This window comes from Moschus berezovskii, chromosome 5, assembly GCF_049115385.1.
Source record: "Moschus berezovskii isolate FMDL1 chromosome 5, NW_MosBer_1.0, whole genome shotgun sequence".
Lineage (NCBI taxonomy): Eukaryota > Metazoa > Chordata > Mammalia > Artiodactyla > Moschidae > Moschus > Moschus berezovskii.
Window position 1 is genome coordinate 12,554,409 of NC_142464.1, and position 261,898 is coordinate 12,816,306.

The 261,898-nt window shown below is 40.5% G+C and overlaps 1 protein-coding gene, 1 long non-coding RNA gene and 2 other non-coding genes across 4 annotated transcripts; 2 read left to right on the forward strand and 2 right to left on the reverse strand.

Moving 5' to 3' along the window:
• Positions 1–3,593: 3,593 nt before the first annotated feature.
• SYNPO2 (synaptopodin 2) lies at positions 3,594–204,024 on the reverse strand. Its single transcript, XM_088836152.1, has 5 exons — positions 203,887–204,024; positions 47,988–48,139; positions 42,424–43,223; positions 37,922–40,107; positions 3,594–7,495 (listed from the first exon to the last, which is right to left on the reverse strand). Exons 1-5 carry the CDS (start codon positions 203,989–203,991, stop codon positions 6,956–6,958), a joined length of 3,783 nt encoding a protein of 1,260 aa, XP_088692278.1. The 5' UTR covers positions 203,992–204,024; the 3' UTR covers positions 3,594–6,955.
• On the reverse strand, positions 111,851–111,993 carry LOC129562240 (U4 spliceosomal RNA). The gene has a single exon (XR_008687157.1). It is a non-coding gene; the product is annotated as a U4 spliceosomal RNA (small nuclear RNA).
• TRNAE-UUC (transfer RNA glutamic acid (anticodon UUC)) lies at positions 196,304–196,376 on the forward strand. The gene has a single exon. It is a non-coding gene; the product is annotated as a tRNA-Glu (tRNA).
• Positions 204,025–204,145: 121 nt separating the features above from the next.
• Positions 204,146–217,745, forward strand: LOC129561528 (uncharacterized). The gene is made up of 5 exons (XR_008687027.2): positions 204,146–205,352; positions 212,322–212,378; positions 215,093–215,172; positions 216,895–217,019; positions 217,660–217,745. It is a non-coding gene; the product is annotated as an uncharacterized LOC129561528 (long non-coding RNA).
• Positions 217,746–261,898: the final 44,153 nt, after the last annotated feature.

The following is a 261,898-nucleotide window of genomic DNA, read 5'->3' on the forward strand; positions in this document are numbered from 1 at the left end:
TGTATCTTCCCTAGTTTAAGGATGGTACTTTACTTTCCAGCACATGTACTATATCTACAGAATACATCTGTAGCTCAATTTTCTCAATGGATAAGTTTTTCTAGAAGAGATGATACTGGCAAAACGCTAAAGTAGGATCCTCTGAATATTTATAGTAATGTAGACAGAGATCTTCAAGATCAATTTGACCTTAGGTAAGATTGTGACACTGATGGTAGAGAACTCGCTGACCAATGCAGGAGACATAAGAGGTTCAGATTCAGTCCCTGGATCCAGAAGATCCCCTGGAGAGGGCATGGCAACCCACTCCGTTATTCTTGCCTGGTGAATCCCCATGGACAGAGGAGCCTAGCGGGCTACAGTCCATGGAGTCGCAAAGAGTCAGACATGACTGAAACAACTAAGCACGCCACTCGCCCCCCTTTATAATTTATTTGGTAATTTAGGGCAAACCTCACATTTATACAGCTCATCATGGTGAGGCAGTCCTGCCCTAGAAAACCTTTTCAGAAGTATAAATCTTAAAATCCTGAAGAGGTGGTGAAAGCTTTCCTCTTGGCAGTAAGTGGGAATGGGGGACAGTTTATGAAGAAAAGTGGCAGAGAAGTCAAGGAGAAAGAAGGTACAAAATAGCAACACTTTACTACAACTTTAGAGAGGAAAAAGAAGTCATAGCAGGCCACACTGGTGGCATTTCCTCATAAAGCTACTTGGTTTTTATAGAGGGGATTGCCAGGCCCTTTCTAGAAATAACTGTTACATTTTTTAAGACTGTGAATAATGAAATGTCCTTTTGTGAAAAATGCTGTTCCATTAAATTTGAGAAATCACAGACTTTGTTATTTTCCAAAACGACTGAGTAAAAGTACTTTGCACTAAATACTTCTAGTGTTATGTGGACTAGGGAGACATTGGCTAGTCCCAAAGCATCTCTGTTGCTGTCTTCCTAGTGGACTAGCCAGGGAATTGGACTCTCCTGGCCTTAGCCTGCTCCATGTGGAGATAACATTACTTATCTCTTGGCATGTTTTGAAATTTGAAGTTTACTGAGTGATAGGAATTCATACGGAGAAGGCAATGGCAAGCCACTCCAGTACTCTTGCCTAGAAAATCCCATGGACGAAGGAGCCTGGTGGGCTGCAGTCCATGGGGTCGCTACGAGTCAGACATGACCGTGTAACTTCACTTTCACACATTGGAGAAGGAAATGGCAACCCACTCCAGTGTTCTTGCCTGGAGAATCCCAGGGACGGGGGAGCCTGGTGGGCTGCCGTCTATGGGGTCACACAGAGTCGGACACGACTGAAGTGACTCAGCAGCAGCAGCAGCAGCAGGAATTCATAAGAAAAAATGGGCATTTTCTATGACATTAGCATCTTCAGACATGTGAACAAAGAAAGAACAGAGTGTGACTCATCATCTAGTTATACAAGGGTTAAGTCAGAATCCACTACAGTCAGCCCACCTACAGGACAGTACAACCTGAGGGGAATACAGGATGGAAAAAACAGGATGATGCACTCTGTGCTTTAGATAAACAGGCCTCTGGGTAGTTAAGTGAGAAAGTGGCAGAAAGTGAAGAGGTACTAAAGAGCCTCTTGAAGTGGGAGTAAAAACCTGACTTAAAACTCAACATTCAGGAAACTGAGATCATGGCATCTGGTCCCATCACTTCATGGCAAATAGAGAGAAAAAGTGACAGATTTTATATCCTTGGTCTCCAGAATCACATGAAATTAAAAGACACTTGCTCCTTGGAAGAAAACCTTTGCAAACCTAGACAGCGTATTAAAAAGCAGAGATATCACTTTGCTGACAAAGCTATGGTTTTTCCAGTAGTCATGTATGGATGTGAGAATTGGACCATAAAGAAGTCTGAGTGCCAAAGAATTGATGCTTTCAGATTGTGCTGGAGAAGACTCTTGAGAGTCTCTTGGACTGCAAGGAGATCCAACCAGTCCATCCTAAATGAAATCAACCCTGAATATTCATTGGAATGATTGATGCTATAGCTGAAGCTCCAATTTTAGCCACCTGATACAAAGAAGCAACTCACTGGAAAAGACCCTGTTGCTGGGAAAGAGTAAAGGCAAAGGGAGAAGGGGCCAGGAAAGGATGAGATGGCTGGATGACATCATCAACACAATGGACATGAGTTTGAGCGAATTCTGGGAGATGGTGAAGGACAGAAGAGCCTGGCCTGCTGCAGTCCATGGGGTCATGAAGAGTCAGACGGGACTTAGTGACTGAACAAAAATAATAAAAGCAGTTAGTTTCAGTGACCCCACTTTCTTGCAGAAAAGCATAAAAATCATCAGTTTGAGGTATCTGTTCTGTTTGATTAGCAGTAGTCTTTTACTGAGATGTATACTTGACTGCGAGTATTTTCTAGCAAAAAATTTCATGTGTACACTGGCTACTCCCCTGCCTCTTCAGAGCCGTTTCTCAGAGCTACTGAGAGACTGTCTCCCAGGCTGTCATCCTCAGTAAGACCCTGATAAAGCTTAAACTCACAACTCTATGTTGTGTGCTTTTCTTTAAGTTGACAGACAATGTGGTGCTAACTATCTCTTAAGTTTTTTAAATCTTTAAGATGGTACTCATATTTAGGGACTATTTCAAGTGCTGGCTCTTTAAAACTATTTTTTATCAGATTGCCAATAGTCATTTTATTCATAAGTTTTAACAAGAAGTATCAAAAAGCTGTGCTGCATGGTCGCACTGACCAGGGAGCTCACATTCCAGCTGATGGTTTTAATGTAAGAAGATCCAAAGACATTTTTTAAAAGTCTTACTTAAATATGCTTTATTATGATGAAACATTCAGTTTAATCAAGGTCAGTCATGGGGCAGTCTAAAGAGAGTAAGTGATCAGAAGCAGTGGAATGACAAACATGGTAGATTCTCTGAATCCAGGGTGGTTTTAGAAATTCAGCCAACACATTATCAAGTCATATTACCATTGGCTATGCTTTTGCTTAGGACTGATTTTTCCATATTATGAAAGAAAGAATAAAGAGAGATCAATCCTGGGTGTTCATTGGAAGGACTGATGCTAAAGCTGAAACTCCAATACTTTGGCCTCCTCATGCGACGAGTTGACTCACTGGAAAAGACTCTGATGCTGGGAGGGATTGGGGGTTGGAGGAGACGGGGACGACAGAGAATGAGATGGCTGGATGGCATCACCAACTCGATGGACATGAGTTTGAGTGAACTCCGGGAGTTGGTGATGGACAGGGAGGCCTGGCGTGCTGTGATTCATGGGGTCTCAAAGAGTCGGACACGACTGAGCGATTGAACTGAACTGAACTGAATATTAAATTGAAATAATACTATAATATGAAAATATGGTTCTAAAACCTCTTAACTTACATGTGAAACTGATCATATTTTCAAGTAAGTTGTTTTTTAAGTTTTTAAATGTTACAGTTAAAATGTTGCCAATCAGCATGAAATTCTTTTAATGTGTCTGGAAGCTGATACTGTAGAAACTACAATTTAAAAATATATAGTAGATAAGATTAAATCTTTGGGGTGAAGACTATTGCAAAAGAATTTTTTAATAAGGAAAAATGAAAAGACTTCTTAAATTAATTTTCAAGTTAATTTTTATTACTCATACAATTTTGATTTTCAGTATGCATCTTTCAAATACAGTCTTTTGGGATAAACAAAGGTAGAAATGTTAAGCTAATAAGCAGGAGAACATAGTCTATTTTAGTAGATGTGTGGACAGTGTAAATACTTCTACTTTGAAAAAAAATCAAATGTGAAAATCTACTTTCTCTTACAAACATTTCTACAGTGCCACTCTAATTATAATAACTGAGCCTATTTTATATATTTTTTATCCAAAGTTTCAGTTCATTAATGTATATATGTGTATGCTTGAGCCCTAACAGTGTAGCTCTTTCCAATATGAGTGATGAGGCCAAAACATGAGATATATTCAGAGATAAATGGACTAGAATCATGTAGTTTGAAAATTCAAAATACAAACAGTATTTAAATCATCTCAATAACAGATATTTCACACACATGCAATTATATTTTTAAACTGAAGATGGAAAGAGGTGCCAAGTTAGCGTACTTCAAGAGAGTGCTTTTTAATCATGGTAGCACAGAACTCTTTCTACCTCTGTGATTGCTGCTAGTAGAAAAATGTCTTACAACACATGTGGTATATATTTACAAAGCAGGTGGCACTAGTGGTAAAGAACCTGCCTGCCAATGCAGGAGACTTAAGAGATGCAGGATGGATCCCTGGGTGGGGAAGATCCCCTGGAGGAGGGCATGGCAACCCACTCCAGTATTCTTGCCTGGAGAATCCCCGTGGACAGAGGAGCCTTGCGGGCTTCAGTCCATAGGGTCGCACAGAGTCAGACACGACTGAAGCAATTTAGCACACATGCAAGCTCTTCTCTGAAAAGACTATTATTTGGAATATAAGACAAACCAATTTTATTCATTTATTATTATTTTGGCTGGTCTATGCAGCATGTAGGATCCTAGTTCCCAGACCAGGGGTGGAATCCATGCCCCTCACAGTGGAAGTGCAGAGTCTCAGACCACTGGACTGCCAGGGAAGTCCCAAACTGATTTTATTTTTGTGAGAACAGTAGTTATCTAGGTTTTCTCAGAAGGAATCAGATGTCAGCATGGCAGCCTTAGCTCAAACATTAGCTTGAATGTAAGCAATATAACTACTCCTTTTGTGAAAACTAGAGATAAATACTCAAACATTTTGTGAGGATTTGACAGCACACTTTTTTTTTTTCAGAATTATATCTGCAAAGTATGAGTCCTTGAAACCTGACTTCTAATAAAAATGAGACATTAATTTCCCTGTGAATGAAAATTGTACAACTTTCCTGCCATGTGTTATATTTTCTTTTTTTTTTTATGTCTGGAATAAATTCAGATAGCTTAATACAATGATTGTTTTGATCTAGTGCATGCAAAGTGGGATCTGTCTGTTTCATAATAATATTTGGGTTTAAAATGTCTGCATCTCTCTGTTTTGAGTCTAGTGAAAATTTTAGTGAATAATATAATGTATTATACATCAGCCTCTGGAACTGAAGTATCTAAAATCTAAGGAATGAAGGAAATAACTGCTAGCATTTATAAAAGAAAACAACAAAATAGGATATGATCTTGTACAAAATTCCTTCTGCTAAATTCTACATATCTTAAAACATTGACATCTAGAATAACTGAACCACCACAAGAATTTTTATGTGGGGATTCCTGAGAATTGCTGGCAGATTAACCAATATACCAGGCATTATTTTTTTTTTAATTCCATAGGAACTCTTTAGGAATCCATAATTATATCTTCTAATTTGAGATATAATTCAAATTTCTATGAAGTACTTTACTTTTCTTAATAATTGAACAAATTAGTATCTGGGTGATTCTATTACCAATAGAACTTACTGTTATTTCTTCAGTTTTTTTTTTTTTTCCCAAATAAGAGATTACTTGTATCCTGGCAGTTTTTAAAAAGTATTATTCTGTGAAAGAGATGATCATAATAATAAATTCAAGAGTCAAAAAGTAAAACAAAGCAAAATAATCATATTTAGAAACCTAAGAATGTTTTGAACACTCAAGATGTTTTTATTTTTTTAAATATTCTCATACTTGTTTATGATGTAAAATACTTTGAATTTCCTTGTGTTTAATACTTTGCAGGGGTGATAATGAGAAGCAGATGTTTAACTGATTGTCTCATGGTCATGCTAACAAGGCATGGGTCATGGAGTTGTCCAAGCAACTGTTTAACTTCCTTTGAACATTCTAATGATGCTTTTCTAAAGAAGCACCACTTGTTGCCTTCTGTGGCATGGTTTCTATAATTAAATAAATGTTCATGACCTACAGTTGTATAATAACAGACACATCCATCTACCACTTCCTTTAATCCATTAATAGCTTTTTTCTTCTCATCAGCCCTCGCTCATGTAACACATAGCTCAAACCCTCAGTTCAGTTCAGTTCAGTTGCTCAGTCGTGTCCGACTCTTTGAGACCCCTCAAACCCTGCTGCCCAACAATTCCTCTTGGACCTTTAATGATACAGGTTGTGACACCAATGACCTAATCTACTCTTATACTTAGTTTTATATTTATATGATGAGCAACAAAAATGAATAATGCATCAAAGATCATTTTACAAATGAGAGAAACTCAGTTCAGAATATCAGAGCTGTTAAGCATCGAGGAGATTAAATAATCTGATCTTCTCATCTCACAAGTGAGGACACCTGAACCCAGAGTCTATTCCTGTCTCAGGCCCCTGCCTTTAAATAGATTAAAAATAAATCCTATACCTACATCTTCTATTCCCCACATATTACACCACTTACCTCAGAAGTCCAACTGAAATGTATAATTATCTTAGTCTCAAATATTTATTTCTTTCTGGGAATGTCTTTGTCTCAATTCCAAAAACCAAATATGAATGTTATCAGATTTTAAAATCTATTTCAAAGAAATGCTTAAAATAACACCAAGGAAATCCTTTTTATATAATTATTGCTCATACTACCATTGGAAACTTCTCCAATGTTATAGTCCTTGCCGTTACTGCTAGTAACAGTTAGCATACCATGTTTCATTAATTCCATCCTGGACTAAGGCACATACAAGAACATAGTTAATTTCGTTTTAACTGAGAAGAGTTTAGTTGCCCGACTTCTCCATATTAATGAAATAAATGGAATTTCTGTGTCATCAGCACAAGAAATGAGTTCTTCTTTAAAGAAATTCTCTATGCATCTGCAGAGAAGGAAGTGATTTGGAGGCCCCCAATGTGCATACACACACAGATAAATGACCTATGAGAACAAGCCAAGATCAAAAGTGAATCTAAACTATTAGAAAAGTGAAAAACACTGCAAAGAAACATAAAAAAAAATCTAGGTGACATACAACCAGTTCTGCTAACCTCATGTTTGACGTCTCCATCCCCTCGGGTGTGGGTTATAGTTGCAGTTGGTTATGGAGAGACAATAATCAGACCTGGTTTCCATGGACATTATTTCAGAATCGTTTCTGGAAGGCTGCCTGTAATACGCATGTGGTGCCTGTGAACCATACTGGGAGTTGGGCCTACTATAATTGGGTAGGGATGCAACACTATACTCTTGCTTTGCAAGTGAGCCCACACTGGTCTTCTGGGTTTGAGGGACGTAGGACAGTCTCGCATTCCATTCCTCAGACTGCCCTGGAAGCACCTTTCTACGAGCTGCTGAGACCACATTTGCCACAATGGATTCCTGAATGTTTCTGGGTCTGAAGGCCTCATCCACTAAGCCGAGGGGAGACTTGGCTGCTGCTTCCCAAGGAGTCAGTCTCTTCTTTGCTTCCTCTAGCCCATCAGCTGGTTTACTAGTGTAGCTGTAAGCAGGCTGGTATAACCAAGGAGACGTTGCAGAGATGGCAGGTGGGACTGGTCTTCCAGGAAGAGAAAGAGAGCGTCCAGTCTGCTAGAAATAATGAAAATGTTAATATATCTCATTCATTTTGGTGTATGCTGATTGGCTACTAGTCCAAAGCATTCACACCATTACTAAGCACTGTAAAAATCAACAAATCCCCACAATGCTTATAATTAAAGCCAAAATAGGCTGCCTCTGCCTGGTGTATTATTAGTGCTGGTCTGGGACTTGACCTTCCTTTAGGACCTCCCTGCTCTGCTTTTCTGAACCCACAGCTCCAATTGCTACCGTCTTTCTTAGGCATCACCACCGTTGCAAGCACCCTGTCATTACTGGGACCACCCTTACTTCTGTCTGCCCTCTTCATATTTGTATCTACATCCACAGCCCACCCGCATTCTAGTCTTGTTTTTCCAATGCCGAGTAAGCATAAATATATAAAAAACTCTGGGAACAGACCATGTTCTACTGGGCTTTGTACTTTTTCCAAGTGACTTTTAATATTTTATCTTATTTTTATCTTATTTAATATTTCCCGTTTGATGGAGCAGATGACATTTTTCCAGCCAAGTTCTATTTATATATTGGCGAAGACCACGTGGATCTTTATTTCCTGAGTGTAGTATATTGCCCGTTTCTCTGAAGGAAACAGTTCAGCCACTTGTTTCATTTGTGTTTTCGTTCCTTTTATGCATATTACATTCCTTATTTCTTTGAGAGTGTGTGTCCCTGAAACATTCTGTTATGTATGCTAAATGTTCAGTTTGTCTAATATCATGAAATACAACTTATTGAAAGCTTTTACTCATTCTATATTTCCAGGGACCTTGAAGTCTGCTTATATACATTACTTCCTTATACATTCCCATTTGCTTGAGACTCTTAGGAATACTCCTGGCAAAAAGTAGCAAGACACACTTAGGAGAAATGAATCAACTTGGGAGTATGATAACATTGTGTTTCTTGAATGAAAAGCATTTCCATGCTTTAAAATGTGTTCAAATTCCATAAATGGTTTCAATATACTTTCTTCTATATCAAGTTCTTAAATTTAAAATGAATAGCAACACCTAGATTTGCACAGAATATCTCAGATTAAAATGTTTGGGGTTTTTTGTTGTTGTTGTTCCATTAGGCACACAAAGGTAGGTGGTTCACTGTTGTTTTGCATATAAAGAAAAAGACAGTCAATATAATGGATCTTGATTCTGTCTTTTCAATCACTGAAGCTTTAATAATGGAGAATTCCTTGGCAGTCTAGTGGTTAGGACTTGTTGCTTTCACTGTGGGGGCCCCGGGTTTTATCCCTGGTCGGGGAACTAAGATCCCACAAGCCACAGGGCATGCCCCCTCTGCCCCCCGCCAAATAAAGAAAAACTCCTATTAAAACTTGTTTTCATTAATCTCCTTCTCTTAATCTAGATCCAATAAGTTACTATTTAAGGATTTGATTTCTATTCCACATTATTAATGCATTTGTTTCATTCATTTAACAAAAATTTTATTGAATTCCTAATATTTCTAGGCATTTTCCTGTGAACTCAAGATACAAATATGCTTCAGATAAAGTCCATGTCCTCAGGAAGCACACAATCCAGTACTGTTTTTAGCTTTGCAGTTGTGAATCAGTCAATCAGAGGTCAGTTTAGAAAAGAGACTCATTACCTGTTTTGTACATTAAGAAGTATCAACATTCAGTATGATAAGGGCTTCCCAGGTAGCACTGGTAGTAAGGAACACACCTGCCAAAGCAGGAAACGTAAGCGTTACAGGTTCGATCCCTGGGTTGGGAAAATCCCCTGGAGAAGGCCACGGCAACCCTCTCCAGTATTCTTGCCTGGAGAATCCCATGGACAGAGGAGCCTGTGAGCTATAGTCCATGGGGTCACAAGAGTCAACACAACTGAGCAACTAACACACACATACCTAACCTTCTGTATGATAAAGAGAAATTAGCTCTTATCTTCCATAGACATGTCTATGTCTCCCTTTGTCCTTATCTCTGGAAGAAAGAGAACACTGATCTAGAGAGTCGTGGGGGCATTTTTCACATTCCAATGATACTTGTTTTCCATCAGATATAGCAGCTTCTTTAGTCAGGTCTTTAAAATAATAGAGACTTAAAGGATGGCAATAAAAGGATCCAAGTCTTCACAGAAATATAGGAGAAGTTCCTGAACATACATAAGTGTTATTACCATCACTGGCTAATAACTGGAAAAATAAATAATTATCAATATATTTGGAATTATGAGGTACAGTGTGAATGCATGCAGCTCAGTGACAGGGCATGCAAAACACTGGATCAAAGAGAGAAATTTATTTTCTGGTCTTCTTCTACCCATGTAGTCACAAAATCTTCAGAAGAATGGAATCTTAACAGAAGTGCAAAAGCTTAAAACACTGCTGAATGATATTCTAATAACAGAGACATCAGAGACTGTTCTTCAGCTAAGGCAAAAACATTAATCAGCTGAATGTGGAGGGAAAGAGCCAAACTTTGAAGTATAATATTGAAAGAGTAACTCAAAGTTTTCTGAAGAGAAACTTAAAATAACACTGAGTTTACAAAAAAACAAAAAATCTTGTAGAATAGACATATGCTAAATATAGCGGCAGTGCTGTGAAGGAAGAGTGCAGTGACCTCAGTGAACAAAATGACTGTTGCTCTTCTACATACTCCTCAGCCTGCCAAATGTGACTTCATGCTCCTTTAAGTGCTAACAATAGAACAAAATTACAAATTGTCTTAGGTTAGAAATGCACCTGTGGTATAAACAAATAGTTCTTTAGGTACATTGTTGTTTCTGTTCATGCCAAAAATATTTCGGGCCTCCAGTTTCTGCCTGCACCCAGACCCCTAATTCTAACCTACCTCCCCAAAGCCATTTTCACATCTTGTTCTTTGGTGCTATTTCCTCTGCCAGCCTCTGTCCTGAGGCTCGCACTGCTTTCCGCTCGGCTGGGTGGATGAAGCCATGTGATCCGTCCTGAGCCAGCAGTGACCAACGGCACCTGACAACAACAGTGTTCCTTCTGTTTTGGAGCTTGGATGTCTGATAGTAGAATCCTAGCATATCATGGGTTATATTCTGGATTGGAATTTCTACCTTAGATTGTATTATTATCAAAAGAATTTAAAGTTTTGATATGAGAGTGCTTAATATGTTAAATCGGTTATTTTTTGTGAATAATATATGCTGGGTCATCAAAATGCTTCTTTCTTTTTGTCTCCTACTACACTTTAATTTTTTTTACCATAAAGTTATTTTATTATTAATCTAAACTGGACTAGATTAAGAAATCTATTTTTTAATAAAAGACATTTTTTCACCGCTGCTGGATCAAAACTTAGGACCTGCGACATTCGACTTCCTTTTAGGATTAGATCATCATCATCTTAAGTTACTCAAACCGTTATATTTCAACTTATAATGTTACAGCCACTGGAATAACAAATTTCAGTCTCCTCTGAGAGGTAAATCTCTTCTCCTTCCCTAACTAGGGCTTTTTAGGAGGATTTTAGAAGGACCACCTTCCTTCAGGGAAGGCAATGTGTTTAGCTTCTTCATGCTTTCCTCCTCTTCCTCTCCCAGCTTGCTCACCCTGAGCTTTACCCTGAGGTGAAAGTGCAAGGATAGAGAACAAAAAAGAGCAGAAATATATATTTTTTACTTTATATAGTAACATCACATTCTGGCTTTTCACTCTCAGAGCCAGGGAGGCGCAGAGAAGAAAGCTGCTAAGGGATATTTGAAGACCCCTATCACTGAGGACATCTTGTCTGTAGTCCTCGATTAATGTCAGTTCATCTCAATTCTAGAGTTAACTTGTAATTCAATCTGCAACCCCTGGAAAGCTGTCTGACTACAGCTTTTAGCCAGTAGGGTCTGTTTGCACCCTTGGACAGGCCCCGGGACGACCCCATCCAGCTCTGCCTTACTTCTGCCCGGTTCTGCTCCGTGGGAAACACTCACATCATTTGACCTTGGGAGCTCAGCAGCAAATTTCCCAATTCTTTGCCAAAACAGTTTTTCAGACCATCTGTCACTCTGTAGATATCCTGGGAGGGATTCAGACCCCAGCCCACTCTGTCCTCCCATCCATCCTCATGCTGACGTCTCATACAAGGTCCTTTAAGAAGTCACTTTAAATCTGTTTTCTTACAAGGCTGGAGGTGAGAGGGCAGAGTCCCCCAAGTCCATCTACTCTAAACACACACCTTGATCTACAGAGTTCCAGAATTCCTCCTCACAAAATCCTTTCTTCCTGCCAGACTCTGACCCCCTTTAAAAACCTGGAGCTGACTAAGGGGTTCAAGAATTGTGGCAGTGGTTTGCTAATCTTTGAGCACACTAGGGACGCTCATGTCTACTGTTTTCTCTGTAAAGTCTGTGTTTATCTGGAATCTCACTTCAGTGAGTAGCATCTCTTGTATTTGAGGGCCTAGGGGGAAACTTCCACTTTTAATATCCTATTATATGATATTATCATTTCATTAGAGAGTATAGTTCTTATTTTCTTTTTAAAATGAAATGGCTACAAATAAAATGATATGTGTGTTTGTTTGTTTGTTTTCCTAGTAACATCAAATAGTCTTGAGTTGAAACCTTTTCCCTCACCCAGGCCTTGCTCTAGAGAAGGGAGCTCACTAGTTTCCAGGCCATCTCAGACAGTCTTTAAGCTCTAAATGTTGAGAATGTCTTCCCTACATTGACGCAACTCTGCCTCCCATAACTTTACCCCACTGATCCCAATAACATAGAATGCATCTACTTACACTCCTATCCAGTCATCCCTTCATATATTCCCAGTTACTTCCATTCTCTTGGAACCCTTCCCTGTCCTTATACTCTTCTTCACTTTTCCAACTAAGGGGAAATAACATCGATGGTATTCATTCTCTCAAGCTTTCTACATTCTTCTTTTCCTAGTGTGTTAGATAAAGCTAATGCAAAGATAATATCTTGGTCTCCTTAAGTAGATGTACTTGAATAAACTATCACTAGAAGCAAACCAATGAAGATGTCATTCAAACTGACCAAACTGCTGTGTCCTCTGGCAGGTCACATAGTTAATATTGGACTTATTGACAGCAGTCTGTGTGTGCTTAGAGTAGTGTGTCATTAAAGTGTTGAATCATGAGAGTATATGTCAGTCTTTAGCTGGTCCAATATAATGTGAAGTGAAGGCTGCAAGTGTTTGCACTGAACTCACGAATCACCTGATGTTACATATTCCCATCAAAAGAATAAACCGGAAGAAAGTGTTTTCCTACCTCTGCCTTTAATAATAGCCACCACTAGTAGATCACTCACTGTGTGCCCAGTGGTGATGCTTAACTGCTTTATGTGGAATATTTCATACAGTCCTTCATATAGCCCCATGAAGTAGGCACTTCTAAAACCCCTGTTTTCCAGATGAGGACAGTGACACTTAGCGAGGGTAAGTTCCCCGACGGTAGAAAGCTAATAAGTTCTGGTGGAGGAGGGGTTGAACCCAGGCAGTCTCATATGAGGTTTCTTAATCAAATACATATGACACACTATACTTGCAATGAAATTGTTTGGAAAAAAAAATTTTTTTTTTTCAAAAAAAAAAAAAGATTTGAGGGACTTCCCTGGTGGTCCAGTGGTTAAGACATTGCCTTCCAGTGCATGGGGTTTGAATTTACTCCTTTGTCAGGAAGATAAGATCCCACATGCCTCTCAGCCAAAAACCAAAAACATAAACCAGAAACAATATTGTTACAAATTCAATAAAGACTTTAAAATAAAACAAAACATTGCTTAAAAAAAGGGAGGGGGACTTCCCTGGTGGTGCAGTAGATAAGAATCCACAATTACTGAGCCCGCATGCCGCAATTACTGAAGACTGCATGCTTTAGGGCCCACTCAGTTCAGTTCAGTTCAGTCGCTCAGTGGTGTCCGACTCTTTGCGACCCCGAGTCACAGCACGACAGGCCTCCCTGTCCATCACCAACTCTAGCCACAACTAATGAGCTCCTGTGCAGCAACTCCTGAAGCCTGCAGACCCTGGAGCCAGCAAGTCGCAACTGTGAGCCCGCATGCTCCAAGTACAGAAGCCTGTGCACCTAGAGCCTGTGCTCTGCGACAAGAGAAGCCCGTGCCCCACAACTGCAGAGTGGCCCCGCTCACTGAACTCAAGAAAGCCTGCATGCAGCAAAGAAGAGCCAGCATAGCCAAAATCAAGTAGGAAATAAAGCAAGCAACAAGTGCAAGTAAATAAGTAAGAAATCATAAACAAGCAGTGTACACACACACACACACACACAAAAGAAATTTGAATCCAAGAAAACTAAATGGAATGAGACTTTAGAAATTTTGGAAAGGGACATTGAAATCTTAAATTTGGATTAATTAATATTGGCATCTTGCCATCTGTCACAAGCACCAGTAGGTGCCAGTGCATAGGGATATATCACATTGAGAGGCATTCCCTCTCTCTGAAGGGGAGACACAAGGCTCTCTGCTTCCAGGTCAGCTGAAAAGCTCAGAGGAGCTGGGGGCCTTTCTCCGCTTAACATGAACCATCTTTTATGTCAATTAGATGTTGACTTATACACATAGCTTGTTAATGAAGTAGCTGAGTGAGCTTCCTTGTTACACAGTCTGGTAACCAATTTAATTTGACATTTTAAAAAAGGAAAGGTCATCTGAGGTTACCTAGGACAAAGAAGTGAATTCTAAAGCAATGCAAATTGCCCTAGAAGCCAAAGAAGTTTAATGTGATATACTGATATATGCTTTGAAGTTCAAACTATTTCTTACCATAAACCTTAAAAGCTAAAAGAATTGTCTTGACTGAAATCCTGCTCAAACATGCAGAGTAGAGAGTCTCCAGCTGACAAATACTATTTCAATGCCTTCAACTTCTTTCTCCCTAAACATATATGAACAGTAAACACACATGATATCCCTTATCATAAACAGATTCCAATAATAGCCAATAGGAATAAATGGCATTTCTTTTGTCTTTTAAATCACTGGTTAAAATTTCTACAAACCAGGGGTCCATAAAGGGGCACGTGGATACAAGAAGGCACTGGGCATTAGCCAGTGTTCTATTTGCTCAGGTCAAAATATCACTATTTGGAGTGATTGTTGACCCCACACCTGAATTGTCAGCTTTAAAATACATCCAGAATCTGAACATTCCATACCACTTCCATTGGTACCATCTCAAGCTAACCTATCATACTCTTTTGCCTGGGTTATTGCTATAATTAGTTTCCCTGGTTCACCCTTGCTCCTTTAGTCTATTCTCAATATGGCAGCCGACATTATCTTGTTAAAAACATAAGTCAGATTATGTCACTTAGTCCTCTGTTTAAAACTCTGTCATGGCTTCTCATTTCAAAACAGGGAACTCCAAGTTCTTTCACTGACTCACAAGGCTCTACAGAATCTGCTGATTTCACACCTCCTACACCTCTGATTTCATCTCTTCCTGTTCTGTCTCTCCCACTTTACTCCAGCCACACTGGTCTCTTTGTTATTTGAATAGATCAGGTCCACTCATGTCTCAGGACCTTAATACTTGCTGATCCTCTGAATTCCAGGTATCAGCGTGACCCGACTTCATTTCCTGTAGCCTTGCTCCGATATCATATGATCACTATTGGCTGTTCTCAGTCTCTCTCTCTCTCTCTTCACACCCTCAAGATTCCCTCTCCTCCTTTCCACCTTTATTTCTACCCTTAGGCTGATGCTTATCTAACATAATAAATTTTTATTTAATTATTCTGTTTATCTGCTTCTCCACTCTAGAATTTACCTCCATCCAAAGTAGGGGTTATTGTTTTACTCATTTAGACATCCCTTGGTCTAGAACAGTGCCTAGCAAGTAGATGTTTCATAAGCATTTGTGAAATGAATGAACAATTTCTATATCAGACTGCCATAATCAGGAAATGTGGTTATCTTTACCAAAGTTTTTGGTCATGTCCTAAGATGTAGCCCGTCTCACCTGTCAGTTACATATGGTGCGGGCTTCACACATTAAATAGACCCATTTCTGCCACCCGCAATACATGCACCCCAAGACGTCTGGCAAAACAGATGGGATTAATCAACATTTACAGACAAATCAAACTTTCTAAACAGGTAAAAGATTTTTAACATGCTTTAAATAAATGATTTCCTTTTAGGTCAGTGGAAGTGTGAGGGTTTTAAACTGCTTTGATTCTCTAAATGAGAAAAATCATGGAAAATTATACATGAATCCTAAAGAAAGTCCAAAATCTATTTGTAAGATTTAAAAATTAAGACCAAAGAAGAAAAAGATCATGGAAATTGGGATTAGTTAGAGTTGGAGAAGAAAAAGTTAATTTACCACTGAGATTGCAAACAGGTATAGGAAATGGCAATTTCAGCTAGCTGATCTCTTAGGGACCCTTCCAGCTCTAGAGAGTCTTCACTTATAATTTCCCTGAAAGTGGAAGCAGGTCAACATCAGAAGGAAGTTCTCCATAGGGATATAGAATTCCTTTATCTAGAGATCTTTAAATATAGGACAAATGCTCCCTTGAGATAATTTAGATACAGTTAGGTAGTCAGGAGAATCTTAAGGTTATTTTTGTTCTAGTCTTAATAACAGTGTCTGTTTCCTGGGACCTATCTTCTCAAGTGAATCTTAAATCTTTTCCTACTGAGTAGAGTTTTGGGGAATTCTGTTGTAGCTCTCTCTTATCAAAAAAAAATAAAAAAAAAAAGAAGTGTGTCCATTTCTTTAGATAGAAATCAACAGTCTGCTTACTAAGAACATACAGATAACCAGTACAGATGGCTTAGTGGTAAAGAAACTGCCTGCCAAGCAGGAGACTCGGGTTCGATCCCTGGGTTGGGGAGATTCCCTGGAGAGGGAAATGGTAACCTGCTCCAGTATTCTTCCCTGGGAAATCCCATAGACAGAGGAGCCTGGTAGGCTACAGTCCATGGGGTTGCAAAAGAGTCAGACACAACTTAGCAACTAAACAACATTTATCTTAATTCATCTTAGACTAACTATCAGATTAAATTTTGGGTTCTAAAACAATAGACTTTTTTAAAAAAATTGTTTCATTTTAGATATGAAGACAATCTCTTTGTGAGGAAGAGTAAGAGTTCTAACTGACAGTAGGAGCCAGTATGTTGTATTGGAAAGAATGTGAATTTGGACATCACATTGACCTAGGAGTCCTGCCTTTGCCTCTTTTTACCCATATGATTCAGCCTCTCCTAGCCTTACTTTCGTTGGTTGTAAAACGGTAAGAATGCTGGCTACTTGCTTCAAGATTATGGGTAGAGTAGAGATGGTGTTTATAAGTCAAATGCCACATAGCACAACAGATTATTCTTGTTATTGTGAGAAGAGTCTGCGAGGCCTTAAAAGGTGTCAGAGACCTGGGAGAACCTTTTGTTCAAGAGGTAACTGCATAGGCAGGCTGCTGACCCAGGATAAAAATAGGAGGAAGCGGCCTTTGAAGTGGCATTAGCACTGCACGCCTCAGATACTGTTGTGCCAGCCACTGCCTCCCTCATGCCAGAACACAGGCATCAGGGTTAGCCAGAAGCATCACCGCTGACCTCATCTCTCTGCAAGCTCTGGGTGGGCCAAAGTATAGACTTCTCAGTTTCTTTTGACCTTCTGTTATGGAAGAATAAAAATAATCACATTTAACTTAATGCTGAAGACTGATGTTAGGCAGGAACCTATGCATTTATTTCTGTGGTCCCTTTCATCTTAGAAGCAATGATAACAACCTACTCCAGTATTCTTGCCTTTAGAATCCCATGGACCGAAGAGCCTGGCAGGCTAAAATCCATAGGGTCGCACAGAGTCAGGCATGACTGAAGCGATGCATGCTTGCATAGAATTTTTACTATATACTAGTCATAGTAATAAGCATTTTTTTGTCTATTAACTCATTTAATCCTCCCAACAATTCCATAATCCGCAATTTCTGCAAATAAGGAAACTGAAGCAAAGAAATTAGGTGATTTACTTGAAGTCACACAGCTCATGTTTGTAAAGGGAAATTGAAGAATTAAGGCTACAGGTAATAAAAATTTATCTAAATAATGTGTTTTAAGGCATTTAATCTTTTAGTGGAAAGATATAATGCTACTACACAGAAGTTTTTGCCCTCTCACTTTCCATCATCCTCAGAAAAGAAGTATATCGCTCTAAAAATTATAATCTGTAAAAATACTCCTGCTAATATAGACTGTGTTCTGTTTAAGGAGCTGAATTGCCATTTTAGTTTTTTGCAATTTTTGGAGAAAAGCCTTACTTAATTCTTGGAGAAAAGCCTTAAGTATATTTTTATAAAAGACTACTTCAATTGCTTTGAACAGAAAAATAAAATCGTTTAAACACATATCAAAATGTTTTCTGATGTTTTCTCCTCAAAAGATTTAAACAGTAACAGTTATATAGATCCCCACTATAGAATACAAATTTATGTAGCCACTATGGAGAACAGTTGGAGAAGGAAATGGCAACCCACTCCAGTATTCTTGCCTGGAAAATCCCATGGACTGAGAAGCCTGGTAGGCTACAGTCCATGGGGTCACAAAGAGTTGGACACTACTGAGCAACTTCACATGGAGAACAGTAGGGAGAATCCTTTAAAAAGTAGAATTAAAGCTACCATATGATCCAGCAATCTCACTACTGGGCATATACCCTGAGTAAACTGTAATTGAAAAAGACACATGTACTGCAGTGTTCACTGTAGCACTGTTTACAATAGCTAGGACTATTGTGAAAGCAATATTGTGAATATTGTAAAAGCAACCCAGATGTCCATCAACAGATGAATGGATAAAGAAGTTGTGGTACATATATGCAAAGGAATGTTGCTGCTGCTGCTGCTAAGTCACTTCAGTCATGTCCGACTCTGTGTGACCCCATAGACGTCAGCCCACCAGGCGCCCCCGTCCCTGGGATTCTCCAAGCAAGAACACTGGAGTGGGTTGCCATTTCCTTCTCCAATGTGTGAAAGTGAAAAGTGAAAGTGAAGTCGCTCAGTCACGTCAGACTTGTAGCGACCCCATGGACTGCAGCCCACCAGGCTCCTCCGTCCATGGGATTTTCTACTCAGCTATAAAAAGGAATGAATTTGAATGAGTTCCAATGAGGCGGACGAACCTAGAACCTATTACACAGAGGGAAGCAAGTCAGAGAAAAACAAATATGATATATTAAGGCATATATGTGGAATCTAGAAAGATGCTACTGATGGACCTATCTGCAGGGCAGAAATGGAGACACAGACGTAGAGAACAGACTTGTGGACACAGGCTGGGAAGGAGAGGGTGGGACAAATGGAGAGAGTAGCATAGAAACATACTTACCGTATGTGAAATAGATAGCCAGTGGAAGCTTTCTGTATGAGCTCAGTGAGCTCAAATTGATGCTCTGTGACAACGGGGACATATGTATACCTATAACTGATCCACATTGATGTATGGCAGAAACCAATACAATACTGTAAAGCAGTTATCCTTCAATTAGAAATAAATAATTTTTTAAGTTATATAGATTTCCACTATAGAAAAGAATGAGTGATAGGAAAAGTTCAGCTCTCATCAGTTTGTAGAGAGAATTTCACGATAAATAAAGGTGTCGATCCTGTATAAAATAAATGAACTTTTGACCTTGTGGGAGGGTTTTGTAGAGAAAAATTATCAGTGCCTGGTATATAGAAAGCACTTCATAAAAGATAGTCATCTTTATTAGTATAAAATTAATATTTATACTATATCTCATTTGAATTATGATAAATTACCAAACCCACTTAAAATGTGTTTAACTGTGTGAATATACCTTTAGCTGTTCATAATATTCTAAACACCTTTCTTTCCTGAAACAAACAGGCAACCATCTCCTCTCTCACTCATTCACAAAAAGAAAAGTTACCATGAATATGCATTTATCCTTAGAAGGAAAGTAGGAATAAGAGATCATTTCTATAGCTTATGTGCCTGCTATTTGAAGTAGAGCTAATATCACTTAAGCAAACTTGTTTCCCAGCTAGAATGACTTTTGCTTTCTCAGAGGAAAATTTTATCAGCTAAGATATTAAGAATTCTTAAGATATATGTGGGTGCTAAAGAAAAGTTTGCTTAGACCCTTTGCGTAATAACATTCTCCAGATTTCCCACTGGCAGATTTTTAAGCAATCCTTCTGTAACAACTCCTGATTACATTTATAAAACTGGAAAATCAAGCTGCTTAATGTTAGTGACAGACACATCAACAACTACACAACAGGTGACATTATTTCATAAGGATGTGGAGGATACAGCATGAAGAAAATGATTTACTTCATCTTTGTAACTGTTTTTCTATTAAGTTTCCAAGCCTATTAAGTGGATGCTTTGATTCTTATTCTGGGCCATGGGGAAAATGTTCAACACAATGTTTGTTGGGAAGTTTAAGATTTAGTGCCAAATCATATTTATGTTTCCTTTGTCAAAAACATGGCCCAAGAGTGATGTTTAAAATTTGGAATAAAAAAATATAAGCCTTCATCTAGGAAATCACCAACTTGTTTTCTTAAGTACAGAGGAGATAAAAATTTTGTTTAATTGCCTAACCATATCTCTCTGGTACAAGTGATGAATTTTACTTAATGATATCTTTCTTGTTTCTAAGATATCATTAAGAAATGATATCTTAATTTCTAGGGAATTTAAACAGTAATTTCATGTATGTCATTTCATTTTAAAGACACAGGAATGGCATAAAGTAGGATTTTCAAGTGAATAGATAAAAGACCACTAAGGCAGATAATAGATTAAAGCAGACTGTACAGTGATAGCCCTGATGGTGTGCTTTTCAAATGCAAACAGGAAATATGGAAACATGTTCTAACAGAAGGGTCCAGGTACCTTCCTTCAAAATAGGAAGTATTTACTTTACTTGAAAATACTAATCCTGGGTATAAATGTAATCCCATGAATGGTTCAAGGGGATGTCTCATAAAGTGTTAGGATGGTTGTCTACTTGTCAAACGTTCAAAATTAGAGAGCAAATATTTAACTTTGCCTTTGGCATTAGCTGTTATTACAGCTTTTCCTATTGGCATAGCTTTCTTAAAGCAATATATAGTTATCTAGACATAACATTTGGAGAAGGAAATGGCAACCCACTCCAGTGTTCTTGCCTGGAGAATCCCAGGGACGGGGGAGCCTGGTGGGCTTCCGTCTATGGGGTCACACAGAGTCGGACACGACTGAAGTGACTTAGCAGCAGTAGCAGACATAACATTGCATATTAATGTTATAGCAAATTTTTATATGTAGACCACTCATTTATTCCAAAGATCTCATTCCTTGTTATTTCCCTGACCACTCCTCATTTCCCAAGTTCACCTTCAATTTGATATGATGTTAATAAATTATTGACTATCCAACTGCTAAACAATTGTTTCACTTTCAGTACTGACTCATGCAAGTGTACAGATGAATGAACAAAAGCCTTATCAATCAGCTACAAGCATTTCATCAGGCCTCTAAGCCACTTCGGTTGTGTAGTCTTAGTCTAATATAAAAGGTAAATTCTTCTGGAGGTACTAACATGTCTAGGCCCTTGTAAATATACATTTGAGATTGAGAGAAGAAGAAAAGAGATCCTTCAGTAAGATATATGTTTGAAGTTCTTATGCAACTGTCCATAAAAAAAAAAAAATGCTGGGGAAGGGATGGGGAAAAATGTCCAAGAGCTTATCTATTTTCAAAAAGATTTCTTACACCAGTCAAAAAGTACCTCTCAAGCCTGTTTTGATGGTTGTTTCCTAATTCTGTCCTTATTCTTAATCTTGCTTCTTTCAATATTCATAAATCTAATGAAATAAGTCCTTTTTAACATATGGTTAATAGATCAAGTGACCACTGACCAGCTGAAATCACACATGTTAGTGACCTGGGCTGGAACTTTTGTGTGTTTTAGCTGAGAGGAAACTCATGTCCCAATTCTTTCACGTTTTATAGAGCCTGAAGGAGGTGTAGGTAGGGGGAGCAGCTCTTGCAATTTCTCATTGTGGGTCACATAGTCCCAGGTGAAATCCAGCTTTGATGCTACAACTGGTTGTCTAGATCCGTGCGTTTTTTGCAAAAAATGAAGTCTAATAAGACAAAATGAAGTCTGACAATGCAGTGCATCCCTACAATACACTGACAATTAAATATCTATGCACCATTCACAAAATAAGATTTTGATTTTGACCACAGTTGACAGTGGTAGGTAGACTATTACAGAAGTTTGTGGAGGGAGGGGAAGGGACAAAACAGGTTGAAGAGTAAAGAAAAAAGATAAATATTAAATGGTTCTTTTAAAAGATTGCCTTTTGTATGAATGCACAATACATTTGACATAATTTTATAAACTGGAACATGTGCATTCTAACAGCAAAGGATAGAGATCTAGTGATTGAGGTGAAATGATTAGCCAGGAGTAGTAGACGTTCTGCTTTACAGCATTACAAACACTTTTCTTACTTTACCTAGGGGAGCCTGACCTCTGCCCTAGGACTAGAGGTGTCTCTGAGTTTCAGAATGCTCCCTTCTCAGAAAGAGTGTGTGTGTGTGTGTGTGTGTGTGTGTGTGTGTGTGTGTGTGTGAAGAATAGTCAGGAAGAATTATAATCATTTTATAGACATTGGAGCTAAAGCAAATCCTTTAGTCACTGCTTCAAGGAAAGAAAAGTTATTCTCTAACCTCCTACTCTCTCATTAGTAAAATGACATCTTTAATTTTAAGCTATTTTTCTTCAACTACTGGAATTAAAGTGAGAAGGAACAAACAGATTTTGTCTAGTCAGGTTTTAAACTGACCCTGTTTTTTAAAACACTTAATTACATCAAAATATTCACAACACTTAAAAACCCAAATCTTTTTAAGGAGCTATTTATATGTAAAATTATAAAATCTTAAAGATGGAAAGCATTTTAGGGATCCTGCAGTCAGGCTTTCATGAGGTACAGGAGTTCCTTTTACAACACACCTGATAGTCATTGCATTGGAGAAGCACAGGCTGTGAAAACAGATTAACTTGGATTCAGCCAATGAGTCCACTACCCTACTGGCTAGGTGACTTTGGACTATTTTCTTAAGCTCTCTGAGCTTTGATTTCCTTATCAATTAAAAAAATGAGGATAATTTCCACCAAATAAGGTTGTTGTGAAATTTAAACTACATATACTAAGGCCTGTAACACATTTTATGTCTAATATGTTAGTTCCTTTTCCATTCCTTCTCTGCAATTTTTTGAAGTTTTCTTAAATTAAACTGAAATTTACTGTCTAGTCTTCCATTCATTAGTCCTGTTCTTCTTTTTCACCAGGGGAGACCTTTACCCTCTCATCCATACCAAAGTGGCTCAAATATCCAGCTCTCCTACCTCCTTTTAGTCTTTACCCCTCCCACTGGTAAATATATAAACATATATCTCATAACACAGAACTTCCAGACACATCACCATTTTTTGGTTTTAGAAATAAACTGTAGTGCATCAAACGCCTGAAAACAATACTCTTGTTGGGATCAAAGCTGCTACTCAGTGGGCCTACCCGTTCCTTTGTTCCATTCACTCTAATGTCTAAGCAGCCTCTTTACTGATTTTGTGTTTTGTCAATTCACCACACCATTTGGCTGTCTTAAGTTTAAACAAAAATATTGGAATTTTTCCCTGTGATCCATAAAGTGCACAAACTTCTTTTTAGTTTTGAAGATTGTACCATCATGTTTGTTTTCTTTTTGAAAACTAATTAGCATTCAAAGTGCTTCAAAATTCTCCTTTAGTCTAGATCCCAAAATAAGACTGTTTTGATTATTGCCAGAGAGATTTCAGCTTGTTATTAGTAAGAACATTTTTGATTGGAGATAAGAGACTGTACTGCCCGAAGGCCAAGGGAAGTCATACAATCCTTTTCCCCAGAGATAAGAAAAATCAGCCAAGGAACTTTGTACCGTCTCTTCTCTGGATGATAAAATTGTATCATTCTATTCCTAGAAATATTTATTCTGAGACTTGATGAGAAGCAGAGGGTCAGATAAAATCACATCTCAAGGTCCTGTATATTCTTTTATTTAAAAAACAAATTTAAAAGAATGTTCAAAGCAAATTATTTGCAACAGACTGTAGAATGGCTGCCTGCAAAGCTCTTTCCGATCGGAAAGGGAATTTGCTGCCACCTCCTGGGCCTTTAGAATAAAGCTGTCAAGATCAGCAGCACTTCAGGGCCTGAACCCTTCAGACAACATCAAGAGCATTCTAAAGCAGGTGCTGTTTACAAGTCTGGCTGTCCCAGACTGAATGAACTGGAAACCATCGGTTTTAAAGAATAAAGTTGACTTCAGTGTTTTGCGTGTTAGAAAACTGATATTAAAGCATGGTTTGCAATCTCTTAGCATTAGACATGACTGAGCGACTTCACTTTCATTTTTCACTTTCATGCATTGGAGAAGGAAATGGCAACCCACTCCAGTGTTCTTGCCTGGAGAATCCCAGGGATAGGAGAGCCTGGTGGGCTGATGTCTATGGGGTCGCACAGAGTCGGACATGACTGAACCGACTTAGCAGCGGCAGCAGCAGCAGCAGCATTAGAATCATCCAGGGTATATGTTACAAAAACAAATTCCTAGGCCCCACCTGCTGCTGCTGCTGCTGCTAGGTTGCTTCAGTCGTGTCCAACTCTGTGCGACCCCATAGACGGCAACCCAGCAGGCTCCCCCGTCCCTGGGATTCTCCAGGCAAGAAGGGGCTACTAAATCAGAGTTTCCATGCGGCAAGGGGAATCTTAATTTTCCCCTTGGGACAAAAGTTGGAAACCATATGTTAGGATACCATGAAGGCAATAGTTTGCAAACACTAAAACACTGTATATAAAGGAAATAGTAGTAATTGGTGAATTGAAGTGTAACAGCAAAATGAAAAGTTCTACGAGATATATTTTGCTTTGCTCTCAATTTCAGTAATACCACCCGAAGTGAATTGTGACATTTTTCTGGATATTTCATAATGTTGTAGAATTTAAAATATATTTAGCCCATACTGTGTTTCTATGAAGAATTATAATTGGCACCATCTGATAAGCATTAACAAGTAGTCCAGTGGGCCAAACAATCAGTAAACTCTGAATGTGATTAAAAAACAAACTTCCAGCTAAGGGTTGATATACTTTAAATTACCATTTTATTTATATCGGTCCAGGCTACTCCATAGTGATTTTTTAGCTTTTGAGGATTGTTTTATGAATACTTCTTTATCAGTCTGAGATATGCTAGCGCACACACACACACACAATAAACATGCAAGGAAGAGATCTTGTTGTTTTTCACTTTTTAAGAAAAAGTGTAATAAGATGGCACAAAGGGAGAACTAAACTAAGTCAGTTTAACTGTATTTGAAACAAAATATATTTTAGATTCAAATAAAGTTTTCCGAATTTCATCTTGTGATCTTTCTCTCTTCTACGTCAGTCCCAACTTCCGGTTCTGACTCAGAATTCTAAAGTAACAGAAAACCCACAAAAATCCCCTGGGTTTTAAAGGCAGCTGGAGTTCTAGGTTCCTCCCTGTATCAGTCACTCAGCTTCTGAGAACTGTTTTTCATCCCTTGCCCTGTGAGCTGGGAGTTTGCTCTGTTCAGACAGAGGTTTCACTCTTTCCGGTTTTGGAAACTGATCATGCTTCTCAGGCAAGGGGATCAATTACTCTAAAGAGGCCATGTTGCTGACCCTTTGTCCTGGGACAGTGTTGGGGAGGAGGGATAAGAACAGCTGTCTGCTGCACCTTCGGAGGCAGGCAGATTCTGTCAGAGCCCCAACTGCTGCAGGCCTGAACTGGGTGGCTTCAGAGTTTGAGACGCCACTTTCTGTGTGGTAGACCTAAATGAGCTACAACTATCCTCCTAGATGGGCTTCACTCGTGGCTCAGCTGCTAAAGAATACACCTGCAATGCAGGAGACCTGGGTTTGATCCCTGGGTTGGGAAGATCCCCTGGAGAAGCGAACGGTTACACTTCTGGTTATACTCCAGTATTCTGGCCTGGAGAATTCCATGTATAGTCCATGGGGTCACAAAGAGTTGGACACGACTGAACAACTTTCACTTTCACATCCTGCTACAACCTTGCTCAGGATACCAGCTATCCTATTCTGAGAATATATTTCATTTACAAGCATTTCCCCATAAGAATTCTCTATATTGCCACATACACCACACTTGTTTTCTTTAATATTGGTACTTCGAACTGAACACAGTCCCTTTATAGCAGAGTCTCAAAGCTGAAATTGTTTCTTTTTAAAAAAATATAAATATATTATACCAGTCTTTTTGAACCCTGGTCTCATCTTTGTACACGACTACATTTCTAATACAACAGATGAAGACAAAGAAGAAAAAGCTGACCAATAGACTGACTACAGAGGAACATAGAAATATAAAGCTTGGGTAAGAAGAAAACAGTAGAGAAGAAACAAAGATCTCCCAGTAAAAGACTCCTGGGGACAGATTATTCTTCATGTCCATATCAGATTCATGCAGACATGGCTTTTTCTATTTTTGTTCTTTTAGATTCCTTAAACTGGGATTCATATGAACAAGGAAAACAAATAATTAATTATCATGTGTGTTTTCCTCCTTGGAAGTTTTTGAAATAGTAGCTATTGTTAATCAAGTGCCCTTTATAAGAATATTAATAGCTAACATATGTTGAATGCTTTCTGTGTGCCAGACCCTGTTTTATACACATCAGACATACTGGTTTGTCTCATCTTCACAACTTGTGAAATACACCTATTATTCTCTCCAAATGACAGCAGAGGGTACTGAGACAAAGACACACTAAATCATTATCATTAACTTAATGTCTCTCAACTAGCAATTCCTGGAATTCAGCTGCAGGCATTTTGGCTTACCACATGATTTACCCGCTACAAAATGTCTCTGTATGCTTTGTGTTTATGTGTATGTCTCACCTAATCATAGGTGAATTTCACTTAAGAAATGGTTATCTTTTGCTTCCCCTAAGTCAAATTATGGCTTTTCTATATTATTTTAGTGTAAATATTTGCAGAAACTATTTTTCTGCATTATTATTACTAAAATTTGAGGAATTTATCATCACTATTCTTTATTCCCTTAATTTATCTGGTATAAATTAGCATAGCTGGGCTTCCTTGGTGGCTCAGATGATAATGAATCTGCCTGCAATGCAGAAGATGTGGGTTCAATCCCTGGGTCAGGAAGATCCCCTGGAGAAGAGAGTGGCTACTCACTCCAATATTCTTGTCTGGAGATTTTCCTGGACAGAGGAGCCTGGCAGGCTACAGTCCATGGGGTCACAAAGAGTTGGACATGTCCGAGCAACTAATGCAGTAATATATTATGGCTGGAAGTGACTATTTGAGGAATTTGGTCTAATGCATCAATGGTCATAGCAAACACCCTCTTCCAACAACACAAGAGAAGACTCTACACATGGACATCACAAGGTGGTCAACACCGAAATCAGATAAATTATATTCTTTGCAATCAAAGATGGAGAAACTCTATACAGTCAGCAAAAACAAGACTGGGAGCTGACTGTGGCTCAGATCATGAACTCCTTATTGCCAAATTCAGACTTAAAATGAAGAAACTAAGGAAAAACACTAGACCATTCAAGTATGACCTAAATCAAATCCCTTATTATTACACAGTGGAAGTGAGAAATAGATTTAAGGGACTAGATCTGATAGAGTGCCTGATGAACTATGGATGGAGGTTCATGACATTGTACAGGAGACAGGGATCAAGACGATCCCCAAGAAAAAGAAATGGAAAAAAAGAAAAATGGCTGTCTGAGGAGGCCTTACAAATAGCTGTGAAAAGAAGAGAAGCAAAAAGCAAAGGAGAAAAGGAAAGATATAAGCATCTGAATCCAGAGTTCCAAAGAATAGCACGGAGAGATAAGAAAGCCTTCTTCAGCAATCAATGCCAAGAAATAGAGGAAAACAATAGAATGGAAAAGACTAGAGATGTCTTCAAGAAAACTAGAGATACCAAGGGAATATTTCATGCAAAGATGGGCTCAATAAGGACGGAAATGGTATGGACCTAATAGAAGCAGAAGATATTAAGAAGAGGTGGCAAGAATACACAGAGGAACTAAACTAAAAAGATCTTCACGACCCATATAATTACGATGGTGTGATCACTCACCTAGAGCCAGACATCCTGGAATGTGAAGTCAAGTGGGACTTAGGAAACATCACTACAAACAAAGCTAGTGGAGGTGTTGGAATTCCAGTTGAGCTATTTCAAATCTTGAAAGATGATGCTGTGAAAGTGCTGCACTCAATATACCAGCAAATTTGGAAACCTCAGCAGTGGCCACAGGACTGGAAAAGGTCAGTCTTCATTCCCATCCCAAAGAAAGGCAATGCCAAAGAATGCTCAAACTACCGCACAATTGCATTCATCTCACACACTAGTAAAGTCATGCTCAAAATTCTCCAAGTCAGGCTTCAGCAATACGTGAACCGTGAACTTCCAGATGTTCAAGCTGGTTTTAGAAAAGGCAGAGGAACCACAGATCAAATTGCCAACATCCACTGGATCATTGAAAAAGCAAGAGAGTTCCAGCAAAACATCTATTTCTGCTTTATTGACTATGCCAAAGCCTTTGACCGTATGGATCACGATAAACTGTGGAAAATTCTGTGGGAGATGGGAATACCAGACCACCTGACCTGCCTCTTGAGAAACATGTATGGAGGTCAGGAAGAAACAGAATTGGACATGGAATAGTAAACAGACTGTTCCAAATAGGAAAAGGAGTATGTCAAGGCTATATATTGTCACCCTGCTTATTTGACTTATATGCAGAGTACATCATGAGAAATACTGGGCTGGAAGAAGCAAAAGCTGGAATCAAGATTGCCAGGAGAAATATCAATAACATCAGATATGCAGATGACACCACACTTATGACAGAAAGCGAAGAAGGGCCTCTTGATGAAAGTGAAAGAGGAGAGTGAAGAAGTTGTCTTAAAGCTCAACATTCAGAAATCTAAGATCATGGCATCTGGTCCCATCACTTCAAGGCAAATAGATGGGGAAACAGTGGAAACAGTGGCAGACTTTATTTTTCTGGACTCCAAAATCACTGAAGATGGTGATTGCAGCCATGAAATTAAAAGACGCTTACTCCTTGGAAGGCAAGTTATGACCAACCTAGACAGCATATTAAAAAGCAGGGACATTATTTTGTCAGCAAAGTTTCGTCTAGTCAAGGCTATGGTTTTTCCAGTAGCCATGTGTGGATGTGAGAGTTGGACTATAAAGAAAGCTGAGCACCGAAGAATTGATGCTTTTGAACTGTGGTGCTGGAGAAGACTCTTGAGAGTCCCTTGGACTGCAAGGAGATCCAACCAGTCCATCCTAAAGGAGATCAGTTCTGGGTGTTCATTGGAATGACTGATGTTGAAGCTGAGACTCCAATGTTTTAGCCACCTGATGCGAAGAGGTGACTCATTTGAAAAGATCCTGATGCTGGGAAAGATTGAGGGCAGGAGGAGAAGGGGACAATAGAGGATGAGATGGCAAATGGTATCACCAACTTAATGGACATGAGTTTGAGTAAACTCCAGGAGTTGGTGATCGACAGGGAGGCCTGGCGTGCTGCGATTCATGGGGTCGCAAAGAGTCGGACACAGTTGAGCGACTGAACTGAACTGAACTGATCAATGGTAGCAAGCAAAATATTAAGCTTCCCCCAGCGTTTTTTAGTTATAAGCAAACAGGCTGATGGAAATAAAAACCATAGTTTTCCCCTTGTACCTGTTCAAAAGTGTCTATATTTGGAGCTGCTGCTGCTGCTGCTGCTAAGTCACTTCAGTCGTGTCCAACTCTGTGTGACCCCATAGACGGAAGCCCACCAGGGTTCCCCATTCCTGGGATTCTCCAGGCAAGAACACTGGAGTGGGTTGCCATTTCCTTCTCCAGTGTGTGAAAGTGAAAAGTGAAACTGAAGTCGCTTAGTCGTGTCCAACCCTTAGCGACCCCATGGACTGCAGCCTACCAGGCTCCTCCATCCATGGGATTTTCTAGGCAAGAGTACTGGAGTGGCTTGCCATTGCCTTCTCCGATATTTGGAGCTACCAAAGCTTTTCCAACATTTCTTTGATTTAGAAGGTTTTGAGTTATTCCTGAGACAGGCGTAGCTTATTGCCTCTGATGGGCAACTTCTTTTATATATAGTAACCTTTGTCTTTTTGTGATCAAGGGCGGCAATGTAGCCATGTGATTTGATTAGTGACGGGCTCTGGAGTCTGTTGGGTCTTGAGTCAGCCTCATCACTTAAACAAGTTCCTTATGTTTGCTGTATTTTCTTATCTGTAAAATAGCATGATAATGGTACTTTCTTCATATGCTAGTCATTTTGTGATGACTGAGAAAGCTAATATTTGTTAAGTATTTAGAATGGCACCTAGCATATAGTAAGCCCTTAAAATTGTCACTTTATTAATGGCTCTTCAATTTTAAATTAAGGCAGTGAAACGCCAAAATATATGAGTTTTTTTGTTTTGTTTTATGATTAACTTAGAAGTTCACATCTTTTCTCCTTGAAATATACACTAGTTCTTTAGGAGATGTTTTCAAAATGACAATGAGACATAGTTTAAAACAAAGACAAACAAACAAAAACCCAAAGCTAAAAAACCAAGGAACTACTAGAAAAATATAAGGTATAAAACTGCCCTTTTCTGGGAACTTTTTGACAGAAATAACCTTTTGAGAAAACTTGCATTGGGGATGTTGCGGCAAGAAAGGTTTGCTGCCTCATCCATACGCAGGGTGAATGAGTGTGAGTTCAGCCAAGAGACTTTGTGGAACTCCAAGATTCTAGTGACAACTACATTTTTAGATATATTTGAAACACTGAAAACTTGTGACTCTGTCAGCATTATTCTGTTTAGAATTATCCTTGTTGAAATATCTCAAGTTCTTATTCGTTTAGTAGCAAGCCAAGCTGGGTGCTGATTCATTATGATAAGAAAGTTCCCTGAATTACTTTTAGTGGGAAAGGCATGAAGCCAAGGGTAGCACTTCCTTTTTTTTTTTAAATGACATTCCTCACTACCCTCAGCCCATGAATATCACCTTTTCATCCTGAAAGAAAAGTGAAAGAATTTGGAAATTCAAAAATACAAAATCACTGTCAACTCTATTTCCACTTACAAAACAGAGGCTTCTTTTTAGACTGGTTTTCACTTCCAACATATTATTATAGCATCTGATTTGGGGTCGCGGAGAGTCGGACACGACTGAGCGACTGAACTGAACTGAACTGAACTGATGAAAGTAGTGGGGTACTTTCTAATGTCACTCAACATAGTAAAAGCCATCTATTAAGCATATACAGAGTAGGCTGTTGGTGGATAGTTTGGTGAAGATACAATTAACAGGTCTCAGAGAGTGGGATTCCTGGGTCTAATGAGACTATGGAAACCATGTCGTACTGAAGGGAGAGCCTGGAGTTGGATGTCAGATAAGTATGTAGTTCCAACCCTAGCCCACTACTTGTAAGCTTTATGATTGCCAGACAAGTTGGTTAGCCTCTCTGAGCTTCAGATAACTCACCTATGAAATGGAAGTAATAGTGCCTTCACTTTCAGGGTAATTCTGAGGAGTAAATTAAATCACAATGTCATTGAATCCAGGGTCCGCTGCTTAACACTGTGTGATCTTGGGCAAGATATTCAGCCTGATATTCAGCAAGATATTTGTGCCTCAGAATCCCATCTATAATCTGTAAACTGAGGATTATGGTGATACCTAGCTCATAAAGACTTCTGATTATAAAAGATAATCTGTGGTGGTTACCAGAGTGGTGGAAGTGTGGGTGGGCAAAATGGGTGAAGGTGGTTAAAGGTACAAACTGCTGCTGCAGCTGCTGAGTCACTTCAGTCGTGTCCGACTCTGTGTGACCCCATAGACGGAAGCCCACCAGGCTCCCCTGTCCCTGGGATTCTCCAGGCAAGAACACTGGAGTGGGTTGCCATTTCCTTCTCCAATGTGTGACAGTGGAAAAGTGAAGTCGCTCAGTCGTGTCCGACCCTTAGCGATCCCACGGACTGCCAGTTACAAAATAAATAAGTCCTGGGGATATTGTGTAGCACGGTAACTGCAATTCACAATGAAGAAAAGTGAAAATGTTAGTTGCTGTCATGTCTGACTCACTGTGACCACATGGACTGTAGCCTGCCAGGCTCCCCTGTCCATGGAATTCTCCAGGCAAGAATGTGGGAGTGGGTAAGCATTCCCTTCTCCAGGGTGTCTTCCTGACCCAGGGATTGAACCTGGATCTGCTACATTCAGTTCAGTTCAGTTCAGTCGCTCAGTCGTGTCCGACTCTCTGCGACCCCATGAATCACAGCACGCCAGGCCTCCCTGTCCATCACCAACTCCCGGAGTTCACAGGCATATTATTTACCATCTGAGCCACCAGGGAAGCCCATAGTTAAGAATACTGTATTGTATATTTGAAAGGTGCTAAGAGAGTAGATTTTAAAAGTTCTTATCATCAGAAAAAGAAATTTGTAACTGTGTGATGATGGATGTTATAGCTGGGCTTAACTGTGATGATCAATTTGCAGTATACACTAATATCAAATTATTATATTGTACACCTGAAACATATTAATATAATGTTATTTGTCAATTATATCTCCATTTTTTTAAAAAAAGAGAATCTATGAAGATACTTGGCACAACTCAGGGCCCAAAGTTTGTGCTCAGTTAATGTTAGGTATTATAATTTATATAAAATATTTAACACCATTTCTGGCTTTTAGTAGAAACTTAATACATCATCCCCTCACCCTATCTTTTCCTTAGATCTTATGAGATTGTGTGAATGACTGTTACAGCTTACATCTCCATCCATGTCATCTGTACTTGAACTGTAATCTTAACTCAGGGTCTTTGTATGGTCTCGAGAACCGATTATTCCACTAACTAAAGATATCAAAGACTCTCTCTGACTTCTAGAATGTCTCCTGAAGAACAATTTAAAATACTTACTGTTTTTTTGATATTTACTTCCAAGAAGAAAAATTTTCTTAATTTATTCCCCAAATGTGCATTTCTTTTCAACTTAGAGCTAATTGTGATCTGTGTTTGTATTCCATGAACAACAAATAATAGTTATCAGGAAGCTCAAGAAGTAGGGGCTATGAAGGCAGGATTCCTCCATGGTATATTGGAAGGCTATTATTTTAAATATTATTATTACTATTACCAGGTAGAGGAAGAAGGGGCTTCCCTGGTAGTTTCGACTGTAAAGAATCCACCTGGAATGTGGAAAACCTGAGTTTGATCCCTGGGTTCGGAAGATCAGCTGGAGGAGGGCATGGCAACCCACTCTAGTATTCTTGCCTGAAGAATCCCTATGGACAGAGAACAGTCCATGGGGTTGCAAAGAGTCGGACACAACTGAGCGACTAAGCAGAGCAGAGCACAGGGGAAGCAGCGTAGGCTGGAAAGCAGGCCCTTGTAACTACTTTCATTAGGGACCCTGAATGTATTTCATAAGCACACATAATTGAGACAAACACGTCAAGAATGAGGTATAAACAGAGGTAAACATGAGGAACTTTACATTTAGAACCAAAAAAAAAGAAAATTTATGAAATTCTGTATATCAATAACAACTATTTAAACTATAGGATCCTGTAGAAGCCTAACTTTTTATACTTAAGAAATACTTTATTAGCTGGCATAGTTCTTATAAAATTAGGAATCTGAGAAATATCTGACAGGATTTTATATTTATAAATTAAATTCTCTTCATTTAGTTGCTTCTGAATAGTAAGGTCTATGATTTCCAAGTGCCAAATGGTAATTCAGTATAAAAATATACATACCATGGAAACTTTTTTTTTTTTTTTAAGAAACTGGCTGTACCTGATAACATCAAGGAAAACATAATCTGATTTGTTTGGCTTTTGGCTGTTATTGGCCCAGTGTCTCACAGGATGGTCTGTAATTTTTTCCTTTTTCTTTTCTAACTCAGACTAGCCTCTTTTAGCAATTTTGCCTGGTGTTTGGGTCCTGTGGGAATTTACTAGCTTGTTTTATGGCCTTTGGCCAATCCTGGTGGGAAGTCTACAGAAGAATTCAATTCTGCTTTTTCCCAGAATACTTGTTGACAAACTCAGTGGCACCGAAGTGTTACATGAGTCTTTATGTCCCCCAGAGTCCAGTGATAAGGGCACTTGAGACCAGCAAGGGTCAGTGCTTCTGGGAATATGATGTTGGTTCTCAGAATTTACATATTTTTCTCATGAACTTTTAACAATTTTAAAAACAAACTCAACAACTCTGCTTGTAAGAGGGAATGAGAACACAGCCCACTGCTTCCCTCTGGAAGCATTTTAAGCATTTAGCTTTTTAGAAAACAATCACTTCTTTTTGATGACCATGACTTCAAATACCCTTCCTGCTCGGCCAGTGGTGACTCATAAAATAGCAATAGATTTCAGGAATTCACCCATAGAATACGGGTGCTTGCAGCTTCTCGAATTTATAACTGGATTAAATGACACACAGCAAGGGACTTTTGTTTGGAAGATTAAATCCAAACTCAGACACTAACAGCTGTGTGTCTTCTTGTGTTCTCAAGAGACTTCTGTGAAAGTGCTGCAGTCAGAGTGTATGATAGACCTGTCAGTGGAAAACAGCCTTCAGAGTTTTTTTAACCTAATAACTAAACAAAACAGTGGTCCCACATAAGTTAGTCCATTCCCTTTAAACACAGATCATTTGTTCTTGACATCTCAGATGTGACTCTTGCTGCCAGGCTAGAATTCAGCTGTGTGATAGTATTGAGCAGCCCTGTGAAACCCACTTTCTGAAAGGCGTCAGCACTTTCTAGAAGGGTTAAGGAACCCTGGCTTAGTCTCAAGGACTACTGTAACTCAGGTCAATTTTCCTGTAGTTAAGATGAGTTGCCTCTTGTGAAGATTAAATGAGATACCTGCTATCATTAAAAATCATACTAGATATATTTTGAAGTACAGACTTTTACATGCTTCAAAATGATAGCCCCAATGTGCCTTAGAAAACATATTCCTAAAAATGTATGCTTTATACTATCAATGAATATTCAAAATGCAGAAACAGTGTGATTTTCTTCTGTCACAGAAGAATGTGTTTATTTTTGAAATATTAGAAATAAAACTGTAACTGTTCTAAGGTCAAAGTGGCAATGGTCAGATCCCCAGTCTTAAGAGCTCTGTGATTCAATCTGCCCTCCTATAGGACGGAGAGGAATATGTGAACCTGAATTTACAAAGCACCTTTCTTTATAGAACATCTGGTCTGTGTGCCGTACTCAGTATGGTACAACATTCCAGGAAGAAAGGCTTGAGACATTATTTAGGGGACGCTGGTGGAAAGAAATCTGCACAAGGCCTTGTAGGAAGTCGGTGACTGTCGTTACATTTTATTTTACATTCCAGTGCCTGTAAACCATATAATGTACATAAGGCGCCTGACATAACACAAGCACTCAGTAAGTGAACTTTGCCATTGTGTTGGTGATGAAAGCTTGACTTCACAGGCGTTCTGCACAGAAATTAAGCTAACAAAGGACAAGGATAAAGGCAAGATCCTAAAAACCAAACAAAAACTGCCTCCTCATACCCTCAAACCAGTCAACTAACCAACTGAAACATCTGCTACCAAAAATAGCCAACAACACCTAGAATTCAAAGGGTGTCCAGTGGGAAGGAAGCTGAAGTCATGAGTCCCAAGTCTCCCACCTGCCACACTGACATCATTTCCAGAACTCCAACCTGAGAGATGACACACCCAGCTTATTCTGCATGCAAGTTCCCAGGGGCTCCCTGGCTGGGGAAAAGAGACAAAGAAATCTCTTCTCCTCCAGGGAGTTGGCTTAGTCCTTCTCCCTTCCATGCCCTTATCTCTCAGGATGAAGTTAAACTCTGCTGTGGATATAATTCTGGAAGATTCTCTGCCTTTTCCATAATTTGGGACTGTATGGTTCCAGATGACAGCTATGCTACCAGCTCCCAGTCGAAGCTGTGGATGCTTTGACTGCATACCTGCTATGATTCTTAGAAGCTTTTTGGGAACCCCATGTCAGTCCCAGCCATGTTAGCTGTGTCTTTAGTCATCAACTCCAAATAGTAGCTCTGCTCAGATGGCCACCTGTCCTACAGGAAACAGACTCCAAACATTCCTCATTCCTACATACCACAAACCACTGGACAACTGGGAATACTTGTGGGTCATTACCATTCTAGGATACTTTTGAACCAGAGGACTCAAAATGACTACCTTATGTTCCACTGTCTTCTCCCTAATTCATGCCGTTCTTTAAATGCTATGTTAAGAATGCAAAGTTATAAAAATGATCCCCTTTCCTGCTTCACCTTAAGATGCCTTTTTTGGTTGTTCTATTAGAAAAGAATGCAAAATGCACAGCATTCAACAGACTTCCTTTACAGGGAACAAGTAGTACAAACAATAGTATTATATAATGGATAGACTGCTTTTTCCTTTATCCTGTGTGAATCTTCCTAATTGATTTCCCAAAAAGGCAAATAAGAGACCAAGCTACATCCTGTGGTTGTAACCTCTAGGTAAATTGCCATCAAAGCCAATAGAAGATTTTCCAGAGAAAAAGCAAAGAATAAGCCCCATTGTGCGTAGCTAATTTAATTCTCCTCTGTGTTATATCATAGAAATATCTATGACTTGCAGTTTTGCAATGTACAGAGAAGTGGAAATGTTCACAAAAAAGAAATTGAGATATTTGGAGAGTGATATAAGTGAAATAGAAGAAAACATGTCTTAGAACAGCTCATACAGGGATTTTTTTAAAAATACATTGAACAGATAAAGAAGATAGTAATATTTTAATAGGATAGTGAAAATATAGCACATTGACAGTGACAGCAGAAAAAGAACAGAAATACAGATATTTTCAGAGGATTAACATGGTACCATGTACCCTCACACCAGGCAAGCTTTTATGAGAAGTCTCTAGACATATCTCTTCTATTGAGAAGATGGTTTTCCTTGGAGTTGTCAAAAATGTTTTGTGGTTCTCTATATTAATTCATGTTGAATAGTTTCCATGGTTGGTCAGACTTGGACTTAAAATAGATATGAGAAAGGTCTTCAGGTTTACTGTCAGTAACATTATTGACTTCAGAGCCAGCTGGATGATGACATGGTGTGTGACCAATCCAAATTTACAAGGTAACCTTGCCTTAATCCTCCTGGTCCATCAAATATAAATAATAAAATGAAGGTGAAAGAATAGAATTGCAAGGAACAGTGGGAGAAGCAGTGGTCAGAAAGCAAAATAAACAGAAGAAAAAAAATCCGTGAGGTCACTCAGAAATGATGCTAATAACTGTGTGTTCTCACCCTACGGCCTCCACACACATGGGGTTCCTTGTGCTTCACAGTCAGCCCCCAGAGTCAGTAACCCTTCAGTAACCCAAAGTCAGTAATCTCCCAATCACATGATTTCCAAAAGGAAAACAATGGTCACACATGTGCTTTTATCTGTAGCCTACTCACCTTTTTATACGTTCCTCTTTTATAATGTACTCTACCACTTGCCTCAGCTGAGGAAAACAAACTTATGCTTTCATGGGCAATTGGAGATGTACTCAGTTTCTTAAGTAATTGGTGAGGGAGGATGGGAATCAACCTCTAATAATAATTATCCTTCTTGCCCATCCAGTTTACTTTAAAGAAGTCTTTGAAACGAGCTAATATATATAAAACATCTGGCAAGGAGCCTGGTAGATAATAAGTACTCCGTAATTATTAATCCCCTCTTTCTTATCCACCTTACTAAACTATGTACATTCCAACAATCCCCAAGTTCTCTGTGACATCAAACAGGTGGCTGAGGTTGACAGACCAGAGCTGATCCCTGTTCTCAATAAATTTCTTATCCCTTAATACTAGTAATAGAGATAAAACACTACTTAGAAAGGAAATGTCAGTCAATACATGTTATATTTTCACTACAATCGAACCTTTTCACTGTAGGAACACAGCTGTGCTGTTACATAAAGACTGTGTCCTAATGTTGATAACACTGATCACTGTCTTGTGACTAAATGCATAAACCCTAAGTATCCTGCTTACTTAATACAATGGCCCATGTCTATTTGGGGGTGCTCCCAGATTTTTTTAAGTGTGCAAAGAAGATAAATATGTTTTAAGTCAATCAGAGTTAGATTTCTGACTCATTAAAAATATTCTGCTTCTTGGACCCAGATTGGGAGGTGACATCTGAAATTAAGTAAGTTGAGGACTTGCTAGGCATTCTCGGGGACTCAAGTTAACACTGCAAACAATTCGTTTCAAGCAAAGTGGACACTCAGCTTCGGCTACAAGATTACTCTTCCACCACAGATGGTTTCCACACCTGAACAGTGACACCACTCTTCTTTGCTGAGAACTTTGGCCTTGGTGCCACAAAGTAAGATGCTGAGGCTGATTCCTGCTTTGGAGAGGTGGGGCTGGCCACAGGCACTGGGGAAGCGCTGACCGGTGAGGTGGCCTCAGCAAAGAAGGAGGGCGGAGAGGTATAGGCTGGCACGGAGTACACAGAGGAGGCCTGCACATTAGTGGGCGAGCCAGCGTTCACTGGCCGAGGAGGAAGAGCTTGCTTCACAGCTGGCACTGAACTGACCTTCACCGATGGCTTTGCGGGGAGGCTGTCCTTCGCGTCTGGAGGTTGGAAAGTAAACAAGGATGCATTAAGCTGATAGGGTTGGTGCTTCATGACATCCAAAGCATTGAGGGGTTTCTTGCCCTTTTTCTTGCCTGTCTTGGAGGCCTGTGGGCCTGATGACTGAGACTTGACAGCAGCTGGTGGGTAGGAGGGGGAGTGGATAGGATTGTAGGCCACAGGTGGAGGCGCTCGGACATTGGAGGAGTACTTCCAACCGGCCGGGAGAGACGGGGTGGGAGACTGAGCCCGGGCAGCGTGGGCCTGCACGGTGTCCGAATCTACCACGTACTTCTCCATCCTTGACTGCCTCTTAGCAAAGAGCTGGGCTCCTTTCCCACTCATTCCTGGAAGCTCATTGGATGGTCCCACCGCACCAGCATGAGCAGTGTTCACTGTCGGTGTGGGAGCTGCTGGTTTGGGAGTATAGTTCCGGCCGGCTACCGCTGCCTGTGGGCCTTTGAAAGGACCAGCCAGGTTCAGAGCACTTGCAGGCCGGGCGGGAGCATAAGAAGGCTGCGCGATTTTGATGGAGGAGACCACGGTGCCGTGTGATGGGTTGGATGTGTGGAAGGCAGGAGGTTGCGTTGGAGCCACTCCTGGCGACCAGACTGGAGAAACCGGAGTGACTGGTTGGGAGGATGAGGACTTGACAGCAGGCTTTGGAGCAACAGGAGGCGGGGTCTTCTGTTTTGCAGAGGAGCCTTGCATGAAGTTACAAGCCTCTGCTCCTAAACTGAGGTAGTCTTCTTCAGGTCCGGAATCTGCTCCCGCTCCAGGGCCCTTTTTGCCCTCAGAATTTTGAAGAAGTGACAAGAGTTCAGGATTGGGGCTGACTTTGGGCTCTTTAAAAGTGAACATGGGTTTTGTCGTGCTTCTCCTTTTGGCCTCCTGCAATATCCCCGTTCTTTTTGCTGGCACCGCAATCCTTTCATCCCGGGAAGCTATTCGTTCAGATGAATCGTAAAAGGCCGGCTGGGACCACGGGGCAGGTTGGGGCCACGGAGGGGGCGGTGCTGGGCCAGCTGTTGGACTCGACACTGCCCTGGAGAAGCTTTCAGGTGGGGGTGTGACTGCAGAGTAAGGTGGAGGCGCAGGAAAGTCACCGATGGGACTTGTCACGTTTCGGCTTGGAGAGAAGGGGGCTGCCGGCTGGTTCCCAGACCCCAGGAAGGGCTTGGCTGTTCTATTCACAGGGATCATCCTCTGAGCTTCTGCTGTCTCAGACACCCCAGTGAAGCCATTCTGTTGGGGCACATGGCCAAGACCATGGCTCACCTCAATGTAGCTTTTGCTCACAGAGCTCTGTACTCTCACTGACTCTTCTTCCTTCCTTTGGTAAGACGTCACAGTTCTCGGACCATCTGTCTGGGCAGCATCTGGTTCTCTGCTTGGCACTCCACCTGCCCTCTCCTCCTCTTTTTGGGCTGTGATCTGATCCATTCTCTCCCTCCTCTTGGCAAACATGAGGGCCCCCTTGCCTGTGGTGTCTGGCAACATCTCCATCTTGTCCCCTCTGTTCAGTTTCTTTTCAATGTCCACTAGACCAGAGTCCCAGTCAAAGTTCACAACTTGTGTGTTGTCGTCAGTGTCAGACAACAACTCTTCATCCACCTCCGATTCGCTTGCACCCAGAAATGCTACTTCACATGGATCCTCTTTGTCGCCGTCTTCCTCCTCCTCCTCTGCCTCTCGCTCAAGTTCACCAGTCCCGTAGCTGACTAGGGTGTATTTCCTGGCCCTCCGACGACGCTTCTTAAACATCAACACCCCCTTGGAGTTGGGGTTGGGGGCATCTGTCAGAAGGAGGGCAATGCTTTTGCATTTAGATTTTGCTTCTTTCACCTGCTTTTCTGATAAGCTTTCACTCCTCCTGAGCCCTAGGGAAAATACAAAGATTACATTGAGTTGATGAGTTCAAGGAAGACTGCATAGCAACCCAGAAATCAACTCTCCTGGGGGAAAATAAATACAGAAAAAACATGTTTACAATTAGGTACTAAATTGTGATGCAATCCAACTCATTTCTCTTTCTTCTTTCAAAATGTATACTTCTATATTGATATATATGATGATATAACTTGCACATATATGTCACTTCATTTTTTTCTACAAATACATTTTTATGTTGATTAGAATATGTCTCATAATTTGTTTCTGTATAGCTCCTTAAACTTTAACAATAAACACTGGAAAATAAATGTCAGTTAACTGGATATAATTAAAATTACAATGGAAATAATTTAAGGACATAATATTTGCCAAAAACAACTTAGGACATACCTTGCATTTTCATATTTTAAAAATAAAATGTTGATATAAAACATTTCCAAGCATTTTAAAAAGGAGGGATGGAGAAATAAGAAAATATTGTTTACTTAAATCTTTTAATGTAATGAGTTTAAGTATTTAGGTTTTCTTTCTTTTTTTTTTTAGTTTGCCATTCCTCCAAAGTCTTTGCATTCACAGCTACTAAATCAAAATAATTTCAAAAATGTAATGAATAATAATTGAAGGTACTGGATCAATAATTAACAATAATTCAGAGTATAATATTTAAGAAACTTTAGCTACAAAGTTGTCTAAAGTTGTTCACAAATGCATTGCTCTTAAATTATATTACTAATAACCTTTACAGCTGTGGGTAGAAATGATACAGAAATTAAGTCATGTAAAATGAGAACCTGACAGTTTTAGAATAACAAATTTATATTTAAAATTTTAATATTATTATTGTTATAAAAAAAGTGGTGGCAAGTTAGCTTATAGCACTATCAATGATAAAAATAAGCATGATTCACAAATAATTTTGAATTCCTCAAAAGAGTTAAATAAAAATTTCAGACATTAAAAAAAACTTTTTTTTAATTGAAAATTACCTCTGTTTGTGACTGGAGAAAAAATCAGACTTAATGGTTAATTTTTTAAAAATAAAATAGAATCAAAATAGTTTTATAACAAAATTACAGATATTCACTGGTAATCAAACTTTACTTAGAGAAAATAGTAAAAAGCATGGTCATTCCTAAATGTAATTCCTTTTTTGACTAGTGTTATACAACTTACTATTAAATTGACAGTCACAGTTGCACAGTTGTTGCTAACTTCACTGCCAACATGTAAAGTATGTGAGTGCTGCCTTAATACACTTGATTAATATGCTATAAATGTGAAGATGCATACAGATGCTTAAAGTATAAGGAATGATTAACTGCATTTGTCAATTCAGCTACACATGGTTATGCTAAAAATATGCTTTAAAAGAAACAGCAATAGTTAGGAGAATTAATATACCACTTTGAATAACCAAGATCATTACTGTTGTGTATCACTCGTACATTCAAGTGCCTTTGGCAGTCAACCTTTACCTCCTCAAATGCCTAAATGAAATTCCCAATTTGTTTTTAAAAAGTACATGAAAGAAAATTACAGAAATCATAAAACCCAACTGTCATTCCTATCTTCATTCGCCTTTCTGTAATCACTCTCCTGGGTAAAACAAAAAACCATAAAAGACCTTGATTTTAAAATATATCTTGAGTTGGGAGACATTTAAATGACTTCACATGGCCTTGGGGATTGACTTCTGTGTCTAGAAGGTAGATGAGATGCTTTGCAGTCTAGTGAAGACTTAACAAAATGGAGAGGATCATGTAACTGCTCAGTATTCCACATGTCCTTGTCCATCAAACTCACTTCTGCAAGCATCATCATGCTGCACAATGATTTTTTTTCAAAACCAGGATCTGCTTTTAATATCAGTGGTTGAGCCTATATTTTAAAGACACCTCTCCGCAGCAAACTCAACAGTTTTTGACATTTAAACTCAGCGTCCATATGACTGCAAAGACTCTCAAATGCTATTTTACCATGGAATATGAGACAAATCAAAAAAGGCACATTAACTTTAGTATTTTTTTTAAAGTCCCCATGTCTTTGGGAAGAAAAGAAAGTGCATTAAAAATATTCAAATCTACTACAAAGTTAAAACTTATTACTTCCTGTTCAGAAATTGGTGTTTTCTACAATTTCATGTTTGTTATTTTGTGCACTAGTTAAAAAAAAAAAAAAGCCAATGAAAGACATAAGAAAAACCTTAAAAAGAAAAAATCTAGGCAGGCGAACCAGCAGCAAAATGCCCTAAGCTCCCAAGCCCCTTCCAGCTGCCCAGCCGTGGATCCCAGGGCAGGACTTACGTGCGTGGCGTGCTCTGTGCTTGTGAGGTCTGCTGTGATCCCTTTCTGAGCGTGGATCTTCTCCCTGCTCTGTGCCTTCTGATGAGACTGCAAAGGATACCAGAGAAGGAGGTGCTTCTGACTGCCCTCCTTCCACTGGAGAATCCACACACCCCTTTGCTGCCTGAAGCCTGCACCCTTCCGTCTTCTGCCTGTCAGAGCAGTCGAAGATCACCTCCACGCGGGGCAGCCCCGTGTCTGCCGCTTCATTTCCCTGGATCACTCTCAGCTCCTGGCCACTGGAGATCTGGATTGTCTTGCTGGACCTCAGAGGAGGGTCCTCTTTCTCATTAGTAGGGGCAGAATTTATGTGGACAATCCCGTCGTGTTGTAAATTAGGCTCTGGGTCAGGAGACTTAGATTTTTCTGCTCCCAGGAGAGTCACTACAGCGGCACTCGTGTCCTTGTGTCTCTCTTGTGACAGGGACAGTTGCAGCTCAACCACAGTGCCTGGCCGCCCTGCTTCTGCCTTCTCACTTAAGATAATCTCCTCTGGTAAGCGTCCACTTTCAGAGTCAGACGTGTGAGGGGCCAGGCCTGTTTCTTCTTTTATGCTTCCAGAGAAACCAGCACCACTCACTTGCTCCTCAGCTAGGGGAGTTCCACTCTTGATGGGGACTACGTAGAACTCTCTGTACTGGCTCTTTGTGGCTGGTCGAATCTGCAGGGTGGTACTTTCCACGTACCCTTCATGGGTGACATTCTCATGGTTTTTGTTTTCAGTTTCAGAGATTGAAGTTTCACTTATTCCACTGGATGGTCTGCACACAGGAAAATTAGTCCAGACAGTTAAATCAGAGTGTATTACACCTGCCAAAGAACTTCCTGACACTTGTATGATGTCTAATACACAACACAGTAAAAATATTTCCTCCTAAATGTCAACTGCATCGCATTTGAAAACAGAACTTGGCAACATGCATATATTATTATTTAAAGATCTTCCAAATAAACTTGTCTGTAAAGCAAAGCAAAAATGCTCACAAAAGTTTATAAACCCAAAATCCATCCTAAATTCACTTTTTTTTTCTTTTTTTTTTTAAGCATAGGTTATAGCTCTATGGATGCCCTTCACCTAAAATTATTGGGGTGTTTTCAAATAATCATGCTTGTTATAATATGACAAAGCATTGTAATGTCTCATTGACTGAGGTAGGTCTGCACATTATAAAGTTTCATAAACATATTCAGCAGCTTCAGAGCAATATTAGTATACAGATAACTCAAGTAATCCTTTTAGATGCTGTGCTTTCTTGAAAGGAATGAAATAGAAGCTGTTTTTTAAGCTCCAATGAGCATGTGTTTTGTAATAAGTGGACCCCAGCCCAGTACCCTTGTGCAAAGAGAAATCCTTTCCATGCTGCAATGAATCATTGAGTCATGGAGTATTTATAATCTGAAATGTCTCCCCTTTTCTATTTGAACTTGTCACTTGGAGCCATTTTCCTTATAGGATCTATGAAGTCAAACTGTTCCTTAATCGCTCAGGTAAAGAGCCCACAGCTGTTCACCACAGTCTTTTTATTTTGACCTTAACCGTTCCCAGCTGGTTTTGCAAATTTGTGTTTGCAAGAAGCAAAGTCAGTTAAGGGTTAAATGACTTCTTGCATGAAACTCTAATTTAAACTCTAACTGCTTTTAGAAGAGAAGCATCATTCACAGAACAGCTGTAGGAGATGCTTTCATTTCTTACATTTGTAAATTTTTTAAAGAAGCAGTAGCATCTATCTCAGCCCCATTCTTTTTCCCTCAAAAGTACCCTAACTAATGCAGGATCATCTATTGAAGGGAGTGAGCCCATACTTCTATTCTATCCAAAGGAATTCACCTTAGAATTCATGTAGTAGTAAAATTTAAGACCAATATTCAAAATAATTACTCTTGACTTTATTTTTCACTGAATTTAGCAAAACAAAAATAAACAAAGCATAAGCTAACAATCAAATGAAATGCAGCTTTCTCTGTGCAAATAGTCTGTAGAGCTTCCTAGTAATAGTAAAAAAAAAAAATTATAATATTTTTAAAACATGATGAAAGCAAATTAAATATTTCTTATATAGGAAGTGATGAATACACTCTATGCAACTGAAATTTGAGAGTTCCAAAAGGCAGAGTTTTAATTTAGGAAGGTCTTGAGATGGAAGTAGATTAAATCACTTTGAATTATATTAGCAATAAATTATGAAGCTGAGAAGAGAGTAGTGTGAATTCATCCCAGCCTTATAGACTGTAATACAGGCAAATGGGTCAGATAAATATTAACATTTATTGGTAGCCAAAATAAAATGGATAGATATACATGAATAAAAATCATAAAAGAACTAGAGGTTAAATAAAGCTTTATACCTTAAAATGCTCATTTCCATTCAGTGCACATAGGTACTTAATTCCAAAATTTATATGTCATGATTATATGTGTGTGTGTGTATATAGATAGATGGATAGATAACATTTAAATAAAATTTACAGTAATAGAGATAATGTTGATAGTCTGACCCAGCTATCTCTGGGTAATAGCCCAGGAAAAGTAAATCATGTGTCCTCTAGGGACAGATGACAGTTACATGAGCAATAGAAATATTTAATTCCAGGAAACAATGTTCAGATATCCAGATTTGTAGGGGTGGTGGTGATGATGATGATAATTACTTTGGGGATGATTTTAATTTGAGATTTCATTTAAAATCTCTGCAATTATTTATTTATTTTGTAAAAATAAAAATACTTAAGATAAAATAATAATCAAGATTCCAGTTATTAAAAGTAGCAAAGAACTAGTCCATTTACTTTTAAAAGTAAATCTGTACCTAAGACTCAGCTTTAAACCACCAAGGACTTTCCCAATGACAGTCATCAAAACAAGAACTAGTAGGGGATGTTCCACTCTACAAGTGTGTTCTGAAGAGACTGGCCTCATTACATCAGCAAAGACACTAAACGGGAATAAATGAGAAAAGGTTTTTGTCCTATTTTGGATGTGATTAAACCTTTACAATTGGAAGGACTGATGCTGAAGCTGAAACTCCAATACTTTGGCCACCTCATGCGAAGAGTTGACTCACTGGAAAAGACTCTGATGCTGGGAGGGATTGGGGGCAAGAGGAGAAGGGGATGACAGAGAATGAGATGGCTGGATGGCATCACTGACTCGAAGGACTTTGAGTTTGAGTGAACTCCAGGAGTTGGTGATGGACAGAGAGGCCTGGTGTGCTGTGATTCATGGGGTCGCAGAGAGTCAGACACGACTGAGCGACTGAACTGAACAGAACTGAACTGAACTGAAACCTTTACAAAGACAGAACTTCAAATACCTCAGAGATTTAAATGTAATAATGGCCAACACTGTGACTACACTTGGCAAGGTTTCTATTCAGTTCAGTTCACCAACTCCCGGAGTTCACTCAAACTCATGTCCACAGAGTCGGTGATGCCATCCAGCCATCTCATTCTCTGTTGTCCCCTTCTCCTCCTGCCCCCAATCCCTCCCAGCATCAGAGTCTTTTCCAGTGAGTCAACTCTTCGCATGAGGTGGCCAAAGTATTGGAGTTTCAGCTTTAGCATCAGTCCTTCCAATGAACACCCAGGATTGATCTCCTTTAGAATGGACTGGTTAGATCTCCTTGCAGTCCAAGGGACTCTCAAGAGTCTTCTCCAACACCACAGTTCAAAAGCATCAGTTCTTCGGTGATCAGCTTTCTTCACAGTCCAACTCTCACATCCACACATGACCACGGGAAAAATCATAGCCTGACTAGACGGACCTTAGGTTTCTTTGAAAAAGCAAATGGCAGCTTTACAAATAAGTAGGATCTCAGTGGCTTACACACTGGACTTGAGGGTAAATGTTTAGATGGGAGATTGTGAGAGAATTGTGACATTTCTTTATTTTCACAAAATTTTGGCCAAAGTAAGTTTGTGTTTGTATAGAAATGAAATCATATTGCATGATTACCAGAGGGGTAACGCCATATGTGGCTTTCTAGATGACTCAGTGGTAAAGAAATTGAAAGTAAGCGAAAGTGTTAGTCTCTCTGTGTGTCAACTCTTTGCGACCCTAAGGACTGTAGCCTGCCGTACTCCTCTGTCCTTGACATTTCCCAGGTAAGAATCCTAGAGTAGGTTGACATTCCCTTCTCCAGGGGATCTTTCTGACCCAGGGATAGAACCCAGGTCTCCTGCATTGCAGGTGAATTACTTACCATCTGAGCCACCAGGGAAGCCCCTCAGTGGTAAAGAATCCGCCTGCAATGTAGGAGACATGGGTTTTATCCGTGGGTCAGGAAGATCCCCTGGAGAAGGAAATGGCAACCCACTTCAGGATTCTTGCCTGGAAAATGCCATGGACAGAGGAGCCTGACTCTATAAGGTCACAAGAGTCAGACATGACTTAGCAACCACCATTAACAATGCTGTTATGTAGTCGTTCTGCAGAGTCAAGGCAAAACTCCTAGAAGGTTTTGAAATTGTGTGTGAAAAGTCCTCTCGTCTTTCTGAAGGCGTTATCTAGAAAGCCAGAGATTTCCTTTGTGGATTCATTGTATTGCTACGGTCAGAGCCTCACCTAGAAGGTTAACATGGACTAAACTGTGATTTGTACATGGTGAAAATTTGATGCTGTAGTTTCTTTGTGATGACCATCATTGTTTTGTTTTTATGCTTAAGGTTGACTTCTGCATGTTTCAGCAATTAGATAAGGAGGGTAGCATTTGGAGAGATCAAATGAACAAGCTGCTGCTGCTGCTGCTGCTAAGTCACTTCAGTCGTGTCCGACTCTGTGTGACCCCATAGACGGAAGCCCACCAGGCTCCCCCGTCCCTGGGATTCTCCAGGCAAGAACACCGGAGTGGGTTGCCATTTCCTTCTCCAATGCATGAAAGTGAAAAGTGAAAGTGAAGTCGCTCAGTCATGTCCAACTCTTAGCGACCCCACGGACTGCAGCCAACCAGGCTCCTCCATCCATGGGATTTTCTAGGCAATAGTACTGGAGTGGCTTGCCATTGCCTCCTCCGAATGAACAAGCTATTTGCATTGAAAGTGCAAAAACTTTAACCATTAGCTTTTGCCCATATCTAAATATTGTTGTTTTTTTGAAATAGAAATCAGGCTTTTCCTCCTCTTAGGCATCCTCTTTCTATTCAAATAAATATGACACAGTGTAACATTTTAACATGTAAACATTTTAAATTAATCTATAAATCTAGGAGTTATAATTTAGTGGTCATAATTAATCTTGACCTAGAAGTATTATATTATGCTCAATATACTGAGCTTCCTAAGGAAGTAGTCTAAAATACCCTAAGATTTTCAACAAAGTTCTTGAAACAAACTTTTCAAGTTAATTCTCAATTAATCAGAAAATTCAGCTGATTAGAATTACCATTTTCCAAACACTATGGTTTTTCTGTTTATACTGACATATAGAGCACCCTCATTTCCCCATAGAGAACAGTTTATATGACAGTAGGAGCTGTAATCGTTGCCATGTAGCTTCAAGAGAAAATAAATATTCCAACAAATCTTTTTACCTTTTGATGAGCATTTGGAGAGAGTCTGTTATGCTCTCCATGAGCTTGATGACTTCTGGGTAGGTGAGGTCTGCACAAGGGTTGCCATTGATAGAAACCACTTCATCCCCCTCACAGAGCCCAGACCCGGAGGCTTTGCTCTGGCTTCTGATCTGAGTGGAGTAAAAAAGGAGGCAATAATTAGAATTATATAACTTGTAGAAAAAACATGCCACTGTCTTGGAGAAATTTTTACTTGGGAGTAGTAAATAGATCTGCAAACTAAAATCAGCCCTGAGTTTTCATTCACCTGTTAACCTATAAGACGATCTTAAACACTTCTCACCCCTGTTACAATTTATTACATATTAATACTGTCAAACATTCCATTCAGAGCTTTCTAGGTAAATAGACAAAAAAGAAAGTAGATCTATGGTGAAGGAACGAGAATAATGAAATAAAGAATAGTGAGGAATGGCAAAGACAGATGTTTAACTTCCGTTCCGTTCCGTTCTGTCGCTCAGTTGTGTCCGACTCTGCGACCCCATGGACTGTAGCCTACCAGGCTTCTTCGTCCATGGGATTCTCCAGGCAAGAATACTGGAGTGGGTTACAGTTTCCTTCTCCAACTTAGTTATACATTAAAAATACTTATTTCATACTGTGGAGCTTGATCTAATCAGAACATGGCTTCTCTCATTAAAATAAATTTTAAGAGCGTTCTCACTGACAGTGTGGGTGGAACACCAACAATAAGGAGATGTAGGGCAGGACAGTGAGTTTAAGGAGACAGCTACATAGCTCAACAAACTGATGAAAGTCCTTCCAGTAAAATGGGGGAAATTAGGCAGCAGGATGGTAAGAATTATGTCAAAGGGAAAAATCCTTCATTGAAATCAGTTATTCAAGACTTGATAATAAGCAAACGTTAGCGAAAAAGGAAGGAAAAAAAAGATTATTTTGCAAAAATTAAAAACAGCACTGCTTAACGACTGCATCATATTCTAGCACAGACTCAGTGGAACAAGAACTGACTAAAAACCTCAAAGAGAACTTTCAGATGCTGGAAGAAGAGAAATTCAGAGGAGTAGCATAGCAGCAGAGAGCAGCCACCAGTCCTTAGTGAGGAATAGCATTCATTTCTTCCTGAAGGTTAACATTCTGTGTAATTATGATTATGGTAAAATGTTGTGCTAGTAATTCTCCCTCGGCCCATTCTCTACCCTCTCTGACTCTGCTTTCTGGCCTCTAGAGACTGCAGTGGCCAAGTTTACTTGCATGCTGACTCCTAGTTGGCTTTGGTCAACAGGAAGCTCCAACAAGAGATAAAGAGCAAGGGAAATGAGAGGGCAGGGAAATGCTCTCCCTGCTGGACCTGCTGGGCCATGGTTTGGCAATGGCTTTGCTCCTCGATGTAGACAGTCAGAGCTCCTGTCTGTCTGTTGCTGTACCATGCCTTAACTCTTGTTGTGTTCCAATAACACACACCACCTCCTTGCATCTTCAACCTAAGGGTAATAAGAGCTTCCTGCTCTTGACCTCCGGGTGTTTCATTTTCATTTGTTGGTTTCCACGAGCCTGTACTATATTATCTTTAATTACTCCTTTGAACATGCCACCTATTTTCTGCTGGGACCCTAAATGATCCTAATATGTTTAGATTTCATTTTACAATGTGAATTTAATGGTTTTTAGTGAATCATGTACCATGATCACACAATGTCAAAGTTAAGAATACTTTAAGATCATCTTCTATTTTCCACCAAAGGGATCCCTGTTTGACTATTAAACTCAAGATTATGGGTCCAAAGAGCTCAGAACCAGGTGAGCAGCACTTCTTAAAGAGTGTTTTCATAGCCAGGCTTACTTCTAATTGGGCACAAAATGCATTTCAGTTTATCTCTTAACAGTTGCCAACTAATTCTTGCTAAGGTCTTAAATGATAATTATCTTGCTGACTGATATAGCTTTAAAGTTTATATCTCCATGTGCATTTACATTTTACATGATACTCCTGGAGGCAGAAGCATATCTTTAAGTGCCAGATCAATGATGCTAATGAAATTTGAAGTGTTTCAGTTAGTTTTGTTCTGGGAGGGCCTATTCCTTTATTGTCATAAATTATAAGAAGGGCTTCCCCTTTTCTGAAAAAATCAATCTCATTCCTTCTTTTTTGAAAGCAAACAACAATTTATTGCAAAAATTAAATGAATTCAATATTTCTAAGGCTTTAAGGATGCAGCCAAAGCAATGAGAAAAAGAATAGTTACCCAGTTTTGAAAAATATCTGTTTATTGACTGCCAGATATATTTATTTTGTTGTCTTGTGTAAAATTATTATAATGGACAATCATGAGAGAGTTGTCCATAAATCAAGGATAAAACAATACTCAACAATGAACATATAAGTTAGGGATATTTCATTCATTTAAATTTAATTTTTCCCAGAGGGAGGATAAGGGGAGGAGGGAGGTGGGAGGGGGGTTCTAGAAGGGGAACACATGTACACCCGGGGCGGACTCATGTCAATGTATGGCAAAACCAACCAATATAATATTGTAAAGTAATTAGCCTCCAATTAAAAAAATAAATAAAATTAAAAATAATAATAAAAAAATAAAAAGTACTAAAAAAAAACCTTATAGAGAGAAGAGGCTAGAGTGGGGCTAAAGTTGTAATATGTAATGAACTCATAACCTGGGAGAGGGTGATATTTACTGATAGTATTTTATGGTTTGTACACTGATCTTGTTTTTGCTTGTACTGAAACAAAATTATGAGTTGGTCAAAATTTAAAAAAAAAAATAAAAAAATAAAGATAATAAAATAGATTAAAAATAGATAACAAAAAAGATAATAAAACATAGTTTTGAAGCATAAAATCGTCCATTCAGTGGAGTCAGATATACTAGAATATGAACAGAAAATTCATCCTTTTGAAGACCAAAGAGGTTTTATATTGATAAAACAGATGTGTCATTATATCCTGTATCCCCTTCCCCGAGGTCAATCTTGAAGCTGATGTTCCATTTATTAGCAATAAGTTATATGAGTTTTAAGCAGCTTCACGGGTTTGCAGGGTAAGATGAAAAATTGGTTCTTGGAAGATAAACAAATCCTCAACTTAACAGAGCTGTCTATCATCCAAACATGTGTTGCTTAATGGGAAAAGTGCAGTTCATCATTGTGCTTGTCAAGTGGAGCTTTCAGTGGAATCCAAATAAGCAAAAGCACTATGGTAGGAGCCATTAGCATTCCTTCAGAGCGCACATTCTGAGGTCAACATTTGGAATCAACTGCTATGACTGTGCTTAGTTGACCTTTTACAATTGTCTGAACAGCAGGAAATATTTTTCCCTCATGAACCATGTTCAATATGGTGATACTTTTCTTGCCACAAGGGCTTTTCTAAAGGACTACTCTTTCTCTATTTTTAATAGGACTAAACTAAACTAAAGGAGACCAGTCCTGGGTATTCACTGGAAGAACTGATGCTGAGTCTGAAACTCCAATACTTTGGCCACCTCATGCGAAGAGTTGACTCATTGGAAAAGATCCTGATGCAGGGAGGGATTGGGGGCAGAAGGAGAAGGGGACGACAGAGGATGAGATGGCTGAATGGCATCACTGACTCTATGCACATGAGTTTGGGTGAACTCCAGGAGTTGGTGATGGACAGGGAGGCCTGGCGTGCTGTGATTCATGGGGTCGCAAAGAGTCGGACACGACTGAGTGACTGAACTGAACTGAACTGAAACTAAACAAAGGTTATCTGCCAGAGTCAATTGTGCCCAAACATATCCCTTAGCAATCACCAGCTTAAGCAATATGATTCTGTTTATAGGTGTATTATGAAGAATAAACATTTATTAGTGTATAAAAGATCTTTACCTTATGTATACAATTATGCATTTTTCTAATTTGTATAACTGTGCATTATTATGAATCTGAGTAAAAATTCTAACCCCTGAAAATATTCTTACTTGTTAAAATGAAATACTTTGTCAGTAAAAAGAGTAAGTTTGGACATAAAAACCGTTAACATTTACAATGCTGAATCTCTATGAATGAACTTATCATCCAGTCTTCTCCTCAGGCCATTAGGCCTTGATTCATAAAATATGTGTCCTAGTGGAAAAGAACACCAGCTCTGATGAAAGAAGGCGTAGGTTTCAAACGTGTGGCCCCAGTGCTTACTAACCCTCTGAACTTAGTTAGATGAGTTGCATTACCTCCTTAAGCTCTAGTTTTCCAAAATGTAAAATAAAACTAATAAATTTGATCTCTCTTGAGGGTTAATAAGGATTAGAAATAACATATGTTAAGTTCCATGATGCACATACAGCTCACAGAGGTGCTCAACAAGGGATTACTGAATAAGAAAGCGTTGACTTCCTACACACACACACACACAACATGCCAACAGAATTTGTCTATAAGATGTTTGAAAATATCTGGATTTATTTTCAGTTTTCATACATACACTTGTTATTAGCTCATCAAAATCTAAGATAAAGAATTTTTCATCTGTCTTTTCCTCCGTAAGTACATATTTCATAACTGAATTGCGGAAGAAGACCAACCTATTTATTGTTTCCCAGCAGAAGTAATAATATAAATATATAAATATTAGTGGCTTTTTTAAATTGAGCACTTACTATACTAAGCCCTTTATTTCCTTAAATCATTTATCTCCAGAAAACTTTAATGAGAAGAATAAATGTACTTCTACTTGTATATGTTCAGATGGACTGTCATTACCCTCATTTTTATAGAGAGGAAAACAGAGACTTAGAAAAGTGAGGTACTTTGCCTAAAATTATGCAGCTAGAACCAGAAATTGAACACAGGAATTCTGACTTCAGAGCTTATGTTTCTAATCACAGGGATTCCCTGGTAGCTCACTTGGTAAAGAATCTGCCTGCCGTGCAGGAGACCCAGGTTGGATCCCTGGTCAGGAAGATCGCCTGGGGAAGGAAATGCAACCCACTCCAGTATCCTTGCCTGGAATATCCTAGGGAAAGAGGAGCCTGGCGAGCTATAGTCCATGGGGTCGCAAGAGTTGGACACGACTTAGCAACTAAACCACCACATAAATTGCCTTCCTCATCAATAGTCTAACTTCTATACCATGAACCCTAGAGTGAAGAGAGAGAGGAGTGGAAAAACAACTGACATACAATGTGTACAGTCTGGGAGGAAATGGAAAAGACTGGAGAAAGAGAAAAACTTGCCTGGTCAGCCTATAAACCAGTGTTGAGAAGGACAGATTTTGTTTATTCTGTTTTCCTTTTTCCTCTTTTATTATTTTAAGAGCTTTATATATATTAATCTTTAAAGATTTTTCAATCTTTAATTTTTAAATAGTCAATACTATGAATATTCATAAAATAATATATTACAGATTCAAAACTGAGTAAAACTGTCTTTTACAAACTGTGATTTGGTACAACATACTTATGTGAGCATGTGATATAATTCCTTCTTTGAAAACATTCCCTTAGAGACCTCATTCCACACCTAGTAGATTAATCAGATGAGTGAGCTTCTGTCCATAAATACTATTTTCCCCTTCAGTGTCTCTCAATTTAATCAGATACATAACTAAGAGAAATACTGGTAATGTAAATATTTACAAAATACTACGTTCTATTGCTTACAACCTCCTGACCCATGTCAGGTAAGATTTATTTTACTGACACCAAGTGAAAATGTAAAGGTAAGGCTTCTTTGAGAAATTTAACATTATTTCACTTTGTAAATAAAATCTGAGAAGAGTATCAGCTTTGCTTATTTACTTTTATGATAAATAATTCCCTGGTAAAATTTTAAGAAGCTCCTTTTCTATTAACTTACTAATGCTTGATTTCCGCATCTTCCAGAGCTGACTAGAAAGCAGGTACAAGATTTGAGTTCTCATAGAACCTTGGACTTAAACTATTCTGTATTGTGTATGTGACATATCAGTTGTGTCAGATTCCTGTTAGCAAAACTAAATCTTGACTCATGGGCTATATTTTCACATACAGTTCATTGACAAGTCCCCTTGAAAGATGTCAGAGTAAGTGGTAGAACCAAGACAATCTCCTCCTTAAATTCCATTACTATATGTATTAAAATACACGAAAAGGAAAGAGAAAATAGTATAAATAAGCCTGTCCCATGCAAGGCTATTCTTAATCCATAAAACAAAGTCTTGGGGTCTAAGGATAACCAAGACAGGATGAGAGACATGATCTCAGACAAGTAAAAACATTTTGAGGGAATTTGGAAAGTAGTCTATGATCTAGCAGCTCCTTCTGAAGTCCCAGCCCTTCTTCAATTTTCCACTTCAGGCTTTTGGCAAAACTTACCTCATACTTCTGAGACAACATTGACTAAGCATTCCCTCACCCCAAGTGGCTCTTAAACTGAAGACTTAGGTAACCCTGTATTCATCAGCTGTCCAGAAAAATGGTCAGAATGGTCAGTGGAGGTGCAGCAAGACCAATGATGTATGGTTAAGGTTTTAGAAATAAGCAAATAATCCTACTTTTACTGGGTTTCCAATCCAGATTCCAAAATCCAACCTCAGTCCCTGATGAGGGGTTTTCTAGTACCAAAACTGAGTTCACAAGTTGTTGGGAAGTCATGTTTACGGTGGCACAATATTTTTGGAAATCAATAGGAATATAACAGTTTCAGGATGACAAGGCAAAAGAAAACAATAAGGACCAGCACACCATGTAAAAAAATAATAATAACCCAAGAAAAATATTAATAGTAGAGGTAAAAGAATCTTGGAATTTAGTGTAGAAATTCAAACAGTGAAATGGAAAAAAAGGTTGAGGAATTATCTAGACTTGGATAAATAAATAAGAAATAGAACTAGTAACTGAGTAAATCAAAAGTCAGTAGAAAAGACTGGTAAACAGTTGAATGGGTTACTTGACTTTTGTCTCAAGCCCCTTGGAATGTGTCTTGTGAGCAGCAGAGGCAAAGGAGATAAAATAACATTTCCCAGACTCTCCTTCAGCTTCTAGGTTCTAGGTGTGATTTAATTTCAACAGGAAGGTGTACCTGTAAGAAACTTGCACTTGAAACTGAGAAAGCAAAGAGAAGACTGTAAGGCCTCCATCTTGCTGCTGCAGATCTGGTAGATGATTGTTACTCTGGATACAGCAGTTCTACTGGCAGCTTCTTAATCCCAGATCACAGCTAAGGTATGTAACCCTAGACCCAGCGCTGGGCCAGCCCAATAGCTTCCTGACTTCTTAATTTCCTGATTGTGGCAAATGTTGCCCATCTCTTGGATAGCCAGTTCTGCAGTGCTGTCTGAAGCCATTTCTGGAGGCCCTGTCTTTCCAGAGCTTTCAACAATTCTATAAGCACTTACATTCCTTTTCTCCCTAAAATAACTAGAGAAGCGTCTATTTCCTGCAAGTGAACCGTGAGCTGATATAGAAAGATAGGATTAAGGGCAAACATAGAAGGTAAAAAAAGGACAAGAGGCAAAAGGGCAACTGTTTCTCAGATACAGAAAAGGAAAAAAAGATGGACACAAATGCTGATATTTCAAGACAGACAGGAGGGACAGTGAAGGAACTTACACTAGATAAATTGTATGGGGTCATCATCTGCCAAGAATAAAGGAGGAAAAACAGAGGGGGATTAAAACTTGAGGACAAGGAAGGAAGTTTCAGAAAAGCCACTGTGGAGTATTTACTAGGGACTTAATATGACTTTGTGAAGAACTTAGAAGGAATAAAGTGAAATGATTATCAGTCTACTGTCGTCCAGACAAATGCTCTAAAGAAGAATAGATAATTCCTAAAATTAAGCAAGGCTCTTCTCCATTAACGCATTGATAAGTATGTGAAGAACTTAATAAGAAATTAAATTACATGAATTGTCTAGTGAAAAGAATTTTTCAACTATATATACGAGTTGGGTCATGGGTGCAAAATACAAGTAGACACTAGGAATCCACACTCAATTATTTGTTCTCAAATTGGTGAAGATTAGGAACTTTCCTGTTCTGCCCAGTAAATATATGTCCAGCTACTTGGCAAAGTTTTCCTTTTGGATGACTGTCTTTATCCTTAGGACCAAGTCACCATAAAAGTAAAAAGTATTCCTGGTAGCAACTTTGGAAAAATTCCTGAAGTAAATAACTCTCTTTGATAGGAATGAGGGCCTTAATCCATGGGGGCTGCATACTTAAGAATCTGCATACCATTGTGATTCCACAGGCAGAAACGATGCCACAGTGTAAGTGCTAAGAGCTGTTATAAAGCAGCCACCATGATGCTAGAAAACCAACAAGTACAAATATGGAATGGTATTCTCTGCTCTTCTTTCCTCCCAAAGAATGTAAACATCCCAGCTCTTTCAGAAAAACACTGATGCACCAGAGCCTTATGTAGGACATGTCCCTGTCTACTCTTTTGTTGGATTAAATTCTGAAAGATTGCACAAAGGCTTTGAACTATATGCACATTCTTTTTATAAATATTTACACAGAATAAAAAAAAACCTTTTTTTTCAAGAACTCATTTAAAAAAAGCACATGTAAAACCTAAAAGATTAGATAAATAAGTAGTATAATTAGGAAGACTCAAAAAAGAATAAAGCTAGAACTCACTATTTGGGTTTCTCAAGTCTCTGTTTATATTTATTAACTGTACACCCAACTATTAACTAAATGGTTATTATGCTGCAATACCTCATCTGTTAAGAATTTAGCTATCTAAAAAACCTGTAAGTATGCTCAACAGTATTTTGAGTGGTTAAAATACAGTAAAAAATACAGTTACCTAAAACTTCTGTACATCACTCCAAGTATCTGGGATCTTTTTTCAGTCTATTTGCTCAATTTTATACAATTCTAATAAGCTTTTTTGCTTGGTTTACAGAAAATTAGAAATGGAGAGGCAAACATGAACATTGTTAAAGATGTTACAGTTAATACAACACCAAAGCAAGAAAGTAAAAGCCAACATTTAAAAGCACATGAAAATCTTTTAAAAAATACTCAGAATACATTTAATTAAAGTGTAAAAAACTTCCACATGCTCAATGAGACTTCGTGCCTCTACTGTATTTGAGTAAAATAACAGGAATTAATAATAATGATCACAAGTCATTTAAAATATTTAAATCATTGTGCTACATTGATTAGATGTAGAAAAACATATGACATATTTTATAAAGAATATCATTCCAAACAGATAAAATAGAAGTTTTTATTCTATTTAAAGGTAGAACTAGGCCTAAGGCATTGCTACATTAATAGAGAACTGGATTAGAATTCATAATCTGAGGTCCTAAATACTTTGCCTGTATTGCTGTTTTTACTGAAATTATTTTATTTCAGATGTGAATGTCTCATGTACCCTGAAAAATGTATCTGTTTTTCCATAGCTCTAGATATGCTGATACAGGGGGCCGGGGAATGTTAATCAATGTTAATGTTAATGCTTTTCAGGGAAGGGCCAGTTTGAATGATATCCTCCAAAGTTTCAGTTAACTGGAAGTTCATTTAGTCAATCATTAGTATATAAAAGTGTGTGACCTAAGGCAGCAGCTCTTAACCATTTTGGTCTAAAGACTTATTTACACTCTCAAAAATAATTGAGGACCTAAAAAAATATTTTGTCCTTGTGAGTTCTATCTATTGGTATTTACCATGTTAGAAATAAAAAGACTTATAATTGATTTATTAATTTTAAAATACAGTAATTTTAGATGGCCAAAAAGTTCTTTTTTATGGGAAACCCAAATGAACTTTTTGTCAATCCAATAGTATGTTAATACAAATGTCTTATTAAAAATAACCATGTTTTCTGACACTGATAATTTGATGAACATAGTGATATGGTTTTTGCATTTCTGTTAAATGTCTTTAATGTCTGAGTTTAACACAAGACAGCTGGATTCTCTTGTGTGCTTTTGCATTCATGCTGTTGTGTTACACTGTGTTGACTGAAGTGTATGAAGATCTAGCTTCACACAGATACATAGTTAGGAAGGGGCAGGGTATTTTAACAGCCCTTCAAATAACTTTGGATACTCCATGACACAACATCAAACTCAGTATTGACAGTTTCTCAAGTTGCAGTATAGAATCTGAAATCATAGCCATGAATTTTTCATACTTCATTATATTAAAATCCCCCAGTCTCTTTTGCACTTGGATAGATCTTTAACCTATGCATGATTCTGTTACATTACACACTAGTCATTTAGAAAATATTGGTTCAATGAATTGTGCAGATCTTCTAAATGTTGATACCTTTAATCATGTGCATGTGTGTGTTAGTTGCTCAGTCATGTCCAGCTGTTTGCAACCCCATGGACTGTACAACATACAAACTCACACTCCTTCATATCATCAATGGCCTCATCAGAGAAGTGTTGAGTATTGTTGCTGTTGTTTAGTCACTAAATCATGTCCCACTTTTTTCGGTATCTTTAAGTATTGGGAAGTTGTCAGATTCACGGTGGCAGGTGCAACTTTCTGATTTTCCCTTGAAAATACACAAATACTGTCAGTTGTTTTTCTTGAAGTGACATGCTCACTTTGCTCATTTTCTGGAAGATGTCTGCTGAATACCCAAGTCTAAATAATTGTAGTTTGTCAGTCTTTAAAGTAAAAATCATGTTCTATGAAAAAGAGTCACTGATTGAGCTTGCAGTTCAAAAAATTGTGCAAGTGCTTCCTCAAAACATTCAAAATGCCATACATGTGTTTTCATTTTATCACACAAAATATTAAAAGATATGTGCTATAAATTTAATACAATGCAAAATTTTTACTGCTTTGTCAAGGGCATTCTTATGTGAAACCACCATCTTGTTTCTTAAGTGAAACGATGACAGTGATGAATACAAGGACTCCTAGTACTGTCTCAAATGCTAAGGTATCATCCACTTTTACTTTTACACCCTCAGTGCAAATGTCAACACAGTAAAAAGCAAAACAAAACACTGTCTTTAGTGCCATCATGAAAATCATTTTGCCCTCACAGATCCACTGAAAGCATCTAAGAGACCCTAGAAGTCTGCAGACCACACTTTGAGAACCACTCATCTAACGGGAGAAATATCAGCAACCTCAGTATGCAGATGACACCACTCTAATGACAGAAAGTGAAGAGAAACAAAAGAGCCTCTTGATGAGGATGAAAGAGGGGAGTGAAAAAGCTGGCTTAAAACTCAGCATTCAAAAACTCAAGATCATGGCATCCAGTCTCATCGCTTCATGGCAAACAGAAGATGAAAAATTGGATGCAGTGGAAGATTTTATTTTCTTGGGCTCCAAAATCACTGCAGATGGTGACTGCAGCCATGAAATTAAAAGACACTTGCTCCTTGGAAAGAAAGCTATGACAAACCTAGGCTGCATATTAAAAAGCAAACACATCCCTTTGCCAACTAAAGTCCATATAGTCAAAGCTATGGTTTTTCTAGTAGTCATTTTCGGATATGACAGTTGGACCATAAAGAAGGCTGAGCACCAGAGAATCGATGCTTTTGAATTGGTGCTGGAGAAGACTCTTGAGAATCCCCTGGACTGCAAGGAGATGAAACCAGTCATCCTAAAGGAAATCAACCCTGAATATTCATTGGAAGCACTGTTGCTGAAGCTCCAATACTTTGGCCACCTGATTCAAAGAGCCGACTCATTGGAAAAGACCCTGATGCTGGGAAAGATTGAAGGCAAAAGGAGAAAGGGGTGGCAGAGGATGAGATTGTTATATAGCATCACCGAGTCAATGGATATGAATCTGAGCACGCTTCAGGAGACAGTGAAGGACCGGGGAGTGCTACAGTTCATGGAGTCGCAGAGTCAGACAGGACCTAGCGACTGAGCAACGACAACCACAACATCTAAAGGGACCAGGATACATGATATGCGTCCTTAGCCTCTTGAGTGTCTGAGTTTGAAAAGGAAAGTCCATCAAAGACAATGCAGGGACAAACCAGAGTAAGGTCCAGCCTAGGGAAGAAAGGCTGACAGAAGCCAGGAAGGGATACATTTTAAGAGAATGTGCTAAGAGCTCATGCTGCTGCTGCTGCTAAGTCACTTCAGTCGTGTCCGACTCTGTGTGACCCCATAGATGGAAGCCCACCAGGCTCTCCCGTCCCTGGGATTCTCCAGGCAAGAGTACTGGAGTGGCTTGCCATTGCCTTCTCTGAAAGCTCATGCTACAGCCATGAATTCAAATAAAAGATCACTTTGGTGATCTGGAGAAATGCAGAAACAAGCAGTTTCAATCCAGATTGTTTGAGAGAAGAGAAATGGGCTGGAGTGTCAAGGGTTTTTGAAAATAACTTCTTTTCAGTTTCCAAACTACTGTCTATAGTCAAAATTCATTGAGAGCTATAACTGCAGTTCAAAGATCTTTGATTCTTTTATAACCCAATGTATGTCTTACACATATAGGCATGCAATAAATATGTGCTAAATATATGTCAATATGGCTTCGCTGGTGGCTCAGTGGTAAAGAAACTGCCTGCCAACACAGAAGACATGGGTTCGAAAATGGCAACCCATTCTAGTATTCTTGTCTGGGAAATCCCATGAACAGAGGACCCTGGCAGGCTACAGTCCACGGGGTCAAAAACAATCAGACACAACCTAGTGACTGAACAGCAACAACAAAATGAGAAAATTTAATTTTATCCATAAGTCTATTTCAACTTCCTTTAGCAATGGGCCAATAGTTGCTCCCAAGCCTACTAATTTCTGTGTTTCCTTTCTTTGTCATCTCTTTTAGGTTTGAAATTACTCCAAAAGTATCATGTGATGAATGGGAAATTCCCAGTGTATCTGTGCAAGAAAACTGGTTCTACTGGATACTGGAGATCAGAGATAACTGAGTTTTCCCCAGCAAAGGGGATGGCCGCACCAGCAACTCTGCAGCTGCTCCTGTCAGTCACTCCATTTCGTCATCATTCCCTTGGCCCCACGAGAGGTAAGGTCACAAGGCAACCAGTAAAACATCCAGCTTCACCAAGTGCGGGTCTGGCTGCAATTTATGGAGATAAGCGCATGAGCAGAGGCAGCGTGAGGCACTGGGGCTGAGACGCTACCACAGGCGCTGCAGCAGCTTCCTGTGTGCTCCGTCTGCCGTGGCAGCTCCACAGGAGCCGAGCTGGGCTGTGGGAGCGATTTCCAAATCCTATACTTTAAGAAGAGAAGTCAGGTCATACCAAGTGCCCTCTGTGTCCATAGAAGACACACATCCATGTTCCGTTGATGCATTTTAAAACTAGTCATGCTCCCTGCTGGGACTGACTAATACTTCTCCTATTTATTTCTGATTGTCAAGAGACTACAAGATTGTTATCATCTGGCCAAAAATTTCTTGGTCAGTCAGAGCCAGCCAGAGGGAGCCTTGCAGAGGTAGGCAAGAGCCCTCAGCTGCTCCCTCTCCACTTAGCTTGAGGTCAGTGTAGAATTGACAAAGGAAATGGAGTTAGTTGGAACTTGAGGCTTTGCTTCCATTACGTCATTTAATTAATTTGTTTAGTAATTGTCCTACATACTCAGTGCTTGTCTTTCATGGACAGAGTTCTGAGGTCTGAAGTGCCCTCAAAAGCTTTATATTCTAAGATACACAAGAAAGTAGGTAATTATAACCAAGTATGACAACTCTTGTGATTAAAGTTAATGCAATATGCAGTGGGAATATGCAGCAGGGATATATAGCCAAGGATTATTGGTGGTGGGGGGGTAAGGTTTTCTAAAGGACACAGATATGAGCCTCATGAGGAAAGGCCAAGGCAAGTCAGAAACACAAAGATCTAAGAACCTGACATGCAGTGAATGCTTAGTCAGTGCTTGCTGCATGAATTATCTTCTCACAACACAATGCTGTCTCCCATTAACACTACCGTATCTTGTAGAATGGGCTTCCCCTGTGGCTTAGTGGTAAAGAATCTGCCTGCCATTGCAGGAGAGTTGGGTTCGATCCCTGGGTCGGGAAGATACCCTAAAGAAGGAAATGGGAACTCACTCCAGTATTCTGCCCTAAGAAATCCCATGGACAGAGGAGCCTGGCGGGCTATAATCCACCAGTTCAGTTCACTTCAGGAGCTCAGTCAAGTCCAACTCTTTGTGACCCAATGGACTGCAGAAGGCCAGGCCACCCAGGCCATCACCAACTCCCAGAGATTACTCAAACTCATGTCTATTGAGTCAGTGATGCCATCCAACCATCTCATCCTCTGTTGTCCCCTTCTCCTCCTGCCTTCAATCTTTCCCAGCATGAGGGCCTTTTCATATGAGTCAGTTCTTCAGATCATTTGGCCAAATTATTGGAGCTTCAGCATCAGTCCTTCCAGTGAATATTCAGGAATGATTTCCTTTAGGATGAACTGGTTGGATCTCCTTGAAGTCCAAGGGACTCTCAAGAGTCTTCTCCACAGTTCGAAAGCATCCATTCTTCAGTGCTCAGTTTTCTTTATGGTCCAACTCTCATATCCATACATGACCACAGGAAAAATCATAACTTTGACTAGACGGACTTTTGTTGGCAAAGTAATGTCTCTATTTTTTAATAAGTTGTCTAGGTTGATCATAACTTTTCTTCCAAGCAGCAAGTGTCTTTTAATTTCATGGCTGCTGTCACCATCTGGAGTGATGTTGCTACTGCTGCTGAGTCACTTCAGTCGTGTCCGACTCTGTGACCCCTTAGACGGAAGCCCACCAGGCTCCCCCGTCCCTGGGATTCTCCAGGCAAGAACACTGGAGTGGGTTGCCCCCCAAAATAGTTTGTCACTTTTTCCATTGTTTCCCCATCTATTTGCCATAAAGTGATGGGACCAGATGCCATGATCTTAATTTTCTGAATGTTGAGCTTTAAGCCAACTTTTTAACTCTCCTCTTTCACTTTCATCAAGAAGCTCTTTTGTTCTTCACTTTCTCCCATGAGGGTGGTGTCATCTGCATATCTGAGGTATTGATATTTCTCCCAGGAATTTTGATTTCAGCTTGTGCTTCATCCACCGCAGCGGTATTCATGATGTACTCTGCATATAGGTTAAATAAGCAGGGTGACAATATACAGCCTCGACATACTCCTTTCCCAATTTGGAACCAATCTGTTGTTCCATGAACAGTTCTGACTGTTGCTTCCTGACCTGCATACAGATTCTCAGGAGGCAGGTCAGGTGGCCTAGTATTCCCATCTCTTGAAGAATTTTCCACAGTTTGTTGTGATCCACACAGTCAAAAGCTTTGGCATAGTCAATAAAGCAGAAATAGATGTGTTTCTGGAACTCTCTTGCTTTTTTGATGATCCAGCAGATGTTGCCAATTTGATCTCGGGATCCTCTGCCTTTTCTAAATCCAGCTTGAACATCTGGAAATTCATGGCTCACATACTGTTGTAGTCTGGCTTGGAGGATTTTGAACATTATTTTTCCAGTGTGTGAGATGAGTACAATTGTGCAACAGTTTGAACATTCCTTGGCATTGCCTTTCTTTGAGATTGGAATGAAAACTGACCTTTTCCAGTCCTGTGGCCACTGCTGAGTTTTCCAAATGTGCTGGCATATTGAGTGCAGCCCTTTCACAGCATCGTCTTTCAGGATTTGAAATAGGTCAACTGGAATTCCATCACCTCCACTAGCTTTGTTTGCAGTGATGCTTCCTAAGGCCCACTTGACTTCACGTTCCAGGATGTCTGACTCTAGGTGAGTGATCACACCATCGTGATTATCTGGGTTGTGAAGATCTTTTTTGTATAGTTCTTCTCTTGCCACCTCTTCTTAATATCTTCAGCTTCTGTTAGGTCCACACCATTTCTGTCCTTTATTGAGCCCATCTTTGCAGAAATGTACCCTTGGTATCTCTAATTTTCTTGAAGAGATCTCTAGTCTTTCCCATTCTATTGTTTTCCTCTATTTCTTTGCATTGATCGCTGAGGAAGGCTTTCTTATCTCTCTGTGCTATTCTTTGGAACTCTGCATTCAAATGGGTATATCTTTCCTCTTCTCCTTTGCCTTTCCTTCTCTTCTTTTCACAGTTATTTGTAAGGCCTCCTCAGACAGCCATTTTGCCTTTTTGCCTTTCTTTTCCTTTGATGGTCTTGATCCCTGTGTCCTGTACTATGTCCGAACCTCTGTCCACAGTTTTCAGGCACTCTGTCTATCAGATCTAGTCCCTTGAATCTATATCTCACTTCCACTGTATAATCGTTAGGGATTTGATTTAGGTCATATCTGAATGGTCTAGTGGTTTTCCCTACTTTCTTCAATTTATGTCTGAATTTGGCAATATGCAGTTCATGATCTGAGCCACAGTCAGCTCCCAGTCTTATTTTTGCTGACTATATAGAGCTTCTTCATCTTTGGTTGCAAAGAATATCATCAATCTGATTTTGGTATTGACCATCTGGTGATGTCCATGTGTAGAGTCTTGTGTTGTTGAAAGAGGGTATTTGCTATGACCAGTGTGTTCTCTTGGCAAAACTCTATTAGCCTTTGCCCTGCTTCATTCTGTACTCCAAGGCCAAATTTTCCTGTTATTACAGGTGTTTCTTGACTTCCTACTTTTGTTTTCCAGTCCCCTATAATGAAAAGGATATCTTGTGTGGGTGTTAGTTCTAGAAGGTCTTGTAGGTCTTCCTAGAACCATTCAACTTAAGCTTCTGCAGCATTACTGGTCAGGGCATAGACTTGGATTACTGTGATATTGAATGCTTTGCCTTGGAAACAAACAGAGATCATTCTGTCGTGTTTGAGATTGTATCCAAGTACTGTGTTTGTTGACCATGATGGCTACTCCATTTCTTCTAAGGGATTCCAGCCCACAGTAGTAGATATAATGGTCATCTGAGTTAAATTCACCCATTCCAGTCCATTTTAGTTCGCTGATTCCTAAAATGTCAACATTCACTCTTGCCATCTCCTGTTTGACCACTTCCAATTTGCCTTGATTCATGGACCTAACATTCCAGATTCCTATATAATATTGCTCTTTACTGCCTCGGACTTTACTTCCATCACCAGTCACATCCACAACTGGGTGTTGTTGTTGCCTGGCTCCATCTCTTCATTCTTTCTGGAGTTATTTTTCCACTGATCTCCAGTAGCATACCTGGCACCTACCAACCTAGGGAATTCATACTTCATGCGTTCACAAAATAGTCGGACCTGACTTAGGGACTAAACAATATTCATTTATTAACATAAGGGCTTCACAGGTGGTGCTGCTGCTGCTGCTGCTGAGTCACTTCAGTCGTGTCCGACTCTGTGTGACCCCATAGACGGAAGCCCACCAGGCTCCCCCGTCCCTGGGATTCTCCAGGCAAGAACACTGGAGTGGGTTGCCATTTCCTTCTCCAATGTGTGAAAGTGAAAAGTGAAAGTGAAGTCGCTCAGTCGTGTCTGACCCTTAGCGACCCCAAGGACTGCAGCCTACCAGGCTCCTCCATCCATGGGATTTTCTAGGCAATAGTACTGGAGTGGCTTGCCATTGGTGCTAGTGGTAAAAAATCTGCCTGCCAATGCAGGAGATACTATAGACACAGGTTCAGTCCCTGGGTCAGGAAGATTCCCTGGAGGAGGAAATGGCAACCCTCTCCAGTATTCTTCTCCGGAAAACTCCATGGACAGAGAAGCCTGGTGGGCTACAGTCCATGTGGTCACAGAGTTGGACATGACATAGCTACTAACTAGCAACAGCAGCATCTTGTAGAATACTTCAAAACAAATGCCTGTTAGCTCACATATAAAATGGCCAGAAAAATCCCATCTTTGCCATTCAAAGTGAGATTCACAGACAAGCAACATTGGAACCACCTGGGGACTTGTTGCTGCTGCTGCTGCTGCTAAGTCACTTCAGTCGTGTCCGACTCTGTGCGACCCCATAGACGGAAGCCCACCAGGCTCCCCCATCCCTGGGATTCTCCAGGCAAGAACACTGGAGTGGGTTGCCATTTCCTTCTCCAATGTGTGAAAGTGAAAGTGAAGACGCTCAGTCATGTCTGACTTGTAGCAACCCCATGGACTGCAGCCTACCAGGCTCCTCCGTCCATGGGATTTTCTAGGCAAGAGTACTGGAGTGGCTTGCCACTCCGGGGGACTTGTTAGAACCACAGAATTCTATCCCCCAACCCAGATGAATCAACATCTGAATTTTAAGATCCCTGGTGATTCATATACATATATATTAGGATTCAAGACTGTCCTGTACTAAAGGCTGGTCAAGCAGTGATGGCCCTCTAGGACAGGTGTTTATAAACATCAGGAACATCAGAATCTCTGGAGAGGAATTTTGAAATGCAAAAATCAAGTTTTTATTCCCCTCTCTTCCACAAAAACCAAATGTTAGCGCCTGGGACCTATGTATGTGCATTTTTAACAAACTTCCCAGGGAAACCTGAAGCCTGTTCATTGATACCTGGTATTATTTTTGATACAATACTTTAAGGAAATATGTTGGGGACCAATCAGTTCTGTGTGTGTGTGTGAGTGAACAAATCTTTATTGAGTGACTTTCTTCCAAGAGACTGTGGTAACTCTTTTGAGCTTCAAAATAACCATACTTTTCAAGAAGACTATGAAAATGAGTTTATGATATTTACTTTCAGGTTTTTTGGCATGTCCTTTTAACTATAAATCAAATCCCTTATGATTATACAGTGAAATTGAGAAACAGATTTAAGATTTCTAGATCTGATAGACAGAGTACCTGATGAACTATTCACAAAGGTTCATGACATGGTACAGGAGACAGGGATCAAGACCATCCCCAAGAAAAAGAAATGAAAAAAAGCAAAATGGCTGTCTGAGGAGGCCTTAAAAATAGCCGTGAAAAGAAGAGAAGCGAAAGCAAAGGAGAAAAGAAAAGTTATACCCATTTGAATGCAGAGTTCCAAAGAATAGCAAGGAGAGAGAAGAAAGCCTTCCTCAGAGATCAATGCAAAGAAATAGAGGAAAACAACAGAATGGGAAGGACTAGAGATCTCTTCAAGAAAATTAGAGATACCAAGGGAACATTTAATGCAGAGATGAGGTCAATAAAGGACAGAAATGGTATGGACCTAACAGAAGCAGAAGATATTAAGAAGAGGTGGCAAGAATACACAGAAGAACTGTACAAAAAAGATCGTCATGACCCAGACAATCACAATGGTGTGATCACTCACTTAGAGCCAGACATCCTGGAATGTGAAGTCAAGTGGGCCTTAGAAAGCATCACTGCAAACAAAGATAGTGGAGGTGATCGAATTCCAGTTGAGCTATTTCAAATCCTAAAAGATGATGATTTAAAAGTGCTGCACTCAATATGCCAGCACATTTGGAAAACTCAGCAGTGGCCACAGGACTGGAAAAGGTCAGTTTTCATTCCAATCCCAAAGAAAGGCAATGCCAAAGAATATTCAAACTACTGCACAGTTGCACTCATCTCACACGCTAGTAAAGTCATGCTCAAAATTCTCCAAGCCAGGCCTCAACAGTATGTGAACCATGAACTTCCAGATGTTCAAGCTGGCTTTAGAAATGGGAGGGGAACCTGAGATCAAATTGGCAACATCTGCTGGATCATCAAAAAATCTAGAGAGTTCCAGAAACACATCTATTTCTGCTTTATTGACTATGCTAAACCCTTTGACTGTGTGGATCACAACAAACTGTGGAAAATTCTTCAAGAGATGTGAATTTCAGACCATCTGACCTGCCTCCTGAGAAATTTGTAGGCAGGTCAGGAAGCAACTGTTATAACTGGACATGGAACAACAGACTGGTTCCAAACAGGAAAAGGAGTACATCAAGCCTGTATATTGTCACCTTGCTTATTAACTTATATGCAGAGTACATCATGAGGAACACTGGGCTGGAAGAAGCACAAGCTGGAATCAAGATTGCTGGGAGAAATATCAATAACCTCAGATATGCAGATGACACCACCCTTATGGCAGAAAGTGAAGAGGAACTAAAGAGCCTCTTGATGAAACTGAAAGAGGAGAGTGAAAAAGTTGGCTTGAAGCTCAACATTCAGAAAACAAAGATCATGGCAACCGGTCCCATCACTTCATGGCAAATAGATGGGGAAACAGTGGAAACAGTGGCTGACTTTATTTTTGGGGGCTCCAAAATCACTGCAGATGGTGACTGCAGGCATGCAATTAAAAGACGCTTACTCCTAGGAAGAAAAGTTATGACCAGCCTAGGCAGCATATTAAAAAGCTGAGATGTTGCCAACAAAGATCCGTCTAGTCAAGGCTAGGGTTTTCCAGTGGTCATGTATGGATGTGAGAGTTGGATTATAAAGTGAGCTGAGCACTGAAGAATTGATGCTTTCGAACTGTGGTGTTGGAGAAGACTTTTGCAAGTCCCTTGGACTGCAAGGAGATCCAATCAGTCCATCATAAAGGAGAGCAGTCCTGAGTGTTCATTGAGAGGACTGATGTTGAAGCTGAATCTCCAGTACTTTTGCCACCTGATGCGAAGACCTGACTCATTTGAAAAGACCCTGATGCTGGGAAAGATAGAAGGCAGGAAGAGAAGGGGACGACAGAGGATGAGATGATTGGATGGCATCACCAACTCAATAGACCTGGGTTTGGGTAGTCTCTGGGAGTTGGTGATGGACAGGGATGCCTGGCGTGCTGCGGTTCATGGGGTTGAAAAGAGTCAGACATGACTGAGTGACTAAACTGAACTGAACTTTAACTATATAAATTCTATGGTTCTGAAAACTGAGATAATCCAAAAATCAAGACTTTCTGGATTAGAAGTGGTAACATAATATAAGTGCAGCTAAAGGTCACTTCGGAGAAGGCAATGGCAAGCCACTCCAGTACTCTTGCCTAGAAAATCCCATGGATGGAGGAGCCTGGTAGGCTGCAGTCCGTGGGGTCGCTAAGGGTTGGACACGACTGAGCGACTTCACTTTCACTTTTCACTTTCCACTTTCACACATTGGAGAAGGAAATGGCAACCCACTCCAGTGTTCTTGCCTGGAGAATCCCAGGGACGGGGGAGCCTGGTGGGCTGCCGTCTATGGGGTCACACAGAGTCGGACACGATTGAAGTGACTTAGCAGCAGCAGCAGCAGCAGCAGCAGTAGCAAAGGTCACTTATGGGGAAAATTATAATCCAGAAATTACCCCTTCAGCAAATCATGCAGGCACTATTCTGTGTAGCTCCCAGCCATATGAAAATTCCAAGTACCATTTGCCAATACTTGTACTAAATGCATAATGCAAATATAACAACACATTCAAATTTTTATTACTTCAACTATAATTTATATTCTCTATCTGCTCATAAAATTTAACATGCTGAAGACAGGAATTTCCATTTGTTCTTGATTTTCATTTGAAACTAAATATGATGACATTTCCATTTCCTCTCTATAATTACATGAACCTGAAACAAAGAAACGGAATTACCAAGCCTTGTTTTATAGGAACAATTATCTCCACATTAATTAAATTAGTTGAGCATAATATGGCATCTTCTAATATTTGAAGGAAGTGGAATAGTCAAATGACAAATAAGTGCATTAAAGTATTTTAATGAGTTAAGATTCAGTATAAAATCATTTGGTGTAATTGAGCACACTACACAACAGCCTATATAAATTATGATTTTAAAGGAAAAAAATAAACCCTGTTAATTTCTTCAGACAAGGACTTGACTAATTTTACAAATTGTTTGTAAAAGAAAATTTAAGTGATACTGAGTCTCCTCCTCCTCTCATGAAACAGTTTGAATTTGAATGAAAAGATCAAATCAATACCTTTTTTTGAAATGAAATGGTTTGGCACCCATCTTTCATAGTAATGCATCTCTCTTACTTTTTGATCACATTTATATTTGCTAAGACTTGCTTTCATTCAGAGTTTGCTTTAGAGAGAAATAAAAAGCCTCAGTTTTGAAGGCATTCAACCATTCACCAAGTATTGAGTTGTCTCCAGGAGCAGGTACTGTTCTGGGCTTGCCTTCCTCAGGCTAGCTCCAGAGAACAGGATGAACTTAGCAACTGAACCTTGATCTTAAAAGGCTTGTTCTATGACATGACTTGATAACTACAGAGAATCACCGGAGTGAGAGGGGCACTGAACCCATGAGGATTGTTTTAATCCAACAACAAATTATGTATTAAGCACATAGTATGTGCAAAGTACAATACTCTGAAACATATGAAGATGTTCATGGCAGCGTTCCTGAACAAAGCTCTCTGCAGTGGAAAGCTGTTACGTTATCTGCTGCAAACTTTAGTCTCCCACTTCTGTCTTTCACTTCTTTGTCTGTCCTTCCTTCCCACACCCTTTGATCCATCCCCTCCCCCCCTCCTACAGCCTCCTCCAACTCTCTCTCTCATAGTGATGTTTCTTGCAAATTCTCCATAGACAACAATTACAGTTGATGGACCCAATCTACTTGTTATTCACAATGATGTGAAAAGAGATTTCTTGTGCTTGAGTGTACAGTTAAGATCCACTTTCACAGAGTCCTTTCAGTTCAGTTGAGTTCCTTCACTCGGTTGGGTCTGACTCTTTGTGACCCCATGGACTGAAGCACACCAACCTTCCCTGTCCATCACCAATTCCCAGTGCTTGCTCAAACTCATGCCCATTGAGTTGGTGATGCCATCCAACCATTGCATCCTGTGTTATCCCCTTCTCCTCCTGCCTTCAATCTTTCCCAGAATCAGCATTTTTCCAATGAGTCACTTCTTCACATCAGGTGGCAAAAGTATTGGAGTTTCAGCTTCAGCATCAGTCCTTCCAATGAACATTCAGGACTTATTTCTTTGAGGATTAACTGGCTGGATCTCCTTGCAGTCCAAGGGACTCCAAGAGTCTTCTCCAACACCACAGTTCAAAAGCATCAATTCTTCAGCACCCAGCTTTCTTTATAGCCCAACTCTCACATCCATACACGACTACTGGAAAAACCATTGTTTTGACTAGATGGACCTTTGTTGGCAAAGTAATGTCTCTGATTTTTAATATGCTGTCTAGGTTATTCATAGCTTTTCTTCCAAGGAGCAAGCAGCCTTGAATTTCATGGCTGCCGTCACCATCTGCGGTGATTTTGGAGCCCAAGAAAATAAAGTCTGACACTGTTTCCACTGTTTCCCCATCTATTTGCCATGAAGTGATGGGACGGGATGCCATGATCTTAGTTTTTTGAATGTTGACTTTTAAGCCAACTTTCTCAGTCTCCTCTTTTACTTTCATCAAGAGGTTCTTTAGTTCCTCTTCATTTTCTGCCATAACGGTGGTGTCATCTGCATATCTGAGGTTATTGATATTTCTCCCGGCAATCTTGATTCCAGTTTGTGCTTCATCCAGCCCAGCGTTTCTCTTGATGTACACTGCATATAAGTTAAATAAGCAGGATGACAATATCCAGCCTTGACATACTCCTTTCCCAATTTGGAACCAGTCAGTTGTTCCATGTGTGGTTCTAACTGTTGCTTCTTGACCTGCATACAGACTTCTCAGGAGGCAGGTAAGGTGGTCTGGTATTCCCATCTCTTGAAGAATTTTTCACAGTTTGTTATGATCCACACAGTCAAAGGCTTTGGCACAGTCAATAAAACAGAAGTAGATGTTTTTCTGGAATTCTCTTTCTTTTTCTATGATCCAGTGGATGTTGGCAATTTGATCTCTGGTTCCTCTCCCTTTTCTAAATTCAGCTTGAGCATCTGGAATTTCATGGTTCACATACTGTTGAAGTCCGACTTAGAGAATTTTGAGCATTTTGAGCATTACTTTGCTAGCGAGTGAGATGAGTGCAATTGTGTGGTAGTCTCAACATTCCCTGGCATTGCCTTTCTTTGGGATTGGAATGAAAACTGACCTTTTCCAGTCCTGTGGCCACTGCTGAGTTTTCCAAGTTTGCTGGCATATCGAGTGCAGCACTTTCACAGCATCATCTTTTAGGATTTGAAATAACTGGAATTCCATCACCTCCACTAACTTTGTTTGTAGTGAGGCTTCCTAAGGCCCACTTGACTTCACATTCAAGAATGTCTGACTCTAAGTGAGTGATCACACCATTGTTATTATCTGGGTCATTAAGATCTTTTTTGTATAGCTCTTCTGTTTATTCTTGCCATCTCTTCTGAACATATTCTGCTTCTGTTAGGTCCATACCACTTCTGTCCTTTATTGAGGCCATCTTTGCATGAAATGTTCCCTTGGTATCTGTAATTTTCTTGATGAGATCTCTAGTCTTTCCCATTCTAGTGTTTTCCTCTATGTCTTGCATTGATCACTGCAGAAGGCTTTATCTTTCCTTGTTATTCTTTGGAACTCTGCATTCAGATGGATTTATCTTTCCTTTTCTTCTTTACCTTTTGCTTTTCTTTTTTACTCAACTACTTGTAAGCCCTCCTCAGACAACCATTTTGCTTTTTTGCATTTCCTTTCCTTGGGGATGGTCTTGATCACTGCATCCTGTACAATGTCACAAACCTGTGTCCGTAGTTCTTCAGGCACTCTATCTGTCAGATCTAATCCTTTGAATCTATTTTTCTCTTCCAGCATAAGGGATTTGATTTAGGTCATACCTGAATGGTCTAGTGGTTTTCCCTACTTTCTTCAATTAAGTCTGAATTTTGCAATAAGGATTTGATGATCTAAGCCACAGTCAGCACCCGGTCTTGTTTTTGCTGACAGATTCCTTTACTAACACATTTATATTTGACATGTCTATAGTCCTTGAAGGGTGTTTCCCTGATGGTACAGCAGTAAAGAACCCACCTGCCAATGCAGGAGATGCAAGCGACACAGGTTTGATCCCTGAGTCAGGAAGTTTCCCTGGAGGAGGTAATGGCAACCCACTGCAGTATTCTTGCTTGCAAAATTCCACAGACAGAGGATCCTGGCAGGCTACAGTCCATGGGGTAGCAGAGTCAGATACGACTGAGAAAGTAAGCACAGCAGATAGCCCTTGAAACAAAATATACATAGTAAAAATATGAGATAATATTTTTAGCTTGTAAGTGTGTAAGCCAAATGGTCCATCTGTTCCCCCAAAATCAGAGTTTAAAAAATCGAAATCCACAGGAAAATACGATTGGAGGAAACATGAATTGATACTTCTGCATGAAGAGCCAAGACTGAAGAATGTAAAAGACGTGGGCTGCGGATAGCCTGACACCGGTGATGAGGACAATACTGTCCTGTGCACAAAGTCCAAATTGAATTGTGAATTCGATTCTGAACAGTGTAATTGTGTGCTTATAAAATGATGAACACATTATGAAATCTAGATTTTGGCTTATGTCACATAAGGCTTCTAGATATAAATCTAAGTACTTTATTCAGTCTCTATTGTCCAGTAATTTAAAAGCAAAACTCTCAGATAAAATGGTATTACTTTCAGTTTTTAAAAATATTAGTATGACCGTCGTTTTCCCATGCCCTCCATTAAAAAAATGTTACTAGTAAAATAGAAGTGTGCCTTCTGATTTGCGCGCGCTCGTGTGTGTGTGTGTATGCTCAGCCATGTCCAGCTTTATGCAACCCCACAGACTGCAGCCCACCAGGCTCCTCTATCCATGGAATTATCCAGGCAAGGATACTGGAGTGGGTTGTCATTTCCTATTCTAGGGCATCTTCCTGAACTAGAGATCGAACCAGCATCTCCTACATCTCCTGAATTGGTAGGTAGATTCTTTACCACTAGTGCCACCTGAAAGCCCACTTTCTCATATACCTTTGGGTTTTTGATATATTTTAGGAATATTCTGGCTTCTCTCTTTCTTTTCATATGTGTGTGAAGAGAAACGTCTATCAGTCACTTGACAGTGTACATGATGTTTTTCTACCTGGTAGAAAAAGCCAAATGTATTTCCTAATGTGATGTTTATTATCCCTAGAAGTCCATGAATGCAACTGAAAAAAGAATAAAATAGTGAAGCAACAAGGCAAAATATTAAGAGGACCAGAAGAAATATGAAATAATCTAGGTGGCCACAAAAATTGTTATAAGCATACAATAAAGGAAAGCTTGGTTGATAATAAAAGTAGATCTAAAGACAGATGGTAATTAGGGAGACAGTGTCTGGGTGTTGCAATATGCTGGCTATAGCAGATTACCCTGGCTCTTATAGCTAACTGGGAAAGCTGTTAACATAATGAAATAGTTACCACCAGATGTATCTATTATAAAAATAAAATATTATGAGTATTATAAAAGAAATTTTAAAATAAATACCAATCATGCTTGGTGAGAATTACCTAAAATTCAATTCATTGATTTATATACAGATATTAGTGATGCTCACTAGGTCTCTAATTTATTAGTTTCATCTATGATTATTGACATTTTTTGATGGAATAAGTACCTTAGATTATGAAGTTGTCGTATTTTTTCCCCAAACATTCTTTTATTTTTGTAAGACTGCCTAAGTGCTTGGTAGTCACATGGCTTTTCTTAGTAAACCCCAAGGCCCCCACGAGCATTTCTAGAGCTTACAACCAAAGAAATAGTTATGGAATTTCAGATATTAAAACTTTTTTCACAGCCAGAAGTTTCTTTGATGTTTGGGTTACTGAACACAAATTTCCTGGATAATTTGTATTCTAGTAAAAGACCTATATAGTCCACTTCTGTTCCTAAGAATATTTGTCATACTTCCTTTTCAATGAACACTCTGATTCCATCTTGAACAATTTCTTCATCGGAATCTTTTTTTCTTCATATATTGTAAACTATAAAAAAGGCACTGGTTAGGACATCAACTTTCACACCTTCACACTGTCTTCTCTGTAAGAAGTTGTATATCGTGCCACCGATAGTGTCAGGGCGAGTGTGGTGGGAGTGGGTTGCTGCTTCCCCTTACTCTCTGCTCAGAGCTTCCTCTTGCTAAGGAAGAGGACATCTTTGCCTTTCTGGTGCCCCAGGGCCTCTGGTTAAAGGCTCAGACAACCCACCTTCCCTCCTAGACACACAGTGGGCTGATGCTTTTTTTTTTCTGCTATCAAACAATTTATTCTCTTTGTAGAACATAATAATTATAGTTGCTGAATGCTCCAACTGGATATGTGTTCCTAGACTAGCTTGGTGTTAATGTTATTTCAGAACAATTATTTGGTTGTTCAGTATGTGCTCCTTGCACATATTGTTTTCCAAAGGTATTTATTTTCTGTTTTAAAACTTGCCTTGGTTATAAAGAAAATTGATTTTTAATAATTCTACAGACAAGCAGACCCAGGAACACTGACTCCTAAGTCAGGAATGGAGAAAGCCAAGAAGCAACATAATTTGTTCTGTAGAATTCCCTAATGAGTCATGAGTTTGTGGGAACAGTTCTCTTGAAGTAAGGGTGAGGGTAGGAATGAAAACAGGAAGACTAGTTGAAAAACAAAGACACAAGAACCTCCCAATATCATTTCCTATTCTCCACAGCCAAGCAAATGGCCTTTGTTCACCCTTGCAGGACACCATGCACAGCTGATGGTGGGTGTACCATAGGGAAAATAGAGGCGTACGTGAAAGAATAACTACTAGATCTTAAGACAACCTTCCCTGCCCCAGCCACATTCCTGTCTGGGCTCCTGGAACTTTGGCATCTGGACTTGATACCCTTCTAGAAGGAAATTAGGAGATTCTGGTTAGCCAAGAGCTTTGCCAAGAAATGGTCCCACCTGTTCACCTACTTACTGTAGCAAGAAACTGGTCTTCTAACCTAAGGGAAAGTTTCTATTACAAAAGACACCAAAACAAGCAAAAGCAAACACGGAAACTATGCTGGGAGGGGAAAACACTCAAAAAGTTTATCACTGAAAGTTTCTATTACAAAAGACAGCCAAACAACATGACAACTATTCTGGGAGGGGAAAGCATCAAGTTTATCACTGATATCTCCAGAGTGATATGGAATTCATGAAACAGAAACAGGATGATATAGCAAAGAATGAGAAAGACTCTTGGCAGTTAAAAATATCACAGCTCAGTAGAGAATTTATAATGTTGAAGAAATTTTCTAAAGTATCCTAAAAACTAACAGGTCTAAATAGCAAGACACAGATGAAAATAGAAGAAAAAGGCTACGAAAATTAGACAATACATACTAATAGTTCAATGTATAAATAACAAATTACAGAATGAGAAAACAAAGAAAATAAAAGAAATAAATTATCAAATAAGTAATTCAAGAAAATTTCCCATAATTGAAGTACATGTTTTCTAGATCAAAAGGACCCACACAACAGATGAAAATACACCCAAACCAAGGGACATAATTTGAAAATTTTCAAAAAAAAATGTATGTTTCCAAGAGAAAAAGTTACATGCGAGAGATGAAAAAATCAGAATGGTTTTGGCCTTCACAAGAGCAAGGGAAACTAAAATATAGCCTGAGACCTTCACAATTCTGAGAATTATTTCCAGCTTAGAAGTTTGAGGGTAGAATAAATACAGTATTAAATATACTAGATTTCAAAAAACCTAGCTCTCATCACTCTTTCTTAGGAAGCAGTTAGAGAAAGTGTGTCAAGAAAATAAGGAAGAAAAACCGAGACGTGGAATCCAGGAAATAAAGAACCAACTCAAAAGAGAGGACAGTGAATCTTCAGGATGATTAAGAAGGGAGATTCCAGGAATTAGGTGTATACTGGGCAAAAAGAGCTACCAGTCCAAATCAGAACAGGCCAGAAGACTCTAGGTAAGATGTCTCCAGAACAGATTATATTGATAGAGTTATTAATACGTCTTAAAATATCATAAGGTTTGTTTAGACAGATGCAGAGGGTTTAGGGGTGAGTTAATGATAAATACATAGAAAACTAAAAAAAGAAAGATGGCTGTTAATTCTAAGAAGAAAAAAGTTGTGAAAGAAAAGAAAAAGTACTCATAGCATACTCCATGGCTTAACTTCATAATACAAGCCTTAGGTATTGATTCAACAAAATATGACACAATTATATTGGGAGGATGGAGTAGAGGCAAAGGAGATTATGTGAACTTGAGGCAGGGAATGGTAGGGGTAACATCTATGATCTTCATTTTCCATAGTGCTGGACAAGTGGATAATGTTTACAACTAAAAACATAAAGAAACTGCAAAATAAGTGTGTTTTTTATAAATAAGGAAACAGCCAAAAGTAAAAATGTCACTTTTGGGAAATCTAGAATTGATTGCTTTTCATCTCCAGGTCTTTTAGAAATATTTGACTTTTTAAACGAGGGATGTGTAACTTTGATAAGGATTAAAAGCTAATTCTATAAAGCATCATGGCTTTTGTCCAAGTTTTTGCATCTTTAATATTCTGGTTCTCAGGTATACTGGATCTGAGCAACCTGTGAATCTGAACTTTGTGTAAATAAAAATTGTCTTGATTTACTCAAAATTCCACTGTAGAATATTAAATAATCTGTGGGATTTATGGACATGAAAGGTTATCTTCTTGCCTAATTCTTCAGCGAACAATGAGTATTCAATTAAGGGAAATATTGAAGAGCTGAGTTGTTTTTTCAGTATCTGTCCTTAGTCTGCCAGCCGGCATCAAAACAGGAGTAAATGGAAAGATATAAATGTGCTTGTGCTCCATCTGTAACAGACTCTGCTCTAAGGTTTTGAGGTGAGGCAGACTCGATGGACATGAGTTTGGGTGAACTCCGGGAGTTGGTGATGGACAGGGAGGCCTGGCGTGCTGTGATTCATGGGGTCGCAAAGAGTCGGACACGACTGAGCAACTGAACTGAACTGAACTGAGTGTTTTTTTTTCATTTTGTTCTCCCTAGTCAATTGACCCATTCTTCCCTTAACTGTGCATGGAAGGGCCAGGATGCTGCACAGTTTCAAGGGGCATGCATCACATTGCCCACCAGGCTCCTCCATTCATGAGATTCTCCAGGCAAGGGTACTGGAGTGGGTGGCCATTTCCTTCTCCAGGGGATCTTCCTGACCCAGGGAATGAACGCGGGGCTCCCGCATTGCAGGCAGCCACTTTACCGTCTGAGCCACCAGGGAAGCCTGCGTCACATTAGACACATGTTAATGACACCCGCTGCAGGGCACCAGAGATCAAATTGCCAACATCCGCTGGATCATGGAAAAAGCAACAGAGTTCCAGAAAAATATCTATTTCTGCTTCATTGACTATGCCAAAGCCTTTGACTGTGTGGATCACAACAAACTGTGGAAAATTCTGAAAGAGATGGTAATACCAGACCACCTGACCTGCCTCTTGAGAAACCTGTATGCAGGTCAGGAAGCAACAGTTAGAACTGGACATGCAACAACAGACTGGTTCCAAATAGGAAAAGGATACTTCAAGGTTGTGTATTGTCACCCTGCTTATTTAACTTATGCAGAGTACATCATGAGGAACGCTGGGCTGGAAGAAGCACAGGCTGGAATCAAGATTGCCGGGAAAAATATCAGTAACCTCAGATATGCAGATGACACCACCCTTATGGCAGAAAGTGAAGAGGAACTCAAAAGCCTCTTGATGAAAGTGAAAGAGGAGAGTGAAACGGTTGGCTTGAAGCTCAACACTCAGAAAACAAATATCATGGCATCTGGTCCCATCCCTTCATGGGAAATAGATGAGGAAACAGTGGAAACAGTGTCAGACTTTATTTTTTTGGGCTCCAAAATCACTGCGGATGCTGATTGCAGCCATGAAATTAAAAGACGCTTACTCCTTGGAAGGAAAGTTATGACCAAGCTAGATAGCAAATTAAAAAGCAGAAACATTACTTTGCCAACCAAGGTCCATCTAGTCAAGGCTATGGTTTTTCCAGTGGTCATGTATGGATGTGAGAGTTGGACTGTGAAGAAAGCTGATCACTGAAGAATTGATGCTGTTAAACTGTGGTGCTGGAGAAGACTCTTGAGAGTCCCTTGTACTGCAAGGAGATCCAACCAGTCCATTCTAAAGATCAGTCCTGGGTGTTCATTGGAAGGACTGATGCTGAAGCTGAAACTGCAATACTTTGGCCACCTCATGGGACGAGTTGACTCACTGGAAAAGACTCTGATGCTGGGAGGGATTGGGGGCGGGAGGAGATGGGGACGACGGAGAATGAGATGGCTGGATGGCATCACTGACTCTGTGGACATGAGTTTGAGTGAACTCCGGTAGTTGGTGATGGACAGGGAGGCCTGGCGTGCTGTGATTCATGGGGTCGCAAAGAGTCAGACACGACTGAGCGACTGAACTGAACTGAACTGATGAAATGAGAGTGACTTTTGACCTCTTGAGAGCAAAGTGTAAGGGCAGAGACCAGTGTGGAATACAAATTCTACAACAGAGAGCTCAAGAGAACTCTACTTCACTCATTTCAAATCCTAGACCTAACTTATTGGTGCCCTAGCGAATGACTTCAGAGTTTTGGTGCTCAGAGATTTTCTGGGTTTCCGTCTCCGCAGCACTGAGAGCGAAGGAAGGGAAGGAGGGAGGGGGGATGAAGGAAGGAAGATGAAGAGAACAGAGACCCTCGGGGCACACGGCATCACTGGACCGGAAAAGGCGGGATGGGATGTTTTAACGAGGCCGACTTGCTGATCTGTGCTTCCTCTCCTCCTGTCCCCCTCCCTTCCTCTACTCCTGGAGCCTAGCCCTGGCACCGCAGATGACGATGAAGTCATAGGCTCTAAAATATGGCCATGGTATGAAGGCAGCAGCACAAATTTTTAGACAGCATTTCAGCACCACACTGCAGGGCCAAGAAGGGAACCTTGTGTAATGCGAGCAGCTATGAGCTTGTGCTATTTTATTAATCCAGGGTGTCCGTCCCTGGGGGTTGCATTACCTATGGGGGTGTGTGTCTTTTGCAGTCTCCTATTTTATATGGCAGTCCTCAAGAAGGCTGCCTTTTCTCAGACAAGCCAAAAGGAGAGTGGAGATAGCTCGGTATTAACCCTAACTCTGGGGTTCTCACCTTTGAGCAAGGTCTTTGACATTAAAAGCAAAGAAAGATTAAGATGACCTCTGACATCTCCTGCTTCTAGATTCGGCTTCTGTGTGTGTCAGTCTCTTGCTCCTTCTCACCTCATTAAGTCGCCAAACCTTGCTACCTGCAAGGAAAGATTGATGAAGTGATAATGGAGTGCCTCTCCTCACACAGCAGCCAGTGTTCTCCCACTTGCTTGTTAAAGGAGGCTGGCTTTTCCTCCAGGGGGACCCACGTTCTGGAGCTCCCCCCTGTTAATGGACCATTCTTCAAAGCTCTTCAACTTTTCCCTTGCCAGATCCCTCAAAGGAAAAATAACTTATTGGGCCTCAACATGGTGGTATTTAATATCTCTACTTCAAAACCTTTTAAAGATACCAAGCAGCAGTGCAAAAGCTCAATGGTAGTAGATTAGAAGAAAATTCTTCTTTGTATATAGAATCTGTTTTGTGTTTCCCAGAATGTCCATCCTGTGTTCAGATCGGACGTTTCCTTCAGAACCCAGACCAAAGGGCTGTTCCTCCTTCATGGAGCCTTCCCTCTGATTACCCCACTTTACCTTCCAGGCAGGAGTATTTGTAGTCTGTGAACTCAATAAAAATGGCTTTGAGGGACTTCTCTGGTAGTCTGGTGGCTAAGACTCTGCACTCCCACTGTAGGGGGCCCAGGTTTGATCCCTAGTCAAGGAACTATTAATAAATGCCACGTGCTGCAACTAAGGCTTGGTATGGCCAAATAAATAAACAGATAAATATAAAAATACAAAACTTTTTTTTAAAGGAGTTTTAAAAAATGACTCTGAGTTTCTCTTCTGGCACTGCATAACTCTTAACTATTAGAAAACACATTATCTCCACTTCTAAACTGCGTCTTGACAAAAACAGGAAACTCATTTAATCTCCCTGCTATCCAGACATAGTAAATTAGTAATAGCAATGACCGCAGCTAAACCATTTTGCCATATACACACTATGTCTAACCCTCACAGCAACCCTGAGAGGCAAGGACTATTAAGTCTATTTTGCGGAAGAAGAAACTAAGTCTCTGAGAGGTTAAGTGGTTTGCCCAGGATCACAGTGTCAGGAAGTAGCCTGCATTTCACTGAACTTATTATTTCGATCAGAATCTGTCTTCTTCATCCTCTGCTACGAGCTAGAAGGAAAGAAATGAAGGAGGGAAAGAGGGAGAAAGGAAGGGAAAGGAACATAAAGTTAAAAATATCAGAATTTTGCCCATTGGAATAGTACGTCACAGACTCCCAGAGTGGTAAGAGATTGAAGAAAACTGAGAGCAGAGAGGTTAAGATCCCTAGTCAAGGCTGCAGAGCCTGTGACACAGCAAAGACTGATGCAGACCTTAAGGATCCGGACTCCAGTTCCCAAGTTGCTCTCTCTGTAAGATGTAAATTTTGAAGCCAGAACTAAAACATTAAGATGTTTAAAAAAGGACAGCAATTCATAGATATATAAGCTTGTCTGCTTATTTAAACTTTTGCTTATTAAAATCCTCTGGCTACTAAGAAGCAAGAGTTTTAATTGCTATAAGTTTTCTTGAGTAATTTTTTCATCTCCAATATAATATCTAAAATAACATAATTTTATTTTGATGTTTCACCAAAGAGGAAATACACTTTTAAAATGTCATTTGTTACTTAGCAGTCATGACAGTGCAAATGTGAATGCTTCGCCTGCTAAATGCATACTTCTGAACAGCACAAAGGCAGCACAGTTTAGAATATGATCAGGCCAGTGAGATATGAGTATGAAAAATCTCTCTATATAGGGCCAAGTTCAGGACTGTGTCATTCCATCCAATTAGCTGATATATACTTAAGGAACAATGTGTTTAGCAAGTGTCATCAGTTGACCAAATCCTAGATGACTCTGAAATCCAAAAAGCAGAACTGTGTACTTTCACAGTGTCGTGGTCAACAACATCCCCACCCAACTTTCTCTCAGAATCCCAATACTGACTCCTTCAGGAAGCTTTCCTCTTCTTCCTGAATTCTTTCCCTTCTCCCCTGAAGTGAAATGCATCCTGGCAGGAATCTGGGACATCTAAGATCCTAGGAATAAGGGAAAGGGGGCTGCCTCTGAGAGAGAACTCTAAAATCAGCAGCAACAGATGAGAACAGGAATTTTCAGAGTTACTTTAGATAAATGGACTGAAAAGTGACCAGAACAGCCTAATGGAAAGAATTACCATATCGAAAGAAAGAAGTCTTTCTGAATAGGCTGTCCAGCTACAGAAGTTAGAAAAGGGTAGGAGGTAAACAGTGCCCATAAAAGTACTGCCCAGAGGAGAAGGCACCCAGATGGAGGTCTTGATCCTCATAGTACCAGGTGCATCGAACTGTGGACATGAGTGCAACAGGTGCCCACAGTTGAGGCTTTCAACTCTTTGTTCTGATTCCACACACAAAGCCATTTTGTCATAATAATATGGTTTCTAAGGGAAGATACAGCACTGGCCGGAAGAGGCAAGTATTCAGGCTTCTTGTCAATGTGCTTTAACCTGTCTCTAAAGGAAGAAATCAGAATTCTAGCTTACCCTCGGTCTTCTTGGTCTTTTAGGAACATGAGTCGGTATCCCCGGAGTGCATTACTGCTTGAACAATGACAAGAAGTGTTTTTAGAATTTGGATAATTGAGGGTCAGGCCCTGGACTATGTGAAATTTACAAAGATCAGGCCACCTTTTGTCAGTCTGTCAGTCAAACTTTCCCTACCTCAATATACCTTCTATTAAATTTCAGTTAGAATTAATTGATTTCTCCTCTTACCCACTGGATAGACATTCATTTCTCTCTCTCTCTGGGCATATCTTATGCCTAATATTATACTTACTTTTACTGTAAGACAGCATGACTCATTGAGAGCAGGTATTGTTTTGTTTATTCAATGGCTGTTTTCAGTGTCAGTATAGAAATGAGTAAGATATAGAGGAGTCTATATACTCAAGTAGGGGTAACAGACAGAAAAACAAGTTATACATATGGCAAAACAATAATGAAAGTATGTATAAAGAACAGAAGTAATGCCAAAGAGGGAGAGATGAACAACGCTGGAAAGCCTCCCTGGAGGAGGTGATAACTGAACTGGATTGTGGAAAATAAATAAAACTTCACCCAAAAGATTAGAAGGGGGAAGAATATTCAAAACAAAAGAGAAAATATATGCAAAGGCAAAAAAAAAAAAAGTGTGAAATGACTTGAGAACCAAATCACAGCTCAGTTTTGAGAAAGTGTGAAGTGAAGTCACTCAGATCCAAGCCTGAGGCTGGATGGGTGGAGAGAGAATGAAAGATTCATGTATTTCCCAGGTGGAGTTTGTACTTTACATTGCAGATGACAGAAGCTAGCAAAGGCTTTTCATGACAAAAAAGACTGCATCAGATTTGAAGTTTAAAAGTTTCAGTACCAGTGTGGACAAGGGAATGAAGCCAGGTGAGACAGAAAACAGCAAGATCAGATATATAGATAGAGGAATCCTCGTCATTCAGGCGCTCAGTTGTGTCCGACCCTTTGCCACCCCAGGACTGCAGCACGCCAGGCCTCCCTGTCCTTCACCATCTCCCGGAGCCTGCTTAAATTCATGTCCATTGAGTCAGTGACGCCATCCAACCATCTCGTCCTCTGTCATCCCCTTCTCCTCCCGCCTTCAATCTTTCCCAGCATCAGGGTCTTTTCAAATAAGTCGGCTCTTCCGATCAGGTGGCCAAATAGATACTGTTAAACTATTTAAACAAGGAGGCCATTAGACAGAGGTGGCTCTAATGCTGTAGCTGCCAATGTAAGCAAGCCAAAAGCTAAGCCTAAAGGTTACAAAATCAAAATGCTAAGGACAAGCAATCACAAACACCCAAGTAGGCTTTAAATTACAGCCCGTCTATAATTTCCTTTCTTTGCTTCTGCACCTTTTCTATTTGTCTTTCCCCTATCTCCTGTTAGAGGCAGTGCCGCTAACCACTTCTGGTGTGGCACTGCCCAACTGGAATCTCAAATGCTCAGATAAACTCCTGAAATTTTCAATATACCTGAGTTTACCTTTTAACAATAGATAGCAGATAGATGGCAACCCACTCCAGTGTTCCTGCCTGGAGAATCCCAGGGACGGGGGAGCCTGGTTGGCTGCCGTCTATGGGGTCGCACAGAGTCGGACACGACTGAAGTGACTTAGCAGCAGCAGCAGCAGGAGCAGATAGAGAGATGATAAAGAGATAAACGAAGAGATTATTATATAGAGAGAAAATAAGAAGGCATTTGGAAAAGTTCAGGCTAGTACTGGCCAATAGAGATATATGAAACACAGACATAGGCCACATGTCACATATATAACTTTAAATTTTCTAGTGTCCATGTTAAAACATAAAAAGAAACAGTGAAATTCTTTAATATATATACTTATTCCAATATATATAAAATATCTTTTCAACATGTAATCAATGTAAAAATTATTAATGAGGTGGTTTACATTTGCTTTTCATTCTGTCTTTGTACCCTGGTGTGTATTTTATACTCATGCATGAATGCACACTCTGTCACCTTCAGTCGTGTCGGGCTCTTTGCGACCCTATGGACTGTAGCCCTCCAGGCTCCTCCATCCATCAGATTCTCTAGGCAAGAATACTGGAGTGGGTTGCCATGCCTTCCTCCAGGGTATCTTCCCCACCCAGGGATCGAACCCATGTCTCCTGTGTCTCCTGAATTGCAAGTGGATTCTTTACCTGCTGAGCCACTTGGGAAGCCCATTTTATATTTACAGTGCATCTCAATTCAAACTAGCCGTAATTCATGTGTTCAATTGTCACACATGACTGATGGCTACCATATTGGACAGCACAGGTTCAGACAATGCATGATGATGCAGTGACTCTTGTAGGAGTGGGAAAGACAGGATACATTTATAATATACTTATGAATTTGACAGAAATTAGGGACTTATTTATGTCAACAATGAGACAATAGTTGAATATAAAGCTTTCCAATTTGGAAAATCTTGCTGGACGACAATGCCATCAGTCAAGTAAAGGAAGCAAGTTAGGGAAACTAAGATGATGGATTTGTTTGGGACTTAAGAATCTGGGGTGTGAGAAAGACATCTTGCCTAGTGGGTAGAGTAATGCCAATAGCCTACATTATGTTTCTATGTTTCAAACACTCTTGTAAGAGCTTTTTGTATACAAATTCATTTAATCCTCACTAAATAGCACTAAATATAGATACTACCACTGTCCCCTAGATAGCATATTAAAAAGCAGAGACATCACTTTGCCAACAAAGGTCCGTCTAGTCAAGGCTATGGCTTTTCCCATGGTCATGTATGGATGTGAGAGTTGGACTGTGAAGAAGGCTGATTGCTGAAGAATTGATGCTTTTGAACTGTGGTGTTGGAGAAGACTCTTGAGAGTTCCTTGGACTACAAGGAGATCCAACCAGTCCATTCTAAAGATCAGTCCTGGGTGTTCATTGGAAGGACTGATGCTAAAGCTGAAACTCCAATAGTTTGGCCATTTCATGTGAAGAGTTGACCCACTGGAAAAGATTCTGATGCTAGGAGGGATTGGGGGCAGGAGGAGAAGGGGACAACAGAGAATGAGATGGCTGGATGGCATCACCGACTCGATGGACATGAGTTTGAGTGAACTCTGGGAGTTGGTGATGGACAGGGAGGCCTGGCGTGCTGTGATTCATGGGGTCGCAAAGAGTTGGACACAACTGAGCAACTGAACTGACTGACAACTGTCCCCCACATTACAAAGGAGAAAACTGGGGTACAGAGAGAATAAGTCCGTTGGCCCAGGTCTCATTGTTATCAGATAGCAAACGACAGAGCAAAGATTTAAACCCAGGCAGTCTGGCTCCAGGGTCAAAAGTTACATACCACATTGCACAGACGCTCTCAAAACAGGGCCGACAGAATCAGAGAAATCTGCACCTAAATAACTCCTCCTTCACTTACTAACTATGTAATTTTGAGCAAGTGTATACATCATCAGTTTTCTCATCTGTGAAAAGAGAATGATATGCCTAACCCATGGGGTTATCAAGAGGAATGACTGACATAATCTATACAAAGTGTTCCTCACAGCAATAGGTATACAAGTAGTAAACAGTATTAATAGTTGCTGTTATCATTATGTGCATTGCACTTGGAGCTTAATGCAGACTTCAAGTTGAGATATCTATTTCCCTTCAAGTACCTAACTTGGGATGTGGTCTGAGTTCTGTCTTTAAAAACAAACAAACAAAAAAGGAGTTTGATTCATTACAAAGACTCATTTAAAGAACTTCACAGATGAGAGCTAAAGGCTGGAATCATCCTGCAACAATAGCTACAACAATCACGGGCATTTAGATAGTGAGACAGCACTGCTGAGTGTTCACAGCAAGTAGATCCTATGGAGAATTGCACTGGAAGTAAAAGTATTGCTTGTACCCTCAAGAAATCTAGAAGAATAGACTGAATCCATCATGAGAACACATTTGTTTGTGTACATTTTTATTAGTTAGTGATAAAACAATCAATATAAATTATTTGTGATACAGGGATCTATGGTTATTTGGTTAAAAATTCCAGATAATTTAGTCATAAGATCTAGGTTTATCACATCTCCTATCAGGATAATCTCATTCTTGTATGGGCAGGCATTTGGATAAACAAAAGACAAAATCAAATTAAATAACCAAAAGCCATAAACAAAGGCCATCTTCCTCTACAATGCCTGGCATTTTAAACTTCAGATTTCCAATACATTCATGTTAATTACACGCCATTTCCTGCCAAGCTTACAGTCATGTGACCTAAGTTAGCACTGTAATTAGCTTTTGCCTCTTACAAAACACTCTGCTTTTTTTTTTCCCTCTAGCTGATGAGCTGCTGGGTGCAAAACCTCTTGAATAGTTTTAAAGAAAACTTTGGCAATCAATCAGCGCTCAGACTTTCATGATCCCCCAGTTCACATGTTGAATCAACAAGTGCTCATACTGATGCATCCAATCCATTGTCATTCCATCCCTCAGCTCTCTACATTCCTTTAGGTGACAGGTCTCCTCTTTCATATCAGGACTAAACCAATAACACACTTTAATGCTCTGAATGCCAAGCTCATGTGATTCTTCTCATCTCAGGTTCTGTCTGGAGGCCCGCCTAGGAAACCTCTCCACGACAAGATGTTCAAGTGGGCCACATACCTTGCTTGCCCAACAGGCACAGCAGATGAGTAACAAGTGTGTTTATAGATTTTTGTGGTGCTCCAGCTGTCGCTGATGTAAGTGTCTTCTGCTAAAATTGGTATATTTCTGGCTATCTGCTTCATCCCCTGAGTAGTTCAAACATCACCAGCAGGGCCCAGTGGTCTGAGGATGCCACATTTAGATTCTTTGTAGGTATAAAACAATTTGTCAGAAGGTTGCCTAATATGGTGGCAGTAACTGACCCAAAGACCTCCAAAATAACTAAATGTTCAACAGCAATAAAAAAGGAACATTAATTAGACCAGGGACAGTGCACGGGACTGGAGATCAGCCAGTCAGGCTTTAGACTGTGTCTCTCCCAACTTGCTGGGTAAGAATTGGTAAAGCATGAACTCACGCCATCCCTCCGTCACTGTTAGTTCAGGATTCAAACTTGCTAATAGAATGTATTTTGAACCCGTTGAAGACAAACATTCATTTCAGAATCCTTTACAATTTAGAAAATTCAGAATAATATTTCAAATGCAAAAGGCATATATATGCTGCTAAGTCACTTCAGTCATGTCCGACTCTGTGTGATCCCAGAGATGGCAGCCCACCAGGCTCCCCCATCCCTGGGATTCTGCAGGCAAGAACACTGGAGTGGGTTCTTATATATATGTGGAGGAAAAATGTGGGGAGGAAGAAGAATGTGGAGAGGAAGAAAAGACCCTGGAAGCAGTTAAGGAGGTTCCCAACAGACAGCTAAGGACACCTTACGAGGCTGTGGGTTGTGCATAGGATGAAATCTGCATCACAGGAATATAGGCCAAGAAAGCTGTCTGCTGAGAGAACTGTGCTTGAAGAGCAAATGGAGGAGGGAGGGAGTTGCTGGCTTACACACAACTATTCAGCAAGGGGATGGGTCCAAGAGTTGAGTGGAAAGTTGTCTGAAGATGTCAGAATTTCATGCAGACATGTTAACAAGCTGCACTTGATGATCTGATCCAATGGGCTATGTTTTTCCTCTGAATTTTAAACCAGCTGAAATCAAGAGCCCTCATAAGATGAAGTAAATTTGTCTAAAGTAAAAAGTTTCCAAGTAAATTTAAATCCCCTAAAATTATGTTTCTCTACAATGGCCAACCGCACACACTCTATTGTGTTTCTTATTTCACTTCTACCTTATAAAGGACTTTTTCCTTTTAAAAAGAAAACCCACACGCACACCCACACCTCATCCCTCCCCATCCCTACATGCCACACACTTGGCTTCCTGCCTTCAGTCTCCTCCTTCTTTAATTAATTCCGCAAGTCAGTGTCAAAGGATTAATAAATATTTCTCTCCAGTTGCTTTACCATTCAAGGACTAACACTGACTTCCCACTAATTCTCAGATCTACTCTACTTGGTGTTAATAGTTATCTTAATAAAATAAGCCTAGCTTTGCCTGACTACCTGCCTGGGATCCAGAGCAGAAGATACTTTCTCTATGATCAAAGCCAGAGTAGAGCCTCTAAATAAAGCCACCAGAAGATGCCTCAGATCTGAACAGCGAGAGAAGCTGCAACCATGAAGAGGAGTCAGGATACAAAGACTGGAGTGTGTGTGTGCTAAGTTGTGTCCAACTCTTTACGACCCCATGGACTGTAGCCCACCAGGCTCTTCTGTCCATGGGATTCCCTGGGCAAGAATACTGGAGTGGGTTGCCATGCCCTCCTCCAGGGAATCTTCTCGATCCAGGGATCAAACTTGCATCTCTTTTGTCTCCTGCATTGGCAGGCAAGTTCTTTACCACTAGCCCCGCTCTGGGAAGCCCAAAAACTGGAGGGCAGTGAAGAAAACTGTAAGTGAGGGGCTTAGAGACAGGCTTGGAAGGTGGGCAGGAGCCTCTGAGACAGGCTAGAGTTCCAGAGCTAATAGCAAGTCCAATCTAAGTCTTCACTTACCGTACAACCAAGATCCCCACAGATGCCACAGTCTGATCCCCACCCTGTGGCCCCATCTCGTGCCACAGCTCTGCCTCACTCCGCTCCTTCCTCCAGCCCAGAGTGTGGTCACAATGAAGTTCTTCCAGTACTCAGAACATGCCAGGCTCTTATGGGACTCTACACCTCTGAACGTGCTACTAACTCTGGAGGGAACTCCCATGAATTACTTTTGTTGAACTTCATTAAATGCTGTCTTCTCCTTCTTTTTAAAATTCTATTCTGTCCTTGCTCAGCCAAGCTCTTTTCTGCTTCATGACGACTGTACACACTATTTCTGCCTAGAAAACATGTACATGCTACTTCTTCCCTTCTCCCTTTGTATGGCTAACACCTTCCCATCCTTTGGTGGTTGGCTAATATCAGCCCCTTTCCTTGGAAGCACAGTCGTTAGAGTCACCAGGAGCCTCCAATCTGGCTCAGCCCAAGCGCCCTTCAGAGCTCCCTGCAAAGGTCAATGGCTGAGGAGCCTCAACAGCAACACGTTCCTTTCTCTTTCTCTCTCTCCTTTCTCACTCCTCTCTCCTCTTCTTTAATTCTCTCTCCCAAAATCTAACCGCTTCAGTCGTAAGGGTTTCCAAACCCTGACAGAAGGTTCAACTTTGATTAAAATTTCTCTAGAAGATCACTCATCTCTTGTAGATTATGAGCAGCAGGCCTTGCATTTCCCTTCCTTGATTAAAAGTAAAGAAATAAGGTGGTTACACCAAAGGAGTCACTGAATGAGGCCAGACCTGACTTTGGGAGTAGAATTTGCAGCCATGGAACCAGTGGTCTTCCCTGCACAATTTTATCTTTACACACAAAGTAGCTGATTTGGAAAGACATCTTAGCCTGAGCTGGACTGAGTCCCAAGCTAAGTTAGCCTAGCGCTCTTGCCAAAAGACCCTGAATCCATTTGAAAGTCACAATTCCCCCATCTCAGCCCCTCTGTTTATCCTTAGTGAGTCTGTTTGGTTCTGGCCTGCCCCTCCCTGTGGCAGAGAGAGGTCCGGGGTCACATCTGTTTTGTTCCCATTGTGTCCTTAGCTTCTGATACAATACTTGGTTCATAACCGTGCTCTGCAATCATGTGCTAAATAAGGTTTTGAACAAGGCTCTTACTTATTTTTTTAAGATTAAGCAAAAAATGTTAATTCCTAGGTAGAGCCTCCCCCCTTTCTTGGGGAACTATTGGTTCCTGCCTCTAAGCACCCACCACATCGTATATACTACTCTTACGGAGCAAGGGATCAAACATTTTCTGAGGCTCTATCACATGCACTGTGGCAGGGACTATTTATACCTATTTCTCCTTTCATTCTTTCAACACTTTTAAGAGACAGTACATTTTTCCAGATTTACAGATGAAGAAACAGGCTCAAACAATCCAAGTCACACAACCCATAATAGGTGTCAAAGCCTAGATCCAAAGCTAGGACCTCTTCCTTTTTTTGCAAAACCCCTTTCCATTAGATCATGCCGTCATACAGTTGGAAGCTTGATATCGTAATTATCTGTTTGCTGGTTCGTACCACCCCTGGAAGCCAAGACCATGCATATAAACACTTTTATCTCCACAGCACTGAGCATGGCACCTGGCATGCCATACTTAACATTAGAGTTAAAGAATATATGAATGAATGAATTTGGGTCTGTCTACTGATGGAAAGAGGACTTCTGTGGCCTCAAGGCTTGCTCTCCGAGACTGCTGCTAATATTGAGCACGCACTCTCCGGAGAGCTTCTGCCCAGGCCTGAACGCAAGTTGGCTCTCCTCCACCAAGTCCCTGAGCCTTAATCCAACCCTTTGTTTTTTCTGTCTTCACCACAAGATTCCCAGCCCTGAGTGCATCTGACTTCCTTCTGCCTCGTGGGTATTTCTATCTTAGTGATCAGCACAGCACCACAGAGGCATGGCCACATGACACACTCCTTTGTTACTTGGAACATAAACGCTTTTTCTTTATTTGCAGCTGAAGTCACTGCTACCAGGAGTTGTCAGTCAGTCCACAAGGTGAGCCCATGACTCTGACAAATTCTTTTGGGAAATCAAAAATAGCATGCGCTCTGTCTTCAGATTCTTTCAGGCTTGCTAGGGAGATATGATCGCACACAAAACAATTAGAGAATGGTGCAAACAAGTTCAGAGTCATAGGCCAATTTGAGTCACAGTTTGAGGTCCTGACTATCAGTTTTAAGCTTGCCAGAGCCTTAGCTCTTTCCTACTGCACTCCAAAATTCTCTGTACATTCTGCTCAGTCCCCCAGAAGTTGACAGTCTCCTCCCCAGGTTGGGCACAGGGTCTCACAGGCATAATCATGACCCAGGGCCTGATGCTTTCAAATGTATTCAGTTTTCTGGCAAGAGCACCAGGCAAACACAGCTTGAGACTCAGCCCAGACTAGGCTAAGATGCCTTTCCAAATCAGCTGCCTCGTGTGTAAACATAAAATTTTGTAGGTAAGATCACCAGTTTCAGGAATTCAAATACATTTCCAGTGCCTCATTATGACCTAATTCAGTGACTCCTTTTCGTGTGACCACCTTATTCATTTTTTAAAATTTATTTACATATTGGCTGTGCTGGTTCTTTGTTGCTGTGCAGGCTTTTCTCCGGTTGCAGTAAGCAGGGACTACTCTGCTGCAGCATGGGCTTCTCAGTGGGGTAGCTCCTCTTGTTGTGGAGTATGGACTCTAGGGCACGAGGTTCAGTAGTTGTCATTTCTAGGCTCTAGAGCACAAGCTCAGGAGTTATGGTACATGGAGTTAACTGCCCCACAACATGTGGGGTCTTTCTGGACCAGGGTTTGAACCTGTGTCTCCTGCATTGACAGGCAGATTCTTTACCACTGAACAACCAAGGAAGCCCTTATTCATCTTTTTTTAATCAATAAAGGCAAACTATGAGACTTGCTGCTCATCATCCATACCAGTTGAGTGATCTTTAATCACTCTGAACCAGTTGAGAGGAACCTTAATCAAAGTTGAGCCTTTCGTGAAAGTCTAGAGACCTTTAAGACTGCAATTACTAAACTTTAGGAGGAAGAATAAAATAGAGAAGAGAAAGAAGAAGAAGAGGGAGGTGCACATTGCCTTTTGAAGCTCCTCAGCCACTGCCTCTTGCAGAGAAGGGCGCCTGAGCAGAGCCAAGAGGGAGGCTCCTGTAGCTCTGACATCTGTGCTTCCAGGAGAGAAGGGCTGGGGGTCTGGGTCTGGAGCTCTTCATTTTAATGTTAATTGAATCCCTTTCTTCTGCCAAAATGAAAGGCACAGTCATTTATTAATTTACAAATAGAAGTCCAAATTCTTATAGATTTTCTTCAGAATAACTTATAAATAAAGAAACAATCTTGGAGCTTTCCTAAAAGAAATACTGGATGCACTCTCTAAAACGTCAGTTAGAAATAAAACAGAATCCAAATGTCCCACCTTGTAGAGTCCAAGCAATTCCTATTTTTAGAAAGAGGTGTCAGCCAACCTGCTGTATAAGGCTGTGCTAGGAGCCTTGGCTTTTAGGGAAGTTCCCTGCACTTCCCTCCAACAGGGTTGTTTCATTTCACTTATATGCCTCTCCATTAACACCCTCCTCCCATCTCCAGGGAGAATGAGCTTCCTATTTGGCCTAAAAGTGCTCTTAAAAACATGACAGTGTACAATATGAAAAGCTAAACACAAAACCAAAACAGAAAAAATAATAATAAGACACAGGTGCACATGTATTTAAATTAATGTTAGAGATATTGACAAATAAAAATTTATACAATATTTGCTCTAGTTGTTCAAATAAACAGGATGAAAATAGCTTTTTGCTCATAAAATTGAATTTGAAAATCAAGGCAATGTGTGCATAGAACCAAATGCATTCTGTTTTATTTGTGTTTGAACTCAAATTCCCCCATTTAGTAGCTTGTATGAACTTGGGGAAAATAATGATAATTTTAGCTAATATATACTGAGAAACTATTACACGTCAGGCACTGAGATAGTTATTTTCCACGTTACATAACTTTTCTATGTCCCTTTCCTTTTCTGTAGAGTTATGATGATAATATAGTCCTTGTCTGTTTTTATGAATATAGAAAAACATGAAAAACACTTAGAGATGCAATAAGTGATTATAAAAATAACTATTTTAAAAATAAAAATGGAACATAGCAATAGCACTGCTAGTATATTTAAACAGCCGTCTAATTCTTTGTCTGTTCTTAGATGCATCAGTATTAAGAAAAGAGTCTAAAAGCAATGATTCTGGTACATATTGGATATTTTAATAATCTGAAAAAAAGTCAAACTAGAAATAACTAAGACAACATTATCTTTGAGTCAAAGTGAAATTCTAAAGAGTGAAAAGCATATTATTTGATTTCTTTTCCTTGATGTTTTTTGAGCGGGTTTGTCTATGTTCTGAGAGAAAGTGAATTTTATCATAGCTCTAGAAGAAGGACTTAGGCCTCAGTTCTCCATCTGTTCTACCTTTATTAACTTGTTCTGTGAATTTGATCCAGTCCACTAACTTTTACACTCATCCATTTGGATATCTATAATTAACTCATTAAAGATTATTTATTTGTAATTTCACCTAGAACAATGATAAGGATAATGAGATATCCAAAAAAGACTTTGTCTTGGCATAATTCAGCAAAACTGTGGTGGTTTTACTGTGTGAGACACAGCACACAGGGCACCACACACGAATGGGTAATGGCACCCCACTGGAATTTTTTGGCCCTTTCAGAGATGTTGGTAGGGGAAGTTGTTGGAAGCTTTAGGGGAAATGTCAACAGCATGCTGAGTAACACTGTGTTTCCTGGTTCCTCTGATCCAGCCAGGGCATTTATTTAACGTCTAGATGAGATGGAAAAAGGAAGAGCATGTACAGCAGTCAGCCTGAAATAGCTTGTGGAACGATGTGGAGGTAGATTTGCTGGCCAAAATCCCTCTCAGTAAGGGACTGGTCTCTGCGGCCCACGGTGGCTCAGCCCGGTTCTAACCCCAGCCCACTCGTATACTGAGACAGTATACGAGAAGTGGCCACACGTGCCTACCATCTCCTCTCAAACCTGGGGCAGGCCAGCACTGTTTCCCTTACAAACCTTTGATACAGTCACTGCCGGTTGAGATCAAAGTCAAGTTTCCGAGCTACTTTTAAAGACACACTAGGTCTAAGGAAGATAAAAGGCCATCATTTTTTCAGATCTCATCCTTGGTGACTTTGTTCAGATACTATCTCCCAACAGGTAAGCCTATTATTGTTCAAATCTGATTTTCAACACTCTGAGGGACCTTGCAGAATGTGTGATAACCTATAAGACACTCTTGGCACAGAAGTTCCCATCTGAGTTGACATTTTTAGATACATTGAACTTACTTTACTATCTTTGGTTCATAAAAAGCTAAGCTGGGAGAAAATGGCAAACTGTGCTGTACATTCATGGCTATGGTCTCGATGTGACTGTTAGAAAATAAATGAAAATATGGCCTATGGCACAAGAACATTCTGTCTGCCTATTGATATGGGAGAGGGGCACAGGGTTGGGGAACATGGGTGAATTTAAAAATAACCTGAGCATGCAAAAGGATTTCAAATTGTCAAAATGAAGGTCACTGATGATGAGTTGGGTTTTAAATTTTTTTTTAATTGGAGTATAATTGCTTTACAACTTGTATTAGTTTCTGCTGTGCAACAGAGTGAATCAGCGACAACTGTCCGCGTCTCCCCTTCCTCTGGAGCCTCCCTCCCGCCCCGCCCCACCCCTGCCCGCCAGGTCATCGCAGAGCACCGCGCTCGGTGCTCCCCGTGCTGTCTGTCTGACAAGGGCTCGTGTGTAAGTGGCAGTGGCAGTCTCTCAGTTTGTCCCACCCTGCCTTCTGAGTGGGAGTTTTTGAGTGTGACGTAGAATGGCAGGCTAGAAGAAGAAAAAACTTTCTTTCATGGAGTCATACACTTGTTTGTTGAATTTCTTATTTTAGTTCAATGCAAGTCCAAGGAAAACACAGCATTTTCAGATGAATAACATCAAATTAAGATTGCTGAACAACTGGTCACATTGGAGGAGCTGGCCTACTTCAGTTGCTCTTAACTTCATTAAGGGCTACAGAATTATGTAGTAAATGGCGGTGTTCATGAGAAATACAGCTGAGCAACCTGACATAACCATAAAGGCAGGCAACTGTGGATGGCACAGTACAGAATTAGATCCTAGGTCAGGGAGAATGTAAGGTCACTGAACCAAGTACTGCACAGGTCCAGCCCAGCCAGCAGATGTTAAAACAAGACACTTCTGGATGCCTAAGCCACATTCAGTAAATACTTGTTGATTAATTGATTGACTTACTGATTGACAAAATGGTCTCTAGGGATGCCAGCTTGGATGACTAGGCTTTGACATTAACTCTATTAATATGTCAGAGGCTTAAGCGGGTCTCAACATTTTCCTGCCTCAGAATTCTCATGTCTACAATACAGAGATAATCACCTGCTCACAGTGGTTACAGGAAAGAAGAGAAGATGGGGAAAAGGTGAGATTATTGTTGAAATCTGAGGCACCCCTCTCCAGTTGAGAGGTGCCAGCACCAGATCCTGCAGGGAATCAGCTTAACAGCTCTGCTGTCAATCTCCTGAAAGGAGAGACAGAGGGCGAGTCCTGTTCCAGGAGCACGAGGCATAGCCAGGCGCATGAAGCAGGGTTGCAGGACTGGCAGAAGCCGAGGAATGTTGAGCAGACAAGCCGGATCAGCTTGAAAATCTCTGGGAAGAAATCTCATGGATGCTCTCCTCTAAAAACCTTCCCCCAAAGCCCACTCCTGCCCTATCCTATTAGAGCAGAAGCTCTCAAGCCTGAGTGTCTGCACATGAGGATCACCTTGAGATACTTGTTTTTATCAGATTTCCCAGTCCTACCCCTAGAGATTCTAAACCATCACATTTCAACTGGACCCCAGAAATCTGCATTTTAGCAAGGACTCCAGGTATTCCTATAGCAGGTGGGCTAGGGCCACAGTTAGAGAAGGACTGACTTAAAGGGGACCCACCAAGCTTTGCATTTCTTAATGACAGTGCCAGCACCCGTGATGACACGAAGATGCCATTGGGTCTCATACCCAAGCAATGTTAATTTTGGATTTCTTGGTGTACCAAGGGCCAATATCATTCCGAAATCATTCTCTGAGAACCCATCATGTGAACAGCATAAGAACAGTCATGTGCACAGGTAATTTCAAAACCAGGCTGTCTTTGATAGAATCAGCAAGTCCTTAATAGGAAACCTGGAGACAAGAAGGAGTCCTTCTAAATGCTGGAATCTAAGAAAGCACCTTGGAAATGGTGCCATCCAAGGTGAAGCTGGAAGGAAGATAGGACTGCATCTGGTATGAAGAAAAGCACCTCAGGCAGAAGGAAAGGTTTAAACAAAGGCAGGGACGCCTCAGAATCCAGAGCGATGGCATGTGTCTGGCCTGTGGAGTGTGAGATGGAGACGGAAAGCAGATTAGAAAACAGGCTACAAGGGGAGGGCTGTGCTCACACCTCAGAGAGCTGCAAACAATAGGATGAAGCTTGATTTCTGTCCTGAAGGCAATGTATATAGGATTTTGAGAAGAGTAGCTAAAAAGGATGTTTCATTTGTTTAATTTAATAGGTAACACAATGTTTAACTTGAACAGTATTCTTTTTTTTTTCATTGAAGTACAGTTTAAGTTACGCATGCCAGGCAGTGCAGCCAAAAAATTATTTTGGTTTCACCCATGGCACAACAGGAAAGAATCCACCTGCAGTGTAGCAAATGTGGGTTTGATCCTTGGGTTGGGAAGATCCCCTGGAGAAGGGAATGGCAACCCACTCCTGTATTCTTGCCTGGAAAATCTCATAGACAGAGGAGCCTGGCGGGCTACAGTCCATGGGGCCGCAAAGAATCAGACGTGACGTAGTGATTAAACAACAACAACAAAATAGTTGAACTATGCGGTTGTGTTAATTTCTGCTATACAGCAAAGTGATTCAGTTATACTAAATATTAATTTTTTTTATATTCTTTCCCGTTATGGTTTATCACAGAATAATGAATATAGTTCCCTGAGCTGTACAGTAGGACCTTGTATATATATTAATCAGTATTCTTAGTAGTTAATATCGGAGAAGGCAATGGCAAGCCACTCCAGTACTCTTGTCTAGAAATCCCATGGATGGAGGAGCCTGGTGGGCTGCAGTCCGTGGGGTCGCTAAGGGTCGGACACGACTGAGCGACTTCACTTTCACTTTCCACTTTCACACATTGGAGAAGGAAATGGCAGCCCACTCCAGTGTTCTTGCCTGGAGAATCCCAGGGACGGGGGAGCCTGGTGGGCTGCCGTCTTTGGGGTCACACAGAGTTGGACACGACTGAAGTGACTTAGCAGCAGCAGCAGCAGTAGTTAATATATCCATGGGGCACAGAATTTTAAAGGAACAGGATGGTACATAAATGTAAAATTTCCCTCCCTTCCACCCCTGTGCCCCTGCCATTTATTCTGGAAGCAACTAATGCTACCTATTTCTTTTGTATGGAGACAACTGTTTGGTAAAATAGATCAAGTCCCAATACTGGTTTGATAGTAATGGAGAAGAGAAAGATTAATGACAGAGACAGCAGTTTGGCAATCACTGCGAAAGCCCAGGTGATGAACTGAGGCACTAAGTGGAGTAGTTTCTCTGAACATAAGACCATCTACGAAGACATTTCATCATCCTTCACTCCCATCCAATCTGCTCAGAAATGGCACGGTAGGAGGCAAGGATGACTGAAATTTTGTCTTGAGACTTGGGGAATGGTAAGGAGGGGAAGCTATTTTGTGACGAGGAGATGGGGCTGTGTGGGAAAGATGAACCCTCTTTTGGAAATTTTTGTTTGTGAAATGACAAATATTCCATTAGCCCACGAGCTACATAGCTTGGAAGAGAAATAGTCAAGGGCAAAGAGGTGGTAGTTAAAGCTGTGGGATCAGATGAGCTTGAAAGAGGAAGATAAAAGGGCTACTGAGGACTGAAACACTTCCACATTTAAGGGGAGAGCAGAAGAGTCCGGCTCAACAGAGACTGAGGGGGACCTGCGTTCCTGAGTCCTGGGGAGAGTTTCAAAGGGAGAGGCGTGGGTTTCTGGCCAATACCTCACTGTGGGAACAGAGATATGATGCAGTAGGAGAACCGCTGAAAAGAAATCAGTGGACAACTTGGTGATGAGCAGATTAGTGTTGAGCTCTAAAGGATGACTGCTGAAGAGTGGTGAGGGGGGAATCATACAAGGGAGAGAGCGAAGGGAGGCAAAGGTGCAGAGGCCCTGTGAAGACCTTTCTCTCAAGAAGTCTACTATGAACGGAGGGAGCGAGGAAAGGACCCGGGGAAACAGAATAAGGCAGAGAAAGGACTTTTTTTTTTTTCCTGCAAGTGTAGTGGAAAAGGTTGACGAGAAAAGGGTGGAGTTAGGAAAAATATTTAATGGAGCAACGTGGCTGTTGAGATCAAAGGGGAAAAACTGAAATGAAGGGAGGAAAACCGAGGAGTTGACACCGTATCACCTCAGCCCTCTCAAGAAAGAAGCTGAGCTTACCCTCCATGCTTGAGGGAGTATTTTGGAGGTTTGCTCCCTCACCATCATGTGCTGAAAGTACATTTGGTCTCTGAATAATCTTGGAAATGTATTCAAGAACTATCATGTTCTCTCTGTAGCCCATAAGGAAGAGCAGAGCAAGGGAACACAGAATTCCTTCCAGACGGGCTTCGGGAGGCAACCACTGGGCTCTGTCATGCACTGATATTTGGAAAGAGCCGTAAACGTCAACTGCAACTTGTCTATCAACATCCTACGAAAACTACCAAAAGGTGTGTACACACAATTTATGGGGGACACGTGGGAGATGAGTGGAGTCAGTGTGCCTCCCTGTGATTTGGGTCAGTGCAGACATTTCCCCAGAATTCATAATCGGTGATTCTCCAAGGACAGAATACAATGCCTTCCTCCTTCCCCTCCCTTTCCTTGTAAGCCTCCTTCCTTTATCGTCACTTGCCCATCCTGGATTTACTTCCAGAATACCAAAGAAAGGCAGAGAAGTAGCATTTCTGCTCAGGTTAAAAACGGTTATAATAAGGACATACTAGTTATGAAAAACTGTGTCCTCCAAGAGGATCACAAGGACCCGTAAACATATCCTGATTTTGTTCCCAGGTTAATATATTTCAGTTTAGCTTGTTTTTGTTTTTATGCTGTCCGAGTACTTTCTTCTTATTTTTTTAATAACACTCCAATTTTAAATCTCCCTCATATGAGTGGCTTATACTGTGCCTGCCTCAAGCAATTATATAAGAAAATTATGTAAGTACATTTAAAGTTAGACATTTATTCCTTCATTTTACAATTTGATATGACTCCCAGGGAGTGTTTCTTACTGTTTACAGTTTATTTCCTGAATTCCAATAGAGTTCAGTTCTGTTCAGTTCAGTCGCTCAGTCGTGTCTGACTCTTTGTGACCCCATGAATCAGTGTGTATGTAAAACCAACATTGTCCATTGCCTTCTTAGGCAGCGTATTCGTTGGTCAAAGCACACTTCTAAGGCTATACTGCCCTCAAGTGGTCTGGCTTGAGAACCAAGTTTCTAATCAGACTTGTCTGACTTAACATTAACTTCTGACCAGAAAAACAGCAACAACAAAAGTTATTGTATGCCATGTCTGAAGAGTATGAGGGAAAAGGAAGATTTTATTTCCCAATGTTCTCTCAGAAGGTATGGAGTAAAAGTACAATAGCAAGAGCCACAAGCTTGTTTTGTTAATTTTAGAGTAACTGTCTGCACATGTGTTGCCACAGGGATGAAGCTGTGGGATATGTGGTGAACTGGCTCTGTTAGGCCTTTGGGGACGATCTTCAGCTTCTCAAGGGCAACCCCCTCATCAGAACTCATGACATCATGTTCCACAACTAAGGACACACAGTTGTTTGGAAAGAATGCATTCAGGGAAAACATTCAACTTTTCCCCATGTGGCCAAGACTCTCAAAAAGGAGGCCAACATTTAGGGTGATTGCATTAATCACAGGATGGCTTGTGGAGGAGGGTACTGCTGTGGAGGGCCTATAATGGCAGCTCTGTGGGGACTCTGCTCTAATTGGCCACCATCAAGGCCCTCTAATGCCTGTGGTTAGCTTCCCACGTTGTTGGTGGGAAAAGGAAGAGACCACCCTCGGAGGGATGAGCAGACTCAGGATGTGTTGAGTTGTTCTGGGCTGGACTGAAGAGGCAGGTCGGTTACGGGGCATCTGGCCACTCAGTTAGAGAGCCCCTCCTGGAACAGGGGGGCAGGTAAAAATGCATGCGGTGCTGTCCCTTGTGGTTCGCCACACTGCTTCTGGTATTTGGGGTGATGTCTGTTCATCGTGAAAATCCTTCAATAATGGATGATTTTTGAGTGGGAAAACACTAGTTCTCATACACTGCTCTTCGGCTGGGCACAGAGATGAACTGGGCTGGTCCAGTGAGTAGAAACAAGCTCTTAATTCATCTGTTATCTGGTGCTGTGGGAAAGAACACTGAGCTTCGTAACTTGGGATCTGGAATCAGCTCCGCACACCAGTTATGCGACCATGAGGGTCACTTAAACCTTCTGGGCTCAGGTTCCCCATCTGCAAACTGTGACATTAGCTCAGGTCAGTGGTTTAAAGACTGCGTGGGTGTGGCCACAGGCCACTGCCAGGCTGCAGAGTCCTCTTCCTCCTTCTTTAGGCGAGAGCAAGCCCTCTTGGATTCACTTTATAAATCTAAATTTGAAAAGCACTGGGTCAGATGGCCTATGCATCTTTCCTTTCCAGCTACATTATTCTGTGGTACTCTGAGCGGTGAGGGTGACACTCACTGGTGACATTCTTTTTCTTCTTAAGTGAAATCACATATGGCTCTCAGTCCAAATGCTCCCCTATAAAATGAGTCCCATCTGATTCTGGCATTCTGGGATAACACCAAGTGTGTGTGCTGGAAAAGGGGAGAAGAGGAAGAGGTGTGATCCCACAGCTCCTGGGGGACAGAGGCCCGGGAAGGAATTGGGCAGAGCTCACCAAGCAAACACCAGTTTGGAGTGTGGGCATGTGAATAAGTGTGGTTATACTCTATCAGGAAAATCAGCCAAAAAATGGAAGATCATGGCTAAGGAATGCTCTGGAAAAAATACTAGGGAGCATAGACAGAACAACAACTTTTTAAGGAAACTGATATATTAATATATATACATGTCATATATATCATGTATAAAATATAATTGCAACTTTTTTCTCAGGAAGGTATAAGGTCTGAATGGGCCCCCAAGAAAAATACACTAAAAAGAATTAAAAATTTCCAGAAATGGAAGGTTTTAATACACTGTACATGTGTCTCATTCCTAGTAGGAGTCATCATTAATAAAATTAATAAGATTTGTTTTCATATAGGAAGCTTTCCCTTTAAGGTCTTTTAAAAACAGAATAGAACATAAAATGTGTACAGTTTTATTTCTCAACCACTGAAAGTTTTTTCCCTCTGTAGTGTTTAAATTGAGATCATACAAGTATGGATGAATAATAGTTGGGCTTCAATCCCCTCTGCCAATAACATGTGAAATAGATTAAGTACCCGACCAAGGGACTCAGCATCATGAAATAGCCACTGTTTTAGTTCAAGTATGCCGAGTAACTGCAGAAAAATTTTCTTTTCCACTTCATGTTTTCATATCGGCATCTGTCATTTTATTAAGAGATTATAGTTTATGAAATTGCTCAAACTGTAGTTCATAGTCACATGAACTTTTGAGGCCTAATCTGTATGCCCCTCAATAGATTTCTCTATTGATGTACCCCATTATTGTGCTGAAAATATCGTATAGATGGTGAAGGTTCACCCAGCGAACAAATATTTCCAGAGTGCCTATTACTGGAAAAGCACTGAAATAAACGATACGGAGTGCAAAGGTGGGCCGGACTCAGTCCCCGCCCACAAAGCGCGCAGTCTAGTAGAACGTGACGCGTGTGAACAACCACAAAACGAGAAAGTAAATAGGTGACTGCTAGACACATATGCAGTAATATGTGCTTCTGATAGAGACTTCAGGGTGGCATTTTAGGTAATTTTTTCATGAAGGGGTTTATGGAGCAAACTTTTGGTCCAGGCCTTCAGTTCAGTTCAGTCGCTCACTCGTGTCCGACTCTCCGCGACCCCATGAATCACAGCACGCCAGGCCTCCCTGTCCATCACCAACTCCCGGAGTACACTCAAACTCATGTCCATCGAGTCGGTGATGCCATCCAGCCATCTCATTCTCCGTCGTCCCCTTCTCCTCCTGCCCCCAATCCCTCCCAGCATCAGACTCTTTTCCAGTGAGGCAACTCGTCGCATGAGGTGGCCAAAGTATTGCAGTTTCAGCTTTAGCATCAGTCCCTCCAATGAACACCCAGGGTTGATCTCCTCTAGAATGGACTGGCTGGATCTCTTTGCAGTACAAGGGACTCTCAAGAGTCTTCTCCAGCACCACAGTTCAAAAGCATCAATTCTTCAGCGATCAGCTTTCTTCACAGTCCAACTCTCACATCCAGACATGACCACTGGAAAAATCATAGCCTTGACTAGACGGACCTTGGTTGGCAAAGTAATGTCTCTGCTTTTTAATATGCTATCTAGGTTGGTCATAACTTTCCTTCCAAGGAGTAAGCGTCTTTTAATTTCATGGCTGCAATCAGCATCTGCAGTGATTTTGGAGCCCCAAAAAGTAAAGTCTGACACTGCTTCCACTGTTTCCCCATCTATTTCCCATGAAGTGATGGGACCAGATGCCATGATCTTTGTTTTCTGAATGTTGAGCTTCAAGCCAACCTTTTCATTCTCCTCTTTCACTTTCATCAAGAGGCTTTTTAGTTCCTCTTCACTTTCTGCCATAAGGGTGGTGTCATCTGCATATCTGAGGTTATTGATATTTCTCCTGGCAATCTTGATTCCAGCTTGTGCTTCTTCCAGCCCAGCGTTCCTCATGATGTACTCTGCTGCTGCTGCTGCTAAGTCACTTCAGTCGTGTCCGACTCTGTGTGACCCCATAGATGGAAGCCCACCAGGCTCCCCCATCCCTGGGATTCTCCAGGCAAGAACACTGGAGTGGGCTGCCATTTCCTTCTCCAATGTGTGAAAGTGAAAAGTGAAAGTGAAGTCGCTAAGTCGTGTCCAACCCTTAGCGACCCCATGGACTGCAGCCTACCAGGCTCCTCTATCCATGGGATTTTCCAGGCAAGAGTACTGGAGTGGCTTGCCATTGCCTTCTCCGGATGTACTCTGCATATAAGTTAAATAAGCATGGTGACAATATACAACCTTGACGTACTCCTTTTCCTATTTGGAACCAGTCTGTTGTTCCATGTCCAGTTCTAACTGTTGCTTCCTGACCTGCATACAGGTTTCTGAAGAGGCCGGTCAGGTGGTCTGGTATTCCCATCTCTTTCAGAATTTTCCACAGTTTATTGTGATCCACACAGTCAAAGGCTTTGGCATAGTCAATGAAGCAGAAATAGATGTTTTTCTGGCACTCTTGCTTTCTCCATGATCCAGTGGATGTTGGCAATTTGATCTCTGGTGCCTCTGCCTTTTCTAAAACCAGCTTGAACATCTGGAAGTTCACGGTTCACACACTGCTGAAGCCTGGCTTGGAGAATTTTGAGCATGACTTTACTAGCGTGTGAGATGAGTGCAATTGTGCGGTAGTTTGAGCATTCTTTGGCATTGCCTTTAAAATTTAGGTAGAGGTGGGAAGAGAGACTTCGGCAGGCGGGAGTGACAGGAACAAAGCTACGTAGGTGGGAAGGCACAGTCAGCGAGGCTGGCAGAAGGCTGTTGCTGCAGGGGGTGACGGGGTCGGGGGATGAGAAGCAGTAGACACGTCTTGACAGGAGGCTGGAATTATACTGGAGAGGCATTTTTATTTCTGCTGAGGGGAGGGAGGAGTTTTATGGCTGCAAGCACAGAAACAATGCACAGAATATTTTAAAGGGAAAGTGACCAATCCAAAATAGCCTCCGGAAGACTATCAAGTTAGTCCAGGTATAAAATGGTGAAAGTTTGATATAGAGTGATGGCATTGGAAATGTTGTGTGAATGTGTGTGCGGTGGAAAATAGTACTGGGAAAAATGCAACTCAATTCCAAGTCACTGCACAGGGTAAAACAATAAGTTGGACAAAATGAAAAAAGTTAGAGCCCTACACAGAAAACATTATAGCCACCTTTCAATGGATGGGCTAAATGTGTGTGTGTGTGGTGTCATGTCTGGAGTAATTAGTGTAATATATTTGTACCTGTAATTAGCCATAAAGTCCTGCCATCGTTTTCCAAAGTAAAAGAACATTGTTTTAAAATTAAAGTGAAGAAACATAATCTGGACGCAGGGAGATGTGGTTGGGTACTCATAATCATTAATTTGTAAAGGAGGTTGAGTATTTTTCCATTTCAGCAAGTCTTTAGAACAAATGGAAAATCTATTGGAAGACAGATACACTCTGTAAACAGAACAAGATAATGTAAATTTCCTTACAAATGGTCTGTAGTTCTTTTCTTGTTAAAAAAAATAAGTATTACACTCAATTCTTTTGTATTTTACTTCCCTGCTAGGGAAAATGTCATATTTTATGTCAGGTGAAACTGGACAATTGGAGTAAATGACTGTCTCTAATTACAAAAATTAAAATGGTAACAAGATGTAGTCATTGAATTAATTCAACAACTGCAGTTTGAATACTTGTTCTGAAGGCAACTTTGGGCTAAATTTTCAGGGAACTGAGATAAAAGAAACTCAGCTCATTCATAAAAAGGCTTGAAATTTAGTTGACTAAATCTGACTAAAGAATAAGAGGAAACTAAAAATCAATAAGTCAACATATTATGGACCCCTGATGTTATTCAGGAATTCATCTGGAGAATTTAGAAAATTCCCAATCCTCAAATTCCACGACAGCATATAAATATTCATGCAGCAACAACTTGACATCATCAGAGGTATGTTGGACAACAATGGGGGCTAAATTCCTGGGTTCACTCACTTGGCTAGTGACCCACGACCTCAAACCAGCTTTGCAGAACTCCTGAATGAAGTCTTTGCAAGGTTGCAAACAGCAATACCATGACCCTTAGGGATTAATTGAAATGTCGAAACTGGGACTGGAGCACTACACAGGGTCAAGTACTGTACAGCAAGAAGCCTGTTCAAAAGGGACTAAAAGAACAAAGGCACCCTTAGAACAGAGTTGGCTTCTCAGAAAACTCGGGCTTGTGTTGAGAATGACTCATGTTCAGGATTGGTAGAAATGAGAGAAGAATGGGGAAGGGAAACATCCCAGCATCTGGCCTTGCCTGACTTCTTGCTTCTGGGCTCTTTCTGCTTCGCCCTCTGTCTGGATTGGCTAGATCCCACCTACAGGCTTAGCCCCACCTCAGCCAGCAGGTCAGTCCCTTGCTTGGGCATTCACGGTTTCAGCAGCTCTGACAGTGGAGAGCAGGCCTATTATTAAGTGATAGGTGCCATAGCAGGCACTTTATTTAATCATCATACCAAATCTGTAAAATATTGTTTTCCCAAGTTCCCTGGTAGCTCAGATGGTAAAGAATCTGCCTGCAACGTGAGAGACCTGAGTTCGATCCCTGGGTCGAGAAGATCTCCCGGAGAAGCAAATGGCAACCCATTTGCAACTAACACACAAATATATAAAGAAATCAAGGCTCACAAAAGTTAAGCTAAGCAACTTGTGCAGGATCATAAATCTGGTGGCAGGAGAAGAAAATTCAAGTCCAAAGTCATTTGCTGTGGTAGATCGCCTCTCAGGCTCTGAAACACATATTCCTAGCCTTGGGTTTCAGAGGCACAAGATGGGGTTACTTGCTGGTAGGCTTTCACTGGGTGACTCTGTTTTGACAAGCTTCTGCCTTGTTCTACAGAAACAATCCTGTAACTATATTACTGCTTGTCTTACTCTTTGTGACTTACCAGTTCTACAGTGGGAGTCTCTTCTTGCCCTTGTCATACATCCTTCTTTTCCCAGGATGGGAATCTTGTTTCACTTGAAAGTTTGGACTCTACTACCAGTTAATAGCTATCCCTGGAACCGTCTGCATAACTAGGTTTCTCAGAATGGTTGTCTTGGATTCTGCATATCTGCCTGTCATCCATATACTAGTCCATCCCCACCCTTGAAGTCCGGCTCTTTCTGAAAGGAACTGCTTGCCCCAGACTACCCCCAGTTTTCTGTTCTCATATCTGTCCCAAACTCCATTCTTCCTGTTACACTTTCTTTCTTTCAGTACTTGTTATTCAACTGCTGAGTCATGTCCGACTCTTTGTGACTCCGTGGACTGCAGCATGCCAGGCTTCTCTGCCCTTCACTATCTTCCACAGTTTGCTCAAGTTCATGTCCGTTGACTCGGTGACATCATTCAACCATCTCATCCTCTGCTGCCCTCTTTTTCTTTTACCTTCAATCTTTCCCAATATCAGGGTCTTTTCCAATTATTCAGCTCTTCACATTAGGTGGCCAGAGTACTGGAGCTTCAGCTTCAATCTAGTACTAGTACTAGACAGATTAGGGAATCTATCTCCCGAATTATTTAGCCTTCCATGTGCAGTTCTTTGTCTAGCTCCTTTAACCTTGTAGCTGGGCTATGTGTGACTCATAATGTAAGTATGATAGAACAGTGGTAGGAAAAAGCATAGTGTATTCTTGAGAGGTGCAGAGTTTGACCTCACAAGGGTGGGAGGATGTGTCTGACAGGTCATTGAAAATAAAGGTGAATTAGTGATATGAATGTTCAAATTACCTTATACTTGTACTCATTTCACATGCCAGCAAGATGGCAGAAAGTGAAGAGGAACTAAAGAACCTCTTGATGAAATTGAAAGAGGAAAGTAAAAAGTGGCTTAAAACTCAACATTCAAAAAACTAAGATCATGGCATCCAGTCCCATCACTTCATGGCAAACAGATGGGGAAAATGTGGAAACAGTGTCAGATTTCATTTTCTTGGACTCCAAAATCAATGAGGATGGTGACTGCAACCATGAAATTAAAAGATGCTTGTTCCTTGGATGAAAAGCTATGACAAAGCTAGACAGTGTATTCAAAAGCAGAGACATCACTTTACCAACAAAGGTCCATATAGTCAAAGCTATGGTTTTTCCAGTAGTCATGTATGGATATGAGAGTCGAATCATAAAGAAGGCTGAGCACCAAAAAAATTGATGCTTTTGAACTTTGATGCTGGAGGAGACTCTTGAGAGTCCTTGGACATCAAGAAGATCCAACCAGTCCATCCTAAAGGAAATCAACCCTAAATATTCATTGGAAGGACTGATGCTGAAGCTGAAGCTCCAATATTTTGGCCACCTGATGTGAAGAACTGACTCACTGGAAAAGACCCTGATGTTGAGAAAGATTGAAGGCAGGAGGAGAAGGGGGCGACAGAGGATGAGACGGTTGGATGGCATCACCGACTCGATGGACATGAGTTTGAGCAGGCTCAGGCGTGCTGCGGTTCATGGGGTTGCAAAGAGTGGAACACAACTTAGCGACTAAACAGCAACAGTGAGGTGAAACCACATTAAAGACAGTTTTAAATTTGGGATGAGGCACTTGCATATAACCCAACAGTGATGAGAAGTTATTACTCACGCAGGATGGACTGGAGAGGAAAAGACTGAAGAGAGAGAAACGGAGAAACCGTTAAAGGTGCGCACATTTGAAGTGATGAGAGCCTGGACTGGACTTTATAATAACCCAAAGGAAGGTGGTAAGAAATACCATATGCAGCAAAAACTGTAGACTCAGTGACAGGCCGGGTTTATAGAGAAGCAGAAATCAATAATGACTGCAAATCTGTAAATATGGTGGTGTCATTGGTAGAAGCAAAGAAATCTAGGAAAGGGAATCAATAGAGTGGGAAGAGAACTCTAAAATCCCAGCTCTCTTTCCAAGATGTTTCAGTAATAACACTGATTATCTTTGAGTTTGTTGTTAGCAAGTATTCAAGCAGAGGCGTGTTTTAAAATCAGCTGAATTGTTGAAGTGAGACTAGAAGGCGAGTGAGAGGATCAGAGTTAAACGTATCTGTCTGGGATGGGTGTGGGAGTGGAAGTCATGACTATGGATGAGGGAGCTAGAGGGGAACTCAGTCCTAATCTGGCAAGTGGTCCACTGTTTGACACAATATTCTGGGGCTGGGTGTTTGCTGGCCCGAGGGCCAAGGATGGGGAAGGGGGTTATGGATGGACTGAATATTCATAAGAAAAGAATCTGTTGTACAACTTGGCTCTTAAAAAGTCCACCTTGGTGCCTAAGTGTGGAATCTTGTTCATGAGAATGCTGATGATTCAGCACCCGTGTGAGCCTCTCCCATCCCATCCCACTGAGAAAAGCGGCCCAAGGGCTGCTGCTATCATTCCCCTTGGGCGCTAAAACACTGAAAGTGCTGCAAATGCCTCTCTTCTTAGATCAAATATGATAATTACTGAGTTGGACTTTAATTCCAATTCTCGGTTTTCCTTTCCATAGTGTAGATATGGTGACCAAGATAAGCCAGTGGCTGACTGTGTCTAAGTCAATGTCCTCAGCTGTAAAATGGGAACCTTAACACCTGCCTTCCCTTTCTGTGAAAACAGATCAATACAGAATTTGTATTTTGTCTGACTGATGGAAGATTGCTTATTTCAGTATGGTTTTTTAGCTTATAAGTTCAGAGACCAGTGATGGGTGTAATCAATACAACTTTTATGTAACTTCAGGACGAAACTAGGTTTCTTTTAGTTCTGATCCTAATTAAAATTAAAACTTTGTTTAAAAAAATAAAATGAAGGAAGGGGAAAATGTGGATATTTAGGGTGGGTTCTTTTATGAGGAGGGAATTTCTTGCATATGAACTGGCATTTGTCCAATAATACTCTGAGTTCAGTAAATAACTCAGCATACATGCATTAAGTTTCCAATGACAAACATGAAGCTTAGAAAATTAAGAGGAAAGTACTTGGCAGGACACATATTTACAGTTTGATGAAGGGAAATTTTTTGGTGGTTGGCCAAAGCTGACAGGCATAAGGATTAACCCATCCTCACTCATCACAGTAATAGGAATTGCCAGTTATCACGGGCACCACGCTGTGGCTTTCCCAAAGAAACCCGGAAGGAAGCTGACCTCCATGTGAGTGTGGCGTGTGCGTCTGCACTCACAGTGCACAGGGATGCCTCACAAGTGAATGACTCATTGAAGACATGGAACTTCTCTAAATGTATAAACTACTTTCTAAAAAGGAGGAAAAAGTCTGATAGTGGTACTATAATTCTCTTCTTTCAGATATGAGTCTGAATATAGGTCTCTCTTCTCACGATGATAACATCTTTTAGCATAGTAAAAAGATGTGATCTTCTGGATGACTTACCCATGGTCACACAACTCATGAACAGCAGAACAGAAATTCAAACCCATGACTGTTTCACTCAAAAGTTCATTTTCTGCTACATTTGCTTCCTGCAAAAAATAGTGGTGTGGATGTGGAGACAAACCAGGAGGCTGGCGGGGATGACCCAGCCTACAAAACATATATTTCTAATTCTCTGATATCTAATTCATTTCTAATGTTTGAAGGGAAGGCATTGAGATCAATAAGCACTCACTCCGAGATGAAAAAATGACTCAGCCTCAGAGAGATGTAGTGGCTTTGCCAAGGTCACAGAGCTAGCACATGAGAGAGCCAGGACACAAAACCAGAGATATGTGACTGAAAATGTTTGGTAATGGGTGAAACATTTCAAGTATGGTACCTCTTTAAACCTGACAACAACCCCAGGAGAGGACTGCTACGGTGATGGAAAGAAACTGGAATCAAACACAAGAGACAGATTCGCTAGGCTTCCTTATGGGTTATTTCAAATTAGCTCCCACATTTTGAGGGGGGGGATAATAAATAAAAGGTTTTATTTTCCCAAATGGGAAACATAAGGAGATCAGATTTTGTTTGTAGGCTCTGATCTCTTTCTGTATGAATGGTAACTATTATTTTGTCTTCTTTGTTCTTATGAGGGTCTCCATCAGAAGTTAAGATAATTCTTATATCAGAATTTCTTAAGAAATTAAATAGTAAGGGGAGAAGGGAGGTGGGAGGGGGGTTCGGGAGGGGGAACTCATGTACACCCGGGGCGGATTCATGTCGATGTATGGCAAAACCAACCAATATAATATTGTAAAATAATTAGCCTCCAATAAAAATTTTTAAAAATAAATTTAAAAAAATTAAATAGTGTTCTACATATAAATGTGCAGTTGTGTTCAGGGGAATCTGCAGAGCACTGTGATGGTCACTGGGACTGCCCTGTGAAGTCTACCCCTGTAGAATAATTTGGTACTGGGGAGACCTTCATTCCCCTTTTCATTCTTTCTTAAAAGAGGGGAATTTCATTCCCCCCTCAGGTGGGACAATATGACACTTCTAGATGTCTCCTGTCATTTTCCCCTGGAAAGGGAGCTAACCTGACTGGTTAAGAGCTTGAAAGCCATGAGCCATCATTTCTCCAAGGAGTAAGGTCACTGAATTATAAAGTTAGTGAGAGCCAGTCCTTTCTCTTGCTGGTTTGAATGGGCTATGCTCATGGACAGTGACTCACCTGTGCTTCAGGATCCAGGAAGTAAGCAAACTTTCCCCCAGTAGGGTCAGCTGGGCTTCTGCTCTTGTTGCCAGCTTTCTTGTCTGTGAACAGGTGAGTCAGGAGACCCATCACCAGAGGCCAATTAACTTTAATCTAATAAATCTTAATTTCCTAAAGGAAGTGCTATATTAGCCTAACCTAAAACATGTTGGTTCCCTAAAAGGAAGTACTATTAGCCTCAGGTCAAAGTCACATTTTCCAGTCTACATTTATTGTGACTAAAATTGATAATCTGAAATTAAAACCTAAAAGGAAGGTAGGCTGTGCAAGTTAGGCATTTCAGTCCTCTGCTGTCTTGAAACACTGGCATAACATAACCATCAGCAGGATGTGGCTCCCAGTTCTTAAGAGTCATAGATTTGTTTTGCATTTTTCTTTGCTTTGCTTAAAAGGCACACAATAAACATCTGTTGATTGATGAATAATAAGCTACTAAACCAGTGCTGGTGTTTAAATTAATCCTACTTGAGCCAAAACAGCTGGCCTGAGGCACTGAGAAGATCTCAGAAATCAAATGTATCTGCCTTCCCACCAGAAAACAACATGCTGTATTTTAAGATGAAAGCAGAGGAGAAAGCGGGAAAGGAGCTAACAGGACCTCTCACTGGCACCAGAGGTGCTCAGTCTGGAAGCCACTGCAGCTTTCTGCCTCCTCTGAGAGTGCTGTGCTAGTAGCCAGCAAGTCCAGAGAGGCAAAGAGTCATTGAGGATCAAAACAATTTAAAAGATTCCATGTACTCTGGAATTTATATGGAAGTTCCTTTGAGGAAAGCAGAAATAGCCTTTTTAATTGGTTGCTTCATTCATTCATTTATCAGCAAGGAGATATAGGGCACCTATAAAGGGGGAGCCTGGTGGGCTTCCGTCTATGGGGTCACACAGAGTTGGACATGACTGAAGTGACTTAGCAGCAGCAGCAGCAGCAGCAGCAGCAGCATACCTCATCTAGGTAGAACAGGTTTCTTTACACTTGCAAATACTTCCAAGATGAAGGGAACCTGTAAAAAGTCCATTGTGGTTCAAACCATGTTCTCCAGGGCAACTTTACCAATAATAAAGCTGAATTTTTTTTTTTTCTAGCTCCATCTTACTCTGGTCTATCTCTTTATTGGTTCAGAAATTAAAGGGGGTAATTCATTATTGCCCCCTAAAATTTCACAATGTTTATTTTTTTATAAAAAAATTTACAGAACTTGCTCTTAGAATATTCCTTAGTTTAGACTGGTTTACATCAATTGGATATTTGGTTTCAATTAGCAATAATCGCACCTCGGATAAACCTCATTGGCTACGATACTGCCACTGCGCAAAGCTCAATTGGATATTTGGTAAGTGCCTATGGACAGCTTCCCTGGTGGCTCAGAGGTTAAAGTGTCTGCCTCCAATGCGGGAGACCCAGGTTCGATCCCTGGGTTGGGAATATCCCTGGAGAAGGAAATGGCAACCCACTCCAGTACTCTTGCCTGGAGAATCCCATGGACGGAGGAGCCTGGTAGGCTACAGTCCACGGGGTCACAGAGAGTCAGACACGACTGAGCGACTTCACTTTCTACGGACAGCAGGTAAATAGTACACTTCCCACCTTATTCCTGCGACTCAGCTAGCTGAAGAACCATGCTGACTGCAGGGCGGAAGAGACTGAAGGAAGTCGCCCAGATAGAAGGCCACTCTGTGTCCACACTGGAAGACAGAGGTGGCCAAATATAGAGACAGCCTGGGCTTCGCTAAGGTGCTCAAGAGGTCTGGGCTGTCATTCCAGGTCATAAATATGGAAAGGTGACCAAGGCCCCCACTGCACATCTTACAGTATGACCTCATCAGCTTAATCCTGGAAGTCCTTTGAAGCAAGGATAACTAAATGCCTACCTTAACCATATAAAATGCAACAATTTATCAAAGTATTCAACATGGAGCCTGAGTATTCCTTATATGTATTTCTGAGTATTATATGTATTCCTGAGTATTCCTTATATGGCATTTGAAGATTTAAGCAAAGCCTCTTCAGTATTCCTTGTGTTTTCAAAACACACTCTTGGTAACCAAATAAACTAACTTGCTAAATAGGTTTATTGACTCCCAGCCAGTCAAATGTCAGAATCATTTACCAAAATCATTCACCTTGGTTCCGGAATGTTGGCACTGTAGCTCTCTGTTTTGGCAGTAATTGGATATAGCAGGGTCAGTTTTCTACTACAACTCCTCTCAACTAATAACAATAAAATAAGATTATGTGCACTTAGAAGTATATTTATCTGTTTATTATTTACAAAGACATTTGTGTTTGGTGATTTAGGATAGATGCCTGCATACATCTTCTCCAAGGGAGGTATCAAGTTATTAAAAGGAATAAGAATGAAGTGAAAAAAAATGAAGATGCAAAATCCATTCTTGTTTTTCCTAGTGAAAAACAAGGAGATTTTAGTGGGGAGTACCGCGCAACAGAATTAGTCACTAGTGCCCTGCACCCTGATGGGAAATAACCAAACTCCTGGAACTCCAGGCTGACACAGACAGACACACAGTCTGTGGAAATGTCTCAATAATACATTTTGCTGTCACTAAACTGTTGACCACCTCAAGTCAGAAATTCAATTTACTCATCCTAGAGTCTGTGCCTGGTACATGTAGGCATTTGACATATAATTGTTAAGTGAATAAAATTTGCTGATAATTTGTAACTCAGGGCTGATGAGATTTCAGGTAAATGTTTCCGTTAGGTGAGTAATGAATACAATTACAAGCACATCTCCAGGAAACTGCATGAATGTCAGTGTTATCTTTTGTTATCATTATTAAAAAGAGGCCCAAGAGAATGAACAGAAATGTCACCTAATAGTGTTAATTAAAAGTAGATGATGGTATAATTGAAACTATAAAAATCACTCATAGTTTTTCTTATGTTATGCACCGAATATTAAAATGCAAACAACAGAACATCACCACAGAGCAATTCTATTATGCTTCACTCACACGGAAAGTTTTCATCTATTAATAAATCACTTTTGTTGCCATTTCTACTAATTTTTTCATGTTTTAAAAGATAACTGATCTGTTTTTAAAAAGCACCCTATAATCCACTTCTAAATAAACAGCTACTTCCAAGTATTAGTAATCTTGTAGAAAGAACACCCAGAACTTAATAAAATCTGAGAAGACTTTAGAAAATCCTGACTCACAAGAACATAGTGCTTGTTTGGTTTCAAGCCATTGGCTACTTCATTGTTGGGATTTTCTAAGTCAGGTAGTGTTACACTTGGAATATGCCAGCGAGCATTAATACCAATGACCATAAATGAAAAGCTGACCTTCCCCACTCAGATCTAAGTCTAGGCCTTCCAAATCCAGTGTTCTCCTTAAAGCAGCAGAGGGCAGTAAAAGCACTATTAGTTGATCACATAAACCTTTTAATACAATCTGCAGTTTATTTCCATACAACTGCATTTTCCATTTTAAACATGACACATGTAAGTGGTTTGAAAGACAGTACAATTTTTTTTTTGTCTCAGATGCATTTTTTTTAGCTATGTAGAATGTTTGCAAAGTACAATGAGCTATCCACCCAGCAATTCAGGGACTTACAATTCAATTTAATATAACAGAAAAGTGAAGATAATACTACCTTGGGAACTTGATCTAAAATTTACCTCTGTAGCATAGGAGATAGTTAAACTGTGATAGCCGATCAGAGACAGAGTGCTGTGTTCATATTAGCAATGAATTTAAGAGATGCACGGGCCCTTGAGGTCAACTAATGAGCCAAGCCTCTCTTTTTAACCGACTGGGAAAGTTAACTGGATTCTCTCAACTGGACAGAGGTTAACTACGAGCAGAAGACAAGTGTCCTCATTCCTCTCATTCCTCACTTTTTTATTTTGCCACAAAGATCTAGGAATACTAACTTGGAAATGCAGTAGTATTCAAATGATATTGATCTTGTCTCTGCAAAAGCTTCAAGAGGTGAAAGTGAAAGCGAAGTCGCTCAGTCGTGTCCGACTCTGTGACCCGGTGGACTGTAGCCCGCCAGGCTCCTCTATCTATGGGATTTCCCAGGCAAGAGCACTGGAGTGGGTTGCCATTTCCTTCTCCACGGGATTTTCCCGACCAAGGGATCAAACCCAGAAGAGAAAATAAACCCAGTAATATCACATACTTGGTTTTTGTTGTCTTTTTTAAACTTTTTGTGTTGTATTGGCATGTACCCAATTAACAATCCTGTGATAGTTTCAGATAGACAGCAAAGGGCCTCAGCCATGCATATACATTTATCCATTCTCCCCCAAAGTCCCCTCCCATCCACCCTGCCACATAACACTGAGCAGAGTTCCCTGCTAACATCAAATATTTGAAGCTTTAAATTCTTCTCTACCTGTGGCAAATCAATATATATTTCATGATCTTTGAAAGTAGGACCCTGTTGTTTCCTCACCCTAACCCCAGGACTAAATAGAAGACACTGCACTTTTTTTTGTGTGTGTGGCTGTGCCAGCTCTAGTACCCTAACCAGAGATTGAACCCAAGCACTCAGCATCAAGGACTCGGAATCTTAGCCACTAGACCACCAGGGAAGTCCTGACACTGCTCTTTTAACCTCAGCAAACTCATATAAATCTGGTCCCTTTCCTTCTCTCCAGCACTGGATCTTGATTAGAAATGAGGCCAGAATTGGCTGTGGATGCTTTCTTAGCTGTGATCTTCCAAAGTCTAGGCTTCAATCGGGAAAGTCTGTCATTCACTTTCCTTACTGATGTAGGAATGTCAGCATCAGGGGACATGGTTGTATGCCGGATGGTGAAATAATCTCTGATAGAAGAGACATCTCAGTGAAGCCAGGACACTGCTGTAACTGTCACACTGAAACGTTTCATCTCTGGTTGTTTATCTATCTGGAACGGGAGGTCTGACTGACATTAGTAAGTTCAGGGGCCACCAGTGACTGTCTCCTGACCCCTGCGACAGTCTCTTTCTTCTTTAAAGAGCACACACTAAGCCTCGGCTTGAGACCTCCTACTTTCATTTTCACTGGGCGCTTTGCTCTTAGCCAGCGTGCTTTTTTCTCAGTCTGCAGTCTTTCAGCAAGGGCCAGGCTGAAATCCCAAGCAAATTCTTACAAGGCCAAACAAGGAAATGTTCAACAGTCTGGAAACCAATAGCCAAGAACATTAGGTTATCTTATTTGGATGTTAATATATCGGATGTTACATATTTTCCACCAAAATCAGACATTTTATGGATTAGCTGTTTATCCTCATTATGTCACATTCTTTGAGAAAGGTTAAAGGTGTACAGAGAGGTCTACGTTTTAAGTAGACTCTATATTTCTTGTAAAGTAGACGGTGTTTCAAAGCCAAGTCAAAGGGAATACCACCACAGAGGCTCTGGTGTTATAAACTTTACTTGAAATGCTACATATCTCATGATTTCTTGAGGAGATGGCTAATAACTAACAGAATTATATAGAGGTGGTGCAATGGTTAGAAAACAAACAAAAAAACTTGTCTGCCAATGCAGGAGATGTAAGAGATGTAGGTTCAATCCCTGGGTTGGGAAGATCCCCTGGAGTAGGAAATGGCAATCCACTCCAGTATTATTGCCTGGAAAATTCCATGGACAGGGAAGCCTGGAGGGCTACAGTCCATGGGGTTGCAAAAAGCTGGGCACAACTGAGCACTCTCACTCACACTCATGCTAAAAACATGGGGGAAAGCGTGGAACCTCTTTGTACAGAGGCTATCAAAGAAAGATAGAAAATGAACATAACTATTCTACAAATGGTTCTCTAGAAATGACCATGGATGGGAGGGCTCCCCATTTTGCCCTTAGGTGGATAGGCCAGAAAAGCCGCAGAACCTCAGGCCAAGGACAAAGTGGAGCTTTGTTTTCTTGTTTGTATGCTGAAATGCATGACCACCCTGCAAGGGTTAGGTGTGGAAGCCCTGGAGCCAGGATTTTCAGAATCCTGGCTCTGAAGCAAACCCAAAGGGAAGCAAACGACAAAGAGAAGCTCTTTGTTTAGAAAGCCCAGTGTCTAGGAATGTTAGAGCTAAAAGGTCAACTGTTGAGTTATCAGGAAGCTCAAAGAATACCTTATTAACATGGCTCCTCTGAAAGATTTCCTTCCCCCAGAGAGAGAGAGAGAGAGTGAGAGGAGAGAGAGAGAGAAGAAAAAGAGGAAAGGAAAGGGGGAAAAGGAATAGCCAGGATAGACGGGAGTTTAAATGGGCTCTAAGTTAGAAAGCACTTACTAGTTCAACCACCTAAGCGTCTTTCTCTGCAACGTTAAATGGGATTAATAATACCCACCTAAATTACAGGATTATTCTAAGAATTCATTGACTAATCTCTGTAAACAATATAACACAGTGTCTGAAACCTGTCAAGCATGCTCAGCAAAGCTGTGCATTTATCCAGTTATTTTTAAATAACTGGATAAGAAGGAGGAAAAAGATGTACCCATTGTGAGGTACAGATCCTTAAACACTTCCATGTTACTAACTAATCATTTAGAGCCTTGTGAGGAAGGACCCACTCTTCCACTACATCCGTGGACTCAGGTCCTGGAAGAACTTCATCCGTTTATAAATTTACAGAATCTGAACAACCCAGGACAAAGCAGGTCACCATTGTTCAGCTTGCACCCTGCCCAGAGGGAACTATTTGGGGAGATCTTTCATTTTCCAAACCCTGCCCCTATATTTGGGTTGTATCATCCCAGAAGAAGTGGCTTTTTTTTTCTTTTTTTTTTTTTTAGTTTTGCATAAATGTTCCATATGACCCAGCAGCAGCTCTGGCGTCCAGTCCTAAATCCTGCAGCTCTTTCATGACCCGACCTTCCAGTCATACCCTGGCTTCCCTTGTCTGGGGGAGCCTGCAGAGAAGTTCCTCCCTCACCTGGGATCTGAATCCAGAAACCAATCCAGGCCTGTCCTAGCTGTGCACTCCACCCTGAAACGCAAACAGAGGGAGTCTGCCTTTTCTTCCTGCCTGAAACATATTGCTTGAGTATCAAGGTGTGGGAGAGATGATGGAAAGCAACCACCTTTTCTGTTTCCCTTTTCATACCAGCAGCCTGAATGGCTGGTGGAGAACTTCACAGCCGTTGTCCCCAAGTCCCTCTGACACCTAGATCAACCCAGCCTATCCTGTCGCACTTGGCGTTCTCTTATCCGTAATTCCACTGCTCTCTCTTCATAGCATCCTGTGCATACTGCCAGGAGCGTAAATCCACAGAGGACAGGACCTCTGTGCCTCTGTTTTACGAAATTTTATTCCCAGGACCTAAAGTGCCTGATACATAACAGATGTCCAGGAAATGTTGTTGAATGGATGTCTAGGTGGATCAGTACATGTAAAGGAGGGGGAAACAGTGCACAACCACAACTGCCTTCTGTACGGAGAACAGAGTGGATTCTCTACCATGAAAAGCCCCTAGCCTCAGCGTCAGGGAGGATTTAGGTAGGAACAGAATGGCCCGGATTTGAAGTGCTTGCAAGGAACAGCATGACTCTGCACAATAGATGGCAAGAGCACCCAGAGCTGGAGTGTGGGGGTGGGAGTGCTCACGGCAGAGGGCGGCCTGCGCAGGAGAGTGGGGAGGGCCGTGCGCGAGAAGACGCCCGCGTGCGGGCACTGCGCGGGGTGAAACAGGCAGGGGAAGTTCCGGTGATGGGGGACCAACTGACCCACGACAGGAATGTGCCCTGTGCCATTTGAAGTTTACTGCTGCGTTCTCCCATGACCCCAAAACTCTCAGTTCAAGATTTGAAACATTATCAGTTTTGTTTTCATGATGACTTTGTGTGGGAGGAGGAGAGGCAGAGGGAGAGGGAGAAGAGAAGAGAAGGAGTTGCGACCCAAGCTTGGGTTTATGTCAGGACAGAGATAAAGAAATTGCTACAAGATGCAGAGTACATCAGAAGGCAGGAAATCAGAGCACAGCCCACTGCAAATATAACAGGACTGTTGGGGCAATCTTTGGCCTTCAGATGGACATGACATGGGAATTGTGTGCTTCTAACCACCTGACCTGCCTCTTGAGAAACCTGTATGCAGGTCAGGAAGCAACAGTTAGAACTGGACATGGAACAACAGACTGGTTCCAAATAGGAAAAAGACTATGTCAAGGTTGTATATAGTCACCCTGCTTATTTAACTTCTATGCAGAGTACATCATGAGGAACGCTGGGCTGGAAGAAGCACAAGCTGGAATCAAGATTGCCAGGAGAAATATCAATAACCTCAGATATGCAGATGACACCACCCTTATGGCAGAAAGTGAAGAGGAACTCAAAAGCCTCTTGATGAAAGTGAAAGAGGAGAGTGAAAAAGTTGGCTTGAAGCTCAACATTCAGAAAACAAAGATCATGGCATCTGGTCCCATCACTTCATGGGAAATAGATGAGGAAACAGTGTCAGACTTTATTTTTTGGGGCTCCAAAATCACTGCAGATGCTGATTGCAGCCATGAAATTAAAAGACGCTTCCTCCTTGGAAGGAAAGTTATGACCAACCTAGACAGTATATTAAAAAACAGAGATATCACTTTGCCAACAAAGGTCCATCTAGTCAAGGTTATGGTTTTCCCTTGGTCATGTATGGATGTGAGAGTTGGATTGTGAAGAAAGTTGATCGCTGAAGAATTGATGCTTTTGAACTGTGGTGCTGGAGAAGACTCTTGAGAGTCCCTTGGACTGCAAGGAGATCCAACCAGTCCATTCTGGAGGATATCAATCCTGGGTTTTCATTGGAGGGACTGATGCTAAAGCTGAAACTCCAATACTTTGGCCACCTCATGCGACGAGCTGACTCACTGGAAAAGACTCTGATGCTGGGAGGGATTGGGGGCAGGAGGAGAAGGGGACGTCAGAGAATGAGATGGCTGGATGGCATCACCAACTCGATGGACATGAGTTTGAGTGAACTCCGGGAGTTGGTGATGGACAGGGAGGCCTGGCGTGCTGTGATTCATGGGGTCGCAAAGAGTCGGACATGACTGAGCGACTGAACTGAACTGAATCTCCACTGGATCTCAAGGGGTTAGAAAGTCCCAGCTAACACCTGGGGCACCATTCTGCCATAAAGGTTAATTTTCTTGTCTGTGACCCATTTGGACTGTGAGTCCCCTAAAGGCAGGGATTTCCTTATTTGGAAAAACATGTACCTCTAGCATAGTGTCTAACAGAGAGTAGCTACTGTCTGTTGAATGAGTAAATGAATGGCTTTCCCACAGGTCTTCTTCATGGAAAACTAACAAAGATTAATGAAAAATCAAATGGGAGAGAGAGAGAAAGGAAGAAGGAAATGGAAATAGAGATGATGGAGAGAGGGAGGAAAGAAGGGTGGGAAGGAGAAAGAGAATAAGAGTGGAACCCTAATACATAAAATCTGAAGGTTTCCTCGGGTGATTTTTTTTTCCCTTGCCTCCAATTTATGCCTAACAGACTTTCATTGTCACTTGCTCCATATTCTAGAATTAGGTTGAGAAGAGCCAAAAAACCTAGGGGATGGTTTTCATGGGAAGTCCTCCTCCTAAGCACAGTTCATGCACATCCCAAGAGGCTGCAGTCCCCTCTCAGTGAGAGCCACGCATCACCCGGCCAGTGGCTGAGTAGAACGAGTCCCATTTCAAGGACGGAATGTCTCCAGGACAGCTCTGGCCTCTATGCTACTGTGCATCCACCTGGAGGCAGTACTCAAAGATGAATAACAAGGTTTCCAGACCTTTGTTAAAAGCTTAATGCACGTTGTTAGGTCAGAGGGTCTGGGGATATACCCCTGCAATAAAAGTTTTACAGATAATAGAATAAATTATAACAACATTTAATAATACTAATCTTTAAAAGTTGGTTGATCCTCACTTCCATACGTATTTGATCAATTAATAGAAATAATAAGTAAAATCTGATGTTTAAAGAAACATAAAGATGCAAAACTTACAAATAAGTTTGGAACCAGGTCTAAAGACATGAAAATCCACATGTCGTAAGTTGTCGTTATTATTGTAGATATACTAACCATTGAAATAGCGTAAATAGTAAACATTAGTAAGCCAGGCAAAATGATTTCTTAGTCTGTTAACTTGTGTGAATATGCCCTTAAATGATTACCCCATCTTTGAAGTTGTAGATAGGATTAAAGCTTAGTTTCTCCTAGATGAAAATATGCTTACATAGGACAGAAGCTACTGTCTGCATACTCACTGCGATCATCTGACAGGATAGATCTCTGCCCAGGATGCCTTGTGGAAAGTATCTGACTTCAGGAATGAGAATGACTCTCTCATTAAAGCTGGTAGAGAAGTGCTTCTTTCTTAGAATCAAATGAAATAACTGAATTCATTCTCAGACACGTTTAACTCTTACTCTCTCCCTGACTTTCACACATGTCCTTGCTTTAATCTCCCTTTTCATGTGACGGGACAAAATACACGATCACCAGGCAAGTCAGCAATATGTGCTCTCACTCAGTGGCTGTACCCACAATTTCTCCCGGTCCTCAGTTTATTTGCCCTCAGATTCTGGACATTATAGACAGTTTGCATTCCTCAAGGCCAGGATCATGGCTAACGGGTGGTAGGGAGAAAAGTGCCTGTCATTCTCCAAAGATACGACCTGCCAACAAAATGTGGATAAGCCCAAGAAACCACTTCCAAACATGGAAACATGACTGGATCAGTTTGAGGCAGATGGAAGATCTTGCCAGTTCTTAATTTTGCCAATCTCCCTAACTGATTTCTCAACCACTCAACACAGGATGAAAGGGGGAAAAAATGACTTCTATTTCCAACATGTTGGCACTATTAGCAATGCAAAAGTTTTCCCATAATAAGTAAAATACAAAATAGAAAAATTAAGGATCTGAGGATTATCCTGAAACCTTTTACAATTTATGGAAATTTCATAGCAGAGTTTATTTTTTGTAAGTAAGAAGTGAATATATTCATTACCGTCTTTGTAGATATTTTATAGCTAAGTTTATTTTTGCATTGCCAGAAAAACTTTTGCTGTTCACTGATTAATGGAAGGAACATGCACCCCCAACACAAAAGCATAAAATTCCAAAAATGCATTAACAATGCTTTCTTTATTATATTCTTACTGTCTTCTATTACTCCATGATTGGGGCTTCTGAGACTTTTTTTCCCTCTTACTTTTCTGATCAGTTTTTCTCTATTTTCTTTGAAGACTTTCCTTTCTCCTCTGTTCCTAACCATAGGTTCCCTCTTTGGCTTTTCTCTCTGAAAGCAATCCCTCAGTGGGCTTCTCTGCTCTCAGGGATTCAATCATCATTTCTACGTGGATGCTTAAAAATATACAACCACATTAACAACTGATTACCAGTCATCCACTGTGTGAAAGCCTGACCTGTCTTCAGAACAATAGATTCAAAAGTAAAATAACATCTTTCCCACAAACAAGGCCCGAGCTTCTCATTCTGTCAGTGGTGTTAAGACTTAAATGAAAATAATATCCTAAGAGCCATACTGGAGAAGGAAACGGCAACCCACTCCAGTGTTCTTGCCTGGAGAATCCCAGGGACGGGGAAGCCTGGTGGGCTGCCGTCTATGGGGTCGCACAGAGTCGGACACGACTGAAGCGACTTAGCAGCAGCAGCAGCAGCAAGAGCCATATACTAGAAACTGATGAGGGCTTAGAAATAAGCCTGCCTTCCTGGTGATTCACTGCATCACTTTTGAGACCAAACATTTAATGGGTTATTTAACTATCCTTTATTGCTTTACATTTGATTTGATGAATATCTATTAAGCACTTACTCTGTGCCAGGTGCTGCTCTAGATGCAGGCAGACAGAAGCAAACATGAAAGACCCTAGAGGAGTTTGCAATTTTAGAGGGAAGAAGCGAACAATAAACTCATAAAATATAAAATGAGTTACCAAGAAGAGCAATATAGAAGGTAAGCCAGGCTAGTGCAGCAGAGCACCTGGGGTTAGGATGGTGTGGGCTGCTTTGGACGGGCGGCGCCTCTCTGAGGAGGTAGTATTAGAATTCATACCTGAACAGGGAAGATACAGAAATGCAAAGATCCAGGAAAAGTATGTTGCAACCCAGAGGGAGAGCATATCCAAAGGCTCTGAGATGGGAATAAGCTTAGCATATCTGAAGAATTGACTGAGCAGGCGCGTGCATACACACACACACACACACACACAGAGAGAGAGAGAGAGAGAGAGAGAGAAAAGGAAATCAAGCAATAGAAGGCAGGTATCAGTTCATGTGGACTCTATAGGGCAGGGTTTCTCAACCTTGGCACTATTGACATTTGAGCCAGATAATTCTTTGTTGTATTGTGTACAGGGCAAGATACTTGGCAGCATTCCTGGGCTCTATCCTCTAGACTCCAGGAGGCTCTCCCTAGTCATAGCAACCCAAACATATCTCCAGAAATTGCCAAATGTTTTCAGAGTTGTGAGGAGCCAAATAGCCTCCAGTTAAGCAACACTGCTGTTGGCCAAGGTAAGAAATTTGGATATTATTCTAAGTGCAATGGGAAGCTACTGGAACATCTTAGGCAGAGAGTGATAAGAAATGAGTTACACTGTGGGAAATTTACGCTGGCTTTTGTGGAAAGAGAAGAGAGTAGAGGCAGGGAAGAAATTTGAAGGCTACAACAGAAACATAGGCCAGAGACAATGGAGAAATGGTAGCCAAGAGGACTCATCTAGGAATTAGGTAGATGGGGTTCAGAGGAAAAGAATCAAGCATGATGCTTAAGTTCTTTGCTGGAGCTATAAAGTAGTTGGACCTAAGCTCTAAGCCTCAGATGATAGTGACATTTATTGATAGGGAAGACAAGGACACAGATTTGTGGATGCAGAAGATAGAAATCAAGAATTCTGCTGGCCATACTAAGTTTGAGATGTCTATTGGATATCCAAGTGCAGACGTGAAACAACAGTTAGATGCATGAGTGTGGCCCCCGGAGGACAGTCAGGATTGGGGATTGAAATGTATAGATGGAATTTGAAGATGAGAAATAGACGGGATTTTCTAGCTTATTCACTTCCTTTGGATGCTGTAACAAGCTGAGTACACACTTGTGGCTTAATACAACAAAAATGTATTCTCTCGATCTGAGGCCAGGAGTGCAAAGGCAAGGTGTCGGTAGGGCAGCACTTCTTCTGGAGCGCGCAGGGGAGGGTCCATTTCTCACTGTTTCTCGTTTCTGGTGCTGCCAGCAGTCCTTGACTGCAGCCTCTGGTCACACCTCTCCAAGCTCTGTATCTCTGGTCATATCACTCCTTTTCTGTCTGTAAAATCTCCCGTATATTTCTCTCTTTTTTTTTATTCTTTAAAACCCATTCATTTAGGCCATGCTGTACAGCATGCAGGATCTTAGGTCCCCAACCAGGGATCGAACCTGTGCCACTCTGCATTGGGAGTGCAGAGTCTTAACCACTGGACCACCATGGAAGTCCCTCCCTTATGTTTCTCTTATAAGGACATTTGTCATTTGTACCTGAATAATCCAGGATGATCTCTTCATCTCAAATTCCTTAATTTAATTATATCTGCAAAGACCCCTTTTCCAAAATAAGGTAACACTCACAAGTTATGGGAATCAGGATGCTGACATCTCTTTGGGGCCACCATTCAACCCACAATACCTAGAGAGAGGGTGCAGACAAAGAAGACAAAAGGCTTGTTCCAAAGACAGGGACACTCTAAGGACAGGGCCTGGCAGACTCCACGTAGGTAGAGGAGGAGGAGCTAGGAAAGAACAGCCAGACAGTACAGAGGCCACAGACGACTAGAAAGAGAGAGCCTAGGGTTCATGTTTGCTTTGTATGGCTCGTGTTTCTTTGCACCAGATTTGTCCCAGGATAATTTTAAAAAACGGTTGAATTGAAATGAATGTTTATAGTGATCTTAAAAAGCACATTGTCCATGCCAGTAAAAGTCCTTGAGGTTGTTGGGAAAATCTCAAGGGTAATCACCCACACATTTATTGTTTTAGGTAAGCACATGGAAAAAAGAGAAAGAAAGAAATCTGTTTTATTTTGTGCCAAGTTTTTACTATAAAAGTAACCATCACTCTTCTTTTAATTCTTTATTCCCAAGGCACAAAGGACTAACATTTGAAACCTATTTAGCAAATTCTTTGGAACTTGTAGCAAACTTCCAAAGTAAGATTTAGGAGTCAAACCTCCATGACTGGTCAGTGAAGTGAAAGAAATGGAAAGCAATGATTCAAGGAAATTGCTTTCCTCTGATGCCCTGATATGGAAATGGGAAATATACCTTCACTCCTGGGGAAAATATACTTATTATCTTTTCATAGAAATAATAGATTTGGTATTACCAATAACTTTATAGTCAATACTTTTCAGGTTTATAGCACTTTTAATTGGAGAAGGCAATGGCAACCCACTCCAGTACTCTTGCCTGGAAAATCCCATGCACGGAGGAGCCTGGTGGGCTGCGGTCAATGGGGTCGCAAAGAGTCGGACATGACTGAGCGCCTTCACTTTCTCTTTTCACTTTCATGCATTGGAGAAGGAAATGGCAACCCACTCCAGTGTTCTTGCCTGGAGAATCCCAGGGACAGCGGAGCCGGGTGGGCTGCCGACTATGGGGTCGCACAGAGTCAGTCACGACTGAAGCTACTTAGCAGCAGCAGCAGCACTTTTAATAGAAATATATCATGCAGGATCAAAATGTCATCTGTCTTCAGTTCAGTTCAGTTCAGTCGCTCAGTCGTGTCCCACTCTCCGTGACCCAATGAATCACAGCACGCCAGGCCTCCCTGTCCATCACCAACTCCCGGAGTTCACTCAAACTCATGTCCACAGAGTTGGTGATGCCATCCAGCCATCTCATTCTCGGTCGTCCCCTTCTCCTCCCGCCCCCAACCTTTCAACGTAAAAATTGTTATTTAGAGAAACACATTTTAAATCAAAATAAAATTGAATGCATGACCTCAGAATTCAGGAACACAAGTCCCGTTTTTTTTAAACCCCAGGTGTGACTCTTACTGGCTGGCAGGGTACTCTATGTCTCACCTCTCGAAAGCTCTGCTGCTGCTGCTGCTAAGTCACTTCAGTCGTGTCCGACTCTGTGTGACCCCATAGACGGCAGCCCACCAGGCATCCCCGTCCCTGGGATTCTCCAGGCAAGAACACTGGAGTGGGTTGCCATTTCCTTCTCCAATGTATGAAAGTGAAAAGTGAAAGTGAAGTCGCTCAGTTGTGTCCGACTCTTAGCGCAGCCCACCAGGCTCCTCTGTCCATGGGATTTTCCAGGCAAGAGTACTGCTGTAGGGAGAGCAATTAGAGGGAAAACTTCAACTTTTCTTCTAGTCATCTTGCTTCTAGAAGGGAAACAATGACTGAAGCAGTCTGTTTCCTGAGACAGTTGATGACTACAAGAGAAGGCTTTCTATAATTTCTCTCGGTTCACACACTGTGGCCAAGTTGTAAGGCAAAGCTATTCAGGAGCCTTGTCCTCTCCACTGGAGAGGGATTCGGTACTTGCAGTCTCATACTTCTGACCCTCTCTCCTCCACCTCCTGCCTTCACTCCTACCTGCCACAGGACCCAAAGGGTTAGACAAAAATAGATAAAACTGAGACTCGCTTGTCTAGGGCCTTACACCTTCCAAGCAAGTATAATATCAAATAAGTAATGAACCAGTCAATTAATTTGGTGTACAAAGATAAAGAAAAGTATTTTATCAGAAGACTTAAAATAAAGTGACATGTGTGAAGATCTTTGGGATTAAATTTCACTTGTACTTTCCTCTTGTTAACCACTCTCAACCCCACTACCATACACATACTGTCTGAGCCCCCAGGAAAGCCCATACACATACCATGGAATTCTCCAGGCCAGAATACTGGAGTGGGTAGCCGTTCCCTTCTCCAGGGGATCTTCCCAACCCTAGCATCGAACCCAGGTCTCCCACATTGCAGGCAGATTCTTTACCAGCTGAGCTGACAGGGAAGCCCAAGAATACTGCAGTGGGTAGCCCATCCCTTCTCCAGGGGATCTTCCTGACCCAGAAATTGAAACGGGGTCTCTTGCATTGCAGGTGGTTTCATTACCAGCTGAGCTACTGGGGAAGCCTGAAACACATACCACATATATCCAAACCAGTACTCTGATCTGACTGGAATGGGTGGATTTAACTCAGATGACCCTTATATCTACTACTGTGGGCAGGAATCCCTTAGAAGAATCGGAGTAGCCATCATAGTCAACAAAAGAGTCTGAAATGCAGTACTTGGATGCAATCTCAAAAACGACAGAATGATCTCTATTAGGTTTCAAGGCAAACTATTTAATATTACAGTAATCCAAGTCTATGCCCCAATAAGTAATGCTGAAGAAGATGAAGTTGAACGGTTCTATGAAGACCTACAAGACCTTTTAGAACTAACACCCAAAAAGATGTCCTTTTCCTTATAAGGGACTGGAATGCAAAAGTAGGAAGTCAAGAAACACCTGGAGTAACAGGCAGATTTGGTCTTGGAGTACAGAATGAAGCAGGGCAAAGGCTAATAGGGTTTTGCCAAGAGAATGCACTGGTCATAGCAAACACCCTCTTCCAACAACACAAGAGAAGACTCTACACATGGACATCACCAGATGACCAACACCGAAATCAGACTGATAATATTCTTTGCAGCCAAAGATGGAGAAACTCTATACAGTCAACAAAAACAAGACCGGGAACTGGCTGGGACTCAGATCATGAATGCCTTAATGCCAAATTCAGACTGAAATTGATGAAAGTGGGGAAAATCACTAGACCATTCAAGTATGACCTAAATCAAATCCTTTATGATTATACAGTGGAAGTGAGAAATAGATTTAAGGGACTAGATTTGATAGACAGAGTGAATGATGAACTATGGAAGGAGGTTTGTGACATTGTACAGGAGACAGGGACCAAGACCATCCCCAAGAAAAAGAAATGCAAAAAAGCAAAATGGCTGTCTGAGGAGGCCTTACAAATAGCTGTGAAAAGAAGAGAAGCGAAAAGCAAAGGAGAAAAGGAAAGATATAAGCATCTGAATGCAGAGTTCCAAAGAATAGCAAGGAGAGATAAGAAAGCCTTCCTCAGTGATCAATGCAAAGAAATAGAGGAAAACAATCGAATGGGAAAGACTAGAGATGCTGTCAAGAAAATCAGAGATACCAAGGGAACATTTCATGCAGAGATGAGATCAATAAAGGACAGAAACGGTATGGACCTAACAGAAGCAGAAGATATTAAGAAGAGGTAGCAAGAATACACAGAAGAACTGTACAGAAAAGATCTTCATGACCCAGATAATCACGATGGTGTGATCACTCACCTAGAGCCAGACATGCTGGAATGTGAAGTCAAGTGGGCCTTAGGAAGCATCACCACGAACAAAGCTAGCGGAGGTGATGGAATTCCAGTTGAGCTATTTCAAATCCTGAAAGATGATGCTGTGAAAGTGCTGCACTCAATATGCCAGCACATTTGGAAAACTCAGCAGTGGCCACAGGACTGGTAAAGGTCAGTTTTCATTCCTATCCCAAAAAAGGCAATGCCAAAGAATGTTCAAACTACCGCATAATTGCACTCATCTCACACGCTAGTAAAGTCATGCTCAAAATTCTCCAAGCCAGGCTTCAGCAATACGTGAACCGTGAACTTCCAGATGTTCAAGCTGGATTTAGAAAAGGCAGAGGAACCAGAGATCAGATTGCCAACATCTGCTGGATTATCAAAAAAACAAGAGAGTTCCAGAAACACATCTATTTCTGCTTTATTGACTATGCCAAAGCCTTTGACTGTGTGGATTACAATAAACTGTGGAAAATTCTGAAGGAGATGGGATCACCAGACTACCTGACCTGCCTCGTGAGAAACCTGTATGCAGGTCAGGAAGCAACAGTTAGAACTGGTCATGGAACAAAAGACTGCTTCCAAATAGGAAAAGGAGTACGTCAAGGTTGTATATTGTCACCCTGCTTATTTAACTTATATGCAGAGTACATCATGAGGAACGCTGGGCTGGGAAGAAGTACAAGCTGGAATCAAGATTGCTGGGAGAAATATCAATAACCTCAGATATGCAGATGACACCACCCTTATGGCAGAAAGTAAAGAGGAACTAAAGAGCCTCTTGATGAAAGTGAAAGAGGAGAGTGAAAAAGTTGTCTTAAAGCTCAACATTCAGAAAACTAAGATCATGGCATCCGGTCCCATCACTTCATGGCAAATAGATGGGGAAACAGTGGAAACAGTGTCAGACTTTATTTTTGGGGGCTCCAAATCACTGCAGATGCTGATTGTAGCCATGAAATTAAAAGATGCTTACTCCTTGGAAGGAAAGTTATGACCAACCTAGACAGCATATTGAAAAGCAGGGACATTACTTTGCCAACAAAGGTCCATCTAGTCAAGTCTATGGTTTTTCCAATGGTCACGTATGGATGGGAGAGTTGGACTATAAAGAAAGCTGATCGCTGAAGAATTGATGCTTTTGAACTGTGGTGTTGGAGAAGACTCTTGAGAGTCCCTTGGACTGCAAGGAGATCTAACCAGTCCATCCTTAAGGAGGTCAGTCCTGGGTGTTCACTGGAAGGACTGATGTTGAAGCTGAAACTCCAATACGTTGGCCACATGATGCGAAGAGCTGACTCATTGGAAAAGACCCTGATGCTGAGAAAGATTGAGGGCAGGAGAAGGGGATGACAGAGGATAAGATGGTTGGATGGCATCACCGACTCCATGGACATGGGTTTGGGTGGACTCCGGGAGTTGGTGATGGACAGGGAGGTCTGGCGTGCTGTGGTTCATGGGGTTGCAAAGAATCGGACCCGACTGAGTGACTGATCTGAATGTCAACTGATGGAAACGTAAGCAAACCACCTTTTTTTTGAGACGCAAAAAGGATGAAAACAATGCCTACCTCTCAAGAATGTAAGAATAAATTGCAAAGTGCTTTGAAAATTTAAAGCAGAAAAATGGTCAAGGAATTGCTGACGCTAAGAAACAATATACGACTTGCCAAAAGTCGAAAGTTCAGCAAGCAGCTCTTTGATGTGACTGGAGAATTAGCTCATCTCTGCACTGTGTTCACTACATGAGTGGAGGGGTATTTTGGCAAGTAAAGTGGCAGCAGATCCTTTGCTTTTCCCATCAGGCTCTGACAAGTGTGAGCAGCCCTGGGTTCCAGTGCAGGCTCTGTGACCTTTCCACTTAGTTGACAGAAAAATCCTTGTCCGTTGCTGAAGCCCTCTCTCTCCATCTGCAGAATAGGAGCAATAATGAACACACTAACTGATTCGCAGGTTTGTTGTTAGGATAACATGTATTAGCAGATATCAAAGTGCTTTGAAAATGTTTAAAGTTGCAAGTCATTTTATTATGTAGGAAAAGGTATCAGGATTGAGATTTTTATGACCCTACTCAGGCCTCATAATCAACTAGGATGATCACCATCCTTTCCATTCAGTTCAGTTCAGTTCAGTCGCACAATAATTAGAGTAGTTACCGTGTCTTTAGTGTCACATGGACAGAGCATTTAACAGTAACCTTTGATACAGGGTTACTACTTCCATCTTCACAGATGGCAAAAGTCAAGTCCAGAGGGATCAGTGGCTTTCCAAATCACAATTCTGATAAATGGAGGAGGTGGGGTTTGAACCCAGATCTGATTTCCAGGCACATACTCTTTCAGAATGAAGAGCAGAGAGACGTGAAACATGGCCTCCAGGAGCACGGGTAGGTGCACTGATGGGCCTCGGCCTCCTTCTCTTCACCAATTCCCAAGTCTTTCAGATCAGCAGCACCCACTAGGTCCCTGCCATGGAAGATCACAGTGAACTTTGCTTAGGAGCAACCTACTGTGTTTATAGGGAATGGTTTTTCCAAAGACCCCAGTTTCAAAAATCTATTACAGGGATAATATTTGCCAGGACATTCCTAGAATCTATTGTGTTCAGTTCAGTTCAGTTCAGTCACTCAGTCGTGTCTGACTCTCCGCGACCCCATGAATCACAGCACGCCAGGCCTCCCTGTCCATCACCAACTCCCGGAGTTCACTCGAATCTATTGTGTAAGTGAGTTCATAAGCTTCTTATCACCATACTCTCTTCCTGCATCTATTCTCCGTGTGCCTAAGGTAAAGGAATAAGATCACCCAAGCTCTATGGTTTAGAAACCTCTTCACTGTACTGTGAGTTACTCTTGCCTCCACCTCTTCCACTAAGCTTCTTCCCTATTGTTTTGTTACAAGTGCTCAACAAGCATTATAGATTGACTGGCTATCTCAGAAAGAATTGATTTACCCAGTAAAGAATAATTTTTAGGTTGAAAAAATTAAAACAAGTTAAAACAATAAAGTTGTGACTACTTATATCTACACTGTGTAACGTGAGTGTACTGGTTCGATGAGTTTCTCTGTGTCCACATTCTCCTTTTCCTCTCTGTAATGCTCAGAACTGTTGACCACAATTTACTTCTTGAAACTGCTTCCTCTCTTGGCATCCATAAGTTGTACACCATCCTGATACTCCACAGCTTCTACTTTAATAACTGCATCTACAAGAACTTTTCTTCTACTTCCTACTCCTCACACATGGACTTTACCTCAGGTTTTATCAGTCCCCTTCAAAATTGGTCTCCATCTATGAAGATGGCTTCTGAATCTCTTCCTTTCCAGTTTATATCTACTTTTCACTTGGATTCCATATAGTCTGTGTTTCCCAGGTTAAAAATCTTTGAAATAATCTTTGATGTTTCCACTTAGGTTTCCATAACAGTTTAGATAATTCCTCTTGATACTTCCTGAGAAATAGTCCTTGAAGGTATGACCTATTTTTAACTTATTTAAAATGTATCTTTGAATTCCAGGCCCTCCTCTTGAAAAATGAACAAAGGTCTGAGTAAGGCCCTGTTTCTTCTTATCCCTTCTATTCCTGCACATGGTTGCCAGATTAATATTCCCCCAATACTTTTTTTTTAACTTTCCCACTCTTGTTCTTGACCTCTTAAGACAGCTTCGCTTTATCTATGAAATGAAATCGAAATTCTTTGCCTGACAGTCACGTCCTTGTAACAGCTGGATTTTAGCAACCTTTGGGAACGGATCTCCTATTTTTCTGTACTTCAACCTGTTGCTTTGAGTAGACTGGTCTTCCTGCTGCTCCCCTCTAGTAATGCTGTGTACATGGGCTCAGACCCTTCCTCTCACCCAGAATGCCTTCTGTTTTCTGCTACTCTCATCCAATTCTTCCGGTTAAAAAGGCCCAGTTCTTCAGTTCCTCTCTTCCCAAGAAGCTTCTCCTGGTTACCTTAGTCCAGAGTAAAACAGGCAGGGGAAACACATTCTCTAAATCTGTAGCTATTGTGACCTCAGGGCCCACGCACCAGCTCAGACACACTGCTATGGGACGTTCTGCATCGTGGAACTGAGTTATCATCTAGCTTCTCATATGCGAACGTCTAAATTTCCCATTATGTTGCACCTCCTCTGAGGACAGAAGCAGTTTGGCATGGTGGTAAAGCTACGAAGTCTGGGTTCAGGCTATCACTTACCACCTATGTGATCTTGGGCAGTGCATTTTATTACACCTCAGTTTCCTCATCTGTAAAAATGTGGATAATTTTATATTTCTTTCATAGACTTATCATGTGAGTTAATATGTATAAAATGCTGAGACAGTACCCAGCACATAATAAGTACTTTGTAAACGTTAGCTATTATTCTTTCTTTTATATTTCCCCATGTATACGTAAATATATACAGATGGATACACACATACCTATATCTACATCCATATATACACACATTATATCTGTACCTACGTCTCTATATCTGGAAAAATAGTTAATAAACCAACCAGTTAATTTGGGGAGTGTGGAAATGCCATCTATTTCAAGAATAGAAATGTGTTTCTGTGTAGCTCAGTTTTGTGTGGATCACACCTAGAGTTCCTCTCATTCTTTTCCTGACTGCACATGAGTGTTCTCCTGAGACAGACAGATGGGTGGCAGGCTTAATATCAGTTAATTCTGTGACCAGAATAGAAATGCTCCTTTTCAGGTGAACATCTTTTCACATTTGAAGACATACACATTCCCTGGATGGCAATGATGAATCTGTATGAAAGGGTGCTTTGTAATACAGTGCGTTCAGTTGGAAACAGGATCTAGGACTTCCCCATGAATAATCTTCCTGAAGTTAAAAAGAGAGAGAGGGAAAAAATGGGAAAAAAGCCAAACCCCTGTTGAATGATGAAGACATTTAAGGCCCATCTGTAGGCAAACTGCCTATTTTTAAAACACCTTCTTTTGTTTTAAAGATGTGTACTGGTGTTGCAAAATATGATTACGTGAAAATTTATGTACTTAAATCTTTTCAAAACTGAATTAAAAGTGTGATTTTATAACATAACATAGTAAAACCTCTATGAGAAGAAGAGCATAAGTAGTTGGGGATGCCAAGGAGAAGTGATGGCTAGAGTCTGAGGATCGGGCAATAGGTCCCATGGAGACAGATGTGGCCATGTGTCAGGAGCATAGAGATGGACAAGGGCCTGAGCAGGAATCCTGGCCTCCAGGAAGGGCGAGGACTTCTGCTCCACCTTTTTCATTCTGATCCATGCCTCACCAAGCCCAGAGAAGTCCAGTTTTGTTAGAGAAAAATTCACTGAAGAGGACCAAGAGAGGTCAGTACCTCTGATTCTCCAAGGAACTCATTAATACCCAGTTTCATGCTGACTTATGGTCTTCACTTAGGTGATATTTGGCAACCTATTTTAATTCCTAGGCATCTATAAGTAGCAGGGTTTTGCAGTTACATGTGCAAATTATGAAAATTCTACATGGCACAAAGTGTTCAGAGCCTCATGATGTGCACAGTTAAGAGCCATTTCTGATTTTCAAAAGGAATGGCTACAGCTGGAGAAAGGTTGGGTCCAGCAGAATCTCTGCTGCTCTGGTCTGAAGTTAATTCTCTTCAATACTCATTTCTGAGAACGCTGTGCTTAGTCATTAATTACTGTGTTCAAATAATCAGTGACTAATGAGCAGCTCTCCTGTCCCAGTGAGAGGAATCCTGTGAAAGCAGGAGTACACGGTATTGTAGAGCTTTAGAAAACCAACTGTGTGCCCTCTAAAAGTTCAGGTTAGATCTGTGCAGGAAACTTGTTTCATTTTCTCTAAACTCTCCACATAGCTTGGATGAACCAGCTAAAATATTTTAGCTGAAAATGAATAATGTGTTTAAACTCATATGTGAAGATTGGAAAAGGGTTGTCTTCCTATCCCTTATTACACTTTAATTAAGTGAGGTTCCAAGGTCACTTCAAAATTATGCTAATAGAACTACAACTTTGTTTTCTTTCTTTTCACATTAGATTTTTCCCAGGAAGAGACTGAAGGACTTATTTTAAAGGAAACAATGTGCGCTTTGCAGGATTCTGAGTTAGAATTCTGACTTTAGTAGTTTCAATCTGATACATATAACTGGGGAAATCACTCCTCCTCTTTGAGCTTGTTTTCTCTTTTATAACATTGAAATGATAGTAATTCTTTTGAGAGTTGCTAGAGGATTAGAAATAAAGCTTTATAAAGCACCCAGCCCAGTGCCTGACACATAAAGTGCTTTATAAATAGTATCTATTAGTATCAGATAATAGTATCTATTAGTATCAGATCTGATCTGATCTGATCTGACAGTCTTACTGGAATGGAATTTGAGAAGTGTATATAAAGTCAATGAGGTAATTCAGAATACATAATTATAAGTAATTCAGACAGAACATCCCCTTTCCTAAACTGAAAAGTACGGTGTCAAATATTAATAAGAGAAAAGAGATAAGAAAGAGAGCTACTTTATAAATTCAATTCCAGAAGAAGGATGAGGTCCTGGTGAATTTATCTCTTTCTGTTTAAAATGCCTATTGCCCTGGTTAGGCATCTTGGGTATTTTATCTTCAATCTATCTTCATGCTGCTGCTGCTGCTGCTAAGTTGCTTCAGTCGTGTCTGACTCTGTGCGACCCCATAGACGGCAGCCCACCAGGCTCCCCCGTCCCTGGGATTCTCCAGGCAAGAATACTGGAGTGGGTTGCAATTTCCTTCTCCAATGCATGGAAGTGAAAAGTGAAAGTAAAGTCACTCAGTCGTGTCCGACTCTTAGCAACCCCCTGGACTGCAGCCTACCAGGCTCTTCTGCCCATGGGATTTTCCAGGCAAGAGGACTGGAGTGGGTCACCAGTGCCTTCTGCGATCTATCTTCATAAGACTCCTCAAAGTGGTGTAGGGGGATTTCCATCCCTAGTTCTAACTTTTCCAGGGTGGGGAGGCAGGGACTCACTGTCTCTCCTTTACCACTCCTCACTCACCCTTGGAGGAGGAGGAGGAGGAGGGCCTTGCCTGATCGGCTGAGATAGGGAAGAGGGACCAAGCAGGCTTAGCTCTCATCAGGCACCACCCCTCCACCCCCACCCCCCACCCTCCACCTTGCTCCTCTCTGCTCAGAAGACCACTTGCTCAGGATCTATTCTCAGCCAGTCTTTGTGATGAGTCTAGAAGAGCGGCTGGGAGTTCCCTGGTGGTCCATGGTTAGGACTCAGCACCTCCACTGCCAGGGCCCGGGTTCACTCCCTGGTCCAGGAACTAAGATCCCACAAGCCATGCAGCATAGCCAAAAAAAAAAAAACACACACACACACACAGGTGGGCTCCTCCTTGGTGAGGTGGAATACTAAGAAGCTCATTATGGCCATACATCTTGGCCACATCCTCAGAATCAGCTTAATTTAGTTTAAAAAATTTTTTATATTTAAATCTTCATCTGTTTTCAGTTGTTTCCAATCTCAAGAATAGATGTAATTTGCATTTTATGATGAAAAGCCTCATGTTTGAAGAAGTAATATATAGCTTGAGAATAGCTGAGTTAGAATTCCAGCCCTGGCCTACTTTACTATACAATCTAGCTTCTTTTCAGGATGCAACACTGCCTTCTTTTTTTGGGCAGTAAAAATAACATGACTAAATAATAAAAACTTCTGGTCCTGTTTAGAAGCTATATATTTTCACCCTCAGGTCCCAACAAACTGGCTGAGTCTTTGTGTACCGGTACTGTCTGGTAACAGAATGTGTCTGCTCTGAACTTCCATCGTTACATACTGTCTCTGCACCAACCAACCACATAAAGAAACGACGGGAGGCAGAATTAATTAGAGCACAACTTTGATACAAATCGACCCAATTCTGAGTCCACACCCCCACCTGCCTCCTCTATCTAGTACTCTAGGAGGCAGCCTTCCTCTGCCGTAATCATCTCAAGGCCAGACAGCTAGGGACCACCTGATAATCCAGAACCCTCCAAAATTATTCAAGTATCCAACCCGAGACCTGCTCACCTTGCCTTGCCCATTCCCTCCCTGGAAATGACAATAAAGCCTTTTGACCAAGCTCTCCCCTCTCTCTGTGCCTCCTAACCAGCCCTGGAGCTTCCCTGTTCGTCCCTTCATGGTGTGGTGTGTCCCCTCCTCTTGGAAACTGTGAGTGACAAACCACAGTTGACCCTTGAACAGTACAAGTTTGAACTGTGTGGGTTCACATATATGAGAACTTTCTTCAGCAGTAAATACTGCAACTACAAGATCCATGGTTGGTTGAGTCCAAGAATGGGGAACCATGAACGCAGAGGGCTGACTGTAAGTTACACATGATATCCAAATGCGAGGAGGGTGGGCGCCCCTAACTCCCACGTCGTTCAAGCATCAACTATAACTGTTTAGTGGCAATTATCTTCCGACCTGTTGGCCTCACCATATCGTAATAAAAACAAAACCCTGAGTACATTTTAAAACAAATTTGTACTCTTGCAAATATCAGGGATATTTTAATATATTGTGTTTTTTTTGTAGCAAGTTATATTCTAAAGCTCTATAAATTAATGAAGTAATAATTTTCTGTAATTTAGAAAAATAATAATATTATTATTAATATTAATATTATTATTATATTATTCAGACAAGGATATGGAGGTTGTTTTCTATTGTGGTTTCTTTTAACAGAATGTTGTTTTCCAAAATTCATTACATGCATTTGACAGTTGTTTAGAGTAAAAGCAACTGGAAGTAACCTGGTTGCCTTACGGATTCAATGGAATTTTTCTGAAAGCTTCATGAAGATCAGAGTTATTTTCGATGTAAAGTAGTATGAAGCCATAATGAAATAAAACTAATTATAACTTCCGTGCACATTCTAGAGGAAGAACACAGGGCAGCATTACTCGATACTATAGGTAAAAGCCTCTAGATAGGTGACCAACATGTAATAGAATCTTAAAATGCTATTCTTCCCCACCAGTATCTACAACAGCACCCAAAAAGATTTGTGTTGCATTTTAGAAGGAAGTTGGAGTATTGAAAACTAATAGTAGCCTCCCAGAGTTAGGGCAATATTTCTCAATCTTTTTTCATGATTATTTCCTAAGAGGTCTTTTTTCCTAATTGCCCGCATCCCCATTCAACACTAATACTACAGATATACTACACACATGTGCATGTATTGTGGCCCGCTGATGGCCCACAAACCAGTATAACAGTTAAGATATATTTTCGCCCCCAGAGAAATAATTTTCACCCCCATGGGGGTGATCTTACCTTACAGATAACCAGTGAGAATACATGGTTAGAGTTACCAATGGTTCTTAACCCTGGCTACACACTAGAACTAACTGAAAGGGGTTTAATTACCAGGTCCCCATTCAGAGATTTTGTGCAATTCATCTGAGATGGGACCCAGGCTTTGTTATTTTAAAATTCTCTAGTGGGTTAGATCAAGAAAGATCCTTTACCGCTAATCAGAGAGGAGCACGTCTAAGTGCTTATTCCATGCTTTAAGGCTGTGACAAGCTAGCCAAGTAACATGATATGGTGTGTTTCTAATTTACCTTCATTGTAAATGGACATACATCAATTCTTTCATACTGTAATAAAAACTAGAATATTTGTGTATGTTTATATGAATGTCCCATGTATAGTGAGGGGACAAATGTGGTGAAGAAAGAGGACAATGATCCTGACTCCAGGAACATGGTATTTGAAGGAGAAAATCCCCTCTTTCTTTTTTGGGGCAGCAGAAGGGTGTTATCCGGGGCAGGAGAACACTCAGTTGGCACTGTGACCCAGGAGAGCCTGTTTTGGTAGAATAGTAGTTTTCAAAGAGTTGTCCCTAGACCTTAGAACTTACTAGAAATGCAAATTACTGGACCTTACACCAGACCTACTGGACAAGAAATGTGGGGTGGGAGACAGTGATCTTTGGTTTCCTAAGCCCACCAGGCTATTATGATACACTCTCAAGTCTGAGAACCACTGTGGTAAAACATGTTTCCTGAGCATTTTATGTCCCAGTCGCTTCTTTCCTTTCTTTTATTCTTACTGCTGATTTTTTTCCTGTGCTTGATTAAATTTGTTCTTAATTTGTTCCTAAGAACCAAGAACTAACAACCTGGATGATATTAGTGCCATCAACAAACATTAAACATTCTGACTTTCATAAACCACGGTTGGAAACAGTGTGAGACAGAGCTCTAAACCACTTTGAACCTCTCTTTCAACAAATTCTAGAGAGGGAAAAGAAAAAGTGTTGTTGTTGTTGTTTTGCTTCTAGAGTTCATTAGCCAAAGAAGTTTCCTTTTGGATTATTACATTTAAACTTCTTTATGTTTTGCTGGAAATGCCAAACATAATCAAATCCTCCAAAACTAAGGTGACATTAAGCAAAAAGCAATTTAGAGTATGGTAATAATGCTATCTAGTCTCATTATTATTTAAATCTTGCTGATTCCTAAGCTACAGTGTCCTTCTGAAGTTTAAATACACACGCATACACACAGTGCTACAGGAGCACTTCCTACCAGAACTTAAAACACAGTCCACATACTAGAACTAAACCGTTCCATTCCCTTAAGTTGTTTTAATTTTCCATGTAGTTCAAAATTTCCTTTTCACAAGGGAATAGATTTGAAAGCTGAAGTGGGATGATAACTTCTTCGAGGCCAGGCCTAATTAATAGAATGCTGATTCTGCCCATTTGCAGAGAGAAAGACAGTTAAAGACACAGAGAATAAGTGCAGAGTTTGAGGCAATAAATTTATTTCAGGTGGCTTTAATCAGACTCAAGAGACTGGAATGAAGGTCGTCCTCCTCCTCTACATTTTAAGAGGAAATGCTGCTTTAAAAAGGTTCAGGTTGTTGACATGAACATTCCCAGAAAATAATTTCGTATGGGAATCCAGGCGTGAAAACAAAGCCCATTTGCTACGTAGCTTAAAGGGGAAGGCTGTAACATGTTACATGTCTCACTGCCCATAAAAGGTAATATATCTCTGCTCGTGACCTTATTGTTCAAATATACCTTGTGCCTGATGTAAACCACTTTCCCCAACTGGCTGAAAAGAGATAATACAGAGATGACAAAGAACTTTATCACTAGACACTCTGAAGTTCATGGAATTCAGTCAGTCTGCCTAAAAATGAATTAAACTGCCCTGAAGTCAAGAAAAACTGTGATCTCTTGCAAAACCTGAAGCATTAGCAAAAAACTCATCTTGATAGAACAGAGAGATTAAGAAGAGTGTTTGCTTAAAATTTTTAGTTGTAACTGCACAAAAGCAAGACAACTAATCAATACAGTTTAAAAATTGGTCAACTTTAAGTATTTGACCTGCGGAAGAAGCTGAAGTTGAATGATTCTATGAAGAACTACAAGACCTTCTAGAACTAACACCCAAAAAAGATGTCCTTTTCATTATAGGGGACTGGAATGCAAAAGTAGGAAGTCAAGAAACACCTGGAGTAGCAGGCAAATTTGGCCTTGGAATACAGAATGAAGCAGGGCAAAGGCTAATAGAATTGTGCCAAGAGAATGCACTGGTCATAGCAAACACCCTCTTCCAACAACACAAGAGAAGACTACACATGGACATCTCCAGATGGCCAACACTGAAATCAGATTGATTATATTCTTTGCAGCCAAAGTTGGAGAAACTCTATACAGTCAGCAAAAACAAGATGGGGAGCTGACTGTGGCTCAGATCATGAACTCCTTATTGCCAAATTCAGACTTAAATTCAAGAAAGTGGGGAAAACCACTAGACCATCCAGGTATGACCTAAATCAAATCCCTTATGATTATACAGTGGAAGTGAGAAATAGATTTAAGGGACTAGATCTGATAGATAGAGTGCCTGATGAACTCTGGACAGAGGTTCGTGACATTGTACAGGAGACAGGGACCAAGACCATCCCCATGGAAAAGAAATGCAAAAAAGCAAAATGGCTGTCTGAGGAGGCCTTACAAATAGCTGTGAAAGAAGAGAAGTGAAAAGCAAAGGAGAAAAGGAAAGATATAAGCATCAGAATGTAGAGTTCCAAAGAATAGCAAGGAGAGATAAGAAAGCCTTCCTCAGTGATCAATGCAAAGAATAGAGGAAAACAGTAGAATGGGAAAGACTAGAGATGTCTTCAAGAAAATCTGAGATACCAAAGGAACATTTCATGCAAAGATGGGCTCAATAAAGGACAGAAATGGAATGGACCTAACAGAAGCAGAAGATATTAGGAACAGGTGGCAAGAATACACAGAAGAACTGTACAAAAAAGATCTTCACGACCCATATAATCATGATGGTGTGATCACTCACATGCACCTACAGCCAGATATCCTGGAATGTGAAGTCAAGTGGGCCTTAGAAAGCATCACTACAAACAAAGCTAGTGGAGGGGATGGAATTCCAGGTGAGCTATTTCAAATCCTGAAAGATGGTGCTGTGAAAGTGCTACACTCGATATATTAGCAAATTTGGAAAGCTCAGCAGTGGCCATGGGCCTGGAAAAGCTCAGTTTTCATTACAATCCCAAAGAAAGGCAATGCCAAAGAATGCTCAAACTACTGTACAATTGCACTCATCTCACACACTAGTAAAGTAATGTTCAAAATTCTCTAAGCCAGGCTTCAGCAGTACGTGAACTGTGAAATTCCAGATGTTCAAGCTGGTTTTAGAAAAGGCAGAGGAACCAGAGATCAAATTGCTAACATTCGCTGGATCATCGAAACAGCAATAGAGATCCAGATAAACATCTATTTCTGCTTTATTGATTACCCAAAGCCTTTGACTGTGTGGATCACAATAAACTGCAGAAAATTGTGAAGGAGATGGGAGTACCAGACCACCTGACCTGCCTTGTGAGAAGCCTGTATGCAGGTCAGGAAGCAACAGTTAGAACTGGACATGGAACAACAGACTGGTTCTAAATAGGAAAAGGTGTACATCCAAGGCTGTATATTGTCACCCTGCTTATTTAACTTATATGCAGAGTATATCATGAGGAACACTGGGCTGGAGGAAACACACATTGGAATCAAGATTGCTGGGAGAAATATCAATAACCTCAGATATGCAGATGATACCACACTTATGGGAGAAAGTGAAGAAGAACTAAAGAGCCTCTTGATGAAAGTGAAAGAGGAGAGTGAAAAAGTTTGCTTAAAGCTCAACATTCAGAAAACTAAGATCACGGCATCCGGCCTCGTCATTTCATGGCAAATAGATGGGGAAACAGTGACTGACTTTATTTTTGGGGCCTCCAAAATCACTGCAGATGCTGATTGCAGCCATGAAATTAAAAGACGCTTACTCCTTGGAAGGAAACTTATGACCAACCTAGACAGCATATTAAAAAGTAGAGACATTACTTTGTCAACAAAGGTCTGTCTAATCAAGTCTATGGTTTTTCCAGTAGTCATATATGGATGTGAGAGTTGGACTGTAAAGAAAGGTGAGCACCGAAGAATTGATGCTTTTGAACTGTGGTGTTGGAGAAGACTCTTGAGAGTCCCTTGGACTGCAAGGAGATCCAACCAGTCCATCCTAAAGGAGATGAGTCCTGGATGTTCATTGGAAGGACCGATGTTGAAGCTGAAACTCCAATACTTTGGCCACCTGATGCGAAGAGCTGACTCATTTGTAAAGACCCTGATGCTGGGAAAGATTAAGCAAAGGAGGAGAAGGGGACAACAGAGGATGAGATGGTTGGATGGCATCATTGACTCAATGGACATTGGTTTGGGTGGACTCCGGGAGTTGGTGATGGACAGGGAGGCCTGGCGTGCTGCGATTCATGGGGTCATAAAGAGTCAGACACGACTGAGCAACTGAACTGACTGAAGTTCTTACCCAAAAATCTTAGCCTAAATATATTTCTTTTAACCATACTCATTTTTACAGAAAAATAGAAAGTCTTTTATAGATTTCACTCTTAAAAAACTCAAGGCATTCTCTGAGCACTTTACATGAGACATTTGAAATGAGAACATGCTCAATTATGTTCTAATAGATTTGAAATGTTAGAGGAAATTATAGGGAGACTAATAAACTTTAATATAACTTTTTAGGATTTTACAATCTCCAACAATATTAATGAAGACAGAAGATGCACTGTACCAATTCTAATAAAGTTGAAAGAACATGAAAGGAATGACCAGCAACTGCCTTTGTTTTCTGGTTGGAATGCAACCGAGAGTAAGCAAATGAAGTGGAGGCTCACATGGGAAAGCAGAGGGTAACCTGGGGTCTGACTGCCAGGGTGTGGAATCCTTTGAGAGATGTTCTCTTCTTGGGTGACAGATTTCCAAAACTGGGTCAGAGAAAGAATGGGATAGTCAGTGACCTCTCCTAATCATCTGTCACTTGTATTCAAAACAGCACTGGAGCCCCCTAAACAGCACATCTTGAGCCCTCATTTGGCAAGAAAGTGCTGGTTTTGCCTAATATCTTATCTTTCTTTCTAAACCCTCAAAGTCAGGTCTCATACACAAAATAAAACCATATACACTATAGCAGAACACGTGGCTTTAAGTCTATGGCACCTGGACCTATTTATTATATAAGGAACTCTCTGGATGAGCGTTGCTTCATGTGCTGTCCCCCACCTTCTTCTTTTCTTCCTCTCTACCTCCGATTAGCTTAGTAGATGGCCATGTGATCCTGCCGTGCCTTTATCAACAGAGTCCTACAATGGACGCACCTTGCTTTTTCCAGGTGTCTTCCTGATAGTGTTTTCAAAGAGTGTTACAGTACTCCGTCAACAACTGCTTTCAAAGCAGCCACAAGAGAAACTTTTGAGGGACAAAACGTTGACTATTTAAATCCCATATATGTAACACGCTAATTTTGAAGTCATCATGTTATAGAACTTTGGAAGTTAGGATAATTTGGAGCACATTATCTTGCTTTTTAATACCTGTATAGCAACTACCTTGGTTGTCATCACTCGGTTGCCAACATTTTTTATCTTAATACATATGGATAACACATCTTACTTTCTTGTCCCAAATAAGATGTGTTTCAACGTCTCCTGCCTAAGATATACATAAAGTCATTCAAATCTGGTTCTAATAGTTATTGACTTTTTTTCTTTTAATTGTTCACTTTTACTTTTTAGAATTTTTTTTTCTTTCTTTAACTTATTCTGATTTGGGACAGCCAAGGGTTTTCTGTCATGGGTGAGCTGTTTCCTATCAGTATTCGTTTAGAATAACACTATATGTTGACCCTTGGAACCTAGAATGATACATAGAAAAACATATTTTATCAAAATTCTTTGTGTTCTTTGTATAGTTTTTAAACAATATCCTTCTAATGGATATAAGATAATGATAGAAAATAAGGTAATGGATAGAAAATAAGGTAATGAATAGAAAACAAGGAATCAAAGAAATAACATGACTCAAATACAGTCAGGATACACTATTACAGAAGCTTTTGGTAGGTGCAAATAACAATGGTTCACGTTTATTTTGTGCTTATTACATGCTACGCACAGTATTAAGTATTGTACATTCATTGTCATTTAATAAACAGAAGTTCCAGGAGACAAGTACCATAACTGTACCTGTTTTAGAAAAAGCAAGAGAGTTCTAGAAAAACATCTATATCTGCTTTATTGATTACACCAAATCCTTTGACTGTGTGGATCAGGACACACTGTGGAAAATTCTGAAAGAGAAGGGAATACAAGACCACCTGACCTGCCTCCTGAGAAATCTGTGTGCAGGTCAAGAAGAAACAGTTAGAACTGGACATGGAACAACAGACTGGTTCCAAATCGGGAAAAGAGTACGTCAAGGCTGCGTATTGTCACCCTGCTTATTTAAATTATATGCAGAGTACATCATGTGAAATGCTAAGCTGGATGCAGCACAAGCTGGAATCAAGATTGCCAGGAGAAATATCATTAACCTCGGATATGTAGATGACACCACCCTTATGGCAGAAAGTGAAGAACTAAAGAGCCTCTTGATGAAAGTGAAAGAAGAGAATGAAAAATCTGGCTTGACACAGAAATAGAAGCTGTAATCAAAAATCTTCCAGCAAACAAAAGCCCAGGTCCAGATGGCTTCACAGCTGTATTCTACCAAAAATTTAGAGAAGAGCTAACACCTATTCTACTCAAACTCTTCCAGAAAATTGCTGAGGAAGGGAAACTTCCAAACTCATTCTATGAGGCCACCATCACCCTAATCTCAAAACCTGGTAAAGATCCCACAAAAAAGAAAACTATAGGCCAATATCACTGATGAACATAGATGCAAAAATCCTTTAAAAAATTCTAGCAATCAGAATCCAACAACACATTAAGAAGATCATACATCATGACCAAGTGGGCTTTATCCCAGGAATGCAAGGATTCTTCAATATCCACAAATCAATCAATGTAATACACCACATTAACAAACTGAAAAATAAAAATCATATGATTATCTCAATAGATGCAGAGAAAGCCTTCGACAAAATTCAACATCCATTTATGATAAAAACTCTCTAGAAGGTGGGAATAGAAGGGACATACCTCAACATAATAAAAGCTATATATGAGAGACCCACAGCAAACATTATCCTCAATGGTGAAAAACTGAAAGCATTTCCCCTAAAGTCAGGAACAAGACAAGGGTGCCCACTCTCACCACTACTATTCAACATAGTTCTGGAAGTTTTGGCCACAGCAATCAGAGCAGAAAAAGACATAAAAGGAATCCAAGTTGGAAAAGAAGTAAAACTTTCACTGTTCGCGGATGACATGATCCTCTACACAGAAAACCCTAAAGACTCTACCAGAAAACTACTAGAGCTAATCAATGAATATAGTAAAGTTGCAGGATATAAAATCAACACACAGAAATCCCTTGCATTCCTATACACTAATAACGAGAAAATAGAAAGAGAAATTAAGGAAACTATTTCATTCATTGTTGCAATGAAAAGAATAAAATACTTAGGAATACATCTACCTAAAGAAAAAAAAGACCTGTACATAGAGAACTATAAAACACTGGTGAAAGAAATCAAAGAGGACACTAACAGATGGAGAAATATACCGTGTTCGTGGATTGGAAGAATAAATATTGTGAAAATGAGTATACTACCCAAAGTAATTTATACATTCAATGCAATCCCTATCAAGCTACCAACGATATTTTTCACAGAGCTAGAACAAATAATCTCACAATTTGTATGGAAATACAAAAAACCTCGAATAGCCAAAGCAATCTTGAGGAAGAAGAATGGAACTGGGGGAATCAACCTGCTGGACTTCAGGCTCTACTACAAAGCCACAGTCATCAAGACAGTATGGTACTGGCATAAAGACAGAAATATAGATCAATGGAACAAAATAGAAAGCCCAGAGATAAATCCACGCACCTAGGGACACCTTATCTTTGACAAAGGAGGCAAGAATATAAAATGGGGAAAAGACAGTCTCTTTAACAAGTGGTGCTGGGAAAACTGGTCAGCCACTTGTAAAAGAATGAAACTAGAACACTTCCTAATACCATACACAAAAATAAAATCAAAATGGAGTAAAGATCTAAATGTAAGACCAGAAACTATAAAACTCCTAGAGGAGAACATAGGCAAAACACTCTCCTACATAAATCACAACAGGATCCTCCATGACCAACCTCCCAGAATATTGGAAATAAAAGCAAAATTAAACAAATGGGACCTAATTAAAATTAAAAGCATCCCAGGGACAGGGGAGCCGGGTGGGCTTCCATATAAGGGGTCACACAGAGTCGGACACGACTGAAGTGACTTAGCAGCAGCAGCAGCAGCACAGCAAAGGAAACTATAAGCAAGGTGAAAAGACAGCCTTCAGAATGGGAGAAAATAATAGCAAATGAAACAACAGACAAAGAATTAATCTCCAAAATATACAAGCAGCTCCTGCAGCTCAATTCCAGAAAAATAAATGACCCAATCAAAAAATGGGCCAAAGAACTAAACAGACATTTCTCCAAAGAAGACATACAGATGGCTAACAAACACATGAAAAAATGCTCAACATCCCTCATAATCAGAGAGATGCAAATCAAACCACAATGAAATACCATTACACACCAGTCAGAATGGCTGCTATCCAAAAGTCTACATGCAATAAATGCTGGAGAGGGTGTGGAGAGAAAGGAACCCTCTTACACTGTTGGTGGGAATGCAAACTAGTACAGCCACTATGGAGAACAGTGTGGAGATTCCTCAAAAAACTGGAAATAGAACTGCCATGTGATCCAGCAATCGCACTGCTGGGCAGACACTCCGAGGAAACCAGAATTGAAAGAGACACATGTACTCCAATGTTCATCGCAGCACTGTTTATAATAGCGAGGACATGGAAGCAACCTAGATGTCCATCTGCAGACGAATGGATAAGAAAGCTTTGGTACATAGACACAATGGAGTATTCAGTTCAGTCGCTCAGTCGTGTCCGACTCTCCGCGACCCCATGAATCACAGCACGCCAGGCCTCCCTGTCCATCACCAACTCCCGGAGCACACTCAAACTCATGTCCACAGAGTCGGTGATGCCATCCAGCCATCTCATTCTCCGTCGTCCCCTTCTCCTCCCGCCCCCAACCTTTCCCAGCATCAGAGTCTTTTCCAGTGAGTCAACTCGTCGCATGAGGTGGCCAAAGTATTGCAGTTTCAGCTTTAGCATCAGTCCTTCCAATGAACATCCAGGATTGATCTCCTTTAGAATGGACTGGTTGGATCTCCTTGCAGTATAAGGGATTCTCAAGAGTCTTCTCCAACACCACAGTTCAAAAGCATCGATTCTTCAGCGATCAGCTTTCTTCACAGTCCAACTCTCACATCCATACATGACTACAGGAAAAACCATTGCCTTGACTAGACAGACCTTGGTTGGCAAAGTAATGTCTCTGCTTTTTAATATATTATCAAGGTTGGTCATAACTTTCCTTCCAAGGAGCAAGCGTCTTTTAATTTCCTGGCTGCAATCAGCATCTGCAGTGATTTTGGAGCCCAAAAAAATAAAGTCTGACACTGTTTCCACTGTTTTTCCATCTATTTCCCATGAAGTGATGGGACCAGATGCCATGATCTTTGTTTTCTGAATGTTGAGCTTACTCAGCCATTAAATAGAATGCATTTGAATCAGTTCTAATGAGGTGGATGAAACTGGAGCCTATTATACAGAGTGAAGTAAGCCAGAAAGAAATACACCAATACAGTATACTAACACATATATATGGAATTTAGAAAGATGGAAATGATAACCCTATATACGAGACAGCAAAAGAGACACAGATGTATAGAACAGTCTTTGGGACTCTGTGGGAGAGGGTGAGGGTGGGATGATTTGGAGAATGGCATTGAAACATGTATATTATCATATGTGAAACAAATCGCCAGTTCAGGGTCAATGCATGATACAGGATGCTCGGTACTGGTGTGCGGGGATGACTCAGAGGGAGGATAAGGAGAGGAGGGAGGTGGGAGGGGGGTTCAGAAAGGGGAACTCATATACACCCAGGGCGGATTCATGTCAATGTATGGCAAAACCAACCAATATAATATTGTAAAATAATTCAGTTCAGTTCAGTTCAGTCGCTCAGTCGTGGCCGACTCTCCGCGACCCCATGAATCACAGCACGCCAGGCCTCCCTGTCCATCACCAACTCCCGGAGTTCACTCAAACTCATGTCCACAGAGTCGGTGATGCCATCCAGCCATCTCATTCTCTGTCGTCCCCTTCTCCTCCCGCCCCCAACCTTTCCCAGCTTTAGCCTCCAATAAAAAAAAATTAAAAAAAAGAAAAATCTGGCTTGAAACTCAACATTCAAAAAACAAATCATGGTATCTGGTTCCATCACTTCATGGCAAATACTTGGGGACAAAATGGAAACAGTGACAGATTTTATTTTCTTGGGCTCCAAAATCACTGCAGATGGTGACTGCAGCCATGAAATTAAGACACTTGATTCTTGGAAAAAAGCTATGACAAACCTAGACAATGCATTAGAAAGCAGAGACATCATTTTGCCAACAAAGGTCTATCTAGTCAAAGCTATGGTTTTTCCAATAGTCACATATGGATATGAGAGTTGGACCATAAAGAAAGATAAGCACTGAAGAGCTGATGCTTTTGAACTGTGGTGTTGGAGAAGACTCTTGAGAGTCTCTTGGACTGCAAGGAGATCAAAGCAGTCAATCCTAAAAGAAATCAACCCTGAATATTCATTGGAAGGATTGAAGCTGAAGCTGAAGCTCCAATACTTTGGCCACCTGATGCAAAGAACTGACTCACTGGAAAAGACACTGATGCTGTGAAAGGTTGAGGGCAGGAGGAGAAGGGGATGACAGAGGATGAGATGGTTGGATGGCATCATCAACTCGATGGACATGAGTTTGAGCAAGCTCCAGGAGCTAGTGTTGGACAGGGAAGTTTGGCATGCTACAGTCCATGGGGTCGCAAAGAGTCAGACACAAGTGAGCAACTGAACTGACTGACTGATTCTGTGAAGGAACTGAAGTTTACAGAGGCCAACAACTAGTTCAAAGTCATATACCAGTTAAGGCAGGATGCAAACACAACTCCTCCTGACCTCAGTATTTTATCACCACACTATCCTCTTTCCTATATATGTAACCATAAATATCCCCTCAGTGGTGTATATTTTTAATGTTAACTCTTAGCTAAACTCCACCATGGCTTCCCAGGTGGCTCAATGACAAAGAATCCACCTGGCAGTGCAGGAGACACAAGAGACACAGGTTCAGTCCCTAGCCCAGAAAGATCCCCTAAAGAAGGGAATGGCAACACACTCCAGTATTCTTGCCTGGAGAATCCCATGGACAGAGGAGCCTGGCTAGCTCTAGGCTGTGGGGTTGCAAAGAGTCATACACAACTGATCACAGATTCCATTATGATTCATTTTTCAAGCATTGTCTACAATTGCCAGATCTACTGTACAAAGTCATTGAATCACCAAGTAAGTCAATTATTTCCTTGCCCAAGAACATTAGTTGTTAAAACATGTCTCGTAAAAACCCAAATAAATATGAAGAGCATAATGGGTAAAGCATAAAACTGTGTTATTATTATTTTGATTATCGCAGTTGTTGTTGTTATTGTAGGTTGGTAAAACATGGTCTGCATCATTGCCATAAAGTAAAACTTCTGATTCACCTGCCAGTGCAGGAGACACAAGATCTATCCCTGGAGTAGGAAATGGCAGACCACTCCAGTATTCTTGCCTGGGGAACGCCATGGACAGATGAGCCTGGTGGGCTACAGTCCATGAGAGCACAAAGAGTCAGACACAACTGAGCATGCACACATGTGCTTCAGTTTGAATCAGCATAAAAGTCAGTGATTTTTATGATTTCTTTCTTTCTGCTAACTTTGGAGTTCTTCTGTTCTTCCTTTTCTAGTTGCTTCAGGTGTAAAGTTAGGTTGTTTAGTTGATGTTTCTGTTGTTTCTTGAGGTAGGCTTGTATTGCTATGAACCTTCTGCAAACGATTACAACTACTATGGAGAACAGTGTGAAGATTCCTTAAAAAACTGGAATCCCACTGCTGGGCATACACACCAAGGAAACCAGAAATGAAAGAGACACGTGTATCCCAATGTTCACTGCAGCACTGTTCACAATAGCCAGAACATGGAAGCAACCTAGATGTCCATCAGCAGACAAATGGATAAGGACGTTATGATACATATACACAATGGAATATTACTCAGCTATAAAAAAGAACACATTTGAGTCTGTTCTAATGAGGCGGATGAAACTGGAGACTATTATACAGAGTGAAGTAAGTCAGAGAGAGAAACACCAATATAGTATATTAATGCATACATATGGAATTTTAAAAGACGATAACGACGACCCTATATGCAAGACAGCAAAAGAGAAGAGATGTAAAGAACAGACTTTGGACTCTGTGGGAGAAGGCGAGAGTGCGATGATTTGAGAGAATAGCACTGAAACATGTATATTACCACATGTAAAACAGAAGACCAGTGCAAGTTCAATGCAGGAAGCAGGGCACTCAAAGTCGGTGTACTGGGACAACTGGGAGAGAGGTGGGAGGGAGGTTCAGGATGGGGGGACACTTGTACACCCATGGCTGATTCATGTCGATGCATGGAGAAAACCACCACAATACTGTAAAATAATTAGCTTCAAAATAAAATAATTTATTTTTTAAAAAAGTAATTAACTCAGCCTACTTTCAACTAATATATATTGCTGTTTAACTTGAGTTGCTATGCTTCTCCCCATAGGGATATGTCCTTTTCCTTTATTTATTACGGGAAGGTATTGTTTTGTTTTCCCTGTCATTGTTCAGTCCCTAAGTCATGTCCAACTTTTTGTGACCCCACGGACTGCAGCATGCCAGGCTTCCCTGTCCATCACCAGCTCCCAGAGCTTGCTCAAACTCATGTCCATCATGTCGGTGATGTCATCCAGCCATCTCATCCTCTGTCGTCCCCTTCTCCTCCTGTCCTCAATCTTTCCCAGCATCAGGGTCTTTTCTAATGAGTCAGTTCTTCGCATCAGACTGCCAAGGTATTGGAACTTTAGCTTCATCATCAGTCCTTCCAATGAATATTCAGGACTCATCTCCTTTAGAATGGGCTGGTTGGCTCTCCTTGCAGTCCAAGGGACTCTCAAGTGTCTTCTCTAACATTACAGTTCAAAAGCATCAATCCTTCAGCGCTCAGCTTTCTTCACAGTCCAACTCTCACATCCATATGTGACTACTGGAAAAACCATAGCTTTGACTAGATGGACCTTTGTTGGCAAAGTAATGTCTCTGCTTTTTAATATACTGTCTAGGTTGGTCATAACTTTTCTTCCAGGGAGCAAGCGTCTTTTAATTTCATGATATTGGAACCCAAGAAAATAAAGTCTTTCACTGTTTCCATTACCTTAAACAAATAGAATTATATATAATTAGGCTTCCCTGGTGGCTCAGCTGGTAAAAAATCTGCCTCCAATGCAGGAGACCTGGGTTTGATCCCTGGATTGCGAAGATCCCCTGGAGAAGGGAACAGCTACCCAACTCAAGTCTTCTTGCCTGGAGAATTCCATGGACTGTATAGTCCATGAGGCTGCAAAGAGTTGGACACGACTGAGCAACTTTCACTTTTCTTTCATATATATATGTTATTTATACCTCAATAAAACTGGGGGTAAAATTTAAACTTTTACATACAAAAGCACTATAAGACCTGTCCTAAACATTCTCGTACTGACATAAATTTGATTGTGCACACACCTGGCATTATTTCCACATATATCTGTCACACTGAAATCAGTATGACTATTAGTTATGTTTTGCTAACACTCATACCTCAGTATGAGCATTTCCCCTGAAAATGATCATCTCAAGAGGCTATACATTTACTCCAATGTCATCAACTTAGCTCAAGACATTTCTAAAACTCCTTTTCAGAACTGCCTTTAAAGTCATATTCATATAATTTATAGCCTGTCTTCAATTTTTATGAACACTGTTTTAGAAACTTGGATAATTTTCCTTATTCACCATATATAGGTTCAAATAACTTGATTTTTCCCCCAAAGCAAATTCCTGCCTAAAAGGGCAATGTTTGAAACTTCTGATGTTATTCAAAAGAGCATGACAAAAGCTCTAAAGACAGTTCCAAAAAGGAATGACAGCATTGCTTTGATCAATGGTAGTATGTTAAGCTGAAGAAGACAACTCCAATTTTAAAGAGAGCAATTTTGGAGTTATAGGCTCTATATGATTGTTCCATCCCCCCTACATCACTTATGTTAACTTAAAGTCATGCCTTTCAACTGTCAGCTGGAAAGCCTATAATTTCAGTGCTCACTTTAAGCCCAGGCCTTGGTGTCATCATGCTATATATCAGTCCACCTAGATCTCCTTTCATGGTGCCTGCTCAAATACTGAACCCCTCTCTGCAGCTGGCCACATGTCCGCCTCTAAGAATTATTTCTCCCCTCAGGGCTGCTGTGTTTACCTCTAAGATATCCGCTCCTTAGCTGGTAATTGCTTCATGGAAGAGCTGGAAGTCTTTTTAGGTGAAATTGTCAAACACATCACGTCTAACAGAAGGTTTTCCAATGTCAGCTCTACTGAACTTTTAGACTGGAAACTGCTTGGTGCAGGGGGCTGTTTTGTGTATTATATAGGATAGATAGCAACATCTCTGGCCTGTATCCACTAGATGCCAGTTGTGAGAACCAAAAATGTTTCCAGACAATGCTGAAGGTCCCCCATAAGGCAAAACTGCCCTGGTAAAGAATCACTGGCTACACAAGAAACATGGAAATGTGTTGGTTTCTTTACAGCGTTTTAAATAATTCACATTACAGCTTCACATTAGTCAAATTAGTTTGAAAGGAAAACACCCCTTCAAATTTAAATCAAATAAAAGTATATTTTAATTAATCGGTATAACAAAATCTGTATTTGGGGGGAAAATGTGGTGCTTTCAGGTGAGACACTAACTACATATCCCAGGTAGAAAGGTGTCCATTCTTTTTCATGCCACTAATATTCACTGAGCATCTACCAAGCGAGAGATGCTCCCCTGGGCAATGGGGCTACAGTAGTAACAAGACAGACAAGATCCCGGCTGTCAAGAAGGCTACAATTTAACAAGTTTGGGAGACGTTAAGTAACCCAGTGCGATATGTGCCATACTACAACAGGCGATAAGTATACTAATCATGTTTTTTATTGTCTCTCTATATTTTTTATTGTCTATATTTTATGATGTTTTGACATCTTGGCAAAGGGTTCTGTGGCAGGAGAGAGACTGCTAGTTAATTCCTAAGACAGTAAATAACATGCCTGGAAACACTCCTTTCACATGAGAACCAGCCAGTCTTGAGTCTCCAGCCCCAACCATCTTTAACCCTCATCCGCCAAGCCAGTACCTCCCCTGCCCTAAATCAACGTAGGTCCAGGTGTCAGACAAGGAGGACTGCCCCTGTGCTCCAAAGCCTGCTGGAGCTACTCAAACTAGCCAACCCTAAACTGTCTTCCCGCGCTGCTTGGCCCTCCCACGGGAAACACAGTATAGACTGCAGCCTGCTTTCCCCTCATTCCTTCCTACATCCTGACTGGTATTGGTGCTTCCCCGTGTGACCCCGCATGGCACAACGTGCCCCGCTCCTGTCTACAAGTATAGTGACATTAACCTCGCTTCCTTCAATGGCGGTGACCTCCCTGTGTTGTCCCTCAGTCACCCCTAAAAACTGAAATCCCACAGGTACACTCGTTGAGCTGACGCATGGAAAGGTTTACGTATTCTCGTCAAGGGGACGGGAAGTGCTTCCCTGAGGAAGAACAGAGTTGGTAAGGAGGATCCATGGGGACACATTTCATGCAGGGAGACAAGAATATATGAGTGACCAGGTGTGACCAAGCTGGGGTAAGAGAGCAGAAATGCAGATTCACTCAGAACATCCACCCAGCAGGCAACCAAAAGCCTTCTGTATTTAAATCAGGTAAGTAACAGGATTCACTCTGTTTTGTTAGAAGATCGTTCTGGATGCTTTGTGGGGGGCAGAGATCACTTAGTAGATTTTTAAAGAAATATCAGAAAAGATTGATAGCATCCTAAATGAAGTTGGTGACTGGGAATGAACATGCACAGTATAGGCATTCAACTTATATTTGTTGAATAAATGAAAAAAATGTAAGTTCACATGCTTGAGTCATAGGACAGTTTTTTTAGGTAATCACTTAAAGCGAATTTGCTCCTATTTTGGAAATAATTCTAGTAACTTTTTTTTTAATCTACAGGTGATTAGAAACAAAAATTAAGGGAGGGGAGATGGAACTAGAGGTACACAGAGTCATACACACTGACAGGGCACTGAAAGCTAAAAAGTGAAAGAGAGGAAACTAAAAATGCTTTGTATGTGGCATTACAGTGTTCTTTAGTATAAATGCTAACATGTTCACAAATTTTAACAAAATACAATTTGAAAATTGATGCTCATGCAAAACTCTGTTAAGTCATCGAGACAGGATATGTAAACTTTTAATAGATTTATTATGCAATGGCAATTATTTTTAGTTTTTTAAAAATAATTTCACTATGTCTTTCTTTTGCCTGTGCTGGGTCTTCGTTGCCGCATGCGGGCTCTCTCGCGCTCTGGGAAGTGGGGGTACTCTCTAGTTGCAGCGCGTGGGCTTCTCACTGCAGCGGCCTCTCTTGTTGGGGTCACAGACCCCAGAGCACCCAGGCTTCAGTATTTGTGGTTCCTGGCTCTAGACCGCAGGCTCAATATTTGTAGCTCATGGCCTTAGTTGCTTCCCAGAGCAGGGATTGAACCCGTCTCTTCTGCGTTGGCAGGCAGATTCTTTACCACCAAGCCACCAGAGAAGCCCTATTTTTAGTTTTTAAAGCAAAGATTACATAAAAGTCAGAAAGATTCAAAGTGTAAAGTGATGATGCATTCCAGCTGAGCTTCCAGATAACTGGGATACGTGCACTATCTGGTATAGCTCACTCTCTTATAGTGGGAAAGCCATATAAACAAGTTGCTGCCATAAGTGGAAATGCACTACTCAGAATGACACAATGGAATCTCTCGCCTTTCTTGTTTATAAACCCTTAAAGACCATGCTCCTTGCAAAGCACATAAAGCACGACATGATGTTTCAAAATGGCTACCCCACTATTACAGGTGTTTTCTTTGTCAGTGTGTACATGAATTTAGGGAGCTTTTTGCAATGTGAGTTCCCTCTCCACCCTCCGCGGCACAGCACTGACATCACCATTCTGCCACCTTCTGCACTCAACATGAGCTTCTCTGCCACAAACTTACGACCGCGCTCTTAGACATTAAAATAAAGCTCACTCAGAAAATATTCCTAAATAGGGCACAATGGTTAAACTGAACTGGCAATGCTATAAATATTACAGGGCCAAAGTATATTTTTGTCTTTCTCTATGCCAGACGCTTTTAAGCCAACTGTTAATACACAAACTTTTTGTTGTTGTTGTTGTCAAGGAGAGTATGCAGCTTCTTCAGGACTATTTTAAATTCTGTGCCTCATTTCACATAAATATTTACCCAAAGGAAGGTTCCTGACAGTGAAAAATCTATACAGTGTCATAATCCTTTTACACAGAGCAGTATTTTCACTGTATAGACCTTGCTGAAGATATAAAACACTCCTCCATGGAAATCCCACTGTGAGAAGAGAAAGAGGAAAAAGGAAAAAGTATCATCATTCTTCAAAAGTTAAAGTTTATAAAAACAAAACGTCTTTGTCAAGAGGCCCTAACATTTTGTTGTGTGTTTAAAATATGTTCAACTCAGCAATATCAATGGAAAAAATAAAGAGAAATGGCAACCCACTCCAGTATTCTTGCCTGGAAAATTCCATGGACAGAGGAGGCTGGTCGCAAAGAGTCGGACACGACTGAGCAACCAAGCACATACTATTATATACAAATATAAAATATATATATATAATAAATCACAAAATCAATATATATTAATGATATCTATTATTAGGCACTTATTTATTAGAATACTAATAATTCACAACATTAAAAAATTAAAGGTCAAGTCTACAACAACAGAAATAAGTAATTGGGCCCAATATCAATGGTTAGAGATTAGAGGAATCATGTTCCAAGACATATTTTTGGCCCACATCCTGCGGGTATTTTAGTTTAGGTTCTGAGACTGATACTACAGACTGCTACTTAGGTGATTCTCTGCGAGATTTAGTCTTCTTTTCCTCAGTATCTTTCTACATATGGCAATAAACCACTTCCCAATGGCCATGTGGACAGTCTCTTTGTCAGTATATGGAACTGAATACCTGAGTATGGAATTGACTAGCCTGAATTCATATAAAGAAGAAAAGTCAAAAGAATGAGGGTGTTATAAATCTGTCAACATCAATAACATTGGAGACAATGGGGGATGTTGAGCCTGGAAAAGGGAGACTAAGAATGACTATCTTGCTGCTGCTGCTGCTAAGTCGCTTCAGTCGTGTCCGACTCTTAGCGACCTCATGGATTGCAGCCTACCAGGCTCCTCCATCCATGGGATTTTCCAGGCAAGAAGACTGGAGTGGGCTGCCATCGCCTTCTCCAATGACTATCTTAACGATCTTAATATACATTAGAAAGCCTGTCATGTGGCCACAAGAGTAAAACAAGGCTCAGTGGATAAGGAAGCAAATTTATGCTCAATGTAGAGAAGGCCTTTCCCAGGAGAATTGTTCAAAAGTCACACAGGCTATGGTGGCTCCCTGTCACAAGAGACACTAAGTGACTATCTTTGGCATCGATGTTTTGTAAAGTTCTGTCAGTTTGTTTGACTAAATTGGCTGTCTGGCAATACTAGAAAGTCCAGTTTGGACTGTAAGTCTCCGTCTATTCCTAAGATTCTCTGTGTAACTAGTAATGTCTTTAGCCCCCATTCTCACCGTTCTAACCGTCACAGGTTCCTACCTGGTGCTTTGGGTAGTTCATTGGCATCACACTGGGGGTTGGGCGGCGCTTGAAGCTACACTAAGGAACGAGTGCATTCTATTTCTCTGGCTACAGTGACTGGGTCATTTCTTGGGAATTCTGGGACAAATATGGTTTATTCCCACCAGTTATGGATAAGAGGCATGTGGCTTCTGCGATAGCTGGCAGTCATCTTAGGATCACAGGGGAGATCTTATATAGAATGAAAAAACAAGGAAACCAAGCAAAGAACTGGAAAGAGAAGGACCCAGACCTGGTTATTATGGACACCGGAAGATCGAGCCACGCCTAAAGCTGCCTCTCTCAGCTTTTCAATCACGGGGACGTTTCAACTACATGAGCCAGTGAGGTTTATTTTTGGTTTAAGCAGAGTCGGACACGACTGAGCGACTGAACTGAACTGAAGCAGTTTGAGTGTGTTTTCTACACATGTAAACAAATGATACCTAACTCCAAGTCTTATCCAAATATGTGTAAAGTCATCCATTCTCAGAAACATAGTGAAAAAGAGACAAGCTGCATTTTGCATGCAGGGATCCACTTAAAAACCAAGGATCTCTTAATCCTAATCTCTGAATTATATAAACTCAAATTATGTCAAAATCTGACTTCTGTAACCATCCGTATCTCTTTTGGGACAAACTATGTTAATCAACATTGCAACTAAATATTTACTAAGGATTTAAAACAGATCTAAAGCACTCTTACAGAAAACTTTTCCTCCTACTTGCCTAAACTTAATCTTTCTTCCTCCATGCAGGGCTACTGTCAATGAAAAACACAGTTATAATCAATTTAGACATCCTATGAGTTAATGACCTTGTGAACGATATTAAAGGCTTAAACAGTTTGTTGATTTACTTAAAGTTTTGAAAACGTCTCAAAACTTAGAACTGTAAGAACCTTAAACTACTTTGCATGATGTTTTCTAATCTTTCATATTTTGATTTTATAGAATTTGGCTTTTGATTTCCATATCAGTAGGTCATCCTCAATGGGTTCAAATTTTACTGTCCTCTATTCATCTGTGTCTATATGTAAATTGAAAAATGAAACCACAGTCATATACTAAAGCCAAACATCACCATCACCTTGCTTCCCAGCTGCTAGTTTGTGGTCCAATAAAGTGTTAAGATACTGATTTTTTTTTCCGTCAATCCTCTGGGCAGCTATGCAGGGCCCAGACAGACCCAGACCCTAGATCAGAAGCCAAAAGGCCAGAAGCAACCTTGTCTGTTCACCCAAAATGCAGCAAAAACATTTTCATTTCCTATGCATAGCACCACAATAAAAAGTCCATGATGCACTACCCTAAATAGCACTGCTTAAAGAGTCTACCTTGTTCCTCTTTTATTGAACTTGGTAGATTCTGACTCCGGAAACCTATAAAAAATATTGTTTTGCTGGCATATTGGTAAAGGAAGCTAAGCTTTCCTTTGAGTTTGAATTCAAAGAATTCCGAAAACTCCAAAATTTACCTTCTTTTTCAGTATTCAGATAAAATGTTTTCATTTGTCAATTTCCCTTGAAAATTATTTTTATATTCTTTTACTCACTCTTAGCAAAATGAATTTTAGCAAGTGTTGGCTGTGAAAAAAACTGTGAATTTTCAGGGTAGAGCATATTATACATGACTCATTAATGAGACTCCTTGTAACACAGAGATGTGAGAAATGTTGCAGAGGTAACACAACCTGGCCCCCGGAAAATTTGTAAGGGACACTGCAGAAAGAGGGGAACTTCTTCCCGCGATGATGCCAATGAACCACCAAGAACCTGCCTGCTACTCTCATTAGCAATGGTTATTCGCCACTTCAGATTTTAAATTGCAGAGAGCAAATTCTTATATAGGTGCTCTCACATTGCAACTTAATGGTGACAGAGGAAACACCATTTTATGGCAAGCACTAATCCTAAGTAGGGTCTGTGCCCAGTTTCCATGAAGATTTCTTGGAAATCTTATCCATGAGCCAGGATAAAGTAATTGAGTATCAATAGTACCAGAAATCTGGCAATTTGTTGGCTAAAGTTTAAATTTTTCAACTGATCAATTGCTTCAAGATGCTTGCTTTCAAAGGATAAAATTTCTTATTTTATTAACAATAACCAGTCAGATACAAGCTCAAAACTCTGCTCTGTTGCTGCTGGCAGGACAGGAAGCTTTTCAGAGCACTCGTTTTTCCTTAACTAGAATATTCCTTTGAATCTCACACTAAGTGCTGCCTTATTCCTTGTGAGGTCAGCACTGCCTCTATCTCAGAATACAGGTAGGTCAACGAAAACACTCTCATGTATTTTCAAAGGTCATGGGATCTTTGAAGCTAAACTCTTATAAATAGTTGAAAGCACTATTATTAGAAGTCTTTTTGGAAGCTTATACCATTTTGGTCAGAACAAAGATACCTGCTGTGGACAGCCAGAATCAAATGGTTTAGAGCAGCTGCCACACTGCTTACGCTTCACTGTGCTAGATGTACACCTTCCAAAATGGGTAATAGAAACAGAGTAGTTTAAAAGCGTGTTGAAAGTTTGAGCAGTGAGAAATGTTTAATTTAGGGGAAAAAAACAAACTTATATTTGTAGAATTCAAATTAACGACTGCTGTAGTAAAGAGTTTTCAACCAGGAGATAAACAAATATTTGCTGATTTTTAAATTATGCATAAAATTGACCCTTATTGACCCCAGTTGTTTTTGTTTCAGTCACTAAGTCGTGTCTGACCCTTTGCAACGCCATGGACTGCAGCACACAGGATCCTCTGTCTTCCACTGTCTCCCAGAGTTTGCTCAAATTCATGTCCATTGAGTCAGTGATGCCATCCAACCATCTCATTCTCTGTCACCCCCTTCTCGTCCTGCCCTCAATCTTTCCTATCAAGGTCTTGTTCAATAAGTCATCTCTTCACATCAGGTGGTCAAAGTATTGGAGTTTCAGCATCGGTCCTTCCAATGAATATTCAGGACTGACTTCCTTTAGGATTGACAGGTTTGATCTCTGTACAGTCCATGGGATTCTCAACAGTCTTCTCCAGCACCACAGTTCAAAAGCATCAATTCTTTGGTGCTGCTGCTGCTGCTGCTAAGTCACTTCAGTCGTGTCCGACTCTGTGCGACCCCATAGACGGAAGCCCACCAGGCTCCCCCGTCCCTGGGATTCTCCAGGCAAGAACACTGGAGTGGGTTGCCATTTCCTTCTCCAATGTGTGAAAGTGAAAAGTGAAAGTGAAGTCGCTCAGTCGTGTCCGACCCTCAGCGACCCCAGGGACTGCAGCCTACCAGGCTCCTCTATCCATGGGATTTTCTAGGCAAGAGTACTGGAGTGGCTTGCCATTGCCTTCTCCTTTGGTGCTAAGCCGTCTTTATGGTCCAGCACTCACATCCATATATGACTACTGGAAAACCATAGCTTTGACTAGACAGACCTCTGTCAGCAAAATGATGTCTCTGTTTTCTGATACATTGTCTAGGTTTGTCATAACTTTTCTTCCAAGGAGCAAGCGTCTTTTAATTTCATAACTGCAGTTACCATGCTCGGTGATTTTGGAGCCCCCCAAAATAAAATTTGTCACTGTTTCCACGTTTTCCCCATATATTTTTCATCTATTTACTTTGGCCCCCTGATGTGAAGACTTGACTCCCTGGAAAAAACCCTGATGCTGGGAAAGATTGAAGGCAGAGGGAGAAGGGGACGATAGAGGATGAGATGGTTGGATGGCATCACTGACTCAATGGACATGAGTTTGAGCAAGCTCTGGGAGTTAGCGATGGACAGGGAAGCCTGGCATGCTGCAGTCCTTGGGGTTGCAAAGAGTCGGACACAACTGAGAGACTGAACTGAATTGAACTGATTTGCCATGAAGTGATGGGACCGGATGTCATGATCTTAGTTTTTTGAATGTTGAGTTTTAAGCCAGCTTTTTCACTTTCCTATTTCATCTTCATCAAGAGCTCTTTAGTTCCTCTTCACTTTCTGCCATTAGAGTGGTTTCATCTATATATCTGAGGTTGTTAATATTTCTCCCAGCAATCTTGATTCCAACTTGTGTTTCATCCAGCCCAGTAGTTTGTGTGATGCTCTGCATATAAGTTAAATAATCAGGGTGACAATATACAGTCATGACATACTCTTTTCCCAATTTTGAATCAGTCCGTTGTTCCATGTCCAATTTTAACTGTTGCTTCTTGACCTGCATACAGGTTTATCAGGAGACAGGTAAGGTAGTATGGTATTTCCATCTCTTTAAGAAATTTCCAGTTTGTTGTGATCCACACAGTCAAAGGCTTCAGTGTAGTCAATGAGGCAGAAGTAGGTGTTTTTCTGGAATTCCCTTGCTTTTTCTGTGATCCAGTGGATGTTGGCAATTTGATCTCTGCTTCCTCTGCTTTTTCGAAATCCAGCTTGTACATCTGGAAGTTCTCCATTCACGAACGGCTGAAGCCTAGCTTGGAGGATTTTGAGCATTACCTTGCTAGAATGTGAAATCAGCTCAATTGTCAGGTAATTTGAACATTCTTTAGCATAGCCCTTCTTTGGGATTGGAATGAAAACAGAACTTTTCCAATCCTGTAGCCATTGCTGAGTTTTCCAAATTTTCTGACATATTGAATACAGCACTTTAACAGCATCATCTTTTAGGATCTGAAATAGTTCAGTTGGAATTCCATCACCTCCACTAGCTTTGTTCATAGTAATGCTTCCTAAGGCTGACTTGACTTCACACTCTAGGATATCTGGCTCTAGGTGAGTGATCACATCATTGTGTTATCCAAGTCATTAAGACCTTTTTTGTGTAGACATCCCATAAATGTCTGAGGCATTTTTTGGCAGTCCCAACCAAAGAACTCTTGATTCAATGAGCCAAAGGAATGGAAAGAGATCCATGGTATACAGGTGGGTAGTAATGAACTGGGTGTGGAGCTGGTTTCTGAGAATCTGGCATCCTACTGATTTGCTCTCAGAATTTGCTATGCCTCACTCCCAGCTATTTCTGATCTGTGTAGCAGAGCTGCATTCTGCCTACAGTTTAGATTATAGAGAAAAGAAGTGATATCAATTCATTTCAATATAGGACTGCTTTTTTTCTTTCTTCCAGGGAGAGTCAAGCTTCCTGGGAATATGGCACTGATATATAAAATTTCTCCAAAGGAGCCTACTATTTTGTAAGTGTTTATTTCAATAAATATTAAAAACAAGAGTAACCTAATGACTTAATGTACAATACTACAGAGTCCTTCAACTTAAGGAGCTGATAATTCTCATAAATTGAAATGTCAGCTGTGTAATAGTTTAATACCATAGCAAGGACCCAAACTAGTAATCAGAAGGCCTATGTTCTCATCCTAGCTCTGCTACTGAAAGCTCTATAAATGCAGACAAGTCACAAACTTTTCAATAGCCAATGTACCTATTTATGAATCTCCAATTTCTCAGATTTACTGTAATAATCCAACAATGTTCTTTTAAAATTGGAAGGCCCTATAAATTGAACATCTGTGTAAGATGTGATACTATTCTCATGTCTTAGTTAACACAACTTAATAGATATAATTTAATATACTGTATAATAATTAAATATGTATTGAATATAGCACTCATTTTAACTCTTAATCCAACTCAGAAAATATTAATTTGAGTCATCATCATGGGTAAAGAATTCACAAGGCAGATATTCCCTATCCTCAAGGTAGTCATAATCTAGCAAAGGTGACAGACCCAGATACAACTACTCATTTATTTGGCAAATATTTGCTCAATTCCTACTAGATAACAGGCACACATATGAAAAGGTCCTGTACCATGACATCAGGGAGCTTGTATTTCAGTAAGAAAGGGAAACTTTTTTTTAATCTGTGATTTATTCTGTACAATATATGAATGCTTTAATGGAAGTATGCATAACAGCTTAAGAGCAGAAGTAGGAAGGAAACAATGCGGAAGACAAGAAGGTACTAAAATATGACGACTAGTACAACTGATGAAAAGCTCAAGATAAAATTGATGTTAAAACCCTACCTATGTGACCTTTTCCAAGTTACGTGGCTCCTCTATTAGTTTCTAGGTTGGCACCCCACTCCAGTACTATTGCCTGGAAAATCCCATGGATGGAGGAGCCTGGTAGGCTGCAGTCCGTGGGGTCGCTAAGGGTCGGACACGACTGAGCGACTTCACTTTCACTTTTCACTTTCAGGCATTGGAGAAGGAAATGGCAACCCACTCCAGTGTTCTTGCCTGGAGAATCCCAGGGACGGGGGAGCCTGGTGGGCTGCCGTCTATGGAGTCGCACAGAGTCGGACACGACTGAAGTGACTTAGCAGCAGCAGCAGCAGGTAAAATGGTGGGGGGGAACGTATTATCTTCCTCATAGGGCTTCTTTGTGAATTAAATGAGACAATGCAGAAAATAGTATTGCACCTAGTGCATGATAAATACTTAATAAATGTTTAATTTATGTCACAACTTTATTCTCTCTGAATGCCTAATAAAATGTTACATACATAACTGGTTCTCTAAATTCTTAGCTACAGCCCTACAGAGTCATTATTATGAACGTTAATCTAAAGGGTTAACATCATAAATATGTATTCCAACAACAGAACAATGAAGAGGTCATTTCTGTTTACTAAATTAATACCATCCACTTACTTTCTTAGTCGTTTGATTTTTTTCTTCTATGACCAGAATGAAGAAAAAATAAATCAGAAATAAGATATACATATCGATAAATCATGGACTGGGGGTTCTAATTAATCGAATCTGACTTAACCTAGATAAATCTATTAGTTATGATAATCACTATATGCTACTGTTAAGTTACTTCAGTCGTGTCCGACTCTGTGTGACCCCATAGACGGAAGCCCACCAGGCTCCCCCGTCCCTGGGATTCTCCAGGCAAGAACACTGGAGTGGGTTGCCATTTCCTTCTCCAATGTGTGAAAGCGAAAAGTGAAAGTGAAGTCGCTCAGTCGTGTCCGACCCTTAGCGACCCCACAGACTGCAGCCTACCAGGCTCCTCCATCCATGGGATTTTCTAGGCAAGAGTACTGGAGTGGCTTGCCATTGCTTTCTCCGCTATGCAGTTAAGCATAGCGACGGCTAATTTGTTGTTTAAGCTTGTCTATGTCTAAAGTTATGTTAGAGTTAATATGAGTCATCTGCAGATGGGCCTTAATAACTTCCCAAGGATATTCAGTGCTATTGTAAGGCAAGTTAGTAACACAAAAATTAGTAAAGTTATATTTTTGTTTAAAAAACTCATGTATATTTTTTTGGAAGTTCCCATCATAGCTAATTTAAATTATTGCAATTTTGTAGGCTCTTGGGAGATAACTGAAGGATTCTGTATACATACACACACAAAAAATGAGGATCTGAAGAAATCATTTATCTAAAGTGAAAGGTAGGATTCAAGAGGAAGAAACACGGTATGCACTTTTCTATTAAAAATTAAAAGCCAGCTCTCCACTACTGGGGAAATTAAGCAAATATATTTCTTTTTCTATATTGTTAGCCAAAGTGAGATAAGAAACCTCTTGATTTTAAAGCTTTAAGAGGCATTTGATTTTCTAAAAGGGCAGTCTGAATTCTTTATGTTGATATAAATTTAAAGATATAAATGACTCAGTTACTCATGCAAAAACATTAATCTTGATTTTTAAAAGATCCAAAAACTGTCCAGTTTATATTTTTATGACAAATAAAAAATAGCATTCAACTGACTTTTTTTCCCAATATGCATCTATTTTTTTCCCCCAGTTTTTTTGAGATATAATTGACATATAGCATTGTATTGGTTTTAGGTGTACAACACAATGATTTGATATATGTATATATTGTGAAACAATCACCACAATAAGTTGAGTTCATATTCATCACCTCACAAAGTTACATATTCATCACCTCACAAAGTTACAAACTGATTTTTCTTGTGGTGAGAAGTTTTAAGATCTTACTCTTGCGGCCACTTTCATATATCTGATACAGTACTGCCAGCTATAGTCACCATGCTGTACATTACACTCCAGAACTTACTCAGCCGGCTTTATTTTTTGCTTCTGCTCACTCTCTCTTTTTTCCTTTCCTCTTTCCTTTCTCTTCCCCTCCATCCTTCCCTCTTTCCTTCTTTTCTTTCATCCTTTCTATCCTTCCTCTCTTTCTTTTTCCTTTCTCTTTATCCCTACCTTTCACTTTTTTTTCTTTACATAGCCAGGGACCAGGCTCTTTCCCAAGTGCTAGCAAAGAAACAGTGAATAAGATAGACATGATTCTTTCCTCAGAGCTTACAATCTTCTATGGAAAACTGTTAATTTAATGAGTGTTTTTATTACATTAGAAGTGCGATAGTCAGGCAGGTACAGTGTCGGACAAGGGCACATTACTGTGGAATGTTTAGTTCATGAACAAGAAACGGTTCATTATCCAGGGTTTTCAAAGTTGCTTTACAATATACTATGTAGGTATTTATGTATAAGTATATAAAAACAAAAATACAACACAAGCAGACTTTGACTCACAGTATCCCAGGGTGACTAGGTTTAAGCATCTTGGCTCACTTTAATAGGCTTAATCCTCTTCGCCAGACATTTATAAAATAAAGGAACAAATAAAAGAAGGTTAAAGACAAAAAAAACATCCTTTTGTATCTATGTGGGGATAACCTGAAACTTTCTGAGTAATGCCCAATCTTTCTAAAGAAATGTCACTGCACACATTTGGATGTCTGGAACTAGTCTGGATTTTCAAGTCTCAAAGTATCAGTTATGACCTAATAAGACCTATGCCATCTGTTTTCTTCTTGCTTGGAGAAGCTTTTTTTAGTTTACTCTAGAAGGACATATTTTAAATGTATTTCTTCCCACACAAATTTATATGTAGGTTGGCAAGCTTTCTCAAAGGTCAACACTTATGACTTCATCATATCAGAAGTGGTTTTTTTTTTCCTACAGTATAATCACCAATGACTGTTTTTCAAATGCTTTTTATAAGTTTTAATCCTGACCAATTAGCAAATAAAGCCTTACATGGACTGGTTAGTTCTGAACAAACAAACCTCTTGCCATAAAACATCAACACTTCTTAAAGGGTAACACATCAGCAATTACTAATTTACTGTGCCTACTTGTCTTCTGGGAAGATGGCGGCTGGCCAGGCAGGAATATCCAGGCTTGTTTGAAAGCTCACTCTGGTTGCCTAGCAAACCTCCTGTCACGGGAGTCGGGCAGCCCAGCCTCTGCAGATCCTGAGCACCCAGCAGCCACCCTCCTTCTCTCAGGTTGAGGCCCAAGCACAAATGCTTTTTAAATAAGAGAATAGTTTCTCCTTTTCTGCAATCAGCCCATATACATTTTTAACACAGAGCATTATAAAGTTTGAAATGGGGGGAAAGTTTAATATTTCTAGATCAATAGAGTTTCCTGACCAATCTCTATATAATACTAGCATAAGACATATAAGCAGAATGCTTTTTTTTTCAAGATGGATAGCAAAACTAAATTTTCCAAAAATTCAAGTTATATCCATAGAATATATACGTAAAACTAACAGTAGCTACTAGATATCTTGTAGCAGCAACAGCCTTTGCAAATTCTCATTCATCCATGAAACATTAAACATCCATCATTTTCCAAAGTTCTGTCATGATTGTAACTCTTCAACCACTTTTAGAAAAAAACAAACCCTAGAATAACATCATTAAAAGCAACCCTGGGTCAGCATGGCCACCAGTACGTATCATACTGCAGAGTCAAGTCTCCACATTCATAGAGACATAATATACGAACAGTACTATCTTGCAGCTATACTACTAGAATGTCTAAAATGCAAAAGATATATATATTTTTGACAATTCTACTTTTCTGGTACAGAATGCTAATCAATGACACACTTTTTGTTTCCCTCTTCCTCTCTCTGTCCCTCTCCCTTCCCCTCTCCTCTGTCTCTCTTGTGCAATTTCAAGAAAGTTCTGGGAAGTAGCTTGGTGATGGAAAAATACTGTCTGAGAGTCAGGGCACTTGAGTCTAGACTCTTCTCAGACACCACCTGGTTGCATACCTTTACTTTTCTGCACCTCAGTTTCCTCATCTGAAAAAGGACAAGATTGGCCAAGGTAATTTTAGGATCTTTCCTGGTTCCAACATTTTCTGTCTTGGCTCTAGTATAAACTGAAGAGAATCAGCAGCCACTATGAGCTGGAAAAATATGAGTAAAGGTCTGAATAATGTCAAATCTTGGAATTTTGTTTACATGCAGAAAATATCTGTGGCAGGAATCTCATCTTGCTCCTCCGCCCAGCACCTGCTAGGGTCCAGGCAAGGCTGTGCATGTTGGACAAACTGGTGACACAGGACTAGAGGAGGTTTTGTGTTTTGCTGAAGGGGAAAGAAGAAGACTCCAGGAAGAGAATTAAATAGATGATGTCTCCCTAAGTACTCCTCTAAGAAAGAGGTGTCAATCTACGGACTGGGATGGTTCAGGTGGGGGATAACAGAGGGTGAGGCCCTGCTGCTTCTGTGTCCACCTGCTAAGGTGGGCCCCAGGGAGGACAGTGCATTCTTATTTACTACTATGGACAGACGTGTGGGGAAGCAGACCCCGCTGCTGGGCTTTGGCAGACTTAGGAGAGCTGGAAGACAGCACCCTGGCTCCTCTAGTGAAAGGCATATTTGGACTATAATAGTAATAATTTACCTTTATTACTGGAGAAGGAAATGGCAACCCACTCCAGTAATCTTGCCTGGAGAATCCCATGCACAGAAGAGCCTGGCAGGCTACAGTCCATGGGGTTGCAAGAATCGGACACAACTTAGCGACTAAACCACCACCACCACAGCCTTTTTACAGTTTATACCTTATAGCATCTTAGAGTTTTTGTCTTATTCAGTCAGTTCAGTCACTCAGTCATGTACGACTCTTTGCCACCCCATGAACCACAGCACGCTAGGCCTCCCTGTCCATCACCAACTCCTGGAGTTCACCCAAACTCATGTCCATCAAGTCGGTGATGCCATCCAACCATCTAATCCTCTGCTGTCCCTTTCTCCTCCCACCTTCAATCATTCCCAGCATCAGGGTCTTTTCCAATGAGTCTACTCTTCACATATTGGAGTTTCAGCTTCAACATCAGTCCTTCCAATGAACACCCAGGATTGATCTCCTTTAGGATGGACTGGTTGGATATCCTTGCAGTCCAAGGGACTCTCAAGAGTCTTCTCCAGCACCACAGTTCAAAAGCATCAATTCTTCAGGGATCAGCTTTCTTCACAGTCCAACTCTCACATCCATACATGACCACTGGAAAAACCATAGCCTTGACTAGACAGATCTTTGTTGACAAAGTAATGTCTCTGCTTTTTAATATGCTTACTAGGTTGGTCATAACTTTCCTTCCAAGGAGGAAGCATCTTTTAATTTCATGGCTGCAATCACCATCTGCAGTGATTTTGGAGCCCCCAAAAATAAAGTCAGCCACTATTTCCACTGTCTTCCCATCTATTTGCCATGAATATATGAATACATGATGGGACAGGATGCCATGATCTTAGTTTTCTGAATGTTGAGCTTTAAGCCAACTTTTTCACTCTCCTCTTTCACTTTCATCAAGAGGTTCTTTAGTTCTTCTTCGCTTTCTGCCATAAGGGTGGTGTCATCTGCATATCTGAGGTTATTGATATTTCTCCCGGCAATCTTGATTCCAACTTGTGCTTCTTCCAGCCCAGCATTTCTCATGATGTACTCTGCATATAAGTTAAATAGGCAAAGTGACAATATACAGCCTTGCCGTAATCCTTTTCCTATTTGGAACCAGTCTGTTGTTTCATGTCCAGTTCTATTGCTCCCTGATCTGCACATACAGGTTTCTCAAGAGGCAGGTCAGGTGGTCTGGTATTCCCCTCTTTCAGAATTTTCCACAGTTTATTGTGATCCACACGGTCAAAGGCTTTGGCATAATCAATAAAGCAGAAATAGATGTTTTTCTGGAACTCTCTTGCTTTTTCAATGATCCAGTGGATGTTGGCAATTTGATCTCTGGTGCCTCTGCCTTTCCTAAAACCAGCTTGAACATCTGGAAGTTCACGGTTCATGTATTGCTGAAGCCTGGGTTGGAGAATTTTGAGCATCACTTTAATAGTGTGTGAGATGAGTGCAATTGTGTAGTAGTTTGAGCATTCTTTGGCATTGCGTTTCTTTGGGATTGGAATGAAAACTGACTTTTTCCGGTCCTGTGGCCACTGCTGAGTTTTCCAAATTTGCTGGCGTATCAAGTGCAGCACTTTCAAAGCATCATCTTTCAGGATTTGAAATAGCTCAACTGAAATTCTATCACCTCCACTAGCTTTGTTCATAGTGATGCTTTCTAAGGCCCCCTTGACTTCACATTCCAGGATGTCTGGCTCTAGGTCAGTGATCGCACCATCGTAATTATCTTGGTCGTGAAGATCTTTTATGTACAGTTCTTCTGTGTATTCTTGCCACATCTTCTTAATATCTTCTGCTTCTGTTAGGTCCACACCATTACTGTCCTTTATTGAGCCCATCTTTGCATGAAATGTTCCCTTGGTATCTCTAATTTTCCTGAAGACATCTCTAGTCTTTCCCATTCTATTGTTTCTTCTATTTCTTTGCATTGATCGCTGAGCAAGGCTTTCTTATCTCTCCTTGCTATTCTTTGGAACACTGCATTCAAATGGGTATATATTTCCTTTTCTCCTTTGCTTTTTGCTTCTCTTCTTTTCAAAGCTATTTGTAAGGCCTCCCCAGACAGCCATTTTGCTTTTTTTCATTTCTTTTTCTTGGGAATGGTCTTGATCCCTGTCTCCTGTACAATGTCATGAACCTCCGTCCATAGTTCATCATTCACTCTATCAGATCTAATCCCTTAAATACACCTTTGAATAATGTGCCTCTTGTAACTGACTGTGTTTTTCTCCATGCTTTGACTGCTAGAAAGTTCTGAGCCTAATCTGCAGCCTGGCTCTCAGGTTACTATGTGTTTTTGTACAGGTATGCACTGCACCACTTCAGGGGGTGCTATGTTTCTTCTGAGTAGGTGTCAGAACCATTTAATCAAGGCAGAAGAAACAACCCATTAGTCATCCTTACTATTCTTTCCCCTTACCTCTAACGGATCATCCTAGTCCTTCCACCGTATGACCCAGACGTTCCTTAACCACATCCTGATCTACTCAAAACGCTGCAACTGCCACAGTCCACCTCCTCACCATAGTCTACAGTTGCAGTAACTTCCCAGCAGCTCCAGACATGTATAAAAAGCCTTTTTTTCCCTCTCCTAGATGGCTCAAGAATTATGTGAATAAAGTTCACTCTCACTAATGCTTGAATAGCTCACTATAACACACTGATAGGACAAAACCCACGATCTGCATCCAGGCTTACAAAGGCCTCCCTAATCCGGCCCCTGCCCACCTCTCCAGCTCACCTCCTGAATCCCCAGTTCTGTTCTCCACTCACAGAGGTGCTTGGAGTTCCTCACCCACGATGCCATGCCTCCTCGCCATTTCAGATATTGTTCCATCTGCTCCATTTGCATTTCTCCTCATCTGCCTCAAGAAAATCTACTACTGTCCCCCCTATAAGACTACATTTTGGAGGCAGTGTGTTAGTCATGCAGTCATGTCCAACTCTGTGACTCCATGGACTAAAGCCCGCCAAGCTCCTCTGTCCATGGGATTCTCCAGGCAAGAATACTGGAGTGGGCTGCCATTCCCTTTTCCAGTTGGAGGCAGAGTCTGTGTCTAATTGGTCTTTGGTTTCCCAGTACCTAGCAAGACAAGGATTGGGGAGTAAGAAGAACAAATTACTAGATATAAAATAAATAAATCACAAGGATATATAGTACGACACAGGAAACACACCCAATATTTTATAATAACTCCAAGCGGAATATAACCTTTAAAAATTGTGAAACTATTCTGACCCCCTGAAGCTCATATAATAAGGTACATCAACTATAACTCAATAAAACAAAACATTGGACTTTTTTAGACATTTTTTAAATGTCTTGGAATTCTGAAACATCAAGGTTGGGAAACTGTCACACTGAGATTTCAGGATACCAACTCTGTATCTATAATTGTAACCTGAACCCAGTGGGCAAAGAGTTAACAATCATATATGGCACCCTTAAGTTCACGGGGAACTCTTACTATCTTTAAGATAGATTCCATCTCCTCTTCCTCCAAAAGTACTGGAGGCAGAATTAAACTGACCTAGTGATGTTCAGTTCAATTCAGTCACTCAGTCATGTCCAACTCTTTGCAACCCCATGAACTGCAGCACGCCAGGCCTCCCTGTCCATCACCAACTCCTGGAGTTCACCCAAACTCATATGCATACAGTCGGTGATGCAATCCAGCTATCTCATCCTCTATCCTCTATCGTCCCCTTCTCCTCCTGCCCCCAATCCCTCCCAGCATCAGAGTCTTTTCCAGTGAGTCAACTCTTCGCATGAGGTGGCCAAAGTATTGGAGTTTCAGCTCCAGCATCAGTCCTTCCAATGAACACCCAGGACTGATCTCCTCTAAGATGGACTGGTTGGATCTCCTTGCAGTCCAAGGAACTCTCAAGAGTCTTCTCCAACACCACCGTTCAAAAGCATCAATTCTCCAGCGCTCAGCTTTCTTCACAGTCCATCTCCCAATGTTAATAATAATTAAATACAACTACATTCAGGAACTCTATTAGAATTAGACTTTAATGAGCCTAAAGATAATAATAAATGCTACTCTGAGAAAGCAAACGAGTTCAAGATATGTAGGCTTGTGTCCTCACACACGGGTCATACGTCCCGATACCTGGGGTTTGTATTAAAGGTGGAGCTTCCGATATTTAAGTAATGACAATGAACTATGACTGGCTGGAACGGGCTTTGGGGGGTGGAAAAAAATCCATGCGTTATTTCCAGGTAGGCTGGGCTTTTAAGGCCAGCAATCAAGTGATTTGAGGCTGGCACCCTACTGGCTGGTGAGTCTAGGCAGCAATTCATATCTGATGCATATGACAGGGTAGTAAACAATATCTGACGCTTCACATGCTAGTAAGTCCAGGTACTGAAATCGTATTTCCTTGTGTCCTGTTGCCATGTCAGCAATATTTTCCATCCTGATGCTTCTCTAAATCACGTTTGTTTAGTTACCATGGCACTGAAATGAACACATTCTTGAAACTTTGGTGCCCTCCATAAAATTAATTAGACTGTGGACAGAAATTCTAAGAAAGTGGTACATCTCACCATGTGATGGAATTCGCAGTGCAGGTGGGAGCATATGCCACGGAAGGAAAAGGACAATCACTCTCACTTCAAGAAAAACGTTGGTTATTGGATCACTACAGCTACAAAGACTGTGTGCTAGGTTTTATGTGCCTCGGATAGCAATTTGCAGAACAGTAGTATGTTGGCTATTCAGCTTCAGTGGACAACACCGGGGCTTTTGCAAGTGAGAGGCTGACAGAAACAAGACTGGAGAGCAGCTGCCTCACTGCCTGCAGAGGGGCCTAGAGGGAGACCCCCCTTAGGACAGCGCGATGCTGGCGGGGAGGAGCGCCGCTCCCTAACCACTGAGCTTTACTTACCTGGCCAGAGAAGACATAATATAAGAGGAAACCTCTCTGTATCTGTTTGGAGATCCCTCAGGCCTCCACCACGTCCACACAGAAACGCTCTGTCATACACACCGGGACCAGCACGGAGGGCCCTGTCAAGTGCCTAAGAAGGTGGGCAGGAACGCACGGGGGCAGGAGAAGAAATGCCCGCAGGCACGACTCCTCCAGCACTGAGCAAGGTCTTGGCCTTTTTGCTCTGAATCCCCTGTTGGCTTCTGTGTTGCCAGTACAGTAGGCACACAATTGGGGAAGTACTTGTACCGTACCAAGAGCCATGTGGTTGTTAATAATGACTTAACTCAGAAGCCTTGTGGCTTCATTCCATCCCGCATAATAACACCTGAAAGGTAATGCCAAATTTAAAAGTTCTATACTCCTCACTGCAATTGTGCCACGAGACTTTCTTCTGCTGATTCTAGATCCCCATACTCTGCAAATAAAAAATGGGCAACGATTTCCTGCAGACCTCTACCATCCTAGAGTTAGGGCATACCTGTGACAGAGGGATTGTTTTTGATATGTCTGTAATTTTGCATTGATCTGTTGGTCCTTAATCCACTGTAGAATGCTACACACCCATACAAAGCCCCTGGGTACTGCCCTTCACATTTAAAGCTTTGATTTACTGACAGATGTGTAAAACCTGATGTATCTAGGCAGCTCCTGTCAACTACATGTGTACTGAAACACAGATTACAAAGAAGTGCAAATTATTCCAGCTGAGACCAGCATTAACTGAAACTTAGAATAACAGTCCCCTTAAAACTTTCTTGAAAAACTTGTCACATGAACTCCAGTGGCTTTTGTTTCATGGTTTGTTTTGTGTGTATTTAGTGTACCCTATTGAGATATCTGTCCTTCCCTCATGCTAGGAACTTTTCATAAGCAGAGGTTCAGGAAGTTAAGGAAAGGAGCCTCGTTACAGAGGAGCACAAAGGTTATACTGATGTTAGAGAGGGTCCTCTCCAACGCGTCTGCAGTCTCTAGGTGTGTCCTCAGCTAAACTCAACACCCAGCATCTGTATGCATCTGTATTTGACGAGGGATGGCACAGGTCAATTAACCATCTTTTTTTTGTATTTAGATCTAGGAAGCAACCTTCAAGGTCAATATTTGGGCTCTTGGACTAAATACCATGTGTGAAATTTGACTAAAACACCAACTATCTGAAGTTGCCACCAAGTTGGGTATATGGCAGAGACATTTTCCCCTCAAATATATGCAAGGAACTTGGATATGGCAGTTCCTTTATTATATATCCATGAGATGTATTGTTTTATTTACAGGATTTACTTTGTACTGTAGCACATATCTGTAATAAAAAATACATGCATAGATAAAGCCAGCCAGTCCAAAAATACACGGTGAAAGTATGCAGGTGACACTTCCAGTAAAACCATCTTATTTCTTCCTAACAGCCTGAGCCTCTTAGCTGTCTGAAGTCCCTAACATAAAGTGATTCTTGTAAGGACACGAGTTTAAAATGTAAAACAATACTATGTCTCTCCATCCTGTTACAATAGCAGCAATTAAATTCACAACTAACAGAAATCAGAAAATGCCAGGAGTTTACGTACTGGAAAAGACTATTAACCCTCTTTGGTTTTATAAACAAATATGACATATGTCTCTTTGTATAAACATGTACATCCTAATCAAATATGTGTGTAGAACATATATAGGTCCCATAAGCATGTAGGTAGAAAAGAGTAAAAAGCAAAACCTATTTGACCATCCTGTCAGACTAGAAAGTAAACAGTTGGAGTTTCCTCAGGAAATTTTTCAGGAGGATAAAATAAGAAGTACCACCAATATAGCATGTTTTTACTTGCAGAGGGAATCAGCTACCTGTGTGTCTTGGGGCAGACAGTCAATCTACTTTTTTCTCCAAAACTGAAGGAGTTCTTGAGGGAAGGAAACAGCTCTGCACATCCTGTAAAGGTATGTCCACTTCAGATAGTATCTGACTAGAACTGGTAATAAAAAGAATTTAGCAGTAACAAATTTGCATGTGGTTAACTGGAATTACTAAGTGGCTAAAACAAGTAGCTGAAGTACAAAAACATGTTTTTCATGTGAGTTTTCCCTTGATCTTCACCCCTCCCTTATTTGTTTAACCATTCTATGAGCATATGCTAGTTACTAATGATGCAAAGATGAATTCAACACAGGTGCTACCTGCAAGGTGCTCCCAGGGTAGTGAAGGAAACAGCCATATAAACAGGTAATTATGAAACAATGTGTTAAGAAACAGCGATATGCACAGAGTATTATGAAAATAGAGAGGTAATTCATTCAGGGCCAAGACACCTCACTTTCTGAGGAGGGAGAGAGTTGCATATAGAGGGAGAAGCAGGAGTGAAGACAAGTGACCCAAAAAAGTATACATACATGCATATATGCATAAATGTGAAGAGTAACGGTAAGCAATTTGTGTTACTAGAGTTTAAAGCTCAAATAGTAAGAAGGAAAAAAGATAAGGCTAAAGAATTAGAGCATCACTGATAAAGGATCTATTTTCCCAAAATTAAACAGTATTTGCTTTAGTCTGAAAGGAACAAGGAGACCCTGAAGGGTTTTAGTCAGGAAGGTAGCAAGGGCCAATATGTGTTTTTTTTGCCAACATCACAACAGCTGGCAATTGTGTGGAGGACAGATCTGAAAGTAAGGTGCTCAGGACAGAGACGTGGCCAGCATCATCATCCTAAAGGCAGGAGCATCTCAGAGGATGCAATCATAGGATGAGAAGGCAGTGGAACCCCACAGCATGCCAACACTTAGAGGCTAGGTAAAGAACTCAGGTGGACTTTAATAACCATCTTCCTTGGCTAGAGGAGATTCTTCCCTTTTTTAAGAAAAACTTTTTATTTTGTATTGGGGTATAGCTGATTACCTGGAGGATGGCATGGCAGCCCACTCCAGTATTCTTGCCTAGGGAATCCCATGGACGGAGGAGCCGGTGAGCTGCAGTCTGTAGGGTCGCAGAGTCGGGCACGACTGAAGCGAGTAAGCACAGCACAGACAGCATAGCTGATTGAACGGTTCCCAGGTGGTGCCAGTGGTAAAGAGTCTGTCTGCCAACGCAGGAGACATAAGAGATGCAGTATTCTTGCCTGGAGAATCCATATGGACAGAGGAGCCTGGCAGGCTACAGTCCATGGGGCTGAGAAGAGTCGGACACAACTGAGGCAACATAGCACGCACGCATGCTGATTAACAGTGTTGGAATAGTTTCAGGTGGACAGCAAAGGAACTCAGCTACACATACACAAGTATTCATTCATTTGGGGGAGGGGGAGACTCCCCTTTTATCCAGGCTGACACATAGCATTGAGCAGAGTTCCATGTACAGAGTTCTATACTGTAGGTGAAGGAGATTATTCTTGATTTGGCCAGTGTGCACACCTACAACCTGGTTGGTTATCCCGTGACTAGATTGGTGTTCAAAAAACAGATGGTTTCACATGTGTATTTCGAACATACTCACTTGACTTCAGATTTATTTCATCCTCAGCAAAACTGCTCCAGTATGCAATTTTAATAAAGTTGGAGTATGAAACGCATATTTCTTATTAGATCACACTAAAGCTACAGAGTTTTCTTGATGGTTAAACTACCTTACAGTGGAGAAAGAACACAGCAAACAACTGCCTTTCCTCTGCTTCATGCTGGGTTATTTTATTCTTAGAGCCCGTGCACCGTCCAGGACAGAACAAGTACCTGGTAGTGTGCCCGCTGTAGGTGCCAAGAACTGTTGTATGTACTCTGTGTGAAGCTGGATCGCTGAGATAACAGTTGTTTTTCTTGATGTGGGTGACCTCACCCACTCCAATGACTTCAACCACCAGCTGCACACAGATGAATTCCAAATCTTTCCCTTCTCCTGAGCTCTGGGGCCTTACCCATAATTGCCAACGAGACACTGTGGATATCCTCCAGCAACCTCCCACTTCAAATGCACAAAAGTAAGCCTGTTATCCTTCCTGTACACCTCTTCCTTCTTCTATAGTCACTATCTCCAAGAATGGCCCTAAAATTTGCTCAGTTACCCAGGTCAGTTCAGATTCTTCTTTCTCCTATACTACCTATGTAACCACCTAATGCTACAGAATCTAATTGTTCTGATCAATGGGCTTCATCTTCTCGTTTCTGCTTCTCATCCTCTGTCCTCTCCCAGCCGTGAGGACCCTCACCCAACAAATCCTGTCTCCAGGGCTTGATCATATTATTCCTTAAAGGTGTCAAATGGTTTTAACAGATTCCCATTGCCTTTGGAAAATTCTAGCTACTTCAAGGTCGCAAGTCCCTCCATGACGTGGCTCCTGCCTAACTCCACAACGATGTATCTCATCTGTAGCTCTCCACCCTCAGGTGCCCCACTCATGCACACCCCGAGGCCCTGGTTGCAGCAGACTCCTGCACTCAGAGGATCTTACAGGCCATGCTGGTTTATGCCTTAAGGCTGTTCCTTCTTAGAACGTGTCCTGTCTGCCCCTGCTCCATCCATACGGAAGCCTTCCTGTATTCATGCTTCAGTTTACGTATTTCATCTTCCAGAAAACTTTCTGATCTCCCTTTGTGTCTCCATTATTGTCTACACCATCGTCTACAAAAACACTTAGAACATCATATCATGCTAATTGTATCACATATTTGACTCTTTCTATAACAATGCAAGCTTTTTAAAGAGAAGAACTTTTTAATATTCATCTTTGCATCCCAGGAGCCTAGTTTGATTTGTGGCGCTCCCTTAATTGATGTTTATTGACACCAAAGCAGTTTTTAAACACTCATATTCAGATGAATACATTTTTCTCCTTTCCTTTAATTACTTGGTTATTCTGTAGCCAAAATATGGGGCTGGGGACTGATTTAGTATGGTGATTGCAGAGACTGAGGTCAAAGTCCAACTCTAATTGCAGATGGCTGATAGGGCACAGACCTAAAGGACAGGAGGCCCAGTCCAGACTCTGAAGAATAAACGCCATGCTCTATTAGCACTTTCTGTCATCTTTGTCCCTTATATTTGCTCTCTCTCACTCACTGTAAGTATTCACTAACCAAGTCTTTTTGAATAAGTATTCAATAAGTATTTTTAAAGATCTCATTGTGTTCACATGAATAAAGCAGTATCTGCGTTTTCAAACAACATATTCACACTGGGAACATCTTGCTGAAACTGGCAAAGCAAAGAGCATTTCAGTTTGATACTGCTATAGAAATCTTAAAATGTATTTAATTTTATGATATTTAAATGAAATGAAATGAAATGATATTTAATTTTATGATAGCCTAAATTTTAAGCTAGGCAGTATGGTTGCTAGAATTCTGTTTTTTATACGCAATTTGATGAACTTAAGAATTTAAAGTAGTCATTAAGACACCTGAACAGGAATCAAATCATTTCTAATTTACCCAGTAATCACCGAACATAACAATACATGTCATATCTTTTGGCAAATACAAAACTAGATATATTGAGTTCAAAAGGCAAGTGAAAATCTTATCCCAATGTTTGATTAAGTCTTTTTTTAGAAAACAAGGAACAGCTTATTTTATCAACAAAGTAGATTTAGGAAAATGCAATCCATAAAATTTCCTTTTAAAAATTACTCTCTTGTTCCACAGAGTCTAATTAGATTCTGTTTCATTATAATTTTATCTGAACTCTATATGCTGTGCACAGCCTTGTAAATGAGTCATAGCATAAGTATTTCCACTTTGTAGCCAGTTCTCCAGAGAAGCGAAGGAGAAAAGCAACAACTGCCTTTTAAGGAAATCAAACCTGTTTCTAGAGATAAACCTCTGTCCATTTCTATTCAAACATATTCTCAACAACCAAAAAATAGAACACTATAAAATACAGATCTAATGAGTGAGCCACCTGGCCAAATATATCTGTAGGTTTATTTCATGTTTCTCCTATGTTATGATCTATTACAGATAATCACATTACATAAACACGTGCACCCGGCCACATGTGAAATGGTAGGAAATGAAAGGGCATTTCTTTATGCAAACACTGAAACATCTGGTTGCAGGTCAGGATTATATTTTGGCTACTTTATTAAATAAATTTGTTTTCAAAAGTAAAAAAGGAAACTTGCCGTTTAACTTGTAAAACAGGGAATTGGTATTGCAAAGAATCTGAATAGAAAGCTAAATGGGAAAGACTGTAAAACATAGGGCCACGCAGTAAACACTGTTCAATTAATTCCCCTCTGCCTAACTCTGTAATTTGATGGGGAAATGATCACCTTAATTTGGACTTCTAACTCTGCTCATTCACTGAATTTGCAAAGTGAGAGAATATCAAATTTTAGTAAATGGAGCCTTGAAATTTAGCTAATTTTCCAAATATTTTGCAATTGTTTCATTCTCCTTACATTATACCAAAATATGCCTGCCACCAGTCTTTTTCTCACTGTCTTAGAATTAACTAGAAAAATGACTCCTGGCATAATCAAATTTTTCTTTTAAATAAAGTACAAGTGACATATTTATCCAGTACCACAAATTCATTTTTACATACTGAAATATTTTTAGTGTTGCTCCATGGAAGTCATACATAAAAAGGAACACACATATACATATATGTACATATGGCTACATAGTGTAAAGCTAGGCTTCATTTTTTTACTAAATTCTTTCCTACTTAACTTACCCAAACAACAAAGCTACAGATGAAGAATTCAAAAATTAAAAAACTTGATTTCCAGCTATTGTCACAACACCCTGATGCCATTATTAAGTCAAAAGATTGCAATGGCTGAATTCTAGAAATGTGAGGTGGTGGCGGCAGATGGGCGGGATTGCTTTTAACCAAGTTACTTTTAATCTCCAATATGATTAAAACAAATTTTTTGAAAGTAGCAGAAATTTCTTGGGATTGAAAGAACACCATTATTTAAGAAAAATAAAAAGTTGATTGTAAAAAATAAATCTAGTAAAACATCTTGGAAAAAAACATTTTTAATACTAATTACACAAACTCAGATCTTAAAGAAAATATTTCTAGACTTCAGTGTAATAAAAATTTTTCTAACAAGACCGAAAAAATTAATTATAAAAGAAGATAATTGATACATTTGGCTATATTGAAATTGTTGTTCATCCAAAGAAACCTTAAATAACACGAAAAGATTACAAACCTTGTGAGTTCATTTAGTATACATCCAACTAACAAGGTTTCTTATATGAAGAATGGGTAAAGTTCTTATACTAATCAGTCATGAAGGACACAAATAACCTAAAAGAAAACTATTCTAAAGATATGAATAAGCAATTCACAGAAGAAAAAACACATATTGGACATGGAACAACAGACTGTTTCCAAATTGGGAAGGCTGTATATTGTCACCCTGCTTATTTAACTTATATGCAGAGTACATCATGAGAAATACTGGCCTGGATGAAGCACAAGCTGGAATCAAGATTGCCGGGAGAAATATCAATAACCTCAGATATGCAGACGACACCACCCTTATGGCAGAAAGTGAAGAAGAACTAAAGAGCCTGTTGATGAAAGTGAAAGAGGAGAGTGAAAAAGTTGGCTTAAAACTAACATAATGGCATCTGGTCCCATAACTTCATGGCAAATAGATAGGGAAACAATGAAAACTGTCAGATTTTATTTTCTTGGGCACCAAAATCACTGCAGATGGTGACTGCAGCCATGAAATTAAAGGACACTTACTCCTTGGAAGAAAGTTATGACCAACCTAGACAGCATATTAAAAAGCGGAGACATTACTTTGCCAACAAAGGTCCATCTAGTCAAAGCTATGGTTTTTCCAGTAGTCATGTATGGATATGAGAGTTGGACTATAAAGAAAGCTGATCACCAACGAATTGATGCTTTTGAACTGTGGTGTTGGAGAAGACTCTTGAGAGTCCCTTGGATTGCAAGGAGATCCAACCAGTCCATCCTAAAGGAAATCAGTCCTGAATATTCATTGGAAGGACTGATGCTGAAGCTGAAACTCCAACACTTTGGCCACCTGATGCAAAGAACTGACCCATTTCAAAAGACTCTGATGCTGGGAAAGATTGAAGGTAGGAGGAGAAGGAGATAACAGAGGATGAGATGGTTGGATGGCATCACCGACTCAATGGACATGAGTTTGAGTAAACTCTGGGAGTTGTTGATGGACAGGGAGACCTGGAATGCTGCAGTCCATGGGGTCGCAAAGAGTTGGACACGACTGAGCGACTGAACTAAATTGAAATATTCAATTAAACTCTATAAAAAGAAAGGCAAGTAATAATAAATACAGAATTCAGGATGATGCTTACCTTGAGTCCGTAGAGGCAGGATATAGTGGGAGGTAAGGGCAGGTTATTTTTTTAGTTGTTGGTTAGGAAGTTGAGATCACGTGTACTTATGATATTGTTTAAAATAGCTTAAGAAATGTGCTATGAACTAAGGATTATAATTACTCCAATTCTGTGTTCATGTTGTCCAAATCATTCAAATAAATAAAAATTCACAGTCTCCAGCTTAGACACTTTTAGAAGGCACTGTTTTTTAGAACAAATAATAGCCTTATATGTTTGTTTTTCTGTTCTTTTGTAGAAATTTTTTTACATGTAATATTTTCTATTAGTTAAGAATACTTCCAAATATCAGAACAAAATACTTAGCACTAAGTTCAATGGATTTAATCCTTCCCAAACAACTCTAACTTTGCTATAAGAGTAATTACCTTGTCTTCCTCTCTTTCTCCTGCTAATATTCTAGAAAACACTTTCCTAAACCTCTTTTCTCTCAAATAGATGCCATCTTCACTCTTTCTGTTTTCTCACCCAAATCCTCTTATGTGTCAATGTATGGTCTTATCATCCTTTTCCTTAAACCCTGAAATATTTGTCACTGATAAGCAATTCCTTAAAATATTCTCCTTTCTTAACACACCAGAAATGCTTATGCTCTTTCTGTCTCTCGTGACCTCTTTTAACTTCTTTCATTGGCTTCTTTTTCTCTGTCCACATTTTGTATACTGATCTTCTCCAAGATTCTGTCCTGTGTCCTCTGTGCTTCTTGCTTCATGTGTTTCAGCCATTTTCCCAGGTAATCTCTAGTACTGGTAACTTTCCCAAGCCCAGACTCAAACTCTTAACTCGTCATTACACAGCAACTTCTGGATGTCCAAATTCAATTTATTTATAATGAAATTTATTTTCTCTTCTCCATAATTGCTTCTTTCAATAAATGCTACATCCTTCCCTTTGTCTTCCAAGATAAAACCTCCAACTACAGACAGTCCACTCTTCCCCTATTCTTGCCATTAACAGCTATATATTTCTAATTTATCTGTGTTTCTTCTTTTTCAGCCCCAGTGCCCTCAGCCTAATCTAGAGTCTCATTATTTATTTGTCATTGGTGGGGGTGGTTTAGTCACTAAATCTGTCCGACTCTTGTGACCCCATGGGCTGTAGCCCACCGTGCTGCTCTGTCCATGGGATTTCCTTGGCAAGAACACTGGGGTGGGTTACCATTTCCTTCTCCAGGGATCTTCCCAAACCAGGGATCAAACCTAGGTCTCCTGCATTGCAGGCGGATTCTTCACTGACTAAGCCACTGGAATATTCTAACCGCCTCCTTCTTATTATTCTCTATCCTCCAAGCTCCACCTTTCAACCCACCTCCACATTACTGTCAGTTGTCTTTCTAAGCATGCTCTAGATCACGCCAGTCCCCTTTTTAAAAATCTTGAATGAGAATCTGAAAGAAAGAGTATTACAACAAACAAGATGATGCATTTCAAAGGAAGAAAACAGTGACTTTTCATCCCTGGTTCTTCTCAGTTTCTCAGTTAATAAACTCAAGAGAGTCTAAAATTTGCTATCTTTTCACTCTTTCCATGATAGTGAGATGTCAAGACCTTCATTATATCCTTTCTTACAAAGACTTGAGTCTGAAAGAAATGCTTCATGCAAACCATAGAAAATGAGTGCAAAATTTCAAATGTTATTATAGTGACCAGTGAACTTTTATGCATACATAAAGGAAAGAACGATAAACGAAAGAAGGCCAAAATATCAGACTGATAGTATCTGATTGAATTCAACCTAACACATACTTCACTGAGATTTATCCAGTACTCATAAAAGAGATCATTACAGCACTGAAACAGAACAATTTCTCAGAAGATACTAGACTCTGCAGCTGCTTGCTGTCCATTCACCATGCCATGCTCTTGCATGCTGTAGTGTGCATGCAGAAGGTGTTCCCTAGGCCTGGAATGACTTTACCCAGTTCATGATCCAGTTTGAATAGTGATTCCTCAGTTATAGTTCCTTGATGCTACTATGCAGAATTAATTTATTCATGGTTTTTATTTTATAATACATTATATATTCTTCTCTTTAAAATCTCATCACCTTCTTAATAGTTATAAATTTGCTTCTCCCATGGAGGTTTACCTTTCTTAAGAGCAAAGACAATGTCTCATTTATCCCAAAATTTAGCATATTTGTGGTATAACAAGAAATACATTTTGTATTTGTCGCTAATACCTGGCACAAAACTCCTTAAACCCCTGGAATTTCCTGAGTGAGGAATGTCTTTCATTATTCATAAGGAATCTTTTTGAGCACACTTGAAATCAAGTGGGCCTTAGAAAGCATCACAATGAACAAAGCTAGTGGAGGTGATGGAATTCCAGTTGAGCTATTTCAAATCCTAAAAGATGATGCTGTGAAAACGCTGCACTCAATATGCCAGCAAATTTGGAAAACTCAGCAGTTGGAAAACTCAACTGACCTGGAAAAGGTCAGTTTTCATTCCAATCCCAAAGAAAGGCAATGCCAAAGAATGCTCAAACTATTGCACAGTTGCACTCATCTCACACGCTAGTAAAATCATGCTCAAAATTCTTCAAGCCAGGCTTCAGCAATACGTGAACCATGAACTTCCAGATGTTCAAGCTGGTTTTAGGAAAGGCAGAGGAACCAGAGATCAAATTGCCAACATCTGCTGGATCATCAAAAAAGGAAGAAAAACATCTATTTCTGCTTTATTAACTATGCCAAAGCCTTTGACTGTGTGGATCACACAAACTGTGGACAATTCTGAAAGAGATGGGAATACCAGACCACCTGACCTGCCTCTTGAGAAACCTGTATGCAGGTCAGGAAGCAATAGTTAGAACTGGACATGGAACAACAGACTGGTTCCAAATAGGAAAAGGAGTATGTCAAGGCTGTATATTGTCACCCTGCTTATTTAACTTATATGCAGAGTACATCATGAAAAACGCTGGGCTGGGAAGAAGCACAGGCTGGAATCAAGATTGCTGGGAGAAATAACAATAACCTCAGATATGCAGATGACACTACCCTTATGGCAGAAAGTGAAGAGGAACTCTAAAGCCTCTTGATGAAAGTGAAAGAGGAGAGTGAAAAAGTTGGCTTAAAGCTGAACATTCAGAAAACTAAGATCATGGCATCTGGTCCCATCATTTCATGGGAAATAGATGGGGAAACAGTGTCAGACTTTGTTTTTTTGGGCTCCAAAATCACTGCAGCTGGTGATTGCAGCCATGAAATTAAAAGACGCTTACTTCTTGGAAGGAATGTTATGGCCAACCTAGATAGCATATTAAAAAGCAGAGATATTACTTTGCCAACAACGGTCCGTCTAGTCAAGGCTATGGTTTTTCCAGTGGTCACGTATGGATGTGAGAGTTGGACTGTGAAGAAAGCTGATCGCCGAAGAATTGATGCTTTTGAACTGTGGTGTTGGAGAAGACTCTTGTGAGTCTGTTGGACTGCAAGGAGATCAATCCAGTCCATCCTAAGGGGACCAGTCCTGGGTGTTCATTGGAAGGACTGATGTTGAAGCTGAAACTCCAATACTTTGGCCACCTCATGTGAAGAGTTGACTCATTGGAAAAGACCCTGATGCTGGGAGGGATTGGGGTCAGGAGGAGAAGGGGACGACACAGGATGAGATGGCTGGATGGACATGAATTTGGGTGAACTCCGGGAGTTGGTGATGGACAGGGAGGCCTGATGTGCTGCGATTCAAGGGGTTGCAAAGAGTCTGACATGACTGAGTGACTGAAGTGAACTGAACTGAGTTTATATAATGAGATGATTGAGAGCAGGACTCCTTGATACCCTCAGGATTAGGCTGGTCACTAGAAAGACCAAGTGATTAGGAAATTTCAGCCCCACCCATTGACCTCTGGGAACGGAAAGAGGTAGGAGGTGTTGCATATTAAGCTCTATAAAATCCTAAATAACAAGATTTGAACTTCCGGGTTGATGAGCATGACACTTGATGAGAAGGTGCTGAGTCCTATTTCCACAAGGAACAGACACTGCCACACTCAGGACTCTTCTTGACTTTCTCCTACATACCTCTGCATCTGGCTGTTCATCTTTATCCTTTATAATATATTTTATAATAAACTGGTTCAGTTCAGTCACTCAGTTGTGTGCGACTTTTTGTGACCCCATGGACTGCAGCACCCCAGGCTTCTCTGTCCATCACCAACTTCCAGAGCTTACTCAAACTCACATCCATCAAGTTGGTGATGTCATCAAACCATTTCACCCTCTGTCTTCCCCTTCTCCTCCCACCTTCAATCTTTGCCAGCATCAGGGTCTTTTCCAGTGAGTCAGTTCTTCGCATCAGGTGGCCAAAGTATTGGAGCTTCAGCTTCAGCATCAGTCCCTCCAATGAATATCCAGGACTGATCTCCTTTAGGCTGGACTGGTTGGATCTCCTTGCAGTTTAAGAGACTCTCAAGACTTCTCCAACACCACAGTTCAAAAGCATCAATTCTTCGGCGCTCAGCTTTCTTTACAGTCCAACTCTTACATCCATACTTGACTAGTGGAAAAACCATAGATTTGACTAGATGGACCACTGTTGGCAAAGTATTATCTCTGCTTTTTAATATGCTGTCTCAGTTGGTTGGTCATAACTTTCCTTCCAAGGAGTAAGTGTCTTAATTTCATGGCTGCAGTCACCATCTGCAGTGATTTTGGAGCCCCCAAAAATAAAGTCCATCACTGTTTCCATTGTTGCCCTAACTATTTGCCATGAAGTAATGGGACCAGATGCCCTGACCTTAGTTTTATGAAATTTGAGTTTTAAGCCTCATCTTTCACTTTCATCAAGAGGTTCTTTAGTTCTTCTTCACTTTCTGCCATAAGGGTGGTGTCATCTGTGTATCTGAGGTTATTGATATTTCTCCCAGCAATCTTGATTCCAGCTTGTGCTTCATCCAGCCCAGTATTTCTCATGATGTACTCTGCATATAAGTTAAATAAACAGGGTGAAAATATACAGCCTTGACATACTCCTTTCTTGATTTGGAAACTGTTGTTCTATGTCCAATTCTAACTGTTGCTTCTCGACCTGCATACAGATTTCTCAGGAGGCAGGTCGGGTGGTCTGGTATTCCCATCTCTTTAAGAATTTTCCAGTTTGCTGTGATCCACACAGTCAAAGGCTTTGGCGTAGTTAATAAAGCTGAAGTAGATGTTTTTCTGGAACTCTCTTGCTTTTTCGATGATCCAGCAGATGTTGGCAATTTGATCTCTGGTTTCCCTGCCTTTTCTAGATCCATCTTGAACATCTGGAAGTTCACAGTTCACATGCTGTTGTAGTCCTGCTTGGAGGATTTTGAGCATTACTTTGCTAGAGTGTGAGATGAGTGCAATTGTGCGGTAGTTTGAACATTCTTTGGCATTGCCTTTTTTGGGATTGGAAGGAAAACTGACCTTTTCCAGTCCTGAGGCCACTGCTGAGTCTTCCACGTTTGCTGGCATATTGAGTGCAGCACTTTCACAGCATCATCTTTTAGGATTTGAAATAGCTCAACTGGAATTCCATCACCTCCACTAGCTTTGTCCTTAGTGTTGCTATCTAAAACCCACTTGACTTCACATTCCAGGATGTCTGGCTCTAGGTGAGTGATCACACCATCATCATTATCTGTGTCATGAAGATCTTTTTTGTACAGTTCTGTGTATTCTTGCCACCTCATCTTAATATCTTCTGCTTCTGTTAAATCTATATCATTTCTGTCCTTTATTGTGCCCATCTTTGCATGAAAAATTCCCTTGGTATCTCTAATTTTCTTGAAGAGATCTCTAGTCTTTCCCTTTCTATTCAATTCAGTTCAGTTCAGTCGCTTAGTCATGTCCGACTCTTTGCGACCCCATGAATCACAGCACGCCAGGCCTCCCTGTCCATCACCAACTCCCGGAGTTTAGCCAAACTCATGCCCATCGAGTCTGTGATGCCATCCAACCATCTCATCCTCTGTCGTCCCGTTCTCCTCCTGCCGTCAATCTTTACCAGCATCAGGATCTTTTCAAATGAGTCAGCTCTTCGCTTCAGGTGGCCAAAACATTGGAGTTTCAGCTTCAACATCAGTGCTTCCAATGAATATCAAGACTAATTTCCTTTAGGATGGACTGGATTGATCTCCTTGCAGTCCAAGGGACTCTCAAGAGTCTTCTCCAGCACCACAGTTCAAAAGGATCAATTCTTCGGCACTCAGTCTCTTTATAATCCAACTCTCATACCCATACATGACTACTGGAAAAACCATAGCCTTGACTAGACACACCTTTGTTGGCAAAATAATGTCTCTGCTTTTTAATATGCTGTCTAGGTTGGTCAACTATTTTAGTTTGAAGATAGTATTTTGCTGGCAAAGGTCTATATAGTCAAAGCTATGGTTTTTCCTACAGTCATGTACAGATGTGAGAGTTGGACCATTAAGAAAGCTGAGTGACAAAGAATTGATGTTTTCTAACTGTGGTGCTAGAGAAGACTCTTGAGAGTCCCCTGGACTACAAGGAGATAAAACCAGTCAATCTGAAAGGAAATCAACCCTGAATATTCATTGGAAGGATTGGTCATGAAGCTGAAGCTTCAATACTTCAGCCACATAATGCAAAGCACCAACTCACTGGAAAAGACTCTGACGCTGGGAAAGATTGAGGGCAGGAGAAAAAGGGGGTAACAGAGGATGAGATGGTTAGATGGCATCATCAACTCAATGGACATGAGTCTGAGCAAAGTCAGGGAGATAGTGAAGGACAGGGAAGCCTGGCATGCTGCATTCCATGGGGTTGCAAAAAGTCAGACAGTACTGAGCAACTGAACAACAACAGATACTTTTTGGTTACAGATAACAACCTCTAGAAGGAGCCAGAGATAAGCACTGAGGCTGTGTTCTCTGTAAATCACACAGATATGAGTATGATCTTGATGCCCCCAGGGACACTAAGAATTGGAAGTTTGCTAGCTGCTCCTCCATGCTCAGGGACAAGTTCACGCACATCCTTCAGCAGCAGCCTTCCCGAGGATTATGTGGCCCATAATCCACCCATGGCCACCCCTTCAACCACTTTTTCCAGAAGAACTCAGGACAAAGTTGCCTTTCTCCTAAGAGTGCAGGCGTTCCTGTGTACAAAGCTGGAGAGCTGTAAAAACTTCAGGGGGTTAAATTGCAGTGTCTCCAGGCCTTGCCATCCCCGACGATATATGAGAAGGGAGGCCCAGCGCACACCTCTCCACTGCACTTGTCACACGCTGACCCGGTCATCTCGTCCTCTGCCGTCCCTCAATCTTTCCCAGCTTCAGGGTCTTTTCCAATGACTCGGCTCTTCCCATCCGGAGACCAAAGTATTGGCAGGACCAGTCCTTCATAAAAACTAAATACAGGTTTTGCAATACAGTTTATAAATTAAACATCCCTCCAAAAAACCAAAATTCTAAAACCTAAGTTTCAATGAGGTGTTTCTGAAAAGAAAGGCTTCTCTTAAACCTACTCTATCACTTTAAGAAAACAATACTAAAATGATATTTGTAACAATACTTTTATAATATGGCTTTATCATGTATAAAACCTACTTTCACATATCTTTCAAAGATATTATTATTTCTTTAAAGTAAGTTTTTAAAAATCTGATTTATCTGACAATGACATCTTGATAATTACATGGAAAGCTGCAAACCCTCATTCCCTAGGCACTAATACTTTCTTCTCCATTACTTTTAAACACTGATCATCTTTATGCAAAATTTTTATCCTGAAACAATCTAATAGAATTTAAACAATTTAATAGAACTAGAACATGTGGGAATTTTTTTTCCTCTCAATTTTCTTTTAAAACATTTTAGAAATTACCAATCGCTATCAATACTTTTAAGTGTTTTGAAGTGAAAGTATGTTATCTAGATTGTATGACCTTAACATTTACTTATCTGCCAAAAGGTATTGTACTATCTAGCATACTAATGAGTGACATGTACATGATAAGAAATTTTCTCCTTATATATAATAGTTGACCCCAAATTAATTCAGATAGTCTTCATTTTCACCAAAAAAATATATAGCATATTTTCAGAGTAGTAATCTTACTTTTAGGGATTAATTCTACAGAAATGATCAGATAAGTACACAAACATATTTTATATATGCAGAGTAGTCATTTGAGCACCGTTTAAAATAGTGGAAAATTATAAATAACTTATATGTTCAGTAGGGGATGGGTTACAGAAATTATGGTCAATCCATACATGTAACACTATGCAGTTACTACAAAGATGATGTAAATCGGGACTCACTGACACAGAAGGATGTTCATGTTTGTTTAATAAGAGAATACATTTAGTACCATTTCATTTACATGGAATGAATGTAGGTGTGATTGTAAGTTGGCATGTGTGAAGAGAGAGGGAACTAAGGAGAATATCACCAAAACGTTAATACTGTGCTATTTCTGGATGTTATAATTTTTACTCTATTTTTATCCTTTCCTGTAATATTTGAATATTTTGACAATGTGTCATTTTTATAAGCTAAAAATAAAAGTCATTTTCAGTTCTAGCTATTTTAATTTTTTTTTAATTTAGAGTTTAATCCATTCGTGGGGTGGAACTATGATTGGATTCAAAATACTGCACTTTGAGATGTGGAAGTAAACTAATCAAGACCAGGTTTACCAAGGACTGTCTCTTCCTTTTTTTCTTTGACACCATTTACCCAAATGAGAGGGGTTTAAAGAACAGATGAAGAGTATCAAACACATTCCCTCTTCTCCATCAAATTAGAATTTGTCATAGAAGTCCAGCTATGTCAGAATGAGTGGTTTTACTTTGTGAGATAATCCCTACCTGGAGTTTCTAGTAGGGTAAGAAAAACAAACTTAAAGGCTCTTAATCAATGTCAGATCCAGAGTTTGAAAAAAGAAATTAGATTTATAAAAACATCAATTCTATTTAAATCCATGAATTCTTAGTGATACTTTTAAAACAGTTGATTACATTCATGTATGATAGTGAACTATCTTTTTATTTAGAAAAGTAATAAAGGGAAAGAATAAAGCATTTATAAAAAAAATCATTAGAAAATGCTGAATTCAGTAGTAACTCACTACAATACAATTTTCATTATTAAAAAAGTAAAATATAGCAAAAAAGCACATTAAATCAATGTCATTTGGATTTTTGCTTATTTCTTTATAACACATATATCCTACAAATTATGATTTGGTAAAATTAGGCTAAAAGTCCCATAGACATGCCGTATAAAGAATTGCCTTTTTGCAGAAAACACTACTTCATTTTTTCACGTTAACAGAGGAAATATGACCATTCATGGGTGTTTTCTTTCATCTATTATCTTCTTGATTTAAAGTAGACTCTAGCTATAAGGCACTTCATGTGTTCTATCAATAAATCTTTCCCTTTATAAGTAGAGAAATGGGGAGTCAGATAGTTTTAGTTGAGGCAGCAGACTAAACTCAAATTAGACCAATGCCTAAAATTCAGGTCTCCTGATTTCCAGTTCAGTCAATGATCTTTTCACCGAACCTCTTAAACTAGCATCTGGTTACTAGATAATATCAAATCAATAGGAACACACACACTTACAAAGCATATATATCACTCTTATAATCACTCTTTAAACAAACTGCTCATTTAAAAAAACACCAGATAAAGTTTCAGCAAAATCAGACTTTCCAGTAGCTTCTACTTCACACTACAAAATAGAAGATACACATCTACTCATTCATCCATTTATTCAACAACTTTTCAGTACATACATGGCTGATTTAAATCCCTAGTTACACATATATGTACATTATCCACATTAAAGAGCCCTGTTTTAGGAGATACAAGAGCTAGGCTCCTGCCTTCAAAGAGGAAAGGTGACAGTATAAGCATGGAAAATGCAAATTTTTAAACCAGAGATACCAATGAGCAACAGGCCTCTTTATCACAGCCATTAGCTCTATAGGAATAGTAATATTTGCTTGTTAAGTACAAAATAAGAAGGCATACTGTGATCTGAAGCCACCCTTTGCTACCTCGGCTCCAGGACCCTGGGGTCTGAGTAAGAGCTGTGGTTTGACAGTAATGTCAGTACTTCTAAAGGAAGAGTGCCCTTGTTTCATGCTGTGCTACCCTGCCACCACAGACCCCTTCTGCCTTTACCCTCTTTAATCCTGCAGCAGAATCGTCTCCTGGCTCCCACTTGCCTTTGATACAGATTATGAACTTCAATTCATTTACCTTTATCGTTCAAAACATTTATCCTTAAAGCTTCTGACAAAACTCATGAACTTCCTCAAACAATATGTCCTTGTTTTCGACTGAAAGTGATTTTACCCCTTGCTAAATGAGAAAGGAGAATCTTTATTAATCAGGTTAAAAAATAATAGTCTTTATCGCATACCTTTTATGGACTGGGAGAAATAAATACAGAGAAACTTTCCATTGCAGAAAAGATCAAGGTCAAAGTCACAGAGACCTGGGAGAATAAACATGTCATGTTCAGGAGAAAATGAGGACCGCCTCCCAGGAAGAAGCAAGCTGCGCAGACCAGAGACAATGATAGGAAGCAAAGGGCCTAAAACCTTGAAAAGGAGTTTCTTGGAGTGAAGGACTGGACCGTGGAAGCACACTCCTGGAAAGTAATTCTCCGTACTAGTTCATACTAGTTCAGCCCTGAATCGAAAAATCCAGCATGTTGTCACCTTTTCATGAAAATCAATTAGGGAAGAGAGACTTATATACAGCTTTCTGTTTTGTGCTCTCTCTCAGTCTCTTTCACACACACACACACGATATTATTCCTTTTTCTTGTGCAGATAGGAAATATCAGATTCGGTGTCTTAATTTGCTTAGGAATTACGGGGGAAAGAGAGGCATAAAAAGAGCTAGATAAAGAATGAGAAGAGAATGGAGGCCGTGAGGACAGAGAAGGAGGAATTTTCCTTCTCAAATAAGAAAAAGAAGCTGAGGGTAAGAGTAGCTGACGGTAATGAAGAACAGAATGGAATAACTGTCATAGTGGGGTCCTTAATTGAATTCCTGCCCAGCGCCTGCAGCTGAAGGAAGCCTTGGTAACTCACTCAACATGAAGCCGCATGGCCATTTTGGCTCGGAGGAAGCAGACAACGACGAGCTTCCTCTCTCAGATTGCAGCTCTGCCTCAGGATGAAACTGTTCCGATCAACATTTCCCCATCTGGCAGGCAGGCGGCCAAGAGATTGGAGCCCTGAAAATGGATCACTGCATTTTGACTCTCTGCAGCAGCCAATACATGTAATATAATATTTACACAATTCAACCTAATATCAGTCATACCGAGCACCATCCAGTGGAAAATGTTATGCTTTTCATGAAAGAAAGAAAAATAAAGGTGACTGTTACGGCAGTATCTGACTCCCAACGCCTAACCTTTTCACAAACTATTTTTTATTTTAGCTTCATCTTGACGGATGAAAATAACTCTCCACTGTTTCAAAAGCTAAAAACACCAAGAGTTTAACTATTATCATTTACTTAGAAAAAGCAGCCTTCTATAGTAATAACATCTTCTAATTTAGCCGACAAGGGCTGTGGAGGTGGAGGCTGGGGAGGGATTGAAAGGCTCATTAGCCGTCCCCCAAAGGCCCTGGCACAGAGTTTTCCTAACTATTCAGAGACCAGCGTCCTATATTTACTTACTAGGGAACAATTTATTTTTCTTTTATATTTTCAAAGCACTTGAAATGATTCCTTCCCTTCATGATGGCTTCCATATGCTGCTTCCAGTGAAAGGGCAGTGGCTTACTCAGGGAGCGCAAGGCCACATTCTGAAACCATTACATGCCATCTCACGGGGAGAGACCCCGCGGACTGCAGAAGCCCCTTCTCAGGACACTGAGATCCGGATCTCAAAAAGCATTGCGTGGAAGACAGCAGATAACCCTTCAGTTTTATAAAGGTTGGTTCAATGAAACTGGGATAACCACAGGGGTGGCAGTAGTAACTTTTTAAAACACTTGAATGTTTCCTGTGTGTTAAGTAATTTGCACATGCGATTTCTAACCCTGAAAACAATCCTTAGAGCTAACACTATCCCCATTTGATAAAAGAGAAAACCGAGGCACAGAGACGAAAATGATTGAAAGCTGACTTACTCTAAACAGAGCTCAACAGCACTATAAGTGACTAATTCTTCACGGCTTGAGGTATTTTCCTTTTAAAAATCTGTACTCAGGAGAAATTAACACAACATTGTAAATCAACTATAGTCCAACAAAAAAAAGTGTACTATTTTTAAGTGGGATAATCATTTTATTTGGCCTTGTAAAACATATAACTTAAGGATTTGCTGCCTCAAGCTGAGTAAACTACATAAGAAAGAAATCTTGATTCATAACTGATAGCTGCACACATTTTGTGAAATATTGCATTTTATTAAAACTGAAAAATTTCCCTGGGTAAAATAATCATCACAAATAGTTTATTCAGCTTCTGTGCTCTTAACTTTCATTAGGTATCTGGAGAAAAGGGATTGGACTGCTTTTCTTAATTTCTGAAAAAAATAAATTTGTGTAGAAGACTGTTGTTGTTTAGGTGCTAAGTCGCATCTGACTCTTTGTGACCCCACAGACTATAGCCCGCCAGGCTCCTCTGTCCTAGAGATTTCCTAGGCAAGAATACTGACACGGGTTGCCATCTCCTTCTCCAGGGATGGAATCCAGGTCTCCTGCATCGCAGGTGGATTCTTTACCACTGAGGCACTAGGGAAGCCCAGAAGACAGTTACTTCCTCCTCTAATTAGAATTATAATAACAATGACAGACTCCTTTACTGCATGATTACTATGTATCAAATATGATCTTAACATAGAACCTTTCAAAATTATCACAAGACATATTATTAACTGTTTGGCTTTCAGATGCCTTACCTGTAAAACTGGTGACTTTTTTTTTTCTGTAAAAACAGCAATTCCATTACATAGTATGCCATTTTACAGATGAGGAAACAGGATCAGAAAAATCTGTTTAAAGCTATAGAGTAAGTGGTAGCCAGCATTAAAATGCTTTCATCTTTTCAGTGGGTCAGTTGCCAAATAACATCTAAATAGAATCATCTCTTTTTTGAGGAAGAAATGAAATTAAGATAAATTAGAAAATATAGTAAAACTATCTGCTCTAGGTCTGACATTGATGTCAAAATAAATAGGATCTATACATCAAATTCTCTTTAACACTTCTTAAATTCTTCTTAACTCACTGGGAGAATCAATTTCAGAGGAAGGAAAAGATTAATAAAATGTTTAACCAAACATCTACATAAGAGGCGGTAGTAATTATTCATTTAAATAAAGTTTTCTAAAGAATGGCCAGTAGGCTTCCACATTATAAAAAACTGAAATGGATGAAAAGGAAATAGGAAGATGATCGCTTAGAGTTTTTCTCTGGGACCAGTGTGTTAATCATTTAAAGATGGGCAAATACCCACATGGTCGGCATTCCCAGGAGAGAGAGTTTTTCACGTTTATCACTGTGAGAGGCTGGACTTCTTACAGCAGTCTCTCATGGAAATGGTGTCAGCGGCAGCTGGCATCTTCACAGCTCCTTGATCGTGCCAGGCGTGCGTCAGTCCTACAGCCTTGCCCTCGCAGTGCCCTGTGCCTGGAAGGCTCCCTCCCACATGTCTGCCAAGCCAACTAGAACTTCCATGTACATTTATTTTCAACTACAAAATGAAAAGGAGCTCTAATGTTTGAAAGTGAAAATGTTACTCGCTCATTAGTGTCCAACTTTGCAACTCCATGAACTACCACTGGCCAGGCTCCTCTGTCCATGGAATTCTCCAGGCAAGAATACCTGAGTGGGTTGCCATTCCCTTCTCCAGGGGATCTTCCTGACCCAGGGTTCAAACCTGAGCCTCCTGCATTGCAGGCAGATTCTTTGCCGTCATGGATTGACCTCAGTACCCTGTGTCCATCTGGTCCAGACGGTTAGGAATTCCATACAGTACTTGAGGTGACCCCACTGAATAGGTTCACCTCCAAGCATGGCAGAGGGGAAAGAGGCTTCCTCATACATTCCTTCTTTTGCAGTATGTTATGTTTTATGGTGCTTGATTAAATGAATTTCCATGTTATTATCTATCAATAGTTTTAACTCTCACAAAATGACGCAAGTTTTAAAATATTCCTGAAAGGCAACTATTGATTAAAATAACACTTACATTTCAGGCACAAGAGAAAAAGAGTTTACCCTCCTCTATACTCCTTCAGTGGAGAAGGAAATGGCAACCCACTCCAGTGCTCTTGCCTGGAGAATCCCAGGGACGGGGGAGCCTGGTGGGCTTCCGTCTATGGGGTCACACAGAGTCGGACAAGACTGAAGCGACTTAGCAGCAGCAGCAGCAGCATACTCCTTCAGAAACTCTTCATCAGCCATGGAGTGAGATTAAACACAATTACTATTTAATCATATGTGACAGGTAGGTAAAATATTCAGAATTACTAAGAACACTATTTAGAATATGGATTTATATCCACTGTTATTAGAGAGGAGCTTTGTCTTATTGTGCTCTATGATATTAGTTAGTATTAGTGTGAAGTAGTCAGGACTAAGAAGATATATAACAACTAAGCATCAAAAACTCCCAAATTTGTTTTTTCAACAATGACTGAAGTCAGGCAGTACTCAATTTAAAACATGACAGAATTAAACCAAACCATAATGTTTAGAAAGCTCCTCATGGTGGATTTAAAAATTGTTAAAAACAATACAATATGGGCAACAAACCAAGATGTATTTTTTATCAGCAAATATTGTTGAAGATGTAAAGAAAAAAGAACTAGGAAATTGGTAGAAATAATATTAGAACAAACTATACGTTGGAGGAGTTTTGCTGTAAAGTTAGATAAAAGAACATGTTTCTGGAATGTCCTGGACTATTTTCTTGATTCTGTTTCAATACTGAAATAGATTAACTACTCCTTTGGAAAGCCAGTAAGGAAAAATACTGGAGATAAGTTCTCAAAATAAACGAGTTCTTTAATTAAAAAAAAAAAAATCAGTGTTTTATGGGAAAAAAGTATAAGTAAGGCCAGTGATGAAGTACCAGCTTTAACAGGGATTAACAAAGACAAAATTCTTGGAGAGGTTCATGAAATGCCTCACATAAAATTCATTCAGTGCATTATTTTTAGGTGAGTTAAACTGAAGAGAAAAGCAAAATGAAAAGAAGTGCAAAAGAGGTGCAGGATATCATCAACATGCCTGATTTTATAAGAACTCACCCTTGACACACACTGGTGTCTATAAACAAGTGCAGTGACACAGAGTCCGGCGGCCATTTGGAGCCTGTGCTTTGGGATCTCACTGGCCTCCATCCTGGGTGCCTGACCCTGCTCTACCCCTTAAGTTACTCACCTGACTTCTCTAAGGTTCAGTTTTCTCATCTGTTTTTTAAAAAAAGGATAGTTAAGGCTATTGTGAATGATATCATACATAAAGCATTTAAATCTACAGAAGGTTTTTTTTTTAATGTTATGGTTATTTTGATGACTATGATGGGAAGACTTTGAAGGATTTTAAGCAGTGGTATAGCAGGTGATTTAGAGAAGTCTCTCTGGCAGCTCACTATCGCATGAACCTGAAGAATGTGAAACCCTAAGCAGAGAGACAGTTAAAAGGCCCAGCTAGTTATCTAAGAAACAGCTGGAGAGGGCCTGAGCTGAAGGAGCGGGAATAGTCACATATGGAGCAGGAAGTGAGTGAGCCACGGAGGAGGGAAAGTCAGAACTAAGTTCCCACCTCAATGTGTCCTGAACTACATGGTAAAATTCTCAAGCATGGTCTTACTGCTAGAAATTTTTTGCTTCAAAATAAAGTAGCGTGGGAATTCCCTGATGGTCCAGTGGTTAGGACTTGGTGCTTTCACTGCCATGTTCCCAGGTTCAATCCCTGGTCGGGGAACTAAGATTCCACAAGCTGCTTGGTGCAGCCAAAAACAAAAATAAAGTAGCAAGTCGTATTTGTCAAGAAGACATGGGAAATCTGATCAGAATAAAATAAAAAATTTTAATCTGTTCTTCAGAAGGCAGAATTATGAAAGTTTCTGGTCTATTTCTATTTCATTTCCTAAATTATTTGTTCCAGAAATAAAAGCTAAAAATAAAATGATCTGACACTAATTTAAATTATAATATACTTAATGTCAGAACAGAAGAAGTATGTTTGGTTTATGGGACCACAACAATCTTTCCACTGTGGTCTGTTTGCTGCTGCTACTGCTACTGCTGCTAAGTCACTTCAGTCGTGTCCGACTCTGTGTGACCCCATAGACGGAAGCCCACCAGGCTCCCCCATCCCTGGGATTCTCCAGGCAAGAACACTGAAGTGGGTTGCCATTTCCTTCTCCAATGTGTGAAAGTGAAAAGTGAAAGTGAAGTCGCTCAGTCGTGTCCGACCCTTAGCGACCCCACAGACTGCAGGCCACCAGGCTCCTCCATCCATGGGATTTTCTAGGCAAGAGTACTGGAGTGGCTTGCCATTGCCTTCTCCATCTTATAAGTATACCTACCTTCTAACCCAATCTTTTCTTGACTACCTGGCAACTGAGTGATCATTTCAATCGTGGTCTGTTTAGGTCCTTCATTTTGTCTTAACCAGCTGTTCAAGCTACACTGAACCCAAAAGTATCATGTGTAGAAGCTTAGAAGACATACCCTGGAACCAAACTGGGTGAACCCAGGCTGGCTCTACTACTTATGAGACCTGAGGATGTCGCTTAACTACTTTCTGCCTCTGAAATGGGATCTTAAATGGGGTAACCTCACTGAATTCTCTCGTTATATTTAAAAGGTGATTAAAGAAGTGCCCAGCAACCCATAAGTATCAATATGAGTTTCTTGAAATTATCTCCAGAAGGTACTGTTAAGGCAATAAGATGTTTGGAGGAAAATGATACTCTGACCATTATAGATTTCTTCTGGAAAAAAATAATGCATCTTAAAAAGATGAAATTCAAGCCATCTAAGTTTTGATAAAGGAAGCATGGGGCTTCCCTGGTAGCTCTGCTGGTAAAGAATCCACCTGCAAAGTAGGAGACTCTGGTTTGATTCCTGGGTCAGGAAGATCCCCTGGAGAAGGGATAGGCTACCCACTCCAGTATTCTTGGGCTTCCCTGGTGACTCAGACAGTAAAGAACTTGCCTGCAATTTGGGAGAACCCGGGTTCAATCCCTGGGTCAGGAAGATCCCTGGAGAAGGCAATGGCAACCCACTCCAGTATTCTTGCCTAGAAAATTCCAGGGAGTAAGGAGGCTGGCAGGCTGCAGTCCATGGGGTCAATAAGAGTCAGACACAACTGAGCGACTCACACTTTAGACTGAGCAACTACACTTTATAGACTAAGTGGAATGAGATAGAACACAAGTGCGTAGTTCAGTTCTGGAAAATTCATCCACTACACTGTTTTATCATTGTAGTACCTACACTACTTCCAAAGTGGAAAAGCTAGTCTTGGGTGAGTAAGATTATGAAAACCAAAACCCAACGGATAGGAAATCTATTTGTTACATAATCAAATAACACATCTTGCGTTTATAATGTTTCAAATGTAAATCCACCACATTTTTTAGTACTTTATCTGAAACACGCCATATTTATATACCAGTTAAGGATAACTACAGCCAGACCATCGTAACACTAAACTGCATCTACTATGGCTCCATCTGCCACATGCCAATGGAGTTCACAAAGACTTTGAAGACACAGTTTGTTGACAATGTGGCCATCTCTGCTTTTTAATAATAAGAAAAGAATGGTAAATAATTCAGAAAAATAAAGTGCCTAAGGTAATTCAATACTATAAATATGTTCTCATTGAGGTGGTCAAACAATGAAATATCCCCCAAAGATCTAATGTTATTTCTGTTTCTCAGATGAGCTTTTAACTTCATGAAGTTGTTTACTCTTTCAGATTGTTTAATGAAGATGACGCATGCATTCTCCGTTTCCTTTTACAAAAACCTCATGGCATTTGGTTTCTTCATGAATCTGTTAGAACAGACACAATAAACATTGGTGGCCATATATTTTTCAGGTTTATTTACAAGTGAGCCAGTTCCCTTTCCAGTCTTGTCTCTCGTTGCACGTTAGCTCAGAGGTGCATTTCCTGTAATCCTTGTCATCAGGCCCAACAAAAGAAGAAATCATTACAAATGTTTTTAAAGATCAAATCTTAGATAGGTGACATTCTATTTGATACAATTCTGTATTGAAGTCACCGCAATTTTCAGCATTACTAAATAATAGACTGTTCTTTAACAACTGGACTGCCAGGGAAGTCCCAATTTGTGATGAGTTTCCAAGCTAACATACATCAAGTACGTGTGACTGAACCTGAGTTACGGAATTGATGTTTTTGAGGAGTGTCTTTCATTCGGTTATAAACATGAAACTATTTTATTTCTTCCAGTAAGTGTTTTCAACTACCAAAAAGCCAAATCCCTCCCTTAATAATTCTTTGGTCAGATCCCATGCCTTTTTGGTGGCTTTTGGTTATTAAAACAGTCTAGTCCAAATACAGCTTTGATCTAACATTTATCTCTAAGCTCTCTCCCTAAGCACGGTAGCTGGCTCCTGGCTCCAGGGCTTGGCAAGGGGCAGGGAGTGTTGTCTGCTCTTTACCAGCTCCCTCCTACTCCTCCCAGGTTGAAGGTAGGAGGGAAGACTGAAGCAGGAGGGGAAGGTAGATCTATTTATTCACAAGTGAACAATGCAGCATTTCTCTTTGTTGGTGTTTGTACTTCTTTGGTTAATGTCGAGTGGCCATCACTGTCCTTTCTGCAGCTGGTGTCCAAATGCTGGGACACTTGTGTGGTTTCCTCCAGGAGCCAGGAGGGTTTCACCCTGCACAGTTCCCTAACAGAAGAAAGAGGGCTCCTGCCCAACACTTCTCTGTCCCTTCCAAGGCCCAAGTAGATCCTCAAGGTGCCAGCCTGCTCCTGCAGGCCCTGGCTGAGAGTTTGGCCTTTCTAGGTGGGCCAAGCAAGATGGCTCAAGTCCCACCAACGCCTCCCTGTGGCAGTCATTCATCCAGGGGAAACGGAAGAATTCATCCAGAGGAGTGAGAGCTCCTACGTGTCCATGCATTCTCGCTGTCTCTTCTTCTCTCTCCTTTTCCCTCCCCACTCTCTGCTCCATCTTCCTCCCTACCTGCCTCTCCCTACCGCCATCCCACCGTTCATGCAGGCACTAGGCAGGCCACCAGCTGCAATGACAAAGAAGACATCCTAGCAAGGATGCACCTGGAACAGTTCCTGGCACAGGATAAATGTGAGCTCCATATGGACTCTGTCTAGATAACGGCAAAGTTCATGCACAGTCACGGTCATTATTTTATCTCATTGTCTTTCAACAGTGATCTGTCTTAAAACATGCAAGTCCAAAATAAAAATTTTATGTAACATCTGCTTAATAGATCTAGCTAGAGTGCATGAATTTCTATAAGTATAGATATTTTTTTAAATTTCTTGAAAGTACTCAAAACAGCAATAAAAATTCAGTGATCAGTCATATTTACTAATAAAGATATCCCTAGCTTTCCATATGTAGTAAGGAAGATTTATCCCAAAAGGTACATCTTCAAACATCAAATATTTCCTATTTTTCCCTTTAGAAATCACTGTGTTTCTTGAATTTATTCTATTTGAAGCATTTTGATATCTCACTGATGGCACTAAGGGATATGAATTATGTATTTGAATGTGCTTTGCCTAAATACTTTATATTCAGACATTTAAAAAGATATACAATAATAGATAAGAATCATTAACTCCAACTCAACCTCATAAAATGGATGGTTGTAATTTGTCATCTAAAATTTAATAGTTATTTGAAACTCTGAATTAGAATTCATTTTAATAAGTACCATAGTGGTCTATACTTTTGAAGAAAGCTTCCATTTCTAAACATTAAAACTCATGAAGAATAAACAGTCTAAACATTTTTTGTTCTTTATTTTCAAAATGTGAGTTACTTCTAAATGGTTCATAAGATTTGTCTGCAAAACAAAAACTTCTCCTTCTTTCTTTATGTGGCAATATTCTGAAGTGATTTTCCAAGAGTATGTCCAGAGACATGCCATGTAAGTATATGTTCCAAAAAATTGAGTTTTGTAAAGTAAAAGTGCTAACAGACTTTTTATAAGGACATCTGCACACACACAGTGGGGTTTTATGTTGTAATTATGCTGTATAAATTTTTTTCTGTGGGTATCTCTTAGAAATATACCTTGCAAGAGTACTGTCTTACTACAGTGTATTAGAAATGTTTGCTTCCCATCACATGTATTTAGAACATAAATTAAAAGATATACACACATTTATAAACCTGGACAATGTTACTGATTCTTTGGGCCTTTTAGAAATTCAATTTATCTTGAAAACAAAACAGAATTTTATGGCCTTGAGTTTCAATATCAATGAAAAATTCTATCGTTAATATTTCTATAGTGATCTTTGAAAGTTGGGGTTCACCTACAGTACAGCCAGCCAGCCAAATACTAAAAACATTTGAATATCTTTCAAAAATGACTAAACATGTCACTAGGAGGATATTTACTGGGAATTATAAAGCTATTAAATTTCTGATCATTCTTAATAATATTAGACTAGTTTTTCTTTTGCTATTTCAGCTTGCTAAATTTTCATTCTATATAGAATTATTGAAAATCTAAATACTAAGTATTTACAATGCACCAAAAATTTGTTATCTACAGAGCTTCTTTGTGGCATACCCATTTTAAAAGGCATGATTTAAGCACTGTCTGAAATTTTCTTTTCTTTGAAAATATTCTCTTCAATTCCCAAATTATTCCTTTGCATGTTCTTCAAAACTGAGCATTTTGGTTGCCAGCAATCATCCCCTCCTTAGCCTTTCTATCTCCTTCCTCCACATCCTCCTACTTGGAGGTAACTTGGTTCTAATAAGTTTTCACCATCCCTTGGAAAAGGAGAAAATCAAGCAACATACACATTACCTTGATCTCAATGAGAGAGAGACCTTTACTAGAATCAAGTTGATTTCATATTTTGAATGAAAAACAGTGATCCCACTGAGGCCATGGCCTTGATAACATAGAGAGTGACAAGCACTTTGTTCCAAGGCTTTTCTAGGGCAAATAATGCTAGTAATAAATATAATAAGTTTTAATTAAGTATAAAATCAGACCAAGAAAAGTGGGCATTGCTATAGCAATTTTAAAATTATGTCTTCTTTAGAAGGCTCTCTTGTCACTTTTTACATGTGGAAAAAAATTATAGATTATCTCTCTCTTTTACACACACACACACAACAGTTAAGGCAAACATCCAGGTGCTTTCATAATATTTTAAATCAGTAACTTTATAGTAACACAAACTAAAAACATTAAAGCAAATATCCTGATGCTTTCTTATAATGATCTTTTTAAAACTAAAAATATATTTCCTAGATATTTGAGAAAAAAAGACTTTGGGGAGTGCAGGAATGAATTTTTTGATCCTTATTCAAACTAACAGCCTCTCTGAATCCTGATAATAGAGAGCTATCAGCAGAGAAACACCTCGAAAGCACACTTCATGAGCAATTTGCTTCAGTTCTTCAAAAAATCACCACTCAGTGGTGCCACTTTGAAATAAGCACAAGAACTGAGGAAAACCCATTCTATTTTGTAGGTTTGGTTATGAAAGAGCAACCAAGAATCACAGCTTCTAGCCACTTCTGTCCCCACATTTTAACTGGTTGGCAAATAATTCTAAAATTGAACACTAATAGGGCTGTAGAGAATTCGAACAAATAGAACCTCACTAATGGTAGAGTCCAGTTTCCAACATACTTCTCTTCTTTTCCACCCCACTCAAAATCTTCGTCTCTTTCTTCTTCTACACACACACACACACACACACCCCAAATGAGTCAGGAAGAGTGATCTGTCTCAGGACTGGCTGCATGTTAGATCAGAGCTGGAATTAGAACCCAAATCTCAGTGACAGGAGCCGGCCAACTGCTATTCTAGACTCGGGACAAATCCACCTCAGGCTCATGAATTCTACATATGCAGAATTAGGCATTAATATTTTGTCTGATGTTGCCTACCATTGACTCCTAGAAAAAAACCAATGAAACCAACAACCTTTGTACCTTTTAATCACTCTGCCAGTTCCAAACCTAGGACCAAAGACCTGAAGCAGGTTACTTAGCCTCTGAAGGTTCTTTCCTTATCTAAAATTAGCAGGTTGATCTGGGGAACTCTGAGAAACTTTTCAGTTCTAAAAATGTCTGCTTTTCATTTGCCTTTTTATGCTTCATCCTTGATGTTTGAAATTTTCACTAGGTGGCAGGATTCCACCATCACATTTTTGAAAGCATTTTCCGAGGAAGCCTGGGTGCACAAAATTTCAAAGAAACTCCTTTCTTCACAGTGAACATAAATTAAAAAAATAAAAGCCAAAGGAAAAGAAGAATAACTACAAAGGCCTATGGTCCATATATTTCATGAGGATCTAGATCCATCTTTAATTAAGTGTAAAATAGAAAATTAATCAAACATGTTCTTTCCTAGGTACTTCAATTTAGTATTAAAATTGGGTAAAAGTCTGCTTTTTCTCATGTATTTTTAAATTGGTTTTAGCTGAATCACAATTAGAGAATACCGGATCCCCTCAAGCAAACTGGTAAGCATATTGAGCTAAGAAAGAAAGCACTCTAATGGAAATAAAAACACCTAAAATATTTTAAATCATTATTAGATGCATTTCAAAGTTAACCTGTAAGTTATTTACAATATATTTCCAGTGTCTCTGAATTTTATTTTGAGCACTTAACAAGATGAACGCACATGATGGACCAGGGTACTTAGAATTTTGCATTTATTAGCCAAATCCTTAAAAGAATATTCTTTCAAATAAATTTATGAGATCTTTATATTTTAAAAAATTATTTCACCAAGCTGGCCTTCTCATGGATACTGTATGATAAATGTCATTAACAATACTTTATGAGTCCCCAAAATAGCCGAGCCAATTGGTTATACTGAGCTGAGCATTTCTCCTCAGCCAGAGCCAAGTAAAGGGACATGAAACAATAACAACTGTGGATTCTAAGACTGCCTAGAAGAAACGTTCCCAAGTGTCTTGCTGGTTGTCAGAGAAGCAGCTGATTAACTAGGCTTTTCTTCAACTGATAAAATACAGCACTCTTTCCCCCACCCCATTAATGACTGATTACTTACATATGTGCTATATGTTACTCTCCAAAGTTTTTCTGAAGAAAAGAAAAAAAAAAAAACCCGCATCCAAGAAGAATTCAGTGTCAGCATCAAAATCAAACCAATATAGAGACCTCTGAATCAGACCTCGAATAAACCATCAACAAGTTGCTTTTATCCCTTCTTTCCCAGCCCGGAACAAGATGTGATAGCCCGTCTTTGGTGGTCCTACCTTAGCAACTTGTAAGGGCTGCTGCTGCTCCTTGCCACCTTGCAGTCGGAAGCCCCAGGGCGCCCCTCCGGTCATGGAAATGCAGATAAAATCCCCCGTGCCCATTTTCTTCTTTTAGTCGCGTAGCATGAAGAGCTTGAAAAGACAGACGGAGCCTGGATGCGGCTGGGTCCCGGTGCTCAGCCTCGAGCTCCCGCCGAGTAGGCAGCGCTGGCAGAGCCTCCGTTGCAGCCGCCGCCGCCCCGGCCGCCGCCTCGAGTTTGCGCCGCTGATGGGCTCATTCAGCGGGCGGCAGAGGCGCTAGAGGCATCAAGGACACAGCCCACTCCTGCGTCACGCTCCTTTGCTCAGCCCACCTTCAGGGAACGGGAAGAGCCTCACACACCAGATAACGTCCCCATTTTGGGGCGAGATGGAGGCGGGGGTGGGGACGGGAGCAAAAGTTCTCTAGCGCTAACTGATTAAACCTCAGCGCTCAAATGAAAGAATGAGAGAAACACTTACATTGACTAATTCTATAAATAGTAGAGGACACATGAAGGTTTTGATCTCCAGGCCACAAGTGACATCCTAAAATATGAGCTCTAAGGGTTGAACTACTAGATGATTAGATTCTCTCAAACAAATGTTTTGAGAATTACCACAGTAATGATGGAAACAGACAAAAGGGAGTTTAAAAAATTATTGTTTTTCTTAGCTTTGCTCTTTGCAGCCTGCAGAATTAATCTGCAGGAAATGAAAGCAAAATATTTATTTAAAAAAAACGGAAAACAAAAACCTTGTACTCCGAAAAGTACTTTTCCGAACTGGTACTTACACAGTTCAGAAGATGAGGCAGAGAGAGGGCGAGAGGACTCCCCCCGGAAGCTACATTCTTATAACTACGTCTATTGCAGGATTTGCTTTAAATTTAAATAGCGCTTCATTTTCTTCCTTCCTCGACAGGAAGGAAACCTCTTAAACCAGAATAGTCAGCCAACTGCATACAGTGTCACTGCGTACAAGTTTCTTATTTTTATTTGGTCTTTCATCAAGTGTTCTGAGTCTGGGTGGTCGAATATAAAGTTGATTTTATACGTGGCCCAAAATAGTTTAATGTTTTGACTCTGAATGTGACCTACCAAAAACTGTCCAAATGGAACATTTTTATTTTCCCATAATACTTTTATTTTCCATGACATTCCATATGAAAACACACTAAATAAAGGAGAGCCTGGGAAAGTCAGCGTTGCATGTGCCTCCAGACACTGACTTCCAGTCTCTGCCTTTTTCATTACTCAGAAGCATCATACAATGAACATTTACACAGCTCTGCTCCCAGAACCTAAACATACCAAATGATTTTACTTGTGTCTCATCACTGGAGTAAGAAAGACCATGTAATCAGAAACTGTTGGCGCCGGAAGAGACCCTCCGAAGGTCATGAGGACCAGACTCTCATCCCAAGTTTGCTTCTCTTCGGAAAGGTAAATTGACTTTACCAAAAATCTCTCTTTTAAAAAAAGAATTTTGCAAGTACTGACATCCTAAAATAGGAACTCTGAGAGCAAAAGAGAAAGAAAAGAGCTTTTTTCTACGTTTGTTCTTTCTGTTTCCTCCTGTCTCCGCCACTCCTCACCCACTCCAGCCTAGCTTCTGTCCCCACAAAAGGAAAAACTCTCATCAAGGTTACTTATTATCTTCTTGCTTTTATGTAGCCCTTGTTCTTACTGACCATGTACTCCTAAACTGTTTTCTCTTTAAGGCTTCCAGAACACAGCATGCTCTTGGCTCTGCTCTTGCCTCCCTAAACACTCCTGTCTCACTTTTGGCACTTCTTGGCTTCTACTCAGCCATTAAATGTTGGTGTTCTGTGCCGGGGCTGTTGTCCTGGTCCTTGTGTTTTCTCGCTGTATACCATTCCTATGGGTTCTCTCATTCACCCCACAGAACTTAACCTTTCCCCTCAATCCCAGATATCTTTCCTTAACTCCAGGCCTGTGTATCCAACTGCCTATTAAACCTCTTTCTATGTGAATATATCACAGAAACCTAAAACTCAATATATTAAAAATCAAGTTTGTTATTTATTCTCAAACCTCTGTCTTCTCATCCTATGTCCGCCATCTCAGGATAATTAACTAACCCATAACCTTTCTCTTATGCATGGCCCCTTCAACCCTGACTTAAAAGTAAATATGATGCTTGAGGCTGGAACTGGGCAGCCATGTTGTGACCATGAGGTAAAGCCAAGGGTAACAGCAAAGACTCCACTGCTGACCAAGTTAATGCCAATAACTATCCACCTCCAGTTCTCTTATTGTGCAGGAAAAATAACCCATACTTTAAAAAACTGCTATGGGTCCAGTTTATTGTTACTTGCAGCCAGCATACTCCTAACTGCACTGAATGAATAGTGTTTCCATCCAACCAGTTCTTTCAGACAGAGAAAAAGGAACAGACATGTTGCTATAATTTATCAAAGATTTATTCTGTGTCAGAAACTTGACATATAGTACTTTATTTCTTTGCATGTTTATCCTCAAAGCAGCCTTTCTAGGTAGTTATCAATGCCTCCTTTTTGCTGGTAATTAGCTCAGCCTTAGAAGCTACATGTAGAGTTAGGATTTGAACCTTTGCCTACTTGAATTAAAAATATCTGTTCTTGTCATTGCTATACTATCTCCAGGCCTTAAGTATTTCCTTATTTTCATCTCAGGCATCCAATTACTCATTAAGACCTACAGATCTAACTTCTATTAATAAATAGATTGCAAATCTGTGCCTTCATCGCATTTTCACTGGTATAGTCACTTCTGTCTCTGCGCGGGATTTCAGCAGTCTTCTAACTGATGTCTCAGTCCTGGCCTCGCTCCCTCCTCAATTCATGTTTCACTGTGTATCGCCAGCGTGAGATTTCTGAAATGCAACATCTACTTCGTTTTCCCTCTTTTCTTACAGTCTTCAAGGTTTCTTAGAAAAGTCAAGTTTCCTTTACATAGATAACACTTTCTGCCTCCCACTTCTCACTTCTCCTACCTCTTCCCTCACCTTAAATGTTATGATTCAGACACGCAGAATGACAGTCAGTTTCTCTAACTAGCTCTGTTTTTCCATCTCCTAAGGCATTCTTCCAAGCTCTCTAGTCCTCACCCACACACAGCTCACCTGATAACTTCTGTTCATCCTCTGGCTTCGGATTAGATATTCTATTCTCCAGGAGTCTTTTCCTAACCCTCCCGCTCAGTGTCCAGCTGAGAGGCTCCCTCTATGTGCAACCAGCACTCTGTATTTTTCCGTCTCATCCTAATGGTCTCTTAAAATGAATCCTTTACGAGATTATTAACCTGTGAGATTAGCAGTCATTTCCGAATTGTATCCCCAAGTCTAATACAGTTCCTGACACCTAATTGGTGCTCAATTATTATGAGTACAGTGAAAAAATAGATAAGATATCCCAGATTAAAGGCATAGAAAAGAAGGCCAATGAGTTCTATTTTTTTTTCTTTCTCTCCACTTCATTTGACTTTCAAAACCTGAAATAGAGCAGAATTCTTGAATTATACCATTTAGAGACCATGTAAAATAGGTAATGACTGCCACCTAACATTTTGCCTCTTCCTCATTGATAGCTATTAAGTTGGGTAAAATTGATCCTCCCACCCCAGCCAGCGTGGATGATCTAAGTAATAAGAGTAATCTTCCTCCTTGACATAGAGATTAGTTCAGGAATGGGTGCAAATCTAGGCCTAAGTCAAGGACAGTCCTCTGGTCCCAGTGATTAATTTGTATGTGGTCCAACCAGAGGGAAGCTCAAGGCTTTTCCAGGTAGCTGTCAGGAGCGATATCCACCCTTCATGGATATTGATAGCAGCAGTGGAACCCAGTATGAGGATGAAAATCCACCAGGTGGTGGTGGGAGAGTCCTCCATGGGTCACTAGGCTCCTTTATATCTTTCTAGGTATGTCGGAACTCGAGATCCTAATGCTTCTTTTCCTTAGCTATTGCTCAGGGCTGTGTTTGCAGCATGAAGCTTTGAGAAATGTGGTAATTTCTCAGCCTTGCACAAAGAGCAAGTTAGCTAGCTGATTGTTAGCCAAAAACAAAATAACAGCAATGTACTCATTAACTTTAGTGTTCCTTAGCTGTCGCACAAACTCACTGTGTGTGTAACATCCATCTGGGTCACACCACATCAACCCTGTGAAGTCTGAGGCAAGATTCACTGGTGTCAACAGGCTGATGCTCGTGCTGCTTGCTGCGCCCTCGTCGTGAAGCTCTTTGTCTCCACCCAAGAGTCTCACGTCTGCTTTCAGCATCCATGAAGCAGTAACAAGGTAGCTTAGTAACTTGCAAGGAGGGTAAAATTAAATCCCAGGCCAGTGGGGTAAAACTGAGATACTAGTAGAGGAATGGAAAAAGAGCCCTGGTCAAAAACCACATAAGTCAGCTCTTAATTTTATTTGGGATGTAAGAATCATGTCAAGACCAAAATACATATTTTAAAGGAAAAATGTGTCCTAAGTGGTTTTGAAAATGACCTTCTTAGACTGACTCTACTTCTGAACCACTTAAATTACTTAAGACTGTACCAGATGCGCTACGCTTCATCCATTCATCCATTTGGTTTTTATTCAGCTAAGAATATTTATACTATCTTTCCCGATTTGGATAGCACGTTAAGATTTCTGAGCCTAACATGAACTGGGAAGACATATTATGAAACAAAAATATTCCATTAGGAATGACTTATTCTATAATCATTTTACATTGGTCACCCATGCCTAGTTTATGCCTTTTTTATTTTTCTAATTTAATTTTTCACTCAAATATAACTTTGCTTTCTATTTTGAGCAATGTCTATGATCCCTTTCTGACTATTCAAAAACAGAAGCTTTTCTTCATTATGAATAGTATAGTAACATTTTAAATTTTGGAGAGAAATGAAGCATCACAGTGAACTTCAGTTCAGTTGCTCAGTCATGTCCGACTCTTTGCAACCCCATGGACTGCAGCACACCAGGCTTTCCTGTCCATCACCAACTTCTGGAGCCTACTCAAACTCATGTCTATCGCATTGGTGATACCACCCAACCAATCAATCCTCTGTTGTCCCCTTCTCCTCCCGCCCTCAATCTTTCCAAGCATCAGGGTCTTCTCCAATGAGTCAGTTTTTCTCATCAGGTGGCCAAAGTATTGGAGTTTCACCTTGAGCATCAGTCTTTCCAATGAATATTCAGGACTGCTTTCCTTTAGGATGGACTGGTTTGATCTCCTTGCAGCCCAAGGGACTCTCAAAAGTCTTCTACAACACCACAGTTCAAAAGTATCAATTATTTGGTGTTCAGCTTTCTTTATAGTCCAACTCTCACATCCATACATAACTACTGGAAAAACCATAGCTCTGACTAGATGGACCTTTGTTGGAAAAGTAATGTCTCTACTTTTTAATATGCTGTCTAGGTTGGTCATAACTTTTCTTCCAAGGAGCAAGATTCTTTTAATTTCATGGCTGCAGTCACCATCTGCCGTAATTTTGAAGACCAAAAAAACAAAGTCTGTCACTTTTTCCATTGTTTCCCCATCTATTTCCCATGAAGTGATGGGACCAGATGCCATGATCTTCGTTTTCTGAATGTTGAGTTTTAAGCAAGCTTTTTCACTCTCCTCTTTCACTTTCATCAACAGGCTCTTGAGTTCTTCTTCACTTTCTGCCATAAGGCTGGTTTCATCTGCATATCTGAGGTTATTGATATTTCTCCCGGCAATCTTGATTCCAGCTTGTGCTTCATCCAACCCAGCGTCTCTCATGATGTACTCTGCATATAAGTTAAATAAGCAGGGTGACAGTATACAGCCTTGATGCACTCCTTTCCCGAATTGGAACCAGTCTGTTGTTCCATGTCCAGTTCTAACTGTTGCTCCTTGACCTGCATACAGATTTCTCAAGAGGCAGGTCAGGTGGTCTGGTATTCCAACCTCTTTAAGAATTTTCAGCATTTTCTTGTGATCCACACAGTCAAAGGCTTTGGCATAGACAATAAAGCTGACGTAGATGTTTTTCTGAAACTCTCTTGCTTTTCCCATGATCCAGCAGATGTTGGCAATTTGATCTCTGGTTTCTCTGTCTTTCTAAATCCAGCTTGAACATCTGTAAGTTCACAGTTCACATACTGTTGAAGCCTGGCTTGGAGAATTTTGAGCATTACTTTACTAGCATGTGAGATGAGTGCAATTGTGCGGTAGTTTGAACATTCTTTGGCATTGCCTTTCTTTGGGATTGGAATGAAAACTGACCTTTCCAGTCCTATAGCCACTGTTGAGTTTTCCAAATTTGCTGGCATATTGAGTACAGCGCTTACACAGCATCATCTTTTAGGATTTGAAATAGCTCTACTGGAATTCCATCACCTCCACTAGCTTTGTTTGTGGTGATGCTTCCTAAGGTCCACTTGACTTCACATTCCAGGATGCCTGGCTCTAGGTGAGTGATCACACCATCGTGGTTATCTGGGTCATGAAGGTCTTTTTTGTATAGTTATTTTGAATATTCTTGCCACCTCTTCTTAATATCTTCTGCTTCTGTTAGGTCTATACCATTTCTATCCTTTATTGTTCCCATCTTTGCATGAAAAGTTCCCTTGGTATCTCTGACTTTCTTGAAGAGATCTCTAGTCTTTCCCATTCGATTGTTTTTCTCTATTTCTTTGCATTGACCACTGAGGAGGGCTTTCTTATCACTCCCTGCTCTTCTTGGGAACTCTGCATTCAAATGGGTATGTCTTTCCTTTTCTCCTTTGCCTTTTTGTCTCTTTTATTTTCTCAGCTATTTGTGAACAAACAATTCTTTTGGCTTCTGATTATAATTCCAATGTGTGTCTGTGGGGCGGGGGCTCCCCACACCACCAACAAGCAAATCTCAGGACACCAGCAGGGTGTCCAAAAATTCAACTAAATTCTGACACTATCTACCAGGAGTTAAGGCGCTCAATCCCACAAGACTGTCCCCCCACCCTCACACACACTGCAGATGCCAGCTGCAATCCTATGTTCTTGCTTGTGCTTCTGACCACCTGACTATAGATCATCAGAGTTTCCAAGTACATCCGCCTCCTTGGGTTTGATTAATTTGTTAGAGTGGCTCACAGAACTCAGGTAAACACTTACTTACATTTACCAACTTATTAACAGATATGTGATAAAGGATACAGAGAGAAGGGATGGGTAGTGAAGTGAAGGTATGTGGAAAAGGGCAGGGGCTCTCACGGCCTGTGCTAGGGGCACCATCCTCCGAGCACCTCCATGTGTTCCCCTACCTGGAAGCTCTCCAAGCCCCATCCTTTTGGGATTTTATGGAGGCTACATCACATAGACATGATCAATCATTAACTCCACTTTCAGCTCCCTCGCTTCTCAAGAGAATGTGGGGCGTGACTGAAAATTCCAAGCTTCTAATCATGGTTTGGTCTTTCCGGCGACCAGCCCTCAATCAGGAGCCATACAGGAGCTCGCCCAATGTCACCTCCTTAGAACAAAGGCACTCCCATCACCCAGAAAATTGCAAGGGTTTTAGGAGCTCTGTGGGAGGAACGGAGGTCAAAGGCCAATATTAGAACAAGAGACACTCCTAGTGTTCTTATCACTTAGGAAATGACAAGGGTTTTTAGGAGTTCTGTGTCAGAAACTGGGAACAGTGGCTAATAATGTATTTTTTATTATTTCACAACATTATTGTAAAATTATGTGAAATTTAGAATAACCAAAACTGGAAAAATGTGCCATGATTTCACTATTTAAACCAAACATAAGTTTTCTTTCCTTTTGAGCCACCAAGACTTGGTGATTATTAAAGGGACTTTTAAAAAAACTAGCAGACATCTTACAACATTAGCTAATATATTTATGTTCCCAGGGCTTCCCTGGTAGCTCATTGGTAAAGAATCTGCCTGCAATGCAGGAGACCCAGGTCCAATCTCTGCACTGGGAAGATCCCTTGGAGAAGAAAATGGCAACCCACTCCAGTGGGTTGGAGAATTCCATGGACAGAGGAGCCTGGCAGGCTACAGTCCATGGGGTCGCAAAGAGTCAGACACGACTGGGTAACTAACTATATATTTATGAGTTAAATTTGAATGAATCACCAAATGAAATCACATGGATAAAAATCCTTGTAGGATAAATACATATTAAAAGTTTCATTTGCAAAAGTATACATTGTAAAAATGGTGTGTGTGTGTATGTTTGTGCCTCTGTGTGTGTCTGTGTATACTTTAGGACAATGAAGATGGAGTTAAACATATTAGAAAAGATAGCTTCAGGCATTTGAATTTTCCGAAACACTGGAGGGCATTTGACTGTACTGTCAAGGAATGAAATACTGTGACTCATTGTCTGCTGACTATATCATTTTGCTACTTTATGGTTTTGCTAATAAATCTCCCTTTTTTCATTTCAGATAGTGCCGGATTACCTGAAACAGAAAAAAAAGATAATTTTTAAGGAAAAATGTAAGGTAATGTCAATGAATTATCAAAAATGAGATTTACCTTATAGCTTCTATGTTTTTAAACAGACAAAATCATTTTTCCACAGGTACAATCATTATCTGGAACTGTCACTAAATTACCCCCTCCAAAATCAATGTTAAATTTTAGAGCTTTGAAACGATCCATTTTGTTATTGTTGCTTTATTTTTCTCCCTGCAAAAAAAAATGACTGACAACAATTAGACATAAGATTATGTATCTGAGAAGAAATTAATATCCCAGACAAAGACAGTGAGATCTTTTCAAATGATTGTTCTTAACCTCTGGAGGAAACATGCTGGTTGGAATTAGTTAGTTATTAGGTGTACACATAATCGATATGATGCATAAACATTTGTTAACTCATATTTAGCAGTTATGCAACTTCCTGACTACTGGAGAATTACTGATTCATCATCTGCTGACCCCACTGAGTCAGTGGCCTGCTGCCACTTGAGTGTTTGTGTTGTTTCCTGGAATGCACGTGTGTGAAATACCACGTGAGCAGGTGGTGTTGGGCTCTGCCGCATTCCAGTGGAGGCAAGAAGGAGTCGTGTGAAAGACATCCCAGGCCCTCCGAAAGGCATTTTCCCTGCGCTTCTATGTGCCCGCTCTTGCTGAATGTTGTCTGGGGAGAAACCACCACTGTTGCTACTGCTGGTGACCTGAAGTCCCATCATGCAGGTCTGCAGAACTAAAGAGATGCACACTAGCAATCCTACTTTCACACGAAGCCCAGAGTTGCGGCCTCGCCGAACCTTATGGCCTCAGGGAGTCATTTCCGTTCCGTTCCGTCGCTCAGTCGTGTCCGACTCTTTGCGACCCCGTGGACTGTAGCCTACCAGGCTTCTCCGTCCATGGGATTCTCCAGGCAAGAATACTGGAGTGGGTTACCGTTTCCTTCTCCAGGGGATCTTCCCGACCCAGGGATCGAATCCGGGTCTCCCGCATTGGAGGCAGACGCTTTAACCTCTGAGCCACCAGGGAAGCCCAAGGGAGTCATTTACTAGGACTCTATTGCAAAGCACCATAGATCGAGTGGCTTCAAGAACAGGCACTTATTTTCTCACAGTTCTGAAGGCTCGAAGTCTGAAATCAAGGTTTCAGCAGAGCCTCTGAGGCCTGTCTCCTTGCTTAGAGATGGCTGTCTCCTCCCAGTGTCGTCTCATGTCTCTGTTTGTACCTGTCTACGCCCTAATCTTGACACAAAGCATGGAATTAAGGCCACCATGAAGAGCTCATTGTAACTGCATTGCCTTTACAGCCACTATCTGCACATGGTCACATTCTGAGCTACAGGTGGGCAGGACTCCATACATAAATTTGGGGGGATAAATTTCACCTCTAACAGAGAGGCATAGCACACAGCCAGCCACACTGCTGGTTAGTTTCTTTCCAACACACAAGAGTATGTAAAAATATATGTGACAGGATAATTTTTGAGATTTTGATAATTTTGTTTGTTTTTCTCAACAGCCAGCCACACTGCTAGTTAGTTTCTTTCCAACACACAAGAGTATGTAAAAATACATGTGACAGGATAATTTTTGAGATTTTGATAATTTTGTTTGTTCTTCATATTTCCCCTTTCTTCTATTCCAAGAAAATAGTCAGACACAATTTCCTTAACTCGGGGATTTTTCTGAGCAGAAACAGATTTTCAGTTTTGTAAGGTCTAACTTCCATGAAATGATTTTGCAAGGTGTCTCAGAGCAGTGCCCTTGAGAAAAGCAAGGGAGGCAGTTAGTTCTGACAAGCAGGGAATGGTGGTCTGTAGATACCATATCGCTGTCAGAGAAAGAATTCTGGTGTCCCATTGAGCTTCTCTGATAGCACAGTTGGTAAAGAATTTGCCTGCAATGCAGGAGACCCCAGTCTCCTGGGTCAGGAAGATCCGCTAGAGAAGAAATAGGCTACCCACTCCAGTATTCTTGGACTTCCCTCCTGGCTCAGCTGGTCAAGAATCCACCTGCCATTTGGGAGACCTGGGTTTGATCCCTGGTTTGGGAAGATCCCCTGGAGAAGGGAACTGCTACCCACTGCAGTATTCTGGCCTGGAGAATTCCATGGACTGTATAGTCCATGGAGTCACAATAAGTTGGACATGACTGAGCGACTTTCACTTCATTTTCTCTGTGGGAGATGGCTGCAGGCTCTTCAGAAGGAGGCCACATGCCAAAAGCAGGGCTCCGAACCTCTGCCAACATTCTTCAGTCAGATGCATGTTACAATGAGGACAGCCAAGACCATGGATAGCTCAATGATCAGAGAAGGCAGCGACTGATAACCTGCTCCTCTGTTAAATTCTAAGTGTTAGTTGCTCAGTCATATCTGGCTCTTTGCTACCCCATGGACTGTAGCCCAACCAGGCTCCTCTATCTATGAACTTATCTAGGCAAGAATACTGGAATGGGTAGCCATTCCCTTCTCCAGTGTATCTTCCTGGCTCAGGGATCAAACCTGGGTATCCTGTATTGCAGGCAGATTCTTTACTGTCTGAGTCACCAGGGCAGCCGTATCACCTTTGCAAACCCCAAGGAGGAAGGGGCCCTAATAGTACCTGAGATTGGCTTTCCAACTTGGTGAAATGGAGGGCTGGAGTTGTTTTTATATTCTTGAGCTAATTAAAAAGATACTTATGCACTTTTGAGCTTATAGTTTGTTCATTCATTCAAAAATCATATGAATGATGCTCTTCTAGGTTTAGGTGATGTAGCTGTAAGCATCTTGGGCAAAATTCCTGCTCTCTTGCACCTGCATTTTACTGGAGAAGCCAGACAAGTAAGTAAACAAGATAACTTCAGACAGAAATGAGAGCTAAAAAGAGAGGAACAGAGTGGCACGGCAGAGTAATGGGAATGATACGCACACGAGACCAGAAAAGACTTCCCTGAGCTGAGACGCAAAAAATAAGGGCTCAGTTATTTGAAAGGCAGGAAGAGTGGGAGGAAGAGCAAAAATAAGCCTGGTCAGTGCAAAAAAAAAAAAAGAGAGAGAAAGATGGAGGTTAGTGTATCTGAAGTGTAGTAGATGTGAACCCATTATTAGAGAATCTAACACGAAGTTAATGAAGCTGGAACTCAGGACCCTCGCTTCCAAGATCCCTTCCAAAGTCCCAGAAGGAACACAGACAATGAACTCACATGTTCATATGCCTTTGTAAAATCTGCCAGAGTAAAATACTTGATCTGAATTCGGTTAAAACTGTGATCTCTTTTCACTCCAACTCCCCGTCCATGTAGTGATGGAACATTACTGAAATCCAGCTAAAGGGAAGATGAGTGGGACCTTTGTTCAGCTTGGTTTTGATGGAATACATTTATGTGGTTCTCGGTCACGTTTACATCAAGCTGTTCCCAGCTGCACCAGCGTAGGAATGAACAGCTCCTAGGCATACTCCCCCCGTGTCTTAGGCCAGTCTGCCTGGTGTGGAAACACTGAGGGAGAGGGTCTTACTGTAACATCAACCATTCTAAGGTGCTGACACAGTTAAGTGTTTGGGTAGTAGGGGAGAAACATAGATTGACATGCGCAGCACCTACAGATCAGTCTGGAAACTTTTTCAGTAGTTAAACATAATAATTGTCAGTAAAGAGTTAGTTTCTTAATGCTGCCTAGTCAAATGCAAAGCTGTCCCCTTTCAGGAGCATGCTGGATGATGCAGCACACGCAAGTATAAATGCATCATGCGAGTTTTCTTTTTTGCTATTACGAAAAACAGAACTTATCAGAATTCCTATGCTTCTGGGCACAAACCTGCAATGAGATTACACTGCAAGCCAATTAGCAATAATAAAAACTATTAATTTAATATTGCTAAAGTTTACTGGAAAAAATAATATTACAAAGTTACTGTCATACGAAGAGGAAATCAAAGAGAATTCAACTAAATAATGTAGGGGAAAAGAGTTGTATCAAACAGTTAATAAAAACATTGTTCTTTATCTGGATTTTGAAATGATTGTAATAATGACCTAATTATTATACCTGTAGCTAATTTGTTTGGGTTTCCTCATAGACAAAACTAATGCTTTTTCATTTTTGTAATTTAGTTGTCTCTCTTCTGATCTTTCATTTTTCATCAGCTTTTCCACCCTCTAACTTTATATCTTCACAAGATAAATTAAAATGTCTGTTTTGCCCGTAGGCATCAGGAAGATAATATTATTTAAAATAGATACATTTATATTTACAAATGACAAAATGTCTAAAGTGCTATTCAAAATGCCTTAAAAAGTAAAATAAACAACGCTGATAGGGTTCTTGAATGAAGTCTTACCCTGAAGCCAGATTTTAGATAATGAGTAGTGATTTCTTAAGTTGGGAGTCACTTTTAACTTAAGAAACAAAATTTTAATTCAAATTGCTGCATATTTTGCACCAAAGTGATGTTTTTGAGACTACACCGTAAGTGCTGTCAACTGTCACAAGTTTTCTATCTACCCTGCCTTTAAAATCTTACTTTAATGAACTTGTTTAATAGATGTTTATTATTTATTTCAGGCACTGTTCTAGGCATGAGAGATATGGAAATCGACGAGTCAGCGGAGATGAATTCTCTCTCGAAGCTCATATTCCAGGAAGCAGGACAGACACTGAAGACAAATAACCCTACGTCATGTCAGAAGGTAAGTGCAATGAAGGAAAATAAAGCTATAGCGGTAGGGTAGGGTAGTGTAGAGAGAGGCTAGGGCTTCCCAGGTAGCTCAGTGGTAAAGAATCCGCCTGTCGATGCAGGAGACACAGGAGACACGGGTTCGATCTCAGGGTCAGGAAGATCCCCTGGAGCAGGAACCTGCTGCAGTGTTCTTCCCTGGAGAATCCCACAGACTCAGGAGCCTTTTGGGCTACAGTCCACAGGGTCATGAAGAGTGAGTGAGCACAGGCACACAGGGAGAGGCTGGCTACTTCCTGTCATGTTTGAGCAGACACCTATTTTACGTATTCCTAGTCTGTTGCAGTAGAGGTGGTTGTCATTGTTTATTTAAATCATGAAATATTCGACCAAGTGAGATCCTGGAAGTATACTTTTACCAGAGGCAGACAGGTAGCAGAGAGAGGCAGGAGTCTGGTGTGGATTCAAACCCCAATTCTGCTATTTTCTACACAGCCTTGGGTAGATCATTTGTCTTTTCTGAACCTTGGTATTCTCTTCTGAAGTTTCCCTGAGAAATAAAAGATGTTTTTTAAATGCCTGTTTTTTATACAAATTTTAAATGAGTAACTGCTGAATAAATCTTTCCTTTAATCTCTCCCTTGCTCCCTAAGATGGTTCTTTCTGGATGGAAACGCAGGTGCCTTGCTGAGAGTTTTAAGAAGGAAATAGCTTTTCATTGAAGGTCAGTGCAATGGACTTCCCACAAAAGTGAGAAATTTCCTAGAAACTTGCTAATTATTTGCAAGGCAGCCAGCAATAACTGAGCAATCAGACAGCAAAATGGCCACCATTGAGTTTGAGAGTGTATGATCAGCTGGCTGGATTTCACTACTTCTCACAAATGTTTGGAATCAAGACAGGCCTGGGTTTGTGTCCCTGTTCTGCCACCCACTAGCTGGTTACTGTGGCTTTCTAAGCCTCAGGTTCCTCGAATGTGAAAAAGAAAAGGCTATTATGAAAAACTGTGATGTATGCTGCCGAGGCTTAACACTGTGCTGGAATGCAGGAGGTGCTTGGTTTATTTTTGTTTTTGCTATTACTTCACTTTCACTTTTCACTTTCACACATTGGAGAAGGAAATGGCAACCCACTCCAGTGTTCTTGCCTAGAAAATCCCATGGATGGGGGAGCCTGGTGGGCTTCCGTCTATGGAGTCACACAGAGTCGGACACGACTGAAGTGACTTAGCAGCAGCAGCAGCTGCAGCAGTGGTTAATCAATGTTTGACCCAGGGTGCTTTCCCATTCACCATCTTACCAAGGGACTTCCCAGGTGGTATTAGTGGTAAAGAACTCGCCTGCCAGCACACATTAGAGACGTGAGTTCGATCCCTGGGTTGGGAAGATCCCCTGGCAAAAGTCACGGCAACCCACTCCAGTATTCTTGCCTGGAGAATCCCATGGACAGAGGATCCTGGTGAGATAGAGTCCGTGGGGTTGCAAGGAGTTGAACACAACTGAAGTAACTTAGCACACACACATGTATTACCATGAACAGTAGAAATAACATAATTCATTTTAACAGAACTGTGAAATAAGGCTGTGAGGGAGCATGATTCCATCTATAGTTTCATCCCAGACAAGGATTTCATTTCAGTCCCAATTCTCCAGCGTCTAAAACTGTGTCTGCGCCCCACTAGGAGCTCAGAAATATTTGCTGATGAATTGATTGTGCTGTCTCCCAGTTTTCCTGCTGGACTTCACATCTGCGTGTAACAGCATTGCTGAAGCAGACAAAGAGATTTCTTTCTGTCCTTCAAGCAGAGGAACCCCTTTGCCCTCCAACATGGCTAGTGAGACAATTTCTACAGGCCCTGGATTTTTAGTTTTCTGAAGTTAATCATAGCTCCTCAATAAATACACATGGAATGAAATTGCATACAATCAAACTAAATTAAATGTAAACACAGTAAATGTTTTAATTTAGAGTTTTAAATGCAAACTTAAACTAACATATTAAACCTGGTTTGCAGTTTATTTCCAGATTTCAACTTTTGCTGACCAATGAGTACAAGGAACAATACTTTTTCCATCTTTGATCATTTTCTCTTCGAAATCTTGAAGTGGTTATAAACATTAAGTAAGTGTCATTTCCTAAACTCTCAGAGGAGAGGGAAGAAAGACAACCAGGTGAAGCAAATTGCCAGAGATCACACTGGGATCAGTGAGAAGCAAACCAGACTTAGAGTCATCTTACTCCAGTAGCAGTGAAGAGAGAATGTTATGTGGAAGTGCTTAGGCCCTTGCCCTGACAACATATTCATGGAAATTTCCTACATTTTGTTTTCCACACTTCGGCAAATTTGACCTTAAGTATCTCTAAGGATAGAGCTTGCAGGGTGGCTCAGTGGTGAAGAATCTGCCTGCCATTGCAGGAGATACACACGATGCAGATTCGATCCCTGGGTCAGAAAGATCCCTTTGAAGAGGAAATGGCAACCCACTTCAGTATTCTTGTCTGTAAAACCCTATGGACAGAGGAGCCTAGCGGACTACAGTCCATGGGGTCACAAAGAGTCAGAGATGACTAAACAACTTAGCATGTATGTCTCTAGGGATAGCATTTCCTTCCATCTTTAATAAATACTTTTTTTTAATCCGTAGGAATGACTGACTTGTACTGATGCATTTATTCACTTTGTCCTAGTCTCTTTGTGACAAATAGTATGTATTTTTGCAACAGAGATAGTGAAAGGGGAAGTCTATGGCTATAAAAAATGAAACTAATAGGTACAGCCAGGAATCGGGTCCATACTCTTAAAAAATTATACTCGTTGATGTTATTCTTTAACCAACAAGGCCATTTGACTTAAATGATACAAAACAATGCAGACAAATACAGCACCATCCTTCATTGCCTTTAGTCGTTTCAGAGAAATTGACTGAGTTCAGTATATTTTTTAAATTAATTTTTATTGAAGTATAATTGCTTTACAACGTTATGTTGCTTTCTGCTATACAGGAAATTGAATCAGTTGTACGTATACATATATCCACTCTTTTTTAGGTTTCCTTTGCATTTAGGTCACCACAGAGCACTGAGCAGAGTTCCCTGGGCTATTACGAATTAGTCAATCCCAGTCTCCCAATTCATCCCATCCCTGCCCTGTCCCCCCTTGATAACCATGAATTTGTTCTTTATGCCTGTGTTTCTATTTCTGCTTTGCAGATGAGGTCATCTATACCATTTTTCTAGATCCCACATATAAGCAATATCATACAGTATTTGTTTTTCCAACTTACTTCACACTGTATGACAGTCTCCAGGTCCATCCGTGTCTCTGTAAATAGCATTATTTCATTCTTTTTGTGGCTGAGTAATATTCCATTGTATATGTGTACCACATCTTCTGTATCCATCCTTCTGTCAGTGGACATCTAAGTGGCTTCCATGTTCTGTCCTCTGTAAATAGTGCTGAAGTGAACATCAGGGTGCATGCATCCTTTCGAATTCTGGATTTCTCTGGATATATGGCTAGGAGTGAAAATTGCTGAGTCATATGGTAGCTCTGTTTTTAGCTTTTTAAGGAACCTCCACACTGTTCTTCATAGAGAACATTCAGTTTACATTCCTACCAACAGTGTAGGAGGTCTCCCTTTTCTCCACACCGTCTCCAGCATTTATTGTTTGTAATTTTTTGACGCTGGTCCTTCTGACTGGTGCGAGAGGATACCTCACTCTAGTTTTTATTTGCATTTTTCTAATAGTGAGCGGTGGTGATTGTTGCCAGGAAGAGCAGTCTGTCTTCTTTTTGGGCTCTGCTGTTGTCCCAGGGCGTGAGAGCACCCCCTTCTGGTCTCCTGACTCTGTTTAATTGGGATTTCTGGATCTTTTCGTCTTGCTGTTGTTTGTTTTGACTTACATGCCTGCTCCAGTCTCTGTGTCCTTGTTAGCGTCTCTCTCCCTGGGTCTGCATTCACCTTCAGCTTTCCTCCCGTCCCCCTTCTCTCCTGCTCCCTCCTTACCTTCTGCTTACCTGCTGCTGCTTCTCTTTCTCTTCTCTCTCTCCTTCTGTCCGCAAAGTCCACTCAAGTATCGTTTCTTCTTTGGCAGTGTTCCATAAGCACTGCTTTCATCACCACCCGCAGCATAACGCTTTATCCTCCTCTGACACGGTAACAGAGTGACTCTCCCTCTTGTCGAGCACATATCATACTGTGTAAGGTGATTTGCACTGATACCTGGTCCCACAACTAGCTGGTGAGTCTGTGGGTAGGGACTCTGCGTTACCCACCTTTATTCCGAGCACCTAGGATTGAACACACGATGGTTCTCAATGCCTTTGAAGAATCACTATTTGTTTTCTTTCAGGCTGTGTTGGCATCTCTGCAGCGCGTGGGCTCTTCCACTGCGGCCCGTGGGCCTCGCTCTGGTCGTGGTTCACAGGCTGCGCTGCCCCACGGTGTGCAGAATCTTAGTTCCCGGACCAGGGACTGACCCTGTGTCTCCTGCATTGGACAGCGGATTCCTAATAACTGAACCACCAGAGACGCCCCTCGATAAATAGGCCTTGTATCTTGTTCCTTGGATTAGCAAATGTCTAATTCTGAGATGCCTATAGATTTATCAGAGAGGATTGTAAAACTTACCACAGGACCATCAAGGCCTCCTCATAGGCAAAGCCATTGTTTATGTTGAGCTGCTAGATATCACTCTAGATCACTGAGAACTTCAAATGTATATATTCTTAAAAATAGTGTTTCCTCTTGTTAGTGTGAAAAAGGACCCATAGAGTCTTCAATTGTATAGAACTAATGGACATTCTCCCTTTATTTTTATTCTGTGTGGTGTTTTAAATAAAGGATGTGAATTTGCTTTGTTTCGAAAAGCAATTTACAAAAATTCTTTATTCAACAAATTTATTCTTTAGAGATATACACCCAAAATATAGGCCTTTATTTTTATAATTTAAAAGAAATTTTGGCTTCAAGATAATTTATTAATAAATATATAATTAAGCCATTTATATTATTATCTTATACTAAACTTGGAGCAATCTTCATAGAATATATTCTCTCTCATTCTTTTCTAAACATTGAAGGAGCAAAATACAGACAATCGTTTCTTCTTTGGGTTTCTACATTAAAGGCACTGCGTAATTTAACAAAACAGTGCAAAAGAAACACCAAATGTGAGAAAACTCTTCATTCCAAGGAATTAGTAGTATTAGTGCAAAAGTAACAGCCAGACAGAGCAACCCAGTTTCCCAGGAAACTTAATAGATCATAACCTTATCAAGCTGAGAGTTTGATAAATTGTGATAGGTATGCATGTTATATAATAAAAAATGATAACTCCAAAGGCCAGCCAAAGCATGGTAAGTTAATAGTAGATTGGATTGCATTTGACAGTGGAAAGCCTTTGATGAAAAAATTTCTGGATTTTTTTTTGTAAAAACTTCACAGATCATATGGTTCATTGAAACAGGATAGAATTTTTTTAATCAAATGTTTTAACTAATCTGTGAAATTGATAAAATTTTAAATCTCTTCACAGATGAACATAACATGAAAATTAGTTAAAAGAAAATCACTGAATTTCAGTGTAAAGTTTAAGCTTGTTTTTAATTTCCAGTTGAATAGAATGCTTTCATACTGTCATACAGATTTTTCTAGAACCACTTATTTGAATAATATTGATCATTATAACAAAGACACATGTATTTTATTTTTTATAAGGAAAGTGAGTGGCTTTTTGAGTTTTTTTTGTTTGTTTTAGCTACTTTGACTTATAAAAGTAATTTGGGAAGAAAGTGACTCAATAAAATTGCAAGAATCAAGAAGTGGTGGTGATCTTTTGTTTACCTTACATTTCTCTTGCTTTCCTTAGAATTTGTACCTCTGCATAGTTGAAAATCACAGGGCTTCCTGACCATTGAATCCTCAGGGGCAGGATTTTCTTGCTTTCATTTCTTCCCTGCTGCACATGCCCATGGATTGCTGCCACCGTCACCAGCCTTTTTAACAGTGTTAGCATCTTCTCTCGGAGAAGGCAATGGCACCCCACTCCAGTACTCTTGCCTGGAAAATCCCATGGACAAAGGAGCCTGGTAGTCTGCAGTCCATGGGGTCTCTAAGAGTCGGACACAACTGAGCGACTTTACTTTCACTTTTCACTTTCATGCATTGGAGAAGGAAATGGCAACCCACTCCAGGGTTCTTGCCTGGAGAATCCCAGGGACGGGGGAGCCTGGTGGGCTGCTGTCTATGGAGTCGCACAGAGTCGGACATGACTGAAGCAACTTAGCAGCAGCAGCAGCAATGAAAAGGATACATATATAGTCTCTCCAGCATCCACTTCCTTACTTCCCTGAAAACAAGCATAGTAGCTACTTCTCATTTCAGAATTTTATCATTATTCATTGTAGGATAGAATCTTGATTTAAAAGAATATGATCAGACTAAGAAAATTGCAAAATTTAGAAAGCATACCATTTTTGGAAAGACTAATTTTTAAAGTCATTTTAAGTTCACAGCAATATTGAGAAGGTACAAAAATTTCCCAAATAACCCCTTCTACCATTTTCATAATATTTTAGTGCATATTGTCCCTTCACAGTCTCCCCATGCAGCTAGAAGACCCAGGAACATGGAGGATTCCTATCTGCTCTTCTGTTTCCAGAGCCGATCTCATGTGTTCCTAGCTTTCCTGTTTCTAGGCCCCAAGATGTCTCTATCTATAAAGGCCTCCTTCCCTATATAGGCCTGAAGATACAGAATGAAAGGTGTAAGTCAGCATCAGAGTTAGGGTACCTGTTTCAGCACCCTCCAATCTTGACTCCCTTCTCAGTGGCATCGGAACACAAGCTATATCACACTCCCCTATGATGTAACCACACCTAGAAGCGTTCTTTGAATAATCATGGTTTCTGAGAGTCTTGGGATGATATAAAAATAAGCCTGAAATCTTCAATTTTAGTAATTCATAATGCCTACTGCAAAGATGGGCTCGATAAAGGACAGAAATGGTATGGAACTAACAGAAGCAGAAGATATTAAGAAGATGTGGCAAGAATACACAGAAGAACTGTACAAAAAAGATCTTCACGACCAAGATAATCACGATGGCGTTATCACTCACCTAGAGCCAGACATCTTGGAATGTGAAGTCAAGTGGGCCTTAGAAAGCATCACTACGAACAAAGCTAGTGGAGGTGATGGAATTCCAGTTGAGCTGTTTCAAATCCTGAAAGATGATGCTGTGAAAGTGCTGCACTCAATATGCCAGCAAATTTGGAAAACTCAGCAGTGGCCACAGGACTGGAAAAGGTCAGTCTTCATTCCAATCCCAAAGAAAGGCAATGCCAAAGAATGCACAAACTACTGCACAATTGCACTCATCTCACATGCTAGTAAAGTCATGCTCAAAATTCTCCAAGCCAGGCTTCAGCAATATATGAACCATGAACTCCCAGATGTTCAAGCAGGTTTTAGAAAAGGCAGAGGCACCAGAGATCAAATTGCCAACGTCCTCTGGATCATGGAGAAAGCAAGAGAGTTCCAGAAAATCTGTTTCTGCCTCATTGACTATGCCAAAGCCTTTGACTGTGTGGATCACAATAAACTGTGGAACATTCTGAAAGAGATGGGAATCCCAGACCACCTGACCTGCCTCTTGAGAAACCTGTATGCAGGTCAGGAAGCAACAGTTAGAATTGGACATGGAACAACAGACTGCTTCCAAATAGGAAAAGGAGTACGTCAAGGTTGTATATTGTCACCCTGCTTATTTAACTTATATGCAGAGTACATCATGAGGAACGCTGGGCTGGAAGAAGCACAAGCTGGAATCAAGATTGCTGGGAGAAATACCAATAACCTCAGATATGCAGATGACACCACCCTTATGGCAGAAGGTGAAGAGGAACTCAAAAGCCTCTTGATGAAAGTGAAAGAGGAGAGTGAAAAGGTTGGCTTGAAGCTCAACATTCAGAAAACAAAGATCATGGCATCTGGTCCCATCACTTCATGGGAAATAGATGGGGAAACAGTGGAAACAGTGTCAGACTTTATTTTGGGGGGCTCCAAAATCACTGTGGATGCTGATTGCAGCCATGAAATTAAAAGACGCTTACTCCTTGGAAGGAAAGTTATGACCAACCTAGATAGTATATTAAAAAGCAGAGACATTACTTTGCCAACCAAGGTCCGTCTCGTCAAGGCTATGGTTTTTCCCACGGTCATGTATGGATGTGAGAGTTGGACTGTGAAGAAGGCTGATCACCAAAGAATTGATGTTTTTGAACTGTGGTGCTGGAGAAGACTCTTGAGAGTCCCTTGGACTGCAAGGAGATCCAACCAGTCCATTCTAAAGGAGACCAATCCTGGGTGTTCATTGGAAGGATTGATGCTAAAGCTGAAACTGCAATACTTTGGCCACCTCATGTGACGAGTTGACTCACTGGAAAAGACTCTGATGCTGGGAAGGATTGGGGGCGGGAGGAGAAGGGGACGACCGAGAATGAGGTGGCTGGATGGCATCACCAACTCGATGGACATGAGTTTGAGTGAACTCCGGGAGTTGGTGAAGGACAGGGAGGCCTTGCGTGCTGTGATTCATGGGGTCGCAGAGAGTCGGACACGACTGAGCGACTGAACTGAACTGAATTGTGGCTAAAGGAAGACCATTGGCTTTACAATTGAGATTTGGCTAAGAAGGCATTTGCAGAGAGTCACTGAAATAGATTCTAGATTTTAATAAAGTGGACACAGTCATGTCGACTGCTCTTTCAATGACCAGCTACAAAGGGAAGAAAGGTAGAGACTAACCTAAAAGAGAGAATAGCATTGAAACATGTATATTACTATATGTGAAATAGATCACCAGTCCAAGTTTGATGAGACAGGGAGCTCAGGGCCGGTGCACTGGGACAACCCAGAGGGATGGGATGGGGAGGGGGGTTCAGGATGGGGGACACATGTACACCCATGGCTGACTCAAGTCAATGTATGGCACAAATCACTACAATATTGCAAAGTAATTAGTCTCCAATTAAAATTAATTAATTAATTTTGTTTAAAAAGTGGAGACTTTACTTTTCCAACAAAGGTCTGTCTAGTCAAGGCTATGGTTTTCCAGTGGTCATGTATGGATGTGAGAGTTGGACTCTAAATAAAGCTCAGCGCAGAAGAATTTATGCTTTTGAACTGTGGTGTTGGAGAAGACTCTTGAGAGTCCCATGGACTGCAAGGAGATCCAAGCAGTCCATCCTAAAGGAGATCAGTCCAGAGTATTCATTGGAAGGACTGATGTTGAAGCTGAAACACCAATACTTTGGCCACCTGATGCGAAGAACTGACTCATTTGAAAAGACCTTGATGCTGGGAAAGATTGAAGGCAGGAGAAGAAGGGGACAACAGAGGATGAGATGGTTGGATGGCATCACCGAATCAATGGACATGAGTTTGAGTAAACTCTGGGAGCTGGTGATGGACAGAGAGGCCTGGTGTGCTGCAGTGCATGGGGTTGGAAAGAGTTGGACATGACTGAGCAGCTGAATTGATGACCTGATAGATTCTCTATGTGACTTATATTTATCTGTATCATCTCCATCTTTCTCACGTTCCCCTTCTGCTTCAATCTTCCCTTCAGGTTTAAATGTTTCTTGAAGAATAGAAACAATAACTTGATCTCCTTTGCTCTCTCCTCACAAAACAAGCAAAATGCCTTATATATAGAAGATGTTTAATGGACATTTGTAGAGTGGATGGATGGATGGATGGATGGACGGGTGGATGGGTGGATGGAGGCATGGACAGGTAGATGGGTGGGTGGATGGATGGATGGGGATGGGTGGATGGATGGATAGATGGATGAATAGGTGGATAGGTAGATGGGTGGATGAATGGATAGTTGGATGGATGGGTGGATGGATGGATGGACAGGTGGATGGATGGGTGGATGAGCAGCTTGCTGGCTGGCTGGATAGATGGATGGATAGGTGGATGGATGGATGGATGGGTGGATAGATGGATGGATGGGGATGGGTGGATGGATGGGTAGATGGGTGGGTGGATGGATGGTTGGGGATGGGTGGATGGATGGATGGGTGGATGGGTGGGGATGGGTGGATGGATGGATGGGTGGATGGAAGGGTGGATGGGTGGATGGATGGATGGACGGATGGGTGGATAGTTGGGTGGATGGATGGATGGTTGGATGGGTGGGTGGATGGGGATGGGTGGATAGGTGGATAGGTGGATGGATGAATGGGGATGGGTGGGTGGGTAGATGGATGGGTGGGTGGATGGGTGGATAGATGGGTGGGTGGGTGGGTGGATGGGTGGCAGGATGGATGGGTGGAAGGATGGATGGGTGGATAGATGGATGGATGGATGGATGGGCGGATGGATGGATGGGTGGATAGATGGGTGGATGGATGGATGGGTGGGTGGATGGGTGGATAGATGGGTGGATGGATGGATGGGTGGGTGGGTGGGTGGATGGGGATGGGTGGATAGGTGGATGGATGAATGGGGATGGGTGGGTGGGTAGATGGATGGGTGGGTGGATGGGTGGATAGATGGGTGGGTGGATGGGTGGATGGGTGGGTGGATGGGGATGGGTGGGTGGGTAGATGGGTGGCAGGATGGATGGGTGGAAGGATGGATGGGTGGATGGATGGGTGGATGGGTGGGTGGATGGGGATGGGTAGATAGGTGGATGGATGAATGAGGATGGGTGGGTGGGTAGATGGGTGGAAGGATGGATGGGTGGCTGGATGTATAGTCAAATGTTCTTGAGCAGATGCATTTGCTTCTTGAAGTTCCATGGAGCAAAGTGGGACAGGATAGGAGAGCAGCGATTGGAAAGAGTTGGGATCTGTGTGGGGACAACAAACAGGCAGCTGTAAAAGATAAGAAAGAAGAGTTGGCAGACCTAAAAATAAGTTGCATTTCAAGAAATAAGAAAAAAGAGTAAAGACAGCTAGACTGTCTACTTGATGTGCACATAGAAAATGTTGTTTTATATTTTAAAAGTGTGAAATTAAAGTTTAATCCCAAATGACACAGAATGATATCGCTCCTGACATCACGTTAAATAAGTCATCCCAGCTTGTTTTGCTCTGTCTTTGATAAGCCTGGTGCAGGCATTTTTAATGCTCTAGATGGCTTCTGGTTATCAAAGCAGAGATTTTCTGCTAAGTCATCTTAAAGTCCAGCTTAATTTGCACAACATGTTGTCTTATAATTAAATTAAAATCGCAGGATGTTGGATTAGAGGGATCTTCCTTCAAGCAGACCTGGGGTTAGTGAGAGAGTAAGACCTGTCCAGGATAGAATTTCCTCACCAAAAAACATGTAGAACATTTCATTGGATTAATTTGCAGCTCACTGGGAGATTTGGGGTCCAATTTGCTAAAACATTTTCTGTTTTCACTTTTCTTTTCAAGTCAGGTCAGTATGCATTTATTCAGCTCTGTTATTGAAAATTATATGAAAAGCATTACTGAGTCCAAAGAATAAATAAAAGAGCAGATAAAATGCAAGGAAAAGAAGAAAAGTAATCAGTGAATAAGTAAGTTCATTCATGAATAAAGAATTTATAAATAAATTCATTCATCCTACAAATGAACTTACAGAGCTCTTATTTGTACCAGGCACTGAGCAAGGTAAGTGTTGTGCAATAGAGAAATATAAGCCATGGGTTCTGTTCCCAGGAGTGTAGGATTTGCTTTATTTTTTATAAATAAAATTCCCATTGGATAGTTTAAAAAAAAAGAAAAAGTGATTTTGAGGAGGGGGTATGGGGGAAAGGAGAACTGATAAGGCATTTCCTTGATAAAGAGGAAACATTTTCTTAAAGATGGAAAAGAATGAGTGACATCATAGGGAAAAAGTTGTGCAGAAAGGAATTAGACACAGAATTTGTAGGATGATCTTAACCAGATCATTAAGGTAACTGGCGAGTTGCTTCTCTGAGGATGAATGTGGCTATGGTGGAACTGGGACCTGAGGGAGTGAAGATGATTCAGAACACTCCTTGTGTTGAATTTAATAGGTGTAGGAAAAAATTCCGTAGCTGAGATGGAAAGAATCTAACAAAATGATTCCTAGAATATGTCTGAACCAAACCAGGAATAAGAATTATATACACTCTGTGGTGTGTATGGGTTAGTTTCTAAGCTTCCAATTTCTGTAGTCTAGCGTTTCACAACCAAGGCACTATTGACATCTTGGGCCAGATAACTTTTTGCTGTGTATGGAGGGCTGCCCTGTGCCTTGTAGGTCGTTTGGCTGCATTCTGGCCTCTATGTACTAGATGCCAATAACAAATCACCCCCTTACCCACATCACGACAATCAAAAGTGTTCCCAAACATCGTCAGATGTCCTCTGGGAGCAAAACTACGCTTGGTTGAGAATCACTGCCCTGGATCCTTGAGATCAACAAAGGCTCTGCTGATTCCTTGGTTCCCAGCAGTAGTCCTCTCTCTGGGCAAAGGCTCTATTCTCAGCTTCTTGTCCTTCTCTGGAATCTTGACACTTCCTTATCCTGATTGGTTCAGCACTTCTGTTGCCTTTAAATGGCAAGACATACTTAAAGTGATGAAAGAAAATAACCTACAGTGCAGATTACTGTACCCAGCAAGGATCTCATTCAAATATGAAGGAGAAATCAAAAGCTTTACAGACAAGCAAAAGCTGAGGGAATACAGCATCACCAAACCAGCTCTCCAACAAATGCTAAAGGATCTTCTCTAGACAGAAAACACAGAAAGAGTGTATAAACTTGAACCCAAAGCAATAAAGAAAATGGCTATGGGATCGTACTTATCAATAATTACCTTAAACATAAATGGGTTGGGTTGAACACCCCAACCAAAAGACAAAGGCTGGCTGAATGGATACAAAAACAAGACGCCCATATATGTTGTCTACAAGAGACCCACCTCAAAACAAGGGACGCATACAGACTGAAAGTGAAGGGCTAGAAAAAGATATTCCATGCAAATAGAGACCAAAATAAAGCAGGAGTAGCAATACTCACATCAGATAAAATAGACTTTAAAACAAAGGCTGTGAAAAGAGACAAAGAAGGAAACTACATAATGATCAAACGATCAATCCAAGAAGAAGATATAACAATTATAAATATTTATGCACCCAACATAGGAGCACCGCAATGTGTAAGACAATTACTAACAAGTATGAAAGGGGAAATTAACAATGCAATAATAGTAGGAGATTTTAATACCCCACTTACATCTATGGATAGATCAACTAAACAGAAAATTAACAAGGAAACACAAACTTTAAATGATACAATAGACCAGTTAGACCTAATAGATATCTATAGGATATTTCACCCCAAAACAATGAATTTCACCTTTTTCTCAAGCGCACATGGAACCTTTTCCAGGATAGATCACATCCTGGGCCATAAATATAGTCTTGGTAAATTCAAAAAAATTTAAATCATTCCAAGCATCTTTTCTGACCACAATGCAGTAAGATTAGATCTCAATTACGGGAGAAAAACTATTTAAAATGCCAACATATGGAGGCTGAACAACACGCTGCTGAATAATGAACAAATCATAGAAGAAATCAAAAGAGAAATCAAAATATGCATAGAAATGAAATGAAAACACAACAACCCAAAACCTCTGGGACACTGTAAAAGCAGTGCTAAGGGGGAAGTTCATAGCAATACAGGCACACCTCAAGAAACAAGAAAAAAAGTCAACTAAATAACCTAACTCTACACCTAAAGCAACTAGAAAAGGAAGAAATGAAGAACCCCAGGGTCAGTTCAGTTCAGTTCAGTCGCTCAGTCGTGTCCGACTCTCCGCGACCCCATGAATCACAGCACGCCAGGCCTCCCTGTCCATCACCAACTCCCGGAGTACTCTCAAACTCATGTCCACAGAGTCGGTGATGCCATCCAGCCATCTCATTCTCCGTCGTCCCCTTCTCCTCCCGCCCCCAACCTTTCCCAGCATCAGACTCTTTTCCAGTGAGTCAACTCGTCGCATGAGGTGGCCAAAGTATTGCAGTTTCAGCTTTAGCATCAGTCCCTCCAATGAACATCCAGGATTGATCTCCTTTAGAATGGACTGGTTGGATCTCCTTGCAGTATAAGGGACTCTCAAGAGTCTTCTCCAACACCACAGTTCAAAAGCATCGATTCTTCGGCGATCAGCTTTCTTCACAGTCCAACTCTCACATCCATACATGACCACGGGAAAAACCATTGCCTTGACTAGACGGACCTTGGTCGGCAAAGTAATGTCTCTGCTTTTTAATATACTATCAAGGTTGGTCATAACTTTCCTTCCAAGGAGCAAGCGTCTTTTAATTTCATGGCTGCAATCAGCATCTGCAGTGATTTTGGAGCCCAGGGTCAGAAGGAAAGAAATCATAAAAATTAGGGCAGAGATAAATGCAAAAGAAACAAAAGAGACCACAGCAATAATCAACAAAGCCAAAAGCTATTTCTTTGAGAGGGTAAATAAAATTGACAAACCACTAGCCAGACTCATCAAGAAACAAAGGGAGAAGAACCAAATCAATAAAATTAGAAATGAAAATGGAGAGATCACAACTGACAACACAGAAATACAAAGGATCACTAGAGAATACTATCAGCAATTATATGGCAATAAAATGAATAACCTGGAAGAAATGGACAAATTCCTAGAAAAGTACAATTTTCCAAAACTGAACCAGGAAGAAATAGAAAATCTGAACAGACCCATCACAAGCACGGAACTAGAGGCTGTAATCAGAAATCTTCCAGCAAACAAAAGCCCAGGTCCAGACGGCTTCACAGCTGAATTCTACCAAAAATTTAGAGAAGAGCTAACACCTATTCTACTCAAACTCTTCCAGAAAATTGGTGAGGAAGGGAAACTTCCAAACTCATTCTATGAGGCCACCATCACACTAATCCCAAAACCTGGTAAAGACCCCACAAAAAAAGAAAACTACAGGCCAATATCACTGATGAACATAGATGCAAAAATCCTTAACAAAATTCTAGCAATCAGAATCCAACAACACATTAAGAAGATCATACATCATGACCAAGTGGGCTTTATCCCAGGAATGCAAGGATTCTTCAATATCCACAAATCAATCAACATAATACACCACATTAACAAACTGAAAAATAAAAATCATATGATTATCTCAATAGATGCAGAGAAAGCCTTCGACAAAATTCAACATCCATTTATGATAAAAACCCTCCAGAAAGTGGGAATAGAAGAGACATCAGTTCAGTTCAGTCGCTCAGTCGTGTCCCACTCTCCGCGACCCCATGAATCACAGCACGCCAGGCCTCCCTGTCCATCACCAACTCCTGGAGTACACTCAAACTCATGTCCACAGAGTCGGTGATGCCATCCAACCATCTCATTCTCCGTCGTCCCCTTCTCCTCCCGCCCCCAACCTTTCCCAGCATCAGAGTCTTTTCCAGTGAGTCAATTCGTCGCATAAGGTGGCCAAAGTATTGCAGTTTCAGCTTTAGCATCAGTCCCTCCAATGAACATCCAGGATTGGTCTCCTTTAGAATGGACTGGTTGGATCTCCTTGCAGTCCAAGGGACTCTCAAGAGTCTTCTCCAACACCACAGTTCAAAAGCATCGATTCTTCGGTGATCAGCTTTCTTCACAGTCCAACTCTCACATCCATACATGACCACAGGAAAAACCATTGCCTTGACTAGACGGACCTTGGTTGGCAAAGTAATGTCTCTGCTTTTTAATATCTCAACATAATAAAAGCTATATATGACAAACCCACAGCAAACATTATCCTCAACGGTGAAAAACTGAAAGCATTTTCCCTGAAGTAAGGAACAAGACAAGGGTGCCCACTCTCACCACTACTATTGAACATAGTTCTGGAAGTTTTGGCCACAGCAATCAGAGCAGAAAAAGACATAAAAGGATACAAATTGGAAAAGAAGAAGTCAAACTTTCACTGTTCACTGATGACATGATCCTCTACACAGAAAACCCTAAAGACTCTACCAGAAAAATACTAGAGCTAATCAATGAATACAGTAAAGTTACAGGATATAAAATCAACACACAGAAATCCCTGCATTCCTATACACTAACAATGAGAAAATAGAAAGAGAAATTAAGGAAACTATTCCATTCATTGTTGCAATGAAAAGAATTAAATACTTAGGAATATATCTACCTAAGGAAACAAAAGACTTGTACATAGAAAACTATAAAACACTAGTGAAAGTAATCAAAGAGGACACGAATAGATGGAGAAATATACCGTGTTCGTGGATTGGAAGAATAAATATTCTAAAAATGAATATACTACCCAAAGTAATTTATACATTCAATGCAATCCCTATCAAGCTACCAACGATATTTTTCACAGAACTAGAACAAATAATCTCACAATTTGTATGGAAATACAAAAAACCTCGAATAGCCAAAGCAATCTTGGGGAAGAAGAATGGAACTGGGGGAATTAACCTGCCGGACTTCAGGCTCTACTACAAAGCCACAGTCATCAAGACAGTATGGTACTGACATAAAGACAGAAATATAGATCAATGGAACAAAATAGAAAGCCCAGAGATAAATCCACGCACCTATGGACACCTTATCTTTGACAAAGGAGGCAAGAATATAAAATGGAGAAAAGACAGTTTCCTTAACAAGTGGTGCTGGGAAAACTGGTCAGCCACTTGTAAAAGAATGAAACTAGAACACTTCCTAACAGCAGACACCAAAATAAACTCAAAATGGATTAGAGAGCTAAATGTAAGACCAGAAACTATAAAACTCCTAGAGGAGAACGTAGGCAAAACACTCTCCGACATAAATCACAGCAGGATCCTCCATGACCCACCTCCCAGAATATTGGAAATAAAAGTAAAAATAAACAAATGGGACCTAATTAAAATCAAAAGCTTCTGCACAGCAAAGGAAACTATAAGCAAGGTGAAAAGACAGCCTTCAGAATGGGAGAAAATAATGGCAAATGAAGCAACTGATAAAGGATTCATCTCCAAAATATACAAGCAGCTCCTGTAGCTCAATTCCAGAAAAATAAATGACCCAATCAAAAAATGGACCAAAGAACTAAACAGACATTTCTCCAAAGAAGACATACAGATGGCTAACAAACACATGAAAAAATGCTCAACATCCCTCATAATCAGAGAAATGCAAATCAAAACCACAATGAGATACCATTTCACACCAGTCAGAATGGCTGCTATCCAAAAGTCTACATGCAATAAATGCTAGAGAGGGTGTGGAGAGAAGGGAACCCTCTTACACTGTTGGTGGGAATGCAAACTAGTACAGCCACTATGGAGAACAGTGTGGAGATTCCTCAAAAAACTGGAAACAGAACTGCCATATGATCCAGCAATCGCACTCCTGGGCATACACACCGAGGAAACCAGAACTGAAAGAGACACATGTACTCCAATGTTCATTGCTGCTGCTGCTGCTGCTGCGTTACTTCAATCATGTCCGACTCTGTGTGACCCCATAGACAGAAGTCCACCAGGGTCCCCCGTCCCTGGGATTCTCCAGGCAAGAACACTGGAGTGGGTTGCCATTTCCTTCTCCAATGTGTGAAAGTGAAAATTGAAAGTGAAGTCGCTCAGTCATGTCCGACCCTTAGCGACCCCACGGACTGCAGTCTACCAGGCTCCTCCATCCATGGGATTTTCTAGGCAAGAGTACTGGAGTGGCTTGCCATTGCCAGGACATGGAAGCAACCTAGATGTCCATCTGCAGACGAATGGATAAGAAAACTGTGGTACATATACACAATGGAGTATTCAGTTCAGTTCAGTTCAGTCACTCAGTCATTTCCCACTCTCCGCGACCCCATGAATTACAGCACGCCAAGCCTCCCTGTCCATCACCAACTCCCGGAGTTCACTCAAACTCATGTCCACAGAGTCGGTGATGCCATCCAGCCATCTCATTCTCAGTCATCCCCTTCTCCTCCTGCCCCCAACCTTTCCCAGCATCAGAGTCTTTTCCAGTGAGTCAGCTCGTTGCATGAGGTGGCCAAAGTATTGCAGTTTCAGCTTTAGCATCAGTCCTTCCAATATGGAATTTAGAAAGATGCAAATGATAACCCTGTATATGAGACAGCAAAAGAGACACAGATGTATAGAACAGTCTTTGGGACTCTGGGAAAGGGTGAGGGTGGGATGATTTGGGAGAATGGCATTGACACATGTATGTTGTCTTATATGAAACGAATCAGCAGTTCAGGGTCGATGCATGTTACAGGATGCTGGGGGCTGGTGTGCGGGGATGACCCAGAGGGAGGATAAAGGGAGGAGGGAGGTGGGAGGGGGGTTCGGGAGGGGGAACTCATGTACACCCGGGGCGGATTCATGTCAATGTATGGCAAAACCAACCAATACAATATTGTAAAATAATTAGCCTCCAATAAAAAAAAATAAGAAAAAAAATTTATTATCATTAATAAATTTGAAATTGTTGATATCTTCAGGTGATTTCTATTTTAACCATACTATTTTTAACTATGAAAACGCTCAACAGTTACTGAGGTACCTGGTCACATAGGAATAATGCTAAATTGAGAGTATTTTTCATTTTAATTACATTATATTGAAACATAGTAATACTTCAGCCAAAATATTTTCACAGGTGCTCTCTTTCTGTGTGTGCTCAGTCACTTAGTCTGACTCTCTGTGACCCCATGGACTGTAGCCCGCCAATCTCCTCTGTCCATGGGATTCTCCAGGCAAGAATACTGGAGTGCGTTGCCATTTCCTTCTCCAGGGGATCTTCCTGACCCAGGGATTGAACCAGCATTTCTTGTGTCTCCTGCATTGGCAGGCAGATTCTTTACCACCAGCGCCACCCGGGAAGCCCATTCAGAATGTATTTATTCATTACATGTTTTACTAAACTAAATTTGTCAAATTCTCTTTATATATAAGTCTTTTAAATGTTTTGCCAAATGTAAAGTTTTTAAAATTTTATTCTATTTTGGTAGACAGGACATTTTTCTCTGAACAAAGGAGGGAACATAATCAAAGGACATTCAAGATACCCCAAAGATCCATGATCTAATTTAAAAATCAAATCTTCTACCGTTTGAACTTGGATTATTTCAGTACTTAAAAGTTAGTTTAATATATTGTATCACACTTAGATTGATTTACAAAGAGTTTCCTTAAGGGCTCAAGCACTTCTAAAACTTGATCATGTATAGCAAAGAGACAAAGTGTGTACTTCCACACAGCATCTGAATTATTTTTTATTTTAACATCAAATTTGTAAAAAAAAAACAAAAAACCAAGTATACAGTTCAGTAACTCTGACTGCACTATACAAAATATTTATAAAATTTAATGACTATAGCTTCTGCTTCAATTGTTAGACCATCACAGCTCTTTCGGGATGCAGTTATTTTATATGAACCACAACCAATACAATAAGCACATTTCTTCAAAGTATATTTCCTAATTTAGTGGAACATTGTGTTTACTATGTTTTTACAAAGTTGTCCATCAAAATTTGTGTTCATTTACTGTATAAGCAAATAATTTTATCCCAAAGTTGAACCCTTGAACTAAATGTATAAGGTCTTTAACCTTATATAAAGTGTCAGACACTTTGTCTTGACAGAATGAACTTTAGTTTTACTTTGATTCCATGATTTGTATGGGGAAAAAATTGAACCATTTTTAATTGGCTGCTTTTTATTTGTGGCATCTGATTGTTCTTGCTGTTGTTCAGTTGCTAAGTCACGGCTGGCTCTTGGCAACCACGTGGACTGCAGCACACCAGCCTTCCCTGTCCTTCACTGTCTCTTGGAGTTTGTTCAAATTCATGTCCATTGAGTCAGTGATGCCATCCAACCATCTCATCCTCTGTTGCCCCTTCACCTCCTGCCCTTAATCTTTCTCAGAATCAGGGTCTTTTCCAATGTGTTTCTTCTTTGCATCAGGTGGTAAAATTATTGGAGCTTCAGCATCAGTTCTTTCAGGGACTATTCAGGGTTGATTTCATTTAGGATTGAGTGTTTTGATCTCCTTGTTGTCTAAAGGATTGTCAAGACTCTTCTCCAGCACCACAATTTGAAAGCATCAATTCTTTGGCATTCAGATCTAAAATCATAGCTTTGACATTACAGTCCTTTCTCAGCAAAGTGATATCTCTTTTTTATAATAGGTTTATCACAGCTTTCCTTCCAAGGAGCATCTTTTAATTAAAATTAAAAATTTTAATTTTCTAGCTGCAGTCACTGTTTGCAGTGATTTTACAGCCTAAGAAAATAAAATCTGTCACTGCTTCCACTTTTTCCCCTTCTATTTGTTACTATAATATTCTCATCATTTAACTATTTATGAAGTTATTCTGTTAGTGGAACTAATAAATAGTTATCACTTCACTTTTTATACAATCCTCAGAAAACTGGGAATTTAAAATGAGCAAAGTATAGCCATAAAATCATTTGATCCAAATAGAAAGTCATGCTTCACAGAGTGACATGTAACTTCTGCAGCTGCACATGTTAAATCATGATCTCTGGGAACAATTGTCTTAAAATAACATTAGCTTTTGAAATAGATACTTTTAGTGTTCAAGAGCTCAGCAATTATGGCCCCATTGTTGGATGGGAAATCTTAAATTTTTGTAAGTTATACCTTCAACAGTATCTTTTTTTTTTTTTGAGAAACAGAAACCCAGTACTTAATTTTTCATGAAACAGTCTTGGCTTTTTGCCTATTACTGGCAAAAGAGTCTATCGCAATTTTTTTAAAGGTGTTGATAATGATATAAGAGAAATTGAAGGGCACTGACAAACCGCTGCAGCTACAGCGTTCAGACCATTGTCAACACACAGTGTGGTAATCAACTTCTGCTTCCTGAGCATATTTCATGGATACCTAGTCTGTCATTACCCACACATCTTAACGACCCTGCTGATGAGCAGTGTGGCAGTATTCTACATCTTGAAACCTGTGGAAGCGGCCATGGCATAATTGGCTAGAACACCAAATAGACCATACTGGGCAACTGTGTTGGAAACTTCTTCCTCCACCCCCAAAACCAGAAGAATTAGACTATTCCTAGCCACTTGAATCCAAGTGCACATCAGTTTATCAATAAAGACTCCACAGAATGTCCTGTACAGGAGCTGTTAGTTATTTTGTATTTAGCAAGGTTCTGGAATAGGTTTACTCTAACCAGAAAACTGTCTTCATATGCGCTAAACTGAGAATTCTTTCCCCTGAATATTAGTCTTAAACTTCTAGATGAGACTACTGCAGAAATTACAAGTACAAAATAAAGGCCTATCACAGTGATCCTCACTTATTTAATTAATTTATTTATTTTTTATTTTAATTGGAGGCTAATTGCTTTACAATATTGTGGTGGTTTTTGCCATACACTGACATGAATCTGCCCTGGGTGTACATGTGTTCCCATCCTGAACCCCCTCACCCCTCCCTCCCCATCCCATCCCTCTGGGTCATCCCAGTGCACCAGCCCCGAGCACCCCGCCTCATGCATCAAACCTGGACTGGCGATCTGTTTCACATATGATAATATACATGTTTCAATGCCATTCTCCCAAATCATCCCACCCTCACCCTCTCCCACAGAGTCTGAAAGTCTGTTCTTTACATCTGTGTCTCTTTAGCTGTCTTGCATATAGGGTCATCGTTACCATCTTTATAAATTCCATATATATGCGTTAATATACTATATTGGTGTTTTTCTTTCTGACTTACTTCGCTCTGTTTAATAGGCTCCAGTTTCATCCACCTCATTAGAACTGATTCAAATGCATTCTTTTCAACAGCTGAGTAATATTCCTTTCTGTATATGTACCACAACTTTCTGATCCATTCATCTGCTGATGGTTGCTTCCATGTCCTGGCTATTGTAAACAGTCCTCACCTATTTTAATACAACACTGAACCTTCAGTCAGTCAGTCAGTTCAGTCACTCAGTCGTATCCGACTCTTTGTGACCCCATGGACTGCAGCACACCAGGCCTCTCTGTACATCACCAACTCCCAGGGTTTAGTCAAACTCACATCCATTGAGTTGGTGATGCCATCCAACCATCTCATTTTCTATCATCTCCTTCTCCCTCCTACCTTCAATTTTTCCCAGCATCAGGTCTTTTTCAGTGAGTCAGTTCTTTGCATCAGGTGGCCAAAGTATTGGAGTTTCAGCTTCAGCATCAGTCCTCCCAATGAATACTCAGGACTGATTTCCTTTAGAATGGACTGGTTGGATCTCCTTGCAGTCCAAGGGACTCTCAAGAGTCTTCTCCAATACCACAGTTCAAAAACATCAATTCTTTGTGCTGAGTTTTACTTAGAGTCCAATTCTCACATCCATACATGACTACTGGAAAAACCATAGCCTTGACTAGATGGACCTTTGTTGGCAGAGTAATGTCTCTGCTTTTTAATATGCTATCAGGTTGCTCATAACTTTCCTTCTAAGGAGTAAGCGTCTTTTAATTTCATGGCTGCAATCAGCATCCGCAGTGATTTTGGAGCCCAAAAAAATAAAGTCTGACACTGTTTTCCACTCTTTCTCCATCTATTTCCCATGAAGTGATGGGACCAGATGCCATGATCTTAGTTTTCTGAATGTTGAGCTTTAAGCCAAATTTTTCTCTCTCCTCTTTCACTTTCATCAAGAGGCTCTTTAGTTCTTCTTCACTTTCTGCCATAAGGTTGGTGTCATCTGCATATCTGAGGTTATTGATATTTCTCCCAGCAATCTTGATTCCAGCTTGTGCTACATCCAGCCCAGAGTTTCTCATGATATACTCTGCATATAAGTTAAATAATCAGGGTGATAATATACAGCCTTGACATACTCCTTTTCCTATTTGGAACCAGTCTGTTGTTCCATGTCCAGTTCTAACTGTTGCTTCCTGACCTGCATATAGGTTTCTCAAGAGGCGGGTCAGGTGGTCTGGCATTCCCATCTCTTTCTAAGAATTTTCCACAGTTTATTGTGATCCACACAGTCAAAGGCTTTGGCATAGTCAGTAAAACAGAAGTAGAACCATACAAGTACTTGTTTAAATTAGAGAAAAATATCTTAAAGTAGGTGGTACGAGGGGATAGTTATGAATGCAGATTGTCTCAGGTATACTGAGGCATATGAAAACCCTAAAGTATAAATTCACAGGAGAAATAAATTCAGTTCAAATCCACAAATATTTGTTGAGGCCCTACTAAGCCCAGGAACTTGAGCTATAAGCTGATAGGAAAATAAAAATAAGAATTAAGCCTATTCTTTTCTTTACCTTTAGGAAGGATAAGGCATATATACAAAGGATTCACATTCAGAGTAGAATGGTATAATTGTGAATGAATGAAGACTTTTGCATTGAAGAAAATAACACAGTGTTTGCTTCCAGTGATACAACTTGAGCTTTTGAGTGAACACTATTAACTGGAAGAATTGTATCCAATACTGTGAGTTTGACAGTTCCCCATATTTAGTGTTTTCTTTCTGATGTGACTGGTAATATGATAGTAATATGAACAAATGTGATAATGAAATGTGTCAACATTTCAAGGGCTTGCATAACTCAGTGGATCAGTATTTTCCAAATGACAAATGTGTAAGTCGTGTTACAGAAATCTCGCATAGGTAGAAAATGGTCATTCAAATTGCAAGATAGACAAATGGATTTTAATGTCTGAAAATTGTATTAATATGGTTTCAGATTCCACATTACAACTAATCTTTAAGAAACAACCCCTTGTTAAGTTTATATATCTAAAAAAGAAAGAATATCCACAGTTTTCTGAAAAGGCTGTTAAATGTGTCCTTTTTCCTACTTCTTGTCTTTATAAGGCTGTTTTCTTCCTGTCCCTCAACCAAAACAGCTAATCACAATAGATTGAACACAAGTGTTTATGATAATCCAGCTGTCTTCTCTTAATCCATGCATTAACAAGGTTTGCAAATGTAAAATAATGCTACTTTTCTCACTAAATTGGTCTGTTTTAGAAAAAATATATTTTTCATTAAAATACGATTTGCATTGACATGTAACAGCCTTGTTGCTATTTCAAAAAGAATCAATGTAGAAAGATCACCTATAATACAGCTGTATCTAATTTCATGACACTGGGACTATTGGGAAAAGAAGAGAGATTATGGCAGAAATGATAGGAAAAGTTTTCCCCAAAGAGATGATATTCCAGTTTAGACTCTGAAAAGTAGAATTTAAAGAGGGACTGTTTTTGAGAGGATGAAAAATCATACGTAAAGGCTTAGAAACAACAAGGCACCTGTTATTCTCAGGAAATAATGAGTAATGAGTTCAGCTGGCTGAAAGGTAGGGAAAGCACCATCCTCCTGCTTCTCTGTTACTCACTGCCCCCGGCTTTTCTTTGTCTTCCATTCCATAAACACTGATGCTCCCAGCGGGTTTGCCCTTGGATCTCTCTTCTCACTCTGTGTGTCTCCCTCAACAATCATGTCCATCTTCAAGACTGCCACTTCACTTCTCGGCTGTTGGATCCCAGATATTTATCTCACCTTCCTTCCTGAGCTCCAGAATTATATGTTCTGGACGTCCTGAAAGCAATAAACCTAAAATGGAATAAACATCTTCCCAGAAACCACTCCCTCTTATATCCCCTTTATACCCCTTTCTTGGCACCCTCCGCATTCAGAAATAACTCAGGTCAAGAAGAGCAGTCACCCTGATCTTCCCTCCACCTTCCTCCCCTACATCATTCAGTCTTATCCCCTTTCACCACCACCATTTCTTGCTTGTCTTTTCTACACATTACGTTATGCTCCAGTCTCACAACCTTCCATTCCATCCTCCATATTGTTGCTAAAGTCAATAATACAAAAACAACACATCTAATTACGTTCCCCTGTTTTGAAAGCCTCTGATGCACCCTTCCAGAGACCCGTAATACCTTGGTGGTACATAAACTGCCCTCCACGACCTGGCCCTTGATCACTTCTCCATTCTTAATACTTGGCAGGTGCCCTCCTCAGCCCACAGCGAACATATTCCTTGATTCAGGCGTAGTAAAGAACTTGTTCTCAAAATGTCACCAGACTGTTTTAATTTCCCATGCTCTTGTTCAGGTGCCTTCTCATCCAGGAATGTCCTGCCCCATCATCAAAGAATACAAATTCACCTTTCATCATTGCTTTTGAGATCCATTTCCTCTAAGAATCTTTCTTTTCATATTGACTTAAATAAAATATTTATTTTCCTCTTAATAGTAACACTTTACAGTGAAATTTGTTCCTGAAATTATTCTTAATTTGAATCCCCTCTCCACAGCATGAAGTACTACTGAATAAAGCATTTTGAAAAAGCTCATATTGTTTTACATAAAAAGCAAAGCAATTGTAAATATCTAGCCAAAAATACCCAAATCCATATTTCTTCCAGTGTTTCTACATATAAACAGGCAAGCAAAGAGCCAAGGTTTATAACACATATATGACAGCCATGTGTGTATCATGTCCTTTCAAAACTTTTTTCACAAGTGATTTTGTATTTTTGGAATTCCTTGAATATTTTGCAAATCTAATTTCTGATAGATCTGAAATTGTTTAATATCACAGAAGTATTTTGTTTTGAGAGGTTTTTTTCCCACAAACTGAGCTACATTCCTAGTCGTTCATATTAACATAGCTGGTTATTCACAGCCCATTTTAAAAAGGATTAAAATTCTTAAGCAGCAACATCATAGCTGTATTTGCCACCCCCTGAATTCAAGTGATATCAGAGGTACAGATAAGCCTGCCAGAGACGTGCTTCATTACTGGGCTCAAGTCCCCTAAATCACTGAGCACCCAATCCAGCAGACGGAAAAGAGCTCTAAGCCGCTGTGCAAAATTAAAGACTTGTATAAGCAGAAGGAGTGGCAACAAGGAAGTCATACCAGGGAAAAAGCAAGTTGGTTATTGTAGAGTTATTTTCCTCGAGGGGATGGTAGAGGTCAGTCAGGTAGATTACCTCTCTACTGCTGACCAGGCAATTCCTGATTGACTGGTTTAAGACTGCATTTCTGGGAGAGCCCAAACTGTAATTAAGTCTTAGTTTGGTGGTGTGGGGCTTAGCATGAGTGATTCCATTTGGGACCTGTTGTCTTATCTTTAAAAAAACAAATTTGGAAGGAGGTTTACAAAGGAACTGAGACAGAACCGTGTTTGAGTGTCTCCTGCGGAGGTCCGGGTCAGTAGTGGCCTGCTGCAGGGGCAGGGGCTCTGGGTGCACCAGCCCTGGGTGTGGCATAAGCCCTCTTGGAGGAGGTCGCCATTAACCCCACCATAGAGCCTCCAGAACTTACACAGGACTGGGGACACAGGCTCTTGGAGGGCACAAACAGAATCTTGTGCCCCAGGATCTAGGAGAAAGGAGCAGTAACTCCACAAGAGAATGACCCAGACTTGCCCGTGAGTGTCCAGGAGTCTCCAGCAGAGGCGTGGGTCGGCGGTGGCTTGCTGCAGGGTTGAAGGCACTGAGTGTAGCAGTACATGCCTGGGACCTTTTGAAGGAGGTCACCGTTATCATCATTACCTCCGCCATAGTTTGGTCCCAGGTAAATAGCAGGGAGGGACCACAGCTCCACCCATCAACAGAAAACTGGATTGAAGATTTACTGAGCATGACCCCACCCATCAGAACAAGACCCAGTTTCCCCCTCAGTCAGTCTCTTGCAGCAGGAAGCTTCCATAAGCCTCTTATCCTTCTCCATCAGAGGGCAGACAGACTGAAAACCACAGTCACAGAAAACTAACCAATCTGATCACATGGACCACAGCTTTGTCTAACTCAACGAAACCATGAGCCATGCCATGTAGGGCCACCCAAGACAGACGGGTCATGGTGGAGAGTTCTGACAAAACATGGTCCACTGGAGAAGGGAATGGCAAACCACTTCAGTATTCTTGTCTTGAGAACCCCATGAACAGTATGAAAAGGCAAAAAGATAGGACACTGAACGATGAACATCACAGGTTGCTTGGTGCCCAATATGCTACTGGAGAAGAGTGGAGAAATAACTCCAGAAAGAATGAAGGGATGGAGCCAAAGCAAAAACAACACCCAGTTGTGGATGTGACTGGTGATGGAAGAAAGGTCCCATGCTATAAAGAACAATATTGCATAGGAACCTGGAATGTTAGGTCCATGAATCAAGGCAAATTGGAAGTGCTCAAACAGGAGATGACAAGAGTGAACATCAACGTTTTAGGAATCAATGAAATAAAATGGACTGGAATGGGTGAATTTAACTCAGATGACCATTATAACTACTACTATGGGCAAGAATCCCTTAGAAGAATGGAGTAGCCATCATAGTCAACAGAATAGTCCAAAATGCAGTACTTGGATGCAATCTCAAAAATGACTGAATGATTTCTGTTTCCAAGGCAAAGCATTCAGTATCACAGTAATTCGAGTCTATGCCCCGACCAGTAACCATGAAGAAGCTGAAGTTGAACGGTTCTATGAAGACCTACAAGACCTTCTAGAACTAACACCCAAAAAAACATGTCCTTTTCATTATAGAAGACTGGAATGCAAAAGCAGGAAGTCAAGAAACACCGGGAGTAACAGGCAAATTTTGCCTTGGAGTACAGAATGAAGCAGGGCAAAGTCTCATATACTATTGCCATGTGAACGCACTGATCATAGCAAACACTCTCTTCTAAAAACACAAGAGAAGACTCTACACATGGACATCACCAGATGGCCAACATCGAAATCAAACTGATTATATTCTTAGCAGCCAAAGATGGAGAAGATCTATACAGTCAGCAAAAACAAGACTGGGAGCTGACTGTGGCTCAGATCATGAACTCCCTATTGCCAAATTCAGACTGAAATTGAAGAAAGTAGGGAAAACCACTAGACCATTCAGGTATGACCTAAGTCAAACCCCTTACGATTATACAGTGAAAGTGAGAAATAGATTTAAGGGACTAGATCTGATAGACAGAGTGCCTGATATACTATGGATGGAGGTTCGTGACATTGTACAGGAGACAGGGACCAAGACCATCCCCAAGGAAAAGAAATGCAAGAAAGCAAAATGGCTGTTTGAGGAGGCCTTACAAATAGCTGTGAAAAGAAGAGAAGTGAAAAGCAAAGGAGACAAGGAAAGACACACCCATTTGAATTCAGAGTTCCAAAGAATAGCAAGGAGAGATAAGAAAGCCTTCCTCAGTGATCAGTGCAAAGAAAAAAATGAAAACAACAGAATAGGAAAGACTAGAGAGCTCTTCAAGAAAATAAGAGATACCAAGGGAACATTTCATGCAAAGATGGGCTCAATAAAGGACAGAAATGGTTTGGACCTAACAGAAGTAGAAGATATTAAGAAGAGGTGGCCAGAATACACAGAACTGTACAAAAAAGATCTTCATGACCCAGATAATCACGATGGTGTGATCACTCACCTAGAGCCAGACATCCTAGAATATGCAGTCAAGTGGGCCTTAGGAAGCATCACTACAAACAAAGCTAGTGGACGTGACGGAATTCCAGTAGAGCTATTTCAAATCCTAAAAGATGATGCTGTGAAAGTGCTGCATTCAATATGCCAGCACATTTGGAAAACTCAGCAGTGGCTACAGAACTGGAAAAGGTCAGTTTTCATTCCAATCCCAAAGAAAAGGTGAAAAGAAAGTGAAGTTGATCAGTCCTGTCTGACTCTTTGCGACCCCATGGACTATAGCCTACCAGGCTTCTCTGTCCATGAGATTTTTCAGGCAAGAATACTGGAGTGGGTTGCCATTTCCTTCTTCAGGAAATCTTCCTGACCCAGGGATTGAACCCAGGTCTCCCGTATTGTAGGCAGATGCTTTCCGTCTGAGCCATGAGGGAAGTCATCCCAAAGAAAGGCAATGCCAAAGAATGCTCAATCTACCGTACAATTGCATTCATCTCACATGCTAGTAAAGTCATGCTCAAAATTCTTCAAGCCAGGCTTCAATAATATGTGAACCGTGAACTTCCAGATGTTCAAGCTGGTTTTAGAGAAGGCAGAGGAACCAGAGATCAAATTGCCAACATCTGTTGGATCATCAAAAAAGCAAGAGAGTTCCAGAAAAACATCTATTTCTGCCTTATTGACTATGCCAAAGCCTTTGACTGTGTGGATCACAATAAACTGTGGAAAATTCTTCAAGAGATGGGAATACCAGACCACCTGTCCTGCCTCCTGAGAAATCTGTATGCAACAGTTAGAACTGGACATGGAACATCAGACTGGTTCCAAATTGGGAAAGGAGTATGTTAAGGCTGTATACTGTCACCCTGCTTATTTAACTTATATGCAGAGTACATCATAAGAAACGCTGGGCTGGATGAAGCACAAGGTGGAATCAAGATTACCGGGAGAAATATTAATAACCTCAGATATGCAGATGACACCACCCTTATGACAGAAAGTGAAGGAGAACTAAAGAGCCTCTTGATGACAGTGAAAGAGGAGAGCAAAAAAGTTGGCTTAAAGCTCAACATTCCGAAAACTGAGATCATAACATCCGGTCCCATCAGTTCAGTTCAGTTCAGTCGCTCAGTCGTGTCCGACTCTCTGCGACCCCATGAATCACAGCACGCCAGGCCTCCCTGTCCATCACCAACTCCCAGAGTACACTCAAACTCATGTCCACAGAGTCGGTGATGCCATCCAGCCATCTCATTCACCGTCATCCCCTTCTCCTCCCGCCCCCAACCTTTCCCAGCATCAGAGTCTTTTCCAGTGAGTCAACTCGTCGCATGAGGTGGCCAAAGTATTGCAGTTTCAGCTTTAGCATCAGTCCCTCCAATGAACATCCAGGATTGATCTCCTTTAGAATGGACTGGTTGGATCTCCTTGCAGTCCAAGGGACTCTCAAGAGTCTTCTCCAACACCACAGTTCAAAAGCATCGATTCTTCGGCGATCAGCCTTCTTCACAGTCCAACTCTCACATCCATACATGACCACGGGAAAAACCATTGCCTTGACTAGACGGACCTTGGTTGGCAAAGTAATGTCTCTGCTTTTTAATATACTATCAAGGTTGGTCATAACTTTCCTTCCAAGGAGCAAGCGTCTTTTAATTTCATGGCTGCAATCAGCATCTGCAGTGATTTTGGAGCCCAAAAAAACAAAGTCTGACACTGTTTCCACTGTTTTTCCATCTATTTCCCATGAAGTGATGGGACCAGATGCCATGATCTTTGTTTTCTGAATGTTGAGCTTCAAACCAACCTTTTCACTCTCCTCTTTCACTTTCATCAAGAGGCTTTTGAGTTCCTCTTCACTTTCTGCCATAAGGGTAGTGTCATCTGCATATCTGAGGTTATTGATATTTCTCCTAGCAATCTTGATTCCAGCTTGTGCTTCTTCCAGCCCAGCGTTCCTCATGATGTACTCTGCATATAAGTTAAATAAGCAAGGTGACAATATACAACCTTGACGCACTCCTTTTCCTATTTGGAAGCAGTCTGTTGTTCCATGTCCAGTTCTAACTGTTGCTTCCTGACCTGCATACAGGTTTCTCAAGAGGCAGGTCAGGTGGTCTGGTATTCCCATCTCTTTCAGAATGTTCCACAGTTCATTGTGATCCACACAGTCAAAGGCTTTGGCATAGTCAATGAAGCAGAAATAGATGTTTTTCTGAAACTCTCTTGCTTTCTCCATGATCCAGCGGATGTTGGCAATTTGATCTCTGGTGCCTCTGCCTTTTCTAAAACCTGCTTGAACATCTGGGAGTTCACGGTTTACATATTGCTGAAGCCTGGCTTGGAGAATTTTGAGCATGACTTTGCTAGCGTGTGAGATGAGGGCAATTGTCCGGTAGTTTGAGCATGCTTTGGCATTCCCTTTGGGATTGGTATGAAGACTGACCTCTTCCAGTCCTGTGGCCACTGCTGAGTTTTCCAAATCTGCTGGCATATTGAGTGAAGCACTTTCACAGCATCATCTTTCAAGACTTGAAATAGCTCAACTGGAATTCCATCACCTCCACTAGCTTTGTTCATAGTGATGCTTTCTAAGGCCCACTTGACTTCACATTCCAAGATGTCTGGCTCTAGGTCAGTGATCACGTTATCATGACTATCTTGGTCATGAAGATCTTTTTTGTACAGTTCTTCTGTGTATTCTTGCCACCTCTTCTTAATATCTTCTGCTTCTGTTAGGTCCATACCATTTCTGTCCTTTATCGAGCCCATCTTTGCATGAAATGTTCCCTTGGAATCTCTAATTTTCTTGAAGAGACCTCTTGTTTTTCCTATTCTGTTGTTTTCCTCTATTTCTTTGCATTGATCACTGAGGAAGTCTTTCTTATCTCTCCTTGCTATTCTTTGGAACTCTGCATTCAGATGCTTATATCTTTCCTTTTCTCCTTTGCTTTTCGCTTCTCTTCTTTTCACAGCTATTTGTAAGGCCTCCTCAGACAGCCATTTTGCTTTTTTGCATTTTTTTTCCATGGGGATGGTCTTGGTCCCTGTCTCCTGTACAATGTCACGAACCTCTGTCCAGAGTTCATCAGGCACTCTATCTATCAGATCTAGTCCCTTAAATCTATTTCTCACTTCCACTGTATAATCATAAGGGATTTGATTGAGGTCATATCTGAATGGTCTAGTGGTTTTCCCTACTTTCTTCAATTTAAGTCTGAATTTCGCAATAAGGAGTTCATGATCTGAGCCACAGTCAGCTCCTGGTCTTGTTTTCGCTAACTGTATACAGCTTCTCCATCTTTGGTTGCAAAGAATATAATCAATCTGATTTCGGTGTTGACCATCTGGTGATGTCCATGTGTAGAGTCTTCTCTTGTGTTGTTGGAAGAGGGTGTTTGCTATGACCAGTGCATTCTCTTGACAAAACTCTATTAGCCTTTGCCCTGCTTCATTCCGTGCTCCAAGGCCAAATTTGCCAGTTACTCCAGGTGTTTCTTGACTTCCTACTTTTGCATTCCAGTCCCCTATAATGAAAAGGACATCTTTTTTGGGTGTTAGTTCTAAAAGGTCTTGTAGGTCTTCATAGAACCGATTAACTTCGGCTTCTTCAGCATTACTGGTTGGGGCATAGGCCTGGATTACTGTAATATTGAATGGTTTGCCTTGGAAACGAACAGAAATCATCCTGTCATTTTTAAGATTGCATCCAAGTACTGCATTTCAGACTCTTTTGTTGATCATGATGGCTACTCCATTTCTTCTAAGGGATTCCTGCCCACAGTAGTAGATATAATGGTCATCCGAGTTAAATTCACCCATTCCAGTCCATTTTAATTCACTGATTCCTAGAATGCCTATGTTCACTCTTGCCATCTCCTGTTTGACCACTTCCAATTTGCCTTGATTCATGGACCTAACATTCCAGGTTCCTATGCAATATTGCTCTTTACAGCACCGGACCTTGCTTCTATCACTGGTCACATCCACAACTGGGTATTGGTTTTGCTTTTGCTTCATCCCTTTATTCCTTCTATAGTTATTTCTCCACTGAGCTCCAGTAGCATACTGGGCACCTACCGACCTGGGGAGTTCCTCATTCAGTATCCTATAATTTTGCCCTTTGTTACTGTTCATGGCGTTCTCAAGGCAAGTATACTGAAGTGGTTTGCCATTCCCTTCTCCAGTGGACCACATTCGGCTGTGGTCCATGTGATCAGATCGGCTAGTTCCTGTGATTATGATTTCAGTTTGTCTGCCCTCTGATGCCCCCTAGCAATACCTACTGTCTTATTTGGGTTTCTCTTACCTTGGTCGTGGAAAATCTCTTCACAGCCACTCCAGCAAAGTGCAGCCGCTGTACCTTACCTTGGACGAGGGGTATCTCCTCAAGGCCGCCCCTCCTGACCTTGAACGCGGAGTAGCTCCTCTCTGCCCTCCTGCGCCCGCGCAGCCCCGGTCCCATCAATTCACGGCAAATAGATGGGAAAACAGTGGATGACTTAATTTTTTTGGTCTCCAAAATCACAGCAGATGGTGACTGCAGCCATGCAATTAAAAGACACTTATTCCTTGGAAGAAAAGTTATGACCAATCTAGACAGCACATTAAATAGCAGAGACAATACTTTGTCAACAAAGGTCCATCTAGTCAAGGTTTTGGTTTTTCTAGTAGTCATGTATGGATGTAAGAATTGGACTATAAAGAAAGCTGAGTGCTGAAGAATTGATGCTTTTGAACTGTGGTGTTGGAGAAGACTCTTGAGAGTCCCTTGGACTGCAAGGAGATCAAACCAGTCCATCCTAAAGGAAATCAGTCCTGAATATTCATTGGAAGGACTGATGTTGAAGCTGAAACCCCAATACTTGGGCCACCTGATGCAAAGAGCTGACTAATTAGAAGAGACCCTGATGCTGGGAAAGATTGAAGGCAGGAGGAGAATGGGACGACAGAGGCAAGATGGCTAGATGGCATCACTGACTCAATGGACATGAGTTTGAGTAGACTCCAGGAGTTGGTGATAAACAGGGAGGCAGGAGTGCTGCGGTTCATGGCGTTGCAAAGAGTCGGACACGACTGATCGACTGAACTGAACTAAACTCAGCTGACCAAGGAAATGCAAAACATTTCCAGCCTTTATGCCCACTTACCCGAGGAGGAGGACATCCCTGATACAGAAATGACAGGCAACATGTTTACATAGAAGCCTAGACTTTAATAGAGTCTATCACATTCCTGTTGAGAACAGAAACAAAGGTCATGAAGTCAGGGAAAGGCCACTCATTTGCTAACTCAGAAGATTCAGTGACATGAGATTTTTATCAGTCGGTAATGGCAATGATGTTTTTCTGTACCCTGTAAGCACCTGATGCATGGAAGCAGGGAGCTGATTCTTCTAGAAGGTCTAATAGAGACAAGAAATAAGCAAAGTGAGCAAGGCAGTGATGAATTAGAAAAGTGAAAAGGTTGTGTGAAAGCCATCTGAGAAATTAGCCAACATTTGTGGAGAGAATGTAGAAGTTAGGGCTTGTCATGTTGATAAAGAAAATCAAGATTTAGTGAAGTCAGTTTTATGACAGAGCGGTGACGTCTCTGACAAGTCAGATCTTCCCTCATTTATATTTCATTTTAAAAGATTTTGTGTCATTGTAAACTGTATGGCCAATATGGTGGGGCAACAAATGGTTTGAAACTGCAGTAGGAACAGTAGCGGACGGCATCAGTGACACGCTTAGACAGGACAGAAAGTCCACCCTCAGGAACAGGAAGGGACACTGTCCCCCCTCGCTGAGAGAGCGCATGGAAGGTCGTCCTATCTAAGGAGAGGAGTTTGGTTTTCCACCTTCTGCTTCGCACTTAGTGACACTGTGTCCCTGGTTTCTATAAAAATGAGATTGTAAAGCTGAAATTTGGAGGCAGAAGAACTGGCTTTTAGAGGAAAAGCATCATGCTACAAAAACAGATTTGTATCTTCCCTTGGATGATCGGAAACTGTTGATGTAATCCATGGTAAGAAGGCATGGAGCCTAGAAAGGCAGAAGCTGAGAGCCAAATTCCCAGCAACTTGAGGACTGTGTCCAGTGTTGGGTTAGAGTGAGCCTTAAATGGATGATTTCTCCTCCCCTTCCTGCCCTTTTCCTCTCCTCTCTCCCCTGTGTGTGTGGGGGGGGTGGGGGGGCTGGGGATGGAAGGAGCATACGCCTCCATGAACACAGGAACTTTAAATAAAGGAATAAATGAATATATATATATATATACATGTACAGAGCTGGCTTAAGACTAAATATTAAAAAAAACCTAAGATCATGGCACCTGGCCCCATTGCTGCATGGCAGATAGAAGGGGGGAAGGTGGAAGTAGTGGCAGATTTCTCTTCTTGGGCTCCAAAATCACTGCAGACCATGACCGCAGCCATGAAATCAGAAGACGATGGCTTCTTCACAGGAAAGCAATGACAAACCTAGACAGTGTATCGAAAAACAGAGATGTTATTCTGCCAACAAAGGTCCATATAGTCAAGGCTATGGTCTTCCCAGTGGCTATATATGGTTGTGAGAGCTGGATGATAAAGAAGGCAGAAAACCAAAGAATTGATGCCTTTGAGCTGTGATGCAGAAGAAGACTCCTGAAAGTCCCCTGGACGTCAAGGAGATCAAACCAGTCAGTCTTAAGGGAGGTCAACCCTGAATATTCACTGGGAGGACTGATGCTGAAGCTGAAGCTCCAGAATTTTGTTCATCTGATGCAAACAGACCACCCATTGGAAAAATCCCTGACGCTGGGAAAGATCGAGGGCAGAACGAGAAGAGGGTGTCAGAGATGGCTGGATGGCATCACCGATGCAATGAACATGAACTTGAGCAAATCCTGGAAGACAGTGAGGGAAAGGGAGACCTGGCATGCTGCAGTCCACGGGGTTGCAAAGAGTCAGACATGACTAGGCGACTGAACAGCAAGACGTGTACAGAGAGAGACAGTGCTGATTCATTTTCTGTTTGTTTTAAAGCTTGCTTCAAAGTATCCTTTTGAGATGCAACTGTAATTCAGACTTTGCTTAACTTTTAAAATGGACTTTTTAAGGAAAATATAGAAAATGTGGAGAGAGTTTGCAATCATGCAAAAGGCACTGGAGTGCAGATTAAGAGATCTGGGTTCCGGTCCCAGCTTTGCAGAATCCATGTGAATATGAACTTGACTATTTGAACCACATCTGGAGAATGAAAGTATTAAATGGACTAGAATGATTTTTAAGGCTTCTTCCAACGTACACATCTGATTATCCTGTGAAATCTGGGTTAAGTAGACAGGCAACCTTCACATAGCACGTTAACGTCTGGCAGAAGCACATCTGAAGTGTTAAGAGCAGGGAGGGACAAAGTCAGCTTCTGAAATATTGAAATTGCCCTCCTCCCACCACAGCAAATGAGTACCTTGCTTTGTAATGAGGTGAGAACAAAGCGGATCACATTATAGCAACATGAAGAATTTGTTACAGGTGAACAGGGCGAAAGGTCGCAAAGTCAACACATGCATAAGATTACGGGCTGGGCCGGCCTTTCTCCAATCTTCCCAGTGAGACAGATGCATTTAGATATATCATGCAATTGTAATACAGTTACAAATCCAGTGAGAAGCAACCATGCTCACCGGAACAGTTGATGGATATACTTGTGCATATTTACTTGGATGATCACTTACCAGTTATGTGTACTTGGGTAAGTTAATTATGTGTTCATTGTAGAAAATCTGAAAAATACAGAAAACTATCAAAGAACAAAAAAGACAATGCAAGGAATTCTGAAATATATAGTTTTAGCTTTCCAACCTTTATATTAAAGCAAAACAGAACAGGTATTTCTGTATTTGTGATGCTAATCACTTTTACTTAAAATATCATTTAAATATATGTGCTAAAGTCATTTCCTTTAAGAGCATAAGCAGACAGAAATGTTTATCATAGCTTATTAATCAACATTATTTTGGAAGTTTCAATGAGTGCAATAAAAAATATTAAATGAAGTAATTTATAAATCTACTGGAATAAAAAATATATAGGTCTAATGATGCAGTTGTACATCTAAAAAAGCAAATTGCAGTTTAAAGTAATAAATAAAAAGGAGAATTTGCTAGTTCACTCATATATATATATATTTACAAATCAATACCTTTTCCCTTACTGTCGATAAACAGACACAGAATCAGAAACAGCAAACACATGTAAGACAGAGAGTAATAAATAGTTAAGCTGAGAAGAAGAATAGAGGAACTACATTAAAAAAAGAAACAAAACATCTATACTAACTTATCGAAGGGGCCAAAGGTAAAGCAATCAACAGACAATGGACTGGGTTGGAAAATTTTGACATCACAAAAATATCAAGTCTGTAGAAAAAATATGCTAGACAGCATATTAAAAACCAGAGACATTACTTTGCCAACAAAGGTCCATCTAGTCAAGTGGCAAGCCACTCCAGTACTCTTGCCTAGAAAATCCCATGGATGGAGGAGCCTGGTGGGCTGCAGTCCGTGGGGTCGCTAAAGGTCGGACACGACTGAGCGACTTCACTTTCACTTTTCACTTTCACACATTGGAGAAGGAAATGGCAACCCACTCCAGTGTTCTTGCCTGGAGAATCCCAGGGACGGGGGAGCCTGGTGGGCTTCCGTCTATGGGGTCACACAGAGTCGGACACGACTGAAGTGACTTAGCAGCAGCAGCAGCAGCAGTCAAGGCTATGGTTTTTCCTGTGGTCATGTATGGATGTGAGAGTTGGATTGTGAAGAAAGCTGAGCGCCAAAGAATTGATGCTTTTGAACTGTGGTGCTGGATAAGACTCTTGAGAGTCCCTTGGACTGCAAGGAGATCCAACCAGTCAGTCCTAAAGGACATCAGTCCTGAATATTGGTTGGAAGGAGTGATGCTAAAGCTGAAACTCCAATACTTTGGCCACCTCGTGCAAAGAACTCACTCATTTGAAAAGAACTTGATGCTGGGAAAGATTGAAGACGGGAGGAGAAGGGGATAACAGAGGATGAGATGGGTGGATGGCATCACTGACTCAATGGACATGAGTTTGAGTAAGCTCCAGGAGTTAGTGATGGACAGGGAGGCCTGGCGTGCTGCGGTCCATGGGGTCGCAAAGAATCGGACACAACTGAGCAACTGAACTGAACTGTATATATTGAAAGATACAATTTGAGATATATATACACACACACCTGTAAAACCATCATCACAATCATATTCTTCAACCTCAAAAGTATCCATTGCCTGTGTAACCCCTCACCACCTCCCCATTTCCAGGCAACTACTGATCTACTTTCTGTCACTATAGATTAGTTTGCATTTTTTTTTGAATTTATGGAAACAAAATCTTAAGTTCTCTTTTTTGTTTGGCTTCTTTCACTCAACATAATTATTTTGAGATTCATTCATTTATTGCATGTAGTTTATTCCTCTTTATTTTTGAGTATTTCATTGTTTGGATATACCATCATTTGTGGAGCTATTCACCTATTCGTAGAAATTTTGGTTACTTCCACTTTTGAACCTTTATAAGTAATGCTGTTATGAACATTTGTGTATGAGTCTTTGCATGGACAGTCTTTTTTCTTCTTGGGACTTTCAAGACTCTAGAAGAAAACAGGAGAAAAATATTTGTGATCTCAAATTTAAAGTTTTAGGTTTTTCATTAAGGTTTATGTTCCATTTTAAATAATATTTTTTATAATGATGTGAGGTAGGAAGTTCAATATGTATTGAAGTTCATTTTTTGCATGTGAATATAAAATTGTTTCAATACCATTTGTGGAAAGACAAGAAAAGTTTGTTCTCCTTTTTCATCTTTGTTGAAAATCAATAACTATATACACTTAGTGTGTATGTGAAAATCACTCCGTTGTGTCCAACTCTTTGCAATCCCATGGACTATACAGTCCATGGAATTCTCCAGGCCAGAATACAGGAGTGGGTAGATTCCCCTTCTCTGGGGGATCTTCCCAACCCCAGAATCAAACCCAGGTCTCCTGCATTGCAGGTGGTTTCTTTACCAGCTGAGCCATCAAGGAAACCGATATATGCTTACATTTATATATAAATATTTTTAGAATCTCTAATGTATGTCCTTATTGTTTTTGTCTATTTTGATGCTAATACCATACTGATCTGATTACTGTACCTTTTTAATAAGTCTTAAAGTCAGATGGTATAAGTCCCCAACTTTGTTCTTTTCCAAAGTTGTCTTCATTAATACAGGTATTTCGTATTTCCATAAGAATTTTTGAATAGCTAGACATTTCTAAAAAACAAACAAACAAAAAACAAAACTAAACTAAAAACACCTTGCTGGGATTTTGATTCAGGTTGCATAAACTCTACAGATGAATCTGGGAAGAAATGACTTAATAGTATTAAGGCGTCCAGTTCCTCAGATCTAAAGTTCATCAAAGCAGATCCTCAGCTCTAAACCTCTGCTCTCAATGGTAGAGATGCGTGGGACTCAGAGGTGCTCCTACAGGCTGCAGGGTGCTCCAGAGGAAACAGACTCCTCTGTCATGGACTCCGTGCCACAGGTGTCACCTGTGCCCCAGCACAGGACATCGACATTCAGGATGAGCTCTCAGAGTGGCATACTTCTCTGTGTCTCAGTCTAGACTCAACTTGTAGATTTAGGAGAAAGGGTAGAGGGAACCCTCTCCTTCCTCAGTCCAAAATAATCAACTTAGTTCTTGGCCAATAAAACACTATTCATTTTGATTAACAATAGAAACATCTGTCCCCTTCAAATGAAAACTCCACCCTTACCCATCAGGGTATGATTTTAATGCTGCTGCTGCTGCTAAGTTGCTTCAGTTGTGTCTGACTGTGTACGACCCCATAGACGGCAGCCCACCAGGCTCCCCCGTCCCTGGGATTCTCCAGGGAAGAACACTGGAGTGGGTTGCCATTTCCTTCTCCAATGTGTGAAAGTGAAGTCGCTCAGTCGTGTCCGACTCTTAGCGACTCCATGGACTGCAGCCTACCAGGCTCCTCCACCCATGGGATTTTCCAGGCAAGAGTATTGGAGTGGGGTGCCATTGTCTTCTCGGATTTTAATGCTTGACTCCATTAAAACAATAGAATCACCAAACTGTCTACACATTTTCTCAGTTCAGTTCAGTTCAGTTCAGTCACTCAGTTGTATCCGACTCTTTGTGACCCCATGCACGGCAGCATGCCAGGGCTCCCTGTCCATTGCCAACTCCCGGAGTTTACTCAAACTCATGTGCACTGAGTTGGTGATGTCATCCAACCATCTCATCCTCTGTCGTCCCCTTCTCCTCCTGCCTTCAATCTTTCCCAGCATCAGGGTCTTTTCCAATGAGTCAGTTCTTCGAATCAGGTGGGCAAAGTATTGGAGTTTCAGCTTCAGCATCAGTCCTTCCAATCAATATTCAGGACTGATCTCCTTTAGGACTGACTGGTTTGATCTCTTTGCTGTCCAAGGGACTCTCAAGAGTCTTCTCCAACACCACAGTTCAAAAGCATCAATTCTTTTGTGTTCAGCTTTCTTTATAGTCCAACTCCCACATCCATACATGACTACTGGAAAACCATAGCTTTGACTAGATGGATCTTTGTTGGCTAAGTAATGTCTCTGATTTTTAATATGCTGTCTAGGTTGGTCATAACTTTTTTCCCAAGGAGCAAGTGTCTTTTAATTTCATGGCTGCAGTCACCATCTGCAGTGATTTTGGAGCCCCCCAGAATAAAGTCTGTCACTGTTTCCCCATCTATTTGCCATGAAGTGATGAGACCAGATGCCAGGATCTTAGTTTTCTGAATGTTGAGCTTCAAGCCAACTTTTTCACTCTCCTCTTTCGCTTTCATCAAGAGGCTCTTTAGTTCTTCTTCATTCTCTGTCATAAGGGTGGTGTCATCTGCATATCTGAGGTTATTGATATTTCTCCTGGCAATCTTGATTCCAGCTTGTGCTTCATCCAGCCAAGTGTTTCTCATGATGTACTCTGCATATAAGTTAAATAAGCAAGGTGACAATATACAGACTTGACATATTCCTTTCCTTATTTGGGACCAGTCTGTTGTTCTGTGTCCAGTTCTAACTGTTGCTTCCTGACCCGCAAACAGATTTCTCAGGAGGCAGGTCAGGTGGTCTGGTATTCCCATCTCTTTAAGAATTTTCCAGAGTTTGTTGTTGTCCACACAGTCAAAGTCTTTGGCATAGTCAATAAAGCAAAAGTAGATGTTTTTTTGGAACGCTCTTGCTGTTTCAGTGATCCAGCGGATGTTGACAATTTGATCTCTGGTTCCTCTGCCTTTTCTAAATCCAGCTTGAACATCTGGAATTTCAGAGTTCACAGACTGTTGAAGCCTGGCTTGGAGAATTTTGAGCATTACTTTCCTACTGTGTGAGACGAGTGCAATTATACGGTAGTTTGAGCATTCTTTGGCATTGCCTTTCTTTGGGATTAGAATGAAAACTGACCTTTTCCAGTCCTGTGGCCACATTTTCTCATATTTAGTTAATTCAGTCTCGTCCATAGTCCCTTTGTTATTCTAGCATATATGCCTATCTGTTGTTTCTGATAGATTACTACAATTTATAGGTATTACTTGATTTTTTAAAATACTAATTTAAAATATGTAATATTTGTTGGAAGAGGTCCCTCCCTCCAGCCAAAATCAGTGGCTCAACTAGAGTTTGTTTTTGCCTCCTGTAACAGTTCAGAGGTAGACATGGGGTTCATGGAGATATGCAGGGACCAGAGTCCCTTTCATCTTGTTTCTTCTTTCATTTTTCCTAGAGGATTATCCTCATCTAGATGACTAATTTGGCTTGACTACTACCATGTCTACATCTCAGCCTGCAGGAAGGTGAAAGAATCAGGATGAAAGATCTAAAGATGAGACAAAGAAATTGCACATATGATCTCCACTCTGGTCAGTGAGGCACAAGATAACAACCAGTTGTCAAAAAGGCTGGGGCTGCAATCTTTGGCTGAATAATCACACATCAGCTGAAACTTATAAGAATGGAGAATATTGCAGAAAAATTAGCAGTCTCCGTGGTTGTTGTTCAGTTGCTAAGTCATGTCTGACTCTGCGACCCCATGGACTGCAGCACGCCAGGCTTCCCTGACTCTCACAATCTCTGAAAGTTTGTCCAAGTTAATGTCCACTGAATCGGTGATGCCATTCAACCATCTCATCCTCTGTCACCCTCTTCTCCTCCTGCCCTCAATCATTTCCCAGCACCCAGAGTTGGCTCTTTGCATCAGGGGGCCGAAGTACTGGAGCTTCAGCTTTAGCATCAGCCCTTCCAATGAATGCTCAGGGTTGATTTCTTCAGGATTGACTGGTTTGATCTCCTTGCAATCCAAGGGACTCTCAAGAGTTTTCTCCAGCACCACAGTTCAAAAGCATCAATTCTTCAATGCTCAGCCTTCTTACAGTCTAATTCTCATATCCATAATGACTACTGGAAAGACCATAATTTGACTAGATGAACCTTTATCAGCAAAGGGATGTCTCTGCTTTTTTATACACTGTCTAGGTTTGGCAGCGGAAGAGGGATTGGCAAACCAGTCCAGTATTCTTACCATGAGAACCCCACGAACAGTATAAAAAAAAGCAGTCTCTGTCACAAATTTAATATTTCAAGATCTAAATTTATGATACTTTAATTTATAATTAACAATATAGAATTCCATTGTTTTTCTAGGTAATCAAGCAAGTGGATTTGAGGAAGGAATCAAAAGAAAATAATTTCTTCTTGTTAATGATCATATATTCAAGCACTGACTTCAATTAGATTGTGAGTACAATTTCTATTTACTTCTTCCCAACTATTTTAGTGAATTACCAGGTGCTTTTTATTTCTTGATTCAGTCTTAATACCAAAAAGGGAAAGATTTGTGATAGAACATCACATAATAATCTTTTAATGTTATGAAGATGAGAGTACCTTCCTTTAAGTATTTTGTTACATAAAATTAGGTTTCTTTCACCTCTTAAGTGCCTGTTCTCCTGTCTTCTTTGCTTATATCAAGAAAAGCAGTGCAATAGAAACAGAGTCTTATCTCATTTAATCCGTCAGTTGGAAAATCAAATCACCAGGAATGTGGCATGAGTCAGGGGTGATCTGTGAATGCAGAACTATGGCCATGCAGTCGTCACAACCCAGTTTTCCTCCTACTCTTATATAGTAGGTTTTTTTACAGCTACATTTGCTTTCCTCTCAAACCTTGGTCATCATCAAGAAAATTTATTAGAAATCAAGTGATTGAAGGATAAATTTCTGAGGTCTAAATTCTCACAGACTCTGTAAAATCAGTGTTTGCCAAACACCAGATTTTCTATGAAGATCTGCTACCTTCCATATAAGTAAAAAAAGGGGAGTGGGAGTAAGTCATATCCTGTCATTCCTCAGTTTTAAACCTGAAATGACCCTTTTTAAAAAAATCAGAATAAAAACTAAACTCTTTTAAAATGGCCTAAAGTACCATCTCCCTCCCCTCTTGACCATCCAGTCCTACAACTTTCCCCTCTTTCCCTCGGCTCCAGCTTGTAGCGTCACACTGCCCACCCTGCCAAAGCCATAAATGATGTAGAACACGGGGAACAACATGCTGAGATAGTCAGAGAGTGATTCTCCCTAGGGGTGAAAGTGCTGGGTCACATGGTAACTCTATGTTTAACATTTTTCTCTGTCTCTTCTCAAATCAGCTTTGGTGGGTTACATTCTCAACTGGTTCAGTTTTAATTATTTTTTGTGGGTGTGACATTGCATATTTTATTTAAAAAATAAAATTTCATATAGAGTGACAACATTGCATATATGCTAAGAGCATAGCCTTTGAAGTCAGACTGTTTTTTTTATGTAAATTGTTCACTTGATTAGAGAATTAAAATTCCAAGAGAAATGAAAACATATATCCAAACAAAAACCTCTACATAAATGTTCATGGCAGAATTATTCATAATAGCTGGAGATGCAGGTAGGAACAGGGGTCTGATCCTTGGGTTGAGAAAATCCCTTGGAGAAGGAAATGGCAACCTGCTCCAGTATTCTTATCTGGGAAATCTCATGGACAGAGGAGCCTGGCAGGCTACAGTCCATGGAGTCACAAAAGAGTAGGACACCAGTTAGTGACTAAATAATGACAAAAACAAAACCTAAATGTCCATCAATTGATGGATGGATAAATGAAATCTGCTATATCTACACAATGGACTATTATTTGGCAATAAAAGAAGTACTGAAACATACTACAACGTGAATGAACTTATAAAATGATTGTCACAAAGGGCTGCATATTATATGACTCCATTTATATGAAAGGTCCAGCAGAGGCAAATCTATCAGTAGAAATTATGGGTCAATTATAGCTCAATAAAGCTGTTATTTTTTTAAAAAATAATTCCAGAAACACCTTGGTGGTGGGGCTTGATGAACACCTGAACTTTACTGTTACTGTTATTGGTTAGCCCACCATGTACCCTTTCCCCAGCCCCACTTAACATGGCCTGATTTACTATGCTTCCAGTATGTAACAAAGTCCAGATCTTGACCATTTCAGCTTTTTAAAATACAAAGCTTGTTCAAATTGTAGCTTTGGAATTAGAAATCTCCAAATTTCTTAAGTGACATAAATGCTTAGAGCATGATAATTCTAACTTTCCAAAGGCCACCTATCAGACAGAACTCTGAGTTTTGTCAGGAAATTTCTTCTTTCTATGTGGTCTTTTGCAGAGTTGACGCTCTTCCTTCTTTTCCCTTTAAAGTTGGAACAGAAAGAACTTAACACAGAACGCCAGCACACATGTGTTCCCTGTGACGTCACCTTTCAATTAGGATACGGTTACCAGGGTAACCAAGTTAGTTACATATGGAACATCAGAGCTGATCTCAGGTGGAAATAGCTCAAGTGAAACCCAGGAGGGCTGGGAATCCTGGCTGACCCTCAGGTCTAGTGAAGGTCAGTGTCTCAACCACAGGAATAAGGTAAGAAGTTAGTCACTTAAGCCATGGGCACTAGGGGCCATGAGAAGGAAAGGGGGACTGAAACCAGACGTCTGTATCATAGGGAAAAAGAGATTTGTGATCAGGAACTCCAGTCACTGGTACTTGTGTGGTTAATTACTATTTTACTTATTTGAAAGTCTGAGTATAAAGCAGTAATGTGAGAAAAATTCAGAACCAGTTAATAGAGAATAGTACCTCAGAGTAATATCAAAGAGTATGTGGTGAAAAGAACTTTGGGATTAGAATCAGAAGGCGTGACTTCCAACTGACCCTATGATTAGAAAGTCAGTTCCATTTCCCAAGCCTCAGTTTATTAATCAACAAAATGATTGGGTTGAATTCAGTCCTCACTGAATATTTGGTTGAATATAAATCTCTCTCAGACCTTCCCAGCTTTAAATAGTTAGGAATTCAAAACTGTCTTA

Bases quoted from the DNA above. Each gene is read 5' to 3' on its own strand.
- SYNPO2 (XM_088836152.1), bottom strand. From the start codon at position 203,991: ATGGGCACGGGGGATTTTATCTGCATTTCCATGACCGGAGGGGCGCCC. The intron at 40,108-42,423 runs GTAAGTCCTGCC...TATTTTCCCTAG, and splicing joins GCACAGAGCACGCCACGCAC to GGCTCAGGAGGAGTGAAAGC. The intron at 7,496-37,921 runs GTGTGGAAACCA...CATTATTTCTAG, and splicing joins AGAGTGGTGTCACTGTTCAG to CAGACTGGACGCTCTCTTTC.